General features: G+C 44.7%; 6 protein-coding genes across 19 annotated transcripts in view; 3 read left to right on the plus strand and 3 right to left on the minus strand.

Annotated features, from left to right (window-relative positions):
• Positions 1-2,368: 2,368 nt before the first annotated feature.
• Positions 2,369-47,141, minus strand: UBN1 (ubinuclein 1). 5 transcript variants are annotated; one of them, XM_058156998.1, is made up of 20 exons: positions 46,961-47,140; positions 46,007-46,226; positions 40,187-40,990; positions 38,777-38,863; positions 36,825-36,920; positions 32,774-32,908; positions 32,042-32,145; positions 28,427-28,868; positions 24,059-24,129; positions 23,544-23,673; positions 21,498-21,616; positions 20,482-20,610; positions 17,266-17,409; positions 14,866-14,916; positions 13,583-13,625; positions 11,491-12,750; positions 8,737-8,989; positions 7,044-7,169; positions 6,680-6,751; positions 2,369-3,764 (listed from the first exon to the last, which is right to left on the minus strand). In XM_058156998.1, the coding sequence occupies exons 3-20, from the start codon at positions 40,433-40,435 to the stop codon at positions 3,712-3,714; spliced, it is 3,564 nt and encodes a 1,187-aa protein (XP_058012981.1). In that variant the 5' UTR covers positions 40,436-40,990; positions 46,007-46,226; positions 46,961-47,140; the 3' UTR covers positions 2,369-3,711. The 5 variants fall into 5 exon arrangements, with proteins under 5 accessions (XP_058012981.1, XP_058012982.1, XP_058012983.1 ...); XM_058156999.1 differs by lacking the exon at positions 46,961-47,140 and adding an exon at positions 46,677-46,796; XM_058157000.1 differs by lacking the exon at positions 7,044-7,169 and having other exon boundaries at positions 46,961-47,141.
• Positions 47,142-47,439: 298 nt separating this feature from the next.
• Positions 47,440-89,882, plus strand: GLYR1 (glyoxylate reductase 1 homolog). 7 transcript variants are annotated; one of them, XM_058157006.1, is made up of 16 exons: positions 47,440-47,722; positions 53,640-53,676; positions 56,619-56,698; positions 63,721-63,859; positions 64,397-64,618; positions 67,778-67,855; positions 69,645-69,701; positions 70,707-70,745; positions 70,855-70,928; positions 73,310-73,409; positions 75,393-75,503; positions 79,999-80,100; positions 82,363-82,525; positions 84,442-84,621; positions 85,654-85,778; positions 86,608-89,882. In XM_058157006.1, the coding sequence occupies exons 1-16, from the start codon at positions 47,652-47,654 to the stop codon at positions 86,680-86,682; spliced, it is 1,653 nt and encodes a 550-aa protein (XP_058012989.1). In that variant the 5' UTR covers positions 47,440-47,651; the 3' UTR covers positions 86,683-89,882. The 7 variants fall into 7 exon arrangements, with proteins under 7 accessions (XP_058012989.1, XP_058012988.1, XP_058012987.1 ...); XM_058157005.1 differs by having other exon boundaries at positions 47,441-47,722; positions 67,778-67,864; XM_058157004.1 differs by having other exon boundaries at positions 47,443-47,722; positions 70,707-70,757.
• A 2,223-nt stretch (positions 89,883-92,105) lies between these two features.
• On the plus strand, positions 92,106-131,992 carry ROGDI (rogdi atypical leucine zipper). The gene is made up of 12 exons (XM_058157010.1): positions 92,106-92,223; positions 106,412-106,483; positions 109,462-109,544; positions 113,464-113,518; positions 114,574-114,654; positions 118,350-118,445; positions 120,254-120,352; positions 121,422-121,535; positions 126,828-126,877; positions 126,988-127,114; positions 130,616-131,558; positions 131,631-131,992. Exons 1-11 carry the CDS (start codon positions 92,179-92,181, stop codon positions 130,655-130,657), a joined length of 864 nt encoding a protein of 287 aa, XP_058012993.1. The 5' UTR covers positions 92,106-92,178; the 3' UTR covers positions 130,658-131,558; positions 131,631-131,992.
• A 138-nt stretch (positions 131,993-132,130) lies between these two features.
• Positions 132,131-141,069, minus strand: SMIM22 (small integral membrane protein 22). Its single transcript, XM_058157012.1, has 4 exons — positions 140,930-141,069; positions 137,088-137,269; positions 134,527-134,606; positions 132,131-133,026 (listed from the first exon to the last, which is right to left on the minus strand). Exons 2-4 carry the CDS (start codon positions 137,221-137,223, stop codon positions 132,979-132,981), a joined length of 264 nt encoding a protein of 87 aa, XP_058012995.1. The 5' UTR covers positions 137,224-137,269; positions 140,930-141,069; the 3' UTR covers positions 132,131-132,978.
• An 11,712-nt stretch (positions 141,070-152,781) lies between these two features.
• LOC131185313 (galanin receptor 2b-like) lies at positions 152,782-156,530 on the minus strand. The gene is made up of 2 exons (XM_058157751.1): positions 156,157-156,530; positions 152,782-153,553 (listed from the first exon to the last, which is right to left on the minus strand). The coding sequence occupies exons 1-2, from the start codon at positions 156,528-156,530 to the stop codon at positions 152,782-152,784; spliced, it is 1,146 nt and encodes a 381-aa protein (XP_058013734.1).
• Positions 156,531-185,555: 29,025 nt separating this feature from the next.
• The window catches only part of SEPTIN12 (septin 12), a 113,957-nt gene continuing 12,497 nt past the window's right edge, over positions 185,556-287,015 (plus strand). The window contains exons 1-10 of one of the 4 annotated variants that reach the window (XM_058157573.1): positions 185,556-185,640; positions 185,802-185,942; positions 211,093-212,406; positions 258,293-258,481; positions 274,445-274,573; positions 279,232-279,313; positions 279,947-280,084; positions 282,216-282,333; positions 284,369-284,464; positions 286,509-286,605. In XM_058157573.1, the coding sequence (XP_058013556.1) occupies positions 185,888-185,942; positions 211,093-212,406; positions 258,293-258,481; positions 274,445-274,573; positions 279,232-279,313; positions 279,947-280,084; positions 282,216-282,333; positions 284,369-284,464; positions 286,509-286,605 (2,218 nt within the window). In that variant the 5' untranslated portion in view covers positions 185,556-185,640; positions 185,802-185,887. Of the gene's footprint in view, positions 185,641-185,801; positions 185,943-211,092; positions 212,407-240,782; positions 240,849-241,012; positions 241,093-258,292; positions 258,482-274,444; positions 274,574-279,231; positions 279,314-279,946; positions 280,085-282,215; positions 282,334-284,368; positions 284,465-286,508; positions 286,606-287,015 lie in introns of those variants that run through there. The other 3 variants (XM_058157572.1, XM_058157574.1, XM_058157575.1) reach the window with 3 other exon arrangements.

A 287,015-nucleotide genomic window follows, 5' to 3' on the forward strand; every position in this document is an offset into this window, starting at 1 on the left:
ATTTACAGTATCCTTCCCCTGCCGTGCCCACCAAGCCATCACACCCACTAAACTACACCCACAGAACCGGTAGTAAATTTTTTAAAATCCCACCACTGATCCTCATGCATGAATGCATCCATCCCCCACGTATCCATCCATCCATCCATCCATCCATCCATCCATCCCCTAAACTGGAGAAAGCCAAAGCTATCAGGACTCCTTCCCTGCAGTTGGCAGCTTCTAGGACCTTAGATCTGACATCTCGCCCATATTTCAGTGACGATGATGCCAAGGAGCTTGGCATCTAATTGCGGGTGGCTCTAACCCTTCGGTAGGCCGCCCCTTTCCCCCAACCCTCATTTCGGAGGAAATGAAAAAGCGTTCTTGGAAAAAAAAAAACCAATTTTATTCAGTTGCAGTATACAAGATTAATCATTTTCCGTGTCACCTCCACCCTCCTTATTTCCTAGAAAGGCTGCCTTCCCCCCCACTCCCACCCAGTCAAACCCCCCCACCCACCCCTTTCTCCCAAACACACAAAAATAAATCGCAGACTCTTTCCGCACATAAAAAGAGGCTGCTTTTTAAAATTTTTAAGTGCCATCTGGTGGGGCTTATGCCCACCGTAAACAAAATCTCCCCCCAATAAGTCAAAAGCCAAGGCAGGCAGGCAGGCAGGCACAGCTCCTGGGCGAGCAGCTCCGGTTGCCGCTTGAGGCACTGCCCGCCCCGCCTGCCTCTCTCCCCCCCTCCCACACCGCTCTTTGATCTTTGCCCCGCGCCATGGCTTGCTTTTTAAGTTCTACTTCTTAAAACACAACAGGGGGGGGGAAAGGGGAAGGGAGGAAAGCAGGAGTGGGGGGGAGAGATTGGGCAGAATTTCCACCACATAACATTTCCCTGAGGCAAGAGGCTTTGTGAACATTTCCTTGTTTTTTTTTTAAATAGATAAGGGGGTTCTTCTCCAGCTATGGCAGGCACCAGTAACACGTAGCAACCAAAAGCTTTCGGGAGAAGAGCGAGGAGTGGGGAAGAGGAAGAGGGAGGGATAATGGCTCATGCAAGGCCCAAATGCTGCCAAGTGCCGAAACGCTTGTTCCTATGACTGATAAAAAGCAGCTTTTCGAGAGGTAATTAACACAGAGTGGGGCTGAGCTCTGACGAAACACAACAAACACCCCCCCCAAACAAAATCCACGTACTTAAAAAAGAAAAGAAAAGAAAAACATGTTTCAAAAAGAAAATGGGGACGACTTGAATATGCAGTCTTTGGCTCTTCCGCTGCAACTTTTTGAACAGAAAATAATTTAAGCCAACGAGGCCAAAATTAAACTTTTGGGGAAAAGGCAAAAAAACAAAACAAAAACAAAAACGCAAAAGACTTGAAACAATTTTGCACAGGTTAACCAAGAATCCTACCACACTTCAAAGGAAAGAACTGTTTTTCTAAGATTTGGGGGGGGGGGAGAGGGGGTTGTCTCATATCAAACAGAACTCGTTGTGTTTTTGTTTTGCTTTTTTTAAAAAAGGGGGCTCTAATCGATGAATCAAGTGCTTTTTCTCTGTTTGAGTGGACGAATCAATAAATTGGGGCTAAATACGGACGAAGAGGCTGCGAGAAATAATTTCTCAACTTGGGCCGATTTAAGCTTTCGGATTGAGTTTGGGAGTTTGCGAAAAAAACCCAACAACCTACAACTCTGGCTGAAAAGTAGCAACTAACCGCCCTGCTAGTTTAATGAGCTTTGTACTGTGCGCGCTCGAACATGTTTTTGCTCCAAACAAAAAAAATGGGATCAGTGATGCCTGTACTATTAAGTGACTCCTCTCCTCCTGCAAGGCATATATTTCTCTAGAAGGGGCAGCAGATTGGAGAATCGAACAGCGACAAGCCAAGCCAAAAATTTAGATCACCAGCTTTACTCCAAAGTAACCTCCAGGCCAGATCATCATCATCATCATCATCTTTTTAACAACCCCCATAATGCCTTGCAGGGTGGAGTCCTGGGCAATTGAATGGAGCAAACAGAATATTTTAATGGCCGGATGCCCTTCCTGTTGCCAATGCAGAGTTTTGTTCAGCAGATATATATTCTCAGTGTGTCCAGAGAGAGAAATATCTGCCTCTACCTAGGATCGAACTCACAGCCTCCTGATGCTGAGGCGAGAGCTCCACCTCTAGGCCACCGCACCACTCCTAAACTCCAGATCAGATGCTGTGTCAAAATTTAGGAGAATCTGCCCCAAACCTTTAGCACAGCAGCAAAACATAACCAATGCAGAGCAAATGGTAGCCCTGGTTGGATTTTAAAAGCCAGTTAAAAGAGTTGCAATTAAGCAGCTTAAGAAAGAAAGGCTGAGGGGGGGGATCTACTTAGCAAATGACTTAAGTCCTGAAGTAAAATGGAATCTCGGCATCTCCCTCCCATTCAGAGCATAAGGGGAAGCTCTTCTAGCTGTTCCAGGCACAAAGAGGCAACTCCATGTGAGCAAATGCGCCCCCACATCAGGTCACTGGCTGCATAAAATGTGCCCAATCTCACAGCAAACAGCAGGAAGCTCCTGCCTTGGCTCGGTTTGCAAAATGCTTAAAGAGAACTCTGGGCAGAGAACTGACAGCTTTCCAAGAAATGCCCACCCCACGCTATCAGCGTGGCATCCACCGGTGAGCGCGGTTAAAATGGGGATGACGATGGGCCACCCCCCCCACCCTATATCCCCTCCCCCCCAAAGTTCCCTTAAATAAAATCCCGGTGCGTCTTTAAATAACAGAGTTATTTAAAGTTTAAATAACTTTAAAACAGATGCTTTAAAAAAAGGAGAACGTTAAAAAGCTCTTGGCGAGCTCCCACCCCAAAAAAGAAAAGAGAGAGAGCTTGGGATAGCTTGCATTCTGGCTCCACCATCAAAAGGCACTGAAATGACAGCTTCGTTATACACATTGACCCATGGGAGGGGGGGAGGGAGAGAAAAAGGGGGCTGGGCTTAGCTCCATCCGATGTCTTCAGTGGAGAGTAGGGCGAGAACTGGGCGTATTGAGGAAAAGGGAAGAGGCAGGGAAAAGAGAACGGGCCAAAAAGACCCCAACCGGCGTTTCGAGGTCCACAAGTGCATCTTAAGGCCTCTCAAGTCTTCGCTTTCCTTCTGAGAGGACCAGTGAGCTGCCACGGAGGACGAAAGATCTTCCAGGCAAAGGATCAAGCAAAGTTTTCGGAAAGGTGCCTTCGGGGAGGAGAAACGCCCCCCCCCACTCCCCACGGATTCACTGGGGGAGGGGAGGGGGGGCTGGCGAGCTTCGATGAGCCAGTCCATCCGCAAGCAGAAGCGAGGGCCTTTACAAGACTCCCGCTGCAGAATTAAGAGGCACCTGGCAGGAACACATGGGACCTGACTTCTGGAGATCTGTTAAAAGGATCTCACCTCCTCCCCACCTGATCTGGACCCTGGAGGAACTTGAAGTGAGGAGTTGGGCCTGCCGAAATGCTTCCTTCCTCAGCATACGGCTCAGACAGCCCCCCCCCCACTCCCCGATCCTCCCCCCTTCACCCCCAGGGAAGAATCTAGTCCAAACTGGGATAAGGGGAAGTGGTGGCGGGGGACCTACAGATCGATTCCACCGAAGAAGGAAGAGCAAGGAAGTAATGGGAGAGGCTCCCTTGCTGTATTCTGCAGGCTTTTTTCCCCCCCCAGAGCTGGTTGTGTTCTTTCTTTTTTCTTTTTCCAGAACTGTCACAATTTCCGCGGTTGGACATTGGGCCCTTTGCTGTGTAGCTGAGAACTATCTGAAAGAGACACAAAATGAAGGGTCATGAATATACAGGACAAAGAAGCTGCAAAGTCTTAGTTGTCTAAAAAGCTATTTCAATCACAGTTTTGACTTCTTTCAGGAATATCGATTCACAGGGTAGGAAAGGAATTATGATGTCCAGCCCCCGAAAAATTCTGCATTGGGGGAAAAAATAATAATACCCATGAACAGAATTTATGGTAGGTGAATGGTTTTGTTATAATCTAGACATCCTCTATTATGTTATTCAAATTGAAAAGCACATTTGATTATGTGTTTCCCCGAAAATAAGACCCTGCCTTATATTTTTTTGAACCATGAAATAAGCGCTTGGCCTCATTGCCATGCGCTCAAAAGCCCGATTGGGCTTATTATCTTATTTTGGGGTGAAAAGGGAGAGATTATTTATTTATCTATAAACTCTTATCTCCCACAATATGGAGAATGGATTACACGAGGAAGATCAGGCAGAAGAATTAACTGGCTGATTGATTGATTGATTAGTTGAATAAATACATTTTTAGATTAAAAAAAAGGAGAATATTTGTAGCTCAGGGTTGAACTGCGTGGGGTCCTCAGTGGTCTCTGAGCTTGGTTGTTTTTTTGCAGACCTACCCAACTAGGTAGTTCCATTGGTGCTAGCGACTAGCATTTCATTATCTAAACTAGCTAACATGACTAACACTGATGATGTTACCTAGTTTGCGTAATGATGTCTGCGAGAAAACAACCAAGCTCAGCGAGCACCAAGTCCGCAGAGTTTTATACTGTCCAACTCCACAGCGATTCTGGGTGGCTTCATAAGTTAAACAACTTGATATGAAAATAAGCACAGGACAATACAATCGATCACATCAACATCAAACTCCGAAGAGCCCCAACTAACCCACCCACCATCATCATCATAATAATAATAATGATGATGATGATGATGATGATGATGATAAGGCGACCTGGCCATCGAAACTACACGGCTATGGATGAAACTCGTAACAGTGATACCCAATGTCATCGGGGCACTTGGCATCATGTCCAAAAATTTTATAAGCTATATCAACAAATTGCAGCTTCCTGCAATAACACCAGCAGAACTGCAAAAAAACTGTGCGACTTGGAACATCATACATCTTAAGAAGGTACTTGGTTGATACCTAGGATGCTGGCAGCAACCCGTATCAACCATTAGCACCAGTCAATGCTATTTGTGATGTATTTTTGAATGTTCAGTTGACTGAGTTTCATGTTTAATGAATAAAGTAAATAATAATAATAATAATAATAATAATAATAATAATAATAATAATAATAATAATAATAATAATAATAATAATAGAAGACTTTGCCACAAACAAAAAACTAGCACAATCAGTCCCGAGTGCCACTTCATGTTTTGCAAGGAAAATTTTACATTGCAGAAGTTGCTTTAAGTAAAGAAAAAGCGCATGTCCCAAAAACTTACACAGCTAAAATATCAGAAAATATTATAGATCTGATACTAAGCAGTGATGCAAGTAAATATCCTCCCTACCTTAACCACCACAGCTTCTCATTTCAGTTCAATAACAGCCGGGAAAAATCATAAAAAGGAGGGCAGGACACCGTAGAAGAGGTTTTTAAAGACACTACTGGAATTTGTCAACACAAAAGGATTGTTTTTGGGCTTAGAATATGTGCAAATAAAGGCAGCAGGAATTGTCCTCTTTAGACCCCCATGAAACATGCTGGGTTTCTATTTATGACATGCCTTCCCTGTCTTTCTAAAAGAGACATCTAAAACCACTACAGATCAGTGGCAATGCAATTGTTATAGTGTCCTTTCTGCTAGATTCAATCCCTCTCTGAAATCTTGTGATTCTCGGCCTTTGTAGACAATATTGAGCTAAATAAAACCGATCAAATGACGTGATCGGTCCTTACAGCAGTGGTCAAAATTGTGGAAACCTTTTGGGAAAAGTGTATTTTTGAGGTTTGATGGCTAATAACACCATTTTTGGGGGGGAGTTTCAAGACAATCCTATTCACTGCTGAAATGGCCTGGGAATAGCCCAGACCTTCAGCCAATTGGAAATCGATGGAGCCGACTAAAGAAACTTGTTAGTCAGAAGCGACCCAGAAATAAAACTCACTTAATAGAAGCAATACTTCAATCTTGATTTCACATTATAACAGCTACAGAACTAAAAGACTTGGTTCACTCCATGGGAAGACGTTGTAATGCTAAAGGTTACCCAACTAAGTATTAACTGACATGGGGATCATTTTTGTATATCTTGTTTTTTCTATGGTGATCATTTTTATATATCTCGTTTTTTCTACGTGTTTCACTTTTCTTGTTTATACTGTAACTGCTATTCTAATAGCAAATCCTTCCTAAAAGCTATTGCATGACATTCTTGATTCAATTATCTTTCCATTGATATATAATTTTATGGTACTACTCCCCCCAAAAAAGTGGTGTTATTAGCTAGTTTTAGAAAATGCACTTTTCTCAAAAGGTTTCCACAATTTTGGCCACTACTGTATGTTCTGACCCAAAACATTAAGCGCCACAATAGATTTAATAACAGAAACAAATCTGTGCCACTAATTCAATCTGCAATTGCAGCAAACTTCAGCTAGTCCTTGCCTTATGACAGTTCATTTAGTGAAGGGCAAAAATGCCCCGCATCCCTGCCGTGGAACAGGACGCTGACTAGGCCACGCCTACCATGGCCACACCTACCCAGCAACCAGGCAGAGAACTTTGCTTGCCAAAATTTTTGAATCCCACCCCTGTTGCTAGTCCTTGTACCATATGCTAAATAAGTAATAATTCGGTGTTGGGCAGGCAAAGCTGGCAGCCGCCCCAGGAGGTGCCTGCTGAATGACTCAGAAGCGCACAAAACCAAACAAGAGCGACGGAGGAGTTACCTGGCAAACTGTGGGGTATATGGGCAGGCGGCGCTGCCTGATGGAGGCTGGTAGACAACCCAGCCAGAAGACCTAGAAAGGAGAGGGGAATTGAGGAGGAGGAGGAGGAAGAGGAGGAGGGAGGAAGAGAAACAAATGTACATTGAAGACAAATGAGCCGAAGGTGATCTATGGATGGATTTCAGATGAAAAATGACCCGCCCTCTGCCCTCCAACCTTTGCCAAAAACTCTTCAGCAAACCTCTTTATCTCGTATCTTGATTGGCTGCTCAGCCAGTTCACCAGTAAATGTTTGGCTGACGCACCACGAGTATGGAGGTGACAGCTGAACACATAAACCAGATGCTCTGAAAAAGTGACGTACCTGAAGGGGCGCAGGGCATTGGATGGGGCAAAATCCCAGCAACGATTCCCTTCCCATAGGTCAAGTCATCACTTGAAAGTGCGGTTCTCAAGGAATGAGCTAGCAGGGGCAGCCTGGACTGTCTCCCTGCCGGAGCCAAAACATTAATTCTCTGCTCCCATCTCACAGTTTTACTTCAAATAATTATATATACCACTCTACATATTCCCAGCTACAGCGCCCGGCGACAACAAAGGACAGCAAGTAGAGCTATTGCGATACAGGTAACGACAAAAGCATAGCCGGGAGGAGGGAACAGCGACCAAACAACACCACGGATGACGTTCAAGGCCATGTAATGCCTGGGAAAACCAGGGGTTTCTACTGCGAAGCCCATCATCCAGCACCAACAGCACAGAAAAGGCGGCAGAATTTCAGCAATGGGTCTCCTATTTTGGGAAATATGTCATCTCTCAGGGGTCTGCATCTATTTTAGGGGTACAAATCACCAACAAATACTTCAAGGACACGGTTACATTCGTAAGAGGGTGGTTACCCTTCCAGAAACATAGGGGAGGGGGCTTGCTGGTCAAAGAGACAAAACAGACTTGCCAATAAAGGAGAATATTTGTAGCTCAGGGTTAAAATGAAGGGTCCTTGGTGGTTTTTCAGCTTGGCTGCTTTCTTGCAGATGTTTTCATTAAAATAGGTAACATCATCAACGTTGGTGATGCAAACAGACTTGGCGCTAGCTTGCGTCTGTTAGAAAGCATCTCCACTCCAACTTATCGGAAGTTTTTGTGGTCCATGTGAGAAAAGCCCTTCACAGTCACTTAACCCAAAGCTGAAAAACGGGGGTAGCACTAGCAATAGCACGTAGACTTATATACCGCTTTACAGTGCTTTACAGCCCTAAGTTGTTTACACAGTGGTGGGATTCAGCCAGTTCGCACCACTTCAGGAGAACCAGTTGTTAACTTTCTGAACAGTTTGGCAAACTGGTTGTTGGAAGAGGTCATCAGGGCAGAGAACCCGGTTGTTAAATTATTTGAATCCCACTACTGGGTTTACAGTGTCAGCATCTTCCCTCCCCCCCACAACCATCTGGGTCCTCATTTTACCGACCTCAGAAGGATGGAAGGCCTAGTCAACCTTCAGCCAAGTTCAGGAATCAAATTCCTGGCAGGGAGCAGGGAGGTAGCCTGCTATGCTGCATTCCTAACCACTGCGCCGCCACGGCTCAGTGCTTATTACGGACTTTGTCTTCGGACACGTGCCACACAAGGACTTTTTATCTCGGACCCTACCCATGCTGTGTCAGTGGATGGAAGGAAGGAAGGAAGGAAGGGAAAAGGCGGCTGAGGAGGTCATGTACATGAGAAGGTATTCTGGGATGGACTGTCCCAACCAAAGGGACAGCTTTTAAAAGAGGACAGGGCCCAGGCCCAGAATTGTTGAGATGCAAAAGCAGAGCAAAGACAGTGACAATGACAAGACATAAAACACGAGCGGGAAGGGATCTTCATAACTCATCGGAGGACAAGTTCATGGAGATGAGGTTGTTTTTTTTCTTTAAAAAAAGATCCCTTTTGAGGGCAAGAGCAGGCGTGCATGTAGAAGCATGGGGAGCACATTATCAGCAGCAATGCTCATAGGCTGTAGCCCCCAGCAAGTGAGCCCCCCCCACCTCCCGCCTTTCCCAACCAGCACTTACTATGGCCAACGCTGTGATGGAATGTTCCCGGGGCCGGTCCTGTAACTACCACATCCTTCGACACCCCAGCCTTGGATGAAGAGTCCGAGCTGTAGGAAATCACGTGAAGAGGGAAGGAATGGATCGGCGATATAATCCCCAGAGGAGTAGAGCTCAGTGCAGTGGGCAGCTTTGGGCTGTTGGACTTGTAGGAAGGAGACAGGACGTTCAAGGAAGACGAACTGGTCAGCAGGACTGCTCCACCCGTTCCTTTCTGGGAGACGGAGGGGAGATGGGGGGCGGGGGGGGGGGAGAAGAGGAGGGAAAAGGGTGGGTGAGAAGAACACCGGTCAGAAGCGGAAGAGGAAAAATGTTCCATTTTCTCAACTGTCAGGCCCCCCCAGTGTAGATCAGCGGTCGTATCGTTTTACAAAGGAAAGAGGTCGTTGCTTCGCCCGCTTCCCAAAATTATGACAAGCACGAGTTGAAATAAACATTGGCATTTGCAAAAAAAAGTCTCCTATAGTAACAGAAGTACCGTATTTTTCGGAGTATAAGATGTGCCTTAGTTTTTGGGGAGGAAAATAAGGGAGAGAAAAAAAATCTGCCTCTGCCTACCAGCATCCATCCGTATTCATCTGGCTAGCATCCTGTCAGTGTGTGAGGGTTGAGAACTGTTTGGAAACTGAAACAGTATTTGCTATGTGAGCAGCAAGGAAGGAGACAGCAAGGAGCCTGGGCGTGGCTTAACTCTGCAGCTCTGAGTCTGTTGCTAAAGCTGCAAACTAGGCAGCTGCTCAAAACTGAAACTGAAATTTCTCTCCTCTGCTTGTGTTTTGCTTGGAAAATCTGCTTTTGGTGTGGTATATTTTACTTCATGTGTTATATTATATACAAAAAGAAGTTATTGAATCCTGCTGAATCAGTTACTTGTGTGTGCTTTCTGGATGTGATTGTTGCTGCAAACTCTGACATGTCCTTGGAGCAAATAGTAAACAGCCAGGTCAGCTTCAGCACATTATTGCAGCCTGATTCAGCACGAGCAGCTGATTGGCGGGTGGATGGGCCTCCCGGAATCCCCCAATCAGCTGTTCCAGGCTGCAGGGATTGCCACAGACCATCACTGCCTCCGTGCCTCGCGGTTTTGACAACATTCAGTGTATAGACACAAGAACAGTTTTTCCCCAAACACCATCATTCTGCTAAACAATTAATTCCCTCAACACTGTCAAACTAGTTACTAAATCTGCACTACTGTTAATCTTCTCATCGTTCCCATCACCCATCTCCTTCCACTTATGACTATAACTTTGTTGCTTGTATTCTTACGATTTATACTGATATTGTTTCCTGATTGCTTAATTGTAGCCTATGACTATCATTAAGTGTTGTAAGTGTTGTACCTTAATGAAGGTATCTTTTCTTTTATGTAAACTGAGAGTGTATGCACCAAGACAAATTCCTTATGTGTCCAATCACACTTGGCCAATAAAAAAATTCTATTCTATTCTATTCTATTCTATTCTATTCTATAAGACACACCCAAATTTTCACCCTCTTTTAGGCGGGGAAAAAAGTGCATCTTCTACTCCGAAAAATACGGTTCTTGGCTTAGAACTGCTAATCAGTTGTTTTTCTGTAGGGAAGTATCTTTTGAGGCATTCAACACAATTTCTATCTAGGCTTGTGATAGAAGTTTTGGTTTTTTAAGGATTAAAAAAACAACAACGCCCGTTTGGCAGTCTATTTCAAGGGTGTCATCTGGTCACATACCTGTGTGGACTGTGTTCTGAAATGAAGAAATGAACTGAGGAAGCTTCTTGAATGAGAAGCAAAATGTTTTTAAGGGGGGGGGGGACACCAAGGAAGTCCAGTTGCCTTTTGGGAAAGCACCTTTGGGAGAAGTATGACCTGGATGATTGATAATTCTCATAGACATCCAGAAACGGAGGTTTTTCTTCCATTTTTAATGAATGCAATTAAGGTCAAGGTGAATGTATGGATCTTTCGTTTATAGATGGCACGAACCGGCAGGGAGAGGAGAATTAGCACAAGGATCAACGTGTTTTTGGAGATTCTCCATCATCCAGGTCAAAGTTGTCCCAAAGGTGCTTTTCTAAAAGGCAATTGGACTTTCTTGGGTTTCTTTTACCTTGAAAATGTTTCGCTTCTCATCCAAGAAGCTTCTTCAATTCAGTTCACATCTTCGCTTCAGAACTGGATGAGAAGCAAGACGTTTTCAAGGAAAAAACCAAGAAAGTCCAGTTGCCCTTTGGCAAAACACCTTTGGGACACAAGGGCCACAAGTTGCCCGTAGAGTCCCCAAATTAAAATGAGGTGGGCAGCTGTTTAAAAAAAAAAAAAAACTTGTCAGAAATTTGAAATGTCACCAAGTCTTGCTTCATTTCAAGCATTCAGGCAGGAGGTCTCATAAGCTGGGTTCAAGGACATTTGGGCAGAACTCACCTGTTCTAGTTTGCAAGTTTTAGGTGGCTAAGAAAGGAAGGAAGGAAGGAAGGAAGGAAGGAAGGAAAGAAAGAACGGAAGGAAGGAAGGAAAGAAAGAAAGAAAGAAAAAGAAAGAAAGAAAAAAGAAGAAAGGAAGAAAGAAAGAAAGAAAGAAAGAAAAAAGAAAGGAAGAAAGAAAGAAAGAAAGAGGTAGGAAATCGAAAGTGCACAACGGTATCTGCAATCTGAAACAGCTGCACCTTATCTGGATGGCGCCCATTTGCACTTTGAACTCGGGAAGTCCCTGAGCCAACTCCCGGCTACTCACCGGCCCAGAGGTAGAGGATGCGGAGCTGCTAACCACGGCAGGTTTCAGGGAAGATGTCAGCAACTTGGCCACTCCTTGCGTTCCTCCACTGGAGCTGACGTTGGGACCTCCCGGCGGAGCCACCAAAGTCAGCTTTTGAGGGACGAGGGTCTTCTTCATCATGGAACTGGGCGAGGAGCGACTGGGAGCCTGCCCAGCGGAAGGGACAGAGGCACCTGGCAGGATGCTGCTCGACGGGGAGCTCTGAGTCGAGGAAATGCCGGACGATACATTCCCGGCAGAAGCCACGTGCCTGGACAGGGCCACAAAGGGCGATTTGAAAGGTTGCCCTGAGGAGCTAGGGCTGCTGGGGTGCTTCCCGACGTAACTCAGAGAGACCGAAGAATTGGGGGTCTTGGGAGAGATGGTGGAGGAAGAGGAGGAGGAGGAGGAGGAGGAAGGAGAGGAGGAAGAATGGAAGGTGGGGACCTTGGCGGGGGTCTTGACTTGTTGCTGGAGGAGAGGGCGCTGAGCCAGTGGGGAGACGATCTTGGGGTTCTGGAGCTTGACAAAAGGTGGGGAAGGAGGGAAGCTTTTCTGCTGCTGAGCAACCAGAGGGAACACTTTGACTTGGGGAGCCTGCACCGGGGTTGACGTCTGAGGGCCCTGCTGCAGCGCCCGGGGCAGGCTGTGGTGTTTCGGCTTGGCCTGGTGGGCATCCAGATGCTTGGTAGGAGGACTCTGGCAAGGGAGTTCTTTGTATGTGGGGGCCTCAATTTTTTTCTCTTGAGGAGACTGGCCTAGTGCCAATGCCTGTTCGGCCAAGAAGTTGAGTGGAGACTGCACGGAGCCTCCTGCAGCGGTATGAACAGGGGTGGGAGCCGCTTTGGGGAAGATCCTCTTCTCTTCCAAGCTGGTCTGGGTCGAGGGCTTCTCCACGGGCGTCTTCAGAGCTGGAGAGAGCGTGAAGTCAGGACTGCTGCCTCCCGTCCGGCTGTTGAGCGCAGCCAGTTCCTTGGAGACAGCTTCCAATGATGAAGTCGTGTGATGGATCAAGTCCTCATCGAGGGAATCGTCCAAGCTGAGAGGAGGAGGGGGAGGAAGAGGAGGAGGAGGAGCCATGGTGCTGGTGATCGGATTTGAACTCATAGCCAACAGTTCCCTGGTTTGAGGGCTGAGGCCGACAACAACTCCCTGGGAGTCTGGAGGAAGAACTGCACCGCTGGAGTGGATCAACGGGACCGGAAGGGGAATCTTCTTCTCGGGTTTGCCAGAAGGCTCCTAAAAAAAAAACACAACAACCCCAGAACAGTTCTGTGAGAAACGTCCTTTCCGAGGTCAATCCAATTGTCAAACAAGTTTTCTGTGACTGCTTTTGGAGACATTCTACTACTCTGCTATGTCTCAGAAATACATTATAGCAGGGGTGTCATCAGGGTTGTGTTTGACCTTGGGGTGGGGCGGGGGGCTGGGGCGGGCATGGCCAGGGTCTGCGTGGCCAACTTGATGTCACTCGCCTTTGATGGCCCAAGTGCTGTGCCAGCGAAAAGAGGCTCCTGAACGCTGTTTCCAGCTGCGATGGCCTCCTGCAATCCTCTGCCAGGGAAAACGGAGCTCGGGAGGACCGCACGTGGCCCTCTGAGCTGTTTTCCCTAGCGGAGGCACCACGGGCCGCTCCTTTGCTATTTCCATGGGCCAGATCTAAGTGCCTTGTGGGCCGGATCTAGCCCCCGGGCCTTGAATTTGACACCCCTGCGTTATAACAGGGGTCTCCAACCGTGGCAACTTGAAGACTTGTGGACTCCCAACTCCCAGCTTTGCTGGCTGAGGAATTCTGGAAGTTGAAGTCCGCAAGTCTTCAAGTTGCCAAGGTTGGAGACCCCTGCATTATAGAATTACTCTAGATTTTTCAGTCCCCCCCTTTTTTTTGTGCACGCAGACAAAATGATCGAAGCCAGTCTGGAGATCCCTTTTCATACAAACCCAGTCATACCTTCATCATTATGGCACCCCTCTGCAATCACACACACACACACACACACACACACACACACACACACACACACACACACAGGGCTGAAAACTCTGGGAAAGTCTTAACCAAATCACTCACCTTTCCCTTCACCTTTGGAGGGGCCATTACTTTTTTCTTTGTTCTGAAGGAAACACAATGGACAGAGAGAGAGAGAGGTTTGCTTTATTTCCAGGAGAATGATATGCAGGGTGATAAAAACTTGCCACAGTGACTAACATGAGGACCTTCTGGTGCTTAGGGCAGGCCGTAAGCTGCTCAAACTGGAACACAAATCCAATTTATTCAAGTAACTTTCTTTAAACAGATTTGCACATTTAAAATGGAACATGTCCCAGCTGAAAGTCATTCATTAAAGTTGCTTACACTTCCCAGTTAAAAGCCTATTGAGCGGGGAAACGTGGGGAAAATCTGCATGTATGAGTTCTTAAGAGAATAGGTGTCAGGGTTCTGACAGATGCCCTAATTAACTCGTGACCCTCGAGCCAAGTTTCAAAAGAAATCCAGTTATTTGTTAGGAGCAACATGTCAGCAACTACCCAAATGAAGTCAACTCTGCCCTTACGGCTCAACTCTGACCCTGTTTCCCCCCCACTCCTCTCAGGCTGTGTCATAAATCACATTCTCCAACGAGGCACTTTCACGGGCTGTAGAAAACACACCTCACAGTCCAGCTCTAGTAATCTGAGATCCAACATTGAGGAAAGTATGCGTGGAATGTACTTTTGAATGTGGCTCTCGAACTGCTCCGTCAGTTCTCCCCCCACCCCTTCCTGCCCATGGCAACTCGAAAACAGACCAGAAATGCTTTGCGAGTTAACAATAAGATGAGTTTGACACTATATAACATAGATGTCAACAAGGGTCTGTTGGCCCCATTGTTTGGTACTCAGGTGCCTTTGGCTGCTTAGTAGGGAAAGCATATCCTCTTACTATGGTTGTAGTAAGTTTGTAACATGACCTTAGTTGTAATACAGTTTTAATTCTGAATCATTTTTTTAAAAAAAATCAGCACAAAAGCACAGTCCTCACAACATTTTAAGCAACAGCATGACAGATGGTTGCGTTTTGAATGACAACAACAATTAAACTTGGTAGGCAGTGAGGGAGCCCCAATGTTGGGGAAGGAAGGCAGAATATGGGGGCGGAGTTAAAAAAGGGATCAGCTACAAGCGAACTACAGTTCAGCCTCCTGTAAGTCCCTTTGATGCTTTTCTAACTCCAAGTAAGTGCTAACTGTTAGTTGAGAAGGTCGCTGCGCACAGTCTTTTTATCAAAGATTTTCAGCAGATCATTTTAATTGTATTTTCATGTCTGGACCTGGCCTGTCACTTTTCTGTACTGGCAATGTAAGAAATACTCACGGGATTGAAGTGAGATGACTGTGCACTTTTCTGCTCTCTTTGAACAATGTCCTGAAAAAGAAGAGAAGGGGGAGAAGCTGAGCCAAAACTGGTTGCGCACCCCCCCAAAAAAGGGGGAATGGGAGTTGAAAATAAGAGGAATAAGGAATTCTAGGACAAGAATTGAACCACTATAACAAAATTACAGGAATCACATTCATTGTTAAAAATGGTCAAATTAGGGTAGTAAAACAAGCCACGAGAAGACAGAAAGCATCATTGGTACATTATTGGTTCATCCTGAAGTTTATTCCTCTAATCTTGTTTTATCTGGCTAAATAAAACATCACTGGGGGGTTTTAAGAAAAAAAAATAGACTAGACTAGACTGAATGGAGTGGAGTGGAATGGAGTGGAGTGGAATGGAATAGAATAGAATTCTTTACTGGGCAAGTGTGATTGGACACACAAGAAATTTGTCTCCAGTTCATAAGCTCTGAGTGTACATACAAACAACAAAGCAGTATAATCATAATATTCCAAAAGCAGGAAGTTAATAGGGAAAATGAGAAGGATAACAGTAATACACCCACACATACTACATGGGTAAATATGCTTCGACATAAGACAGTGCTGTGGGATTTACAGGTTCAGCAGAGTGATGGCAGAGTGAGAGAAAAAAACTGTCCCTGTGTCTATTGTTTTGGCATGCCCTATAGTGGCATTTTGAGGTGAGCAATGGAAGCAGATTGTGTCCAGGATTTGAGGGGTCTGTAGATAATTTTCTCAACCTTTTTTCTGACCTGTGCAGTGTACAGATCTCTAATGGAATGCAAGTTGGTTGCAATTGTTTTTTTCTGCAGCCCTAACTATTTAAATTGAACATTCTAACTAACTTGAACATTCTATCTAATTCTATCTAAATGTAAACTAAATTGGACATTCATTTGTCTGGGATGGCATAAGGTCTCTTGTGTTGGGCAGGGGGTTGGACTTGAAGACCTCCAAGGTCCCTTCCACATCTGTGATTCTATTGTTATTCGAGTGACAAAGCAAACAATACCCTATTATACTGCCATTCTGAAGAAACAAGCACCACGAATTCCTGCTACAACTCCTATTAACTCCGGGACAAAGGTTTCCTGGCACTTGTAGGCTCTTATTTCTACACAGTCCCAATTTATACAAACAGTGCAAAGAGCTACTTCTTCAGGAGTTCATAGCTACCATTCCTCTCAGAGCAAACAACACTTTTATGAGCCTTTCATTCACATTATTTGCTCTTGGTTGGTTTAGGCTAAAGCTTCCCCCCCCCCCCGTTCAATAGCCATCTATCGCCTCTTTATAGTGTAAACACAACACTAGAAACTTCACTGCAAGCCAAATTCCAGATCCAACATTCATTAGGAATGCTTACAAAATCATTTGCTTTCGTTCCTCTGACCTCTTTCATTTAACAGACTAACAGAGTTGGAAGGGACCTTATAGGTCATCTAGTCCAATCCCCCCACTCAAACAAGTGACCCTACATAATTTCTGACAAATGGCAATCCAATCTTTTCTTGAAAGTCTTAAGTGATGAAGCTCCCACAACTTCCGAAGACAAGCTATTCCATGGGTTGATTGTTCTCACTGTCAGAAAGTTCCTCTTTATTTCTAGGTTGAGTCTCTCCTTGATCAGTTTCCATCCATTATTCCTTGCTTGGCCTACGGATGCTTTGGAAAATAGGCTGACCCCCTCCTCCCTGTGGCAACCCTTCAAATATTGGAAGATTGCTATCATGTCTCCCCTGGTCCTTCTCTTCACTAGACTAGCCATGCCCAGTTCCTGCAACCGTTCTTCGTATGTTTTAGCCTCCAGTCTCCTAATCATCCTGGTTACTCTTCTCTGCACTTTTTCTAGAATCTCGACATCTATTTTATAGTATGGTGACCAAAACTGGATGCAGTATTCTAGGATGAGTTTATACTCAGTAATAAAATCTAATTTGCTAGTTGATACTAGCAAACAACCCTCACTTCTTCATCAATAGAAGCAAAATTATAGCACTTTCTTATTTAGGCTGCTGAAATGAAAACCCCTTGGAGGATCGCCAGGTCTGGATTTGTTGTAAATAATGTGGTGACCAAAACTGGATGCAGTACTCTAGGTGTGGTCTTACTAGGGCTTTATAGAGTGATATTAGTACCTCACTTGATCTTGATTGCATTTAGTTAGTGTATGGCACAGAGCAAGGGATAAGAGTAGTAAAATTATATAGAAGGAGCACATTAACACTGTGGCACATGCATGAATGTAATATGTATTCTGTAAGTTTTGAGGAATTAAATTAAAAAAAAAAATGCACGACACCTACATCTAAGATACTTATGGACTGATTACATGGGAAAGGAGTAGTCCGTGGCTTCTCATCTCTCTTACCTGGCCTGCATCCATCCCTTTGGCCACAGAGGTTTGATTTCGGCATCTAGGAATGTTTTTACGTAGTCTTCCATGGACTGAGCTTTGTTCTTCTCCGCATCATACCCATCCAGTTTCATCTTCACACCTTGGCAGAGCAAATCCCTACAAGAGGAAAAACATTTTGTCAGCCCTGAAGCTGGCCTGACTGAGGCTATTTTCAGAGTTCAGCGCTGACACACTGGAGAAGAACGGGGTGTGTGTGTGTGTTGAGAGAGTTGGGGTATTGAAGTCAAAACAAAGTACTTTCTCTTGAGAATCAAGGACGTTCCTGCAGATGCTCGGAAGGAGGGGACTGGAGTCACTTTAGCAACGGGGCAGTATCCTGATTGGACCGTGTGACTGATTGTTTTGAGTAAGTGGAAAACTTTTACTTTTAATTAGGTGAAAACTGCGGGAATAGTCAGAGTCGGTTTTCACCAGCCTCTGCCAATATCACATATCCAATAAACTTATTCTTTGAGGAATCTACCTGCCTCAGAGAGTTTGTTTGCTGTGGGTATGTTACTTGGAACCCTGACACATTTATCAGGTTTTTCCAAAGCTTTCTCCCAAACCCTACATGCAGTGTCTTTTAATGGAGATTGAAAGAGTTACTGTATTTTTCGGAATATAAGATGCACCTTTCCCCCCCCCCCTCAAAGGGGATGAGAATTTGAGTGCGTCTTATACACCCAATGTAGCCCTGCCCACCAAGTGCCCACCCCCCCTTTGGCCTCTGCCTCTCAGGAATTTACCTCCTTGCAGCAAGCAGCAAGAAGAAACAGCCCATTTCAGCTTCAGCACAGCCTGATTACCACAAGTCAATTGTCCCTGACTCTCAGCTGTTTCAGGCTGCAGGGATTGCCATGGCCTATTGCTGCAGGGGGCCTCTGCTGCTTGCTGCAAGGAGGTAAATTGCTGGGAGCAGATTTCTTTTTTCTTGTGCTAATCAAGCTATGCCGAAAACAAAAATGAAGGTAAAGCAGGCTATTTGCTGTAATGAGGCAAAATTTCTGGGAGGCAGAGGCAGATTTCTTTTTCTTGTTTTCCTCACCAAAAAATGGTAGGTACGTCTTATAGTCCAAAAAATATGGTATTTTAAATATGATCTCAAGCTGCCAGTCCAGCTTTCACATCTGGGATGTTCTCACCTAGTACCTTAAATTCCACCTCACCCTAAGCAGCAGTGACATCGACTCGATGAAATGTGCTCCCCAGACTTCACTGTTCAGAATCTTGTAATGCCTGGCAGAAATCTGCTTCTGAGTATTTAGCTGAAAATTGGGCCGACTTCTCTGATGGTTGAGATGTATCCCTTCTTCTTTCCCTTTTTCAATCTGTATAGCCAGATTCTGCTTGGTCATTTGTTCATTTCCTATTGAAATATTTCCCCGAAAGGTGGGTTTTCAGGAGGTTGCTTGTATGCTGTATTTCGTTTTCTATGTAAGTCACCCACTACGCTAATGTAGGTCAGACCCGAGGTGGTGCAGTGGTTAGAGTGCAGTATTGCAGGCTAACTCTGCCAGCAGTTTGAAACTCACCAGGCTCAAGGCTGACTCAGCCTTCCATCCTTCCCAGATGGGTAAAATGAGGAGCCAGATTGGTGGAGGGGCAAGAGGCTGACTCTGTAAACTGCTTAGAGAGGGCTGTAAAAGCCCTGTGAAGCTTTTATATAAGTCTAAGTGCTATTGCTACTAGAAGGCCTGTTTTTTGAAGCTTAATAGAAACCAGTTAAAAATGATACTGAAAAGCCTTGAGTGATAAATATCCTAGTAAGTCTCTTGCTTTGAATAGAATAGAATAGAATAGAATTTTTATCAGCCAAGTGTGATTGGACACACAAGGAATTTGTCTTGGTGCATATGCTCTCAGTGTACATAAAAGAAAAGATACGTTCATCAAGGTACAACATTTACAACACAATTGATGGTCAATATAAATCATAAGGATTGCCAGCAACAAAGTTACACTCATAAGTGGAAAGAGATTGGTGATGGGAACTATGAGAAAATTAATAGTAGTGCAGATTCAGTAAATAGTCTGACAGTGTTGAGGGAATTATTTGTTTAGCAGAGTGATGGCCTTCGGGAAAAAACTGTTCTTGTGTCTAGTTGTTCTGGTGTGCAGCGCTCTATAGCGTCGTTTTGAGGGTAGGAGTTGAAACAGTTTATGTCCTAGATGTGAGGGATCTGTAAATATTTTTGGACCACTTAATTGGACCACTTAATAATTGGACCACTTAAAAATCAGGGCGCCAAATGACTTGACCAAGAGACCTGTAAGCCAGGCATGATTTACAGCCACAATTAAGAGCCAGAATCTCTGTCGCTAAGCAAGGTGGTTGTTGAGTCACACCCAATGTTACCATTTTTGCCACAGCTGTTAAGCTACAGTTGTTAAGTGAAACATGCAGTTGTTAAGCGAATCTGGCATCCCCCCCCCTCCCATTGACATTTGCCTGTTGGAAGCCAGCTGGGATGTTTGCAGATGGTGATCACACAATCTCAGGACACGGCAACTATCAATACAATACGGTTGCCAATCATCTGAATTTTGACTCTGGGGAATGCTCCAATAGTCGTTAAGTGTGGGGAGCGGTCATAAGTCCCTTATTTCGGTGCTGTTGTGACTTTGAATGGTCACAAAGCCAACGGCCGTAAGTCAAGGATTACCTGCTGCTGGGGGTTCGCAGGGGTTCATGAGAACCTCTAGCTACGATTCTGTGCAGTTCGGAGAACCCCCAAATCCCACTCCTGGCTGGCCCCGCCCACCCATACCCTCCCCTCCCAGGTGTCCCCACGCAGCCCGTTTTGGATGCAGGTAAGTGCAGGGCGCACGTGGAGGTTCAGGAGGGCAAAAAACGAGCCTACCAGAGGTTCGGGAAGGCCGGAAATGGGCCCGTTTCCACCCTTCAGTCCAGAGGGCCTTTAGAGCCTGGGGAGGCTGTTTTTGCCCTTCTGGAGGCTCAAAGAAAGCCTGTGGTGCAGGAGGACAAGTAGGCCATGCCCACTATGGCCACGCCTACCCAGCAACCAGGAAGAGAACCCCTTGCTAAAATTTTTGAAGCCCACCCCTGACCTGCACCAACCGTGAAAAGGGGAAAGCAAAGGCACACCCGTTCCCAGAGGGAGGGCGACTGTGTTCTCCCCAAAAGCCAGAACAGGGGTTCTCAAATCCAGATGTTTCCCAGCAAACCTGATTTCATCATTCCACTGAAACTTCTTCCGAGGTCCCATGATCCTCTTCCCTCCTTTATCATCCTCATCGTCATCCTCTGAACAAACCCGGTCTCTTTGTTCCTTATCCTTCTCCTCTTCCAGCATCCTGAGAGAAGGAAAAATGATAACTGAGGAACTAACTAGGCCCTTCTCCCGAAAACCTTCTGCCTCCTTAGGATCAGACCATAAAGAAGACGCCCCCGGAGTTCTCAGCTTCTCGACATCAGGGCTTACCAATGTAGGAAGTTAGCACCCACCCCTCTCCTAGAGGAATGAAATATTCTAGGACAGGGGTCTGCAAACTTGGCTCTTTTAAGACTTGTGGACTTCAACTCCCAGAGTTCCTTAGCCAGCAAAGCAGACCCCTGTTCTAGGATATATTAAAAAGGCAGAATATTATATTTCTCTGGATGAGAAATGGAGAAACATGTTTTTAGGCAGGAAGCAGACCCACTCTTGAGAGCACCCACCCTCCTCAATAGCCCCCAGCAGATGTCAGCACTTAAGAGATAAAGAGATAGTTAGGTCTATTCATAAGCAAAAGCCCTCACCCAAGATCCAACAAAAGCAGGATTAGCCCGCTACCCATCTAGCAACAGAACTCACCACATGGCACCTGGGGAGTTTGCATCACCCAGCAAGGCTCAACCAAGCCTTGGGACTCGGGACAGACTACAGAGTTGCCCTTGCATGGCCCCATGGGAGTCTGACGACCAATCAGAGTACAAGCTCAAAGTCAAAGCCCAACAGAGGGCATAAAACCCAGGCACTCTCAGCATCTCGACCCTTTTTTCTGCTCAGGAACTCAAGGCACGTGATCCTGTTCATCAATAAACCTTCTTTCCAAGCAACTTCCATGAATCCAGTGTCATTTTTCCCCACTTGGAACTGAACCCAGAAGGATATTTCTTCCAACACTGAGCCTGGAGTATCTACGGAGAACGTGCAGGGAAGGGTGATCGGAGAGATAACAAAAACAAACGAAACACATACTTGGCAAACTTGGCCTGGGTGTGTGCTTGGCATTCTTCCTGGTACTTGGCCATCTGCTCGGGCATTGCTCTGCCAATGGCCTCTTTCAGCTTCTGAAGGGGCTCCTTCAACCGACCCCCCTAAGGAAACACCGAGAGTTAGGGGCCTGCTTCCTATTTGCCCTGTTCAGGCAATCGTCTAACCACAACCAGGCAATGGTTTTATTTTAAAAATGGGGAAAGCACAACTGAGTGGTGCGGGAGCCTGGAGGTGGAGCTCTCGCTTCACAATCAGGAGGCTGTGAGTTCGATCCTAGGTAGAGGCAGATATTTCTCTCTCTGGGCACAATGAGAATTTATCTGCTGTCGCATTGGCAACAGGAAGGGCGCCCGGCCAGTAAACACTTAGTTCTATTCAGCTGCCCAGACTCCACCCCAATGCAAGGGATTGTGGGGTCATTAAATGATGATGATGATAGGGGAAAGCACAATTGTGGGCTATCAGGCATGTAAAAAAGCCTGCTTGTTAAATATGCTCCAGGCATTGTTCTCAGGAGGCAAGGACATCATGGAAACCTTTTCCTATAGGGCTCAGTTTTCTCAATATGACATCTCCAGCGAGGGAATAAAAGGCCATTGTTCTTCCTGCAGCTCCTGGGATCAACAGATTAACAGAGTTGGAAGGGACCTTGTAGGTCATCTAGTCCAACCCTCCACCCAAGCAGGAGACCCTACCTACACCATTTCTGACAGATGGCAGTCCAGTCTGTTCTTGAAAGACTCCAGTGATGAAGCTCCCACAACTTCTGAAGGCAACTTCTGTTCCATGGGTTGGTTGCTCTCACTGTCAGAAAATTCCTCTTTATTTCTAGATTGAATCTCTCCTTGTTCAGTTTCCATCCATTATTCCTTGTCTGGCCTTCAGGGGCTTTGGAAAATAGCTTGACCCCCTTCCTCTCTGTGGCAGCCCCTCAAATATTGGAAGACTGCCATTGTATCTCCCCTCTCAGCCTAGTTCTGTGATGGCGAACTTATGGCACGCGTGCCCAAAGTGGCACGTGAAGCCATGTCGCCCGGCACGCGCAGCCTTGCCTGTTTGTCTCCTGGGTTTCTGGCAATGCATGCGTGCGGAACGATGAGCTGTCTTTCGGGTGCACGGCAGTGCTGAAAACCAGCCTGCGCATGTGCGCTGGTCAGCTGATCGTCGGGTGTGCTTGGGCGCTAGAACCCAGAAGTTCGGCTTATCCAGAGCACGGCCCCAACGAGCGCGCTCACGCATGCGCAACAATTCCACACAACCTTTTCGGCACTTGGTACCGAAAAGGATCGCCATTACTGGCCTAGTTGAAAAAGGGGGCATCAAAATGCTGCAAATAAACGCAGCTTCCTTTCCTCAGCCGGGATCCTTCCTCAATGTAAAAAAAGAAAAGAAAAGAAAAGAGGAAGTTGGGCTGGTCTGAAGATTCTTTGGGGCTACACCTAAACCAGGAGCCCACTTTTCCATGTGCACTTTGCTCTCCATTTTCTCATCTAGTAGAATAGACTCTAAAGAAAAGGCCAGACTGCTCCTGGCGGAAGCCTGAAGCAACCAATTTATTATTATTATTTATTTTATTTGTTTATATTTCTACACCGCCCTTCTCCCAAAGGACTCAGGGCGGTTTACAGCCATATTAAAACAATTTTTACAAACACTAAAATGATTTAAAAAGAAATATTTAAAATTAGGCTGATTCCTTAAAACTCATTTAAAATTCCCAATTAAAACTATCAGGCCAGTCCTGCACGATGAAACAGCCATGTTTTCAGCTCGCGTCTGAAAGTCCGGAGATCAGGGAGTTGGCGAATACCAGGTGGTAATTCGTTCCAGAGGATTGGGGCCCGCACAGAGAAGGCCCTCCCCCTGGGGGGCGCCAGCCGACATTGTCTAGCCGACGGCACCCCAAGGAGGCCCACTCTGTGGGAGCGCACTGGTCGCCTTTCCAACTCAGTGGAGGGAGGCGAATTACCCACCTCTGTGCCATGGCTCATTGGCCAGTAGCTGTTTCCCCCTCCCACAATCACTCACCTGTTCATACACGTAAAGTCGCCGGGCCCGCTTGACCAGCGTGTCTTTGTTGCAAGGCAAGAAGGAGGCCAGGTGCGCGTAGACCCCCGATCGCATTTGGCTGTTCAGCTCCCGGGTTTGCAGCTCTATACTGAGGGCAGAAGAGGAAGAATTATTGAGCTCTGGCTCAGCCAGCTTCCCGAAGTGTAACGCCTGATGAGTAAACATGCCCCCCCCTGATTAAATCGATGCCGGTGAAATGCTGAAACCCATGGAACAAGGGTCTCCACCTCTCCCAAATAACATTTAGGAACATTTCACTGTTGCCCTCAAAATAAAATACACTGGTACTTCCCCCTGCACGTAAAATAACAATGCCAGGGGAAACTTCCTCTTCCCTGTAATCCACCATCATGCAATGGTTTATGTCTATACTCTCCCTAAGGGAAGCATCTCTGTCCCTGAGGGAGCCTCTTCTGTCTCGCTTTCCTGGAGGCTTGCAAGGCCTGACTTCTACAAGCAGGAAGGGGCCTTACTCCAGTAAGATGTTATTCATGTCTTGGTTGAAGAACTTGTGTTTGCCTTCTCTCTCCGCAGCTCTGGCAGCCTAATTCAGAGACAGACAAGGAAGAACAATTAGAATGGAATGGAATGGAATAAAATAGAATAGAATAGAATAGAATAGAATAAGGAATAGAATGGAATGGAATGGAATGGAATGGAATAGAATAGAATAGAATAGAATAAAAGGGGCCTCTGTGGCTCAGGCTGCTAATTTATTTATTTATTTATTTATTTATTTATTTATTTATTTATCATATTTATATACCGCCCTATCTCCCTAGGGACTCAGGGCGGTTCACAGGCAAATAAAAATACATATAAATACAGAATAAAAATGCAGTCTGTTATTAACAACAGCTGCCTGCAATTACTGCAGGTTCTAGTCCCACCAGGCCCAAGATTGACTCAGCCTTCCATCCTTCATAAGGTAGGTAAAATGAGGACCCAGATTGTTGGGGGCAATAAGTTGACTTTGTATATAAATATACAAATAGAATGAAGACTATTGCTAACATAGTGTAAGCCGCCCTGAGTCTTCGGAGAAGGGCGGGATATAAATGCAAATTTTAAAAAAAAGGAATAGAATAAAATAAGGAATGGAATTAGGAATAGAATGGAATAGAATGAAATAAGGAATAGAATAGAATAAGGAAAGAGCATAGTAGAATAGAATGGAATAGAATAGAATGAAATGAGTGGAGTAGAGTGGAGTGGAGTGGAATTCTTTTATTGGCCAAATGTGATTGGACACACAAGGAATTTGTCTTTGGTGCACATGCTCTCAGTGTACATAAAGAAAAAATAAAATACATTTGTCAAGAATCATAAGATACAACACTTAGTGATAGTCATAGGATACTAATAAGCAATCAAATCGTACTAGGAAACAATAAAAACAATGTAAGTTGTAAAGATACAAGCAACATGGATGTAGCCGTAAGTGGGAAGAGAGAGGTACTAGTAAGGATGAGAAGAAGAATAGTAATACAGCCTTAGTAGTTAATTTGACAGTGTTGTGGGAAATTAGTTGTTTAGCAGAGTGATGGCATTCGGGGAAAAACTGTCCTTGTGTCTTAGGAGGCAATAGTGACACTGGGCCAGAGAGGGGGGAACAGGGGAAGAAGCTGGATTATAAATTAAAAAAAAGGTTAAAAAGTATGGATTCAAAGGTAGAAAGACCATGGCCCCAATAAAACAGAACTGTGCTGATTTCAAACCAAAACTCTCATAAATCCAGCATGGTGTGAATCCTAAATCAGCACAAAGAGAGTCCTCGACGTACAACCATAATTGAGTCCAACATTTTTGCTAAATGAATTCATATTTGTGAACGTTGCCCCCTTTTACGACGTTTCTTGCTCCCACTGCTAAGTGAATCACTGCAGTTGTTAAGTTAGTAACACGGTGGTTAAGTCAACCTTGGCTTCCCCATCGAATTTGGGGGTATTCCGGGAGGCCAATCCACTGCCAATCAGCTTTTTTCTTATTTTCCTCCCCAAAAACTAAGGTGTGTCTTATATTCCGGTGCGTCTTATACTCCGAAAAATACGGTAAGGTGAAGCACAGGAAGTCCTGGACTTATTAAACTGTCCATTTAATGACCGTTCGAAGTTACAACAGCATTGAAAAAAGTGACTTATGACCAGTTTTCACACTTACAACTGTTGCAGCACCCCCAAGGTCATGCGGTCAAAATGTAGATGCTTGGCAGTTGATTCACATTTATGACGGTGGCCGTGTCCTGGGGACATGCGATCCCCCCTTTTTTGTGACCTTTCTGACCAGCAAAGTCAACGGAGAAGCCAAATTCACTGAATGACAGTTTGGCTAATTTAACGACGACCGTGATTCACTTTTAACAACTGTGGCAAGAAAAGTCGTAGACTGGGACAAAACTTGCTGCATAAATGTTTCGCTGAGCCACAGAGAGTTTGGGCTCAATTGTGGTCGTTAAGTTGAGGACTACATGTACATGGTGTGAAAACCTATCTTGAGACCCCGAGTTCCCAGCTCAGCTCAAGAAGCATTTCCCAACCTTGGCAGCTTTACAATGGCCTCTGGTGGCTCAGACTGCTAAGACAGTCTGTTATTAACAGCAGCTGCTTGCAATTACTGCAGGTTCAAGCCCCACCAGGCCCAAGGTTGACTCAGCCTTCCATCCTTTATAAGGTAGGTAAAATGAGGACCCAGATTGTTGGGGGGGCAATAAGTTGACTTTGTATATAATATACAAATGGATGAAGACTATTGCTTAACATAGTGTAAGCCACCCTGAGTCTTCGGAGAAGGGCGGGATATAAATGCAAATAAAAAAAAATGGGGGGACCACCTCCCAAAATTCTGCAGTCACCCAGGAAAGGGTAAAAGCATAGCAGAGGGGGGTGCATAAGAGCACCAGCATGCCTACCATCCCTGTCCTAATGTTCCCTTTAATTGTATTCATTTTATGTATTCAGTTCATGCCTATACTTATATATATTATTTTAATATGTATTCGACAAAATAAATAATAGCAAAGCGTGATCACATGACTGTTGGACGCCGCAGCAGCTGTAAATGTGAGCCACCACTCAAAAGGCAATCAAGTGACCGCCGGGGCTGGTACAGCAATTGTAACTTCAAGATGGGTCATAAATAACTTTTTTTTTCTTTGTACCGCAAACTTTTTTTGTTCAAAAAATTAAAAAAAAATAAAAAATACAAAAGCAAAAAAAATAAAATAAAATAAAAAGACAACACAAAACTATACAAAACATTTTTAAAAGATGCGGATTGAAAGCGCGCAAAACAAAAACACGTACTATTCCCTCCCCTCCGCCACCAGCTGACAAATCTATGGCAACACTAAAAGCTTTCCCCTCTTGCAAAATAGGTCCAAGGTTCACAAAACTTCTACATCTCTTGGCTTTGATCTGTCAAACAAGTTTTTGAACTCTGTTATAACTTCAAAGGGTAATTAAGTGACCGGTCCTAAATTGAGGACTACCTGCATTGCTTGATATCTGTGTAACTAGACATACAAAGCAAAGGGAAGTCACCAAAGCCATTAAAAATCGGAAGTTAGAATATTTTGGACTTGTGATGCGACGCCCGGAAAAATATGGCATCCTTCACTTAATCCTCCAGGGCAGGGGTGAAACGTAAAATTTGCTACTACCAGTTCTGTGGGCATGGCTTGGTGTGTGCGGGGCAGGGGGAAACAGGGGGGTGGGAATGTGACTGGATGGGCGTGGGCAACTTTTTTTTTTTTTACTTTTAAAAGCATTCGGCAGAAGAGGTTAAAGAAAAAAGGCTTTTAAAAGGCTCCTCTGACAATCCCAGATGAGTTGCCTGATTGTCAGAGGTTGTTTTTTTTTTTAACTTTTAAAAGCCTTTTTTTCTACAACCTCTCGGCCGAACAGGTTGTAAAAAAATGCTATTAAAAGGCTCTGACAATCCCAGCTGAGCTGTGCGATCATCAGAGGCTTTTTTTTTACTTTTAAAAGCATTTTTTCAGCCAAAGAAAAAATGCTTTTAAAAGTAAAAAACAACAACTGATGATCGTGCGGCTCAGCTGGGCATGGGGGGGGGGGGACAGGAATTTTTGCTACTGGTTCTCCGAACCACCCGCCATCATCGCTACCAGATCGGGCGATTTGGTCTGAACTGGGAGCATTTCACCCCTGCCCAGGGAAAGATTGAAGGCAAACGAGGTCCAGGCAGAAGAACATCATCATGGCTTCAAAACCTAAGGGACCGGTTTGGACAAAATTCAGCAGCCCTTTTTCATGTGGCTGTTGACAAAAAACAGGATCGCCAACATCCGATGATGGTGTCAGCCTCCACTCCAATGCTCACATATTTTTTGTACAATTTATATTCAGTAGTTAGAATATATTGGGTTCTTTCTGTAATGTAAAATAGTTTAAGGATGTAAGATGTATCACTGCCCTATACAGGGTAAGGGAAGAGGGCCCTTTAAGAGTGTCATCTGACATAACAGAAGGGGAGGAGTGATTAACCACTGAATGTTAGAGTGCCGGGCTTTTTCAACAGAGACTGCATTCCTGAGATGATTAACAGCTAGAGACCAGCGGAAGAAGATTACCACGGGGCCGAGAAGGAGCTGGCATTGGACCAGACCAGCCTGACCTCCTGAGGGGAGGAGGGACAAATGGGGGGATATGGAATGTTAGCCATATTTTGTCTCAGATCCAACTTTATACTGCTGCAGTCAAGATGTATCTAGTAAAAGTACTTTTCTTTATTTGCAAGTGAAGTCAAGGTGTATTCTTTCCTAGATATAATCAGAGGCAGCCTGACAGATGGATAGGGCACAAGGAGGTGAGGACATACAATACCTGAGTAAGTTCTTCAACACGCTTCATCAGTGGTTCTGGAAGCCCCTCAGGAAGGGAGGGAGGGACCTGCTTGAGGTCGGGTTCCAGGCCTGCTCCCAGGGGATCGCTCCCGTTTTCCATCTCCAGGAAAGGGCTTTCCTCCGGAGATTCACTCAGAAGCTGTTCCAGGTCCAGGTCAGTCAGGGAGTCCATGGCGGTGGCTGCCTGAAGCAGTTCGTTGTCACTCGTGTGGCCGAAAAGAGAGAGAAGAGGGTCGGGCATGGACTCCACTTCCCGCTGAGCTGGGGTTTCGGCCAACGAGGGAATGCTAAGCTTGGGTTCATCGTCCTTCAGCTTCTTGGCATCCTTTTCCTTCTGAAATTTCTTCAGCATTTCCTTGACGCTCAAGGCCCCTGAGTATTTCTTCTTCTTCTTCTCTTTGCTGGCGTTCAGAGCTGTGAAACTGTCAAAGAGGCAGGTTAACGTACACAGCACGGAGGAAAGTCTTTGGTTATAATCATCTGCTTAACAACCATTCAGAGTTACATCAGCCCTGGAAAATTGCGATCGTTTTTTCACACTGATGACTGTTTGCGGCATCCCCAGTCTCATGATTAAACTTCGGGTGCTTGGCCAGTGGCATGTAGCAATAGGTAAAGGATCCCCTCGCACATATGTGCTAGTCGTTCCTGACTCTGGGGGCGGTGCTCATCTCCGTTTCAAAGCCAAAGAGGTCTGTAAGGGTATGCATGCGGCCGGCATGACTAAATGCCAAAGGCGCATGGAACACTGTTCCCTTCCCACCAAAGGTGGTCCCTATTTTTCTACTTGCATTTTTTATGTGCTTTCAAACTGCTAGGTTGGCAGAAGCCGGGACAAGTAACGGGAGCTCACCCCGTGACGTGGCACCGGGGATTCGAACTGCTGAACTGCCAACCTTTCGATCGACAAGCTCAGCGTTTTAGCCACTGAGCCACCGCATCCCTTATGTAGCAATACCGATAGCATTTAGACTTATATACCGCTTCACAGTGCTTTTACAGCCTTCTCTAAGCGGTTTACAAAGTCAGCCTATTCCCCCAACAATCTGGGTCCTCATTTTACCAACCTTGAAAGGATGGAAACCTGGGTCAACCCTGAGCCTGGCTGCAGCATCCCGGAGTTCTGGGATTGTTATCTGCAACCTTCTAGGGCAGGGGTCTCCAACCTTGGCAACTTTAAGACTTGTGGATTTCAACTCCCAGAATTTCTCAGTCAGCAAAGCATGAGCAATGAGGAATTCTGGGAGTTGAAGTCCACAAGTCTTAAAGTTGCCAAGCTTGGAAACCCCTGTTCTAGGGGGCTTCTGACTAGCAAAGCCAATGGGCTTCACAACTGCATGATGCACTGAACAACTATAGTGATTTGCTTAACAACTGTGGCAAAGAGGTTGTAAAATGGAACAACAGAAAGTTTGGGTTTAATTGTGGTCGTAAATCAAGGACTACCCACGGAATGTAGGCAAAGGTGGCAATCATTTGATTACTGGAGCAGCCTAATACTGGATGGTTAGGCAAGACTGCGAGTCCCATCATTGCCTAACGAGATAGCCAGAAACAGTAAGGTTGGGGATTGAAGAGCTCTGCTATCCACGCATGACATGAAGAGAATGAAATTTTATATTTGAAAACCTTGTGATGCTAAGTTATTACGCACAAAGTTTCACGTTGTTCACATAGCTTTCCTTCCAGAGATATAAAAAGCCAAACTTTAATCTTTTTTTTGAGCTGCAATATTTTTGGCCAACTTTGCTCCAAATAATCTAGATGGAGATCGCTCGTGAGAATGCTTTTATTTAATAGAGCACAAAAAGTTGCAGAAGATGGCCACGTTTTGTTTCTCTCAACAAAATATTGCCGGAGATATTATGTCTCAAAGTTGCTGGAACCTCAGAGTCATACTGTCAAAGGCTGCGATATGGGCTCACACAAATGACAACATTTAAAAATTAAATTTTTAATTTAATTTAATTTTTAATTTAAAAATTAGACAACTTAGAACTACGCCAGCTTCAGTCTGACCTAAGCATAGTACATAAAATTATCTACCACAATGTCCTACTTGTCAATGACTACTTCAGCTTCAACCACAACAATACACGAGCAAATAATAGATGCAAACTCAAGGTAAACCGCTCCAAACTCGATTGCAGAAAATACGACTTCAGCAACAGAGTGGTCGATGCCTGGAATGCACTCTGTGGTTTCATCCCCAAACCCCCAAAACTTTAACCTTAAACTGTCTACTGTGGACCTCACCCCATACCTAAGAGGTCTGTAAGGGACGTGCATAAGTGCACCTGTGTGCCTACCGTCCCTGTCCTAATATTCCTTTTTTACTTACTCTTTTCATGTATCCAAATTATGTTTATACTTTTACCTGTTATCTTATATATGCTTGACAAATAAATAAAAATAATAAAATAAATAAATGACTATATCTCCACAAGTATTGCATCGGCACACATAACACTTTGCCAATGTTCATTGGGGATATGTGTGTATGTTCACACAAAATTTCATCGGAATCCTTGATAGTCGAGCAGGGCACTTTTCTGAAATCAAGACCACTTGGACATGGAATGACCCATTGCAATAAGGTTGGTGTGGCAAGCGTTGGTACATTCCAACGACTCTCTGGGTCTCTGCCTAACTAATTTTGCCCAGACTGACGAAGTTGCTTGGATGAGCAACAAACCATCTCAGATTAACAGAGATTGGTCCAGTTACCACGTTTTAACCTTTGAACATCTTTGGCCTGGATGATTGAGTCTTCATCAACCTGTTGTACAGTGGACTGAGCCTATTGTCAGAAACAGATGATCAGGAGGACTGGAATTGAGATCCCATAACGCAGCTTGAAAAGCTGATCTCTGTTGTGACCCAGGCCCAAGTAGATAGCAGGAAACTCAAGTCAGCGTAAAAACAAACAAAACAGCTGAGAATTACTTCATTCCCAGCATAGTTCAACTAAATTAAAGCAAATTCCTCTCAACACAAATTCCTCAGTCCTGTCACCAACCTTGGTCCAATTAAGGCAAACTGCAAAAGGCCTTTCTTGGCAAAAGTTCAGAAGACGCTGATACGAAACAAATGCAACAAGACTAAGCTATCAACGTTGTTTTCCGGCAAAGCCCAAACGCCATTGCTGGTCTGTTTTAAGCCTTATGGGAGGGGCCAATCATCTCTTGGCCCTACTCCCGAGTCGTCCTCTTTGCTTGAGCTGCTCTTGCCTTCTGGCAGCTCTTCTCATGCGTGCATTAGGAACAGGCTCCTCCTGTTCCTCTGCCTCACTACTGTCAGCCTCTGGAGGCTCTGGAGTCTGCGCATCGCTCCCAGGTGGCCCTGGCCCCACCTCTGCCTCTGACACAGAGCCCTCATTCGGGCCTTTCCCAGCCTCCAGGACTGACCCATGTTCTTCCTCAGCCTCATCGCTGTCTGACTCTGTTGTCAGCTCAGCAGGCTGCTGGCGGACCACAACAGTCTCTCCCTAAACTTGCACGTCCTTCCAATAAAGTTGAGTCCTCTGCAGGGAGATGATCAAGACAATCCCTTTAACTGCAAAAACCACATCTCTATGTCGAAGAGAGAGACTTACCCAGTTTTAGGAAATTTTGATTTTTTAGATTTCTTCTCTTTCTCATAGTTGTCATCTTTCTTCTTTTTCTTCACCTTCTCACCTCCCTCTTTCAATTTCCGCTTCTGTGAATTAGAACAAAAGCTATTGTAAAAGAGAGCACACGAGGCTGGCTGGGGAAATTCTGGGAGCTGAAGTCCACAGATCTTAAAAGTTGCCAAGGTAGACACCCCTGCCCTAAATTTAGTCATGACAGAAAACAAGAAGACAAGAAAAGAAACAATGCTCTCTTTCTCCAAGCATTCAAAATCTAATGAAAGTATGTGTCAAATGGATTACTGGCCAGAAATAGTCCCAAAGGGACTATTTTTTCAAGAGGCAACTGGACTTTCTTGGTTTTTCTTTGAAGATGTTTCACTTCTCATCAGAGAAGCTTCTTCAGCTCTGCCTGGATGGTGGGGAATGGAAGGATTTATATTAGTTGGACAGCTCCACAATAACACACAGCCCTTTCAGCAGTTCCAAGAAGGCTCCACACCCATTGCACTACTCAGGTGACCCGGAAGACACAGAGAAACCTCCAAGAGGACTCAATGACTCTCGAAAAGAATGCAAATGACTTGCTGCCTGCAAGGAATATAAATCCTTCCATTCCCCACCATCTGGTTAGAGCTGAAGAAGCTTCTCGGATGAGAGGCGAAACGTCTTCAAAATTTCTAAAATGGAAGTTCCCAGAGCATGTGGATCACCGACCTTAGGAGATTTCTTCTTTTTCTCCTTGATATAGTCATCCTCAGATTCGGAAGCCTGTCGGAACTGCAGAGTTCCAGAGTTGATGTAGAAGCCTCCATACTTGGTTGTTAGAGATGCTGGAACAAGCTCATCATACTGGAAAGAGTACAGAGAGACAGATCAGTCCACAGCCTTGGTGTACTGGTGTTTACAATCCCAGCAGGGCTCCAGGGGCCAATTTCCCATGAACAGAATTGACATAGCAGGCATTGAAAAGCATCATATATGCATCAATATCTTCAGCAAAACTGAGGTTTTCCTTCCTCACCTCTACTCTTTTCTCTCTTTCCTAACTAGAAACAGCAATAGCACTTACTTATATACCGCTTCACAGTGCTTTACAGCCCTCTCTGTATTGATATTGTTTCCTGATTGCTTATTTGTACCCTATGACTATCATTAAGTATTGTACATTATGATTCTTGATGAATGTATCTTTTCTTTTCTGTACATTGACAGTATATGCATCAAGACACATTCCTTGTGTGTCCAATCACACCTGGCCAATAAATAATTCTATTCTATTCTATTCTATTCTATTCTATTCTATTCTATTCTATTCTATTCTATTCTATTCTATTCTATTCTATTCTACTCTACTCTACTCTACTCTATTCGCGGTTTACAGAGTCAGCATCTTGCCCCCAACTATCGGAGTCCTCATTTGACCCACCTCGGAAGGATGGAAGGCTGAGTCAACCTTGAGCCTGGTGAGATTTGAACTGCTGAACTGCAGCTAGCAGTCAGCTGAAGTAGCCTGCAGTACTGGACTCTAACCACTGCGCCACCTCGGCTCTACCAGACTCACTTGATTGTGAAAGGTGGCCATATAAATATGATAAACCAGTACTCTTCGATATCTTCATACATGACTTAGATGAGGGAATAGAAGGGGAACTCATCAAATTCGCAGATGACACTAAGCTGGCAGGAATAGCCAACACCCCAGAAGACAAGCTCAAGATCCAAAAAGACCTTGACAAACTTGACCAATGGGCCCTATCCAACAGAATGAATTTCAATGTGGAGAAAAGCAAAGCTTTACATTTAGGCAGGAAAAATCAAAGTACAGTTTAGGCGGGACCTGGCTCAAAAACAGTAACTGTGAGAAGGACTTTGGAGTCCTAGCGGATGATCACTTGAATGTGAGCCAGCAGTGCGCAGCAGCAGCCAAAAATGCTAATGAAATCCTGGGCTGTATAAACAGAGGCATAGGATCAAGATCATGTGATAGTACCGCTTTATAAAGCCCTAGTAAAACCACACCTGGAATACAACAACTAATTTTGGTCACCATACTACAAAAAAAGATGTTGAGACTTTGGAAATAATAAACTGGAGCATCATTGGCATTCTATCTGCAATGTCTTAGAATCTGGATATTTTTCTGATTTACCTGCGTTTGCTTTACTGCTATACCTTTCAGTATCAAACTTTAACAGATTAACAGAGTTGGAAGGGATCTTGTAGGTCATCTAGTTCAACCCGCTGCCCAAGCAGAAGACCTTACACCATTTCTGACAAATGGCAGTCCAATCTCTTCTTGAAAGTCTTAAGTGATGAAGCTCCCACAACTTCCGTTCCATAGGTTGATTGTTTTCAGGAAATTTCTCCTTATTTCCAGGTTGAATCTCTCCTTGATCAGTTTCCATCCATTGTTCCTTGTCTGGCCTATGGGAGCTTTAGAAAATAGCTTGACCCCTTCTTCTCTGTGGCAGCCCTTCAAATATTGGAAGAGTGCTATCCTGTCTCCCCTGGTCCTTCTCTTCACTAGACTAGCCATGCCCAGTTCCTGTAACCGTTCTTCATATGTTTTAGCCTCCAGTCCCCTAATCATCCTGGTTACTCTTCTCTGCACTTTAAAAAAAGTGCGGAGTCTCAACATCTATTTTATAGTTTGGTGACCAAAACTGGATGCAGTATTCTAGGATGCGTTTATATTCAGTAATAAAATCTAATTTGCTAGTTGATACTGGAAAGAAAATCAAGGAAGAATATATATGCAGATTCTCTTAATGTAGATCCTGGGGAGGGTGTCTTCTTTTATCACATCTACTAATGAATCTGAGAGATCTGTGGTAGATTAGGAAAACATTCTAAGCTCACTTGTTCATCAATAGAAGCAAAATTATACCACTTTCTTATTTAGGCTGCTGAAATGAAAACCCCTTGGAGGATTGCCGGGTCTGGATTTGTTGTAAAAAAACCAAAACCCAGCAAATTCTATTCGGCTGCTGCCCCACATTTGAATGAATGCTCAAACAATAAAGGCGTTTTATTCTTTAAGTTCAACTTCTAGTCTGGCTCCAGTTCCCAGATCTTGACATTTTAATAAAGAAACAGATTTCAGAAGCCTTCACTAATCCGTGGCAGGCAACCAATGGTTGCTTGGATCAGTGCAGCTTTTATAACATGGAATTCAGGAAAAGATACAGAGTACAATTAGTCCCCAATTAGTCCATAATTAAGCCCACAATAATGGCTGTAAGTTGTGATGGTCATTAAGGTTGCCATGTGATCACCTGCAGTTTTAACATTACTTTGTGGAGATTATTAAGGGCACACCATGGTCGTTAAATGAACATCACAGTTGATAAGGGAACATATGGTACTCAAGGGGCATTTTTGGCTGGAAATCAGAAGTAAACATTGGTTTCTGGCAAAATAGTAATAATACTAATAATACTAACAACAACAACAGCATGTAACATGTAACAGTGATACCCATTGTCATCGGGGCACTTGGTATCATGTACAAGAATTTTATAAAATACATCAAGAAATTGTAACTTCCTGCAATAACACCAGCGGAACTGCAAAAAACTGTGCTACTTGGAACATTGTACATTTTAAGAAAATACTTGGTTGATACCTAGGATGCTGGCAGCAACCTATATCAACCATTAGCGCCAGACGATGATATTTGTGATAATTTTTAAATGTTCAGTTGATTGAGTTTCATGTTTAATGAATAAAAGAGATAATAAGGATAATAATAAGGATAATAATAATAAATCTCAGTCACATAAGCACAGGATAATGCAAACAGCCATACATGCATACTATGCACGGTCACTCACGCACTCGTGACGTCTCGCCTGGATTACGGCAATGCTCTCTACATGGGGCTCCCCTTGAAGGGCATCCGGAGGCTACAGTTAGTCCAGAATGCGGCTGCGCGGGTGATAGATGGAGCCCCTCGTGGCTCCCGTATGACACCTATCCTGCGCAGACTGCACTGGCTACCTGTGGCCTTCCGGGTGCGCTTCAAGGTTTTGGTGACCACCTTTAAAGCGCTCCATGGCATTGGGCCGGGTTATTTACGGGACCGCCTACTGCTACCGAATACCTCTCACCGACCCGTGCGCTCTCATAGAGAGGGTCTCCTCAGGGTGCCGTCAGCGAAGCAATGTCGTCTGGCGACGCCCAGGGGAAGGGCCTTCTCTGTGGGGGCTCCCACCCTCTGGAACAAACTACCCCCCGGACTTCGTCAGCTTCCGGACCTTCGGACCTTCCGCCGCGGGCTTAAAACATACTTATTTAATTGTGCAGGACTGAGCTAGATTTTAAATTTATGGGTTTTAATTGGGTTTTATTTTTATATTTTAATTAACGGGCTTTTAGAATAAGTTTTTTAATTGCTTTTATATTGTATTTATGTGTTTTTAAGTGCCTGTGAACCGCCCTGAGTCCTTCGGGAGATAGGGCGGTATATAAATATGATTAAATAAATAAATAAATAAATGTGGGCCAGAAAAGTAAAAGTAATGAAGTGGGATGTGATGAGTGATGAACCAGATGCCTTATGTGGGTATTTTGTGCAAACTAGTAGAAAAAACATAGCTGTGAACCTTGAACTGTTAATTCTGGGAACTATTTATTCCCAGAAAATTGCAACTTTTAAAATGCAGGCAGTATCTAGAATACCCAGTATTCCAATGTTAGATGAGGGTTCTGTTAATTCTCCTGTAACTTTAGTTAGGGAAAGAAAAGACTTCGGTTTGCTACTTACGGCTTCAGAATTATCAATGAAAGAATCTGATTCATCATATCCTTGTCCCATGTCAATCAAATCCTGAAAACGGTCTTTCCTGCGCTTCTTTCCACCCTGAAAAAGAGAAAAGATTTGATGTTGATCTGGAATTATTTGCAAGAAAGGCTACAATTCCTGCCCAGACACACAAACCCAGTGTCTCCTGCTAACGCTTACACTTGGTGTGTGCAAGTGGACTCTACAACACAATCATTACAACTCTTGAATGCCGACAAAAATAAATAGTCCACCACAGAAAAATCCATAGAGGTGGTAGAAAATGGGAGTTGTGCTTATTTTCTAAAACATGAGATGGCTAAAGGATAGGTTTTATAATCCTCGAGTTATGACCACAATTGAGCCAAACATTTATGTTGCTAAGTGAAACATTTGTTAAGTGCATTTGGCCCATTTTACGACTTTTCTCGTCACAGTTGTTAAGTGTATCATTGCATTTGTTGAATTTGTAACATGGTTGTTAAATGAACCCAGACTCCCCATTGAGTTTGTCAGAAGGTCGCAAAATGGGATTTGCATGATCCCGGGACACTGCAACCGTCATAAAGATGATTCAAGTGTCTGAATTTTGATCATATGACTATGGGGAATGCCACAATGGTGTGAAAATGGTAGTAAGTCGCTTTTTTCAGTGCCATTTCTAACTTTGAACGTTAATTTGTAATTTGAGGACTACCTGTACATTTTTTTAACTTTTGGAAAAATAAAACAAAACCCCAAACCCATTTACAGGTCTCCTTACATACTACCAACCTAGCAGTTCAAAAGCATGTAAAAAAATGTAAGTAGAAAAATAGGGACCACCTTTGGTGGGAAGGGAACAGAGTTCCATGCACCTTTGGCGTTGAGTCATGCCGGCCACATCATCACGGAGACGTCTTCAGACAGCGCTGGCTCTTTGGCTTTGAAAGGGAGATGAGCACCGCCCCCTAGAGTCGGGAATGACTAGCACGTATGTGCGAGGGGAACCTTTACCTTTATCTTACGTAGAAACAGCATCTTTCCTGGTATGTTCTGGAATTAATATGGACCACATAACACAGCAAGGGCAAAAGTCAGTAAATTTAAAAGAGGATTTTTAAAAAATCTGGATTTAAACCAAAGGACTAGTATCTTGATTCTCTGTTCTACAGTAATTGTCTTCTTCATCTGTGTGTGTATAAGACAGCAGGTAAAGGTAAAGGTTCCCCTCGCACATATGTGCTAGTCGTTCCCGAATCTGGGGGATGGTGCTCATATCTGTTTCGAAGCCATGACTCAACACCAAAGGCGCACGGAACGCTGTTCCCTTCCCACCAAAGGTGGTCCGTATTTTTCTACTTGCATTTTTACATGCTTTTAAATTGCTAGGTTGGCAGAAGCTGGGACAAGTAACAGGAACTCAGTCCATTACAGGGCACTCGGGATTCAAACCGCTGAACTGCTGACCTTTCGATCGACAAGCTCAGCGTCTCAGCCACTGAGCCACCGCTGTCCCTAAGACAGCAAGAGAAATGTATTTCTCATTTATAAAAAAAAGGCATGGTGATTCTGAAGCTTCAGCTAGTTACTGAATGTGAGTGTTAAGATGAACCTGATGGGAAGCCTAACAATCACACCAAGTTTTAGAAAAATTAAAGAAAGCTTGCCAAGGACTCTCTTAATATTTTAGAAAATGAAACTTCAGATAGAGCACTGGCGCAATTTTCTCTATGGATTTTAAATAAACACAGATAGGAAAATATTCCAGACTGGAAACCTGTCCCCCAAAATAAATTGTTAAACAGAGTGGACCTACCATGGTCCACTCAGTTTACACTCCCAATACAGGAAGCCTGGAATGAAACGTAGCTTGTATGTTTTTGACCAGAACTTTTATGGAGAATACTAGAACCAAGATTTAACTGGAACGTAGATGGGACAGGGAAGCGTACATATTTCTCTTCAAACTTCCTGGTAAGGGCTTCCGCTTTGTGCTTCTCCTTTTCTTCATCGTGGAAGGGATCAGCAAAGTCTTTTTTCTGTAGGAAAAGGGGAATGGAGAAAAGGGAGCCTGTCACACGGTTTCACAGAGAGGTCTCGCTGCAACCGTCATTAAATAGGAGTTGGTTGCCAAGTCTCTGAATTTTGATCACCTGACCATGGGGGGATGCTGCAACAGTCATAACTGTGAAAAATGTTTTTTTTCCCAGTGCCGTTGTAACTTCAGTCACTAAACTACAAGACGACAACTGCCTATAAATGATACACTATAAATGTACTGTAAAGATTGGCAGCAGCTTCTTGATTTTTTGTTTTGTTTTCAACTTTCCCCCCTTTTAGCTTTCCCTCTGATGCCTTTTGCTTACTTCATGGTAGTTTGTATTAGTTTTAAATCTTTTTTTTTTCTTCAAATCAAGGTTCTGTCTTTGGAACGAACCTATTCTCCCCCTACCACTCTTACCACAGTCTCAAATGACATTTATTTATTTATTTATTTATTTGATTTCTATACCGCCCTTCTCCCGAAGGACTCAGGGCGGTGTACAGGCAAGAATAAAACAGACGGTACAATATACAAATTTAAAATGCAGTTAAAAAACTTATTTTAAAATTGGCCTGAGAAGTAAAATATATAATAAGCTAAAAAACCCCATTTAAAATTAATTTCTAAGAATTTAAAAATTTGTTAAAATCAATTTAAGCCAGCCCCGCGCGAATAAAAAGATGTGTCTTCAGTTCGCGACGGAAAGTCCGAAGGTCAGGTATTTGGCGTAAACCCGGGGGAAGTTCGTTCCAGAGGGTGGGAGCCCCCACAGAGAAGGCCCTTCCCCTGGGGGCCGCCAGCCGACATTGCTTGGCGGACGGCACCCTGAGAAGTCCCTCTCTGTGAGAGCGTACGGGTTGGTGGGAGGCATGTGGTAACAGCAGGCGGTCCCGTAAGTACCCAGGCCCTAAGCCATGGAGCGCTTTAAAGGTAGTAACCAACACCTTAAAGTGCACTCGAAAGGCCACAGGTAGCCAGTGCAGTCTGCGCAGGAGCGGTGTTATATGGGAGCTACGCGGAGCTCCTTCTATCACCCGCGCAGCTGCATTCTGGACTAACTGAAGCCTCCGAGCGCACATATTGTATATTGGCCGGTTTGTTGAATTTGCTCATGGATTTTCACCCAGGCCTCTGCAGACCACTGACTTCGTGGGGCTGGCCATCTTTTACTGCCATTTCAATGCTGTCAGCCACCCAGAGTTTCTGAGGGTTTGGCAGCATGCACGCTTACGACCCTAGTGACCGTCACTGTCTATTAAGATGCACATTTTACACATTTAAAAATTAAAAAAATTAAAAAAGAGAAAGGCCTGCTTACCTTTTCTCCCGCAGAACTGCTTTTGGCTTTGCCTCGCGTCATCTTCAGCAGTTCCGGGTAGAAGAATTCAGGGCAGCGCTTGTGATCTGGCTCAAAAAGGGAGAGGGCGATGCGTACGGCTGCAGCGGCAGGCTCAGATTCTGGAGGGTGCTCTGGATTGGCGACATCCTCCCACCGAGGTTTTTTCAGCAAGGGGGTACCCAGGGGGCCTGGTAAGGAGGTGAGTTGCACCCGGTGGGGTTCCGTCATGGCTATGCGTTCGTTGCAGCTACTCTCAAGGCATGGTTTCCATCGCTTTAGGCCACAGGTGTAGGTAAGGGAGCGTTCACGGTTAGCACGCGCTCGGAGCTGACCGCTGAAGACCAAAGTCAATGCTGATCTTAGATTACAACTTTGAAAGTAACCTAAAGAGTCTCTGTTTTTATCCTAAACGAAGAATCATCCCATAGCAACACCTTTTTGGGGGTTAACTTCCAGCCCTTGGAATGGTGGTCACTATGCAGTCGAGCTGTGTTTCAAGCAGCGAGCGAAGGCAAACGGACAGAAATGATTTTCTGAATGGAGCAACTTTTATACAATTTCCTATGTGGCTATAAAAGTCAGCCTGGGTTACAGTACTGTGCATTAGCGGGTTTCCCACACAATGGGCTGACATAATCAAAGGACACTGAACTCATGAGCTCCAGTTTTCAGGCAAACCAGAATCCAGGCCCGTCGTTCTTCAGATGCCGATTCATCGAGTCCAATGGCCGGTAGGCAGCGTTCCTGACAGCTTCCTTCCGCACAGGTTTCTTTCTACTTGCTCTAGAGAGGGGGGGGGGATAAAAAAAGTTTCAGCACCTGACCCAGCATGGCGGCTTGCCCAAGGGATGCACAGCAAATACGATCCCTCTGCTTTCGTGTACCAACATGTTTCAGCTCGAATGAGGCTATATGGGAACTGCACGGTAAGAGAGGACCGAGGAAGCTCAGTAAAATAATCCACCACACAATACAAATCGAGCCCTTTGTGAAACTGAGCGCTGTACGGGTAAAACCTCTTTTTGGATAACGACAGATGTGATGGAATGGATGGGTGAGTCAAAGGAACAACAAATGACTTCATTCGTTAGAACATACATACACACATAGTGGGGAGAAATGGCCAACCAGTTTATTTACCTTTAGTTCTTCCCATCTGGAGTGTGTCTATTTACCAGAGGTGTGCTGGTAAATAGCAATCACAATAGCACCTAGACTTATATACCACTGTACAGTGCTCTACAGCCCTCTCTAAGCGGTTTACAAATGTCAGCATATTGTCCTGAACAATCTGAGTCCTCATTTTACCCAACTGGAAAGATGGAAGGCTGAATCAATCTTGAGTTGGTTAGGATCGAACTTCTGGCAGTGAGCAAGCTTGCAATACTGCATTCTAACCACTGGGGACACCTTGGCTCTTATGTTTAGGAACTGGCTCCATTGCTGCCACCCTATCACCAGTCAAGGAATATCATCAGATTGGCATGATAGGCAGCACAGCTCAGCTTTGCTCTCAATTGGCATGCAAAATTCCAGATTTAACAGCCAGTTACCCCCACCACAGCTATTTATTTATCCCATCGATCTGTGCGCTCCCATAGGGAGGGCCTCCTCAGGGTGCCGTCAGCCAAACAATGCCGACTGGCGGCTCCCAGGGGGAGGGCCTTCTCTGTGGGGGCTCCTGCCCTGTGGAATGAGTTACCTCTGGGGCTACGCCAACTCCCTGACCTCCGGACCTTTAAGCGTGAGCTTAAGACTTTCTTGTTCCATCGTGCAGGGCTGGCCTAATTACAATTTTAACATGGGTGGTTTTATTAGGCTTTATTTTATATTTTATTAGTTTTTTAAATTATTGGTCCAATTTTGAATTAGATTTTTAATAATGTTCTTAACGTTCGTTTCTGTGCGATTTTATCTTGGCTGTAAACCGCCCTGAGTCTTCGGAGAAGGGCGGTATAGAAATGTGATAAATAAATAAATAAAGTCACAAATGCAGCTTGTGGTGCTTTGGCTTAGTGCACCAGGATGTCATGATTTAACCAGGGGTCTGCAAATTTGGCTCTTTTAAGACTTGTGGACTTCAACTCCCAGAGTTCCTCAGCCAGCACACCTAGCTGAGGAACTCTGGGAGTTGAAGTCCACAAGTCTTAAAAGAGCCAAGTTTGCAGATTCCTGCCTTAACCTAATGGATAAATCTGGCCTTCGGAGCTTTTTAACAACTTGCATTTTAGACCAGAAGTGGGAAGGTTTCTGAGGAATAAGGGCATACAACTCAGGTGAACAAATGTAGGACTGTAGATGATATCGAAGGAGAGTAGTAAGATCCAGGGGTGGGTTCTACTTTCCTTTACTACCGGTTCGCAACGGGACTGTGCGTGCTGCACATGCGCAGATTGCCTATGACGACATCCGGGTCGGTGAGTGGAGCCTCCCGCCGGTTTTACTACCGATTCTTGTGAACTGGTTCAAACCGGGGGGCAACCCACCATTGGTAAGGTCACAGATGGAAGCAATGCCATCTTTTTTGCCTTTCCGTTTTTCTTTAATAAAAACCAGAAACTTCTGAAAAACCATCGGGATCTGAACAGTGCCTTGGTGCCAGTAAAACTAATGAATGGAACATTTAATTTCTGCTAAAGGGAAAACTGCCAGTGTCAATATACTTCCAAACTTTTGACAACTCAGATTGTTCTGACTCAGCTGCAAAACTGTGTACAAATAAAATATTTGCACATGGAGAGATTTCTTCTGAGCATCGGCACAGTGTTTTCTTTTTTCTTTTTCAAAACCCACCAAAGGAGATGCATAGACGCAAACAAGCCAAGGAAAATACACTGATTCTCAATCATATCCTCGGGGGGCGCTGGCTTCAAAACAAGAACTCTCTAAGGACAAAGTTTAAGCCTTGTTAAAAAGCTAGCGTAATATAACAAAACATTATACAGCTCAGCTATGTTGACTGAATGATTTCGGGCTTGTTCTTTGACTCTTGACAGTAGAGTCTACCTACAGAGTGGTTTTTGAAATGCAGACAGCCACCAAGAGACAGTCAGTGTGATATGTGAGATGGCTCTTGAAAGGATTATTGAACTTTAGTCATAATTGCTAGCAATACCTATTCTATAGTAGATTTCCTTACATTCAACTCGTGATATTATATCTCTGACGCATGCACTTAAAGTACTTGTCATGTCAAATTCTTCTCTATTGTCCATTATCATGGCTGTTTCCTGGGCGTCCTTTATCTTAGCCCTGTGTTGAAACCATTGGTAAATTACCTGACCATAGTCTTCCCTCATTTGGCACCCATCAAGTGTTCTGGATTCAATGCTGGCTGAGGAGTTTTAAATCCTAATGCATCTAAAGGGCAGCATCTTGATGAAGGCCATTTTACAAATTTGCAAGAATGCAGTTCTTGCTTTCTTAGCAAAACAGTTTATAGTTGAAGTCACTTTCCCATTATTGCATTTCCATTATTTCATTTCATATTCCTTATCTTCATTTAATACTTGGGATAGCAAAACGCTTTTGTTTGATAGTGCAACATTGTAACTTTACAGGAAAACAGATAGTGCTTATCCATTCAGAAATTCTGCAAGTCAGACTTATAGCATTCAATAAAAGTTAGCCTTTAATAATGAACATTCTTTACATTTTTTTACTTCTCCTTTAATTTCCTGTTCCACTTGTTTCTTCACTTCTTTCTTTTTTCATTTCCCGATCTTAAGCCCCGGAAAACAAATCCTTTTATTATATATTTAACAATAATTTGTTTTTCCACTCTGCTCATACAGATAGCTCTTCCTCCTCCAATTTATTCCCCACAACAACAAACCATCTGGTTGATTGGACAGAGAACATGGTTACTCTGATACCAGAAAGCTTCCATGTTGATGGGAAGGGAAAGAGAAAATTTTAAATTGTCCAATCTATCTCATGCTTTAACTGCCCACTTATATTGGCTCCCATTCCATTTTATGGAGTTGCATATAATTTATTGATCTATAGCGTTACACCAGAAAACAGAAATGAAAACAAATCTGTGCGATTGCTAGAGAGCAGCATAAACTACGAAACCTACCAGCACTAGCATTTCAAACCAGCTTTGTCTTAATTTCTTCAGCATTAGTTCAGTTTACAGAAAGATAACAGATTATCTTATCAGCGGTTAACAAGAAGTTTATTTTTCTCCACACATTCCTGTTATTTCAAAGTTGTCTTGTGGGCACTATCAGAATACTGAACTCCCTATTTCAAATTCCTTCTCATTAATCAACTCAAACTGGCAAACCACAAATAGCATTATTCCAGCTTTCAAATGTTTAACGTAGCACTGATACACGTGGCTAATCTTTTGTAGTACAGCGCTTTGCTTTTTGCAAAAACAGGTAGCAGCATATTATGAGCCTCTACATACAAAACACACAAATTAGAAATGTCACATCAACAACCACAGCCCTTGCTTCTGTCTCTGAATATTTTTCAAAACCAATGGAACAATCTAACCATATACTAAAACTCTTTTGTGTCTGTAGCCTTTAATTGGGAGAAATGGTACATCATCGGGCAAAATGTTTTCAACCAGGGCACCTCAAAATGGATTTTACAGAATGTATCCAAAATCTAGGACCTAGGGTTCCTTGTGGAACTGAAATTTTGTAAAAACATTTTGTAAATGATGTCATTTTGTAAAACATTTCATGACACAGACATGACCATAAAGCATTTTATGACATAATACAACATGTCATCAAACATTTTCTATGACCAACTGCTATAGTGCTATAGTAACTCTACAGTTCAACATGGGCTATTTTCAAGGCAGAAGATATCTGAATATCTCCCTGAATTTTAAAGAATTGTTCAAGTGAAGCCAAGTACATTAAAAGCTCTGCCGCTGTTGAAGGCATTGAAGAATCTGATAAGGAAATACCTCTGAAATGATGACCCAACAGGTCACGGAATCATCTAGTACAACATACTAGATGACATAGCGATACATCTAGAATGATGTTTCTTAAAAGATCCCTGCGTATCTTTCAAGACCCTCTCCGGGGTCTGTGAAACCCTAATTATTGGCCACCTGGTGTTGAAAAACACAACCATATTAAAATCCCCACCAAACAATTGTGAGAAGCGGTAGCAGCAGCGAGTGCATCCATTTTAATCCTTCATACAGTGAATATCGACAATGATTAACTGATGCAAAGGAAAGTGTCGAAAGACCTTGGTAGCTCAGGGTTGAAATGAGGATTCCTTGGTACTCCCTAAGCTTTGGTCGTTTTCTTGCAGGTAAAACATCATCAGTGGTAGACAATGATGATGTCGCCTAGTTTGGGTCATGAAACATTTGCAAGAAAACCATCCAAGTCAGAGAAAACCAAGCACTCTATCAAAAGGAAAGCTCTTTTGGGGCGCTGCCTTAAAACGTAAGGTAAAGGTTCCCCTCGCACATATGTGCTAGTCGCTCCCGACTCTAGGGGGCGGTGCTCATCTCCATATCTAAGCCGAAGGGTCAGCGCTGTTTAATGACAATTCCGTGTGGTCATTACCTTCCCACTAAAGGTGGTCCCTATTTTCCGACTTGCATTTTTTACCTGCTTTCGAACCGCTGGGTTGGCAGAAGCTGGGACAAGGAACGGGAGCTCACCCCGTGATGCAGCGCTAGGGATTCGAACCGCCGACCTTTCTGATCGACAAGCTCAGCGTCTTAGCCACTGAGCCACCGTGTCCCCTGCCTTAAAAAGCGAGAATGTGGATCTAAAGGGATCAAAGCGCAAGGAGGAAGAGAGCCGTTACCTTCCTGAATTTGAAGGGTGTCCATCCCAAAGGAGGGTTCAAAGTCTTCTGAAAGGAGGCCAAGAGAGAGAGTTCTTCCGCTCCAGCTGCTCTGCAAAGAATGTCGGCTGCACCCCGATTATTTTCTCTCCTCTTTTTTTTTTGGTGGTGGTGATGGTGGGGGAGGGGGGAAGACGTCCTGCCGCTCAGTTCTGGCCCAAAGGCCCCCCCCCACTTCCACCTGCAGCAACAACACAAGAGCTTTGAGTTAAGGCCGCGGCTCCACATTTATTTTATTCAGAATATTTATATAGCCGCCTACTGGCTGACAGCCACTCTTCCCCCCCCCTCAGGGCCAACAGCTGCCAGCCAAGCAGGAGCCTAACCTGGCAAAATACCCCCCCCCACTTTCCCTCCCCTTCCCAGACCAGCTTCTCCTGCTGAGGGATTACTGGATAAGCAATAATTAGCAGAAGCCCCCCCTCCCCTTTTCGATTGGGAATGGGAATTGGGAGTCCTTCCCCTCTGGAAGGCCGAGTTGTGGTGGGGGGGAAGGGTTGGCTCGATGAGGCGAAGCTGAGGCTCCCCGGGGTGGCCCCGTCTTGCGGGACAGGTTAGGCCGGGTCAGGCCTGGCTTCTTGCCTGACTTCTCCCCCCCCCTCCCAACCACCACCCCCGGGCCTTCCCCCACCTCGTTTGGGAAGTCCCGGGCCTTCACACACGGCGAGTGGGCCCGGAGAGCGAGGAGGCGATTTAGGTTGCTGATGGAAACCAACCCCCGACAGGGTGAGGGGCGCCGCTTATTACGAACCCGCCGCCGCCGCCCCCCCCCACTCCGGAACTACAGTTGGCGAGGCGGAGAGCAAGGCCCCGTTGCCCCTAGTTACGAGGGAGGCGCTTTCGCGCGCCGGGAGGTTTGTCCCTTCTCGCGCCCTGTACACCCCCTCCCCTCCCCCAGCCGCCCGCTGCGCTCACCGGCCCGTGCCGCCCGCGCTCCGGCCTCCCTTGGCCTGGTCCTCCTCCTCTTCCTGCGGCCGCCCGCCGTCGCTCTTCCCACCAGCTGCGCCCCCCTCACCCGCCAGCCAACCAACCAACCAGCCTAACCCTGCCCGCCCCGCCAAGATGCCTTCTCTCTTCGGAGCTCCCGCGTCACGTGCCAGGGGTGGGCCGAAGCAGCCCCGCGCGCGCAAGGGAGGACGGGGAGAGGAAAAGGAAAGGGAAGGGAAAAAAAAAAGCGAGCGAGCGCGTCACGTGACGCCAACACCGCCTTCCAGGCGCGCGGGGAGGGAAAGCGGGGGGGGGAAGGACGGCGTTGGGTCACGTGGGAAAGGGGCGCCCCGCGGACGCCGCGCCCCGCATCACGTGCAGGGGCCCGGCCTATCGGGGCTCCCCTCTCTGCCTTTCCCCCCCCCCGCACTTCTCCCTCCCTCCCGGCCCCCCCCTTCGCTGTTCTTCCTAGCCGTCGCTGCCTGAGGGAGAAGAAGAAGGAGGAGGAGGAGGAGCGGGCGGTGCGCGAGCCGGCCGCGGAGGAGGTGGAGGCGGCGTGAGGGAGGCGAAGCCGCGGCCGAGTGACCGAACCGGAGGGGGGGGGTCTCGAGTGGGCCGTTTGGGCTCGAGGAGGGTGTGGCGGCCGAGGCGCAGCGACGGTGCCGGCTGGGTCGGGAAGATGGCGGCGGCGGTGGCGGCAGCGGCGGCGGCGGCGCCGCCTGTGAACCTGCGGCTGGGAGACTTGGTGTGGTGAGTGGCGGCCGAGGGGGCGACGCCGAGCCCGAGGAAGAGAGAAGAAGAAAGAAGGGCCGGGCAGGGCGGGGCCGCTGGGCCTGATGAGGGAGGAGGGCGGGGCGGGCCGAGCCCTTCAAAAAAAGGGTGTTGTGGGGTGGGGGGGAAACAAACCGCCGATAAAGCCGTGGAGACCGGAGCGGCGGCTCGGACCGGCCGGGGTGGAGCTGCGAGGCGGACGGTGAGCTTTGGCGAGAGGGGACTGAGGTGGGCGGGGGGTGGCGGGGGGGGAGTAAAGGAGACCCTTAGTAGCCCTCTCGGCCCCCGACCCCTCCCGGGTTGGAGCGAGGAAGACGCGGGTGCCCAGCTGGCTCTTCTCCGGCCGCTTCGCAGGGAGCCTCGGGCTCCGGGGTGGCAGCCAGCCCCGAAGACTTGAGGTGGGGGGGCGGGGGAGAAGAGAACCAGCCGGGTGGGGTGGAGGGAAGAGCGATGCCTGGGCCGAGGCGAAGCGTTGGAGCCGCGTAGGAAGCACCCGCAGCAGCAGCAACAGCAACGGCTACGTCTCCCTGCGGGGGCCCTTCGTGGGCAGCCAAACGGAGGAGGGGGACGAGAAGCCCCTTCTCGGTTAAAAAAAAAAGTGTGGGAGGGTTTTTTGCGCCTTCGTTACTCGCAATTCGACCTGCCCAACTTGCCCTAAAGTCGCCCCCTCTCCTCCCCCATCCCAACAGCGCTTTGCCGCCTTCAACTCGCTGCGTTTGAAAATGGTAAAGGAAGAAAGAAGCCGGGTTAAATTTATTGGTCAGCAAGTTCAACTTGAGATGCACTTTCTGTTTCTTGGCTGTCGAGGCTGGACCCCTTTTGCAAAGGGAGGATGATAATCGTCGTCATAATACAGATTTGCTCCGTGGAGAGAAAGAATGTGGCCAGGGTACTCCTTGCGATTCCTATAATTATAGAGTAGTTGGTGTTGAAGCAAAAGGAGGAGGAGGAGGAGGAGCGGGCGGTGCGCGAGCCGGCCGCGGAGGAGGTGGAGGCGGCGTGAGGGAGGCGAAGCCGCGGCCGAGTGACCGAACCGGAGGGGAGGGTCTCGAGTGGGCCGTTTGGGCTCGAGGAGGGTGTGGCGGCCGAGGCGCAGCGACGGTGCCGGCTGGGTCGGGAAGGTGGCGGCGGCGGTGGCGGCAGCGGCGGCGGCGGCGCCGCCTGTGAACCTGCGGCTGGGAGACTTGGTGTGGTGAGTGGCGGCCGAGGGGCGACGCCGAGCCCGAGGAAGAGAGAAGAAGAAAGAAGGGCCGGGCAGGGCGGGGCCGCTGGGCCTGATGAGGGAGGAGGGCGGGGCGGGCCGAGCCCTTCAAAAAGGGTGTTGTGGGGTGGGGAAACAAACCGCCGATAAAGCCGTGGAGACCGGAGCGGCGGCTCGGACCGGCCGGGGTGGAGCTGCGAGGCGGACGGTGAGCTTTGGCGAGAGGGACTGAGGTGGGCGGGGGTGGCGGTGGGGAGTAAAGGAGACCCTTAGTAGCCCTCTCGGCCCCCGACCCCTCCCGGGTTGGAGCGAGGAAGACGCGGGTGCCCAGCTGGCTCTTCTTCGGCCGCTTCGCAGGGAGCCTCGGGCTCCGGGGTGGCAGCCAGCCCCGAAGACTTGAGGTGGGGGGGCGGGGGAGAAGAGAACCAGCCGGGTGGGGTGGAGGGAAGAGCGATGCTTGGGCCGAGGCGAAGCGTTGGAGCCGCGTAGGAAGCACCCACAGCAGCAGCAACGGCTACGTCTCCCTGCGGGGGCCCTTCGTGGGCAGCCAAACGGAGGAGGGGGACGAGAAGCCCCTTCTCGGTTAAAAAAAAAAGTGTGGGAGGGTTTTTTGCGCCTTCGTTACTCGCAATTCGACCTGCCCAACTTGCCCTAAAAAGTCGCCCCCCCTCTCCTCCCCCCCCCATCCCAACAGCGCTTTGCCGCCTTCAACTCGCTGCGTTTGAAAATGGTAAAGGAAGAAAGAAGCCGGGTTAAATTTATTGGTCAGCAAGTTCAACTTGAGATGCACTTTCTGTTTCTTGGCTGTCGAGGCTGGACCCCTTTTGCAAAGGGAGGATGATAATCGTCGTCATAATACAGATTTGCTCCGTGGAGAGAAAGAATGTGGCCAGGGTACTCCTTGCGATTCCTATAATTATAGAGTAGTTGGTGTTGAAGCAAAGAGGAGGAGGACGAGGGACAGAGGCTCAGCGCAATAGGCCAGGCCTTGCATGCAAAAGGAATTAGGAGTCTTTAATTTCTGGGCATTTCTTAGTAGGTGAATAGAATAGAATAGAATGAATAGAATTCTCTATTGGCCAAGTGTGATTGAACTTGGTGCAGAAGTTCTCAGAGAATTGGTGCAGAAAATCTCAGTGTACATACAAACAACAACAAAGCCATAGACTCCTGCGGAAACTTTTATGGGGACAGCTTGGCTTCTGTAAGAATGCCCAGCAAAATTGGATAATGTCTGGTAGTCTTTTCCCCACCCAAGGTGTCTGCTGTGTGGATTTCAGTTCCCAGATTCCTGTGCCATGGATAGGAGGAATTCTGGGAGTTGACATCTCTCATTTGAAATGCAACAAGGAGGTCAGGAAGAGCTGGTCTGAAGCTATAAGGTTCCTAAGTGGCTTAATCAAGGGATAATTTATTTTAACTAAATTTATGGATGGAGGCTCTGGGAGCTGTTCTTTGCTATCTTATTACCTTCATCTAAAACAAAATTGTTTTGTGGGTGTTCAGTTTATAAAAAATATTCTGTTTGATTTATAAGGCTTCCAAATAAATCCCATGAGTTGAGTGGACTTGCTTCTGTGTAAAATGACATAGGATTGTTTCCACGGACCAGTAAACCTTGCAGACTCTTGTTCTTCTTTACCAGCAGTTTTATAATGCAACAACTGTACAGGGAGATACACTTTGTTTCTTGGTAAGTGGGCTTGTTAGGAATTACAAGATTAGAGTGAAAGTTGTCCTTGAAATTAAACATTCCTTAATGGGATGCATGGTTTATATTTGTCCTGATTCTCCATGATTGCAAGACATTGCTGGTTAAGGGCTATGTAAGGCATAGGTTTCTACTGTCAAATTCTGCTACTAGCTGACCCATAATTATGTGCCAGTTGAGAATTTTTGGAACTTGTAAAACTTATCTTTAAATGTGTGGCATCAATGAATTGAGCTGTACTATTCTTGGGCAGTTGGAGTGTTTTCATTGTATAATGCCCATAATAATGAGAGGTGTTTACAATTTAATAATAGCTACCTATGATATAAGAGGAAACCACAATTACCAACTGAATGGAGTGGGTTTAGGGAGTATGAAAGTGTAACCTTGAATGTTACTCATTAGATGTTTCAGATGATGAAAGTGTTTATACAGCAGCCTCTGTTGTATTTATGAAGGTTTTTTTTATTTCTGGAGAGATATTGAAAACTCTTGATAAATTTGAATTGTCAAATTTAAGTGTCATTGTCAACGAAGACTACACTTAAAAAGTTGTTTTTTCCTACCTCTTCAGACATGTGACACATGTGGTAGAACTAACAGTTTAACATTACAATTAGAAGATAATCTAAATACATTAAATGAGTGTAAAGCTAAGCATCCTACCCTTTGCATTTTAGGACTGGCATTATTGGATTGAATATTTATTTAATATTGATAATATTGATTTCTTAATGGCTTGGAAAGAGCTTTTGGCACCTTTTACCCAATTTCCCTTGATGTGATAATTCTGAACTCTGTTATCAACATAACTCTCCCTGCCCTGCTAGCATCTATTAATAAACAAGTGAAAATGTTCAGCAAAGATTCAAGGCTAAATTGGTAAAATCATCTATAGCTTTGCAGATCCATGTCTCTAGCATACTATAGGGATATCATTTTGGTAGCTGGTTATAGTTTACAGTCCTCTTAAGTAATGTAGTAGGTATGTTTCTGGGGAAGGGAAAAATGTACAGCAAGATACTGAAAAATCAGAGAAAAATACAAGCATTTGAAACTGCTCTTAGTGCAGGTAGTCCTGAGGTTGTCTGTAATTGGGATCATACATTGTGATGGTTGTAAAGCAAGCCAGCATGTCAGTTGACATGATAATGTGATTTTTTTTTTGCAGTGGTCATAAAGAGAATGCTGAGACTGATGTACAGGTTGTCCTCGACTTACAACAGTTCAACTGCATTGAAAAAAGTGACTTATGACTGTTTTTCACCCTTATGACCGTTGCAGCATCCCCATGGTCACGTGCTTTACATTTGGATGTTTGATGACTGACTTGCATTTATGATAGTTGTAGTGTCCCGGAGTCATGTGATCCCCTTTTACGACCTTCTGACAAGCAAAGTCAATGGGGAATCCAGATTCACTGAATAACCATGTTTCTAATTTAAGAACTGCAGTGATTCACTTGACAAAAGTGGCGAGGAAAGTCGTAAAATGGGACAAAACTCGCTTAACAGATTTCTCACTTAGCAACATAAATTTTGGGCTCAAGTCAAGGACTACCTGTACTATGCTTGATTAAGCTTAGTGATATATCTTAGGGCTGTATATTTCAAAAATTCGATTTAGAAGTACTTTGTCTCTTTCGCCAGCACGGTCCCTTTCTCTCCACATTAAAGTAGCCTACTTTTTCAGGCTCCTGTGCAAATCTGAGAAAAGAGTGCTACTTTTTATCTGTGATAAATATTTCAATGCCTTATAGATCTCGATGGTCGTTTTGAATCCTTGGGGGCATCAAAAAGGTTAAAAATAGTTTCAAGCCATTGAACTTTATAAAGCTATTAGATGGATAAATTCTGCTTTTATGTAGTCTAACAAAGTAGCTTAAGCAAAGGCTCCTAGTGGGTTTTTGGGATGCCTGTGACGTCCTCCTTGTTCCTGTGTGTCTATGGAGATTCTCATTCATCCAGGTCACAGTTGTCTCAAAGGTGCTCCCCCCCCCCCTTTCAAAAGGCAACTGGACTGTTTTTATTTGAGGAAGAAGATGTTTCGCTTCTTATCCAAGAAGCTTCATCAGTTACAATTGGATGGGGAGCGGGGGATGAAAGGATAAGTACTGTCAGTTGAGACTGTATGGTTCTTTGGAAGCAATTTGGTAACAGTGCAAAAGTTACAGCATCATCAATTTTTTGTAATTTCTATGCCCAGTTTGAGTGAAAAGTCATCTAATTCAGTATACTTTAAAAAAAAAAACATACCGTGTCCCCTTTTCCATGACTTTGTGCGTTTGGATATTACCCTTTAATGTGAATTCCAATTATTGGACATTTTGCTCTATTTTCGTAGAGTTGCTTTTAGGAAGGAAAGTGTTAAATCTGAATTAGTACTGGTAGAAGTTAGAGTAGGCCGTTGGTTTTACCAAAAGATACTATTTTAATCTGAAAAGTAGGGCATTGAAAGAGCAGTTGCTCTCAGTTCTGACAGTCCACAAGCCATGCAGTAATAATTTTAACTAAAAGACTCGTGAAAGAAATTAAGAAGGATCATTGAGACTTGCCAAGTTGAGTTTTAATTTTGCAGACTGCTATATTATTTGTTTTACACACATCTGGAACGCCAAACAGTGACACTAGTTTCTAGTTTGCCCCTACTGAGTAAGTTGGAAGCATTACAAAGGTCGATAGTTCTCTGCAGAAGCTGGTCTTTGTTTTTAATAGCAGATAGGCAGTATGAAGAATATAAAACTTTTTTGCCATTTGTGAAAGCATTTTGCACCCAAGAAATTATTAGGTTGGATAAGCCTGGACTTAAGAGTCCATTTTGTGGATTCATTTTGTGTTTTCATAAAAGAATATTGTCCTGTAACCACACTTGGTTTCACTAGATAGCTCTTCAATTTCTTTTATAATAGAACTGTATAGGGGAGGGATATTGATGAACTGCTGCTGGTTTTAATAGTGTTTGACTGACTTCTGGTTTTTCTGTAGGGGGAAGCTGGGGCGGTATCCTCCTTGGCCAGGAAAGGTAAGTTCTTCAACCTAGATTCTAATCTGTTCTTTATCTTCTGGTTCTCTTGTATATTCAAACTGTCTAAAATTTTCTTTTTGTTTCAGCGTAAGCATTTTGGCAGGTTTCGAAACGGATTAGGCTCAGCGACTTAGTTTTTATCTTAGTTTCGACTGAACAAGTTTTCCCCTACTATTTGTTTATAGGGGCTTTGTTTAATAAAGAGCTGACTTCAAGGTAGCAGACAGAAAAATAAATCCCTTGAATGCACAGGAACCTTAATAAATATATAATATATTATAACTCTAGTTCTGTTTTTCAAACATGAAGTTTAGATCTGAGTTACGTCCACGAGACGAGCCATAATTTTACTTTGTGATAAATTTAGAACCGCTGGGAGGTAGAGACAAATCTATTTCCAATGAATACTGTTCATCAGAAGGAGAGGCAGGGGCAGGAGAGAGGAGGGACAGGAGAGGAGGCAGGGACAGGAGAGAGCAGGGACTGTTAAGTTAGCAATCAATTGTCCACCCAAGTTATTTAGCAGAGCGAGCATACGGAACATTATTTCAAGGTGCTCAGCTTTCCTGTTAGGCTTCTTGATCTTGTAATTGCTAGTTCTCCTGCCAGAAAGCATGCTCTGCACACTAACTCATAATTTAGCTTTTAAATCTCCTATAGTGCTGCTCCAAATCCTTATTTCCATCTCTGCCCAGTTCCAGCATGGTGGTATTTTGAAAACTTAAGATAAAAACGATTAGTGTATCCATGGTTATGATTCTATCATACAAGTATTGAGTGGGAACTTGTGCTCTGCACCTTAATCCCTTTGTAGATTTTCCATTGTTCTCTTTATTGCTACAGCATGAGTTCTGAGTAATGCTTTTCCCTCAGAAAAAAATCAAAGTGATAGGCAATAAATATTACCAATGCTTAGATTTACTGCTAGTCTGATGCACCTTTTATATTGGAATAAAAATGCTATCCTTAAAATAATCATAACCTTTCCCAGTGTTGCTTACTCAATACTTAATCAAGCATCATATAGATGGTCCTTACTTATCGACTGCTTGTTCAGTGACTATTCAAAGATACAGCAGCACTGAAATAGGTTTACAACCAGACCTTGAATTTACAGCTGTCACAATGTCCTTGTGGGTCACATGATTGCAATTCAAATATTTGGCAGCTGGCATATATTTATGACAATCGTAGCATCCCACAGTCATGTGATCACCATTGGTGAACTTCACAGCAAACTCAATGAGGAAGCTGGCAGGAAATCACAAGTTACAGGCACGTGATTTCACGCTTAATGACCATGGGTGATTTACTTTATAACCATGTTAGCTGGAGCTAACGTAAGTTGGGCTTGGTCATGTAATACTTCACTTTAAGATTGTGAATGATTGTTAGTCCCAATTGTGGTTGGTAAGTGAGGGCCACCTGTATGGCTTTTGTTTATGTAGCATCCAGACTTTTAAACAATAATTAATATTACATTGCGTTATGAGAAATCTAGTCATTATTGTAGCTGATTTATGAATTCTGACCCAATCGGTATGTTTCCATTTGCTAGGCCCCGTTATGGGAAATGCAACATTTGTCTTCAGCTAAATTAAGTCTTATGTCTTTTGTGAACTGCGCCGTGAAATTGCCATATTTAATCTATACCAGAAACACAAAATTGTTGAACACGACTTCACAATACATACCATATTTTTCGGAGTATAAGACGCTCGGGACTATAAGACACACTTATCTTTTTTGGTGAGGAAAAGCAAGAAAAAGAAATCTGCCTCCCAGAAATTTTGCCTCGTTACAGCAAATAGCCTGCTTTACTTTCATTTTCGTTTTTAGCATAGCTTGATTAGCACAAGAAAAAAAAAATCTGCTCCCAGTAATTTACCTCCTTGGATCCAATGATCAACATGCTAATTAGGCTGTGCTGAAGCTGAAATGGGCTGTTTCTTGATGCTTGCTGCAAGGAGGTAAATTACTGGGAGGCAGAGGCCAAAGGGTGGGAGCCAATCGGTGGGCGGGGCTACATTTGGTGTATAAGACGCACCTAAATTTTCACCCCCTTTTGGGGGGGTGGGGGAAGGTGCGTCTTATATTCTGAAAAATACGGTAAGTCCTGTTACATGCAGAAGTAATGGTCATAAAAGTCTTGTCTGCTGTTGCTTTGGGTAGTGGAGGTTTTTTAAGGTACATGACAACTGGACGCCCAAAAGGTGCATTTTGTGCCTAAAAATGTGTGTTTATACCTTCAGGTCAGCTTTTGATTCCTGGTGACTGCCTGGATTAGTTCCTGCAGTTTTCTTGGCAAAGTTTGCTAGAAGTGGTTTGCCATTGGCTTTTTCAAAGGGTTGAGAGAGAATGCTTAGTCCAAGGTCATCCAGCTGGCTTTGTACCTAGGGTGGCGCATGAAATTGCATTCTCTCTGTTTCTAGCCTGGCCCCTTAAACCTCTACTCTCAAAAACCTTAAAACATGAACCTTAAAACAAAGCCAGCACACGGAATAAACCGGAAGCCAGAATTCAGTTGAGGAGAAGGTTCCCATTAGCAAGTTTTGTTGCCTTCTGGGTTTGTGGAGCACCAGTGGAATCAGGAGCCTTTATCCTCCCTGCCTTTTATCTGTCTTTCTCCAGAGGTTTGCATGGGAGTCTCCTCCACAAAGAAGTAGGTAAGATTGGGAAAGATTGATTAGCCCAAAGTCATGCGGCAAATCTGCCGTCAAACAAGAATTTGAACCCGTACCACATTTCATATTATTGCACTATGTGACACTATGGCAAATATACAATTTTCACAAATGTTTAACCTTATTTCAGAACGGGGTCTTTCAAAGCACAGCAATTCTGCAGGGAATACTAGATGAACCTTGAGAAAAATGCAGTGTTATCTATCTTAACTGTTGCTGCTTTCCCCCATCCCCTCCTTTTTTTTTCTTTTTAAGATTGTTAACCCACCCAAGGACCTGAAGAAACCACGTGGGAAGAAGTGCTTCTTTGTGAAGTTTTTCGGAACTGAAGACCAGTATGTGACTCTCTCTCTCTATCTTTTTTTTTTCTTTTATCTGGAAGGGAAAACAAAGATTTTTTTTTAAAAAAACAAACACTTTGGAGCCTTTGTAGAGCCGCTCTTGCTCACATATTAGAATTTCACATCTTTCTGTTAAATTGTCTTAATCTCTCAGCCAGTAGAAAAAGATGCTTTAGAATCAGTGTTAAAGATGAGTAACTGAATCTGGCCCATGGATGGATTCCCACCCGTTGGCTAGGAGATAGCCATCCCAAAAAGGGCTTTTTTTTTTTTTTTTTTGGATGAAGTTAGAATTGGGGAGTTTTCTTCTGAAGGGAGGAAGACCTTTGACACAAGAAGGACAGATGAGATCATTTCCAGCCTCTTCTTTCTCATGGGATATGACTCCTTGTTTTAGATAATTTAAAAAAACAACAGTTGGGAAGAGTGATCAAGAATAGAGAAAGCAGGCCCCGTAAGCAAGATGGGATCCTCTCTTTTTTGCCTATGTGGAATGGAAAATAAACGTAGCAGAATAATAAGAATTCGATATAAATTGATTTCATTGGCATATTTGGAATAACATGTTTAGTGCAGTTTGTTCCATCATGGTTTGGACATCCCATTCTTGAACAACCAAGGATCTAATAAGTGATCAGGGAACTTTTTTTTTTCCTGGAGAGCTGGGAATTTTATAAGATGGGATTTGGGGCAGTTGATGAATATTTAATTTAGAATGACTATAAATCCGAGAAAACATAGTTTTAAATTCTTCAACATAGGTGTGTGTTCAATAAAATTGTGAAAGTGAAACGAGGGGGGGGACTTTATTACTGTTTGGATTACAGTTTGATCTGTAGGTTCAGCTCTTAGGATACTATAGTGTTAAATATTATTTCTAGTGAGCCAGATTACTCGATAATCTGGTGCTGTAAAGTAGTTTCATTTGTTCACAGCTTGTTAAGCCTTTGAAAGGCTGTTCAGCATGCTATATAACACTTTTTAAATGGAGCGTTCATTCTCTCTCTCACTTCAAAATGGGGGCTGTGTCTGAAATGCTGTTCAGTACCAGCACAGATCAGTGAACAGATTGCAGCCGAAAGGGTCAGTCTCTCCAAGGAAATCGTGCACGGCTCAGAATTCAACTTGGAAAAATCTTATCACTTGCTGTGGAAGATCAGCGAAAATGTGGAGGTCTGGAAAATTAATGAATCAACTCCTGCTTTAAGGAGAGCTTTATACGCCCTGCTGTTTTAGTGGGCGTAAAATATAGCAAATGGGAATTAAAATTCCAAAAACAAAAACGGATTTCTAGCTTCCACAGCAAATATACGTTGATTGAAATTTAGAAGCCAGGAATATCACTACAGGTAGTCCTCTCTGTTTACAACAATTCATTTAGTGACCGTTTAGAGCAGGGGTGTCAAACTTGTGACGTATTGGGACTTTTTTTCCCCTTCACTAAACTGGGCAGGGCCAGGACCAGCCCGCGGGCCGCGAGTTTGAAATCCCTGGTTTAGAGGTACAAAACAACACTGAAAAAAGTGACATCTGACCATTTTTCACACAGCCGTTGCAGCATCCCCATGGTCATGTGACCAAAATTCAGATGCTTGATAATTCGATTGCAATGTCCTGTGGTGGTGGTGGGGGGGGAAGGTCACATGATCTCCTTTTGCGACCTTCTGCTAAGCAAAAGCCAACAGGGAAGCCAGATTCACTTAACAACGGTGTTACTAACTCAACAAGTGCAACGATTCGCTTAACAACCGTGGCAAGAAAAGCTTGTAAAATGGAGCACAAACTCAATTTAACCCCTGTCTCACTTAGCCATGGCAATTTTGGGCGTCGATCGTGGTTGTAAGCCGAGGACTACCTGTATTGAAAAACAAGCACGTAGAAAAACAGATTAAGAAGCCTGGATGATGTCTTGGTTGCTTTGCTAAAACTGCAAAGGCAGGAGGCTTTGGGAGCATCTGTTAACTGAAGGAAGCTGCACAGTAGACCTCTCCCTTCCCCAAGGAAGTTATTTTATTTTATTTATTTTTTTATTTTTCAAATTTATATACCGCCCTATCTCCCTAAGGACTCAGGGCGGTTCACAGGCAGTTAAAATACATATAAATACAGATTAAAAAACAACAATTAAAAAACTTATTCTATTGCCGAATTTAAAAAACAATATAAATAATAAAAAAAACCTTAAAACCAATAACTTTAAAATCTAATCCAGTCCCGCAGATGAATAAGTGTGTTTTAAGCTCATGACGAAAGGTTCGGAGGTCCGGAAGTTGACGAAGTCCTGGAGGAGTTCGTTCCAGAGGGTGGGAGCCCCACAGAAGGCCCTTCCTGGGTGTCGCCAGGCAGCACTGCCTAGCTGACGGCACCCTGAGGAGTCCCTCTCTGTGAGAGCGCACGGGTCGGTGAGAGGTATTTGGTAGCAGTAGGCGGTCCCGTAAATAGCCCGGCCCTATGCCATGGAGCGCTTTAAAGATTGTCACCAACACCTTGAAGCGCACCCGGAAGGCCACAGGTAGCCAGTGCAGTCTGCGCAGGATAGGTGTAACACGGGGGCCCCGAGGGGCTCCCTCTATCACCCGCGCAGCCGCGTTCTGGACCAACTGGAGCCTCCGGATGCTCCTCAAGGGAGCCCCATGTAGAGAGCATTGCAGTAATCCAGGCGAGGCGTCACGAGGCGTGGTGACCGTGCATAAGGCATCCCGGTCTAGAAAGGCGCAACGGGCCCACCAGGCGACCCTGGTGGAAAGCCCTCCTGGAGACGGCCGTCAAATGGTCTCCAAAAGACAGCCGTCCATCCAGGAGAACGCCCAGATTGCGCACCCTCTCCATCGGGGCCAGTGACTCGCCCCCAACAGTCAGCCGAGGACTCAGCTGACTGTACCGGGATGCCGGCATCCACAGCCACTCTGTCTTGGAGGATTGAGCTTGAGCCTGTTTCTCCCCATCCAGACCCGTCGGCTTCCAAACACCGGGACAGCACTTGATAGCTTCATTGGGGTGGCCCGGTGTGGAAAAGTACAGCTGGGTGTCATCAGCGTACAGCTGGTACCTCACACGAAGCCACTGATGATCTCACCCAGCGGCTTCATATAGATGTTGAACAGAAGGGCGAGAATCGACCCCGCGGCACCCCACAAGTGAGGCGCCTCGGGGCCGACCTCTGCCCCCCTGTCAACACCGTCTGCGACCGGTCGGAGAGATAGGAGGAGAACCACCGATAAACGGTGCCTCCACTCCCAATCCTCCAACCGGCGCAGCAGGATACCATGGTCGATGGTATCGAAAGCCGCTGAGAGGTCTAATAGGACCAGGACAGAGGAACAACCCCTATCCCTGGCCCTCCAGGGATCATCCACCAACGCAACCAAAGCCGTCTCCGTGCTGTAGCCGGGCCGGAAACCGGACTGGAACGGGTCTAGATAGACAGTTTCATCCAGGTGCAGAAACTGATATGCCACCATACTCTCTACACCCTTCGCGCGGCGAAGGTTGGAGACCGGACGATAATTACCTAAGACAGCCGGGTCCAGGGAGGGCTTCTTGAGGAGGGGCCTCACCACCGCCTCTTTCAAGGCGGAAGAAAGTTGGCTTTCTTCCATTCCTACTAGTCTCCATTTCGGCACTACAGCTTTGATAATGGAGCCAGCACACGTGCTGCAAGTCTTTATTTGTGTATCTGCTAGATACCTGATTAATACCTGATCAATATTTCTCTCTCTGGTTTGCATGGCACAGAAGCAAGCTCGTATCCTAAAGAAGGGCCAAACGGCTTATTGATATTTTTGGGGGGCTTGGAAATGCAGCAGAAGAAAGGCTGGGCTTAGTTTCAGTTAATCAATGCTATAAATTTCCCCGGGGCTACATTTCATCTTTGCCGCAATTCCAATTTCCTGAAATGCCCTCGACCCAGTTCTGCATGATGATGAGATACCCTTCCACTAGGACTTCTAGGAAACAAAATCATACCTGCTTAGCTACCTAGCGGAGTTTGATCCTTCCCCACACACTCAACTATGTTTTGAGCACATATTGAAGTGGTCCTATTTCTCTTTTTGCTCGTGAATACTGCAGGGATTTGAAAAGAGGTATGTCAGCTCAGGTTAATATATCCTTGCGCTAAATAATCCTATTCTTTGCTCATGGTCCTTCAGTGCCATCAGGAGGTCTCCTTTCCCTGCACATGGCCCCAAGTAAAAGTAAATGAACATTATGGGTTATGTTGTTACAGCAGCAGTCCCCAATTTTTGTGGCTTGGCTGCCTGGCTGTTGTGGGGAGAAGGGAACTGGGCCACGTGAGTGGCATGCCGGTACACATATTCAGCCCTTGCATGGCTGGCCAGTGACTCGCCCCAACAGTCAGCCGAGGACTCAGCTGACTGTACCGGGATGCCGCATCCACAGCCACTCAGTCTTGGAGGATTGAGCTTGAGCCTGTTTCTCCCCATCCAGACCCGTCGGCTTCCAAACACCGGGACAGCACTTGATAGCTTCATTGGGGTGGCCCGTGTGGAAAAGTACAGCTGGGTGTCATCAGCGTACAGCTGGTACCTCACACCGAAGCCACTGATGATCTCACCCAGCGGCTTCATATAGATGTTGAACAGAAGGGGCGAGAGAATCGACCCCCGCGGGACCCCCCAAGTGGGGGGCCGCGGGGGCGGCCTCTGCCCCTGTCAACACCGTCTGCGACCGGTCGGAGAGATAGGAGGAGAACCACCGATAAACGGTGCCTCCCACTCCCAATCCTCCAACCGCGCAGCAGGATACCATGGTCGATGGTATCGAAAGCCGCTGAGAGGTCTAATAGGACCAGGACAGAGGAACAACCCCTATCCCTGGCCCTCCAGAGATCATCCACCAACGCGACCAAAGCCGTCTCCGTGCTGTAGCCGGGCCGGAAACCGGACTGGAACGGGTCTAGATAGACAGTTTCATCCAGGTGCAGGGGAAACTGATATGCCACCATACTCTCTACAACCTTCGCCGCGAAGCGAAGGTTGGAGACCGGACGATAATTACCTAAGACAGCCGGGTCCAGGGAGGGCTTCTTGAGGAGGGGCCTCACCACCGCCTCTTTCAAGGCGGAAGAAAGTTGGCTTTCTTCCATTCCTACTAGTCTCCATTTCGGCACTACAGCTTTGATAATGGAGCCAGCACACGTGCTGCAGGTCTTTATTTGTGTATCTGCTAGATACCTGATTAATACCTGATCAATATTTCTCTCTCTGGTTTGCATGGCACAGAAGCAAGTTCGTATCCTAAAGAAGGGCCAAACGGCTTATTGATATTTTTGGGGGGCTTGGAAATGCAGCAGAAGAAAGGCTGGGCTTAGTTTCAGTTAATCAATGCTATAAATTTCCCCGGGGCTACATTTCATCTTTGCCGCAATTCCAATTTCCTGAAATGCCCTCGACCCAGTTCTGCATGATGATGAGATACCGTTCCACTAGGACTTCTAGGAAACAAAATCATACCTGCTTAGCTACCTAGCGGAGTTTGATCCTTCCCCACACACTCAACTATGTTTTGAGCACATATTGAAGTGGTCCTATTTCTCTTTTTGCTCGTGAATACTGCAGGGATTTGAAAAGAGGTATGTCAGCTCAGGTTAATATATCCTTGCGCTAAATAATCCTATTCTTTGCTCATGGTCCTTCAGTGCCATCAGGAGGTCTCCTTTCCCTGCACATGGCCCCAAGTAAAAGTAAATGAACATTATGGGTTATGTTGTTACAGCAGCAGTCCCCAATTTTTGTGGCTTGGCTGCCTGGCTGTTGTGGGGAGAAGGGAACTGGGCCACGTGAGTGGCATGCCGGTACACATATTCAGCCCTTGCGTGGCTGGCTGGTGCGCATAAGTGCAGCTCGACTTGCATGTACGATGGACCGGCATGCCCACTTGACTCACCCAAGTTGAGCTGCACGCATTCCGGCCAGCCACTTGCATGACCCAATTCCAAGTAAGCCATGGCCCAGAGGTTGGGGACCCCTGTATTAAGGTGATACAGCCGTTGTCGCATATTCTGAATCGGTGTTGAAGCTTCAGAGGGTATAACATGAATTGTTAAGTAGATGTATAAACTAACAGTAAGATGGAAATGTCTTCAGGGACTATTGGTGTGATCATTAAGTCACAGAAGAAAATTTTGTTTATACCTTCTCTGTGAATGAATGTCTGATACTAATTCTGTTTTAGTGAAAAGTTTTCCTTTGATTTCACTGCCAAAATAACAACTCTTGACTATACAAAGGCTCTAGGGAATATAGGTAGACCTTGACAACAGTTACAACAGCACTGAAAAAATTGTCTTGGACCATCTTTCCACATTTATGACTGTTGCAGCATCCCCATGGTCACATGATCTGGCTCATATTTATGACGGTTGCAATATCCCAGGTCATGTGATCCGCTTTTGTGACCTGACAAGCAAAGTCAATGGAGAATCCAAATTCACTTAACCACGTTACTAACTTAATAAATACAATGATTCCCTTAACAACCATGGCAAGAAAGGTCATAAAATGGGGCAAACTCAGCAAATGTTTCACTTAGTAACAGAAAATTTGGGCTCAATTGTGGTCGTAGCTTGAGGACTACATGTATCTGTACCACAAAACAAGCAGGAACAGGAGAGGAAGCGGAGCCTCAACTGAAAAAATGAACAGTGATTATCCCTAAATCTTGTTTTAAAAATGAAGCAGGAAAAAAAAAGGATTTACAATTTAGAAAGTATGAGGGATAATGACATGTCAGTTTTATTTGCCCCAGGCAAATTCCATTCCTGAGGATGAGGCTTATTGCATACAGCATCATACAATCACATTATGATAATGGGGTGCCCGCCATATGTCTGGGTCAGCTTTGGCAGTGACCTTGTGGAGAAAGGAGGGAAGGTTTTGATAGGGGGCAGAAACATAGATTTTTTTTTAAAAAAAGAGAGAGATGCCATTGTAGCTGAAAGTGATCATTTTGTTCTTTTGACTACGAACAATGTGGTTCTGATTTCTTTTCACTAGCGCTTGGATTAAAGTAGAGCAGCTGAAACCTTACCATGCCCACAAAGAAGAAATGATCAAAATTAACAAAGGCAAGAGGTTCCAACAAGCTGTGGATGCTGTGGAAGAATTCCTCAAGAAAGGAAAAGGCAAGGACCAGGTAGGTGGTCCTTCAGGGAGTGGTGGCAACCCGCCCTGTTCTTTGGAGCCACGGATGAGGGTGAGCTGTTCGCACGACCGTTCTGCTTCCTTCTCCGAAAGGGATTGCATGTTTTGCCTCCAGGGTTGTGGCTAGAGGATCACAGTTTAGGATCACAGTTGCCGCCTTTGAAAGGTTGTTCATTTTCACCGCCTTGGATTGGTTTGGCTAAAAAGAGATCAAAGGGTCACTTGATCCTAGAGCACTTGGAGGTGTATATCTGCTGTGCACTCTGGAATTGGGACCTGGTTCTTCTTCAAAAAGAGCTCCCGGTGTTAGAGCGCGAGGCTGTACTTTGAGCTTCTTCTTGTTCTCTTGTTTCAGTAGCTTAAACCTGTTAATTTTGATTTGATTTGATTTGATTTTTTAATTTGGGGCCTTTGGCGCGCTTCAGACACCTGGCCAGACACCTCTCGGGTTTGGTGAGTGTGGGGAAATGAAACCGCTGCCAGCTGATGCCCCGTCTTTTCCTCATCCTTCTGTTCTGTGATCTCTCAGGCGTCTTCTCATAACTCCGCTGAAGAGAAGAACCGGCGTAATTCCAGTGAAGAGAGGGGGAAGCAGTCAGTGGGAGAGGAGAAACACAAAGCGGGGTTGTCAGAAAGGAAGCCGAAAAAACGAGCGTCTTCCGTGTCCTCTGAGCGAGGCTCGAAACCCCCCCTGAAGAGAATGTACAAGCAAAGCCCCCGGAAGCGAGGGCGCCCACCCAAAGACGAGAAGGTTTGTGTTTTGCCGCGCATTCCTTCCCGTGCTCCTGTGAGCTTGTCCAGATGGAGCGTAGTCCTAGCAGCCATCCAGATGACTTCATTGTTGTGACCGTTTGGAAAATTGCATGTCTTTTAACCGTTTGGGAACCTACCGCCTTAATATCTATTCAGAGTCGTAATTAACTTGTATTAGCCGACCCTTGTGCGTTACTATGCCTGAAATGTTCTGGGACTTGTTAAAAGTCCAACGAGTGACATCGGGCCCTCCATCTTGCCCCACACCAGCGGAGGAAATGGCAACGGAAAGTTTTTTACCTTTGGTAGTTCCAGAGCACCTTCTGTTAACATTTCCATCTCATTTGTGTGTCTGATCCATCTCCAACTACATCAGGACAAGTGGCTTAAATTGTAGTGTGATAAGATGAAGAAACACTCCAGAAGTGAATGATTCCACCAGAAGACATCAATTCCTCATATTTTCTTGCCAATATTGGAGCTTTCTCCTCTCCCGTGTTGTGGTGTGACTCATCCTTGGACATTTAGAGTTCACTTGTAGAACCGTTTGCCTCTCGTCTCCTCTCCAAGATTTCGAACCTCTAGCTGGTGACCTTCTCAATGTAGTTGTAAACAACAAGTGAATAATGCTAGAATATACGTTCTTTACCGGGTGAGGAACCTGAAGGTCGTTATGAAACAGAGCAACCAAGATATACTAGAATTTCATACCACATGTCCACAATCAAACTGTGTGCGACTCCTATCTTCCACTGCCTTTTTTTCAATTCACAATTGTGAATCTGCTTCTTCTGATTTTGGATTTAAATGCTGACAACTTTCAGAGGCCATCTAATATCTTGCTGGTGACAGACAAGGTTTCTGTCTTTACAGCAGGGTTTTGAGTTCTGCAGTTTTCTTCATTGGGGCTTGCATTTTGGTGATACATTTTGGGTTTTCTTTTAACCTTAGAATTTGTTTATTTATTATGAGGTTTATCAGTGGTATTCTTTGCTTTGGAATTGTGAATGAAGCTTTTAGAGTTTAATGTGGAAGAACAGAAACCTGCCAAAGATTGAGTAACTAGTGGCTAGGTTTGTTTCGTTTTTAACAATGTTAACAGTAACCCATCTTATCTTCAAGGATGGTGAAGATGGTGATTTTGAGAGCTTTTGCCTGAATTTCTTTTCCAAAATGAAAAGGGTGGTGGAGAAATTGACGTGAAAGTCTTTAGCATTCTGGGAAATGAATAAAATGGCCTCATCTTCCTTTCTCGCTTCAGCGCCAAGATCTCTTTTATAAGGCATTCAGTCATGCATATCCTAGATTCCATTAGTCTCTGTCTTGTGATGCCTTCGTAATCTGCTTTCTTGACGCTTCTCCTCATATTCAGCTGTCACCCCTGCATAACTTCCTGCTTTGAGATGTTGTGGAAGGACATTTTCAAACTCCATTGTATGAAAGAAAACCTTATATGAATCCTGGTTGTAGAGAAGAAAACGCCTGGAATGCATAAAAGATAATTAGAGGTAGAGGTTGATGGTAATGGCAGCAGTGGCTGTTAGCAGTTCTGGTTCCTGAGTTGTCTTGGTAACAAAAATTGCCTAGGTTGTGGTTGTTGGATCTCATAGAGTGGCATAATATTGAAAATGGGTTTCAAAGGCTGGTAGAAAATATGTCATTAAGAGTTCAGGCAAATAGCCTTTTGCTTGTAAAATAATGGACCTAGAGGTATGTAAGAACAGAGGCCAGATGTCTGGATTTGTTATATTGCTGTTATTGCTTATTCCTAACTGATAGGAATGCTCTGTGTATATTCCTCCTAAAATTTGAAATAATGCAGACTAGCCGCCTGCAACTTCGGCTGCCAGATGCACCTGTTTCAACTCCTGGAATTCTCGGCATGGTATTGCTGAAGTGGCTGGAAAATGTAGAGCATTGAAAGCCACAAATCCAGAAAACAGGCAGGTGGGGAAAAATTGCTAGAGAATAAAAAGTTGCTCCCACTAGATTTTGAAAAGGAATTTATTTTATTGCTTTTCAGTCCTTCAAATCATTCTGTCTCCAGTGCATAGCATGTTTTCGAAGTAAGATGATTAGAGCAGGGGTCTCCAAGCTTGGCCACTTTAAAACTTGTGGACTTCAACTCCCAGAACCCCCCAGCCAGCAAAGTCCGCAAATCTTAAAGTGGCCAAGCTTGGAGACCCCTGGATTAGAGCATAACCAAAATAGCAGGCAATTCAATTTAAGGAAAATGCCTGGCAAAATGAAAAAATAAATAAATAGTGGACAAAGTTGTTAAGTAATCTGGATGCCAAAAGCTTTGACCCATTTTTCAGTGTTTCCAACAAGCGGAAGATTTGTGAGGTGAAAACTATATCCCAAACTACAGAGATAATGATTGGGCCCCATTAGGAAGAAGAGTAATTCTGGAGCTAGGGTAGAAGACGTTCAAGCTGGTTCTTTTGTGCTCCCAATATATCTATTATATTTTTCTCCAAGGCAGCTGGGCAGGGGAAATTATATAAAATGCCATCCATCTTAAGGGCTCAAATTAAACCCAACATGAAAATTAAATGAAATTTACCAGCGCCACGTATGTTTTAGCGGTGTTAAAAACTGGATCTATAGCAGCTTACGTTGCACTGTTTTCAGCGAATACAGTTTAAACAGTGCTGGCTTAGGATAGCCATAAAATGAATTTAAGTACTGCGTTTAAGAAAGGGGAAAGAAGGACATTGCATATGAATTCATGGGCAGCCACTTAAGATATATCTCTGTAGCTTCCTGGCACCACATGGGCTTACTCCTTATGCTTGCTTCTGTTTAAATAAGAGGAATGGAAACTGCTGACTTGTATCTCTCTCTCAGCTTTGTTTCCAGCTTATTGCAGTAGGTAATAATTGTAGCCCCCTCCAGTTTTCTTCTGGATGAAAATAAAAGAAGATTGTGGTTCTCATGCATTTGTGTAGATGTCATGAAAGAAAGACGCTGCTCTAGATGATTTTGCTCAGAGAGTAGGCTCTTTAAGGGCTCTTTGGGAAGTATAAAAGGGGGGTGGGAATCTGTTTCGTTAAATAACATTTTCTTCCAATTTAACTGCTTCCCAAGATGGAATGTGTATACAGATTTGGGGATTCTACAGATGGTACTCACCATTGGTCTATATTCTCCACAGGACACGACAATTCCTGAGTCAAGCACAGTGAAGAAAATGATGACCGGCACCATGGCTGGCTTTAAGTGGCCACAGAGTGTAAGCGAGGTGATTTAATTCTTTGCATATTCCTCAGAAGAAGCAACAATTCAGCTCTTGGTGTAATGTGTGTGTGAGAGAGAGAGGGTGGGGTGGGAGGGAGAGAGAAAGAACGAATATATTCAAGCAATACAGGTAGTCCTTCTCTTACAACAGTGGTCACCAGCTGGTGGTCCATAAGAAAATTTTGGTGGTCCACAGAAAAATTATTTGCATTTTTCATATTGCACTAAATTAGAGGTCCTCAGACTACAGCCCCTGTGCCAGAAATTTGGAATGAACATTTGTGTTGCTGCAGAGTCTTCCCCTTTGGGGTCTTTTTGTGTGGGTCAGAGAGGGGCAGAAATTCTGCCTTGGGGTTTGCTTCGGCCTCCTGGTGCAGGGCTTTGAGCAAAGGCTGGAGGGAAGCGCTGCTGGTGGCGAAGAGCCAGAGGGCCTTGTTCCTGTGGGACTGCATCATGGCCTGGAACTGGCTGACCATCTCAGCCTGCTGAGCCTCCAGGTGCCGGTACCTGACCTTGGACTCCTGCAATCTTCCTTCTGCTTGGAAAGCTTATGCTCCTAGTCCTCAGTGAGATGCTTGTGCTGAGCCTCCTTCTCGGCCAGATCCAATTTGAACGGAGCTGTTTTGCCAACTCTTTCTCATGGTGGCTGCTTAGCTCCAACAACTACTTCCTGTTGGGGCCCTAAGGAGCCTGGGTGGGCAGGTGAGGAGTGGCTGGGAGGGGAGGATGAGTAGACGCCAGTGAGGCACCCCTCCACGTGAGTGACATCAAGTTGACCACACCCACCCAGGCACATGACCACCTAGCCACGCCCACCCAGCCGATCATTAGGCAGATCATATTAGTGGTCCATGGGGTTTAAAATTGTTAAGTTAGTGGTCCCTGAGGTCCGAAAAGGTCTTACAACAGTTCATTTAGTGACCATTCAAAGCTACACTGAAAAAAGTGACTTATGACCGTTTCAATCACAACGGTTCACACAATCCCATGATAAAAATTTAGGCACTTGGCAACTGGTTCGTATTTATGACAGTGGCAGTGTCCTGGGGGCACGCAATCCCCTTTTACGACCTTCCAATGAGCAAAGTCAATGGGGAAGCCAGATTCACTTAACAACCATGTTACTAACATAACAACTGCAGTGATTCACTGAACAACTGTGGCAAGTAAGGTCATAAAATAGGACAAAGTTCACTTGTCTTGCTTAGCAACAGAAATTTCGGACTCGGTTGTGGTTATAAGTTGTGGACTACCTGTACTGAAATCTTTACATCTGGTGATTAAAATCCTGCCCTGCAAGGTCTTTGAAGTAGCTATATATACATTAAAGTCATATGTGGTACTTGTACTTTGTCAGTGTCCCTTGCTGCTTTCTAAGAATGCGTGGGATAACAGTTTCTAGAAGCCAATAGTTTAAATGTGGTCCTTTTAAACTAGAAAATTTCCTTAGCCTGTATAAGAAGGCAAAGTTTATATGAAGGATCTATTTTCAGGCATTCTGTATAGCTGCATGGATGCTTTTCAGCCAGCACTTAGTAATTTTTTTAATTAATTACATTCCATAACCTGACTTTTTCATGTATTTATCCCCATCAAATGCACATTTATATTTGTCCTGAGGTAAGCAAAGGAACTCAACCTAACTCTTCTGAATTCCAAAACGGCACCAAAGACTTTTCATCATCAGAATCTGAAACCCATTCGTAGTGTGTATATAGATGCTTTTTCAAGACTTGACAGGTTCATTCTGCTGGTTTCTCAATTTGTTCCTTTGCTGTTAACAGCCTGTGAAAGATGGTGACCCTCATTTCCATCATTTCCTGCTTAGCCAAACTGAAAAGGTGAGCAAATAATAATAATAATAATGGAATTTTGATACATGGTTTGGGAAGGGTGGATAGGCAGAGGAATGGTCGTCCCTGTTTTGAATGAGCCGCGGTGGCACAGTGGTTAGAGTGCAGTACTGCAGGCCACTTCTGCTGATCACCAGCTGCCAGCAGTTTGGCAGATTGAATCTCACCAGGCTCAAGGTTGACTCAGCCTTCCATCCTTCCGAAGTGGGTAAAATGAGGACCCAGATTGTTGGGGGCAATAGGTTGACTCTGAAACTGCTTAGAGAGGGCTGTAAAGCACTATGAAGAGGTATATAAGTCTAAGTGCTATTGCTAGTGAATAAACCATGAATTAGTCATAATAAAAACACCAGCTATGCTGTCCAGGGAATTCTGGGAGTGGAAGTCCATACATCTTCAAGCAATTATAGTTGAGAAACATGGGTGTATAGGATACAGTGAGCTTGGAGCAAAGAGATCCATTTGTTCTTCTTTGGCTATAGAAATCCAGTAAATTATATGGATCCAAGCACACTTCCTTAGCTTATCTACCACAGATTGTTGTGGGGAACATTGTTAAAAGAAGCATTGCCTATGACACCTCGAACTCCTAAATGAGAAGCAAGATATACATCAAATCAAATTAATAATACAAAAAGTATGTTTTTAAAGAGAATCTAAGCACATCTCTATTCTGAAGCTACAGCCTTCGTTCTGTCCTACCTAACTCCTTAAATCAGAATTTGCTATCCTGAGCTCTTGGCCATCACCCTGTTTCAGGAGGTGACTTCTACTTTCAGCTATTATTTCTCATTAAGTGCTTGGTAGGGTGTAGCTTCAGAATAGAGATGTGCTTAGATTCTCTTTAAAAACATACTTTTTGTATTTTTAATTTAATCCTTGCTTGTCCATGATAATTTGATTGTTTGGGTGAATGGGCCCCTTAGCCTGCAGCTGAGTTGAGGTTTGGCTGTTCTTCTACAACGTGTGCTTTTTTTTATCTTTTCCACACAGCCAACAGTTTGCTATCAGGCCATCACAAAGAAGCTGAAGGTGTGTGAAGAGGTATAGAAGAGTTTGCTTTTGATTTCCCTCCATTGATCAGATCCTGCCCGTTTTGTTAGGCGAAGTTGATCACTGACAGGGCTGTCTTCTTCCCTAGGAAACCGGGTCCACGTCTATCCAGGCAGCAGACAGCACAGCTATCAATGGCAGCATCACTCCTACAGACAAGAAGTAAGAGTTCTTTCTTTCTTTCTTTCTTTCTTTCTTTCTTTCTTTCTTTCTTTCTTTCTCTCTCTCTCTCTCTCTCTCTCTCTCTCCCCCATCTCTTTCTTTCTCTCTCTCTTTTTGTCTTTCTTTCATCTTCAAAATGAAAATCTTTCCTTCTGTCTTTTTCTCTTCAGAATGAAAAGCCTGCCTTTCTTTCTTTCTTTCTTTCTTTCTTTCTTTCTTTCTTTCTTTCTTTCTTTCTTTCTTTCTTTCGTCTTCAAAATGAAAATCCTTCCTTCCTTCCTTCCTTCCTTCCTTCCTTCCTTCCTTCCTTCCTTCCTTCCTTCCTTCCTTCCTTCCTTCCATGCCAGCTGGCTGACCTTCAATGTGAAGTTGCGTGCATAAAATGAGAATGAATCCCCCCCCCTCCCAAAAAAAAAACAAAAAACCCAAAACCCTGCCATGACCAATAGATGAAATTGCTGGAGTAGTGAAAAATAAAATTGCCCAGAGGCTCCCTCACAATCCAGTGAATTTCCATTTGGACCTAAGTGTTTTGTAAAAAGCCTCTTTTTCATGGCAGACTTCATTGCAAGATTCTGGTGGGAACGGCCTTGGAGTTGCATGAGAAGTTCCACCCCTCCGAAAGGCTCTTGAGTCGCCCGAAAGGACAGGAAGAGGCGGGACTTTTGAATCCGTGGCATATCTGCCTCCAGGCCCTCCTTGTGCTTCCCCCCTCTCCTCAAGTGACAGGAGCCTCAGTTGCACTTCCTGTCATGCTGTCAGAGGCAATTTCCCTCCAGCTCCCTTCAGAGCAAGCTGTGGCCTGGTGGTCACTGCAGCCATCTCAGGATGCCTTGCTGAAGGGAAACAAACTTTTAACAATGAAGGCATTCAGGTAAACCCTCAAACCCCCAGCAGCTCTTCCGCTGTCCTGATGCACAGTTGCACACGGGCCCTTTTAGCCGTGCCTTGACAGCACTCTTTCGTGTCGTTTTCCTTTAGCTTTGCAGGATGCTCATGGGTGCACAGTGTGGCAAAGCATAACGTGGTTAGGAATTGGCTTTCCTCAAGTCAGCTGTGAGAGGTGACAGCAAGGAGGGGAAGCCGGCCTGCTGGGGGTTTTTTTGTGTTTTTGTTTTTTGCAGGTTCCCTAAAGGAGTTTTAATCGTTCTATTCTGGAGTCTAGCAGTCCTCCTATTTTACTAAAAAAAAAAAATGTGCATAAAACATTCTTAACCACAAGCAGTCTTGGGTAAGAGTTCCGCTTGTTAGCAGTGGCTTTCTTAATCATAACCCCTGAAGTGCTAATAACAAGGATAGTAAGGTTTGAAACAAGTGTCTATATTACTTGAAGATGTGCATAATGGGTTTTGGACCAGACTAATCCTGCACTGGCAGGGACTCAGTGGCTAAGATGCTGAGCTTGTCAATCGAAAGGTCGGCAGTTCAGCAGTTCGAATCCCTAGTGCCGCGTAACCGGGTGAGCTCCCATTACTTGTCCCAGCTTCTGCCAACCTAGCAGTTCGAAAGCATGTTAAAAAATGCAAGTAGAAAAATAGGGACCACCTTTGGTGGGAAGGGAACAGCGTTCCGTGCACCTTTGGCATTGAGTCATGCCGGCCACATGACCACGGAGACATCTTCGGACAGCGCTGGCTCTTCGGCTTTGAAACGGAGATGAGCACCACCCCCTAGAGTCAGGAATGACTAGCACATATGTGCGAGGGGAACCTTTACCTAATCCTGCACTGCATCATGCTACACCACGCCGGGCTTTTAGTGTGTTGCTGACGCAGCTGCTTGGTGTGCACTGTCCTTTATAGCAGGGGTCTCCAACCTTGGCAAAGCTGGGTGGGGAATTCTGGGAGTTGAAGTCCGCCAGGCTTAAAGTTACCAAGGTTGGAGACCCTTCCTCTATAGTGTCGGATCTTTTAGAAAGGAGTTCTGCGAGAGGACTGGCAGGGGTTGAAAACTTCCTGTCTCTTGGGAGCAGTTGTCTTCTGACTTCTGAAACAAGCATTTGAGCGGAATTAGATCCCAAACTTGGTGAGGCCACCCACTATCTTGCTCTGCCCTCCTTTCCCCTATTCTTTTGTTGATAGAAAAATGAGTAGGAAAAGAAAATGCAGTTTGTGCCAAAAGCTTGGTCCGAGGGCCTGCAATACTGGCACAGGGGTTGAGAAACCCCCCCTTGAGGTGGAAATAAATATCTTTTATGGCCATTTGCTTGCTAAGTTCCCTTGGTTTATCCTTGTGCATCATTCTACTTGTTAACTCTGCCTCCGTTTCCCTGCATCTTGATTTTTGTGACGTTTGGAAAAACAACAACAACAACAACAAATGTACCTGCAGATTTTCCCTGCGCAGTGGCCCCCTCTTTCACCCTCTTCTTCCCTACGCAGAATCGGATTCCTTGGTCTCGGCCTGATGGGAAGCGGCATTGTCTCCAACTTAATAAAAATGGGCCACACTGTCACGGTCTGGAATCGGACCGCCGAGAAGGTACGTTCCGTTTCTAGTAAGAAATAAAGGAAGTCGTCTGTCAAAAGAGGGACGAAGCCACCGACCCGATCAAGGAATGCCTTTTGAATGACTGATGGTCACCGAAGCCTGAAACAACGAGAGAGTTTCTCCGTTTACGAGATGCGAGAAACGTACAGCGATATTCTCATCTATACTGTGACGTTGTTTATATACTGGACAATGGACTAGGGGGTTTGACTTTTATCAGGGAAGTAAGAAAGAAGAGATATGCTGCTTCCAGGCTAGTTCCTGGGGAAACTTCTGAGGAGTTCTACTCCCACCCTAGGCAGAAAGCCAGCTGAATGACTTTGAGCTAGTTCCCGCCCTCCCACCCCCAAGGAAAGCAGGCAAGGATAAACCACTTCTGAAAAACCTTGCCAGAAAAATTGCAAGGACTTGTCCAGGCAACCAGTGGCAGGAGTCAAGGCTGACTCAATAGCATACATTCTCTTAAGAAAGAGAAAAGCCATTTAACTAAAATGGATGCTTTCTAGCCCCACCACATTTGAAATGTTTTTAAGATGGGCTTCCGAACTGTAGTAATTGGTCTGACAGCGCCAGCTTGCGTTATCACCAAGATCCTTGTAGCTATGGTAACGTTTCCATTCCGTCCGTTTCATTTCCCCCCCCCCCCTCTCAATTTGTGCTATTTTTGTGGCTGACAGCAGAAGCTCTGACTTAGGATAGCTGCAATGGCTATGCCCACATTAGTTTGGCCCCATATTTTTTTTTTTCAAAAATCATGCCGTTTAACAGTTTTGTGAGCCTGGGGGACTGGATGAGGCAGTTGGCCCCTCTTTGGAAGACCCTCATAATAAAGAGATCTACTAAGGAAATCCCTGCTATGCCGTCAAGATCAGGGGTCTCCAACCTTGGTCCCTTTAAGGCTTGTGGACTTCAACTCCCAGAGTCCCTCAGCCAGCAGAGCTGGCTGAGGGACTCTGGGAGTTGAAGTCCACAAGCCTTAAAGGGACCAAGGTTGGAGACCCCTGGTCTAGATAATGGCACAACAGCTGCTGCTTAAGAAAAGACCAGTGTTGTTTGGGCTAGAGCAGTAATACGGTGGTTCACCTAAGTTAACCTCTCTGGCATTCTTTGGTCCAGTAGATGTCCAAGCCCCCGTTTGTCAATCAAAAGGTTGGTGGGTGGGAGGGATTGGACCCAGGGTTCAGTCCTTTAGTGTCAGATCTCCATGCCATTTCTACTAGGCAACAAAAAAAAACCTGTCTCGGTATCAGCAAGAGTTTGGAGCCCTTTCATAGTTGCTGTTTTACAAAGGTAATCTGAGCTGTTGCAGCAGCTGAGGACATCAGCATAGACTTCCTCGGCCCTGATAAGGTTCTGTGAAGCTTGCTCTGTTTTTGCAAAATACCCGGTAAGCCCATCTCCAAAGATAACTGTGTAACGACCTTTTTAGAAAGCAGAGAAGGGATTACTTCGTTACCTGGCAAGCTTAGCTAGCGTATTTTTCGGAGTATAAGACGCACTCCTCTCCCCCCCCCCAAAAAAGTGGGTGAAAATTTCGGTGCATTTTACAGACCTTCTGCGTTGCATTTTCCCTGGGCCTCAGAAGCACTCTGGGTGCAGTTTGGGCGAAAATGCGCCTGTTTTTGGCCTTCTGGGAGCTGGGGAGGGCAAAAACACGACGTGTGGAGGGCAAAAATTATTATTTTTTCTTTTTTTCCTCCTGTAAATCTAAGTGTGTCTTATAGTCTGAAAAATATGGTAATTCTCTTTGCTTTGGTTCAGGTGAAGTTACCTGATTCGAGAAGACAGCTTTCTGTTGCCTACTGGAAACAGCAGAAGTTTATTCTGACCCAGGGGTTGCATTGGGAGGTCTCCCAACTATGCGGGCTTCCAACTCTCAGAATTCACAGCTGTGGCTGCCAGGGTGGATTTGGGGCCTGTCGGGGGTTCCAAGGCTCATTTTAATTCTTACATTTGGGTCTCTGACTTTTGCAGTGTGATTTGTTCATCCAGGAGGGGGCCCGGTTGGGAAGAACCCCCGCTGAAGTAGTCTCAACCTGCGATATCACTTTTGCCTGCGTATCTGATCCAAAAGCAGCCAAGGATGTAAGGATTACCTCTTTTTACTTGCGTGAGCCCCCCTTGCTCTGTCCCCCATCCCCCCCGCCCCAGGCTTTGTCACAGAGTGACCATGTCTGCTTTGCTAGACCAGAATTTTCTCAATTGATCCAGAAAAACCACTATGATTGTGAACAACTCTCGAAGGCTTGATTTACACTTCTCTTAATTTGTAGGAAATAGCAATGCAGAAAGCCTATTTTGTTTTACAAGCAGAAGTCAAAAGTTTCAATTTCTTCATTGGTGTCCTTGTACGTGCACAAACACTCTTTGCTTCTGCAGATAATTAATTCTCCTTCGAAATAACAAGGACACACTAGCTTTTCTCATAGGGCGGCTAAGAGAGGCTGAAAACACACAGAAGCATCCTAATTGTCCAAGAGGCCTTGATTCATTCATCAAAGGAGGGAGAGGAGATATGAAAGAGGCTTTTGAAAATGGTGCTAATTGAGCATTCTCACAGTCTTAACTTTTAACTTGTAAAAGGAGATAACGTTCCTTATCCTGGGGAGGTTGGGAAAAACGGCTTGCATAGTGATGCCTGCTCCCCGTCTCTTGACTGAAGACGAGCCAGCGCTCTGCACTGTTAAATATTTATGAAATGCTCTTTTGATATTTAGGACAAGGTTACTCTAGCTTTTCAGTTATGCGGTGGTCCCTTCTGCCGCACGTAATTGTGTCAAATATTTAATCACCTCTGAAAAGCTTTACTGTCAAATGAGTGGATTAAGTCACCAGTATGTGGTTAGTTTGGAATATTTTCAAGCCTGTGGAATTACAGTTATTGCTTGTTGCAGAGTCAGTTCACAATTGCTTTTTAGTTTGATTTTACGAGATTATATTGTGTTTCCCCCGCCCCCGTCACAGCAGTCCTAAGATAGCTCACTTATTCCTGGTTGACATTTGGGGCACCCAGACGGGGACAATTAAGTTGCCTGAAACCATCAAAAACTGGAACCAGAACTGTACTATTGCAGGCCTCTTAAAGGATTTCAAACCATAAATGCCTTACTCTGTTTCATATTTCTAAAAATGTAAGCAAAGATAGCCACAGTCCCCTGTTTGCTAAAAAAAAATAAATTGAAATGGATATTATGATAACAGCATTATTGGCCAGCTGCCAAGAAGGAGGCAGGCTTTTGAATTCCCCTGAATTCTTCATTGGCATAAACTTCATTGAGCATTATGACATTTCTGGATTATTGTGGGGTAGAAATACGGGCAACATATATAGGTAGAGCACCCAGAGTCACCTTGTAGAGGAGATGAGCAGCATAAAAATTTAATAAATAAAATAAGAGTCCCGACGTATGACCTCTATTGAAATTCTGAACTGTTTTTAATGACACCCTTAAGGAGAAAATGCCAATAAAGTCGTTAAATAAATGTTAAATGTTATGAGAGCTATGCCGTGCAGTGCCAGGAACTCTGGGATTAAGTGACTGGCAAGCACCGATTGACCAGTTCTGAAAATTCCACTATTTGTTTATACTGGACTCATCTAATGTAGAATGTCTAGATCTAAAGATCTTAACCTTGATGACTTTTAAGATCCGTGGACTGCAATTCCAAGAATTCCTCAGCCAGATATTGTTGAAGTCCGCAGATTTAAGATTAGGTTTGAGAAGCACTTGAGCTAAAGATTTTTGCAGCTTGTGACATTGTGGGAGCAGGCTTGGAAGTCTGTGGCCAAGGGTTCAAAAGCTCCCCAGAATTTGACAACAGCAGCAGGAAAGGAGCCCTTGACACAGCTGAATGTGACCTATTGTGTCAATTAGATGCAATTAGGCTTCATTGTGCTGAATTCCTTGCACAAAACTAGCTCAAGAAAAAGCTAGTGAATTATGCAAAATAAGTCTACACAAAACCAGGTGAGTGGCCGATTCTGTCTTAACTCCAGTGCAGCTATGGAGTCAATTTGAACCACATAATGTAGAAGCTGGTCTGCTTATCTTCCTCTAGGATAGGGCTGGGCAACTATGGCCCCTTTATGACCTATGGACTTCAACTCCCAGAATTCCTGAGCCAGCATGCTGGCTCAGGAATTCTGGGAGTTGAAGTCCATAGGTCATAAAGGGGCCATATAGTTGCCCAGCCCTGCTCTAGGACGTGCAGAAACACTGTTGTCTCGCTGGATCAATCTGTGTGTCATACCACATCTCTGTAGAAGCCTGTCCCCTCCTGTGATCTTTTTAAGATAGCCTGTTTTCATACTTCATATGATTGGTCTGCTGGTGTAACTAACTGGCTCTAAAACCATTGCAATGTTGTAAATGAATTCTCTTATCTTCTTTTTATTTTTATATTTATTATATCTTTTCTCCTGAAACTTTTCTCTAACTTTTGAGTCTATTGCTCACCTAATTCGCCCCCAGCTTTTATCTAATCTTTTCCCATTTCCTTCTCTTCCTTTTGATTGATTCTTTTTTTGGAAAATATTCGCGCCTATCCATTCTTTTTTTGCCACTATAAATCCCAGTGTAATCATCTTAACTTTGAACCATCAATTCCTTTACCTTCAATATTATTTTCTTGATTCTCATTTATATTCTCTTTTTCCTATTTAGTGTGTTCTAACAAAGTTTCTAACTTTTTATTGCCCTTTATTGATTCACACACGTTTTTAAGCATCTCAATTAGTTCCTCACACATCCAAAACTCCATATTGTCAATTTAAAAAATTATGGATATTTTAACTTATATTTAATTAAGATTTAAGTCCATATAGTCTCTTTTTTATTTCCAGATAGTATCCAGTAAAAATGTTTATTCAATCCACTCCAATTAAAAGCTTTATTGTTTTCCACCTCCTTTAGAAGTCCAGACCAAGCAGTTTAAGTAGAAACAAATACTCCTTAAAATTTCTCACAGCTCTTGTAGAGATCAAGGTCACTGTTCTTTCAATTTTCAAGCCGGTTGTTGTAGAGCTTTCTTTCCATCAGAAGATGTCTCTCTCCAATCCATAATTCTCAAAACAACAAAGTATCCAGCTTGCGAAAGTGTTTTAAATCCACATAGAAAATACTTTCTCTCAAAATTCTTTTTCTTTTATTCTTTTTAATTACTCCAAGTTCTGTTTTGAAACCAATTATAACATTTCCTTTTTTGGGCTTTAATATTTTAACCTCCTCTTTGTTCTTCCGTCAAATTTCAAAACTGTCAAAATTATTTCAAATCCCCATTAAAAAGTACTTTCCCTCGGGTTTCTTTTTCTTGTATTAGTTTTAATTTCTCCAAATCCAATTTTAAATCCAAATATAAAGTTTTCTTTTCTGGGCTTTAATACTTCAACTTCATCTTTGTTCTTCTCCCTCCATTAAAATTCCCAAATGCTAATTAGCCGCTTGTTTCCTTACTGGGATACCTTTTAAAAGTTTTTTTTTTTGGAAAAAAAATTTCTTTTTTACCTGTGAGTTGGCCAATCACTCACCTGGTACCAGTACTCCGTTCAAATACCGCTCCTGCACAAAATCTTATTCCGGTTGTCCCAGCTTCAAAGCGGTTGTTTTTAAAGACTGCCATCCCCACCACCAGTTTGAAGAGCTGCCTCTGACCTTTCGAGGAACTTGCCTGTTCCTCTTGGTTGTCTGAGATGCCTACTTTTTCACCGTCCCTACAGGACGGTTCTGGTCTGAAGACCCCCGACAGCGGTTGGTCTGGCTGGATTTTTGCGAGGCTCGTCGGAGCCTGCTGTTTTCCAGCCAATCTCGCTGCGATGCTTCCGGTTTTCAATTCCAGCAGTTTAAATCTAAGGCTCCTTCCAAACTGTGAGTGGTTGGGGGGACTCACAAGCAGTCTGGAAGTTCTTAGAAGTTCTTGATTGGGCCATAGAAAACTTTGCAGAAGCTGTACAGCCCAGTATTATCACCATTTTGTCCCAAAGGTGTTTTTTTCAGGAGGCCACTGAACTTCCTTTTTTTTTCTTTGAAGACATTTGGCTTCTCATCCAAGAAGTTTCTCCAGCTCTGACATTATAGTGGGGGATGGGAGGATTTATATTCCTTGCAGACAGCTGATCATTTGTCTTCAAGGACCCTCTTAAAAGGATGCAAATAGCCAGCTGTCTGCAAGGAATATAAATCCTCCCATTCCCCACTATCCTGTCAGAGCTTCTTGGATGAGATGCGAACTGTCTTCAGAGAAAAAACAAGGAAGTCCAGTTGCCTCCTGAAAAAAGCACCTTTGGGAGAACCATGACCTGGATGGCTGAGAATCTCTTACAGACTGTCCACATTTTGAAAACCAGTGCATTCTGCCCATGCTCCCACCACTCATATCTTAACTTTGAGCAGTGTAGCTTCATTAGGGCTGCCTGCTAACTTCAGGAGGAAGCCACTACTTCTCCAGCCGAAAGTTTGGAAGCCTGGGAGAAACTCGGCTAATGATTATGTGTGCAGCGATCGGTAGGAGCCCCTTTGGCATTGGCTAGGTTGTGTTTACTTTGCAGGCACCCTATTGCTTTGCCCCTCTTCTCTTCCCCCAGCTGGTGCTTGGTCCCAGCGGAGTGCTCCAGGGCATCCGTCCAGGGAAATGCTACGTGGACATGTCAACCGTGGATGCAGACACTGTTACGGAATTGGCTCAGGTAATGGTGCTGGGGTGTGTGTGTGATAGTATGTGAGGAGGGCCTTGGGGGAATGAGGGGAAGAGGTGCGGGCTAAGTGCTCTGACCTAGGCTCCCTTAAAAAGCAGGAAGCGGGAATTGGTCCCGGCAAAACCTCTTTTATTTACACGACTGTGAATTACTTCCATTCACAGTCAGCAAGGTTTGTCCAAACAGTTTTTCAAAGGAATATTTCTCAACACACCTTATCTCGCTTGGCAAGCTGCCACGTAACTTGTTTCCAAACGCAGAGTAAGGCAAAACTTGGCACAGAGTCTCTCAGAGTCACGAACAGAACTTTTCACTCTTGAAACTACCGAAAGAACGAATTGTTTCCTGCAAAAGCCCCCTCCCCATTCACTCTTCTTTTTGTTTCCTATGGGGGGGGGCAATGACCCCCAAGGTGTGGCTTGACTCCCAAGTCGACCCTGCTTTCTGAGTTGTTCTTGTCTTCTGGCAGCTTTGTGCATGCGCACACTAGGAACGGGCCCCAGCTGTTCCTCTGCCTCCCACTCAGAGCCCTTGTCTAAGCTTTCCCCAGCCGCAAGGACCGGCCCATGTTCCTCCCCAAAGTCTTCAGTGCCTGACTCTGCTGCCACCTCCACGGGCCACAACACTAAGGAACAATCGGACATGAGAGATCCTGGGCGCTCTCTGAACTTGGCTGTGTTTCCTTGCAGACGTTTCATTACCCAAACTAGGTAATATCATCAGTGCTGGTCATTATCACTAGCACTGATGATGTTACCTAGTTTGGATAACGAAATGTCAGCAATGGAACAGCCGAGCGCGAAGAACACCAAGCATCTAATTTCAACCCTGAGCTACAAATATTATCCTTTATTGGTAGAAATCAGACAGGAAGGGTAAAATTGTTTTAACAGAGAAAGAAACTTGGAAAGGACCTGTCTTTGGATCAGAAATTAAAAGCGGAGAGAAGCTGTTTGTTCCTTCAGACTTTAAATATTCTGCTAATGTAGCCTTAACGGTAAAGGAACATTAGCTCATCTAGTTGTGTTTCTGGGAGGTCTGACTCTGGGCTCGCTCGAATGGCTTTTGAAATATTTAACGAGTTGACTTGATGTACAAAAGGGCAGGCTAATCTTAACCACAGAGAGACGCACGATTCTTTTTATTTTAAATGATAAATGAAAATTTAAATGATAAATGAAAATGATAAATGAACTTTCTCAGTTCTCCCAAGTTTTTTTTTTTATTACGATTTTCCTTTTTCGTAACATTAGTGCCTTTTCAATAAAACTGTGACATTATTGTATATTTCGGATCTTCCTTCCATATAATTTCAATATACATTATACGCATCTAATCATCAAGTTTGTTTGTTTTTTTAATAGTCCCTTCCTTACAAACAAAATGTGTGCATGAAGACTTGTGCACGTGTGGATATTATTGATTTGATTTTCAACGCTCATAGTTTCCCCCCAATTGCAAAACATTCTAGACAGATTGCAGCAATACACAAAATCAAAGTGCGTTATCGTAAAAATCAAAATGGCATGCAGAAAACGAACATCCCTGTTCAGAATCAAAAGATGGGGCGGGGGTGGGGGGGAGATAGAGTCTTGCTGGGGAAAAAAACATAGATGCCTACCATATATCTCTTTATTGTTTTTAGAACTTGCAAAAATTTCCTTTCACGTGTAGTATTCTATAATTTCTCTCAAGTAGCATTCTTTTTTTTTTTTGCTGTTGGAGTGTTTAGGTTTCATGTCATCCCAGAAGATTAATGTTTGGTTAATACAAGTAGCCCTCGCTTAACAATGCTAATTTGTAAGGGAAACTCTGTTGTTAAGTGACATGGTTGTAAAGCAAAAAAAAAATAAACTAAACATATTACTGGGCTGCTTAAGCGATGGCAGTTCCCACGCTCCCTGTTGCTGTCAGTAAGTAAGACCCATGTGGTTTATTAAGCGAGGACCTCTTACAACCATGACTTCCTACCAGCTTTCCTGATTGACTTTGCTTGTGGGGAATTGGCAGGGAAGGTTGCAATTTGTGTTCATGCGACTGGGGGACACTGCAGTGTTGTAAGTATGAGGTCTACCACTGGCCTAGCACCATCGTAAGTTCTAACAACCCCTCGACTGTTAACCAAGGATCACCTGTAACTGTTACCGTATTGTCTGAGTTGGATGGGGAGATTAGCACGGCTGCCGGGTGTGTCCTTGGCTGATGCAACTTGTCTTCTCTGCTCAGAACGGTCCCCCCTTCTCTTGCTTCCAGGTGATTGTCTCCAGAGGTGGTCGCTTCCTGGAAGCCCCAGTCTCAGGGAACCAACAGCTATCCAATGATGGGATGCTGGTGATATTAGCAGCTGGAGACAGAGGCTTATACGAAGACTGCAGTAGCTGTTTCCAGGCAATGGGAAAGACTTCTTTCTTCCTAGGTAGTTTCATGAAGTGGTGGGGATCGGGGGTGGGCTTCAAAATTTTTAGCAAGGGGTGCTCTGCCCGGTTGCTGGGTGGGTGTGGCCTAGTCGTCCTCCTGCACCACAGTGGGAAGGGGGGCACTTTTGCCCTCCCTGGGCTCCGGAGGCTTTTCTCGAGCCTCTGGGAGGGCGAAAACAGCCTCCCCAAACTCCGGAGGCCCTCTGGAGGCCGGAAATGGACCTGAACTTCCGGTAGGCCTGTTTTTCACCCTCCCCGAGCCTTGGTGCGTGCTCTGCACTTACCTGCATCCAAAATGGGCTGTGTGGGGACTCCTGAGAGGGGTGGGACAGGGTGGGCGGGGCCAGACAGAAGTGGGATTTGGGGGTTCTCCGAACTGCACAGAATCTTAGCTAGAAATTGTGCCGAACCCCTGCGAACCCCTAGAAGCCCACCCTTGGTGGGGATGCCAACCCTTGTGTCTGGAAGGTCAAAATGTGAAAATGTACAGTTAATAATTCATGGGCTCTTAATGAGTTCCTCATACAGGATCTCTTCCTGCATTTTTTTTCCTGTGTTCACTCTTCTCTTAAGATTACTCTGAGGAGCACTTCTAACATCTGTTTTAAAGCAACTTCTTAAGCTGCTAACAAAAGTCTGCAAGATTAGGATAACTTCACCCAACAGTCAAGTGGGTTGAAGTCATAAAGAGGGAGGTGGCACAACAATTATCTGTACGCCACCTGGAACTGTATTTAGAAATAATTTATTTTTCCCTGTTCCACAAAAATAAAATCCAGCTATTCGCAAACCTATTTATACTCCAGTGGTCACTTGGTAGTACAAACCAGGCCTGGTCTTTTTTCTTCTTCTTAATGTATGCTATTCTTGACATAATGTACCAACATAGAATACAGTTGCTATGCACACACACACACACACACACACACACACACGTTTCGTAGCATCCTTTGAAATGGTGTATGATTTATTGGACATGTATATTTTGATTTGTGGGGTCGTTGATTAATTGTATATCCTAGTATTGGGGTTCTTTCTGGACATTGGTAAATGTTTGTTAGTGTAAATACCTATTAACCCCAAATCTCTGAATCTCTACAGGAAAACCATACCACTTGTCTATTAAAAGAAAATAGCAAATCTTCTCTGTACCAACATCATTCAAGACTTTTGCTATCTGGTGGCGTTCTTTTTCAAATGTAGCACACTAGCTGAGGGGCATCCAGTGTAAAGAATTTAGAATGGGAGTATTTTGATTAGCTCTTAAGTAAATTACTATGAAGCTGAATTCTGAAGAATGGCGAAGAAACTACAGAAGTTTGGGGACAAACAATTCCTCTGTTATTAACAGAAATTTATTGTTGATGTATAAAAGTAGAGGAATGCATCAAGAGACAGATTGACAGATGTTATCAAATGTCTTAACAAGATCTAACACAGGGGTGTCAAATTCAAGACCTGCAGGCTGCATCCTGGAAAACAGCGAAGGACTGGCCGGCGGTGCCTCTGCCAGTGAAAACGGAGCTTGGGAAGGCCGCAAACAACCCTCACGAGCTCCATTTTCACTGGCAGAGGGTGGCAGGAGGGCGTCCCAGCTGAAAACTGAGCTCACGAGGGCCTCGCTTGGCCCGCACGAGCTCCGTTTTAGCCGGCAGAGGGTTGCAGAAGGCCGTCCCAGTCGAAAACGGAGCTCAGAGCCGGTTTCACTGGCAGAGCGCTCAGGCTACCACAGGCAACTCTTGACTCGAGTGATGTCAAGCTGGCCAGCCCTCCGCCTCCCCCCAGGTCAAACAACCTGATGAAATTGAGTTTGACACCCCTGGCCTAGCATATTGTTGAGCAGGTATCGGTTGTTGTTGTTTTTTATCCCCATCTTCTTGTAGATTATCTCAAACTCTTTCTCCGTCTCCCACAGGAGAAGTAGGCAATGCTGCCAAGATGATGCTGATCGTGAACATGGTCCAAGGAAGCTTCATGGCCACAATAGCAGAGGGACTGACTTTGGCTCAGGTCACCGGTCAGTCCCAGCAGACCCTTCTGGACATCCTCAATCAGGGACAGCTGGCCAGCATCTTCCTGGATCAGAAGTGCCAAAGTAAAGTTCTTCACTCCCTCCTCCCCGTTTTGATGTAAAAAGGCTCCTTTCTCTCAATCAGGTGTACCCAATCCAGAATCTTCCAGTTGTTCTGACCGGTTCCCATAAACCTTTGATTTGGGTCATCTTGGGAGGGCCTGATGGGAGTTGAGTAGATGCCTAAATAACAGTGTTTCTCAACTTTGGCAGCGTTAAAGAGGTGTGGACTTCTAACTCAGAATTCCCATGCTGGCTGGGGAATTCTGGGAATTGAAGCCCACACTTCTTAAAGCTGCCAAAGTTGAGAAACAAGGATCAAGAGGTCAGCAAATGGCCTGCTTCTACTCTTCAACTAGCTCTTTCCTGTACGGCAGGGGTGTCAAACTGGCGGCCCATGCGCCAGATGCGTCACGCGTAGGCCACGCCCATTCCAGCTCCTCAAAGGGGAAAAACATCGCAAAATATCACGTGATGGCAACACGACGTAGCGAGTTTGACACCCATGTTGTTGGTATAGGGCTGTTTCCTATACCTCCCATAGCCATACTTGCTGGAGGTTTCCAAACAGTTCCTCCTATTACATGCTTTCTAACTGTGATAGCGAAGTAGTTAAAGTAGCGTACAGGCCCAGGGAGGCCCAAGCTCAATTCCCCCTCAGTTACGAAGTTCACCCACCTTGAAGTTTGTGGTTGGGATGTATTAAGGGAGATCTCTCTCCAGGACCCTTGCCTTGAATTGTCAAGGAAAGCAGTTTATCTCCATGTGTATGTACAAACAATGAAAAGGACTGGAATGAAGGCCAGTAGAAAGTAATCACATATTTATATACCAAAATACGATATTGAAAGTGTGTGACAGACTTTCAGGGCCAGCTTAGAGAGTATATTATCTATTAGCATGGATAATTTGGGAAAGGATCACTGTAACGGGACATGGTCTTGCATGTTTAAATAGGTGTACCGGGAGCGGTGAAATCTGAAGGGACAAAGGACAAGGGGGTTGTCAGTAGGGAAAGTGGAATATGAAAACGTAGCTGGGCTTTTCCTTCTCTAGATATCCTGCAAGGAAACTTCAAACCCGATTTCTACCTGAAATACATCCAGAAGGATCTCAGATTAGCCATTGCACTAGGCGATTCTGTTAATCATCCAACTCCCATGGCAGCTGCAGCCAATGAGGTAGGTTTTCCCCCAACCCTGTTTCTGTTCAGTCCTGTTTTAAGGCCACTTGGGGGGAGGGGTTGCAAACCTATAGAAAAGCATCTTAAGATTGGATCAAGATTGTTGTTTTTCAATCCAGATATTTGACCTTAGCTGCCTCCTTAATTAATTTTAACTGCCTCCTGCTGGGATATAATGATATGTTTTCTACATTTTAATTCTACGCCAGCCAGACTCGTTCTGTGAAGGGGTTGGGGGAGTCTCCAAATTTGTTACCTAAAATTCAGAAGGATCGAAAACAAAGGATTTTATTAATGGCCACTTGGAATGTCCTCTGGCATAAAATAACAAAATTCACAGATTCTCGCTCAGACATTATAGGTAGTCCTTCACTTATGACCACAATTGAAAGCCCAACCTTTCTGTTGGCTAAGTGGGGGACAGTTAAGTGAATTTTGCCCCATTTTACGACTTTGCTCGCCACGGCGGTTAAGTGAATCGCTGCATTTGTTAAGTGAGTCACCCGGTTGTTAAGTGAAACTGGCTTCCCCGTGGACTTTGCTTGTCAGAAGGTCACAAAAGTGGGTCACGTGTCCCCAGGAGATGACCGCTATCATATTTATGACGGTTGCATTGATCGTGTGACCATGGAGATTGCTACAAGGGTTGTAGGTGCGGGGGGAAAACGGTCATAAGTCACCCCAGTGCTTCAGTGACTTTGGTCACGAAATGACTACCTTTGAGTCAGTCCCTTAACAGCAGATTCTGGATCCCCTTTAATTTTGCTGGAAGGAAGCCACTGGTCCTCTTTGGTGACTCTTCTCTTCTCCTCCATTTTCTCCCTCAGGTCTACAAACGGGCAAAAGCGTTGGACCAGTCTGACAATGACATGTCTGCTGTGTACAGGGCCTACATCCACTAGGCTACCTTCTTCTAATTGTTAATACTATGATTAATTATAACGATGAATACTGGGTTTTAACTCTGGACCAGTCCATCTTTGTCTCTCTGTGTCCTCTCCCCCTATTCCCACCAACAATTTTCTTTCTTTTCTTTTCTTTTTTTCTTTTTGCTTTCCCTTTTTAATACAGAAAAAAAACACCTCTTTTGAGATCTGCCACAAGGACAGTTGCTACAGTATGCCTTCCTGTGCCAGCTAGCTGCAGCAGCAGCAGTAGAAGAGATTGGACCACAGATCTCTTACCACCCCTTGGGAGTCATAGAATGAAATAGCGCCCCCCCGCCCCAACAATGCTGCTTGGCTTTAATCCCGATTGTCATTGTATTTGTGTCCCTGGGCATTTTAAGTTCTTTCCAGCTGCTGTTTCAATGATTTGCTGTGGAGATATATATATATACACCCAGGTAAAGGAACATCCGTTTCTCAGCTTTCCTGACTGCGCAAGAGAACCCTACATATGTATGTATGTATGTATGCATGTATGTATGTATGTATGTAGGGTTCTCTTGTGCAGTCAGGACAGTTGAGAAACGGATGTTCCTTTACCTGGGTGGTTTTGACAATTGGGGTAGGATTCTAGCACACCACTTTCCTTGGAGAAAAAGATTAGAACAAAAGGTGCTGGGGTGGGGTGGGGTTGTTAAATTAATAGCGCCTGGCCACAGTTCCCTAACCCAAGAAGAGGGATTTGCATCCAAGCCTTCTCCATGGAAACAGCTTTTGTAAATGAGAGAATCTGTCTTTTGCTTAATTCCAATTCAAAATGAGCCTCTGATAATGCGGGATGCCTCTACAGGCTCTTGATTTCCCAAATGGTTTATCCATTCTGAAGGCATCCGTAAAGGCTGTGATTCACAGAATGGGCATTGATTAAAAAAAAAGAGAGAGACAGAGAGAGAGAAGGTGGTAGAACTTCTAGAATCCTCTTCAGGTTCAACTTGGAGAATCAGCACCCTGAATGATTTGGGTCTTTAGTGTTGCCCACTAATCAGAAAAACAGATAATTCGATATAAAGAATTTGACTTCCATGTTTTTCTGAACAACTGATGATGCTCATAACATGAAGTAGAAATCCTGTTTGCAAGTCACATAATGGAAGATTCAGCAAGCTAGGGACCGATACAGCTGAATTCTTTGCTGAAATGACACAAGTAGAATACAGGAACACATCAGCATATTCCAACAAAATTGTGATGGTTTTTTTCCAGCCTTAAAAGTCAGTATTAATCTTGAGAGAAAGCCCTTTGCTCAAACTTGGAATGCATACATCAGAAAGGGTTGGAGACAATTCTGGGTTCATGCAGAGACTTTCACATTTGCCTAAACCACGGGTCTCCAACCTTGGTCCCTTTAAGACTTGTGGACTTCAACTCCCAGGGTCCCTCGGCCAGCTTTGTTGGCTGAGGGACTCTGGGAGTTGAAGTCCACAAGTCTTAAAGGGACCAAGGTTGGAGACCCCTGGCTTAAACAGGGCTCCAAAATTCAGCACCCAGATCCTAGTCCGCTTAATGGTGCATTTCAGATCTTGCCAGTATTTAAACTTTCAAGATGCAAATGTGACATCCATCTCTTTGAACCTTGGGTTGGTCTCCAGGCTATGTGGATCTGCTGGCCCATTCTGAGTGCAGGCATAGAAGACTCAAAGAGGTTTAGTTGATCTATTAAAAAGTTTAGTTGATCTATTAAAAGAGTAGGCCTCTTGCTACAGCACATATTCCTTATATAGGTTTCCTTTCCTTCTGTGGTACAGACAATCCTTAAAAAACGGACATTGGTTTTTGTCCCTATCCAGGGGTTTGATAATAGGTCCCAATAGCTATCTGCCTGCTTTTTCCCACAGCAAAGTGTATCTTGCTAATGGAAATGAACTCCTTGCGAGTAAGTGAAGCTTTTAAGGACAACTAGTATCCGTCAGGAAGAGCAGATGGATCTGGGGGGAAGATGACCTCATTCAAGATGGTTGCTCTTAAGGCAGCAAATTACACCAGGAAGCTACTCTTCCAAAAGACCTTCTAAAGCAGGGATTCCAACCTTGGCTACTTTTTTTAAGACCTATGGACTTCAGCTACCAGAATTCCCCAGCCAGCATTGTTAGGGAATTGAATTCTCGGATTTGAAGTCCATCGGTCTTAAAGTTGTACACCTGTTCTAAAAGATTTGTCAGGAAGAGGACAGGGAGATCCTCCTGAGATTTTGTGAGAACCTTGCAGAACTTGAACAGAAATAGTTCCCATTTTATTTTGCCTCCCTAGCAAAAAATTTTTTTTAAAAAATCCAAATGGAACTAGGAACTCCATTCAATCTCTCTTATCTTGTGGTTTCTCTGTCGGAGAGAGCAAATATCTACTGAAGGGGTGCAGTCCTTTCTGCAGGACTGCAGGGTTGTGATACCCAAAGCTGGGGGGGAGGCAACAGTTCAAAAGGCTAACAAGAGCTTGGAACTACTGGCTCATCTCATGCCTTTTTTTAGAAGGACACCCTTGTTTTCTTTCATTTGCAGCCAAACAGTAGTTTATGTAAACTGGGTTTTTGTGGCATCCAATTTTATGGGTCAAAGTGTATCCATTAGTCTTACCAGTTTTACATTTGCAATATTTTTGCTGGTTTTAAGGTGCCATGGGACCCCTTTTCCTACTCAAGCCTTTCCTCCTCCGAGAGCCAGCTTTGATCAATTCTCATTTGGGGGGCGGGGTGTCCTTAAAATCGGAACTGGGACAGTGGCGCAGGAGGGGGGAAGCGTTTGTTACAAGAGAATATGATGGAACTGGCTTTAGTCATTGTTGTCTTAATATTGTTGACAATACTGTAAAGTTTCTTTTTTTAAAAAAAATGGGATTTCTGTTTTAGCAGTTGCTTTTTTTGTTGTTGTTCCCTCCTTTTTCAAGATAAAAAAGATATTTACACTTGTGGAGAGCTTGTAAGAAAAAAAAAGCTGTTTCTTTTAATTCCTTCTACCTTTGATGAATGATCTATAGGTAATTAAGGTTGTGAATTTTTATTTTTCATTTTTTGCCTTGTTTTTAATTAATGTTTTGTCATTCAGATAGGATGTGTGGTGATGATTAAATGGCAAACACAGACAAAATGATTTTTTTTTCTTGTGCAATTAACAAAGCTACTGGCAAAAGGAAATAAAACTTTTCTTGGTAACACAATGCGATTTGTTGCTCTCTAAAGTATTCTTCTTTCCTAACTGCATAATTTGGGGGAAGAATTAGAATATGGATCTCCCATTCCCAAAGCACAAAAATAGTAATGGTAATAGATGCATTCGTCAAGAGTATAAATTTAAATTGTGGGGCTATCATTTGTGTATAACTTCAAGGGCAAGGGAATGGAGAAAGTTTAGAAAGGATAAATGCCATCAATAAAAGTTGAAAATACACTGCAAAATTTAAAATTTGATGGCGAGACTGGAGGATGGATGAAGATTTATAAAAACAACAACTGTTTAATCATCAGCATTTACAAACCACAACACACCATAGAGTTTCCTTTGCAATGACAAAATTGTAGTTCATTTCAGCAATATTGTTTGAAATATTAGGGGAAAAAACCAGAGGAAAACTATTTTTCCGTTTGAAATGAGTTGGGAAGAATTGAACTGTTCTGTTTATTTTGCAGGGTGGATAGGAAGAGTTACAGAATTGACCTGTTGACCTTGTTCTTTGTCCAAGTGGTTATATTAGAACAAAAAATGAGAAAAAAACCTCCAGTATTTATGTATTTATTTATAAACATTAGAAAATAAAATCATTTGCTTATTAAATAATTAGCTATGTTAAATAATAGTGCTTTTCTCTATTTTGTCATTTTGTTCTCAAGCCAACACATGAATTAAAAGTGGAGGTTTGAACACAGTAATTGGTTTATGATTGGTTCATGATTATTCAAATTTTGCTTTGGGAATCTGCTTTCAAAGGAAGTGATGTTTGAAACAACTTTAAAGGAAAATACTGTCTTCATAATACAAAAGATACTAAGAGAGCGAGCACAGAGAAAAGGTAAAAATAGTTGAAGGTGGTGTTTTTTCTGTTTGCGAATCTCATTTAGAAGATAAAATATTGCCTAACCTTGTTAAAATAGGATCCAAAGGATAATCCTATGTATATATATATAAATGTGCTAATATAAAATAAAAATGCTAAAAGGAAGCTTGAGATTGCAGACATTACAGTTCTTTAAAGAAAATGTATAAAGAAGGAAAAGCAAAACAGTATTGAGGATTTCTGCAAAAAACTTACATCAAGAATTTGCTCATCATTTACTGTTACCATGCTGTGCTTTAAGGATCCTAAAAGGAATTAACATTGGTGCAATACAGATAGTCTTTAATTTGCAACCCAGAATCGAGCCCAACATTTATGTTGCTAAGTGAGAAATTTGTTACATGAGTTTACATGCCCCCTTTTACGACTTTTCTTGCCACATTCGTTAAGTGAATCCCTGCAGTCCTTAAGTTAGCAACATGGTCATTAAGTGAATCTGGCACACACACACACCCCTTGGAGTTTGCTTGCCAGAAGGTGGCAAAAGGGAATGAACAGTTGCTACACTACACCTATATTTGCATACCATGCCAGTCAAAAAACAGAAGTGAAGGCAAGAATGACATCCCTATTTGATCTATGCTGGGGAGGCCTTTCAAAAGCCAGGGTTGAACCCTATTTAAAGCAGCAGAATGAAATCTCACAGCATGGGAGACCCTTCCCCAGCAATTGGGCCAGCTGGTTCTGCAAATATTGCACAGGCGGATGCAATTGGGGAGAACGGCTGGCTGTCGCAGAACATCTAAGGATCGGGGTGAGGGGGTGGGGGGGGATTAACAGTTGGAAGGGACCTTGCAGGTCATCTAGTCCAACCCCCTGCCCAAGCAGGAGACCGTACATCTGCCTCTACTGAGGATCGAACCTTTAGGACCTTCCCCGCCATGGAATGCCATGGGGCGCCGGGGTTTTTCCAAGCCTGAGAAGGACTTGGAAAACCCCCGGTGCCCCCATTGCATTGGGGTGGAGGAGGGTGGTGGTCTTCAAATATGCCTGACTTCTAATATATGCCTGACTAGGTGGCTCAGTGGCTAAGACGCTGAGCCTGTCGATCAGAAAGCTCGACGGTTCGAATCCCTAGTACAGGTCTCCTGTGTCAGCGGGGGGGGGGGCGGGGGTTGGACTAGATGACCTCCCAAGGTCCCTTCCAACGCTTGCTACCAGTTACTAAAGCAGCCACCAACCGGGCTCCCCTCCGCAGCGCTGAAAAGCCGAGCGGCTGGTGGGGGGTGGAGCCTGAGAGGTATCTGGGGCGGGCCGAGGGAGCGAGGCGCGACCAATGAAAGCTCCCGCTTCGGCGGAGCTCGACCAATGAGGAGCGAGCAGGGGGTGGGAAGCCAGCCAACGCCTCGGCCGGCGCTGGGTAGCTCCTCGGCGGCGTCTCTCGCTGGCCCGGCGGCGGCGACGGAGATGAGGATGGCTGCGCAGGCGAGCCCGGCCGAGCGGGCCGTCTTGGTAAGCTTCCGAGCTTGCGGAATCCAATGAGGGAGATGTCTCTGTTTGTGTGTGTGTATAAGGGGGGGGGAGCTTTAAGGAGCGCGTGACGTCATTGAAAGCGCGGGGGCGGGTGACGTCACCGCCCTCCGCGTGACGTCACCGGGCGAAGGGGATAACGGCCGGGCCGAGGTTCCTTTTTGAGCTTCTTTCGCATTTTGGGGCGGGGAGGGTGGTGGAATCGGAGCGGCATCGGCGCTTTCAAAAATGGCCCTTTGCGCGGCCTCCCTTACAACCCTGCGAGGTAGGCCAAAGGTGGAGAAGCCGGGTTGGCTCGGATCTGCGTTAAGTTGCACAAGCCACACTTGCTTTTTTGGGGAGGGGGTTGCTTGCTTGCTTGCTTGCTTTGCAACCGGGGAGGGGCTGAACAATTCAGCCCTGGAATTGGGGTCCAAAGGACCAGTTCCTATTTTAAAGTAATGCGGGAGGAGGGGTGTATCTGGGCTGCTAAAATCCGGACGACCACCAGGGGGCAGCCGACCTGGTGTCTCATGGCTGCCCTGCACCTTTGCAGCCCAAATCCAAGACCGCTGCTCTCTCAATGCAATACGAGGCGTCGTCGTATAGTGAGTCGTAGTCCTCGGCTTGCAACCACAATTTCTGTTGCTAAGTGAAAGAGTTAAGTGAGCTTTGCCCCATTTTACGACCTTTTTTGCCACAGTTGTTAAGTGAGTAACACGGTTGTTAAGTGAATCTGGCTTCCCCATTGATTTGGCCTGTCAGAAGGTCAGAAAAGGGGGATCACTTGACACACATCCTCCGGGGGACGCTGCCACCGTCATAAGTACGAGTTAGTTGCCAAGTGTCCGAATTTTAACCACGGGGATGCTGCAACTGTCGTTAAGTGTGAAAAACAATCGTCTCTCTTTTCAGTGCTGTTCTAACTTCGAATGGTCACTAAATGAACTGCTGTAAACTGAGGACGACCCTATAGTTGGATTTTCTAACTATTGTTGGATTTTTTTTTAATCCAGCTTTTCTCTATGTATAATATGTAACTCAAGGGGGTGAATGTGGCAAATACTCCTGCCTCCGTTTCATTTATTCTTTCTATTTAGAATAGAATAGAATAGAATAGAATAGAATAGAATAGAATAGAATAGAATAGAATAGAATAGAATAGAATAGAATTTTATTGGCCAAGTGTGATTGGACACACAAGGAATTTGTCTTGGTGCAGATGCTCTCAGTGTACATAAAAGAAAAGATACGTTCATCAAGGTACAACATTTACAACACAATTGATGGTCAATATATCAATATAAATCATAAGGATTGCCAGCAACAAGTTATAGTCATACAGTCATAAGTGGAAAGAGATTGGTGATGGGAACTATGAGAAGATTAATAGTAGTGCAGATTCAGTAAATAGTCTGACAGTGTTGAGGGAATTATTTGTTTAGCAGAGTGATGGCCTTCGGGAAAAAACTGTTCTTGTGTCTAGTTGTTCTGGTGTGCAGTGCTCTATAGCGTCGTTTTGAGGGTAGGAGTTGAAACAGTTTATGTCCAGGATGCGAGGGATCTGCAAATATTTTCACGGCCCTCTTCTTGATTCGTGCAGTATACAGGTCCTCAATGGAAGGCAGGTTGGTAGCAATTATTTTTTCTGCAGTTCTAATTATCCTCTGAAGTCTGTGTTTTTCTTGTTGGGTTGCAGAACCGAACCAGACAGTTATAGAGGTGCAAATGACAGACTCAATAATTCCTCTGTAGAATTGGATCAGCAGCTCCTTGGGCAGTTTGAGCTTACTGAGTTGGCGCAGAAAGAACATTCTTTGTTGTCCTTTTTTGATGATGTTTTTGATGTTAGCTGTCAATTTTAGATCTTGCGATATGATAGAACCTAGAAATTTGAAGGTTTTTACTGTTGATACTGTGTTGTCTAGTATTGTGAGAGGTGGAAGTATGGAAGGGTTTCTCCTAAAGTCTACCACCATTTCTACGGTTTTGAGTGTGTTCAGTTCCAGATTGTTTTGGTTGCACCACAAGGCTAGTCGTTCGACCTCTCATCTTTATGCGGATTCGTCATTGTCTCGAATGAGACCAATCACTGTTGTGTCATCTGCGAACTTCAGTAGCTTAACAGATGGATCATTGGAGATGCAGTCATTGGTATACAGAGAGAAGAGAAGTGGGGAGAGCACACAGCCTTGGGGGGGCCCTGTGCTAATTTACCGTGTTTCCCTGAAAATAAGACCCTGTCTTATATTTTTTTGAACCCTGAAATAAGCGCTTGGCTTTATTGCCATGCGCTCAAAAGCCCGATTAGGTTTATTATCAGAGGATGTCTTATTTTGGGGGGGAAAGGGTATGTAGCTACCCACTTCTCAAACCTTATCAGAAGGCATGCACTTAAAAAAAACAACCCTGTAAACAGCTTTAAAACAGTCCTTAATGATTTTTTCTAAAAAAAGCAACATTATTAAGAAAGTAAGCATCTTATGATACTAGAAATGATGCAACGTTTGCAACAGTTCTCCGGTTCCTGGTTAATAACTCCAAGTCTGTTGACACAACCACATTTTTAACAAGGCTTGAGATATTAAGGGTTAAATTGCAACCTATGACCATCGTTTGTGTTGTAAATGTTGTACCTTTGATGAAGGTTTTTTTTTTCCTTTTATGTACACTGAGAGCATATGCACCAAAACAAATTCCTTGTGTGTCCAATCACACTTGGCCAATAAATTCTATTCTATTCTATTCTATAGTGAGGCTTGACAAGAATGGGGCCAGCCTCATTCTCCCCCAACAAAAACCCTGCAAGGTCGGTTGAGCTGGGAGAGACGGGGAACTGAGTCCCAAAATCACCCACCCAGCTTTCATGCCTAAAGCGGGATTAGAACTCACTGCCTCCTGGCCAGCCCCTTAATCCCGGCACCACAGCAGCTCTCCATCCCCCTCCCCAAAAGGGAACTCTGTATCTCACAATGCCAGGCCAAGATTGGGAGACCCCTTAATCCTTCCCATCCTGCGAGGCTTTGGAATAATTCCTCCTAAACTCATTTATAGGGACACGGTGGCTCAGGGGCTAAGACAGCTGAGCTTGTCGATCGAAAGGTCGGCAGTTCAGCGGTTCGAATCCCTAGTGCTGCCGGCACGTATGTGCGAGGGGAACCTTTACCTTTAAGCTCATTTGGTTTTGGGCGGTTGCAAGAATCAGCCAGGAATGGATCATACAGACAGCCCAGTGACGGGATTCAATTTTTTTTACTACCGGATCTGTGGCCGTGGCTTGATGGGTGTGGCAGGGGAAGGATACTGCAAAATCTCCATTCCTACCCCACTCCAGGGGAAGATTACTGCAAAATCCCCATTTCCTCCCCATCAGCTGGGACTTGGGAGGCAAAGAATAGATGGGGGCGGGGCCAGTCAGAATTTTTACTACCGGTTCTCCAGAACTGGTCAGAACCTGATGAAACCCACCTCTGAGCCAGCCGTTCCCTAGGCATTGCAGAAGATAAATATTGCACAATATCTTCCTGAAAACAGTGACTTGACCATTTTTCACAATTACAACCATTATGGCAGGCTCATGGTCATGTGATCAAAATTCAGATGCTTGGCAACCGACTCATATTTATGACGGTTGCAATGCCTTGGGGACATGTGATCGGCTTCCGAAACCTTCTGACAAGCAAAATCAATGGGGAAACCAGATTCACTTAACAACCGTGTTACTAACTTAACTTCAGTGATTCACTTAATGTGGCAAGTAAGGTCATAAAATGAGACAAAGCTCACTTAATGTTTCACTTAGCAACATACGTGGTCGTAAGTCAAGGACTACCTGTATCTCACTATACACAAGTATATGCATCTGATGTCTAAATTCATAAGCTCTAAATTACAGAGCCACTTATTTGATATGCGCATTGCATTTTTATTTGTGTTTCCCTTGCGCCTACATGTGGGCAATGCAAATCTGCTTTTCTCATCAGCTGCAATTCTGTGAAGTGAACTCATACAAAACATTTGCTAGACCTATTCTTGAATACAGCTCACCTGTCTGGAACCCATACCACATCTCTGACATTAATACAATCGAACGCGTCCAGAAATATTTTCCTAGAAGAGTTCTTCGCTCCTCCAAAAACAACAAAATACCTTATGCCACCAGGCTTGAAATCCTGGGATTAGAAAACTTAGAACTCCGCCAACTCCGACATGACCTGTGTTTAACACACAGAATCATCTATTGCAATATCTTTCCTGTAAAAGACTACTTCAGCTTCAATCGCAATAATACAAGAGCAAACAATAGATTCAAACTTAATGTCAACGGCTTCAAACTTGATTGCAGAAAATATGACTTCTGTAACAGAGTTGTTAATGCTTGGAACTCATTACCTGACTCCATAGTCTCTACTCAAAATCCCAAAATCTTCAACCAAAAACTGTCTACCATTGACCTCACCCCATTCCTAAGAGGACTATAAGGGGCGTGCATAAGAGCACAAAAGTGCCTACCGTTCCTGTCCTATTGTTTCCTTTCATTATATCAAATTAACATAGTTGTTGCATACTTTTGCTTATATATATATATTTCTTTTATGATGTGTTGTTGTTTTATGTCGATGTTTGTGTATACTGTTGTGACAAAATGAAATTATAAAAAAAAAAAAAAGAATTGGGCTGAGAGGGTGTGACTGTCCCAAAGTCCCTAAAGAGTCTCCTAGCTGTGGAGACGAAACAGCGTAGTACAGGAGGGAGGTTCAAAAACTATTCACATGGTGCTTAAAAAACAATCTGCACCTGAACATCAGCAAGACCAAGGAGAAGGTGTTGGACTTCTGGAAGAAGAGAGAAGAACCTGCCCCACTTTACATCGAGGGGGGCTGTATAGAGAGAGTTTCCTACTGTTGAGACCCAGGCCCAAGTAGGTAGTAGGAAACTCCGTCAATGTTAAAACAAACAAACTTTATTCAAACAGCTGAGAATTACTTCATTCCCAGAGTAGTTCAACTAAATTAAAGCAAATTCCTCCCAACACAAATTCCTCAGTCCTATCATCAACCTTGGTCCAATTAGGCAAACTGCCAAAGGCCTTTCTTGGCAAACGTTCAGAAGACATGATATGAAACAAATGCAACAAGACAAAGCTATCAACATTGTTTTCCGGCAAAGCCCAAACACCATTGCTGGTCTGTTTTAAACCTTATGGGAGGGACCAATCATCTCTTGGCCCTACTCCCGAGTCGTCCTCTTTGCTTGAGCTGCTCTTGTCTTCTGGCAGCTCTTCTCATGCGTGCATCAGGAACAGTCTCCTCCTGTTCCTCTGCCTCACTACTGTCAGCCTCTGGAGGCTCTGGAGTGCGCACCTCACTCCCAAATGGCCCTGGCCCCACCTCTGCCTCCGATGCAGAGCCCTCATCCAGGCCTTCTCCAGCCTCCAGGACTGGCCCATGCTCTTCCTCAGCCTCATCATTGTCTGACTCCGTTGCCACCTCCACCAGGTGCTGGCAGACCACAACACCACCTTTAAATTCCTGGGAGTCCATCTCAGCGAAGGCCTCACCTGGAAAAACAACACGATCCAGGTGGCCAGGAAGGCCCAACAGAGACTCCATTTCCTTCGGGTCTTGTGTAAAAAACAGGGTGGAACAACCATTGATGATAACAGATTAACCGAGTTGGAAGGGACCTAATAGGTCATCTAGTCCAACCCTCTGCTCAAGCAGGAGACCCTCTACCATTTCATCTCCTTTTACCTGTCCACAATAGAAAGCGTCCTCACTTATTATTTTTATTTTATTTATTTTTATTTTATTAAATTTTTATACCGCCCTTCTCCCGAAGGACTCAGGGCGGTGTACAGCCAAAGTAAAAACAAAGATATATACAGTTTAAAACAACAATTAAAAAGAGCAAATTTTAAAGGCCGATTATTAAAATTTAAATTAAAAAGTTAAAAAATATTAAAAACCCAATTAAAATACATCACTAATTATGCCAGTCCCGCTTTAATGAATAAATATGTTTTGAGCTCACGACGGAAGGTCCGAAGATCGGGCACTTGACGCAGACCGGGGGGAAGTTCATTCCAGAGCGCCACTGCCCCCACAGAGAAGGCCCTACTCCTGGGGGCCGCCAGCCGACACTGTTTGGCGGACGGCACCTGAGGAGACCCTCTCTGTGCGAGCGTACGGGTCGGTGGGAGGCAAAGGTAACAGCAGGCGGTCTCGTAAGTACCCGGGTCCTAAGCCATGGAGCGCTTTAAAGATAGTTACCAAAATCTTGAAGCGCACCCGAAAGACCACAGGAAGCCAGTGCAAGCTACGGAGCAGCGGTGTCACGTGGGAGCCACGAGCGGCTCCCGTTACTACTCGCGCAGCCGCATTCTGGACTAACTGCAGCCTCCGGGTGCACCTCAAGGGCAGCCCCATGTAGAGAGCATTGCAATAATCCAGCCTAGACGTAACCAGAGCGTGAGTGACCGTGCATAAGGCATCCCGATCAAGGAAGGGACGCAACTGGCGAACCAGGCGAACCTGGTAAAAGGCCCTCCTGGCGACGGCCGCCAGGTGTTCATCAAAAGACAGCCGTCCGTCCAGGAGGACACCCAAGTTGCGAACCGCCTCCTTTGGGGCCACTACCTCGCCCCCAACAGTCAGCTGCGGATGCAGCTGACTGTACCGGGATGCCGGCATCCACAGCCACTCCGTCTTGGAGGGATTGAGCTTGAGTCTGTTTCTCCCCATCCAGACCCGTACAGCTTCCAGGCACCGGGACAGCACTTCGACGGGGTGGTCCGGGGTGGAAAAGTACAGCTGAGTATCATCAGCGTACAGATGATAACTCACCCCGAACCCACTGATGACCTCACCCAGCGGTTTCATATAGATGTTGAACAGGGTAGGCGAGAGAATCGACCCCTGAGGCACCCCACAAGTGAGGCGCCTCGAGGACGACCTCTGCCTCCCTGTCAACACCGTCTGCGACCGGTCAGAGAGATAGGAGGAGAACCACCGATAAACGGTGCCCCCCACTCCCAATTCCTCCAACCAGCGCAGCAGGATACCATGGTTGATGGTATCGAAGGCCGCTGAGAGATCTTATAGGACCAAGGCAGAGGAACAACCCCTGTCCCTGGCCCTCCAGAGGTCATCCACCAACGCGACCAAAGCCGTCTCCGTGCTATAACAGGGTCGGAAGCTGGACTGGAACGGGTCTAGATAGACAGCTTCCTCCAGGTGCCGGGGAAGCTGCCATGCAACCACACTCTCTACAACCTTCGCCACAAAGCGAAGGTTGAGACTGGACGATAATTACTCAAAATAGCTGGGTCCAGGAAGGCTTCTTGAGGAGAGGTCTCACCACCGCCTCCTTCAAGGCGGCGGGAAAACCCTTCCATCAAAGAAGCATTTATAATCCCTGAGCCAGCCTCGTGTCACTTCCTGAGCAGCCAGCACTAACCAGGAAGGGCACGGGTCCAGTAAACATGTAGTTGCATGTAACCTCCCCAGCAACCTGTCCATGTCCTCGGGAGCCACAGAATCAAACTCATCCCAAATAACCTCAACAAGACGCGTCTCTGTCGTCCCGGCTGTATCATCGCAATCTTGGTCCAAACTATCCCGAAGCTGAACGATTTTATCGTATAGATAACCGTTAAACTCCTCAGCTCGTCCCTGCAGGTCATCCCGTCCTCTTGATGAAGGAGGGAACGGGTCACCCGAAACAGGGCGGCCGGGCGGTTATCTGCCGATGCAATGAGGGTGGAAACGTAGAGACGCTTCGCCTCCCTCATTGCCACTAGGTAGGTCCTAGTAAAGGACCTCACTAGTGTCCGATCAGCCTCGGAACAGCTAGACCTCCAAACACTCTCTAGGCGTCTTCTCCGGCGTTTCATCTCTCAGCTCCTCGGAAAACCAGGGAGCCAATTGAGATCTACGCCGGGTCAGAGGCCGCAAAGGCGCGACACGGTCCAAAGCCCCAGCCGCAGCCCGTTCCCAGGCCGCAACCAGTTCTTCAGTCGTGCCGTGGGTAAGATCCTCAGGAAGCGCCCAAGCTCCGCCAGAACCTCTCCGGTCCATCAGGCGCCTGGGACGGAACCAACGATTGGCTCCGCCTCCCGCGGTGGTGAGCGGCGGTCTGAAAGTCTAGGCGAAGAAGAAAATGATCTGACCATGACACCGGTTCTTTCACTAAATCTCCTAAATCCAGATCATTTACCCACTGACCAGAGATAAAAATCAAGTCTAGCGCCTCCCCAATGTGTGTAGGGCCATCAGTTACTTGAATCAGGTCCAAGGCCGTCATGGAGGCCTGGAACTCCTGAACCACCGTCGACGACAAGCCGGCAGATGGCAGGTTGAAATCCCCAAGACCACTAGCCTGGGGACCTCCACCGCCACGCCAGCGAGCACCTCTAGCAGTTCAGGTAGGGCTGTAGTCACGCAGCAAGGAGCCAGGTACGTGATCAACAGCCCCATCTGATTCCGTGGCCCCACTTCACAAGGAGGGATTCACAGCCAGCTATCTGAGGAACAGTGGACTCCCTCGGCTCCAGACTTTCTTTAATCACAACCGCCACCCCCACCCCTACCTTGGGTCCTCGGTTGATGGAATGCACGGAAACCCGGAGGGCACAGTTCGACCAGGGGTACACCCCCTTCTGTGCCCAACCAGGTCTCCGTAATGCCCATAAGGTCCGGACTCCTCTGAATAAGATCACAAATCAGGGGAGCCTTGTTAACCACGGACCGGCATTGCAAAGCATCAGCCTAAGACCCAAGCTCTGAGGGTCTTGACCATCCGGGAACGAGTGAGGACTGGGGCCGGAGCACGTGATCGCTTAAACATCGAACACGTGCTCCCAAAGAGCGACACGGCCCCTGCCTCCGCCATATCTGCCCCTCCCACTCACCGCATAGATGGAATAATGTTCTCCGCCTGTACAATCCCTCCCGCCTGTCTTCGGACCAAGTGAAATAGTGTCGTGAGCCTGCTGGGACTGACATACCTCCCGACGGGTCACTCCCCCTACCCGTCAATCCCCTCCCCCCCTTTAAAAGCCCCTTATTAAAAAACCTATTAAAAAACCCCCAGAGATTCTTCTTCGAGGCATGCCACCTCTTATTGCATCACGGTATGGCATGCCGGCTTCACAGCCGCGGATAGAAAAACATTACAGAGGGTGGTGAGCAGAGGACAAAACATCGCGGGCTGTCCCCTGACACCACTAGATGAGATCGCTAGGGCTGGTTGCCTTAGAAGAGTGAGGAAGATCCTCAGGGATGACTCTCACCTTGGTCACCACTTCTTTACCCTCTTACCATCGGCAAGGAGATATAGAAGCATACCCAGCCGCACAAACAGGCTGAAGAACAGTGTTTATCTGTGGGCTGTCAGACTCCTGAATGCAAAATAACATCATAACTACGTAGTATGATGGACTGCAGGGCCGGCACAACGTGTAACATGTTCACACTGATGCAATAGGACTGGATGTTTTGTTAATACGATTTATAGGGTTAGGGATTTTCTGTCTTCACTGTGAGTTGTATTGTGTTGTAGGGGGGTCTACTGAAGGAGCTCCACCAATCTCATTGTACCTACGTTGTGCACTGACAATAAAGATTTGAATTCAATTGATAGCATCCAGCTTGGTGTCTTAACCACTGGACCAAACTGGCTCTATATTTCAATTCTAAAGTTGCTGGACTCCTTAGGTCGATGCTTTCATGCAGGAATAAGTCCATTAAGCTTTTTAAAACTGCTCAGAAACTCCTTTTTTTTTTTTATTTAATTCACAGGATACGGGGCTAAGGCATATGATTATAATTTTTTTATCCAAGCTTGTCTTTGGTCTTAGAGGAGCAGGCTCGTATAATTAAGCCGAAAGCTGTAGAAAATGACTTTTTCTGTTTGCAGGCTACGCCCTATACAGTAAAATGCAATTAGGAGAGGTCTTTCATTATGTTGAATTGGGGTAACCTAACTTAACATTTTTTTTTGCCTAAATCACTCAAGGCATCCTCTGACAGATGTTCTTTTGTGCGTTTGGGGGAATCTTGGCCAGTCCTGTGTACACTTATCTCTTGCTGACCTCGTTCCTGTCTGAAAGTAGACAATGAAAGTACAGTTCACTCTTGTCGTATTTTGTACAGACGGCCCTTGTTCCCTACAGATCAGGAGAGGAGCTGCTAAAATTGGCCAGAAGGTTTGGACCGGCGAAAGCCATCTTGCTAAAATAATTCATACGGGCGAAAGAATAAAGAATAAAGAACGTTGAAGAATTTACAAGGAAATTATTTTTCCTCTACGGCAACACAAAAGGATTTGTTATTTTCATCTTCCTTATTTAAAAAAAAAAAAAATCCTGGAATTTTTTTCCCCCCTTCATTTTCCAGCCTTACCTACAACATGGGATTTCTTTTTTGCAAGTTTTCATCTGAATGTCAATCAGGCCTGAATCTTCCTTGTTTTTTGTTTTTTTTTTAAAGCAAGTTCTGTCCTAGGGAGAGAATTCCAAATGCCACCTCAATGATGGTTTATAGTTACATGTAGTCCCAGACTTACGACCATAATCGAGTCCGGAATTACGGTCATAAATTGTGCCAGTTGTTGTGAGTCACCAAGGAACCACACCCAATTTTATGACTTTTTTTTAACGGGGCCATTAAGTGAATCGCTATGGTCATTAATGTGAATGTGATCGTTAAGGAAATCCACTGTCTGCATCAGGCATTTTTTGCATAAACAGGAAATAAATGTCAAAGGGAGTGTTCCGATTAAAAAAAAAAAGTTGTCACATTGTGGTCACAGGACTACGAGACAGTACGAAAAGCCAGTCGCTGGGCACCCAAGATATGTTTCCATGAATGCTTGGTGTTGGGAGGGAGGAGCCATCATGAATTTGTACACAAACACACACACACACACACATACCAGAGGTGGGTTTCAGCAGGTTCTGACCAGTTCTGGAGAACCGGTAGCAGAAATTTTGAGTAGTTCAATGAACCGGTAAATACCACCTCTGACTGTTCCCGCCACCATCTGTTCTCTGCCTCCCGAGTCCCAGCTGATCGGGAGGAAATGGGGATTTTGCAGTAACCTTCCCCTGCCACGCCCACCAAGCCATGCTACGCCCACCAAGCCACACCCACAGAACCAGTAGTAAATTTTGAATCCCACCACTCTCTCTCTCTCTCTCTCTCTCTCTCTCTCTCTCTCTCTCACACACACACACACACACACACACACACACACACACACACACACATATATATATATATGAATTATAGCTACTTGGTGGCTCAGTGGCTAAGACACTGAGCTTGTCGATCGAAAAGTCAGCACTTCAGCGGTTCAAATCCCTAGTGCCACATAATGGGGGTGAGCTCCCGTTACCTGTCCCAGCTTCTGCTAACCTAGCAGTTCGAAAGCATGTAAAAAATGCAAGTAGAAAAATAGGGACCACCTTTGGTGGGAAGGGAACAGCGTTCTGTGCGCCTTTGGCGTTGAATCATGCCGGCCACATGACCACGGAGACGTCTTTGGACAGCGCTGGCTCTTCGGCTTTGAAACGGAGATGAGCACCGCCCCCTAGAGTCAGGAATGGCTAGAACATATGTGTGAGGGGAACCTGTGTACTGTCTGGATCAATTCATTTACATCTCCGTTTTCTAATTTCTACCTCTGTCGTCCAACCATTGATAAAATAACTCCCAAGTTTCGAAAGTATTTTGTTTCTTCTTTTTTCTTTTATCTTCACTGTTCATCTGTTCGTTTCTGCACAGTCCAAGGTTTTTTTAATTACCTCTTCTTCCGTTGGTGTTTCCTCGCTTTTCCAATGTTGCGCAAATGCAGTTCTTGCCCCTGTTCAAACGTGCAATATCAAATCTATCAATTCTCTTTGTCTTATTTTTCTGGTATTATTATGCCTAACAAAAATAGTTCTGACTTCAAATCTATATGCTGTCTTAACTTTTTTTTTTTAACCACATATGCATTTTCGCTCAAAAAAAGTTTTTTTTCCACCGTGAATTTTTGATTCTGGGGTTGTCAATAGCCTTGGGAAGGTCCATCAGTTGAGGATTAACCTGTAGTTTGTTCCTTTGCTGTCTCAACCAAGACCGCAGCCTCGTGAATATAGACCCAAGTTAATGATTAAAGTGATGTTTAAATTGTCAGGGATCACAGCCTTCTGGAGGAATTTATTTGTCCTTACCAGATGAACAGCGACCAAGGTGCCCTTGGCAGGAAACCTGGCTAAAATAATTCCATTGTCCTTTCAAGAACTTCTCAATGCCCTTAAGCCAGCTGCCATTCCTAGCTAGATGACTTGGTTTTTACTCCCACTGCGAGCTGCTGTCATTGCATTTTCACCAAACTTAACTCCGTGGGTGGGAATTCTCCCACCCTCCCCCAAAAGTGCTATGTTGGCTAAAGAGCAAAACTGGGTAACAGATTAACAGAGTTGGAAGGGACCTTATAGGTCATCCAGTCCAACCCCCCACCCAAGCAGGAGATTCTTCACCATTTCTGACAAATGGCAGTCCAATCTCTTCTTGAAAGCCTCCAGTGATGAAGTTCCCACAACTTCCGAAGGCAACTTCTGTTCCATGGGTTGATTGTTCTCACTGTCAGAAAGTTCCTGCTCATTTCCAGGTTTAATCTCTCCTTGTTCAGTTTCCATCCATTGTTCCTTGTTTGGCCTTCGGGTGCTTTGGAAAATAGCTTGACCTCCTCCTCTCCGTGGCAGCCCCTCAAATATTGGAAGACTCTATCATGTCTCCCCTGGTCCTTCTCTTCACTTGGCTAGCCAGGCCCAGTTCCTGCAACCGTTCATTGTATGTTTTAGCCTCCAGTCCCCTCATCATCTTGGTTGTACTATTTCTAGAGTCTCAACATCTTTTTTATAGTGTGGTGACCAAAACTGGATGCAGTATTCTAGGTGTGGCCTTACTAAGGCTTTATAGAGTGGTATTAGTACCTCACTTGATCTTGATTGTATCCCTCTGTTAATGCAATTTAGGATTGCATTGGCCTTTTTAGCTGCTGCTGTACATTGCTGGCTCATATTTAGCTGGTTGTCCACTAAGACTCCAAGATCCCTCTTACAGTCACTGCTATTAAGCCTGGTTTTACCCAGTCTATAGATGTACTTTGGGTGTTTCTTACCCAAGTGTAAAACTTTACTTTTCTCTACACTGAGTTTCATTTTGTTAGATTGGGCTGAGTGTTCCAAGTCTGAAGATCCATCTGGATCTGGAGCCTATCTTCTAGGGTGTTAGCGATTCCTGCCAGCTTAGTATCATTTGCAAATTTGGTAAGAGCTGGTTCTGTAAAATAGGAGATGTTCCTACAGAAGGAAGTCAGCGGGCGGTGAGTTGGGATTCAAAGCTAGGTCTTTCTGATGTCCTCAACTTAACAATCATAATGTCTGGGTTCCAAGGAACACCCCCAACGAAATAAAGCTCTGAGGCTTGAGGTTCCTCAAAGTTCCAATTTATTAGAGATGTCATGTTGGCACAGCTGGGAAAACCCGAAACTGAAAGCTTCCAGGTTTTCCACACCCAGTTGACAGTTCACAGCCCTGCCCCACACCCACAAGTTCATCACATTGTCCAATCAACTCTTCGCACTCAATTGGATACAATCTTCAGGCAGTCTCCTTCAGACGAGGGATGTCCTTGAATACGGAATGTTGTTATGACTAACTTTCTACCTCTCCAACAACCACCCCCTCCCAACTTCCCCAGCTAAAATATGTGGCAGTTAAGAAGCAAAAAGAAAATTGCCTTCCAAAACTGACACATAATTGAGGCCAAGATTTCTGGGGCTAAGCAAGGCAGTGAATGTTAAGCAAGTTTCACCTCATTTTGTGACCGTTCTTGTCATGTTTCTTAAGCAAATGACTGCAGTTTTAGTTACTAACACGGCTGTCGAGCGAACGAGGCTTCCCCGTTGACTTTGCTTGTGAGACGGTCGTAGAAGGGGATCGCGCGATCTTTGGACACAGCAATGGTCATAAATCTGATTCGGTTGCCAAGCGCCTGAATTTTGATCACGTGACCCTGGGGGTGCTGCAATGGTCGTAAGTGTGAAGAATAATACTAATAGTAAATACTTTGACATTATTAATTCTCTCTCTCCCGCTCTCCCTCCCTCCCTCCCCCTCTCTCTTTCTCTCTCTCTCCAGGAAGAAGAATTTAAATGGCTTTTAGGAGAGGAAGTTCACTCCGTCCTTCGTCAGCTGCAAGAGATCCTGAAGGTGCTTACAAACAAAATTGTTCTGTAGATCAGGGCCTTTTCCTTCCAGCTTTGCTGTTTTAACCCAGGTAGTCCTTGACTTACGACCACAGTTGAGCCCAAAATTCACCTTGCTAAGTGAGAAATTTGTTAAGTGACTTTTGCCCCGTTTTACGACTTTTCTTGCCGCAGCTGTTAAGCGAATCGCTGCTGCTGTTAAGTTAGTCACATGGTCATTAAGTGAATCCAGCTTTCCCCATGGACTTTGCCGGAAGGTCGCAAAAAGGGATCACACGGAGACGGCAACCGTCGTAAATGTGAACCCGTTGTCAAGCATTTGAATGTAAACATGAATGACCGTGGGGGAGGGCTGCAAGCGCCATAAGTGTGAAAAACTGTTGTACGTCACTTTTGTTCAGTGCTGTTGTAACTTTGAATGGTCACTAAATGAGCTGTTGTAAGTCGAGGACTACCTGTAGTCATTTCCACAAGCTCGGATGAGGGCTCTGCATCGGAGGCAGAGAGGGAGCCAAGGCCATCTGATAGTTATGTGCAGCCTCCGGAGTCTTGACATCAGCGAGACAGAAGAACAGCGGGAGCCTGTTACCAGTGTGTGCATGCGCAGAGCTGCCAGGAGACAGGAACAATTAAGGAAACAGGGTCGACTTGGGAGTAAGGCTTGGAGATGACTGGCCCCTCCCATAAGTCATAAAAGAAGAGCAAACGGGACGTGAGCTTTTGCAGGAAGCAATTTAGTTCATCTGGCCGGTTCAAGATTTGAAAATTCTGTTTGTGACTCTGTGCCAAGTTTGGCCTTGCCCTGCATCTCGAAATTAGCTCTCTGGCAGCGTTCCAGGTGAGATAGGTAGGTGTTGATGACCTTCCTCTGAAAGACGGTTTATCAAGCTTTGCGGACTGCAAATGAAAGTAATTTACAGTCGTATAAATAAAAGAGTTTTTTGCGGGACTAAGATTGTGCTTTATACTTTCGAAGGAAGCCTAGGTCTACAGCAGGGGTGTCAAACTCGATTTAATTGAAGGCCGCAACATGGTTGTGTTTGACCTCAGGGGCTGGGGTGGGCATGGCCAGGGTGGGTGTGGCCAGCTCGGTGTCACTCGTGTCAGGGGCACCTGTGGTGGCTGAGTGCTAAGGCAGGACTTCCCCCAGACCCTCACTCATCATAATCTCAGTCCTTCCTTTTCTTTTTTCTCCTTCCCTCTTCATCTTCCTTCCTTCCTTCCTTCCTTCCTTCCTTCTTTCCTTCCCCATCCCTCTTCATTCTCCTTTCTTCTTCCTTCCCCTCTTTCCTTATTTTTCTTTTGTCTTTCCTCTTTCCCTTTCTCCTTTCCTGCCCCTTCTTGCACGCTCAAATGCAAAAGGGGAAACATTTATCCTTTTCTTTTGTTTTGCTTTTAGTTTGTTTTGCTAGCCCTCTGCCAGCGAAAATAGAGCGGGGAGCCCTCCTCTCCCACCCGCCACCGACCGAGCTCCGTTTTTGCTGGCAGAGGCACCGTGGGCTGATCCTTTGCTGTGGCACCACAGGCCAGATCTAAGCACTTCTTGGGCTGGATCCAGCCCCCTGGCCTGTTCTACAGCATCATAGAATAGAATAGAATAGAATAGAATAGAATAGAATAGAATAGAATAGAATAGAATAGAAGCATGGATTGGTAAATAGATAGCAATGTAAATATAAGCATTTAGAGGAATGAGTGAATAAGAACAGAGAATATATATTTATGCCAATACGGCAAGCTGTAAAATATGTAATGTCATGTCTGTTATATGTTTTTAATGTGTTTTTGTTTTTTGTTGTATTTTTCTTTATTTTGTTGTTAAAAGTTTAATAAAAACTATTTTTAAAAAAGAATAGAATAGAATAGAATAGAATAGAATAGAATAGAATAGAATAGAATAGAATTTTTTATTGGCCAAGTGTGATTGGACACACAAGGAATTTGTCTTGGTGCATAAGCTCTCAGTGTACATAAAAGAAGAAATACCTTCATCAAGGTACAACACTTACAACACTCAGGAAACAATATCAGTATAAATCGTAAGGATACAAGCAAGGAAGAGAAGAATAATAGTAATGCAGATTTAGTGAATTGTTTGACAATTCACTAACGAGGGAATTATTTGTTTAGCAGAGTGATGGCATTTGGGAAGAAACTGTTCTTGTGTCTTGTTGTTCTGGTGTGCAGTGCTCTATAGCATCGTTTTGAGGGTAGGAGTTGAAACAGTTTATGTCCAGGATGCGAGGGATCTGTAAATATTTTCACAGCCCTCTTTTTGACTTGTGCAGTATACAGGTCCTCAATGGAAGGCAGGTTGGTAGCCATTGTTTTTTCTGCAGTTCTAATGATCCTCTGAAGTCTGTGTCTGTCTTGTTGGGTTGCAGAACCAAACCAGACAGTTATAGAGGTGCAAATGACAGACTCAATAAGTCCTCTGTAGAACTGGATCTAATAATAGGGAAATAATTAAGGAAAAAGGTGCTTTGGAGCTCACAAATGTCTGTTGCTCTTCATGAATCATTCCTTAGGATGTCATGACCGCCCATTACAGCTGCTGCATCATCCTGGGGAAAAACTAAAGAGACCTAAAGAAGCTGAGTTTTTTGATCTTGCCTGCTTTGAAGATGGCCTCTCTTTTTTTTTTCCCCTCCTTCCTTTGCTTGCTGTGTCGTGTCCATGTGGGGTGTGGATGAAGTTATTTGGCTGGAATTTCTAAGCAGACTTCTAATGATTTATTCAGTGTATTGATCTGGTGGGCCTAGAGAACGCATCTTGAATGTGCGAGTTGAATTCAACTTGCAACGGTGAAAAGCTGCAGATTGCTAATGGAAGCAAGGGCTGGAATGGATGGTTTGCATCCTTGGCTTTGTGGGTTGTTGTTTGTTTGTTTTTGCTTTCACTCTGTTTGATTCATGGAAAAAGAAATATTCAGAGCTACTAATGCCTCTGTCGCTGATCCTCTTCCTTCCCTTTTTCACCCAGGAGGCTTCTCATCGGTTTAATTTGCCAGCCAGCAGTTCAGAAGGGCCTATAAAACAGGAGAACTTTATCCTGGGGAGTTCCAAGTGAGTACTGGATTTTATTGAGCGTCCAATTTTTTTTCACAGCAGGCAAGAAGAAGACATGAAGCCAAGTTCAGCCAGCCACGAAGCAAGGAAACTTGGGGACACTTTCCCAAACTGTACCGTCCCCTCCCTGCTGCACCCTGACATTTTTTTTGCAAAAATTGGGGTGAGCAGCATTCTCTGGATTGGGAGCAACCATTCTTATGAGCCATAGTGGCAGAATGCAGTACTGCAGGCTGCTTCTGCTGACTGCCTGCAGTTTGGCAGTTTGAATCTCACCAGGCTGAAAGTTGACTCAGTCTTCCATCCTTCCGAGGTGGCTAAAATGAGGACCCAGATTGTTGGGGAGAATAGGCTGAGTCTGTAAACCGCTTAGAGAGGGTGATAAAGCACTGGGAAGCAGTATATGTCTAAGTGTTATTGCTATCCTTCTTTCCTTCCTTCCTTCCTTCCTTCCTTCCTTCCTTCCTTCCTTCCTTCCTTCCTTCCTTCCTTTCAATCTCCCTTCCTTCCATCCATCCATCCTATCTTCCATCCATTCATAACATTTTCCTTCCTTCCTTCCTTCCTTCCTTCCTTCCTTCCTTCCTTCCTTCCTTCCTTCCTTTCAATCTCCCTTCCTTCCATCCATCCATCCTATCTTCCATCCATTCATAACATTTTCCTTCCTTCCTTCCTTCCTTCCTTCCTTCCCTCCCTCCCTCCCTCCCTCCCTCCACCCCAGTGGTTAGAATGGAGTATTGCAGGCCGCTTCTGCTGACTGCCAGCTACCTGCAGTTTGACAGTTTGAATCTCATCGGGCTGAAGGTTGACTCAGCCTTCCATCCTTCCGAGTTGGGTAAAATGAGGACCCAGAATGTTGGGGACAGTAGGCTGAGTCTGTAAACCGCTTAGAGAGGGCAGTATGTAAGTCTATGTGCTATTGCTATTGCCCTTCCTTCCTTCCTTCCTTCCCTCTGTCCCTCTGGTTAGAATGCAGTATTGCAGGCTAACTCTGCCAACTACCAGCAGTTTGATCCTGACCGGCTCAAGGTTGACTCAGCCTTCCATCCTTCCGGGGTGGGTAAAATGAGGAGCCAGATTGTTGGGGGCAACTCTTGTCAACCGTTTGTTGTGTCTCGTCCGCTATCACCGCAGCCGGGGCCTTCTTATCTGCTTCCGAACGCTAAGGAATGTCCTAGCATGCCTCCCGGCCCCAGCCCTGGCTCCATGCCCAGACAGGCTGAGGAGGAAGAAGTACCTCCAGCCCCCAGCTCTGGCTCCATGCCCAGGCAAACGGAGCAACTAGACCCCTCCCCCTCCCCCACAGCATGTGAGCCTGAGGAAGGTCAATTACCAACAGCTGCAGACTGGAGTGACCCTCGCTTCAGGAGAATTGATAAGGAGGAGGGAGGGGCAGGCCTGGATAAGTGCTGAGTCATGGAGCCGCACCCCATGGCCTATATAAAGGATCTGCTTTCTGGCAGTCTCTGAGTCAGGCAAAGTCTAAACTTATCTTGCTGAAGTCACTTTCTGGTCTCCTATCTGCCTTGAGAACTTTGCTAGGACTTTGGCAGAGCTGCAGAGGCAAGCCTGATTCGGATTTCCCTGACCCGGCCGTCAGCGGAGGAGTGGGACACGACACCGTTTATAGAGGCCTGTAAAAGCACCGTGAAGCAGTGTATAAGTCTTAAGTGCTATTGCTATTGCTATTCTCTCCCAAGCAGCTGGAGAACGGATGGGGAAGATCAGGGCTGTGTTGATTTAATGCCAGTCTTCTCTAGAAAAGGAAATGAGTTCCCTGTGTGAGAAGCCTTTCATCTCTTTCCTGCAGTCTTGGGGCTTTGCTTAAGCGGAACGTTCAGCCTGGCAGCCCTTTCATTTAAAAAAAAAAAAATGTATTCAAGGCAGCATGCATTTCGTCATCAAATCCCTCACCAGGCCTGTTTGCAATTCGCAGTCCTGTTACAGCAGGGGTGTCAAACTTGATTTCATTCAGGGCTGCATCAGGATTGTGGTCGACCTTGGGGGGGGTGGCCAGGGGGCGTGGCCAGCTCAATGTCCCTCGTGTGATTCTGCTAGTAGTTCGTTTTGCTAGCACTTGGCCAGCGAAAAACGGATCTCGTGAGGGCGTGTGCCCTCACAGCAGTGGTGAAATGTAAAACTTGTTACTACCGGTTCTGTGGCCGTGACTTGGTAGTGGTGGGGGGGTAATGTGACTGGGTGGGCGTGGCCAAGTTTTTGTTTTTTGTTTTTTACTTTTAAAAGCATTTTTTTTACAACCTCTTCAGGCTCCTCTGACAATCCCAGCTGAGTAGCCTGATCGTCAGAGGCTTTTCTTTTCTTTTAAAAGGTTTTTTTTTCCCCTTTAAAAGTAAAAAAAAAAGCCTCTGACAATTAGGCAATTCAGCTGGGATCGCCAGAGGAGCCTTTTAAAAGCATTTTGTTTATAACCTCTTCAGCTTCTTCAGGTTGTAGAAAAAATGCTTTTAAAAGCCTCTGACGATCCCAGCTGAGCCGCACAATCCTCAAGAGGTTTTTTGTTTTGCTTTTTAAAAGCATTGTTTCAGCCGAAGAAAAAATGCTTTTAAAAGTAAAAAAAAAAAAAAACCCTCTGATGATCGCGTAGCTCAGCTGGGCATGGAGAGGGGCAGAGAGTTTTGCTACTGTTTCTCTGAACCACCCGTCACCATTGCTCCTGGATCGGGCGATGGGCCTCATGGGCTCCATTTTCGCAGGCAGAGGGCTGCAGGAGGCCGTCGTTGCCAAAAACGGAGTCTGGGAAGTCCATGCACAGCTCCTATGAACTCCATTTTTGCTGGCAAAGGCACAGTGGGCCGGTTCTTTGCTGTTTCCAGGGCGGTTCCGCAGGCCAGATCTAAGCCCTCTGCGGGCCGGATCTGGTCCCTGGGCCTTGGGTTTGACACCCCTGTGTTATAGAAACAACAAGGAGCTCCTATCTCAAGAGCTCACCGAGCTTGCCCCGTTGCTAAATCAGTTTGACCTTACTTGGATGAGAACCACCCTATCTGTATCTGCTCTACCGTTGGTGCCCCCAAAGCTGGCTCAAACCAGATGCCTACTCCCAATCTCTCCAAATGGCTTTGAAGGGCATTTTGGAACATAAAACATAGAATGTAGAATGGAAGGAGCCTCTGAGGCAGGGGTGAAATCCAACAGGTTCTGACAGTTCTGGAGAAACGTTAGCGGAAATTTTGAGTAGTTCAGAGAACCGGCAAATACCATCTCTGGCTGGCCCCAGGGTGGGTGGGAATGGAGGTTTTGTAATATCCTTCCCCCAGGAGTGGGGAGGGAATGGGGACTTTGCAGTATCCTTCCCCTGCCACGCCCACCAAGCCACACCACGCCCACCAAGCCACGCCCACAGAACCGGTAGTAAAAAATGTGGATTTCACCACTGCTCGGAGGTCTTCCCATCCAACCCTCTGCTCGAGCAGGAGACCCTCTATCGCAGGGATCTCCAAACTTGGCAATTTTAAGATTTATGGACTTCAACTCCCAGATTTTCCGGGCCAGCCATGTTGGCTGGGGAATTCTGGGAGTTGAAGTCCCACAAGTCTTAAAGTCGCCAAGTTTGGAGACTCCTGCTCTATCGTTTCAGACAAATGGTTGTCTGGTCTCTCTTTGAAAGCCTCCAGTGGTGGAGCCACCCACAACTTCCGGAAGCAAGTTCATTCCACTGGTTAATTGCTCTCACCCTTAGGAAATTTCTCCTTAGTTCTTGGTTGCTTCACTCCTTGGTTGATTCCGATCCGTTGCTTCTCGTCTTGCCTTCCAGTGCTTTGGAAAATAGTCTGACCCTCTCATCTTTGTAGAAGCCCCTCAAATATTGGAAGAGTGCTATCATACGATTGCTTGTGTGCACGGCAAGGAACGGTGGCATTAATTTTGCCCTATTAATGTCCTGTCTTTATTTCAGTGTTGACCAGGTGAAAGGAGTCCTAACCCTCCAGGGAGATGCTTTGTGTCAAGCGGTGAGTTCAATTCAGGCTTTCTTGCTGGGAAGAGAGAGAGAGAGAGAGAGAAGGGGGTGAGGGGGAGAGAGAGGAAAAACAGAAAGAAACAGGGAGAGAAGGAAACAGATAGGTAGGTACCCTGTTTCCCCCAAAATAAGATATCCCCTGATAATAAGCCCAATCAGGCTTTTGAGTGCATGGCAATAAGGCCGAGGGCTTTTCAGGGTTCAAAAAAATTTAAGACAGGGTCTTGTTTTCGGGGAAACATGGTAGGTGGATGGATGAGAGAGAGAGAGAGAGAAAGAAAGAAACAGAGAGAGAAGAGGAGGAGGGAGAGGGAAAAACAAACAGAGAAACATAGAGAATGAAATAGGTAGGTAGATACGCACACATATACATAGAGAGAAAGGAATGAAACAGATAGACAGATAGATAGATAGAAATGCACGGAGAGAAAGAGAGAAAAGGGGGAAGGGAGAGGGAAAAACAGAAACACAGAATGAAACAGATAGGTGGGTAGATAGATTAGAGAGAGAGAAGAGGAGGGAGAGGGAGAGGGAAAAACAGAGAAACACAGAGAATGAAATAGGTAGGTAGGTAGGTAGGTAGGTAGGTAGGTAGATACACACAGAGAAAGAAACAGAATGAAACAGACAGATAGGCAGAAATGGAGAGAATAAAGCTATTGAATCTTCCATCTCCCTCCTCATCTCTTGACTGGCCAACAGATCTCTGGGGAACCTGGCTCAGTCAGAAGGATCAGCTAAGCAACTCTCTGGCATCTTTTGTTTACCCCAAGCCTGTTGTTGGTTTTTTTTCCTCCACCCCAAAGGAACAAGAGGCACCGTCTTGCAAAACACAGCTCAGGAAATATTTCCAGCGTCCTTTGCTTGATAATCCATCCCCTTCACCGCCCTTTTATTTTCTTCGTTTCATTTTTGTTTTGTCAGGTTTGGGGATTTAATTTCCCCTGCTAGAAATTTAGACGGGAAGGAAAACGTTGCACTGAATCTGAATCCTGGAAGAAAGCTTGGTATGATCTAACAAGTTTCCCCTCCTCTCCCTTTTAACAGGACATTAACTTGAAAATGCCCAGAAATAACCAGTTGGTTCATTTTGCCTTCCGGGATGACAAACAGTGGAAACTCCAGCAAGTATGTTTCATGTCTTGGTCTTTGGTGGATCTCTCTTCCTGTTTAAAGGAATTACGGGGTGTGTGTGGGGGGTTGTCTTAGTTTTGGGGAATAAAAATGAAGAAAAAAGAGAACACATGAACTTCCCACTTTCCAAACATCTTAAGAATTTTCCAAATTATTCTCTCCCCTCGGGGGTTTTTCAACTCCCTACCGAAAACCTAAATTCTTCGTTATGTTTTTTTTTTAATTAGTTAGTTAGCTTGTTTGTCTAGCCCAGTGATGGCTAACCTTTTTGCCATCGCGTGCCAAAAGCGGTGTGTGTTAAATGTTATTTTCAGGTTCTGGCCGCACATTAAGTTGTTTTGATATGGGAGATCTCAATGGGGGGGGGGGGTGTGTCATTCGTTTGGTATATGGACCGAGGTACCTGTCTCTCTCTCCCCCCCCCCCTTATACAAATGCCAAGTTGCGGGGATGGAAGTCTGCATTTGAAATAATGCATCGATGAAAAAAAAAAAAGATCAAAATTAAGCTAGTTGTGGGAACCGCAGATTTTTGGACTTCTCTCTAGTTAAAGAAACTACAGAGACCTCAGCGTGAAGGGAAATGTTGACACAACACCTCTCGGTTTGTTATCCTGTACATAAGAGAGATGTTGACTTGCTTTCAAATCAGTCAGAGAGCAGCTGTATCCTGCTGCAGTGGCCTCTAACCTCATTCAAACTTGTCTGTATTGGTTGGGAACTCTTAAGCTTTGGAGAAAGTTATCCTGGTCAGAAGGGTGCAGTTTTGGATCTGGAGACTGTAATAGGTAGCCCTCAACTTACAGCCACAACTGGGACTCGAAAATTCATTGTTAAACAATATGTGATCTGACCTAGGTTTCCCTAGAAAGTAAACAGCACAAACTTAGTCCTGGCAAACCTCTTTAATTCAAACGGCTGTGAATTATTGTCATTCTCAGTCTGAAAGGCTTCTCAAACAGTCTTATCAGGGGAGTGTTTACAAACACTCACCTTATCTCCCTTGGAATGCTGTCAGAGAACTAATTTCCAGACACAGGGCAAAGCCAAACTTGGCACAGAATAGAATAGAATAGAATAGAATAGAATAGAATAGAATAGAATAGAATAGAATAGAATAGAATAGAATTTATTGGCCAAGTGTGATTGGACACACAAGGAATTTGTCTTGGTGCATATGCTCTCAGTGTACATAAAAGAAAAGATACGTTCATCAAGGTACAACATTTACAACACAATTGATGGTCAATATATCAATATAAATCATAAGGATTGCCAGCAACAAGTTACAGTCATACGGTCATAAGTGGAAAGAGATTGGTGATGGGAACTATGAAAAAATTAATAGTAGTGCAGATTCAGTAAATAGTTTGACAGTGTTGAGGGAATTATTTGTTTAGCAGAGTGATGGCCTTCGGGAAAAAACTGTTCTTGTGTCTAGTTGTTCTGGTGTGCAGTGCTCTATAGCGTTGTTTTGAGGGTAGGAGTTGAAACATACAGCGTCACATACAGAAGTTTCAAATCTTGAATTGGCCAGATGGACTAACTGCTTCCTGCAAAAGCTCATATCCCATTCGTACCAAGATAAATCCCTTGTGTGTCCAATCACACTTGGCCAATAAAAAATTCTATTCTATTCTATTCTATTCTATTCTATTCTATTCTATTCTATTCTATTCTTCTCTTTTATGTCTTACGGGAGGGGCCAATCATCTCCAAGCCTTACTCCCAGGTCGACCCTGTTTCCTTAATTGTTCCTGTCTCCTGGCAGCTCTGTGCAGGCACACACTGGGAACAGGGTGACGCTGTTCTTCTGCCTCGCTGATGTCAGACTCCGGAGACTCCGGAGGCAGCAAAGAACTACCAGATGGCTTTGACCCCCTCTCTGCCTCCGACTCGTCTGAGCCTTCCCCAGACTCCAGAACTGGCCCACGTTCCTCCCCAACCTCTTCATTGTCCGACTCTGCTCCCAACTCTGCTGGCCGCTGGAGGGTCACAACAATATGGTAGTTCAGAGAGACACCATGTGATTGTCATTTGGAACCTTCCCTGCTAGATTCCGCATCAACTTCACTTGTCGGAATACAGCTGGGAAGGTTGCAAATAGAGAACACACACACACACACACACACACACACACACACACACACACACGGGCACGCTGCAAACATCATAAATGTGATCTGGTTGCCAAATCTCTGTTGTGATCACGGGGTCTGTAAGTGCAAGGACCAAGTCGTAAGTCACTTCTTTTTCCCAGTGTCCTCGTAATAACTTCAGAAGGTTGCTCAATGAACGTTCATAACTCAAGGACTCCCTGTTTAGAACATACTTCAAGAGCTATTAAGTTTAGAATCCAGACGAGAGAGACAAGGGCTTGGAATCCTCCTTTCTCCGTGTTCAGTACATTTGTTAGTCCTGCTTTTTCCCCTTCCCTGAAAGATGACAACAAAAATCCAGATCTTTTAAGGATTAAGATTAACAAAGTTGGAAGGGACCTTGTAGGACATCTAGTCCAACCCCCCTGCCCAAGCAGGAGACTACACCATTTCTGACAGATGGCAGTTCAGTCTCTTCTTAAAAGCTTCCAGGGATGAAGCTCCCACAACTTCCGAAGGCAACTTCTGTTCCATGGGTTGATTGTTCTCACTGTCAGAAAATTCCTCCATATTTCCAGGTTGAATCTCTACTTGTTCAGTTTCCATCCATTAATCCTTGTCTGGCCTTCAGGTGCCCTGGAAAATAGCTTGACCCCTTCCTCTCTGTGGCAGTCCCCCAAATATATATATATTCCATATTTCTCATCTATAATATCAAAGGAAAGAGTAAAAACCTTTTCCTTATTGGCCATGATTTTGATCAAGAAACACCAAATGAGTCTCCTAGACCAGGGGTCTCTGACCTTGGCACCTTAAGACTTGTGGACTTCAACTCCCAGAGTTCCTCATTTGGCTGAGGAATTCTGGGAATTGAAGTCCACAAGTCTTAAAAAGTTGCCAAGGTTGGAGGCCCCTGTCCTAGACTGAATCTGGGCCATCCTGTGCTTTGTAAGAGAGAGTGTTCTGACCTAGGTTTCCCCAAACCATGAAGCAGACTCCTTGTCCCGACAAAACCCCCTTTTATTTAATTTACAGTGAATTCCTCTCCAGCAAAGTCTTTCCTCTCCCACAGTCTTTTAAGATAGTTCAGCCATTACCGACCTTTATCAGGCTTGGAGATTGGCCAGGCCGATATCTTTCAGACGCCGCAATACTTGGCAAGAATGCAGGAATGAACGAATTGTCTCCTGCAAATTCCCCTCCCCTTTCATTCCTCTTTTACTCCATATGGCAAGGGCCATTCATCATCCACCTGTGGCCTTATTCCCAAGTCAACCCTTGTTCTTTAGCTGTTCCTTTCGTCTGGCAACTCTGCGCATGCGCACACTGGGAACAGGCTCCAGCTGTTCATCTGCCTCACTCATGTCTGACTCCGAAGGCAGCTGATAACTGACATACGGCCCTGGCCCTCTCTCTTCCTCCAACGCAGAGCCCTCATCAGAGCCTTCCCCAGACTCCAGGACTGGCCCATGTTCCTCCCCAACCGCCTCACTGTCCGAATCTGCTGCCAGTTCTGCTGGCCGCTGGTGGGCCACAACAGTGAGAGGGGTGGGGGTGTTTGTCTCTTATCCGAGTTTGGTTTCTTTTTCAGATTCAGGATGCCAGGAACCATGTCAACCAAGCGGTCTACCTGCTTACCAACCGGAGTGCCAATTACCAGTTCAAGACAGGTTCCGAAGTTCTCAAGGTGAGCCAAGGATTCTGCTTCCGAGCTTTCAACCAGACCAAACCAGACAGGTTCTCTGTGTGTTAATCATTAAATGTTCCAAAGCAGCTTGGGAACCTGTTTTGCCCCTTGGTACGGCCAGAATTCTGCAATTGTAAGCACAGCGGCCTGGATAAATTCTGCATAAACTGCTGCCTAATCAGAGGCATGTCTAGAGAAATCGGGTAACATTTGGAAGCAGCTCAGGCAGACACCTCCCCTCATTCACGGGGGTATAAGGGTGGGGGAGGCACACAGTGGTGGGATTCAAATAATTTAACAACCGGTTCTCTGCCCTAATGACCGGCTGGGTGGGCGTGGCCATGGTGGGTGTGACAGACAGCATTCAGCCTCCTGCACCTCATGGGAGCGAAAACGGGCTGCGAGGGGGCACCGCACCCCCCCCACGCCCCATTTTGGGCCTAGTAGGCCTCCTTGCACTTACCCCGGAGCCAAAATGGGGTTGTTCTGTCCTCCTCTGCCTCCGAATGATGGCTTAATTAGCCGGCACTATCAGCTCTGGTGGCAAAAGAGCCAGCGTCTGCCAAGAGCCCTCGTTATCTTCCATGACGCTGGTGAGTCACAAACTTCAGCTTTAGTCAATCAGTGGATTTGCCTGTTACAAAGAGACACAGCAGCTCTCGCTGCCTTTTATATCCTGTGGGGTGTGGCTCCATGACTCAGCACTTCCTAGGCCTGCCCCTCCCCTGCTTCTGTTGTTCCCTCCTCTCCTGCCTATGAAACCTGGGATTGAGCCAAGCCTGATTTTTGTCAGCTGGGTCTGCAGGCGTGGGGGAAAGAGTCCTGTGGGGGGAAGAGTCAGGGGATGGAGGCCTCATTATTTCTTCCACCTGGCCTGCTTCTGGCTCCTGGAGCTGAGCCAGTGCTCCTGAGGTAAGTCCTGACGGCCCTTCCCCCTCACTTTCCAAGTCACTTTCTGGCCGCAGGGCTGGCTCGGGGGACACAGAAACAACAGGGGTGCGTGGGGACTCCTGGAACGGGAGGGGCAGGGCCAGCCAGCAATTTAACTACCGGTTCTCCCGAACTGGCTGAATCCCAGCACTGGAGGTACAGCACAATGAGACTTGCAAGATTTTGTTGTTAGGGCCAATCTCAACCTAAGAGTTTTAACTCCACAAAAAAAAATATCATACAGTTATGCAAAGCCTTAGTAAGACCAGACGTAGAATGCTGCATAGAATGTTTGATCACCCTATTATGAAAAAAGAGGTTGAGCCTCTGGAAAGAGTGCAGAGAAGAGCAACAGAGGAGGTTAGAGCTAAAATACATGAAGAACCGTTGTGGGGATTGGGTATGTGAAAAGAAGGACTTAGGAGTGACATGATCGCAGTGTTCCAATATTTGAGGAGCTGCCGCGAAGAAGAGGGGGGTCAACCTATCTTCCAAGGCAGGACAGGAAGCAATGGATGGAAACTAATCAAGGAGAAAAGCAACTTAGAACTAAGGAGAAACTTCCTAACAGTGAGAACAATGAATCAGTGGAACAACTTGCCTCCAGAAGTTGAGAATGCTCTGTCACTGGAGGCTTTTAAGAAGAGACTGGACAGCCACTTACACTGGGATTGGTATTAAATTCTCCTGCTTGAGCAGGGGAGTTGGACTAGAAGACCTCCAAGGCCCCTTCCATCTCTGATATTCTGTCAATTGCCTTGTGGAGTTGATTTCCTTGTCTGGAAATAGGGTAGGGCTAACAGCAACCCCGTTTCCAGATCAATCTAAGCAAGACTCTGTGAGTTGATTTTTTTTTTTCTTCTTCTTCTTCGCTCCAGCTGATGGATGCTGTGATGCTGCAGCTGACACGAGCTCGGAATCGGCTGACCACTCCTGCCACTCTGAGCTTGCCAGAGATCGCCAGCAGTGGACTCACGGTAACATTGGGGGCTGGGGAACCTTTAGAGCAGGGGTCTCAAACTCGATTTCATTAAGGGTTCATCAAGGTTGTGTTTGACCTCAGGGGCCGTGCTGGGCGTGGACGTCACTGGTGTCGGGGGGGGGCACCTGTAGTGGCCAAGTGCTAAGGCAGGACTTCCCCCCAGGCCCTCCCTCCCTCTCATTATCTCCTTGCTTCCTTCCCTCCCTCCCACTCTCCCTCCTTTTCCTCCCCTCTTCATTCTCCTTTCTTCTTCGTTCCCCTTTTTCCTTTTTTTTCCTTCCTTCCTCTCTTCGTATCTTCCCATCTTTTTGTTTGTCTTTCCCTTTCTCCTTTCCTGCCCCTTCTTGCACACTCAAATGCAAAAGGGGAAACATTTATCCTTTTGTTTTCTTTTGATTTTCGTTTGTTTTGCTAGCTCTTTGCCAGCAAAAACAGAGCCCGGGGGACCGCCCACAGCCCCCCACCCCACCCCCTGAGTTCCATTTTTGTTGGCAGAGGCACCGCGGGCCGGTCCTTCGCTGTTTCCAGGGGAGCCCCGCGGGATAGATCTAAGTACCTCATAGGCCGGATTCAGGGCCCCGGGCCTTGAGTTTTACACCCCTGCTTTTAGAGTGTGAGAAAATTGATAATTCAGAATGCTGGCTGAAGGGACGCAGTGGCTCAGTGGCTAAGACGCTGAGCTTGTCGATTGAAAGGTTCAGCAGTTCAAATCCCTAGTGCCGCGTAACAGGGTGAGCTCCCAGTTACTTGTCCCAGCTTCTGCCAACCTAGCAGTTCGAAAGCAGGTAAAAAACGCAAGTAGAAAAATAGGGACCACCTTTGGTGGGAAGGGAACAGCGTTCCATTCACCTTTGGCATTGAGTCACATGACCACGGACACATCTTTGGACAGCGCTGGCTCTTCGGCTTTGAAACAGAGATGAGCACCGCCCCCTAGAGTCGGGAACGACTAGCACATACGTGCGAGGGGGACCTTTCCCTTTAAAGTGTGAGAAAATCGATAATTCAGAATGCTGGCTGAAATATATTAATATGCTGGGTTTGTCCTCTTTCTTTCTCTCCAGAAAATGTTCACTCCTTCTCTGCCTCCAGACATCCTGGTCAATTTCTACATCAACCTAAACAAGGTCTGCTTAACGGTCTACCAGTTGCATCCTTTGCAGCCCAGTTCCACAAAGGTATGGAAGCCGCAGGGGGAAAAAAATCCCAGATTCCCTCCTAGCTATTAAAGGTAGTCCTCCGCTTAACAACCGTTCGTTCAGTGACCATTTGAAGTTTGGAAAAAGGTGGACCTAGGATCATTTTTCCCACACTTACGACCGTGGTCACCTGGTCAAAATTTGGACGCTTGTGGCAACGGGTTCAGATTTATGACAGTTGCAGTGTCCCCCGGGATCGTGCGATTTCCCCTTTCGCCACCTTCTGACGAGCAGAGTGAATGGGGAAAATCAGATTCACTTAACAGCTGCGGGAAGAAATGTCATTGAAACGGGGCAAAACTCCCTTAACCGCCGCCTCACTTAGCAGCAGAAATTTTGGGCTCAATTATGGTTGTAAGTCGAGGGCTGTATTGTGACCCAGGCCCAAGTAGGTAGTAGGAAACTCAGTCAGTGAAAAAACAAACAAACTTTATTTGAACAGCTGAGAATTACTTCATTCCCAGCGTAGGTCAACTAAATTAAAGCAAATTCCTCCCAGCACAAATTCCTCAGTCCTATCACCAAACTTGGTCCAATTAGGCAAATTGCCAAAGGCCTTTCTTGGCAAACGTTCAGAAGTCATAGATACAAAAATAAATGCAAGACATAGACAAAGAAGAAGGCGCAGTTACCAACATTGTTTTCCGGCAAACCACAAATGCCGTTGCTGGTCTTTTAAGCCTTATGGGAGGGGCCAATCATCTCTTGGCCCTACTCCCAAGTTGTCTTCTCTGCTTGAGCTGCTCTTGCCTTCTGGCAGCTCTTCTCATGCATGCATTAGGAACAGGCTCCTCCTGTTCCTCTGCCTCACTACTGTCAGCCTCTGGAGGCTCTGGAGTCCGCACCTCACTCCCTGATGGTCCTGGCCACACCTTGCCTCCGATGCAGAGCCCTCATCCGGGCCTTCCCCAGCCTCCAGGACTGGCCCTTGCTCTTCCTCAGCCTCATTGCTCTCTGACTCGGTTGCCAGCTCTGCAGGCTGCTGGCAGACCACAACAGTTAGCCTGCGACAAAAGCATAAAATAGTTCATTTGCATTTAATGTTAAGGTTCAATGTTAGGCTGAATAGTCAGCCCCCACACATTTTCACCTCACCGATCTGGCCCTCCTTGCAAAAAGTTTGGACACCCCTGCCCTGTACAATTACTGACAGGTGGCTGTCCAAGTCTCTCTTTAAAAGCCTCCAGTGATGGAGCACCCACAACTTCTGGTGGCAAGCTGTTCCACTGGTTGATTGTCCTCACTGTTAGGAAGTTTCTCCTTAATTCCAGGTTGCTTCTCTGCTTGGTTAATTTCCGTCCATTTGTTTCTTGTCTTGCCTTTTGGTGCTTTGGAGAATAAGTTGATCCCCTCAACTTATGGACTTGTGAGTCCTCCATTGCTGGAGGTTATCAGAAATAGACTGGACAACCATTTGACTGGGTTGGTACAAGGTGGGTGGGGGGGCTGGACTAGAAGACCTCTAAGGTCCCTTCCAGCCCTATAAATTCTATATTCTAACATCATATAAGTTAGGACTCCTTTGGTTGTAACAGTTGTGGTAACACAATCTTGCAGATCTGGATGTATGTCCCCTCCCCATCTTTATCTTCATGTGAACTAGTGAGATGTTTATCTGAAATGTTTTCTCAAGGTACTTTCTCGGCCCAAGCCCGTCTTATCTAGCCGTTGCCTTGGTAACGGCTTTTCTTCCTGTCCTTTGAGGCCTCTTCCTTCTGCCCTTTATAAGAAGGGTGGCCCATTTTATGATGTTTCAGCAATGTTAACATTGGTCAAAAATAACCTATGGGTTAAAAGAACCTTTCTAGAAGCGGTCACACCATATTTTGTTATATGTCCCATATCAACCTTGCAGTTGTAGAAGGTTGTGAAATACAGTTAATCAATCTCTGATTAGCTAGTTTGTTGTCTCTGGCTCTTTTAAGAAATAGGAAACGGTAACACAGATAAGGACTGACTTAAAGTGCCAAAAAAACACTAAATGCCCTGTTTGTACAGACTGACATAAAATAGATGTGCAACCAGAAGAAGTTATTAACAAGGTTCAAAGAGTTTTCATTTATTTATTTTTTTAAAGAAAAGCAGCATAAATTTCCATCAATAAGCCATCGCACAAAAGGGAGATTTTATCAATTTTATTTTGCAGTAGATACAACCTGTCCTACTCTCTGAAAAACGGGGACCAAGGGCCTTAACGTTCCTTTTTTTCGATCCGTCGAGTGTCCCAAAAATTGCTTTTCCAAAAAGGCAACTGGACTTTTTCTTGGTTGGTTTTTTTTTTCCCTTGAAAGCATTTTGCTTCTCATCCAAGAGGTTTCCTCGTTTGTTCTACTTCCTGTTGCTAAAATGAGAAGAATGATGGCACGTGGGGGGGAGGGGGGAGAAGAGGGTCAGTGCAGCTGGGAGCGATGTATTTGTATTTATTAGTTTGTCAAACATGTACAAGGTAGCAGGTATAAATATAAACATGGACATGAACGAGGGAAATGAGTGCAAATAAATGGGGACAGTAGGACAGGGACGGTAGCCACGCTGGTGCGCTTATGCACGCCCCCTTTACGGACCTCTTGGGAACGGGGTGAGGTCCACGATAGACAGTTTTGAGGTTGAAGCTGTGAGGCTTTGAGGCTGTAACAACGGAGACGGGTAGAGCATTCCAGGCGTTGACCACTCGGTTGCTGAAGTCGTATTTCCTGCAGTCGAGTTTGGAATGGTTTACCTTGAATTTGTACCGATTGTTTGCCCGTGTATTATTGAGGTTGAAGCTGAAGTAGTCATTGACAGGAAGGACGTTGTAGCAAATAATTTTGTGGACTGTGCTTAGATCAGACCGCAGGCGGTGCAGTTCCAGGTTGTCCAAGCCCAAAATTTTAAGCCTGGTGGCATAAGGGATTCTGTTGAGAGCAGAGGAGTGGAGGACTCTTCTCGTGAAATACCTCTGGACCCGCTCAAATCGTATTGATGTCCGATATACAGTGTGGATTCCAGGCAGATGAGCTGTAGAATTGGTCTGACAAAGGTTTTGTATGCCCTAGTTAGCAGTACAACGTTACCGGAGAAGAAGCTATGCAAAATTAGGTTAACGACTCTTAATGCCTTGTTGGTAATGTTGTTACAGTGGGCTCTGGCACTTAGATCAGGGCTCTCCAACCTTGGCAACTTTAAGACTTGTGGACTTCAACGCCCAGAATTCCTCAGCCAGCAAAGCAGGCTGAGGAATTCTGGGAACTGAAGTCCACAAGTCTTAAAGATGCCAAGGTTGAAGACCCCTAACTTAGAACATTAGAAATGAGTACTCCAAGGTCCTTGACAGAGTGGGGGGGTTTGTCTACAAGGTCATTTCCGTACAACTTGTATTTGGTGTTCTGATTTTTATTGCCAATATGTACGACAGAGCATTTATTAGTCAAGATTTGGAATTGCCAACTGCGCGACCGTTCGGAATTCAGCGAAGGCTTTGATCTGGCACAGAGGAAAAACTTGGTCTAATCCCTGCTCAACCAGAGAAGCTCCCTGGATGAAATGGCAGATGAGAATAACCTCAAGGCAGGGGTGAAATGTAAAATTTGTTACTACCGGTTCTGTGGGCGTGGCTTGGTGGGGGCGTTATGTAACTGGGTGGGCGTGGCCAACTTTTGTTTTTTTTTTAACTTTTAAAAACATTTTTTTCTACAACCTCTTCGGCCGAAAAAGCCCTTAGTCCATTGTAACAGCTAAGGCGAAGCGCCCATCGACGTAATGTTGAGTTGGCCATGCCCACATGGTCACATGACCACCGAACCACGCCTACCCAGCTGGTCATTAGGGCAGAGCATCGATTGTTAAATTATTTGGATCCCACCACTGGCTGGCACCAAAATATCTGTTTGGAGGTGGGGGACAGGGAGCTGAGGCTCTGAGTTTATGTCTTTAGAAGCATGTTTCTCCTTTAATGCAATATTCTGCCTTTTTAATATTTCCTAGAATGTTTCATTTTCCTAGGAGAAGGGTGGATGCTAACTTCCTACAAGACGGTGGGAGATTTGGTGCATTCATAACACTCAAAGTTGCAAGATTTTGTTAACGTAGCCGCACAGTAAAGCTGAATTAGCACATCTGGTCTATGTTTCCTGTTTGGTTTTCTTGGAAAGGCTGACACTGGATGACTCTGAAGGGACAAATCTCTCTCCCCATTGGCTATTCTCTCTGTTTCAGAAGAATTGCTGTTTTTGGGGTGAGTGAGGAGGAACGGAGGAGGGAGAGAACTGGGAAAGCCAGAAGTAGCAAGAAAAGATAGTGTGGAACTACGCCGAGAGTCTGCATTAGGCAACGTAAATGAGCGAGAGTTCCCCAGATCTTTATGGAGATTCTCAGTCATCCAGGTCGTAGGTTGTTGTTTTTTTTAATTTGAATTTATATCCCGCCCTTCTCCGAAGACTCAGAGCGGCTTACACTGTGTTAAGCAATAGTCTTCATCCATTCGTATATTATATACAAAGTCAACTTTATTGCCCCCAACAATCTGGGTCCTCATTTTACCTACCTTATAAAGGATGGAAGGCTGAGTCAACCTTGGGCCTGGTGGGACTTGAACTTGCAGTAATTGCAAGCAGCTGTGTTAAACAGACAGACTTAGTCTGCTGAGCCACCAGAGGCCCTACTTGTCACCAGTTGTCCCAAAGGCACTTTTTTTTTTCAAGAGGCAACCCAGCCAAGGGTGAAATGCTCCCGGTTCAGACTAGCACATACGTGCTAGCCGTTCCTGACTCTAAGGGGCGGTGCTCATCTCCGTTTCAAAGCCGAAGAGCCAGCACTGTCCGAAGACGTCTCCGTGGTCATGTGGCCGGCATGACTCAACACCAAAGGCACACGGAACACTGTTCCCTTCCCACCAAAGGTGGTCCCTATTTTTCTACTTGCATCTTTGACGTGCTTTCGAACTGCTAGGTTGGCAGAAGCTGGGACAAGTCACGGGAGCTCACCCCGTTCGCGACACTGGTGATTCGAACCGCTGAACTGTCGACCTTTCGATCAGCAAGGTCAGCGTCTTAGCCACTGAGCCATCGCGTCCCTTCTAGCTCAGATGGACACCTTCCTAATTCACAGAACTATAAAGGAGGACAAGAAAACGATCAAATTTGCAGGATTCCGTTATGGTAGCCAGTCACCATAAAAGCAGTTTTAATCGTTCCTGCTCTACCTCCTGGGGCTGACAACAGGGTCACGTAGGCAGGACCTCCGTGCAAAACCGAAATCCGTAGAAATCGGATTCTCTGATATATTTTTTTTCAGAACTTCCGGCCAGCTGGAGGGTCCATCCTGCATAACCCCGGGTCCATGTTGTAAGTACCACTGCACCTTCTGGAGGGCTTGCCTTGGGGACAGGCAGCAGAGGTCTTCTCTCCGTGTCGCGTCAACGAAAACAGAAGCCTCTTTCTCTCTCCTTCCGCAGCGAGTACAGTAACCAAAGATACGAAGTCAGTCACGTGCACAAGGTAGAGTGCGTGGTACCCTGGCTGAACGATGCCCTCGTTTTCTTCACCGTCTCCCTGCAGCTTTGCCAGCAGCTCAAGGATAAGGTGAGATGAACGGGGTGACGTTGTTTTTGGGAGAGATTTTGCAGGTCATCTAGTCCAGGGGTCTCCAACCTTGGTCCCTTTAAGGCTTGTGGACTTCAACTCCCAGCGATCGCACAGTAGACCCGATAGGCCCGTTTTTTGCCCTCCCAAAGCTCCAGAGGCTTTCTTGGAACCTGGGGAGGGCAAAAACGGCCTTCTCCACACCCCCACCCCCCACGGAAGCCCTCCAGAGGCCAGAAACAGCCCGCTTCCTGACTTCTGATGCGCCCAGAAGGCCCAAAAAAACCTGTGAAGGAAGACACTAGCCTCTAGGCCATATCAAAACACAAGATGCAAACATATATAATAATAACAACAGAGTTGGCAGGGATCTTGGAGGACTTCTAGTCCAGGGGTCTCCAACCTTGGTCCCTTTAAGGCTTGTGGACTTCAACTCCCAGAGTTCCTCAGCCAGCTTTGCTGGCTGAGGGACTCTGGGAGTTGAAGTCCACAAGCCTTAAAGGGACCAAGGTTGGAGACCCCTGGTATAGGTCCCTTGAGTGAGCAGGGATTTAGACTAGATCAGGGTCTCAACCTTGGTCCCTTTAAGACTTGTGGACAAAACTGGCTGAGGAATTCTGGGAGTTGAAGTCCACAAGTCTTAAAGGGACCAAGGTTGGAGACCCCTGATCTAGTCCAGTCCCCTCCCCCGCCGAAGCAGGAGACCCTACACCAGTTTCGGCGAACCTATGGCACGCGTGTCAGAAGCGGCACGCAAAACCATCCCGCGAAGAATGCGTGGCCTCGCTGGCTCCTATTCCACATTTCTGTGATCACACACGTGCTGGTCAGCTGGCCGTCGCACACGCGGGAGCAATGGAACCTGAAAGGGCGGCGTTCCGTCACACATGCACAGGCCGGCACCCGGCCTTCCAGGTTGACGTTGCGCACCTGCGCGATGGCCAGCTGTTTGTCGGATGTGCTTCCATGCCGGTATCCGGGTGTTTGGGTGCCGGCTCGCGCGATAGAACACCGCTCTTCCGGGTATCGTTGCATGCGAAGCCCAGCGGGACCGCGCAGGATGGTTTCACGTGCTACTTCCAGCACACAGGCCGGCACACGGGCACGTCAAAGGTTCGCCATCATGGCCCTACACCCTTTCCACCATTTCTACACCACGGGTTTGGACTAGAAGATCTGCAAGGTCCCTTCCAGCTCTATTCTGAATTGACTGGATCAGGAGATGCTCCCAAGAGAATTTATTTATTTATTTATTTATTTAGATTTTTATACCGCCCTTCTCCCGAAGTACTCAGGGCGGTGTACAGCCAAATTAAAACAATACAGTGTACAAATTAAAACAACAGTTAAAATACATATGGCGGAAAATTAAAACCGTCGAATTAGACCCATAATAAAATACCCCAGTTAAAATTAAAATTCAAAATTTAAAAATTTAAAAATCAAGCCAGTCCCGCTTGGATAAACAAATACGTTTTCAATTCACGGCGAAAGGTCCGAAGGTCAGGTAATTGACGCAAACCAGGGGGAAGTTCGTTCCAGAGGGTAGGTGCTCTGGTCAGATAAGGGACAGCATAGCCTGCAGTTGGATAACGGGCAAGGCAAGAAGCTTAAGAAAGACTGACTTTCCCTAAGCTGTAAAGGAGACAAGGTGGGGGGAGAATGCAAGATGGATGCTGGCCTTGGGGGTAATCCAGATAAAGAGTTTGAACCAGGTGAGTTAACTGCACTTCAAGCGGCATTAGCAGAACCTTGCAGGTCTGAAAGTACAGCCCTCCCCTCCCCCATCTCCTATACTCAGAAACTAGGGAGGGTCTCTTCTGAACCTATTGCAATGGCCACTATCCACCTACGGGCTACCCTGTCGCATATCTGACCGTTCCCTTGGCAGTGTCTCTTCGATGGCTCTCCCAAGGTCTTTCCCCGTGTACCATGACAAGGTATGGTCAAAAGAAGTCCAGATGGTGGCTGGGTTCGTGTGATGAACATCCAACCTGTATGCGCACGTGTGCACACACACACACACACACACACACACACACACACACACACACCAGGGGTGAAATCCAGCAGGTTCTGACAGGTTCTGGAGAACCAGTAGCGGAAATTTTCAGCAGTTTGGAGAACCAGCAAATACCACCTCTGGCTGGCCCCAGGAGTGGGGAGGGAATGGGGATCTTGCAATTTCCTTCTCCCAGGAGTGGGGAGGGAATGGGGATCTTGCAATTTCCTTCTCCCAGGAGTGGGGAGGGAATGGGGATTTTGCAGTATCCTTTCCCTGGAGTGGGGTGGCAGTGGAGATTTTGCAATATTGTTCCCCTGGTGTGGGTGGGAATGGAGATTTTCCAATATCCTTCCCCCAGGATTGGGGAGGGAATGGGGATTTTGCAGTATCCTTCCCCTGGAGTGGGGTGGGAATGGAGATTTTGCAGTATCCTTCCCCTGCCATGCCCACCAAGACACACCCACAGAACCAGAAGTAATAAAAATTGGATTTCATCACACACACACAAACACACAAACACACACACAGCTTTGGTTGCCCCAGGCAGCCATAATTGTGACTTTGTTGACAACACCCCGCAGACACCCCTACGTAAAGCAATGCCATATAATTATACATTATAATGATGGAAAACAAAATAATTGCAAAGCAAGAGGCCATTTGCTTTGTCTTAACCATCCGAGCTCTCCAGTTATCAGTCCCTTCTATAACGTCGTTGATTAAAATGTGCAGAAATAAATGAAAACTCTGCTGGGAAAAAGAGGGGGATGCTGGAGTTTGGCCAGTTTGGCCTGCATTTGTAACATTTCCTGGTCTAATCCAGTGCCGCAATGCAGAGAAACAAAAGATTCCCCTTTTTGACCCATTCAGAAAAAAACCAAGGTTCTTCACCTAAAACAAGACAGTACTCCCCCCGCCCCCCCTTTTTTTTGGGGGGGGGGGAAATGTCAGTTGAGGATATGTTTCCCGTTACAGATTTGACTCTGCTGAGGAACCGGAGCTAAACTACCTATCGCCCGCTAACTTTTTTTTTTAATTGAAAAAGTTTTTTTAAAAAAACATTTCCCCCCCTTTCCCCCCCCCCTCCCCCCCTCACAACCCCCTTCACCCCTCCCTTCACACACACACCCCTGGCTTCCCGGGTCAATCACAAGGTATTATTATACATAGACCAAACACAGAGTAAGATTTTCCCTTCTAATCCAATTAGCCTCATCCGAGTCTTTTCATTTCCTAACCTCCCCCATTACATTCTAAAATAACACATCCTAATTATTCAAAGGCAATCTGATATCTCTTAATCTGATATCTGTTTTGTAAATAATCAATCCATTTTTTCCATTCAATTAAATATCTTTCCTGCTTATTGTCTTTCAAAAAGGCTTGAGATTTTGGCCATCTCAGCCAAGTTAGTAACTTTCAATATCCATTCTTCTATTGTAGGTAATATCGCCCGCTAACTTTTGATCTCCTATTTGTGTTCTTCTTTTCCCCAGATTGCTGTGTTTTCCGGGTACTGGAACTACCGGCCCTATTGATCTTCCCGCAGAGAGTGGTCCGGTCAGTTTCAGCCACTCCCTTCCCGTGAAGGTCTCATGATATAAACTCTTTTATCTGCGAAGAACATCCAGATTCTGCCACTCCATGGGTAGTAGTAGCCGATGGGCAGGAGGAGGCAATGCCCGCCATCGGCATCTTTGTATTCAGAATGTCATTATTTATTAGCACTTTAGAAGTAACGTTCATTTCTTTCCATGGGCATCAAAGTTAGGCTGAGCCAATAAACAACTGGTCAAACGGCGCCCCATTGGAGGGGGAGGGGAAGTGGTTACAAACAAGGGTGGGATGAAGAGCCACCTTTGCTGACCCTGTTTGGGCTCGTCTCAGAAAGATCAAGTATGGGGTAAATCCAGGGGTGAAATCTACTTACTTTCCTTACCGGTCCAGAAGTGCGTGCGCCGCGCCATCGTCACGTCCGATTATTGACCATCAGTGCATGCGCAAAGTCTTCTGCGTGTGCACAGAGGGTCAAAAAATGGTTACTTCCTGGTTAAATCCAGGAACTAACAAAATCCGGGCAGGTGGGCAGAGCCTCGCGCTGCTGCCGCTACCGGTTCGCCGAACCATGTGCCATCGGCACTACCGGATTTCACGAGCCGGATAGCACCAACAGGATTTCACCACTGGGTGAGCCACATCTTGTTCCTTTCTTGGCGGATCCTTGTCACCTTTTGGGTTTTGTTCTTCCTCCTGCCTTGCCCCTTCTCTAGCCCTTTGCACCATAGAGATGGTCCACTTCCATAACGTCATCATTGTCTTCGAAAGGGACAGCTGGGTTTTGGTGTAGGCCACCTCCTATTTTGTAGAAGCAGATAGACAACTGCTGCTTCATCAGGTCTTCCAGAGCAGGGGTCTCCAACCTTGGCAACTTTCAGACTGGTGGACTTCAACTCCCAGAATTCCTCAGCTAGCAAAGCTGGCTGAGGAATTCTGGGAGTTGAAGTCCACCAGTCTGAAAGTTACCAAGGTTGGAGACCCCTGTTATAGAGAATCTTCACTGGCCACCAAACAGTAGGAAAAAATCAAAGGTGGCCTTGGTAACAAAGTTTAGTTGCTGCTACACATAACGTGAATCCTAGTCCGTGCTCCTAATATTGTGTGTGAAATAAACCTCCCTGATTTATTGTGGTTCATGGCTTGGTGTTTTGGAAGGAGAACCTTTGACACAGGATTTAGGGAATATGGGAGAGGTTGTGGGACGTGCATGAGAGATGGACAAATGGAATGAATTTCTGCTCACTCCAGAATGGCTACATTCGGTCTTCCGGCCAAAGTGACCCAGACATCCTTTTTCTAGAGAAGAAAGATCCAGGTTCTTTATCCACACCGGTTGCTGTTTTTTTAATCTTGTGCAAAAAATAATAATAATAACAGATTCCCCCCACCTCCGTTGGGTCTATTAAATTTTGGGTGGAAAGGGAACATCAAAACAAAACTCCTTTTAGACTTCATTTACTTATACAGCCATCTAAATTTATTCAACAACAATTAGAAAGTGTGTCTACACAACAAGAGATTCACAATAATCACAGATTATAATTTACATTGAAAATTAGGACACCAATCTTGGAAAAGTAACAAATCTGGGATATTAGAACAAGAAGGTATAAATCAGTGGAGTCCAATCTTGGCAACTGTTTAAAACTTGCGGACTTCCAACTCCCAGAATTCTGGGAATTGAAATCCACAATTTTTATAGTTGCCAGACCTGGACACCCCTTGGTGCAAAACATCCTGAACTGATAAATTAAAAAAAACATTTTCAGTATTACAAAGAGGATAATGCTATACGAAGGTGGTACAAGGTCTGGGCTGTTTCTATAGAAACATCCAATTTAGGTCAATAAAAACAGCCCACGCATTAATTTGAATTATTGGTTCTTTTTTTGCTATCAGCAGTTGATGGGAAGAAGATGGCCAAAGTAGGCGCCTTGTGATTGACGCTCCATTTTTAAAGCACATGCTAACAAATCCAACGGGCAGACCAACAAGATAGGAGTTTGCGAAAGAGGACGATCGTTGTTCATGAACTCTACGTATTTAGTTAGCTCTTTTCCTTGTTACTAATGATCAGAAGAACCGATAGTTGGCCAACGGTGAGAATGGTTGAATTTTTCGCCCCAACTTATGGCAGGTCAGACATGGACTAAGAATCATCATCGTATGAGCATCTAAGCCTCTTGAGGGCTCACCTGTCTCGTAGTTCCTCCCAGAAGAAATCTGATTTCTTACAATAAATTCCAGCACAGCAGAGAAAAATCAGAAAAGCCGAACGCTCAGGTGATTGGTCATATGGAATCTAAGGTTCCATGCCCTTATTATCAATACCAACTTTTCTTTTCTTGATCTGTAATGAAAGAGCATAATGTTTTAGAGCAGGGGTGTCAAATATCGCGCCCCAGATATGTCACACGCTGGCCACGGCCACCCCCGTTTTAGCGAAGGGGAGTCGTGATATGTCACATGATGACGTCACAACGCAAGACAGCCTTGGTTCAGAGTATCGGAGGGGGGGGGAAACATGACAAAAGGTAAATCTGTCCAACGGGAATTGTATTTATTCACTCCTAGGCTAAACCACAATTTGATTTCAGAATTGGTATCTAGCTAAATTTTGTTGGAACAGGAAAAGGCAACTTAAGTTTGTCCCCCCACAACAGTTAAGGTTTTGTTTTCCGGGGTCTTCTAACTGTCACTGTTGGGTCGATGTTGAAGCTGTGCTGCACCCTAGTCTTCTTTCTGAATTCTTTACCCCTTTGTATGGAGGAAGAAAAGAGGACCACACATAACATTGTTTTAAACGTGCATGCTACCCATCTCACCATCCAAAGCAACTTACGATGCACTTTAGGGGGATGGAAAGTTATGGCAGAGTTTTTACAACAGTCACAAACTCAAGAAATGATGCCTACTGAAAGTTGGGTTCTCACAGGACCCTGGCATTGGAAAGGATAATTGAGGTCTGTGCATTATCATTGCTGCTCAGTTCAGTGGTGTTAATTTAAGCATCTCTGATGGACCAGTGGTCCAATTTCTGCCTGAACACACACAGTGAAGGAAGACTTCCTGTTTTTCCCCCCCTCTCTCCCTCCCTCCCTCCCTCTGTTGTGACCCAGGCCCCAGTAGGTAGTAAGAAACTCAGTGTAAAAACAAACTTTATTCGAACAGCTGAGAATTACTTCATTCTCAGCGTAGTCCAACTAAATTAAAGCAAATTCCTCCAAACACAAATTCCTCAGTCCTATCACCAATCTCAGTCCAATTAGGCAAACTGCCAAAGGCCTTTCTTGGCAAACGTTCAGAAGAACACAAATGTAACAAGATGATGCTATCAACATTGTTTTCCGGCAAAGAGCCCAAATGCCGTTGCTGGTCTTTTAAGCCTTATGGGTTGGGCAGTCATCTCTTGGCCCTACTCCTGAGTCGTCCTCTTTGCTTGAGCTGTTCTTGCCTTCTGGCAGCTTTTCTCATGCATGCATTAGAAACGGGCTCCTCCTGTTCCTCTGCCTCACTACTATCAGCCTCTGGAGTCCGCACCTCACTCCCAAATGGCCCTGGCCCCAACTCAGCCTCTGATGCAGAGCCCTCATCCGAGCCTTCCCCAGCCTCCAGGACTGGCCCACACTCTTCCTCAGCCTCATCGCTGTCCGACTCCATTGCCAGCTCTGCAGGCTGTTGATGGACCACAACACCCTCCCTCCCTCCCTCCGTCTCTTTCTCACGCACACACACAGACAGACACACACACACACACAGAGAGAGAGCAGCCATCCCTCTAAGCTGGAGGCCTGAATCTGTTCCCATCCTTAAGTGTGCAACTCTAGGCCACGATGTTGAAGCCGCTTACCTTCTTGTACGAACGCGGAGTATCACAATCACAGCAGCAACATCGGATCAACGCAAGGAGGCCCAGCAAGAGAACCATCCCTGGTAGGGGGATATTAAAAAATGGCTCAGTCCCTAAATTTATGACCAATCTGAAACCAGGATGGCTTTTCTCCATCCTGGTTTCTATTACCCAGAAAATAGAATAATAGGGTTCAAACAGACGTTGGATGTCTTCTAATCCAACCCCCTGTCTATTGGAGGTTACCCTATCCCAGGGGTGTGCAAACTTGGCTCTTTTAAGACTTGTGGACTTCAACTCCCAGAGTTCCTCAGCCAGCTTTGGGAGTTGAAGTCCACAAGTCTTAAAAGAGCCAAGTTTGCACACCCCTGTCCTATCCCATTCCAGACAAATGGCTGCCCAGTCTCTTCTTAAAAGCCTCCTGTGATGGAGCACCCACAACCTCTGCAGGCAAGTTGTTCCACCAGTTAATTGTTCTCACTGTCGGGAAATTTCTCCGTTGCTTCTAGATTGAATCTCTTTATAATAACCTTCCACCTATTGCTTCTTGTCCTGCCTTCTGGTGCTTTGCAGAGTAAGTTCCTAATAGAGATACAGATTAATGGAATCGGAAAGGACCTTGTAGGTCATCTAGTCCAACCTCCTGCCTAAGCAAGAGACTCTACATCATTTCTGACAAATGGAAGTCCAATCTCTTCTTGAAAGGCTCCAGTGATGGAGCGCCCACAACTTCTGAAGGCAAACTCTTCCTGATTGTTTATTATTCTCACTCAGAAAATTTCTCCTTATTTCCTGGTTGAATCTCTCCTTGTTCAGTTTCCATCCACAGTTCCTTGTTTGGCCTTCAGGTGCTTTAGAGAATAGCCTGACCCCCCTCCTCTCTGTGGGAGCCCCTCCAATATTGGAAGATAGTTATCATGTCTCCCCTGGTCCTTCTCTTCACTAGACTAGCCATGCCCAGTTCCTGCAACCATCCATTGTATGTTTTAGCCTCCAGTCCCCTAATCCTGTTGGTTGCCTTTCTCTGCACTCTAGTCTCAACATCTTCAGCGTCAAGTTGACCCCCCACCCTCTTCTCTCTGGCAGCCCCTCAGATAATGGAAGACTGCTGTGTCACCTGTAGCCCTTCTCTTCATTAGACCAGACATACCTAGACAAAGAAGCTATAGATATAGGGCCTCTGGTGGCTCAGACTGCTAAGACAGTCTGTTATTAACAGCAGCTGCTTGCAATTACTGCAGGTTCAAGTCCCACCAGGCCCAAGGTTGACTCAGCCTTCCATCCTTTATAAGGTAGGTAAAATGAGGACCCAGATTGTTGGGGGGGCAATAAGTTGACTTTGTATATAAAATACAAATGGATGAAGACTATTGCTTGACATAGTGTAAGCCGCCCTGAGTCTTCGGAGAAGGGCGGGATATAAATGCAAATAATAAAAAAAAAGATATTGAGATACTGCTGAAGGATGCAGGCCAAACAGTATGCTTTATGGGCAGTGTGTAGAATAGTAGAAAACTTCGGGTTTCCATGGAGTCTTTCTCTTCCATTGATCAACCTTGCGCCTGTTTGGCTCCACCAAGCTAATTTGTGGTTGCTCTTGCTTTTTTCCTAAATCTCTGCTTACACTTTTGGAAGGGTGCCATCCAGAGGTGGTATTGAGCAGGTTCTGACCAGTTCTGGAGAACCGGTAGCGGAAATTTTGAGTAGTTCGGAGAACCGGTAAATACCACCTCTGGCTGGCCCTGCCCCCATCTCTGCCTCCCGAGTCCCAGCTGATCGGGAGGAAATGGGGATTTAGCAGTATTCTTCCCCTGCCACGTCCACCAAGCCATGCCACGCCCACCAAACAGGAGTGAAATGCTCCCGGTTCGGACCAGATCACCTGATCCGGTAGCGATGGTGGTGGATGGTTCGGAGAACCGGTAGCAAAAATCCCTGCCCCCCGCCCCCCGCCCATGCCCAACTGAGCTGCGCAATCATCAGAGGTTTTTTGTTTTTTTACTTTTAAAAACATTTTTTCTTCGGCCAAAAAAATGCTTTTAAAAGTTTTTTAAAAGGCTCTGATGAATATGCGGCTCAGCTGGGATCGTCAGAGGCTTTTAAAAGCGTTTTTTTCTATAACCTCTTCGGCTGAAGAGGTTGTAAAAAAAATGCTTTTAAAAGGCTCCGACAATCCCAGCTGAGTTGCCTGATCGTCAGAGGCTTTTTTTTTCTTTTAAAGGCAAAAAAAATGCTTTTAAAAGAAAAGAAAAGCCTCTGACGATCAGGCAACTCAGCTGGGAGTTGTCAGAGCCTTTTAAAAGCATTTTTTTACAACCTCTTCGGCTGAAGAGGTGGTAGGAAAAATGCTTTTAAAAGTAAAAAAAAAAAGTTGGCCATGCCCACAGAACCGGTAGTAAAAAAAAATTGAACCCCACCACTGGTGCAATCTTTCTTCTGAGCACTCAAGCCCCACCCAAACTGTTTGTGCCGTGCAGGCCCACCCGAATTAGCCACCCGAGAAGCAGTGTGGCTGCCCACCTGAACTCTTCCTCCCCTCCCCTCCCCTCCCCTCCGCCTACCAATGAAGGCGAAGAAGATGGCAAAAGCCACGATATCCCAGGTGGTTTGGAAGAGCTGCTTGCTTTGCAGGCGTCCCAGAGCATCGTTGATCTGCTGGCTGATGTCTTGAGCAACATTTCTATCCAGAGTCCCCATCTCGCCCCTCCGCGCACCTGCAGCGATTCCCTCCGAGCTGCCAAGACTGGAAAACAGATTAGCAACATAACCGCCCTTCTGCGAATCACGGGAAAGCATTCAAGTTCAATCGTTCACGCGTGATAAAAGGTGGTTATAGGACTGGAAGTTGGGGGGAAGGAGGATCAGGCTACATCTGAATAGAGAGAGCCAACTTCACGGGAAAAAGGTTATCGCCTTAGAACACAGAATAACAGAGCTGAAAGGGGCCTTGCAGGTTAGAATAGAATGGAGAAAGAGTTAGAATAGAATAGAGCTGGAAGCGACCATGGAGGTCTTTTAATCCAGTTCCCTGCTCAAGCAGGGCAACCTATACCAGTGATGGCGAACATTTTCGGCACCAGGTGCCCAAACCGGAATGTGTGTGCATGTGCGCACACTGGAGCGCTGGAAACCTGAAGACCAGCTGGCTGGCACGCGCATGCCTGTTTTTTGGCTGTTTTTCAGGCCGTTTTCAGCCCAAAAAACAGTCTGTAAACAGCCTGTAAACGGCCTATTTTTTGGCCATTTTCCGGGCCATTTTCCAATGCTCCTGTTGTGCCTCGTCCTCCTCAGCTGGGCCCCTCCCGTCTCCTCCGAGTCTGATAATGAAGATGAATTCATGCCTCCAGCCCCTGGCCCTGGCCCGTGCCCGGAGAGGAGTCAAGGAGTGAAAACAGAAACCCAATACAGCTCACTCATACAGTGTGTGTTCCTTCGACGCAGCCGTCAGAGCAGGAAGTCAGCCAAGTGGTGCAATTACCCGGACCTGCTCCCTCTGACCCCTCCCTTTCCCAGATGCAGACAGTAGAGACAGCTGAAGACAATTCAGAGTGGGAGGATCCTCGATTCCGGAGATCTGAGAGGCGACACCAGCAAAAGGAAGGGTGGGGCAGGCCTGGATAAATGCTGAGTCATGGAGCCACACCCCACAGCCTATATAAAGGACCTGCTTTTGGCATTCCAACCTTGAGTCAAGCAAAGTCTCATCTAGTTTGCTGAAGTCACAACTTGGACTCCTGCCTGCCCTGAGAAACCTGGAAGGAATTTGGCAAAGCTGCAGAGGCTTCGTTGCCACGCTTGATACGGACTTCCTAGACCCAGTCGTCGGAGGGGGAGTGGTACACGACAGCTCCAGTGCCCACGAAGACCAACTAGCTGGCACCGTAAACCAGAAGAGCAGCTGACGATAGCACATGTGCCCGCAGAGAGAGCTCTGCGTGCCACCTCCGGCATGCGTGCCATAAATTCGCCATCACAGACCTATATCATCTTAGACAAGTAACTACCCAGTCTCTTCTTAAAAACCTCCAGCGTCCACAATTTCTGGTGGCAAGCCTGTTCCACTGGTTAATTGTCCTCATCACCAGGAAGTTTCTCCTTAGTTCTAGGTTGCTTCTCTCCTTGATTAATTTACAACCCTTGTTTCTTGTCCTGCCTTCGGGTGTTTTGGAGGTACCACCCCCCATCCTTCTCAAACAGAAGACCCTATACCAGGGGTCTGCAAACTTGGCTCTTTTAAGACTTGTAGACTTCAACTCTGAGGCTGAGGAACTCTGGGAGTTGAAGTCCACAAGTGTTAAAAGAGCCAAGTTTGCAGACCTCTGCCCTATACCACTCCAGAGAAATGGTTGTCCCATCTCCTCTTAAAAACCTCCAGAGATGGAGCATTAACTACTTCTAGAGGTAAGGCATTCCACTGATTTATTATTCTCACTGTCAGGAAATTTCTTCTTGGTTCTAGGTTGGATCTCTCCTTGATCAATTCCCACCGGTTACTTCTTCTCCTGCTCTCAGGTGCTTTGGAGAGCAGGTTGACCCCCTCTTCGCTATGACAGCCCCTCAAGTGAGACCTTGGAGTCCTCATTTCAAACGATCTAAGCACCAGAGCTCACTGTAACAGCGTTGCCAAAAAGGCATTAAGAATTGTCAACTTAATCTTGCATAGTTTCTTCTCCAGTAATATTGAACTGCAAACTAGGGCATACAAAACTTTTGCCAGACCAATTCTTGAATACAGCTCATCTGTCTGGAACCTGCACTGCATATCGGACATTAATACAATCGAACGAGTCCAGAGATATTTCACAAGAAGAGTCCTCCACTGCTCGCAATAAAATATCTTATGCCACCAGAGTCCAAATTTTGGGCTTCGACAACTTAGAACTACGCCGACTTCAATCTGACCTAAGCATAGTACATAAAATTATCTGCCACAATGTCCTACCTGTCAATGACTACTTCAGCTTCAACCACAACAACACACAAGCAAATAATAGATACAAACTCAAGGTAAACCAATCCAAACTAGACTGCAGAAAATACGACTTCAGTAGTAGAGTTGTCAACACCTGGAATGCACTACCTGACTCTGTGGTTTCTGCCCCAAAACTTTAACCTTAGACTGTCTACTGTTGACCTCACCCCATTCCTAAGAGGTCTGTAAGAGGCGTGCATAAGCGTACCAGCGTGCCTACCGTCCCTGTCCTAATGTTTTCTTTTATTCATACCCTTTACATGTGTTTATAATTATGTTTGCACGTGTATCTGTCATAAAATACATGCTTGACAAAAATAAATAAATAAATAAATAAATACATATACATATACATATACATATACATATACATATACATATACATATACATATAGGTCTTTGGTTATTCAGGTTTTCTCCCACATAAAATTGGAAGTGTCTTGGCGACGTTTCGACGAAGTCTCATTCGTCACCTTCAGGCTTCAGCTTCGTGTCCCTAGAAGCACGAAGCTGAAGCCTGAAGATGACGAATGAGACTTCGTCGAAACGTCGCCAAGACACTTCCAATTTTACGTGGGAGAAAACCCGAATAACCAAAGATCTACATACAAACACCAGCCAAAACCTCAGAATATATATATACACACACATACATACATACATATACATATACATATACATATACATATATGTGTAGGTCTTTGATTATTCGGGTTTTCTCCCACGTAAAATTGGAAGTGTCTTGACGATGTTTCGATGAAGTCTTATTTGTCATCTTCAGGCTGGTGTTATCAGCTTCCTGCTTCTAGGAGGTGAGAACAGCTGCGATCACACATTGCTCCTAGAACCACGAAGCTGATAACACCAGCCTGAAGTTGACGAATGAGACTTCGTCGAAACGTCACCAAGACACTTCCAATTTTACACGGGAGAAAACCCGAATAACCAAAGACCTACACACAAACACCCGCAAAAACCTCAGGAAACAAATACACCCACCCACCCACCCACACACACACACACATACACACATATATAAAAGTGCTGGAAGACACTTATCTTGTCCCTCCTAATCCCGCCATCCTTTCCCCAAGTTTTCGTTTCCTCCTGCAGCTCCCCCTACCTGCAGATTCCTCCTTTAAAAACCAAATAAACAAACAAACTTTCAAAACGAACAAGCCACATTAATTCCTCAAGTTCCCTTTACCTTTTTAATCCCAGGGGCTGCAACGGATTCCCCTTTGTCCCCACAGGACTTAAAAACTCCCCAAAACACCTGGCAAAGAAGTAGAGGGGAAAGTTTCCTAGGAGAAGGAGAGTTGGGGCGGGGGGGGGGGAAGCAAAGTTGAAAAAGGCTTGGAGAAGACACCTTGCAAAAGAAAAACGCAGCCAACCTAGGACAGAAAGGAATGAAATAAAACAACTACCCACCACTCTCAACTCCTGGGAAATCTTGGTCGAAAAAAATAATAATCTGCAATTCTTTCTTGAACTATTTTTCCGTGGTGCCTATGGTGATAGGTTCCCTCTCCCTCTCCCTCTCTCTCTCTCTCTCTCTTTTTGGTTTTTACTTCCTTGTTCCTGTTTCTGCTTCAACAGGAGGTTGATTTACAACAGAGCCCAAGGTAGACACACCCTCTTCTCAGCCTAGGAAAAGAGAAAGAGAAAAAAGGCGGCTCTAAAGGTGTCTTCTAATCAGAGTAGCTCTACGCTGAGAGACGCAATAGCCTTCCTTATGTAGAAAGTTAGCACCCACCCCTCTCCTAGAAGAATGAAACATTTTGGGAAATTATTCTAAAAGGCGGAATATTTTATTTCCTTAAAAGAGAAACTAAGGCTGAAAATCAGGCTTGTCAGATGATGCATCTTTTCTATCCTGTTCGACGACGGAGTGGAGACTTGGTCTCTTAAGGAAAGCCCCTTGAAGAGACTAGAAGCATTTGAAATGTGGATTTAGAGGCGGCTGTTGGGTATAAGCTGGGTTGACAAAATCAGAAACGAGGAGGGGATAAGCCGCCTGGGAAAGCCAAGGGCAATCATCAAAGCCATTAAAAAGTGAAAGAATATATTGGACATGGGATGCGACACCTGGAAAAATACAGCATCCTTCCCTTAATCCTCCAAGGAAAGATTGAAGGCAAACGAGGTCCAGGCAGAAGAAGAATATCGTGGCTTTGAAATCTAAGGGACCGGTTTGGACAAAACTCAGCAGCACTTTTTTCGTGTAGCTGTTGATAAAAATAGGATCGCCAACATGATCGCTAATGTCCGATGACGGACAGGGCACAAGAAGAAGACAGGAGAAACATGCTCTTGGAAAGCAGCCCCCACCTTTCTTCATACCCCCAGCAGGACTGGGCCAGCCTATCTACAAGACAAAAGGCCATCATCTCCAGGATGATGGGATTATCCTTCAGGGCAAAGCCCTTCAGCCACAATAAGAACTGCATTGCATCAGCCCAAGTTTCAACCAAGCTCGGCTTAAAAAACCTACAAAGTAATAGCCCCATGGGAGTCTGACAGCAACCAATAGAATACATGTCCTTGTCACAGGAACAGGAAGCTCAAGGGAGAGGCCCAAGGGAGGATATAAATAACCCTCACTCTCCACTCCATGTGGTCAGCTGCCCAGGACCTCAAACCCATTGGGTCCTGTCCATCAATGAACCATCTTTCCAATCAGCCTCCATATATCGTGTCTCTCTCCTCACTTGGAACTGAACCCAGATGGATATTTCTTCCAACAGATCCATCCACTCATTCAACCGCTTGGTCAGCTGTCCCAGAACCACATCCTGTGCTGGTGGTTCTGCTTCATCAATAAACCAACTTTCTTTCCAATCAGCCTCCATTTTGTTTCCAGCACCTTTCCCCCGGCTTGGAACTCAACCCGATGGATTTTACTTCCAACAATGTTTTCCAAAACTTGGCCACTTTAAGATGTCTGGTCTTCAACCCCCAGAATTCCCCAGCCAGCGTTGTTGTCTGGGAAATTCTGGAAATTGAAGTCCACACATCTTTTAAAGTGGCCAAGTTTGGAAAAGGATGTTCCGAGAAACAATTAAACTTCTATTTGCAAGTTATGCATTAGCTCATCCCAGCCTGGAGCTGCCTGGCAAATGCATCTCCTTTGCATTTACGAAGAGCTGCTTCTCATTTTCCTATTAAAACAAAACAAAACGTTGAAATTGCATGTGAAACATTTTCATCCCAGTACAGTAAATGTGAAAATCAGGAAAAAAAATACAGATTTGATTATTGGAATGTCCAGCAGAGGGCGATGTTGCAACATTTATCATGCAGAGAGATTCTTTGCCTCTTTTATGGGTAGTTCAGGTTAACAGAGCTGGAAGGGTTCTTGTAGGTCATCTAGCCCAACCCAACCCCCCCAACCCCACGATAGGTACACAATTGTAGGGAATCAGTACTTACTAGCCTTTCTTTCTAGATCTAGCAGGTGAACAGTTTGTTTAATTTATTTATTTATTTATTTAGTTAGTTATTTAGTTAGTTTGTCAAACATGTACAAGATAACAGGAATAAATATAAACATGGATATGAACACAGGAAATGGATACAAATAAATGGGGACAGTAGGACAGGGATGGTAGGCACGCAGGTGCTCTTATGCACACCCCTTACAGGCCTCTTAGGAACGGGGTGAGGTCAACAATAGACAGTCTAAGGTTAAAGTTATGGGGGTTTGGGGATGAAACCACAGAGTCAGGTAGAGCATTCCAGGCATTGACTACACTGTTGTTAAAGTCATCATCTCTGCAATCGAGTTTGGAGCCGTTTATTTTAAGTTTGTATCTATTGTGTGCTCTTGTATTATTGCGATTGAAGCTGAAGTAGTCACTGACAGGTAGGAGGTTGTAGCAGATAATTTTATGTACTACACTTAGGTCAGACCATAAGCGGCGTAGTTCTAGGCGTTCCAAACCCAAAATTCCAAACCTGGTGGCATAAGGGATTCTGTTGTGAGCAGAGGAGTGGGAGGACTCTTCTCGTGAAATATCTCTGGACTCGCTCAATTGTGTTAATGTCCGATATACAGTGCAGATTCCAGGCAGACGAGATGTCCCTTCCTAAAATTTCGTTTCTGCACCCCATTTTTTCTTCACGAGAAGTGTCATCCACTCCTCTGCTCACAACAGAATATCTTATGCCACCAGGCTTGAAATATTTATTTATTTATTTATTTATTTATTTATTTATTTATTTATTTATTTGTCACAACGGTATATATAAGCATAAGCATGAAATAACTATGCAATATATAAGCATATATATAAACATAAGTATGTAATAACTATACGAAATCAATCAAGGGAACATTAGGACAGGAGCGGTAGGCATGTTGGTGTACTTATGCACACCCCTTACAGACCTCTTAGGAATGGGGTGAGGTCAATAGTAGATTTTGGGCGTACACAAGTTAGAACTACGCCAACCTCAGTCTGACCTAAGCATAGTACATAAAATTATCTGCCACAATGTCCTACCTGTCAATGACTACTTCAGCTTCAACCACAGCAGTACACGAGCACACAACAGATACAAACATAGGGTAAATCACTCCAAACTTGATTGCAGAAAATATGACTTCAGCAACAGAGTGGTCAATGCCTGGAATGCACTACCTGACTCTGTGGTTTCATCCTCAAACCCCCAAAACTTTAAGCTTAAACTGTCTACTGTTGACCTCACCCCGTTCCTAAGAGGTTTGTAAGGGGCGTGCATAAGAGCACCTGCGTGCCTACCGTCCTTGTCCTAATATTCCTTTTTTACTTACTCTTTTCATGTATCCAAATTACATTTATACTTTTTATCTTATAAATGTTTGACAAATAAATAAATATAAAAATAAATCTGCCACTAAAAGAGAGATTCTGATCATCAATAACCATCCCTGCTGGAGATTAAAGCTGATAGCCTCTTCGAGAGATCTTCAAGCTTTAGATCTGCTTGGAAATTAATGGACCTTCAAACAAATGCCGAAGTTGGGCTGATGTCCTGTGGCAGCAGACAAGGCAGCGTGACAGCCTGCAGGGTTTATCATGTCTCGCGTCTCTTCCTCTTTTCATACCTGTCAGATGGCGACCGGAGACAGGTGTCTTGCTGAACTCCAGGGCCCGCCTTGTGTCAAGAAACGAGACGGAACGTGATAGGAATCCAGAGGCGGATTGTTTCGAAGGGAACTGGAAGGCAAGGCTCTTGCGTCGGTGATGCGAGCGCCTCTGCACATCTGGCCTGTTAATATTTGGGTGGACTTTGGGTGGAATTGCTGGTGGTTAAATGACCTTCTTAAAAAAAGGCCCTGGCCAGTCGCTTCCTTATCGTCATGAAACCTGCATGGATATGTCTATTCCGGGTGTCAGCAACCTGCGGCTCCAGAGCCGCATGCGGCTCTTTGAGTCCTCTGCTGTGGGTCCCTGTTGGGTGATCCCACCACTGGCTGGCCCCACCCCTCACTCTCCCCTCCCAGTCACTCCTCGCCTGGCTTGAGAAGGTAAGGGTGATGGCAGGGGATGGAGAAGCGGCCAGGGCAGATACAGAGAGATATAGAGAGAGGGGTGGGGGGGGGAGAGAGAGGGAGAGAGAGATATAGAGAGAGGGAAGAGAGAGAGAGAGAGAGATACAGAGGGAGGGGGGAGACAGAGGGAGAAAGAGATAAAGAGAGAGGGGGGGAGAGAGAGGGGATGGAGAGAGAGACAGAGAGAGATACAGAGAAAGAGGAGGAGAGAGAGGGGAAGGGAGGGAAGGAGAGAGAGAGAGATGTCAAAAGGGTTTATAGTTCTGAGTGTTTTTTAACAACCGGTTCTCTGCCTTAATGACCGGCTGGGTAGATGTGGTTGGGGGGGTGTCATGTGACTGGTGGAAGTGAGTGACGTCAAGTTGACCACGCCCACCCAGGTTTTGTGGCTCCCAGTGTTTTCTTTTCTGTGGGAAACAGGTCCAAATGGCTCTTTGAGTGTGTAAGGTTGCAGATCCCTGGTCTATTCAGTTCTCAGAAGTTGATCTTATTTATTTATTTTATTTATTTATTTATTTGTCAAGCATATATAAGATAACAGGTAAAAGTATAAACATAATTTGAATACATGAAAAGAGTAAGTAAAATGGAATATTAGGACAGGGATGGTAGGCACGCTGGTGCTCTTATGCACGCCCCTTACAGACCTCTTAGGAATGGGGAGAGGTCAACAGTAGACAGTCTAAGGTTAAAGTTTTGGGGGTTTGGGGAAGAAACCACAGAGGTAGTGCATTCCAGGCATTGACCACTCTGTTACTGAAGTCATAATCTCTGCAATCGACTTTGGAGTGATTTACCCTATGTTTGTATCTGTTGTGTGCTCGTGTACTGTTGTGGTTGAAGCTGACGTAGTCATTGACAGGTAGGACATTGTGGTAGATAATTTTATGTACTATGCTTAGGTCAGACTGAAGTCGGCGTAGTTGTAAGTTGTGTAAGCCCAAATTTGGAGTCTGGTGGCATAAGGGATTTTATTGCGAGCAGAAGAGTGGAGGACTCTTCTCGTAATATATCTCTGGACTCTCTCGATTGTATTTATGTCCGATATGCAGTGCGGGTTCCAGACAGATGATCTATATTCAAGAACTGGTCTAGCAAATGTTTTGTATGCTCTAGTTAGCAGTGCAATATTACCGGAGAAGAAGCTACGCAAGATTAGGTTTAACAACTCTTAGTGTCTTTTTGGCAATGTTGTTACAGTGGGCTCCAGCATTTAGATCTTTAGAAATGAGTCTCTAAGGTCCTTGACAGAGTGAGGGTCATCTACAAGGTCATGTCCACCTAATTTGTATTTTATGTTTTTATATATTTTTTTAGCCAGTGCGCAAGACAGAGCCTTTGTTGGTTGAGATTTGAAGTTGCCACTTGTTAGACCAATCTGACACATAGTCAAGGTCTTTTTGAGGGGTCGTTGCATTATCGGTGGTGTTGAATAGTTTAACATCAGCAGCGAAGAGAACACAGTCGCTTTTAATATGATCGCAAATGTCCTTTATGTAAAGTATGAAGAGTGTTGGGCCTAAAACGCTGCCTAAAACACTTGATGACAAAGTGGGCATCCAGCCAGGCCTTGGCTGCCATTGGAAGTTTCTGGAAGAAATATGTTTTGATAAACTAGCTTGGTTTACAGTACAGTAGAGAGGGTGGGTGGGTGTTTATTTGTTTTTAGTGCCTTCAATAGGCTTCCTTTTACTATAAATTCAGTAGGCTAGGCTAGGCTATGTTAAGCTGCGTTATGCTTACAATAGACTTGAATAAGCATCATCTTATTCTTTACATAGAGTAATGTTTCTCAACCTTGGTTGTAGAAGGAAGGAAGGATAAAAGAAAAAAGGAAAGAAGAAAAGAAAAGAGGAAGGAAGAAGAAAAGAAGGAAGGAAAAAGAAAAGGAAAGAAGGAAGGAAGGGAAAAGGGAAGAAAGGGAAAGAAAGACTGGAGGAAGGAAGGAAGGAAGGAAAGAAAAGAAAAAGGAAAGAAGGAAGGAAGGGAAAAGGGAAGAAAGGGAAAGAAAGACTGGAGGAAGGAAGGAAGGAAAGAAGAGAGAGAGAGAGAGAGAGAGAAAGAAAAAAGAAAGAAATGAGAGAGAAAGAAAGAAGGAAGGAAGGAAGGAAGGAAGGAAAAGGGAAGAAAGGGAAAGAAAGACAGGAGGAAGGAAGGAAAAAGAAAGAGAGAAAGAAAAGAAATGAGAGAAAGAAGGAAGGAGGGAAGGAAGAAAAAAGAAAAGAAGAAGGGAAAGAAAATAAAAAGAGAGAAAGAAAAAAGAAAAAGAAATGAGAGAGAAAGAAAGGAAGGAAGGAGGAGAGAGAAAGAAGGAAGGAAGGAAGGAGGAGAGAGAAAGAAAGAGAGAGAGAAAGAAAGAAAGATGGAAGGAAGGAAGGAAGAAAGAAAGGAAGGAAGAGAGAGAGAGAGAGAGAGAAAGAAAGAAAGAAAGAAAGAAAGAAAGAAAGAAAGAAAGAATAATATTGACTTGCTTCCAGGTTTATTAGCTGATGATAGAAGCACCACATAACTGTCTCATTTTCCAAAGAAAGATGTTGCGCTGATCTAACTGCAGATTAAAATCCTGCCTAAGGAGATTTGAAATGAGCCTAGACGCCTGCCAATTGTTCAACAGATAATGTGGCAAATACGTAATTAGGATTGTGTGGTTTGGGGAGCGTCCGTTGTGCCAGTAGAACTGGATCTTCCAAGAATGGAAAAAAATACTTTATCTCAGCCTTTCATCCCCTCTTTCCCCTAGGCCGAAAAAAATCCCAATTCTTTCAAGTTCTCCTCACAGGACTCCATTTTCTACTTTCGAGGCCATCTATGTTATCTTTTGAAATCTGTTCACATTTTTTTGGGCTCTCTTCAGCGGTGGGCTGCTGGGAGTTTACAGGGGTTCGGGAGAACCTCTAGGTAAGATTCTGTGCAGTTCAGAGAACCCCCAAATCCCACTCCTGGCTGGCCCGTTTTGAATGCAGGTAAGTGCAGGACGCTCACGGAGGCTCAGGGAGGGTGAAAAACGGGCCAACCGTAGGTTCGGGAAGGCTGGAAACGGTCCATTTCCAGCCTCCCGAGGGCCTCCAGAGTTTTTGCCCTCCCGGAGGCTCAAGAAAAGCCTCTGGAACCCGGGGAGGGCAAAAACGCTCCCTCCACCGTGGTGCAGGAGACCGATTAGGCCACGCCCACCATGTCCACACCTACCCAGCAACCAGGCAGAAAACCCCTCGCTAAAATTTTTGAAGCCCATCCCTGGGAGGATTGTACGTGGTTGAATTACTTCCCAAGGATTTTTTTTTTTTTTTTTGAGTAGAACACCCCTCCTTCCTACAGCTCCTTCTAACAGCCCCGTGTCCCTTCCAGAAACGAATAAACAAAACTCCCACAGAAATTCAAAACAATTCCGAAACTTCTGGAGAAAATCAGGAAAAAAAATAATCCCCAAAACAAAAGAGAAACTTCTCTTTTTTTTCTTTTTTTTTTCTTTTTTGTTTTGAGCATAAGAGCACAAAAGTGCCTACCGTTCCTGTCCTATTGTTCCCTTTCATTATATCAAATTAATATAGTTATTGCATACTTTTACTGATATATATGTTTTTCTTTTATGATGTGTTGTTGTTTTATGTCGATGTTTACTTATACTGTTGTGACAAAATAAAATAAAATTTTTAAAAAAAGAGTGGGACGAGACTTTGGAGAAATTGCGAGACAGATTTCAACACGGCATAAATCGAAACCAACCGGATTTGGCTCCCAAGCAAACACTTCTTTTCCTTTCCAAGCAATGCTCTTTTCTTTCACTTCCATAATTGACTTTGTACCTTCATTTTATTCCCCCGAGGATATTTCCCTCCCCCCCCTTCATATTTTCAGGTACCCCTCCCCCCTACCCAGACAGATGCATATTTATTGCAGGGAGCCATGATTGATTGATAATTATTCCTGTTGTTGTTTCAAAAAAACAACATTCTCATAAGTCATTTTAGGAACACTTTTACTGAAAGGCGCCATCAACATTGGCAAGCAAATGAAATTTGAATAGGTAGCACCCCCACCCCCAGTCAGAAAATTAACCCCTCCCTAACTTCTGCTCCACCAGGCACATCTCTGCGAAATCCAGAATGCTGGCCTGTTTTCAAAATACTTTAAAGATTGTGCTCTGTTTTGTGTCTTTATAAAGCAATCTCCCGGCCAGAAGCATTTTTACGGTGTGCGTGAAACATGCCAGCTCGTTCCCCGCACACAGCGATGTTCGGGGGGGTGGCTGGCTCTCAAAGCCATAGAAATAAACACCCCAGGTGGTCCTTGACTTACGACCACAAGCGACCCCAACATTTCTGCTGTTAAGTGAAGACATTTGTTGAGTGAGTTTTGCCTCATTTTCCGACTTTTCTTGCCGCAGTTTTTTAAGCGCATCACTGTGGTTGATAAAGTTAGTAACCTGGTCGTTAAACGAATGTCGACTTTGCTGGTCAGAAGGTCACAAAAGGGGATCACGTGACCCTGGGATTCAACAAAGGTCATAAATATGAACCAAATAGGGACCAAATTTTGATCACAAGGTCGGGGAGATGCAGAGATTGCAGAGATCGTAACTATGAAAAATGGTCATTTTTTTTTTAATTTACATTTATATCCCGCCCTTCTCCGAATACTCAGGGCGGCTTACAGTGTGTAAGGCAATAGTCTCATTCTATTTGTATATTTACAAAGTCAACTTATTGCCCCCCCAACAATCTGGGTCCTCATTTTACCTACCTTATAAAGGATGGAAGGCTGAGTCAACCTTGGACCTGGTGGGACTCCAGCCTGCAGTAATTGCAGGCTGCTGTGTTTTAATAACAGGCTATCTTACAGCCTGAGCCACCACGGCCCTATTCAGCTGGTTCGTACCGCTTTCGAGCGAACCGGTAGCGGAGATCGCAGGATCTCGCTGTCCTATTTTAAACATGTTTTTTGAGACTGGGCGCATGTGCGGAAGGCACATGTGTGACCAAAGCATGTGAGCGGAAGATGTGCGCATGCAGCAAACCAGTGGTAGCAAAATGTGAAACCCACCACTGGTCATAAATCACATTTTTCAGTGACATTGTAACTGTGAATGGTCACGAAATGTTGTAAGTCGAGGACTACCTATGTTTACTACTAATCATACTAACTGCAACTAACCCATCGATGCAGAGGGGAAATGTTAAATTTGTTACTACCGGTTCTGTGGGCGTGGCTTGGTGGGGGAGGTTAATGTGACTGGGTGGGCGTGGCTTTTTACTTTTTTAAGGCATTTTTTCTACAACCTCTTCGGCTGTAGAAAAAATGCTTTTTAAAAGGCCTCCTCCTCCCAGCTGAGTTGCCTGATTGTCAGAGGCTTTTTTTTTCTTTTAAAGGCAAAAAAAAATGTTTTTAAAAGAAAATAAAAGGCTTTTTTTTTTTTTTGCCTTTAGAAGGAAAAAAAAAGCCTCTAGCGATCAGGCAACTCAGCTGGGATTGCCAGAGGAACCTTTTAAAAGCATTTTTTCTACAACCTGTTCGGCTGAAGAGGTTGTAGAAAAAAATGCTTTTAAAAGCCTCTGGCAAAGACTGGCCTAATGGTTTTTTTAAATGGGGTTTTTATTGGTTTTATAGCGTCCAGCCAACTTTGAATTTTCTCTTTTTAAACTGGTTTTAATTTTTGTATCAATTGTTTTATTCTGGCTGTGAACCGCCCTGAGTCCTTTGGGAGAAGGGCGGTATAGAAATTTACACAATAAATAAATAAAATAAATAAATGATCCGAGCTGAGTCGCAGGATCATCAGAGGCTTTTTTTTTTTACTTTTAAAAGCATTTTTTCGGCTGAAGAAAAAATGCTTTTAAAAGTAAAAAAAAAAGAGCCTCTGATGATCCCGCGACTCAGCTGGGCATGGGGGGGGGTGAACAGGGATTTTTGCTACCGGTTCTCCAAACCACCCGCCGCTATAGCTACTGGATCGGGCAATCCGGTCCAAACCGGGAGCATTTCATCCCTGATCTACTCCCATTTCAGAACTCAGTGTCGAAACGGTTCGCCAACACTGCTCTGTCCTATTCCAGACAAATGGCTATCCAATCTCTTCAAAAGACGTTTGCATCGAAGCGGTAAGCACACAGGTGGGCAAGGCATGACCTTCTAATTCAGTGGTTCTCAACCTTTATAGTGCTGTGACCCCTTTAATACAATTCCCCACGATGTGGCGACCCCAACCGTAAAATTATTTTCGTTTTGAATTTATCGTGCCTGAAGCCGTATTGGCTAGCGATCTGAACTGCTTGCGATTGCCTTGAGGACGGAGGCATTAAAACGGAGACTCCTCCCCTATTAAGTTTATCGCGCCTGAAGCCAGATTAGGCTAGCGATTGGGAGCGATTGCAGCTGGCTTGAGAGGGAGACATCAGAGCAAAGTTTTCTCTCTTTTTTAATTCATCGCGCCTGAAGCCGAATTCGGCTAGCGATTTGAAGAGCCTGCAAGCTGGCTTGTGGAGTCAACCATTGGAGCGCGATTCTTCAATTGGCAAGTATACTTCCCATATTTCCGATGGTCTTAGGCGACCCCTGGCAAATCGTCATTCGACCCCCAACGGGGTCCCGACCCACAGGTTGAGAACCGCTGTTCTAACTGTTGTTGACCAACCTCCATTAGCCAGGATGATTTAGGGCTGAAGGGAAATGCGCAGTGCATTTGATTCTCAACCCTAGTTGAGCCAACAACAGTCACTTGTCTGAGATCGGTAGCTATAGAAATTGAATGAGTGAATAAATCCACGTGTCTCATCTTGCCACTATCAGTGGAAATCACCCAGTTCCCCCATTGTTTTCCAGCTTGTTGCTGATATACTAAAGCCACCATTGGCTCATGGATAGTCATGGTTTTGCATGGTGAGACATACTTAGTGGTTCCATCATGGGAATGACGTGATTCGCATCATAATTACATCTTGTACAATAATGCAGAGGTCATTATTTTGACATCATTGTGGACGAACACCGGATATATTTTTGGTAAGAAACAGGAGATGAGATCAGGAAGGGCAGGACTACTTTCCGAAGCATTGCGCATCTCTTAGTCCAAGGGTAGTCAACCTTTTTATACTTACCGCCCACTTTTGTATCTCTGTTAGTAGTAACATTTTCTAACCGCCCACCGGTTCCACAGTAACGCGCTGTGTCTGTGCATTCCTCTCGCGCATCATGCATTGGATTTGGGGGGGAGGCGCTGGCTACTCTGCTAGTCTGTTACAGCTGGGTGGTGTGGGGGGGAAATGCATGAGCATTCTGGGATGAGGCTCTTTGTTTGCAGTTGCACTATAGCGCCATTTAGTTTCACTTATGTAACATGAATTAAACTTATGCACATGATACAAATAGTATATTTTCAGAAATTTAAATTGTCACAGGGAATTTTATGAAAACCTAATGAAAATGTTTTTAAATAATGCTATGAATTTTTTTTAAAATGTCAATTAAATTAAAAAAAAGGAAAGTGCTTCAGTATTGGACAAAACCCCTACCGCCCAGCATGAAAACTGGAACGCCCCCTAGTGGGCGGTAGGGACCAGGTTGACTACCATTGTATTAGTCCTTCGTTCAAGGATAGAGATTTTCCCACAATTTATAGAGACTTTTCCCACAATTCCCACAGATACAATAAATTCTGTGTCCTTGGTAGACAAAAAGATACTCTGGTTACGAAGGCCGGGGGTGCCTGCAATGTAGACTGAAAAAAGAAACTAAACCATTAACGATGGCCTTATCAGAAACATTCAGCACCCTTTGCCAAAGTCCCATTCCAGTTTGGCTTATGAAACGATGGGACCACAATGGACCTTGGAGCTGGTTGACACCTATTCAGTGGTCCATTATCCTCCTTCATTCGGGACCCGTCTGTGGAGACCATTTCAATACCAGGCTCAGTAAGAGCGCTATGGACTGCTCGGACTTTGTTCCATGGTTTTCTCCTCAGCAGACACCTAAAGACTTTCTTGAACCCCTTGCGGAAGTGCTTGGAGACCAAGGCATAGACAATGGGGTTGAGGCAAGAGTTGGCGTATGCCATGCAGTGAGAGAGCAGGCGCAAAGCGTAGGTCGTTTGGTTGAATGGGAAGTCCCCGTAGAGATAGTGGAGGACAACCACATGGTAGGGCAACCAACAGAAGCAGAAGAGGATGGTCACAACGATGATCATTTTAGTCACTTTCCACTTAGACTTCTTGGACTCCGACATGTCCGTTAAAGGATCCACTGACGTCCAGAGATGTTTAATTGTCCTGCTGTAGGAGAGACTGACAATAAGAGCCGGGATGATGTAGCCAAAGATGAAGGTGCTAGTCTCCAAGATCTTGCGCTTCCATCCCTCCCAGCCTGGCACGCAGATGTAGCTCTCCTCCCATTGAACCAAGTCGTAGTAGCTCAGGTAGGGCCCTGAGAAGATCATGGAGAGGCCCCAGATTATCATCGTAGTCACCACCGCACTGTAGGCAGTACGTAATTCCCGGGAACGTAACGGGTAGCGGATGGCCAAATACCTATCAAAAAGCCAACTGCATTAGGAATTGCTAAACATATTCATGTTAATTTATATGCACTTTGGAAAAAGTGCAGAGAAGAGCAACTAAGATGATTAAAGGCCTGTAGACTAAAAACAATGAAGAATGGTTGCAGGAACTGGGTATGGTCAGTCTAGAGAGAAGAAGGACTAGGGAGTGACATGATAGCAGTGTTCTAATATCTCAGGGGTTGCCACAAATAAGAGGGAGTCAAACTATTCTCCAAAGCATCTGAGGGGAGGACAAGAAGCAATGGGTGGAAGCTACTCAAGAAGAGAAGCAACCTGGAATTAAGGAGAAACTTCCTAACAGTGAGAACAATCAACCAGTGGAACAGCTTGCCTTCGGAAATCGTGGGCGCTCCATCACTGGAAGTTTTAAAGAAGAGATTGGCCAGCCACTTGACCAAAATGATATAGGTTCTCCTGCTTGAGCAGGGGGCTGGACTTCTAAGGTCCCTTTCAATTCTATTCTAGCAACATAAATTTGGGCTCAATTATAGTCATAACTCAAGGACTACCTGTACAAAGGTGTTTGTTTTTTTTGAATTTATATCCCGTCCTTCTCCGAAGATTCAGGGCGGCTTACACTGTGTTAAGCAATAGTCCTCATCCATTTGTATATTATATACAAAGTCAACTTTTATTGCCCCCAACAATCTGGCTCCTCATTTTACCTACCTTATAAAGGATGGAAGGCTGAGTCAACCTTGGGCCTGGTGGGACTTGAACCTGCAGTAATTGCAAGCAGCTGTGTTAATAGCAGACAGACTTAGTCTGCTGAGCCACCAAAGGCCCTTTTTGTGACACACAATGTCACAAAATAAACAAAACCACAGCATCAAAAATCATTTAAGAAGTTTAAGAAACAATAAAAACTAGTTAAAAATGGGTTCTGCGGGACAGTACACTCATTTTCGCTAGCAATACAACCACTTTATGGTTCCATACACAGGTGAAATTCAGCAGGTTCTGACATGTTCTGGAGAACTGGTAGTGGAAATTTTGAGTAGTTCGGAGAACGGGCAAATACCACCTCTGGCTGGCCCAAAGTGGGGTGGGAATGGAGAATTTGGAATATCCTTCCACCAGGAGTGGGGAGGGAATGGGGATTTTTCAATATCCTTCCCCTGGAATGGGGTGGGAATGGGGATTTTCCAGTATCCTTTCCCCAGATATGGGGTGGGAATGGAATTTTGCAGTATCCTTCCCCCAGGAGTGGGGAGGGAATGGAGATTTTGCAGTGTCCTCCTGGAGTGAGGTGGGAATGGAGATTTTGCAATATCCTTCCCCCAGGAGTGGGGAGGGAATGGGGATTTTGTAGTGTCCTTCCCCGAGGAGTGGGGAGGGAATGGGGATTTTGCAGTGTCCTTCTCCTGGAGTGGGGTGGGAATGGAGATTTTGCAGTATCCTTCACCCAAGGAGTGGGGTGGGAATGGAGATTTTGCAGTATCCTTCACCCAAGGAGTGGGGAGGGAATGGAGATTTTGCAGTATCCTTCCCCCAGGAGTGGGGAGGGAATGGGGATTTTGCAGTATCCTTCCCCCAGGAGTGGGGTGAGAATGGAGATTTTGCAATATCCTTCACCCAAGGAGTGGGGTGGGAATGGAGATTTTGCAGTATCCTTCACCCAAGGAGTGGGGTAGGAATGGAGATTTTGCAGTATCCTTCACCCAAGGAGTGGGGAGGGAATGGGGCTAAGCCCTAAACTATGGCAAGAGTGTCCAGCAGTGGTGAAATGTAAAATTTGTTACTACTGGTTCTGTGGGTGTGGCTTGGGGGGGGTAATATGACTGGGTGGGCGTGGCCAACTTTTTTTTTTTACTTTTAAAAGCAGTTTTTCTACAACCTCTTCGGCTGAAGAGGTTGTAAAAAAATGCTTTTAAAAGGCTCTGACAATCCCAGCTGAGTTGCCTGATCATCAGAAGCTTTTCTTTTCTTTTAAAAGCATTTTTGTTTTTGCCTTTAAAAGGAAAAAAAAGCCTCTGACAACCAGGCAATTCAGCTGGGATCGCCGGAAGAGCCTTTTAAAAGCATTTTTTTCTACAATCTCTTCAGCCGAAGAGGTTGTAGAAAAAATGCTTTTAAAGGGTCCTTACAAGCTTCTGACGATCCCAGCTGAGCCGTGCGATCATCAGAGGCTTTTTATTTTATTTTTAAAACCATTTTTTTTTTTGGCTGAAGAAAAAATGCTTTTAAAAGTAAAAAAAAAACCTCTGATGATCGCGTGGGTCAGATGGGCATGGGGGAGGGGCAGGGATTTTTGCTACTGGTTCTACGAACCACCCGCCACCATCACTACCAAATCGGGCGATCCGGTCCGAACCGGGAGCATTTCACCCCTGGTGTCTAACTTTGGCAACTTAGGACTTGCGGATTTCAACTCCCAGAATTCCCTAGCCAGCTATGAAGTCTGGGTGTTGGAGTCCACACAGTCTTAAAAATTGCGAAGGTTGGACACCTCTGAACTACAGTGTGGAAACCTAAATGGCAGAGCTCACACCGCCTCAAGCCAGCCCCCTGGGTGCTCACGGTAGTGCTGGGACCAAAATCTGGGTCATAGGGAGAAGAAGATCCATTTACCTGTCTACCGAGACAGCCGCCAAGGTGAAACTGCTGGCGTACATAGTGAGGTAGATGAAGAAATGGACCGCTTTGCACATGAAAGCGCCAAAGACCCAGCCTTCTGTGGAATAGATGGTGGCCTGGAAAGGCACGCAGAAGACGATGAAGAAGAAGTCGGCCAAGCTGAGGTTGAAGATGAAGAGGCTGGTCTGGTTGCAGGCCCTCTGGCTGTTCTGCAGGAGCACAGCCAAAACCAGACTGTTGCCCACGGTGCCCAGCAGAAAAATGATGGAGAAGACCACTGGAATGGCGATCTTGGTGGGGCTGAACTGGTTGAGCTCCGAAGAATTCGAAAGTCGGGCCAAATCGGCAAGTTCTTCTTCTTCAGACATTTTTTTTCCTCTCAAACAATCTGCGGGCAAAGAGATGGGGAAGAACAAGAGGGAGGTTGAAGAACCCATAAGCGCTCATGAGATAACCTTGAAGTATTTTTTGTTAGGTATAATACCAGAAAATTATAAGAATAGAACAAAATAGAACAGAACAGAACAGAACAGAACAGAACAGAATAGAATAGAATAGAATAGAATAGAATAGAATAGAATAGAATTTTTTATTGGCCAAGTGTGATTAGACACACAAGGAATTATCAGTGATGAAATCCAATTTTTTTTACTACCGGTTCTATGGGCCTGGCTTGGTGGGCATGGCAGGGGAAGGATACTGCAAAATCCCCATTCCCACCCCACTCTGGGGTGAGCACTCCGAACTGCTCAAAATTTCAGCTACCGGTTTGCCAGAACCTGTCAGAACCTGCTGGATTTCATCCCTGGTGCATATGCTCTCAGTGAAAAGGAAAGGAAAGGAAAGGAAAGGAAAGGAAAGAAGGAGGGGGAGAAGAAAGAAAGAAAAAAGAAAGAAAGAAAAAAGAAAAGAGAAGAGAAGAGAAGAAAAGGAATGCATATCTAATTCTACATGTGCTGACAGCAGCGAAAATTGTATTTGCACAATATTGGGAAAACGAAGATACTCCTACTGATTAAAATATAATTAGAAAAATATTAGACTGTGCGGAGATAGCTAGATTGAGATTAAAAATAGAAGACAAGGAAGAAACAGAATATTTTTATAACATGGGACTTATTTTACCAGTGGTTAGATAAAAGAGGTAGAAATTGGAGGATAAACCATTGTTGTTATGTAAAAGTAAATGATGAAAGATTATTATTATATATAAGCAAGCATTACCATTATGATTATCACTATTATTACTAGCACGATTATTATTATTTTGTATAAGTAAATGGACTCAGACAATACACTGTTGACTAAGCACTTATGTGTATTAAAGAAAAAAATGTATAAATAAAAATAAAAATAAAAAGAATACATAAACACTCATGAGATAACCTAAAACCCCAGATTCTAAGTTTTCTTCTGTTGGAAGAAAATGTCCATCTGGGTTCAGTTCCAAGTGGGGAGAAAGACACTGGAAACACGGTGGCTGTTTTGGGAAGATGGTTTTTTAATGGTGGACAGGATCAGATGTCTTGAAGATGTTGGGTGCATCAAAAAAGGGCACAGATCCTGAGACTGCCTCGGTTTTATGCCCTCTCTGGGCTTTCTGAATTTGAGCTTGTATTCTGATTGGTCGTCAGACTCCCATGGGGCCATGCAGGGGCAACTCTACAGGCTGTCCTGAGTCCCAAGCTTGGTTGAGCCTTGCTGGGTGATGTAATCTTCCCAGGTGCCATGTGGCGAGATGGGTAGAACAGGGGTGCTATTCAGCAGGTTCTGACATGTTCTGGAGAACCGGTAGCGGAAATTTTGAGTAGTTTGGAGAATAAGCAAATACCACCTCTGGCTGGCCCCAGAGTGAGGGGGGAATGGAGATTTTGCAGTATCCTTCCCCTGGAGCGGGGAGGGAATGGAGATTTTGCAGTAGCCTTCCCCTAGAGTGGGGAGGGAATGGAGATTTTGCAGTATCCTTCCCCTGGAGTGGGGAGGGAATGGAGATTTTGCAGTATCCTTCCCCTGCCATGCCCACCAAGCCACACCATGCCCACCAAGCCATGCCCACAGAACCAATAGTTTAAAAAAAAATGAATTCCAACTTTGAGGAAGAGGGCTAATCCTATCATGTCCTTAATCCCATCACCCTGGAGCTGAAGGTCTTTTGTGTTGAAGATAAGATGTCTTTTGTCTTTCTGGGGGCTATTAACAAGGGTGGGGGGCCGCTTTCCAAGAGCATGTTTCTTCTTTTCTCATCCAGGAAAATATAATATTCTGCCTTTTTAATATTTCCTAGAACAGTGGTCTCCAGCCTTGGCAATTTTAAGCCTGGCGGACTTCAATTCCCAGAATTCCCCAGCCAGCAAAGCTGACTTTGCTAACAAACAAACAAGACAAACAAGACAAACAAGACAAACAAAGCGGAGTTGAAGTCCGCCAGGCTTAAAATTGCCAAGGTTGGAGACCTCTGTCCTAGAATATTTCATTTTTCTACAAGAGGGGTGAATGCTAACATCCTACACTTTAAAAACAGAAGAGTCGTGACTTCTTCTTAGATATCAGCCTTCTAAGGCTTATAAAGGCAGCCAGGTCTTCCACTAACTGAACTAACTAGCCTTCCATGGCTGTTGCCTCTAATATGGTTGGTATTCATTGATGATCAGCGAAGCCTGGGTAGAAACTTCTTGTGCAGAATATCACCTGGACCTGCTCACATGTAGTCTTTTTGACTATATACACATACGTACATAATCTTTTGGACCACCAAAATCTTAAAAGTGAACACCCAACCTCAGGTTTTGATAAAAGAATCTAGAGCAGGGATAAGAAGAAGGTGGCAGATGTTGGACCATGCAAAATTAAAATTCCCAGTCTCCTCTCTCTCCTCTTTGGGTTTGCTGGCAATGATGATTAATCAACATCTGTTCATCCACATGTTCCCTGCTCTTGACGTGGAGAGGAGTTTTAGCATTGCTAAGAATTCTAGCAGTGAAAGTGCAAAGAATTATTGAAATGCTACTACTAAAGTACTAATACCACTGTATAACACCTTAGTAAGACCATACCTAGAGTACTGCATTCAGTTTTGGTCACCACACTATAAAAAAGATGTTGAGATTCTAGAAAAAGTGCAGAGAAGAGCAACAGGAGGATGAGGGGACTGGAGGCTAAAATATACAATGAACGGTTGTGGGAACTGGGCTTGGCTAGTCTAGTGAAGAAAAGGACCAGGGGAGACAGGATAGCTACCTTCCAATATTTGAGGGTCTGCCACAGAGAGGAGGGGGTCAAGCTATTTTCCAAAGCACCCAAAGGCTAGACAAGGAATAATGGATGGAAACTGATCAAGGAGAGATTCAACCTAGAAATAAGGAGGAACTTTCTGACAGTGAGAACAGTCAACCAGTGGAACAGAAGTTGCCTTCAGAAGTTATGGGAGCTTCTTCACTGGAGGCTTCCAAGAAGAGACTGGACTGCCATCTGTCAGAAATGATACAGGGACTCCTGCTTGGGCGGGGGTGGCGGGGGGTTGGACTAGATTACCTACAAGGTCCCTTCCAACTCTTGTTAATCTGTATCTGCTACATCGGACCGCAGTAAAAGGCTGCAATCCAACTGCCTGGAGCTGGACAAAATAAGGCATCCAGCACATCCAAACATTCTGTGTTTACAAGATGCCGTGTCTTTTTTGTCAGATGTGGGTTACGTGTCTCTGCGTTTCTGCGTTGGTTGAAGCCGACAGGTAACTGAAAGATGCCAACTTCAAGGGTGGCCCCACATCAATCACAGCGAACCACTCACACTCTTATACACACGTATCGAAACACAAATCTTCCCCTGTGTGAATAGTGAATTATCTTTAAAAATCCTGCTAAGGAACAGGAAGCTTCCTTTGAAAAATTGCAGACGTTCTAGACTTTCTAGAAGCCACTGATCAGAAGGAGTCTTAACAGCAACCATCCAGACCCCACAGTAACAGTTGCCCCCAAAGACATAAGCTCATGAGATTTGGAAAGTTGCTGCCCCAATTCCTGATGTTCCAAGCCCGTGTCCCTGACTTAACCACGATCTGTCTTGGAATTTGCACAGAACAAGCTGCATCCAAGCCCTGTCAAAGGATTCCACCTACCTTGTGTTGCTGGGCTGGCACAGAAGGGATGTTGTTGGCTCTCCTTTGGGGCTCGCTGCTCCTTCTATTCTTCCCCTGGTGCTTCTTCTCTGCAAAGATGAGAGAAAGTCTTGCAGACAGATCAATGCCTTTCCCACTCCCATCTCCCTCCCTCCCTCGCCCTTCTGTCTCTCTTTCTCTTCCTGCCTCTCTGATGCCACCTCAAGGTTTATTTTATTTATTTATTTAGTTTGTCAAACATGTAAAAAGATAAATAGAACTGCAGAAAAAAACAGTGGCTACCCACCTGCCTTCCATTGAGGACCTGTATACTGGACGAGTCAAAAAGAGGGCTCTGAAAATATTTGCAGATCCCTCGCATCCTGGACATAAACTGTTTCAACTCCTACCCTCAAAACGACGCTTATAGGGCACTGCACACCAGAACAACTAGACACAAGAACAGTTTTTTCCCGAACACCATCACTCTGCTAAACAAATAATTCCCTCAACACTGTCAAACTATTCACTAAATCTGCATTACTATTAATCTTCTCATCGTTCCCATCACCCATCTCCTCCCACTTATGACTGTATGACTGTAACTCTGTTGCTGGCAATCCTTACGATTTATATTGACTGTTTCCTAAAATGATTTGATTGCTTATTTGTTCCCTATGACTGTCATTAAATGTTGTACCTTATGATTCTTGTATCGGATGTATCTTTTCTTTTATGTACACCGAGAGCATATGCACCAAGACAAATTCCTTGTGTGTCCAATCACACTTGGCCAATAAAGAATTCTGTTCTATTCTATATTCTATAACAGGTATAAATATCAACATAAATATGAACATAGTAAATGGGTACAAATAAAAGAAAACATTAGGACAGGGACGGTAGGCACGCTGGTGCGCTTATGGACACCTCTTACAGACCTCTTAGGGATGGGGTGAGGTCAACAGTAGACAGTCTAAGGTTAAAGTTTTGGGGCAGAAACCACAGAGTCAGGTAGTGCATTCCAGGTGTTGACAACTCTACTACTGAAGTCGTATTTGCTGCAGTCTAGTTTGGATCGGTTTACCATGAGTTTGTATCTATTATTTGCTTGTGTGTTGTTGTGGTTGAAGCTGAAGCTGAAGTAGTCATTGACAGGTAGGACATTGTGGCAGATAATTTTATGTACTATGCTTAAGTCAGACTGAAGTCGGCATAGTTCTAAGTTGTGTGGCCTCTGGTGGCTCAGCAGACTAAGTCTGTTATTAACACAGCTGCTTGCAATTACTGCAAGTTCAAGTCCCACCAGGCCCAAGGTTGACTCAGCCTTCCATCCTTTATAAGGTAGGTAAAATGAGGAGCCAGATTGTTGGGGGCAATAAAAGTTGACTTTGTATATAATGTACAAATGGATGAAGACTATTGCTTGACACAGTGTAAGCCGCCCTGAGTCTTTGGAGAAGGGCGGGATATAAATGCAAATAAAATAAAAATAAAAATAAAATAAAAAAAGTGTAAGCCCAAATTTGGAGTCTGGTGGCATAAGGTATTTTGTTGCGAGCGGAGGAGTGGAGGACTCTTCTTGTGAAATATCTCTGGACTCGTTCGATTGTATTACTGTCCGATATGCAGTGTGGGTTCCAGACAGATGAGCTGTATTCAAGAATTGGTCTGGCAAAAGTTTTGTATGCCCTAGTTTGCAGTACAATATCACCGGAGAAGAAACTATGCAAGATTAGGTTGACAATTCTTAATGCCTTTTTGGCAACGCTGTTACAGTGAGCTCTGGTGCTTAGATCGTTTGAGATGAGTACTCCAAGGTTCTTTGACAGAGTGAGGGTTGTCTACGAGGTCGTATCCACCCAGCTTGTATTTGGTGTTCTGATTTTTTTTGACAATGTGTAAAGCAGAGCATTTGTTGGTTGAGATGTTGGTTCTCCTGCCTTCTTCTGCATGCGGACAGACAGGGGTTGCCTGGCATTTGCTGAATTTGAATGACATCCCTCTTCATCTTCACTTCATCCTCATCTCTCTTGTGGGCAGGACTCTCCCTTCACTCGCCCTGCGCATGGCTCAAAGGATACCTTTATCTACCTTCCAATATGGAGCTGTTCCCAATCTGATGCTCTTCAGGAGCTGCATTATACCACCCTAGAGCTTCCTCTCTTGGCCTTCCTGCCTCAGGCTCCTGGGAGATGCAGCTCAGCGCCATTTATGTACAGAGAGGTGAAAAAAGAAAGTACTACATTTAGGCAAGAAAAACAAAATGCACAGGTACAGTATGTGTGGTACCTTGCTCAATAGTAGTAACTATGAGAGGGATCTTGGCATCCTAGTGGACAATCATTTAGATGAGAGCCAGCCGTGTGCAGCAGCTGCCAAAAAAGCCAACACTGTTCTAGGCTGCATCAACAGAGGGATAGAATCAAGATCACGTGAAGTGTTAATACCACTTTATAAGGCCTTGGTAAGGCCACACTTGGAATATTGCATTCAGTTTTGGTCGCCACGATGTAAAAAAAGATGTTGAGAGAAAGAGTGCAGAGAAGAGCAACAAAGATGATTAGGAGACTGGAGGCTAAAACGGTATAAAGAACGGTTGCTAGAATTGGGTATGTCTAGTTTCATGAAAAGAAGGACTAGGGGAGACATGATAGCCGTCTTCCAATATCTCAGGGGCTGCCCCAAAGAAGAGGGAGTCAAGCTATTCTCCAAAGCACCTGAGGGCTGGACAAGAAGCAATGGGTGGAAATTAATTAAGGAGAGAAACAACCTAGAAATAAGGAGAAATTTCCTGACAGTGAGAACAATTAATCAGTGGAACAACTTGCCTCTAGAAGTTGTAAATATTCCAACACTGGAAGTTTTAAAGAAGAGGTTGGATAACCATTTGTCTGAAGTGGTGTAGGGTTTCCTGCCTGGGCAGGGGGTTGGACTAGAAGACCTCCAAGGTCCCTTCCAACTCTGCTATTCTATTCTATTTTAGGTAAGGGGAAGGGAGGAGGAGAAGATATTTAATAGGTTTTGGTAAGATATTTAATAATGCTTGACACAATGGTCAGATATGAGGGATTCCATTCTATATGGACGTCTCTGCATTTGACCTGGCTCACAGTCTATTTGATTGCTGCCTGTATAAGAGGGTGAGAGATGCGTACCTCGGTCTATATACCAAACCAAACGGTCTATATACCAAAAGAATGACCCATTGGGATTCCTATATCAAAACAACTTACTTTATGTGCGGCCAGAATCTGAAAATAATGTTTAACACCGCGCAGTACTTGAGCAAAATGGTTCGGTTGAGATCAGCCTATGCAGGACTGATTGGGGTAGATTGTACAGGTGACACGAAATATAATTTTATCATATTTTATTTATCTACATCTTAAACTATTGTATTTTATTCCAATTTCATTTTAAATCGTCTTTTATTCCAATTCCTTTATCAAATTTTAGTAATAATTTGTTTCTGGAATCTGCACTTTGATATTGCCTAGGTGCTAATCAATTAAACAATCAATAATTAAATAATAATAAATATTTGCACAAAGCTGGAAAGCAGAGAAAATTTCTTTGGAAGGGGAAGTAATTAAAAAAAAATTGGACTGCGCAGAAATGAGTAGATTAACCTTGATGATTAAAGAGAGAGAAGATATGGAATATCTCTTAAGATATGGGGGACATTTTATGATTGGTTAGAAAAGAGAAATAGACAAAGATTTTGATATTGCAATAAGAGAACACTATAGTAAATGTATTGTATTTGGGGGGAAGTATTATAATAGAGAAATGGAAACTATAAGGGAAGAAATGAAGATAGGAGGAGTAATTAAAAAGAAGAAGCAGCTACTGAAGAAACACTGAGATGACACACGGAAGGACTGATGTATTATGTATTTGTTTGTGTAAAAAATATTAAAAAACTTTACAAAAAAATAATAATTAAATAATAATGATTCATTGGTTCCAGAAAGAATCTTAGCAGAGGAACAAGCTGGTTTTGGATCAGGTTTTCCTACTGCTGATCAATGCATACCTTTGCACCCACCCCCCCTCTCTGCTTTCGCCTAATGCACCTGGAGTGGTTCTGTAGCTGCTTTCATGGACTTCAAAGGGATGCTTGATTCAATCCCTTGTGGGAGGTTCTGGCTAAAACTAGCAGCTTCCTCCATTGATCTTCTGCAGCTAATTATGATGTTACACCAAGAGACGACTAGGGAGATCCAAGGCTCAAATAGAGGAGAGCTGTCTGATCCTATTCCGGCATCCAAGAACATGGGAGGACACAATGTTTACATCGACGATATCGCTCAGGCCTTTATCAAAGCCGAATTCCACCTCCTGCCTCATTTTCTGCTCGGTAGGACCAGTCTCCGTTTCTGCTGTATGTTGATGGTGCTGCAATTTTGTCTTTTTTTTTTTTTATTTACATTTATATCCCGCCCTTCTCCGAAGACTCAGGGCGGCTTACAGTGTATAAGGCAATAGTCTCATTCTATTTGTATATTTACAAAGTCAACTTATTGCCCCCCCAACAATCTGGGTCCTCATTTTACCTATCTTATAAAGGATGGAAGGCTGAGTCAACCTTGGGCCGGGCTTGAACCTGCAGTAATTGCAGGCTGCTGTGTTCTAATAACAGGCTTCTTACCAGCCTGAGCTATTACGGCCCCTGCTTCACAAGTAGGATTCTGATGCAGCCTTCATGAGCTAACCGCCTACTGCCAATCTGAATGTTAGAAATTCATCAGGCAAAGACCAAACTGGTTCTGTTCACCAAGTGGCCTGCTAACCATCCTGTCTTTGGAAGATTAATAATGAATGGAACGGAACGGAACGGAACGGAACAGAACAGAACAGAACAGAACAGAACAGAACAAACGAATGGAAGGGAAGGGAATGGGACGGGACGGGACAGAATGGAACAGAACAAGTGGAGTGGACTGGAATGGGACGGGACAGGACGGAACAGAACAGAACAGAACAGAACAGACAGAGCAGAAGGGAAGGGAAGGGAATGAGACAGGACAGGACGGGACGGAATGGAACGGAACAGAACAGAACAGAATGGAACAGAGCAGAATAAGTGGAGTGGAGTGGAGTGGAGTGGAGTGGAGTGGAATGGAATGGAATAGAATAGAATAGAATAGAATAGAATAGAATAGAATAGAATAGAATAGAATATTGGCCAAGTGTAATGGGACACACAAGAAATTTGTCTCCGGTCCATAAGCTCTCAATGTACATACAAACAACAAAGTGATCAGTCATAGATCATGATTTGAGATAACGATCATCTTGTCACAACAAGTGACAAATTGTAAGATACCAGTAGGGGAAAGTAGTAGGAAAAATGAGAAGATGACAGAATGAGCAGCTGAAAGCTTTTAAATATCTTGGCATTTCTTTCCAGTCATTACCTTCTCGGAAACCTTCAAAACCTGTTTAGGGAGCCCAAATGGCCTCTAACGTGATCATTAGATATTCAGCTTGTAAGAGTAACAGTGATGTGCTTGATTTTTTTTTTCCTAGATCAAAAGTGTTTTGCTACATAGCACACACAACAAGGCTGTCCATTCCTTGGTGGCTGGGCAGTCTTTATTTTCTGAGAATCTCATTCTGAGCAGCTTCTGGAATTGTGAACGTGCTTCTCAGGCTAAAATTTGACTTCATCTCAATCAAAACTAGATCATGACTCTGCTGGTTGAAGTAGCGGCATAAAGAAATGTGAAGAAATGAATCCCCAGCCCAATGAATTCTGAAAATATAGGTATCACCGATCTTCTTGGAAGAAACAATAACAGATGACCAGGCTCAGGGTGGGCTCGTTTCCTGTAGAGAGTGACCTTGGGACATGGCTGGGCTTCAAAAATTTTAGCAAGGGGTTCTCTGCCTGGTTGCTGGGTGGGCGGGCCATCGTGGGCGTGGCCTAGTCAGCCTCCTGCACCATGGCGGGGGTCATTTTTGCCCTCCCCGGGCTCTGGAGGCATTCCTCGAAAACAGCCTCCCCAGGCTCCAGAAGCCCCCTGGAGGCTGGAAACGAGCCTGTTTCCGGCCTTCCCGAACTTCTGGTAGGCCCGTTTTTGCCTTCCTTGAGCCTCCGTGCATGCCCTGCGCTTACCTGCATCCAGAACGGGCTGCGTGGGGACTCCTAGGAGGGGAGGGTTGGGCGGGGCCAGCCAGGAATGGGCTTTGGGGGTTCTCCAAACTGCACAGAATCTTAGCTAGAGGTTCTCCCGAACCTCTACGAACCCACAGCAGCCTTGGGAGACAGAAGGAAGAGCTGCAAAGGACAACCATGGGGGCAAAAGTTAACTCAGCCCACAGAAACCGAGGCGATATGGGAAGCATTTCAGAACAGATCCTCCTGTTGTGACCTAGGCCCAAGTAGTTATTGCCAGACACAATCAATGCTAAACGAACATATTTTATTAGAAGAGCTGAGTATTACCATTCTCAGTTTCGTCCACATTAATTCCAAAACAAAGTCCTTCAGAAAAAGTCCTTTGACCTTATCACAAACCTTTGTCTTCTTTGGCACCCTGCCAAAGGCTTTTCTTGGCAAAGCCCCAGAAGTTCAGAAACAAGAGATGGTGACTAGAACAAATGTAGCAATGTTGCTTTCCTACAAAGAGCCCAAGAGCTGTTGCTGCTCTTTTAAGCTTTTAAGTTTCGCTTCCCACCCATGAAGCTTCTTTCGTTCTGACTTCAGAACTGACTTCAGAGTCAGAACTGAAGAAGCTTCTTGGATGGGAAGCAAAACGTCTTCAAGCAAAAACAAAGTCCAGTTGCCTTTTGAAAAAACACTTTTGGGTAAAGGTAAAGGTTCCCCTTGCACATATGTGCTAGTCGTTCCCGACTCTAGAGGGCGATGCTCATCTCCATTTCAAAGCCGAAGAGCCAGTGCTGTCTGAAGACGTCTTCGTGGTCATGTGACCGGCATGACTCAACGCCAAAGGCACACGGAATGCTGTTACCTTCCCACCAAAGGTGGTCCCTATTTTTCTACTTGCATTTTTTACGTGCTTTCAAACTGCTAGGTTGGCAGAAGCTGGGACAAGTAACGGGAGCTCACCCCATTACGCGGCACTGGGGATTCGAACTGCTGAACTGCCGACCTTTTGATCGACAAGCTCAGCATCTTAGCCACTGAGCGACCCCATCCCTTTAGAGTCTATATATAGATACCTTTAATCTTCAGAGCATTCCATCACCCTGAATCCCGCCCCACAGACACAAGCATGGGCTGCAGGATTCTTATCCCTATCCCCTAATGGTCATCTAAGCCTCATTTTATCCCATTTCCACTGCAATTGCCTTTGACGCTGCCACTCCGAACGATTTGGCTGATCCGAGAAACTGGCTTCTTTAAAAGATTTTCCGTGCAAAAGGGAATTTGGTGCGAATGACGTTTGATTACTACAGCCGGGCTCATCTGTTAAGCAAGCTTTCAACAGACGTAATGTCTTACTCACTCGCTGGTTCCTGTAGCAATTTTCAGGGTGAAAATTTGTTCTTCCGTTTTCTTCTGATGCAGCCTCAGATGATATAGGGGGCTCCCAAAGTCATGGTTTAAAAAAATAGGCAAAAAGGGAGCTAGTGAAAACCAAGAGGGAAAAAATCACTCTGTCTCTTGAAATAACACCTGGTTAGGTGAGAATTAGACAAAACAGGTGGGCTACAGATGGTTTACAGTCACTTTGAAAAGATAAATGGAAAAGAGATGGGGGAGAACAGATATCTTGGAGACACCACATGTCAGAATAGAATAGAATAACAGAGTTGGAAGGGATCTTGGAGGTCTTCTAGTCTAACTCCCTGCTTAGGCAGGAAACCCTACACCACTTCAGACAGATGGTTATCCAACATCTTCTTAAAAATTTCCAGTGTTGGAGCATTCACAACTTCTGGAGGCAAATTGTTCCACTGATTAATTGTTCTGTCAGGAAATTTCTCCTTAGTTCTAAGTTGCTTCTCTCCTTGATGAGTTTCCACCCATTGCTTCTTGTCCTGCCCTCAGGTGCTTTGGAGAATAGCTTGACCCCCTTCCTCCTCTCTGTGGCAGCCCCTCAAATATTGGAAGACTGCTATCCTGTCTCCCCTGGTCCTTCTCTTCACTAGACTAGCCGTGCCCAGTTCCTGCAACCGTTCTTTATATGTTTTAGCCTCCAGTCCCCTCATCGTCTTTGCTGCTCTTCTCTGCACTCTTTCTAGAGTCTCCACATCTTTTTTACATCATGGTGACCAAAACTGTATGGCAGGATTCCAAGTGTGGCCTTACCAAGGCATGTTGCTAGTCAACAAGTAAATCTGAAGTTCTCTTATGAAGAAAAAGCTCCTTTTTCTTCAAATGAAATATGAAGTATGGGAACATTTTGTTTGTGTGACCCCATTTTTCTAGTGCGTATCTGATTGGAGTTCTTGAGCCCTAAATTACTAAATCATTTTGAGCTTCAAATAGAACAAAATATTATCTTGTCTTGGTAAAGGTGATTCCTGATTGAACTATATTATTTCAGATAGCTCAGTGGAGCGCATGGTGTTAAGGGTAATCTGGGTTCACAACCAAGGTTGTGGACTGTTGAGCAGAGTACCCTACGCATGAAAACAACTGAGACTGGTTGTATACAATAACAGTCACTTGCAGACAAACTGGGGTTTGATATTCCTTTACTTTTAGGGAAAAGGCAAAGTCATAGTCCAAAAACAATTCCAGGTCATACACATATAAAGTCAGTCAGTCGGTCTTCTTACCAACGTAGACTTGCAAAACAAACAAGGTCTTCTTTCAGTTCGGCAAAACACAGTTCAATACACAGCAGTCAGTATCTTGAGGAGTCAGTAACTAGCCATGATCAAGCAACGATCATAAAGCTCAAATATACAGTTGCAGCATGTCTTCAGCTTACAGTACAATGCTGTAGCATTCCTGTAGATTCCCCACAAGCCATAATTTAGTAGTCCTTTTATACATTGGCTACAGAGCTCAACCAATCAGGATGCTTTCATGATGCAGTACAGCCTTAAAGCAATATCATGCCTTTATACAAACATACATAATTAGTTTATATATTGCCTGGCCAACTAGTTAGGCAAATAACAATTTCCTGACACATGGTGTTTAATCTTCTTCCATGTTAAATCAGCAGCCAGCAGGGTGCAGTGGTGAAGTTGTCACACTAAATCTGGGGAGACTCAGCTTCAGCAGTAGATGTTCCTTGAGGATCTTCAGGATCCTTCACTCTCTCAGTCCAACCATCTTAACAGATCCCCTTGGGAAAAAAAGTATATTTATGTGATCACTAAGAGTTGACCCAGATTCAATGGAACGTCAATTAACCATTCGCTCAATAAATGAAAAGGCGTACCTCCCTTTGAGAGATCCATAATGCTGGGAAGGATGGAAGGAAAGAGATAATGAGGACAAGCAGCTACATCATAGGTGGATTTATTTAGGGGAATAGAGGCTAAAACATAATGATGAACGGTTGCAGGAACTGGGCATGGCTAGTTTAGTGAAGAGAAGGACCAGGGGAGACATGATAGCAGTCTTCCAATATTTAAGGGACTGCCACAGAGAGGAGGAGGTCAAGCTATTTTCCAAAGCACCCGAAGGCCAGACAAGGAATAATGGATGGAAACTGATCAAGGAGAGATTCAACCTAGAAATAAGGAGGAATTTTCTGACTGTGAGAACTATCAACCAGTAGAACAGAAGTTGCCTTCTGAAGTTGTGGGAGCTTCATCATTGGAGGCTTTCAAGAAGAGACTGAACTGCCATCTGTCAGAAAAGGTGTAGGGTTTCCTGCTTGGGCGAGGGTTTGGACTAGATGACTTGCAAAGTCCCTTCCAAATCTGTTAATCAATTGAATTGAATTGAATTGAATCCAATCCAATCCAATCCAATCCAATCCAATCCTATCCAATCCAATCCAATCCAATCCAATCCAATCCAATCCAATCCAATCTAATATAATTTTTAGTTGCCTAAATATTATTTATTATTTTATAAATAAATAAATAAATAAAGATTATTATTATTTAGTCATGCCAGTCATGTGGCCGGCATGACTCAACGCCAAAGGCACACGGAACGCTGTTACCTTCCCACCAAAGGTGGTCCCTATTTTTTCTACTTGCGTTTTTTACCTGTTTTCAAACTGCTAGGTTGGCAGAAGCTGGGACAAGTCACGGGAGCTCACCCCGTTACACAGCAGCACCAGGAATTTGAACCGCTGAACTGCCGACCTTTCGGTTGACAAGATCAGCGTCTTAGCCACTGAGCCACCAAATCCCTTAATCTAATCTAATCTGCAACAACTATGACTGCAGCATTGAAGGACCTGAAGGACTAGGTTGGAGGCGATTCTTCCTGGAGAAAACTTTGTCAAGGATGCCCAGTCAGTATGAATTCTGGGAGTTGAAGCCCACAAGTTTTAAAGTTGCCAAGGATGGAACCCCCCCCCCACCTCCAGAGGTGATAAGAGTTGACACCAACTCAATGATACATTATCAATCAATCACTTAAAAGTCTAACACAAGAAATAGAAAGCTAACATACTGGAAAAGGCACTATTCTACAAGTTCCCTTTCTAATGAGTTAGTTGATTAAATCTAAGCAAGTTTTAGTATCTCTGAAAACTGTTCTATTAGCCTGCATGTATGATTCAATTTGACCAAAATCAATAATTCTGTCCCTTCAATTTAAAAAGTTAAGTGAATCATCCTGACATCTTCGATCTGAAACCGTCTCCTTCCTCTTAGTGGGGAAGAGATAACTTGGGCAAATATAGTTAGTTAGAAGCCTTCTAAGAGGTGATTTTCTACGGGCCCTACTGAGTAATTATGGAGAAAGCAAGCCAGTGTACTTCTGGAAAGAAACGACGGAAATGATCTTACCTAAAAGGTGAGTGATGACATTTTGAAGTTTTGAAGCTTGATAAGTAGAAGAAGACACATTAAAGTTAGGACAAGGGGGCATCTTGCTAAAATCATGATTTGCCAATCTACAATTTTGTCAAATATACAACAGTACGCTAGGATCACTCAATGTGCTAAGTCAAAAACCCGATAATAATAGCTCGTTGTGAATTCACAGTTAACTGTATTTTATCTCTGAGGGTGGTGAAGATCTGAGTTAAGATTTTGGCTTATGGAAGGATCTTGGGATAAGGCATTCCCATTGCTTCACAGTCGTCGTTACAACTATCTATAGAGTAGGGAGAAGAGTAGAATACTGATGGGGTAAAAGATACTGTGAAATGGTTCTTTCAGGGTTGCCGCCTTCTCCTTCCATTTTTGCACTTCTAAATACAACAATATGACTCTTGACGTTCTCCTGCCTTTCCTTCTCCATCTCCTCCCCCCTTTCTCTTCTGCTTTTCCTCCTCTTCTCCTTCTCCTGCTCCCGCTTTTCCTTTACTTCCTCTCTCTTCTTTGTCTCCTCTCCTCTTCTCTGTTCTCCTTCTCCTCCTCCCCCTCTTCTTTCTCTTCCTCATCACCTTCTCCTTTTCCTCTTCCTCCTCCATCTCCTCCTTCTCTTCCTTCTCTTTTCTCTTCTCCTTCTCCTCCCTCTTCTTTCTCCTCCTCCTCCTCCTCCTTTCTCTTCTCCTTTTCCTCCTCTTTTCCTCCTCCTCCTCCCTCTTTTCCTTTTCCTCCTCTCTCTTCTCTGTTCTCCTTCTCCTCCTCCTCCCTCTTCTTTCTCTTCCTCCTCCTTTCTCTTCTCCTTTTCCTCCTCTTTTCCTTTTCCTCCTCTCTCTTCTTTGTCTCCTCTCCTTCTCCTCCCCTCCTCCCTCTTCTTTCTCTTCCTCATCCCCTTCTCCTTTTCCTCTTCCTCCTTCCTCTCCTTCTCTTCCTTCTCTTTTCTATTCTCCTCCTTCCCCCTCTTCTTTCTCTTTGTCTTCCTCCTCATCCCCTTCTCCTTTTCCTTCTCCTCCTTCTCTTCCTCCTCTTTTCTGTTCTCTTTCTCCTCCTCCTCCTCCTCCTCCTCACCCTCCCCCCCCATCTTCTGGAGCATTTTCTGCATGCAGCTGTAATTGTAGAGATGAGGGATCTCCTCAGGGTAGCAATCAGTGTGAAACGGAGATATCTTGATTCTCCCCTTGAGGTCCTCTACGCAGCAGCACGATGACCTCAAGCCACTCAGTGAGAGGTCTCAAATGCAACAGGGTTGAATTTCTGCATTTTAAACGGGGTGGGTGGTGGGTGGGGTGCACATTGCCCAAATCGGAGGCCAAAGGGAAAGAGAGGGGAGGGAAAATCCCCTCCTCTGGCATACAGATTGAAAACTGACCTAAGTGCTCGGTTGCCCCCAAGTGGTTATAAGAACCTTCCAGGCATGAAGAAGAAAATGAGAGCCTGCCTGGAAATGAAAGGCTTTTAAGCCCCTCTCCTTGGTGAGGGAACCTGGCAGTAAGGCAAGCGATTGACAGAACCCCTTCAGGGGCTGCTTAAGTCTGCTAACACTGAGATTAAATCCTGATGTTGAGAGGAAACAGAAGTGACTGGAGTGGAAGAAACAGATCGCTGACAAAGCCAGCAGACAGAGCAACGTCACCACCTATGTTCTTCAAGCTTGGAGCTTGAAAATTTGTACCTTTTCTGCAGGTATTAATAGGTAGCAGAACTTCTTAGCCAGCCCTCGTAAGTTCCACCCGCTAATTTCTGCAGGATGAAAATGTTGTGCGGGACCTCCAGGGTCAGGAAGTGAGGTTCTCCCCTGGTCAGATGACCATCTTGTGATCAAGCCAACAATTGGAGGGCCTCACTGCAGATTTACGGACTAACAGAGATGGAAGAGACCTTGGAGGTCATCTAGTCCAACCCCCACCATCCAAGCAGGAGACCCTACACCATTTCTGACAAATGGCAGTCCTCTTCTTGAAAGCTTCCAGTGATGAAGCTCCCACAACTTCTGAAGGCAACTTCTGTTCCATTGGTTGACTGTTCTCACTGTCAGCTCCTTATTTCCAGGTTGAATCTCTCCTTGATCAGTTTCCATCCAATATACAAATAGAATGAGACTATTGCCTTATACACTGTAAGCCGCCCTGAGTCTTCGGAGAAGGGCGGGGTATAAATGTAAACAAAAAATAATAATTATCCCTTGTCTGGCCTTCAGGTGCTTTGGAAAACAGGTTGACCCCTTCCTCTCTGTGGCAGCCCCTCAACTATTGGAAGACTGCTATCATGTCTCCCCTGGTCCTTCTCTTCACTAGACTAGCCAAGCCCAGTTCCTGCAACCGTTCATCGTATGTTTTAGCCTCCAGTCCTCTAATCATCCTGGTTGCTCATCTCTGCACTCTTTCTAGAGTCTCAACATCTTTTTTACAGAGTGGTGACCAAAACTGGATGCAGTATTCTAGGTCTGGTCTTACTAAGGCATTATAGAGTGGTATTAGTACCTCCCTTGATCTTGATTGTATCCCTCTGTTAATGCAGTTTAGCAGCTTTTTTTGGCTATTGCTAAACCCTGCTGACTCATACTTAGCTGGTTGTCCACTGCACTTCATTTGAAGTGTTGCATGGCTTGGTATTTGTTTCTAAAGGAAGACTTTAGTTCCAAGTTGACTTCCAAGCCAACTTCCAAGTTGACTTTGTATATAGTATACAAATGGATGAAGACTATTGCTTGACATAGTGTAAGCTGCCCTGAGTCTTCGGAGAAGGGCAGGATATAAATGCAAAAAAAAAAAAAAAAAAAAAGGGATAATATGTGGCTTTCACCAACAGTTGGCAGGAGACAAAAACCAGCTGAGGTCCCTCAGTGGTGCCTGCCCTGTTTCTCACACCAATAAATACATAAATAAACGCACCTCCAGAGACACACCTTCAGCAGCTGGAAATTCCCATCACCATGTAATGTCAGTTAGCATTACTTCAGTCCTTTATTTACATTAGCCTGGAGTGCCTCTGCAAGTAGATTCACAGCCCACGGTTGTGTGGTTGGTGGTCTGGTTCTGGATGAGTGCCCCGCAACTTCCTCCAGGAGCAACTACTGCGCTGCCTGATCACAAAATATAGAGATATACTTTTGGTAGGTATAATACCAGAAAGCTATGATGAAGGGACTATCTATCTATCTATCTATCTATCTATCTATCTATCTATCTATCTATCTATCTATCTATCTATCTACTTAACGCTTAAATGTATGGACAGTGGCGAGAATTGTATTTGCACAATATTGGAAAAATGAGAATGTTCCCCCCAGATGAAAATATAATTCGGAAAATATTGGACTGTGCAGAGATGGATAGATTGACATTGAAAATAAAAGATAAAGGAGAGTATTGGTCAACGTGGACTAGGCTTTATCAATGGTTAGAGATAAGAGGTAGAAGTTAGATGAAGAGTGTTTATTGTTATGTGTATGGAAAATGTGAATGTTGCCTATAATTATAAGCATGCTAGTACAATTAATATGATCATAAACAAGCGAATATAATTATAAATATTGTTATAATTATTATATGTATTATTATTATCATCGCTATCAGTATAGCTATTATTTCGTTCTTTTGTAAAACAAAGCGCCTGGACAACACACCGTCTTCAAAATATTTATATATAAATAAAAAACTTGACTTGGAAAAAAACCCCCCAAATATAGAGAAGCCATGACACATCTCAGAGGAGACTTAGCCAAGGCCTCAGGTCCTGCCTGAGGAAGTCCTTCCTTGACCCATGTGTTGTGTTTACACAACCCCCTGGGCCACAAATAGCCAGGCACACTTCAGATTGTTGGGGTTCGTGGCCAGGGGTGAAATCCAGCAGGTTCTGACAGGTTCTGGAGAACTGATAGTGGAAATTTTGAGTAGTTTGGAGAACTGGTAGCGGAAATTTTGAGTAGTTCAGAGAAGCGGCAAATACCACCTCTGGCTGGCCCCAGAGTGGGGAGGGAATGGGGATTTTCCAGTATCTTCCCCTAGGAGTGGGGTAGGAATGGAGATTTTGCAGTATCCTTCCCCTGCCACGCCCACCAAACCATGCCCCCCAAAGCCACACCATGCCTACCACGCCACACCCACAGAACCGGTAGTAAAAAAAATTGGATTTCACCACTGTTCATGGCCCTGGCTTGCATGGTTAGTTCATGGTTTGCGATCTTGCTCAACCCAAGACAATTGTGTTGAGTAAACCCTGATTATGTTAGCTTAAGGTTAGGTGCACCGTATAAGTCCAATTTGGATTTCAGTGCATCTGAGGAAGGTTTCTACTCAGTGATGGGAGAGTCAAACAAGACAAGATGGCTACCATAACCCCATAGGCTTTGCTTGCATAGTCACGGCAGCCATCTTGAGTTTTTCCCCCTCTGAAGGACAGCCCTTGAATAAAAGAGGTCAGGGCTTTGATCGTATGGTTGCAGGAACCATCCTGACTTGTTTTGACCACCCTAGAAGAGAAGTTCCATCCCACCAACCTTTCGAGGCTCTCCAGAAAGGAAACCAAAAGCAAGAATTCCGCCATTTTCGTGATCGTTGGATTCCAGTAAGTTTGCAAGACCTGAAGCACCAATAAAGCAGGATATTGGTAGCTCAGGGTTGACATGAGGGGTCCTTGGTGCTCTCTGAGCTTGGTTGTCTTTTTTTCCAGACGTTTCATTGCCCAAACTAGATACCATAATCAGTGCTAGAAGGGGGTGGGCTTTGTGGAATGGAAGAGAAGGGAAGAGGAGAAGAGGACGAAAACAACAACAACAATAACAACAACTGTGGGGTTCTTGGTGCTCTCTGAGCTGGGTTGTTTTCTTCCAGACGTTTCTTCACCCAAACTAGGTAACATCATCAGTGCCAGTGAAGAGTTGTGTTTTCTTTCGATTTACATTCTGGTGTCTTGTCTTGTCAGTGTCGGTGAGGATAGTCTTAGAGATTCTTTGGTTGGGCTCTTTACTGTTAGCTTGTTTGGTAGCTCTTTCATTGCGGTGTTGTTTAGTTCATTATTGGTCTGATGTTAATCTTGGAAATAATCTATCCTCATCTGGATGCTGATTGCTAGTGGAGAAGTGTTTTCGTCTTTTCTTTCTTTCTGGTTCCCTTTTTGTCTTCTTGACTGTCTCTTTTCTGTCTGAAAGCAGGTCTCCCCTCCCTTACTTTTACTTGACTGAGAATTAGGGAGGGTCCATTCGGAGATGCTTCCTGTACCCTTATTCCTTCTGCAGCTGAGATATCTCTTATCAGGCTGTTGTCTAGACCAGGGGTCTCCAACCTTGGCAACTTTAAGCCTGGAGGACTTCAACTCCCAGAATAGGAGAATGGGGAATTCTGGGAGTTGAAGTCCTGCAGGCTTATAGTTGCCAAGGTTGGAGACCCCTGGTCTAGACTGCAGCTCTTCTTCCTGTTTCCCAAGGTTTCTGTCACCGCCCATTACACATCCATTACACACCCACTAGCTCAACAGCAAGAACTCCCCCCTCTCCCCAGTTGCAGAAATGGAATAACAGAGTTGGAAGGGACCTTGGAGATCTTCTAGTCCAACCCGCTGCTCAAGCAGGAGACCCTACACAATTTTAGACAAGTGGCTCTCCACTCTCTTCTGACTGTCCCTCAACACTGTCACACTGTTTACTAAATCTTCACTACTATTAATCGTCTCATCGTTCCCATCACCCACCTCCTTCCACTTATGACTGCACGACTATAACTTTGTTGCTCGTATGCTTACGATTTATATTGATATTGTTTCCTGATTGCTTATTTGTAACCTTTGACTATCATTAAGTGTTATACCTTGTGATTCTTGATGAACATATCTTGTCTTTTATGTACACAGAGAGCATATGCACCAAAGACAAATTCCTTGTGTGTCCAATCACACTTTGCCAATAAAGAATTTTATTTTATTCTATTCTATTCTATTCTATTCTATTCTATTCTATTCTATTCTATTCTATTCTATTCTATTCTATTCCAGTCCAGTCCAGTCCAGTCCAGTCCAGTCCAGTCCAGTCCAGTCCAGTCCAGTCCACTCCACTTATTCTATTCTACTCTATTCTTTCCTTATTCTACTCTACTCTATTCTACTCTATTCTACTCTATTCTTTATTTATTTATTTATTTATTTATTTTGTCACAACATCATACAAAAAGATTATATAGTATATACACATATAAACATATATAGGAAGAAGAAAAGAAAAACAATAGGACAGGAACGGTAGGCACGTTTGTGCGCTTATGCACGCCCCTTATGGTCCTCTTAGGAATGGGGTGAGGTCAATAGTAGAAAGTTTTTGGTTAAAGCTATTAGGATTATGGGAAGAGACCACAGAGTCAGGTAAAGTATTCCAAGCACTGATGATTCTGTTGCAGAAGTCATATTTTCTGCAATCTAGATTAAAGCGGTTTACATTAAGTTTAAATCTATTGGTTGCCCTTGTATTATTGCAATTAAAGCTGAAGTAGTCTTTGACAGGAAGGACATTACAATAGATGATTCTGTGAGTTAAACTTAGGTCTTGTCGAAGGCGACGGAGTTCCAAGTTTTCTAAGCCTAGGATTTCAAGTCTGGTGGGATAAGGTATTTTGTTGTTTTCAGAGGAATGGAGAACTCTTCTTGTAAAATATTTCTGGACACGTTCAATTGTATTGATGTCAGAGATGTGGTGAGGGTTCCAAACAGGTGAGCTGTATTCTAGAATTGGTCTAGCAAATGTTTTATATGCTCTGGTTAGTAGTGTGGTGTTTTGGAAAAGAAGCTACGCAAAATTAGGTTTACAACTCTTAGAGCTTTTTTTGCTATGTAGTTGCAGTGGGCTTTGGCACTTAGATCATTTGACATGAAAACCCCAAGGTCTTTAACGGGATGGGGGTCGTCTGTAAGGTAATGTCCATCTAGTATGTACTTAGTTTTAGAGTTCTTTTTTCCTATATGTAAGACTGAGCATTTGCTGGTTGAAATTTGGAGCTGCCAATTTTTAGACCAAGCGGTTAGATGGTCAAGGTCGTTTTGAATGATAGAAGTGTTGTCTGTGGTGTTAAATAGTTTGACATCGTCAGCAAAGAGAACACAATTACTTGAGATATGGTCACAAAGATCATTAATGTACTCTACTCTACTCTACTCTACTCTACTCTACCCTACCCTATCCTATCCTATCCTATCCTATCCTATCCCATCCCATCCCATCCCATCCCATCCCATCCCATCCCATCCCATCCCATCCCATCCCATCCCATCCCATCCCATCCTATCCTATCCTATCCTATTCTATTCTTCTATTCTGTTCTGTTCTGTTCTGTTCTGTTCTGTTCTGTTCTGTTCTGTTCTGTTCTGTTCTGTTCTTAAAAACCTTCAATGTTAGAGCACCCACAACCTCTGAAGGCAAGCTGTTTCACCGGTTAACTGTTGTCAATGTTAGGAAATTGTGCAATTGTTAGGAATTCGCCCAGGATGCAGGAGACAAAAGAGGCGTTGGCTCTCTCCAGCCACTTCTGCTACGTGGTCCTTAAATCAAAGAAGAAAAGAAAGGAGAAAAAGTCAGATTTGATCTCTGGGCCAAACTACCTTCTGTTTACATTACCAGTCCTTAAAATACAACCAAAGTGTCTCTCCCCAAAACCACTATAAGAGGGAACTTGCAAATGGCCTTGTCAGCCAGAGGTGTAATTAGATAAAATATATACCTCGAGCAAGGGTGGACCACCCTTTAGGAGAAACAGGACTGTGGTGCCACATCAGCCCAGCTGCTCTGCATTGTTCCAGCTGGTCTTCCTTCAGCGTGGTGCCCTCCAGACGTGGTGTGTGTGTGTGTGTGTGTGTGTGTGTGTGTGTGTGTGTGTGACCTCAGCTCTTATCCCTTCCAGCTAGAGCTAAGCCTGAGCCCAGCAACAAGGGGAGGTGTCAGCTCAAGGCAAGCTGGTCTGAGGACCTGTATACTGCACGAGTCAAAAAGCAGGCTGTGAAAAAATCTACAGCCCCCTAATATCCTGGACATAAAGTGTTTCAACTCCTACCCTCAAAACAATGCTATAGAGCACTGCACACCACAACTAGACACAAGGACAGTTTTTCCCCCGAATGCCATCACTCTGCTAAACAAATAATTCCCTCAACCCTGTCAATCTATTCACTAAGTCTGCACTACTATTAATCTTCTCATCATTCCCATCACCCGTCTCCTTCCACTTATGACTGTAACTTTGTTGCTTTGATCCTTATGATTTATATTAACTTTGTTTCCTGCTTGCTTATTTGTACCCTATGACTATCATTAAGTGTTGTACCTTATGATTGTTGATGAATGTATCTTTTCTTTTATGTACACTGAGAGCATATGCACCAAGACAAATTCCTTGTGTGTCCAATCACACTTGGCCAATAAAGAATTCTATTCTATTCTATTCTATTCTATTCTATTCTGTTCTGTTCTGTTCTGTTCTGTTCTGTTCTGTTCTATGGAAGGAAGGAAGGAAGGAAGGAAGGAAGGAAGGAAGGAAGGAAGGAAGGAAGGAAGGAAGGAAGGAAGGAGCTGTGGTGGCGCAGTGGTTAGAATGCAGAACTGCAGGCTACTTCTGCTGCCTGCCAGCTGCCTGCAATTTGGCAGTTCGAATCTCAGCAGGCTCAAGGTTGACTCAGCCTGCCTGCCTGCCTGCCTTCCTTCCTTCCTTCCTTGCCAGTGGTTAGAATGGAGTATAGAAGGCTGACTCTGCCCACTGCCAGTAGTTCAAATCTCACCAGGCTCAAGGTTGACTCAGCCTTCCATCCTTCCGAGGTGGGTAAAATGAGGACCCAGATTGTTGGGGGCAAGAGGCTGACTCTGTAAACTGCTTAGAGAGGGCTGAAAAAGCACTGTGAAGTGGTATATAAGTCTAAGTGCAATTGCTATCACTAAACAAGGGGTTGCAAGTCAAAGGCTATCTGAAATGCATTTGTGGTCTCTCTGTTACTCCACTCTCTTGAAAGACCAACCCAGACGTCTTAGTGGGTTGAAGAAATGAAAGGCAAGCTATTGAACCTCTCCCAGCAGAAGCCTCTAAGTCACGGGTATCCAACCTTGGCAATCTTAAAACTTGTGAATTTCAACTCCCAAGAAGGTGGCTGGGGAATTCTGGGCGTTGACATCCACGGGTCTTAAATTTTCTAACAGTGAGAGCAATCATCTATTACAACGTCCTTCCTGTCAAAGACTACTTCAGCTTCAATTGCCACAATACATGACCATACAATAGATTTAAGCTTAATGTGAACCGCTCCAATCTTGATTGCAGAAAATATGACTTCAGTAACAGAGTTGTTAATGCCTGGAATGCACTACCTGACTCTGTGGTCTCTTCCCCAAATCCCCAAAGCTTCAACCAAAAACTGTCTACTATTGACCTTACCCCATTCCTAAGAGGTCTGTAAGGGGCGTGCATAAGAGCACAAGCGTGCATACCATTCCTGTCCTATTGTTTCCTTTCGTTGTATCCAATTAATACAGTTATTACATACTCATACTTATAAAAATGCTTATATATCGTATAGTTATTTCATGCTTATGCTTATATATATTGTGTGAAAAATAAATAAATAAAAATAAATAAAATAAATAAATAAATCAACCCATGGAACAGAAGTTGCCTTCAGAGGTTGTGGGAGCTTCATCCCTGGAGGCTTTTAAGAAGAGACTGGACTGCCATCTGTCAGAAAAGGTGTAGGGTCTCCTGCTTGGGTGAGGGGTTGGACTAGATCAGGGGTCTCCAACCTTGACAACTTTAAGACTTGTGGACTTCAACTCCCAGAGTTCCTCAGCCAGCAAAGCTGGCTGAGGAATTCTGGGAGCTGAAGTCTACAAGTCTTAAAGTTGCTAAGGTTGGAGACCCCTGGATTAGATGACCTACAAGGTCCCTTCCAACTCTGTTAATCTGTTAATCTCGTACATAAGGATCATCTCATTCAAGTGTCCATACGAACCCAGAAAATTCATTGAGTCAACCCTGGCTTTGTGAACCAGGACTTGCAAATTGTGCATACCCATCCAGATATAATTAATCATCTCATTGCCCCGCTTAGGTTTCAAATCCCAAATAACGTTGGGATGGAGAGAAAAAAATTATTTTCTAAATCCTTCTGCGAGCAAAAGCATTTTTCAAATGGCTCGCCCTTCTCCCTTTGACACTTTCAGCTGGTGGGATCAGTTCCAGGTAGACAGCAAAGTAGGAGGGGGGGGAAAAATCCTTTTGCACATTCCGTGTGTTTGTGTGTGTGTGTGTGTGTGTGTGTGTGTGTGTGTGTGTGTGTGTCTCACAGGGCTGTAGATTCATGCAGCTCTGGATCATAACAGAAAGTGATCCTAATTGATGGAGCATCTCATTTTGATTTTGGGTTATTGCTGCATTCCATACATTTTTGGCATTTTTCTGTTGCAGATTGGTTTTTGGTGTGTTTTTTTGGGGTTTTTTTTAAAGTGTTTGTGTTTGAATATGCAGGACTTGGTCAAAGGCCCAACTTGCTCTGCCCACTTTGGGAAGTCTATCTAAGGCAGGAGGCTGGTTAACAATTAGCAGTTTTTTTGACCCATGCTGAAAAAAAGTCTTTGATCTGCTTCATCTCTATCAAATTTAAGCCATGAGGGGATTAACCGTGGTTTATCAGACAAGCCGCTACCTGGAGCCAGTTCTGAGAGATGGCCCGGTTAAGTATTTCTCAAAAATTTCCACCAATCGCAGAAATGTTATGACAGTAAAGTTATAACTTCCTTGCTTCCTTCAAACTTCCAACATATAGATTTTTTTGGGGGGGAATATATATATATATATAGAAATGTGTATATATCACAAATTCATATATACAGAATGCCTGCTTTTAAAAAATGAAATCCGTCGTTGAATGTCGCATGCATATATATATATGTACTGGATGTTTGCTTGTTTATTGATGAGTCAGAATCGAAATCAGAATCAGAATAGAGCTGGGAGGGACTTTGAAGGTCCTCTAGTCCACCCCCCTGCTCAAGCAGGCGACCTTGGCCTATACCATTTCAGACAAGTGGCTGTCCAGTCAGTGACTCCTTTTGAAAAAAGCAGGAATTACAGTTTTATAAAAATTCGTCCATTAAATAGGCACCGATTGTGTGCCAACAAGTCAATATCTTGAGTGTAGAGATAGAAAGTTTCATGATAGTAAGGTGACCAATCGTCCTACTTTAGAGAGGACAGTCCTTTGTCCTGTCTCTTGAAAAGTGTTCTCCTACATGTGAATGTGAATTATGAATGCTCCAACACTGGAAATTTTTAAGAAAGTGTTGGATAACCATCTGACTGAGATGGTGTAGGGTTTCCTGCCTGGGCAGGGGGTTGGACTAGAAGGCTTCCAATTCTGTTGTTATATTATATTATACATTTATTTTTTTTATTTATTTTTTATTTATTTTGTCACAACAATATATGTAAGTATCGTACAGAAAGGTTATATAGTATATAAAGGTATAAGCATATATATATAGAATAGAATAGAATAGAATTTTATTGGCCAAGTGTGATTGGACACACAAGGAATTTGTCTTGGTGCATATGCTCTCAGTGTACATAAAAGAAAAGATACGTTCATCAAGGTACAACATTTACAACACAATTGATGATCAATATATCAATGTAAATCATAAGGATTGCCAGCAACAAGTTATAGTCATACAGTCGTAAGTGGAAAGAGATTGGTGATGGGAACTATGAAACGATTAATAGTAGTGCAGATTCAGTAAATAGTCTGACAGTGTTGCGGGAATTATTTGTTTAGCAGAGTGATGGCCTTCGGGAAAAAACTGTTCTTGTGTCTAGTTGTTCTGGTGTGCAGTGCTATATATATATATATAGGAAGAAGAAAAGAAAAACAATAGGACAGGAACGGTAGGCACGTTTGTGCGCTTATGCACGCCCCTTATGGTCCTCTTAGGAATGGGGTGAGGTCAATAGTAGAAAGTTTTTGGTTAAAGCTTTTAGGATTATGAGAAGAGACCACAGGGCCAGGTAAAGTATTCCAAGCACTGATGATTCTGTTACAGAAGTCATATTTTCTGCAATCTAGATTAAAGCGGTTGACATTAAATTTAAATCTATTAGTTGCTCTAGTATTATTGCAATTAAAGCTGAAGTAGTCTTTGACAGGAAGGACATTACAATAGATGATTCTATGAGTTAAACTTAGGTCTTGTCGAAGGCGACGGAGTTCCAAGTTTTTCAAGCCCAGGATTTCAAGTCTGGTGGGATAAGGTATTTTGTTGTTTACAGAGGAATGGAGAACTCTTCTTGTAAAATATTTCTGGACACGTTCAATTATATTGATGTCAGAGATATGGTGAGGGTCCTCCTTTTCGATATTTGAAGACTAATCTGTAAATCTCTGTATTCGATCAATGCCGATCCAATCCGTTACGTGTAATGTGACGTATTTTTATTTGACATGATGATTCACCAAGGCTCGGTACAGTCCGGCGAGACACGATTATGAGATGCATGCGCTCTGCACAGGAGAATTGTTTTGAAAGAGTGCGCTGTGAGCAAGTGGCTTTGTTTACTTCTTACCAAAACACAACACGGCACACATGCATGCGTTAGACTCACTTCTTTCTCGGTGAATATTCAATCATAGACAGGTGAACACAATAATTCACGTTTTATTGATTCATTATCTATTTAATAATTTCCAAATATGTATACCTTTATTTACAAGTTTATTCGCTTATGTTATTGTTTCAGTTTTAATAATTAATTTTATTTATTCAATTGCTAATGATTTTTGGAAAAGTGAGAAATCAAGATTGAATGTTAATACTCTGGCTTGCCTAAAATTCAATATGAAGGATATTTCTTGTTCAGATATCTCCATCATATTGTTAAAAGATGATACATTGACAAAAAATATTCATCAGTGGAAAAGTACTCATTTAAATAATAATTAATAGGCAGGTAAGCATAGGGATATGGTGGCTCAGGGGCTAGGACGTTGAGCTTGTCGATCGAAAGGTCGGTAGCTCAGCGGTTCGAATCCCTAGTGCTGCCGTGTAAAAGGGTGAGCTCCCGTTACTTGTCCCAGCTTCTGCCAACCTAGCAGTTTCAAAAGCACGTAAAAATGCAAGTAGAAAAAATAGGGACCACCTTTGGTGGGAAGGGAACAGCGTTCCGTGCGCCTTTGGTGTTGAGTCATGCCGGCCACATGACCACGGAGACATCTTCGGACAGCACTGGCTCTTCGGCTTTGAAACGGAGATGAGCACCGCCCCCTAGAGTCAGGAACGGCTAGCATGTACGTGCGAGGGAAACCTTTACCTTAAGCATAATTACAATATAAAATGTTATTGTTACAAATGCTTTTAATTATGCATTTATCATATTATAGTGTATTCTGTTGTTGCAATCAATAAAATGTTTCTTTTATTTATGATATTTTTTTCCTTCAATTTATTTGTGTCCTCCTTCTCATTGTCAAAAAGTTGGTCACCTTAAGATAGATAGGTAGATAGATGATAGGTAGGTAGGTAGAGCGATGATAGATAGAGAGATACTTTTTCTCCCCAATTTGGGATGCTCTCATTGAAAGGGCCAAGAGCAGGGCTGAACTTTAAAAAGTTGATAAACTCTGGTGGGAAACTGACCCAGGCCTTATCAAAATAGAATCTGAATAGAGCTGGAAGGGACCTTGGGGGTCTTCTAGTCCAGCCCCCTGCTCAAGCAGGAGATCCTACAGCATTTCAGATAATGACTGTCTAGTCTCTTCTTAAAAGCCTCCAGTGTGATAAAGCATCTACAACTCCTGCAGGCAACTTCTGTTCCACGGGTTAATTCTCCTCACTGTCAGGAAATTTCTCCTTCATTCCAGGTTGCTTCTCTCCTTGATTAGGTTTCCATCCATTGTTTCTTGTTCTGCCCTCCGGGGCTTTGGAAAATAGGTTGACCCCCTCTCGTCTTTGTGGCAACCTCTCAAATACCGGAATACTCCTATCATGTCCCCCCTTCCCCCCAATCCTTCTTTTCTGTAGACTAGCCAAACCCAAGTCCTGAAGGATGGGAATATCTGGCAAGGAGGACAGAAGTTGAAGTGGGTAAAAGGGCCGTGTCCCACGCCAGCTGCCACTTCTCCCTGTTTCTTGGACTCAGCAGCTTCTCTTCTTGCTTTCCAGTCTGCCGAAAGCATCTCGGAGCCCCCTGCCCTGATCAAACCCTCCTCTCTCCCTCCCTCCCTCCCTGCCTAGCTGTCTCTCCTCCCCTCATCTCCTCTTTCGCCTGCAAAAGAAGGGCCAGGCAAACCCAACCAGCCAATGTAATCCCCAGAAGAGTTGAGCTGGGGAGGGTTGGTGGGGGGGGCAGCTTTCTGGAAAGTGTGTGTGTGTGTGTGGAGGGGAGACACAGAAGGGAAAGCAACTCTGTGTAGCTTTTGCTCCTGAACTAGGCGGACAACTTCGGAAGGTGAGCGTTCCAGAGGGACAGGGCAAAAAAATAAAAAAATAAATCTAATCCCACCACCATCTCCCATGCAAAAGTCCACTGACTCATCTAGAGTCATCTAGACTCATTGAGACTCTTTAGAGAGTCTTAAATCTCTCTGTTGCTCTCGTTGTTTTCTGCAGGATTTCCTAGGAGTTGGGTTGGGGGGGGAGGAAAGGCAGCTGGACCAGATCCCCCCTCCCCCCGGCAAGCGTGAATTGGAAAGAGGATGTCTCAACTGTCAGTGAAAGAACATCTGGATGGCATTCTTTCAGACTTCGAAGGTAAGTGCCGCAGAAGGAACCAGGCATCTGGGGTTTCATGGACTGCTTTCCCAAAGATATTCGCTCGCCTTTTCTCTGTAGCTTCTGAGTTTCGGAGGCTGCTGAGAGATTTTTGGATTGGGTTTTTTTTTTTTTAAAGTACGTTGTCCAAGGAAGGGTTAAAATGTCGGATCGCTTTGTAAGCCTCCCAGAGTCTTCTTCAGAAAGAAAAAGAAAAGCAACCGGTTTCTTTGGTTTTAAGAAAATTAGTGCAAAGAAGGTCAGGTCCCAATCCGGGGAGGTGAGGTAAGAGGAACCCAAGCACACATTTTCAGAAGGAAAAGCTTCTCCAGATTTTTAAAAAATCTGGAGAACAGCTCATACCCCGTTTGTTCAGGGCCACCCCTGTCTGTCTTCACTTCTCCGTTGTAAAGGCTACAGTGGTAGAAACCTACTTTGCGTTTGACGGGCGTGAAAGAACTGTTGATGTTGCCGCCAAGTTCACCTTCTAAAGGAGACATTAAATATATACATATCAAGTGACTGACTAGGTGGCTCAGTGGCTTAAGATGCCGAGCTTGTCGATCAGAAAGGTCGGCAGTTCAGAGGTTCAAATCCCCAGTACGGGTCTCCTGCGTGAGTGGGGGGGGGTTGGACTAGATGACCTCCAAGGTCCCTTCCAACTCTGTTACTGTTAACAGAGCTCTATAATGCTGCATCTTGGACAACCCACTTATCGCAAGCTGGCATTAACCACCGACCATTATTTACTCTAATAATTCTTAAAGGGTGGTTCCCCCCCCCCCCAGGCAGTCTCAGTGTCTGCAAAATCACAATGATTTACCAGCCTACACTGAAAAAAAACCCAACCATACAGTATTAAGATGCCATTAAATAATTATGAGAAGCAGGAGCAGCAGTGGATGTGTCCGCTTTTATTTTTTAATGTGGTAAATATTGATAAAGCTCTTTTGGAGTCCTCCGTAATTTTTAAAAGTGAGAAAGGGTCTTGAGAGAGAAAAATTTAAGAAGCACCAATTAAACATATTAAGGTATATATCAGTCACACTAGCCTTCTTCCTTCCTTCCTTCCTTCCTTCCTTCCTTCCTTCCTTCCTTCCTTCCTTCCTTGTCTTCCTTCCTTCATCAGCTTTCCTTCCTTCCTTCCTTCCTTCCTTCCTTCCTTCCTTCCTTCCTTCCTTCCTTCTTTCTTTCTTTCTTTCTTTCTTTCTTTCTTTCTTTCTTTCTCTTTCTCTTTCCTTCCATATGAAACATTCTTGCTTCTCCATGCATCACTTTGCGAATTGCATGACCTCCTCACTTCTCTTACTGCGTCTATCCGTTTCCAGTTTTTTCACTCTTCTTCCTCCCTCCTCACCTATCTTCCCATCTTAGAAATGAGTTTTATTTTCTTTTAAAGTGCTTTATACGGTTTTAACCCCTTCTTATTCGGGAGGCAGTTTTTCCTGTTCTAAATCCGACCCGTTGAAGAGAGTAAAGATTGATAACACTGAGTGTCTCAGTTATTGTGCGGAAATGTTTTTTCCTAACAAGATTTCTAGACTGTAAGGTTGCAAAACTGCATCTCAAGGGGGCATGGAGAAACCTCAAGCCAGAGAGTTGGTTAAATAAGATTTCTCGATGTGAGGGAGGGGAGTCACCAATAGAACTTGAAATCTATTTCAAAGATCAAAAATGGATCCTCAAAGTGTACTGGTAGTCCTCAATGTATGACCACAATTGAGGCTCAAAATGCATGTTGCTAAGGGAGACATTTGTTAAGGGAGTTTTTGTCCCATTTTGCGATTTTTCTCACCGCTTTGGTTAAGGGAATCTTAAATTAGTAACACGGTTGTTAAGCGAATCTGGTTTCCCCCTTTGACTTTACTTGTCAGATGGTCGCAAAAGGGAATCACGTGACCTCCGGGACACGGCCACCGTCATAAATGTGAGCCAAGTTTCCAACGAGTATCTGAATTCTGATCATGTGGCCATAGGGATGCTGCAGTGGTCGTAAGGGCAAGAAAAGGGTCCTGAGTCACTTTTTTCCAGTGCTGTTGTAACTTCAGACAGTCGCTAAATGAACATGTTGTAAACCATTTGAATCATTTAACTCAGGGGTCTCCAACCTTGCCAACTTTAAGCCTGGTGGACTTCAATTCTCAGAATTCCCCAGCCAGCTTTACGGTCGCTAAATGAACATGTTGTAAACCATTTGAATCATTTAACTCAGGGGTCTCCAACCTTGCCAACTTTAAGCCTGGTGGACTTCAACTCCCAGAATCCCCCAGCCAAAGCTGGCTGGGGAATTCTGGGAGTTGAAGTCCACCAGGCTTAAAGTTGCCAAGGTTGGAGACCCCTGAGTTAACTGGACTGCAAAGTTTCTTTCTCCCTTACAGAATCTGACTTGCTCGGGTTGCAGAATTTTAAATATCTAAAGATGTAGAATGCACGGGGGGGGGGGGGGCTGTGAAATGAACGTGGCACGGATCTAATTCAAAACCGTCCATGCTGAACACGGTTTGGGAAAGGAGTTTTCCTCCAAGGCTTTCCAGAGATCTACCTGAGCTCACCTCTAAAGTAACCCTGAGCCCTTGGCTCCGATCCGGACCATGTTTTGAAAATAATTTGGCCCCCGGAGATACGCTGAGAACCCAACACAATAGGAAAGATAATGAGAAGAATAGGAAGTTATCCCAGTTGCAAATGTATTCTGCTCATTTACATTTCTGGATTGAATCCCAGATGAAGGCTGCAGAGAAAGCTGGATGGTTAAGGAGGGAATGTATGGGTTCTATCATGCACAGCCAGGGTGGGGATGAGTCACAGTTTGCTGGTGCTAAGTTAGAAGGGGCCAGCTGTGCCCCTTAGGGCTGTCTGTGACCCCAAGCTAATTTTTTGCAGCCTGCAATCGTAGGCCAATTGCCCAGAGTTTTGAGGTAAGACCAGAGTGGGCTGCTGGGGGTTCGCTGGGGATTCGGGAGAACCTCTAGAATAGAATAGAATTTAGAATTGTTTATTTATTTATTTAGAATTTTTTTATTTTTTATTATCCTTCCTTCCATAGAATAGAATAGAATAGAATAGAATAGAATAGAATAGAATAGAATAGAATAGAATAGAATTCTTTATTGGCCACACAGGGAATTTGTCTTGGTGCATATGCTCTCAGTGTACATAAAAGAAAAGAAAAGATACATTCATCAAGAATCATAAGGTACAACACTTAATGAATAGAACAGAACAGAACAGAAGGAGGAGGAGGAGGGAAAGAAGTGGTAGTAGGAGAAGAATGAGAAAAGTAGGAGCAAAAGGAATAGAATAGAATAGAATTTTTTATTGGCCAAGTGTGATTGGACACACAAGGAATTTGTTTTGGTGCATACGCTCTCAGTGTACATAAAAGAAAAGATACATTCATCAAGGTATAACACTTACAACACTTAAATGATAGTCATATAGCTAGATATAGAGCTTTCTATAGCTAGATAGTCTAGCTAAGATTCTGTGCCGTTCAGAGAACTCCCAAATCCCATTCCTGGCTGGCCCCGCTCATCCCTCCCCTCCCCAGAGTTCCAGCACAACCCTTTTTGGATGCAGGTAAGTGCAGGGCATGTATGGAGGCTTGGGGAGAGCGATAAACGGGCCTACCGGAAGATCAGGAAGGCCAGAAACGGGCCTGTTTCCGGTCTTCAGAGAGCCTCCAGAGCCTGGGGAGGCCGTTTTTGCCATCCTGGAGGCTCAAGGAAAGCCTCTGGAGCCTGGGGAGGGCAGAAACACCCCCCCCACAGCATCGTGCAGGCCACGCCTACCATGGCTACACCCACCCAGCAACCAGGCAGAGAACCCCTTGCTAAAGTTTTTGAAGCCCACCCCTGAGTAGGACATTTGAGAAGACGGTAGCAGCAGTTCATTTGAGAAGCTTCTTGATTGAAAAAACAAACAAACAGTCCTCCCCTCTGCAAACCAAATGAAAGACGACCCTTTTGTCCTTCACCCTCCCCTCCTCCCCTTTCTCAGCTCAGCATGCTAACAATACTTATTTTGGAGCTGGTTAGCCTCAGTCAATCTAAGAAAGAAAGAAAACGAAAATGACATGTTCAGTCAAGGAACTGCCAAGCAGTAAACAGCTTAACCTAAGCATTTTCCAAGATCATGTCCACCCACACTGACAGGGCAAGCTACTTAGAATATAAACTGAGAGGTAGACCCTATTCCTTGAATAGCACTGATGATGTTACCTAGTTTGGTGACGAAACGTCTGCAAGGAAACAGCCGAGCTCAGAGAGCACAAAGGACCCCTTAAAAAAATGACCCGAACAATGAAATGATCCAGCTCTATGTTCACCCATAAACTGTGGTATATACACCACATTGGCCGGCTTCACACAACCCAGTAAGCTATCAATTATGGTTTGTAAAGCAAACAATGCACTAAGCTAAATCGATCGGATGATGGTTTAAAGGCGTGCATGTATGAACTCATTTAGAACTGGGAGAAAAAATGTAACCCTGTCCCTGACCAGAAACAACTTGGTTTTATTATATTTATATGTTCTGTAATTTGGGGCCAAGAAAGATGGCAGTGGGATGATTTGTGGTTAACTCCAGAATTTGAAGTTTGTCAACAATACTTTAGCATGTTAGATGAATCTACCCGTTATCAGACTATCAACAAAATGCTTTGAGCTGAGAAATTTCCTGACAGTGAAAACAATCAGTGGAACAGCTTGCCTCTAGAAGTTGTGGGTGGTCCATCATTGGAGGTTTTGAAGAAAAGATTGGATAAACATTTGTCTAGAATGCTGTAAGACTCCTGCTTCAGCAGGGGGTTGGACTAGAAGACCTCCAAGGTCCCTTCCAACTCTGCCAATGCAGGAGCCTATAATGTAAACCCGAGAAAACAAATAAACAATGTTTTAGCGTGATTTGTGAACTTGTATTCAAATACAAGTTCGAAATACACATTTGAAAACACCCACTGGGAAGTTTAGGCTCTGATCACATTCAGAAATATAAACAGAATATGCAGCAGACATAAACTGAAATGAACTCACATTTTTATCAACATTTTTCCTCCTTCATCTACTTACTGACTCTGGACAGTCTTGTTTGTATTTTATTTGGAAAATAAGTGCCCCAAGGAAAGAGTTGGTCTTTTGTGTATGTGGACCGATTTAAAACAAAAAAAGGAATCTCAAGGAAGTTTCATACCTTTCACAAGCCGAATTTCTCAATCTTGACAACTTTAAGCTATATGGATTTCAACTCCCAGCATTCCCCAGCCAGCATGCTAACTGGGGAATGTTGGGAATTGAAGTCCACACATCTAAAAGTTGATAAGTTTAGAAACACCATTCTATAGATGTCCTTACCTCACCAGTAGAAACTGATGAACCAACCAGGAATGTTAAGCTAAAAATTCAGAATACATGGCAGTATATTTGCATGGGTGAATGTATATAAGGTGAAAAAAATTACTAAGATATACCTTCCTTCTATGTACTTTAACATGTTTATATAAGGGGTATGGGGTATGCTAAGGACCCTTTGAAGTGGTACTTTTAAAGTTGGAATTCAAGCTAACATAAATGGCGTGAAACTGCCATAAAATTATTTTACATACACATATAAGCCCTCTCTGGCTTTCCATTTTCCCCAAACACACCCACATTTCAAAGCATTAAATTTTTATCTACAACTTTACTTTGTTTAACCAGGCAGAGCAAAAACTGGATTTCTGCAACAGAGTCCCTATGAAAAGTCTTCATCATTTCTAGACAATCTACCAGGGATTGACTTAGATTTATATATGCTGCTAAGCAGTGGCTTGCTTTAACCAAAGTTTGGGGAACAAGCCACGATCCTGTCCAAAAGGTGCTTTTTCAGGAGGCAACTGGACTTTCTTGGTTTTTTTTCTTTTCTTTTGAAGACGTTTCACTTCTCATCCAAGAAGCTTCTTCGGCTCTTGACTGGATAGTGGGGAATGGAAGGATTGATACTCCTTGCAGGCAGCTGCTCATTTGCATCCTTTTAGAGGGACGTTGAAGCACTTGGAGGTTTATCTATGTCCTCGGGGTCACCTGAGTTGGTGCTCCTGGTTCCTGTAGTCTGCAATTTTTCCCCTCTGGAAATTCATTCCTCCTCCCACACCCTTCAAAGGGTGTTCAAAGGGTGTTCATCCCAAATTGTATAGCTCAAAGTCTGTAGAGATTCTCCATCATCCAGGTCAAGATTGTTTCAAAGGTGCTTTTTCAGGAGGCAATTGGACTTTCTTGTTTTTTCTTTGAAGACGTTTCACTTCTCCTCCAAGAAGCTTCTTCAGCTCTGACAGGATGGTGGGGAATGGAAGGATTTATACTCCTTGAAGACAGCTGGTCATTTGCATCTTTTTAGAGAGTCCTTGAGGCCACTTGGAGGTTTGTCCAGTCAGAGCTGAACAAACTTCTTGGAGGAGAAGCAAAATACCTTCAAAAGAAAAACAAAACAAAACAAAACGAGAAAGTCCAGTTGCCTCCTGAAAAAGCACCTTTGGAACAACCCTGATCGGATGACTGAGAATCTCTACAGACTTTAAGCCATTGTCCTGATTTACACAACACAGTAAGCCATAAAACATGGCTTCTGTTCCATAGTGGCCTGGTTAATGCTAGTATTAAGCCAAAACCAAACTGAGCATAAATGGTTGATGGACCCAGCTACAGGACATTGCCCTGCTTTGCTTGAGACCATGATCTCATAGGGCTATGTTCACACAACCTTCAATCAAGGAACCATGTTTATGGCCCCAAACAATGTGTGTAAACAGACACTGTGCTACAATGACTGCTGAATAAGGCATTGGACTGTTCATCCAACTTATTGAGTATCATTCCAACTTGGTGGCCCTCCAAATAGGTTAGACTATGGTTTCCATCATTCACCAGCCAGGAATGTTGGCTTGTTGCTCAACCTGCATCCCAGCTCCTCCCAGAGCAGAGACAGGTATAGAATCTCTAGGCTTCCCTACAAAATAATAATAATAATATCATGTCCATATGCAGGTTCAGGAATCCCAGATTTGGCTGCTCCATCAGTGGTGAAGAATCTGATTTTTCAGGGGGGAAATAGCCACAGGGGTTGTAACACGTGTGCATCGAGAGAGTGAGCCAGCTATTTTCTTCCCCTTTGTTTGAGAAATTCAAACAAGATTCCCTTGAAGATCCCTTGAAAGGCTAGAGATCTCTCTTCTTACCCACCCACCCCGCAGTTAAGAAATTGGTCTCTGAAAAATAAATACCTAGAGCAGTGGGATCTCCAACCTTGGCAATTTTAAGACTTGTGGACTTCAACTCCCAGAATACCCTATCCAGGATGGGAACCCTGGAAGGAAAGGAGGGGAGGAAGGAAGGAAGGAAGATGAATGAAAGCTGATAAAGGAAGGAAGACTAGGAAGAAAGGGAGGGAGGGAACAAGGGAGGGAATGAGGAGTTGACATCCGCAAGTCTTAAAGGGACCAAGGTTGGAGACCCCGCTCTAGAGAAAAGAAAGACTAGGGGTGACATAGCAGTATTCCAGTATTTGAGGGGCTGCCCCAAAGAGGAGGGGGTCAACTTATTTTCCAAAGCAACAGAGGGCAGGACCAGAAACGATGGTTGTAAGCAGGAATGAAATCCAGCAGGTTCTGATAGGTTCTGGAGAACCCGTAGAGGAAATTTTGAGTAGTTCGGAGAACCGGCAAATACCACCTCTGGCTGGCCCCATTATTAGTAAAAAAACCAAAATCTGAATTCCACCACTGGATGGAAGCTAATCAAGGAGAGAAATGACTTGGAACTACGGAGAAACTTCCTAACAGTGAGAAGAATCAACCAGTGGAACAGCTTTGCCTCCAGAAGTTTTGGATGCTCCATCACATGGAGGTTTTTCAGAAAAAATTGGGCAACCCCTTGTCTGAAATGGTCTCCTGCTTGAGCAGGGGGCTGGACTAGAAGACCTCCAAGGTCCCTTCCGGTTCTATTCTATTCTACCCTGTATGTTGGGAAGCTCTGAGATTTTTTTGCAAGAAGCAGCTAGAGCAAACAAACAAAAAAACAAAAACAAACGAACGCCCAGCGTTCTTTGGCAATTGGCCTCCCTTCGGAGCAGCTGTTTTGTTCCCACATAAAGCTGAAATTGAGATAATTCAGGCCACCCCACCATGACAGAAGGATAGAGTTTTATTCTAAAAGCTCCTTCAGGAAACCTCTGTGGAGAGACAGCCAGCTCAGAGTTGGAACACGGACAGACTGCAATCACTAGCGTGTGTCTCCCGCAGAGAGAGAGAGAGAGAGAGAGAGAGGGAAGTTTTGTTGGGTTGTTTTTTGTGTGTTTTTTTTTTTGCTTAAGGGTTCCAGTTACCAGCTGTTGCTGTAGCCCTGTCACTCTTCCCACATTTCACAGTTTGTAATTAAGGAAAGTTTGGAGAGAAGAGAAGAGGCGGGGTGGAGGGAGGAAGGAAGGAAGGAACTCCACAATGCATAGAAACCAGGGATGGGCTTCAAAAAGTTTAGCAAGTCTGTTGCTGGCTGGCCGTGGCTATGGTGGGCGTGGCCTAGTCAGTCTCCTGCACCATGGTTGGGGGGTGGAGGGCATTTTTGCCCTTCCCAGATTCCGGAAGCTTTCCTTGAGCCTCCGTGAGGGCGAAAACAGCCTCCCCAGGTTCTGGAGGCCCTCCCAAATTTCCAGTAGACCCGTTTTTCCACCCTCCCTGAGCCTCCGCGCATGCCCGGCACTTACTTGCATCCGAAATGGGCCTCATGGGGACTTCTAGGAGGGGCAGGGTGGGGTGGGTGGGGTGGGGCCAGCCAGAAGTGGGATTTGGGGGTTCTCCGAACTGCACAGAATCTTAGCTAGAGGTTCTCCCGAACCCCTGCGAACCCCCAGCAGCCCAACCCTACTTAGAAACCCTTGGGACTCAACGGTGATCAAAGGCTCCTACATCCGGGACAGATATTGTTGACCACCGGTGTTGATGAGAAGGCCTTCTCCAAACATCTGCAGGACTTGAAGGATCAGGAACATTTTTGACCTCATTATTCAGGTTAAATTGCCATGTTGGCACTTTGCTACAAATAAGTGGGTTTTGGGTTGCAGTTTGGGCACTCGGTCTCTAAAACAGGGGTCTCCAACCTTGGCAACTTTAAGCCTGGCGGACTTCAACTCCCAGAATTCCCCAGCCAGCTTTACGGTCATTAAATGAACATGTTGTAAACCATTTGAATAATTTAACTCAGGGGTCTCCAACCTTGGCAACTTTAAACCTGGTGGACAGCTGGCTGGGGAATTCTGGGAGTTGAAGTCCACCAGGCTTAAAGTTGCCAAGGTTGGAGACCCCTGCTCTAAAAGGTTCACCATCACTGGTATAGAATCTCCTGCCTGAGCACGGGGGCTGGACTAGACAACCTCCAAAGTCCCTTCCAACCCTATTGTTCTATGTTCTCAAATCCGGGTTGGTTGGTGGTGATGGGCTGTATGCTAAAATAAAGCCAGGCCATGACACACCCTTGAAAGTAAATCAGGAAGCCTGTAATTGCGGAGTGTGTCCGGCAAGAACAAAGAATGTTTATCTACAGGAAATATGCATGTGTAAATCTTGTAAAAATTCTGGGTAGTTAGAAAGCTGATAAAAGTAACAAGAGTTAGACAACTTGCAGGCCTCAGCTAAAAATTAGGAATACGGATGGCCTGCAGCCAATTAAATGTGTATTCGATAACTCCTGGGGCATTCATTAGCCAAGGCTTAGGAATAGGGACAGCTAGAGACCAACAGAACGAATTGTAGAATTATTAGGTAAAGATAAAGGTTCTCCTCGCACATATGTGTAAGTCGTTCCCGACTCTAGGGGGCGTTGCTCATCTCAAAGCCGAAGAGCCAGCGCTGTTCGAAGACGTCTCCGTGGTCATGTGGCCGGCATGACTCAACGCCAAAGGCGCACGGAACGCTGTTCCCTTCCCACCAAAGGTGGTCCTTATTTTTTCTACTTGCATTTTTATGTGCTTTCGAAACTGCTAGGTTGGCAGAAGCTGGGACAAGTAACGGGAGCTCACCCCGTTACACGGCAGCACTAGGGATTCGAACCGCCGAGCTGCCGACCTTTCGATCGACAGGCTCAACATCCTAGCCCCTGAGCCACCGCGTTCCTGTTGTCCCACCTTCTCTTTTAGTGAAAACGTATAAAGCTTTCTTAATCCTTGGTTCTTGTTTTCTTGGCATTTTGGCCAGGAGCCCTTTCCCTTGGAGGACTCCAATAAAAAGCAATCAGAAAACCTGCCCCTCGTGTCTGGCATCCATCATTGGCTTCGGCACCAGGCTCAGACCCACATTGGGGACAACAGTGGTACTTTTTGCATTGGGACCCTGCACTTCCTCCAATGAGGAATGCTTCTGGATGTTTCTATGAAAGTGGCAATGGGGAGCAGAGAAACTCTGGTGTGGGCTTTCCTCCTCCTTTCCCTCCCCCACAGATGTGGGGCTGGACGGGCTGGGCTTATAGCTGCCAGCTGTTCCCCGAGCCTAGAAATTATGAATAGACACTTATTAAGTGGATGGTGGGGTGGGCCTGAAGCCTGCTAGACTGGAGATTGAAAACAAGATTTCCTCCAATCCACTCGCTCTTAGGTGCTGCTGGAATAATTCCCTCCCATGTGATTCACAATCAGGATTGTAATGAATGATAAAAGATCAAGGTAAAGGTTCCCCTCGCAGATACGTGCTAGTCGTTCCTGACTCTAGGGGGCAGTGCTCATCTCCGTTTCAAAGCCGAAGAGCCAGCGCTGTCCAAAGACATCTCCATGGTTATCATGACGTGGCCAGCATGACTAAAAGCCAAAGGCGCATGGAACGCTGTGACCTTCCCACCAAAGGTGGCCCCTATTTTTCTATTTGCATTTTTTACGTGCTTTCGAAACTGCTAGGTTGGCAGAAGCTGGGACAAGTAACGGGAGCTCACCCCGTTATGCGGCACTAGGGGCTCGAACCGCTGAACTGCCAACCTTTCGATCGGCAAGCTCAGCATCTTAGCCTCTGAGCCTTTTGAACGATATGAATGAAGAATAGACCAACATAATTTTTTACCGATGGAAATCGGAGTGTGTTCTGGCAACCCACATTCCATTCTTCAACCATTCTGTCTTTTTCTTTTTCTTTTTTTATTAAAAAAGTTTTACAACAACAATTACATTTTTCCCCTCCCCTCTCCCTCCCTCCCTCCCTCCTCCAAAACCCTCCCCCGACTTCCCGGAGCAAACACAAGGTATAGTTCAATAAACAAACAGTCATATATTAAAATTTTAAAATCTAACACAATTATAATCCTTTTTTTTTTTTTTCTCATAAAAAGTTTTATTTTTACAATCATATCAAATAATTCATCCAATGTACAGTTGTATACAATTAGTCGGGCTTGCCCAGTCACTACCCCCCTTTTTAACACTCTTCCCTCTTCTACCTTCTTTTACTTTCCAAACCTTCCTCTCCTTCTCTTATCTACATCCGCTCCTCCCTCCACCCTATACCTTCCTTCTCCCTCTACTATCCCTCTTCCTTCCTCTTCTCCTCTTTCCTACCTCCTACTCTCTTTTCTCCTCCTCACCGTTCTAAAATGGTAACTATGCAGACCCGATCCTACATTAATTATATTTCTTCAATAATCCCTGTACATTAACCATCACTCCATCTCTACCAAAAACCCCCCAGTTCCCCTCCCCCTTACCCCCCACCCCCCATCCCAACTTCCCAGAACAAAATGCAGGGTATCAAAACTAACAATCATAATCCAAAATAATTCCTAAATTATAATCTCTAGTCACACCACACTTAGTCACACTCTCAATTCCCCTCTCCTTCAAAAATATATCTAATACAAAATATTTCCTAAATTTACTCATATGCTATTCAATATTTTTTTATCTGATACTTATTTTAAATATAATCAATCCACATTTTCCATTCTAGAATATATTTTTCTAGTGTATAGTCTTTCAAGTAAGCGGAGATTTTGTCATCTCTGCCAGATTTGATACTTTGAGTGTCCATTCTTCGATTGTAGGTAATTCTTCTTTCTTCCAATACTGAGCAATCAAAAGTCTTGCGACTGTTATTAAGTTCAAAATCAATTTAGTCTCTATAGCTGTGTAGTCCATAATTATTCCTAGTAGATAGAACTGGAGTAAACTTAATCTTCTTTTCAAAATATTCTGCATGATCCACCATACTTTAATCCAAAATGCTTTAACTTTTTTACAAGTCCACCATATATGGTAATAAGTAGCATCTTCACAATCGCATCTCCAACATTTAGCAAGATCTAATATGTGTTTCTTGTAAACAGGTAATGTCAATTTTAAATTGTTTCAAATAATGAAATACTTTCCTTCTCTTCTACGGTGAGTTCAGGCCATTAACATTCCAAGATAGGAAACTTTTGGAACACCAGCCGCAGATCACATTTTACTTTAGGCCTTGCTCCTCCCACTGTTTCCGTTGTAGTAGTTGCCAGTTGTTGTTGTGCCTTCATCTCTTGTTCCTTGCGTTTAGCAGCAGCTCTTGTCAACCTTTGTTCTTTTGAATCTAAACCCGTCAGGTATTTCCAACACTTGTAATAAATCTTCTTCCATCACAATCTGTTCTTGTACCTGCTTCACTTCTCTTCCTTCACTTCAGCCTCCTTCCTCTAGCTTCCAATGGGGAAGACTTCCAACTTAATACCTCAACATAAAATTCTCTTGCTTTTCCAACCGTATTGAAACGATATACTTTCCTGCATAATATACTATTATACCAGTTGGAATATCCCATCTATATTCAATCTGATGTTTTTAAGTTCATTCACCAGGAAGGCAAATTCCTTCCTAGCCCTTAACATTTTTGGTGGAATTTCCTTTAATATCAAAATATCTTGACCAGCAATCTGAATCTTCTCCCTTATATGAAGCTTGCAAAATCTGATTTCTCACTGTTCTGTTTGTAAAATAAATAACAACATCCCTTGGCAACTTTTTTTGCCTTGCTATCCAAGAATTCACACGATATATTTTATCAATTTGATAAGCCACATCTGCTGGACGAGCTGCTAATATCTCAGCAAATACTTCAGAAAAAATTTCCCTTAAATTCTCTTCCTTATTTTCTTTCAAACCTCGAATTCTAAGAGCAAATTCCATATTTCTATATTGTATCAAAACTATTTCATCCTCTGTTTTTTTCCATTTTACTTTGAAATTCATCCATTTTATTTTCTAATTTTAAATTATGTTGCTTAATTTCTTCAACCTCCTCCTCCAATAAAATCACATTCGTTGCCAAACTTCGTACTGCCATTACAAATCCTTCTTTAACTTCTTTATTTCCCACTTGAATTTCTGATATCTGCTCTTTCATTTCAGACATCTCATCAGTTATTACTTTAAATTTTTCTTCTATAAAGCCTTTTAAGTTCTCTTGTAACGCCTCTAAATTCAATGTTCTAGTCTCTGCTGTATGAGCTGGAGAGGCACCAGCTGATAAAGTTCCAGAGCTCTTTGTTACAGTAGACTTTAATTGTTTGGCTGCCATCTTCTATAAAATTATATATTTATTTATTTCCAACTTAATATTCACTTTAAATCTTCTTAACCTCTAAAAAACACAGTCTTTTAAAGCAGTATTTAAAAATCTCCCCTAGATTCTATCAGCAGGCAGCAAAGAGTTAAAGAGTAAAAGCAGCAAGTAACATGCAAATTACCAACTGCAGACCCAACGCTGAAAGTATCGCTTTCGCTTTCCACTCGTTAACTTGTTAACAATTCGCCTCCATTTTTTTACTGTTTTCAAGCTTGTTACAAAGTATCGGGGAATCGGCTTGGCTACTTGCATAAAGTTCTCCCACTTTCGTTCTGTCCGGTATAATCCTTTATTGTCCAAAATAAATCTCGGCGTTTGGTCGTGGTGATTGGTTCCGCCAAAGCAGAAGAATCCTCGGATCTGGAGCACTTCGGGTTACTGGAGGGAACTTAACCCTTCAAACCCCTTTTTTCTCAGGGGCTTTAGGGAAATTCAACCTCTGCCCTCAGCTCACCACCTTCTCCTTCTCCCGAAGAAGGGGTTTTCCGAACCGCTGGACAGCAGATTTAAGCTGTCCTAGCGATTCCACATAATCCAGAGGTTGGTGATCGTAAAGATCACCGCCATCACCTACGGTGCCAAACCGGAAGTCTCAATTATAATCCTTCTCTCTGACATAACCTGACTTCTTCCATTAAAATTAAAAACAACATCCTTCATTCAAAGGCAATCTGAAATTTCTTAATCTGATATCTATTTTGAATATAATCAGTCCAATTCTTCCATTCGTTTAGATATTTTTCTTGTGTACTGTCTTTCAAGAAGGCTGAGATTTTAGCCATCTCAGCCAAATTGGAAACTTTCAATATCCATTCTTCTATTGTGGGTAATTCTTTTTTCTTCCAATATTGTCCAATCAACAGTCTTGCTGCTGTTATTAAGTTCAAAATCAATTTAGTCTCAATCACTGTACAGTCTGTTGTTATTCCCAAAAGGAAAAATTGCAGTAGGAACTTTATCTTCTTCTTCAGAACATTCTGCATAATCCACCAAATTCTTAGAAAAAATGCTTTTAAAAGTAAAAAAACCCACCCTCTGATGATCGCAAGGTTCAGCTAGGCATTGGGGGGGGGGGCAGGGATTTTTGCTACCGGTTCTCCAAACCACCCCCTGCCATCACTAGAATAGAATAGAATAGAATAGAATTTTATTGGCCAAGTGTGATTGGACACACAAGGAATTTGTCTTGGTGCATATGCTCTCAGTGTACATAAAAGAAAAGATACGTTCATCAAGGTACAACATTTACAACACAATTGATGATCAATATATCAATATAAATCATAAGGATTGCCAGCAACAAGTTATAGTCATACAGTCATAAGTGGAAGGAGATTGGTGATGGGAACTATGAGACGATTAATAGTAGTGCAGATTCAGTAAATAGTCTGACAGTGTTGATGGAATTATTTGTTTAGCAGAGTGCTGGCCTTCGGGAAAAAACTGTTCTTGTGTCTAGTTGTTCTGGTGTGCAGTGCTCTATAGCATCGTTTTGAGGGTAGGAATTGAAACAGTTTATGTCCTGGATGCGAGGGGTCTGTAAATATTTTCATGGCCCTCTTCTTGATTCGTGCAGTATACAGGTCCTCAATGGAAGGCAGGTTGGTAGCCATTATTTTTTCTGCAGTTCTAATTATCCTCTGAAGTCTGTGTTTTTCTTGTTGGGTTGCAGAACCGAACTACCGGATCAGATGATCCGGTCTGAACCGGGAGCATTTTACCCCTGCATTGAACCCTTCCTTCCCTTCTTACCTAGTTTCTTCTGCTAAAACTTCTCCGGTGCAGGTCAAAACCCCCAATGTTTGGGGGTTGGAAGATAGCATCAAATCCCTATCTTTGGCTCTCAACCAATTGTTGCTCGTCTGCCTTCATTCTCTCCCTGGGTCAGTTTTTTTGCACCGGGGCCCTTCCAGCTGCACGGATGTTTGGAGTCCCTCCAGCCAGCCTTTTGATTCCCCAGTGACAGTGACGGAGTGTTTGCTGTCATGTTCTCCATTTGGTTCAGAGGGGGGTCAGCTGCTGGAGGTGTTGGAGGAGAGAGGATGAAGGGCAGTGGGAGGCAAAGGGCAGGAGCAAAGGGCTCCTTCACACCCCCAGGGAGGTGGGAAAAGGTTCTCCTTTGTGATGGACACTCAGAGCAGGTGCTGGAGAAAACAGCTGGAGGGCAGAGGGCAGGCAAATAAATGAACTGAAGCTGGCTTTTTGTCGGTTTGCTTCGAGCTGCTGCCATGCTTAGGACTCAGAGAGAAGAGAAGAGAAGAGAAGAGAAGAGAAGAGAAGAGAAGAGAAGAGAAGAGAAGAGAAGAGAAGAGAAGAGAAGAGAAGAGAAGAGAAGAAAGAGTAATATAGGATCGAACAGGGGTCTCCAACCTTGGTCCCTTTAAGACTTGTAGACTTCAACTGACTTTGACTTTGTGTCAGAATGGTCAAAAACTTGGCAACTCCAAATCTCAGCCAGCAAATGCTCTGTCTTACACATTGGAAAAAAGAATCTAAACACTAAATACAAACTCGACGGACATTACCTTACAGATGACCCCACCCTGTTAAAGACCTTCGAGTTTTCATATCCAATGATCTAAGTGCCAAAGCCCACTGTAACTACATCGCAAAAAAGGCTTTAAGAGTTGTAAACCTAATCTTACGTAGCTTCTTCTCCAGAAACACTACACTGCTAACCAGAGCTTATAAAACATTTGCTAGACCAATTCTTGAATACAGCTCGCCTGTCTGGAACCATACCACATTTCAGACATCAATACAATTGAACGTGTCCAGAAATATTTTACAAGAAGAGTTCTCCACTCCTCTGAATACAACAAAATACCTTATGCCACCAGACTTGAAATCCTGGGTTTAGAAAATTTAGAACTCCACCGCCTTCAACAGGACCTGTGTTTAACTCAAAGAATCATCTATTGCAATGTCCTTCCTGTTGAAGACTACTTCAGCTTCAATCACAACAATACAAGAGCAAACAATAGATTTAAACTCAATGTTAACTGTTTCAATCTTGATTGCAGAAAATACGACTTCTGTAACAGAGTTATTAATACTTGGAACACACTACCTGACTCTGTGGTCTCTTCTCAAAATCCCCAAAGCTTCAACCAAAAACTCTCTACTATTGACCCCATTCCTAAGAGGTCTATAAGGGGCATGCATAAGAGCACAAACGTGCCTACCGTTCCTGTCCTATTGTTTCCTTTCATTATATCCAATTAATATAGTTATTACATACTTATGCTCATATATATGCTTATATATTATACAGTTATTTTCATGCTTATGCTTATATACACTGTTGTGACAAAACAAAAAAACAAACAAACTTCCAGAGTTTGTTGACTCTGGGAGTTGAAGTCCACAAGTCTTAAAGGGACCAAGGTTGGAGACCCCTGGGATAGAGTAGAGTAGAACAGAACAGAACAGAACAGAACAGAACAGAACAGAACAGAACAGAACAGAACAGAATAGAATAACAGAGTTGGAAGGGACCTTGGAGGTCTTCTTGTCCAATCCTCTGCTTAGGCAGGAAACCCCACACCACTTCAGACAAATGGTTATCCAACATCACTCTGCTAAACAAATAATTCCCTCAACACTGTCAAACTATTTACTAAATCTGCACTACTATTAATCTTCTCATCGTTCCCATCACCCATCTCCTCCCACTTATGACTGTATGACTGTTACTTTGTTGCTTGTATCCTTACGATTTATATTGATATTGATTGGTTCCTGATTGCTTATTTGTACCCTATGACTATCATTAAGTGTTGTACTTTAAAATTCTTGATGATTTTTTCTTTAATGTACACTGAGAGCATATGCATCAAGACAAATTCCTTGTGTGCCCAATCACATTTGGGCAATAAAAAATCCTATTCTATTCTATTCTTAAAAACTTTCAGTATTGGAGCATTCACAACTTCTGGAGGCAAGTTGTTCCACGGATTAATTGTTCTAAACTCTAAATTTTCTCCTTAGTTCAAGGTTGCTTCTCTCCTTGATTACTTTCCACCCATTGCTTCTTGTCCTGCCCTCTGGTGCTTTGGAGAATAGCTTGACTCCCTCTTCTTTGTGCCTTAAAATAGACCACAGAGGATTTACCTGGTCCTAATGATGGGACTCCCAAATTGACTTTGTCATCATTGTCTACCATTCAGTCGTGTCCAACCCTTGGCCACTCTATGTTTCAGCATTCTCCATGCCCCTCTGTCTCGCACTGCCTCCTTCAGAGCTTCCCATGGTCATCCCAGTGTCATCTTTTATAGCAGTGGTCACCAACCAGTGGTCTGTGGACCACTGGTGGTCCGCGAGAAAATTTTGGTGGTCCGCAGAAAAATTATTTGCATTTTTTATACTGCACTAAATACTATTTATCTTTTTAAAAAATTAGTGGTCCTCGGATTTAAAATATGAATTTTTAAATTTGATTTATATCCGCCTTCTCTGAAAACTCAGGGCGGCTTACATTGTGTTAAGCAATAGTCTTCATCCATTTGTATATTATATACAAAGTCAACTTTTATTGCCCCCAACAATCTGGGTCCTCATTTTACCTACCTTATAAAGGATGGAAGGCTGAGTCAACCTTGGGCCTGGTGGGACTTGAACTTGCAGTAATTGCAAGCAGCTGTGTTAATTGAATAGAATAGAATAGAATAGAATAGAATAGAATAGAATAGAATTTATTTATTTATATTTATTTATTTTTCATATTTGTATACCTCCCTATCTCCCTAGGGACTCACGGCGCTTCACAGGCAATTAAAAATACATATAAAAAGTTAAAATAACAGTTAAAACAGTTAAAAGAATAGAATAGAATAGAATAGAATTTTATTGGCCAAGTGTGATTGGACACACAAGGAATTTGTCTTTGTGCATACGCTCTTAGTGTACATAAAAGAATAGATACGTTCATCAAGGTACAACATTTACAACACAATTGATGGTCAATATATCAATATAAATCATAAGGATTGCCAGCAACAAGTTGCAGTCATACAGTCATAAGTGGAAGGAGATTGGTGATGGGAACTATGAGACGATTAATAGTAGTGCAGATTCAGTAAATAGTTTGACAGTGTTGAGGGAATTATTTGTTTAGCAGAGTGATGGCCTTCAGGAAAAAACTGTTCTTGTGTCTAGTTGTTCTGGTGTGCAGTGCTCTATAGCGTCGTTTTGAGGGTAGGAGTTGAAACAGTTTATGCCCTGGATGCGAGGGGTCTGTAAATATTTTCACGGCCCTCTTCTTGATTCAGAAGGTTAACAACCGGTTCTCCCGAAGTGGTGCGAACTGGCTGAATCCCACCACTGGTCGGCTCCATAGATTTTCAATTGGGTGAAGCTCTGGGCTATTCCCAGGCCATTCCAGCAGTGGAATAGGATTATCTTGAAACTCCCCCCCCAAAAAAAGTGGTGTTATTAGCCATCAAACCTCAAAAATATACTTTTCCCAAAAGTTTTCCACAATTTTGGCCACTACTGTAGATATGACCTGTATTATTTTGGAAATAAATGATATATATGTCCATGCAAAGCCATTTAAGTTTTGGAAACACACTAAGCCAAAAAAACCCCATGATCCTTAAATTCACATTCTTTGTGAAGACAATGCTGGACTAGGATCCTGATGGGTGAACACTTTAAGTGTGTGTGTGTGTGTGTGCCCAGATAACTTTTTTCATTTGTGAGTCGTATTTTTACCAGGGCTTCTGATTTCTTAATGGTCACAGAACATTCATGAAAGATGAAAAAAAGATCCTGGAGTCACAAATTGCATTAAAGTCTCTTTTCTTAAGCCACAGACCAACAGATAACATTGAGTGCAAACATGTAAATCTTTAAGGAACTGATTGTATTAAGTCTCATCCCCTTTGGGGGAAGCAGTTGATTTAGTTAAAAAAAAATATCAGAGGGACCGAGTAGTTAACATCTTAGCCTTTGCTTCTCCTTGATTACTTTCCACCCATTGCTTCTTGTCCTGCCCTCTGGTGCTTTGGAGAATAACTTGACTCCCTCTTCTTTGTGCCTTAAAATAGACCACAGAGGATTTACCTGGTCCTAATGATGGGACTCCCAAATTGACTTTGTCATCATTGTCTACCATTCAGTCATGTCCAACCCTTGGCCACTCTATGTTTCAGCATTCTCCATGCCCCGCTGTCTCGCACTGCCTCCTTCAGAGCTTCCCATGGTCATCCCAGTGTCATCTTTTATAGCAGTGGTCACCAACCAGTGGTCTGTGGACCACTGGTGGTCCGCGAGAAAATTTTGGTGGTCCGCAGAAAAATTATTTGCATTTTTTATACTGCACTAAATACTATTTATCTTTTTAAAAAAATCATATTAGTGGTTCTCGGGATTTAAAATTATGAATTTTTTTTAATTTGAATTTATATCCCGCCCTTCTCTGAAAACTCAGGGCGGCTTACATTGTGTTAAGCAATAGTCTTCATCCATTTGTATATTATATACAAAGTCAACTTTTATTGCCCCCAACAATCTGGGTCCTCATTTTACCTACCTTATAAAGGATGGAAGGCTGAGTCAACCTTGGGCCTGGTGGGACTAGAACCTGCAGTAATTGCAAGCAGCTGTGTTAATAACAGACTGCATTAGAATAGAATAGAATAGAATAGAATAGAATAGAATAGAATAGAATAGAATTTATTTATTTATATTTATTTATTTTTCATATTTGTATACCTCCCTATCTCCCTAGGGACTCAGGGCGGTTCACAGGCAATTAAAAATACATATAAAAAGTTAAAATAACAGTTAAAACAGTTAAAAGAATAGAATAGAATAGAATAGAATTTTATTGGCCAAGTGTGATTGGACACACAAGGAATTTGTCTTGGTGCATACGCTCTCAGTGTACATAAAAGAAAAGATACCTTCATCAAGGTACAACATTTACAACACAATTGATGGTCAATATATCAATATAAATCATAAGGATTGCCAGCAACAAGTTGCAGTCATACAGTCATAAGTGGAAGGAGATTGGTGATGGGAACTATGAGACGATTAATAGTAGTGCAGATTCAGTAAATAGTTTGACAGTGTTGAGGGAATTATTTGTTTAGCAGAGTGATGGCCTTCGGGAAAAAACTGTTCTTGTGTCTAGTTGTTCTGGTGTGCAGTGCTCTATAGCGTCGTTTTGAGGGTAGGAGTTGAAACAGTTTATGCCCTGGATGCGAGGGGTCTGTAAATATTTTCACGGCCCTCTTCTTGATTCAGAAGGTTAACAACCGGTTCTCCCGAAGTGGTGCTAACTGGCTGAATCCCACCACTGGTCGGCTCCATAGATTTTCAATTGGGTGAAGCTCTGGGCTATTCCCAGGCCATTCCAGCAGTGGAATAGGATTATCTTGAAACTCCCCCCCCCCAAAAAAAAGTGGTGTTATTAGCCATCAAACCTCAAAAATACACTTTTCCCAAAAGATTTCCACAGTTTTGGCCACTACTGTAGATATGACCTGTATTATTTTGGAAATAAATGATATATATGTCCATGCAAAGCCATTTAAGTTTTGGAAAGACACTAAGCCAAAAAAACCCCATGATCCTTAAATTCACATTCTTTGTGAAGACAATGCTGGACTAGGATCCTGATGGGTGAACACTCTTAAGTGTATGTGTGTGTGTGTGTGTGTGTGCCCAGATAACTTTTTTCATTTGTGAGTCGTATTTTTACCAGGGCTTCTGATTTCTTAATGGACACAGAACATTCATGAAAGATGAAAAAAAGATCCTGGAGCCACAAATTGCATTAAAGTCTCTTTTCTTAAGCCACAGACCAACAGATAATATTAAGTGCAAACATTTAAATCAGGTCTCTTTAAGGAACTGATTGTATTAAGTCTCTTCCCCTTTGGGGGAAGCAGTTGATTTAGTTAAAAAAAAAATATCAGAGGGACCGAGAAGTTAACATCTTAGCCTTTGCTTCTCCTGTTTGATTAAATGGAAGGGCAGGTCAAGTAATTGAATTCAGAGAAAAGAGTAAGGCTGGAGAAATAGATTCTCACTGTTCAGACATTTGTCCTTAATTCTAGCTTGGATTTCTCTTGAATAAACTTCCGTCCGTTACTTCTTGTCTTGCCCTCGAGTGCTTTGGAGAATAGGTCAACTGGACCAGAGCTGGGTTTCAGCAGGTCCTCATCAGTTCTGGAGAACCGGTAGGAGAAATTTTGAGTAGTTCAGAGAATCGGTAGTAAAAATTCTGACTGGTCCGGCTCCCATCTATTCTCTGCCTCCCAAGTCCCAGCTGATCGGGAAGAAATGGGGATTTTGCAGTATCCTTTCCTTGGATTGGGGAGGGAATGGAGATTTACAGTATCCTTCCCCTGGAGTGGGGCAGGAATGGAGATTTTACAGTATTCTTCCCCTGCCACGCCCACCAAGCCATGCCACGCCTACCAAGCCACACCCACAGAACCGGTCGTAAAAAATTTTTTGAAACCCACCATTGAACTGGACTAAGTTGTCCATGTGTTGAGATTGGCCGGTGCTTACAGACCTGCAAAAGAGGGAAGTCATCTTTGATCGCTCCACTAAAGAACTGTTTTTTTTAAGGCCACAACCTTAAACAATGTCGGCTGGCGGCCCCCAGGGGAAGATCCTTCTCTGTGGGGGCTCCTACTCTCTGGAACGAACTTCCCTCTGGTTTACGCCAAATACCTGACCTTCGGACCTTCCGCCGCGAATTGAAAACACATTTGTTCATTCGCGCGGGGCTGGCTTAAGTTTTTTCTTAAACTGTCTAGATTTTTAAATTTCATATTCTATTTATGTTTTAAATTTGGGGTTTTTAGATTTTAAATATTTTAACTTTTTGGCCAATTGTATAAGTTTCTTAATTCAGTTTTTAATTGTATATGGTTTATGTTTTATCTTGGCTGTACACCGCCCTGAGTCCTTCGGGAGAAGGGCAGTCTAGAAATCCAATAAATAATAATAATAATAACAACAACAACAACAACAACAACAACAACAACAACCATTCTGGTTAACCAAGGAACAAAACACTCTTGGAGGAGGTTGCCCAGGTCCTTGGGGTACAATATCACATTCTTCTTTGTCACCTAACTGACTTGTTTTGAATGCTTTTGGGGCGTTGTGCCATTTGCTGCAAGCAATTCCTTTGCTGCTGCCCTCCTCCTCCTCCTCCTCCTCCTCCTGCTTGTAGAGATAATTGCTCTGTTTGAAATGTAAGCAAGCTTTCATAAATACCTCCAGGTTATCCACTCACTTCTGCGGTAGTAGAGCTATCCCTGATTAAATTAATTCAGAACAGTATTCACTTTTATCTCGCATGTGTCAGCTCTATGGCCTGCCATTAAAAAAAAAAAAATACCTACAAAGACCAAAAGGGGGAAAAAAAAAAAAGAGGTGCCCAAAACTTCTGGAGAACATCAGGTTTCATGGTCCTGATTTGCAGTGTTTCGTGTCCTTATATGGAAAACCCTGCAAAATCTAGAGCAGAGTTCCCAGCCAAAGCAGGGTATAGGAGTCAGATGTTTTGTAAACTAGAAATAAGAATATGAATATATTTGAAATATTAGCATTTTTCTCTGGGCTCCTTCCACCCCAGCTGGAGAAGACAGAAAGGCAGCAACTGCTGAAATTTAGCTCTCCGGTCTCCAATTGTCTGTTTTTAGGAGATGCAATTTTATCTTCCTCATCTCCAGCAGTCAGCGGGATTCGCACCTCCAGCCCACATCAAAGGCTCCCCAAACCACCTTATTATTGGGTTTCACAGGTTGTGGTGGTGATGGGGTTTGTAGAGCCCGTGGTTTTGAAGAAGCATCTGTATGCCCCATATTTGGCAAAAACTTTGGCTGAAATAGGGCAACCTATAGATTAAGGCTCCTTCCCTTGGTGCCCAGGGAACTCTCTGCTTCATTTGCCTGAGGGCAGGACAAAAATGGAGGGAAGCCAATCAAGGAGAGAAGCAACCTAGAACTCAGGAGAAATTTCCTGACTGTAAGAACAATGGAATGACTTGCCTGCAGAAGTTGTGAATGCTCCAACACTGGAAGATTTTTAGAAGAAGTTGGATAACCGTTTGCCTGAAGAGGTGTAGAGTTTCCTGCCTAAGCAGGGGGTTGGACTAGAAGACCTCCAAGGTCCCTTCCAACTCTGTTATTCTATTCCATTCTATTCCATTCTATTCCATTCCATTCCATTCCATTCTATTCTATTCTACTCTACTCTACTCTTCTCTTCATTCTTATTTCTATTCTATTCTACTTCTTATTTCTATTCTACTTCTTATTTTTATTCCATTCCATTCCATTCCATTCCATTTAGAAAGAATTCTTTTAATAATAGTTTTCAAAAAGATAGGGAAGTTGGTCATAAAATTGGATCCAGTCGTGTGATTGGACCTTTATGACTGCCATGTCCTAAAGGTTATTTATGACTGTCGTGATTTATAACCGTCCTTGCGGGGTGGTGGGGGGCTCAATGGGCTCAATTATGGTCGTAACTTGAGGTGTATCTGTACACATTTTCGCAATCAGATGCTGAGATAGCCTCCCACCTTCTCCCTAAAAATATATCTCTTAAAGAAAACCGGCTCGGCAGCCTATCATCAGATGTGTATTTTTTTGTAAGATGAGCTTGGTGTTGTTGTTTTTAAATTATTGTTTGTTTGTTAAATTTCTTGACCACAAGGCAGAGGTGGGCTTAAAATTTTTTAGCAAGGGGTTCTCTGCCTGGTTGCTGGGTGGGAGTGGCCATGGTGGGCGTGTCCTAGTCGGCCTCCTGCACCATGGGGGGTGGGGGATGTTTTTGCTCTCTCTGGGCTCCGGAGGCTTTCCTCAAGTCTCCGGGAGAGTGAAAACAGCCTCCCCAGGCTCCGGAGGCCAGAAACGGGCCTGTTTCTAGCCTTCCCGAACTTCCCGTAGGCCCGTTTTTCGCCCTCCCTGAGCCTCCACGTGCTTCATAAACTTACCTGCATCCAAAACGGGCCGCATGGGGACCCTTGGGAGGGGAGGGGAGGGGGTGGGCGGGGCCAGCCAGGAGCGGGATTTGGGGGGGTTCTCCAAACCACACAGAATCTTAGCTAGAGGTTCTCCCGAACCTCCAGCAGCCCTCCCCTGCCACGAGGTAACTCCGAGAGGTTTCCAATATTAAAAAGATAAAACCTATACACTATAAGAACTAAATAATAATAATAATAATAAAAGATAAACACACAGCCCTAGCTAAAAGTTGGGAAGGGAGGGAGACCCTCGAAAAAATTAGTTATAAACACATAAACATCTGTCTCCACGGAAATCCGTAGTAAAAGTTGGAAGGTTTGTATGAGCTGAAGAGAAACCAGAGAATGTAATGCTGAAACAGTAAAGGCCATTCAAATATATAAGAACAGAAATAGCCTTTGATTTGATAAAAGCTGGGACCCAGCTGGAGAACTGACATATTCAACAGCCCCACAGTTTCAAAGGAATCTGTACAACAAAGGCAACACATTTGAGCGCTGTTGGTCTAACGGATGGTTTTTGTGTCCTTTCTTGCTTTCTTCTGTAGCCTTAAAGAGATCCTTTGAGATGGAAGAGGTGGAAGAAGCTCCTTCATGCTCAACCAGACCTTCTGCAAATCCCTGCCCCTCTGAAAATGGAGAGGGGAAAAGAACCAGAGGACCCATGCAGAGCACCTACCCGTCTCCCATCGGCCTTAGCAACATCTCCAGTCCTTCACTCAGTCCGATCCCCAAAACCAGGGTCACGAACAGCCTGTCCTTCAACCGAGGTACCATTCATTTGCCTCGAGCTAATGGGACCAACCTGATCAGGGTGTCCTCCTTCCAAACTCGGCTGAATCCCAATGGATTCTCTTCACCTTTAGGGCCAGGAAGCAACGAGAGCCTTCACAGTTCTTCTTCCAGTTTGGAGTGCCCAACACCCACAAGATGCCCTCCGAATCCCGCTCGGCCATCCGAGTCCTCTGGAATGGAGATCGCTCAGCTATCTAGCCCTTTGATGAAGAAGTTCTCATCCCACGGGAACGTCTTCCGTGCCGAGGGGGACCGTCCCATCCGGCAGGTCTCCAAGGCTACCGTGAATCACAGCTCCTTGCCGTCCCTTGACTTGCATATCGCAGAAGACCAGGGGCCCAGTCCCATCCTTTGCTCCACCTCGAACATGGACCCCACCAACAGGTGGAGCTCCCAAGACCAAAATTTCATCTCGCCTCTTCTCAACAACAGAACGTTACTGCAAAAGGATTCCCCTTTCTCTGCTATGGGGGTAGGCCAGTTAGCGAACGTGACTTCTATGGCTTCTTTGGCCACCAAGCAAACCGCAAAGCTTCCAACATTTCCCACCAGCCTGGACAAGTTCATTGGAAACTCCCCAGTTGGTTGCGTTCTCCCTTCGGTGGGTGATCCTGGGCTCAAATCTTTGCCTAAGGCTCAGCTTCAGATCAACTTTGGCCACAGCCTGTCTCCAGAACTGACCAACAAAGATCAAGTGATCATAACCCATGACACTTCCCTAACAACGTGTTATGGAAACCCACCAGAGATATCAGAAACAGAGAGAACAGGTCCTCATCCTCAGTCTGACTCTTTCCAGCTTGTCTCTCCATCTCCAGCTGATCACTCTACTTCCCAGTCCTCTTTTCTTGGGTCGCCAATGACAGTGCCAACTCCCCAAGGGAGCCCAGCTTCGCCCAACCCAAGAGAAAATTGCCCTGCTCTCATTGGTTCCATCTCCTGTCAAGATGCTACCAAGGCTTCGAATCCAGAACTGCCTTTTGGCCCAGGAGAAGAGTCTGGAGACCAGCCTCTGGAGATCTTTGAGAAGAAGGAAGAGTCTGCAGAGGAGAACTCACTAAAAGAAGGTGAGTCAAGTTGTGCCCTAGATGCCCTCAAGCCACCTTTTACAAACCTAGAATGGGAGGCTATACAATTTATTAAGCTAATCTCAGAGTGTTGTTGTATCATCTTTTCCAGCCATGTATGTAATTTTGCCCAATGTTTTTTGCTTCTTCACATGTCCACCACATACAATAATAAGACCCATCTGGTGGCATTTCCAACATTTAGCTGACTTATTTTTAAACATCTTTGCCAATCTTGCTGGTGCAAAGTCCCATCTATAAAACATAACATAACATAACATAACATCAGAGTTGGACCTTGGAGGCCTTCTAGTCCAACCCCCTGCCCAGGCAGGAAACCCTACACCATATCAGTCAGATGGTTATCCAACATTTTCTTAAAAATTTCCAGTGTTGGAGCATTCATAACTTCTGAAGGCAAGTCGTTCCACTTATTAATTGTTCTAACTGTCAGGAAATTTCTCCTTAGTTCTAAGTTGCTTCTTTCTTTGATTAGCTTCCACCCATTGCTTCTTGTTCTACCCTCAGGTGCTTTGGAGAATAGTTTGACTCCCTCTTCTTTGGGGCAGACCCTGAGATATTGGAACACAGCTATCATGTCTCCTCTAGTCCTTCTTTTTGTTAAACTAGACATCTTATACAAATTTTCTTTATATGCAGTCGACATCGTTAATTTGTAATTCCTGGCCCACAGTTTCTGCCATTTGTCTAATTCTATTGTATGACCAAAGTTTTTTGCCCATGCTATCATTGTCTCCTTCACTTCTTCATTTTCCGGTTTTATGCCCAATAAGTAGCTGTACAATTTCTTTATCAATCTTTCTTCTGTTTCAGTTAATATCTTATCTAATACTGTTAATTCTTTTTAAAAGCCATATAATTTAGCATCTTTCTCATATCTAGAATGTATTTGCACCTGTGAATACCATGCCATATCGATCCCTTGATCATTCAGTTCTTGTTGAGTTTTGAGTTCTCCCTTTTCATTCCAAATATCTTTATATCTAACAATATTTCTCATGTTAATAACATTTGGGTGAATCAGTGCTTCCATTGTTGAAAGCCAAACTGGTATTCTCAGATAATGTTGCTCTTTAATTTTCTCCCATACTAACATTAATGCATTTCTTATATAACAACGATGGCTAACCTTTTCCGGAACAAGTGCCCAAAGCGCCTGTGCCCGTACACGAATGCACTGGTGCGCAAATGCATGTGTGCCCAAACCAGGGGTGAAATGCTCCCGGTTTGGACCGGATCACCCAATCCGGTAGCGATGGCGGTGGGTGGTTCGGAGAGCTGGTAGCAAAAATCCCTGCCCACCCCCCTGCCCAGCTGAGCCATGGGATCATTAGAGAAGGTTTTTTTTACTTTTAAAAGCATTTTTTCTTCGGCGAAAAATACTTTTAAAGGTTTTTTTAAAAAAGCTTCTGATGATCGCGCGGCTCAGCTGGGATCGTCAGAGCCTTTTAAAAGCAATTTTTCTACAACCTCTTTGTCCGAAGAGGTTGTAAAAAATGCTTTTAAAAGGGTCTGGCGATCCCAGTTGAGTTGCCTGATTGTCAGAGGCTTTTTTTTCTTTTAAAAGCGTGAAAAAATGCTTTTAAAAGAAAAGAAAAGCCTCTGACAATCAGGCAACAGCTGGGATTGTCAGAGCCTTTTAAAAGCATTTTTTTACAACCTCTTCGGCCAAAGAGGTTGTAGAAAAAATGCTTTTAAAAGTAAAAAAAAAAAAAAGTTGGCCATGCCCACCCAGTCACATTACCCCACCCATCCATCAAGCCACAGAACTGGTAGCAACAAATTTTAAATTTCATCACTGGCCCAAAACCCCAAAATGCAATGGGCATGCACTCCTGCACCTGCGTCTCGCCCCACGCATGCCCCCTGTGCTTGCATGCACAGCCCCAATGCATGCCCTGCCCCCCATGCATGCAAGTGTGGGCCCCCCGTACATGCCCTGCTCCCCACGCATGCGCAGCAGACTCAGAGACCAGCTGTTGGGCAGGAGTGTGCATACATGCACGGCAGAGCTGAACTGGGGCGACGGCTTGCCTGCCCACAGAGAGGGCTTTGCATGCCACCTCTGGCATGTGTGCCATAGGTTTGCCATCACGGTTATATAATGTCTTTGAAAGTAACCATGTATCTTATTCTTCCCAAACCACAAGAAAGCATGCCAACCCAATTGCAAGCCATGTCCTTCCAACATCAATAATCATTAAGCTAATCTGGATCAAACTCCAGGATGGCTATGTGCCACGTGTGAATCCAATCCTTGCGTGACATACAACTCACAAAACATAATGAAGGCGAATGTACGTGTCCCAGGATAATATTGTAGGATCCTATCTGGGTCGGTCACCGAGAGCATCGTTTTGTCTTCTCAGTCTTCGGACCTGTGCTGGAGCCCATCTTCAGGGAACGTCTCCCTAGCAGTGTGTGTACCGGTCTCTGTGTGGTATTTGTATGGTGCCTGGTATACGTGGCTTTTTAGATGTTGATTGTGTTGATGGTTGGCTATTAAGTCATCGGCTGCCGTTTGGGCAGCACAAAGAGCAAAACCTCTGGTCCTGGTGATCGACCCAGATTGGATCTCCCAAAACATAGCTTAACAGAATGGCGGCATTCATCTAACCTGCTCATCTAACCAAAGAAATGTACATCAGATGGATTCCCACAACCACACTTTGCCCTAAATTAGCATGTTTTACGAATCTAATCAGGGTACAGAAGATCAGGCATCCTCTAAGTTGCTTCTCCTCTTGTGTTTCCTTGTGTATCTAATCACAGTTGGCCAAATAAAGTATGTTATTTTCTCTCTTCTCTTCTCTTCTCTTCTCTTCTCTTCTCTTCTCTTCTCTTCTCTTCTTCTCTCCTCTCCTCTCCTCTTCTCTACCCACCCTACCCTACTCTACCCTACTCTACTACATTCCATTCTATTCCATTTCATATTTTCTATTCTATTCCATTCCATTCCATTCCATTCCATTCCATTCCTTCCTTCATTCCAATATTCTATTCTATTCTATTCTATTCTATTCTATTCTATTCTATTCTATTCTATTCTATTCTATTCTATTCTATTCTATTCTTATTCTACTCTACTCTACTCTCTACTCTACTCTACTCTACTCTACTCTACTCTACTCTACTCTACTCTACTCTACTCTACTCCATTCCATTCCATTCCATTCCTTTCTTCATTCCAATATTCTCTTCTCTTCTCTTCTCTTCTCTTCTCTTCTCTTCTCTTCTCTTCTCTTCTATTCTATTCTATTCTATTCTATTCTATTCTATTCCATTCCTTTCTTCATTCCAATATTCTATTCTATTCTATTCTATTCTATTCTATTCTATTCTATTCTATTCTATTCTATTCTATTCTATTCTATTCTATTCCTTTCTTCATTCCAATATTCTATTCTATTCTATTCTATTCTATTCTATTCTATTCTATTCTATTCTATTCTATTCTATTCTATTCTATTCTCCCTCTGTAGAGGACATATGATCTATGAACCATATCTCAGCCAGGTCGCCATCTTAATACACACTTTGAAACGCCGTTCTTTTTTGGAGGGTTTGGTCACAGCCCCTTCGATGCGACAGTTCTTCTTGCTAGTGTCTGGAAACCAGAGGAAGTTTACTCCCCAGAGCTTCCTCATTTTTGTAGCACCAGGAAGACAAAGCTCTTCTCTGTTTCGGTTTTCTCTGCCATCCACTTGGTCAAGCCGCTTGTCCCCTCTGGCTCCGGAATGCGCTGGGCCCCTTTCCGATGAAGCGCTCAAAAGCATCCGAGAAACACCCAAAGAGTTTTTATGAGAATCATCAGAAAGCAGGGTCTAATGATGATGTTTGTCCCCCCCTCCATTTCCCCCTGCACTTCCCTCAGCAAGCTAGAATACCCTGATACACTGCCTTTAAACATGGAGGCTCTGTTGCACAATCGTGCAACTTTTTCAAGGCCAGGACTGTTGCATCTCCCAGAGGTGGGTTTCAGCAGGTTCTGACCAGTTCTGGAGAACCGGTAGCAGAAATTTTGAGTAGTTCGGAGAACTGGTAATAAAAATTCTGACTGGCCCCGAGACGACTTCCGGTGTCCAGCGGCAACGGTCGTCTGGAAGGCTTCTCCTGCCTCCAGCGCCCGAATCCGGCCGCCGCCGAGGCCCTCAGGGGCCAGGTGTTCCGAAAAGGACACCTGCCGCACGGACGGCTCGCCAGGGGTCTCCCAGCCGACATACAGGACTGTGGGGACCGATGCTGGCGCGTCCTAGGCTCGGCGGGGTTTGGAGGCCACAGGCCACGGCCATTACTTTGGTCGTCGCCTGGGCCGCTGTGCCCGTGACACCGGGCATTGGATTTATAACTGCAGCAGCCTGGTGGTGAACAGGAACGGAGAAGAATTGAGGAATGGAGAAGGAAGGGATATCGGTAACGCGAGTGGAGTGCTCCGAGTGCGGGGGTTTTCTCCCCTGCGGTTGGAAGGAGCACGAGTCATTCTGGAGAGAGGAGAACTTAAAATAAGAAGATTACGGTTTTGTGGAGCTCTGGAGAGAAGAGGTGATGGAGAAATTTAGGAGGGAGGTTTGAGGCCCCCTCCTCTGGGGAACAGTGGTGAGTCCAGCTTCCGCCTTCACTATGAGAATTTTGATGACATCACTTCCCTTCGGCTTCCTGGTTGACTAACTGTACTCTGGACTCGTTGCTCCTGTGAGTGCCCCCTGGTGGATCCGGAGGAAATTACAAGGATACTGTGCCTGCCTGAGGATTTTGTATTTTTTTTTTCAATGGCAAGAGGTCAGAGACCAACTGCTGGAGAGATGGAGAGAATTTTGGAAAAGTTATCTAATATGGACAAGAAATTGGATGATTTGCAAAGAGGCCAAACGGAAATAAGAGTAGAAATTGTGACTATCCAAAAGGATTTAAAGGATACTCAACAAGTCTCAGCAGAAAACAAGCAGAAAGTGGAAGGTTTGGAGGGTGAGATGCGGGCAGTGCAGAAAAGAGAGGAGACGACAGGCAATGCTGTGCTTGGACTACAGATGGATAAAATGTCTTATTTCCTTAGGTTTCAAAATTTGGAAGAAGTGGACCAAGAAGATTTGAGAGATGTTGTGACTAAATTGTTGGGAGAATTTCTTGGGAGAGGTGTTGATTTCATGAATTGGGATGTGGATCGAGTTTATAGAGTTAATTCACAATATGCACGCACGCATGCAGTTCCCAGAGAGGTTCATGTCAAATTTGTGAGAAGAGAGACGAGAGATGAAATTCTTAGAAAACATAGGAGTGGGGCACTGATTTACAGGGGCAGGAGATAGCCATTCTGAGGCAGATTCCCAGACAGGTACGTGAAATGAGAAAGAAATATTACTTTTGTCAAGCAAATTGTACCAGAAGGAGTGGGCTTCAGATGGCTGATGCCAGAGGGATTGATGATTTTCCGGGAGGGCATTACGAAAAAAATTAGTACAATTGCGGAGGCTACGGCCTACGTGGAGGAACACAAAGCCCTCCTGGAATCAGATGACCCAGGAATTGAAGAAGGGGAGGTTATAGACCATGGGGCGGAGGCGGCTGCCGCTGTTGCGGCCCTGGAGTTGGGTCAGGCTGAACCCAGAGTTCTGGGATCCAAAACTAGGAAGTGATAAAGATATTTGGGATTGTGTTGGTTTTCCTTATTCTCTTTTGTACGATATTCTGTTTATTCTTGACCCTTCTTTATTACGTATTTAAGATTTGTAAACTTAGCTACTTCGTGTCACCTGCTTGCCATATGGCTGTTGTATGTGTTAAAAAATTTGAGTAAAATTCTTATTTTGGATAAGAAAAATGAAAATTTACCATACCTGATATGTATTTGTATAAACCTTTTTTGACCAATAAAAACTTTTTGAATAAAAAAAAAAAAATTCTGACTGGCCCCGTCCCCATCTATTCTCTGCCTTCCAAGTCCCAGCTGATTGGGAGGAAATGGGGATTTTGCAGTAATCTTCCCCTGGAGTGGGGGTGGGGAGAATGGAGATTTTACAGTATCTTTCCCCTGGAGTGCAGAGGGAATGGAGATTTTACAGTATCCTTCTCCTGGAGTGGGGTGGAATTGAGATTTTACAGTATCCTTCCTCTGCCACGCCCACCAAACCACACCCACCAAACCACACCCACAGAACTGGTAGCAAACAATTTTGAAACCCACCACTGATCTCTACCATCTTTGAGACTCCGTGCCGATCATTTTCTAAACTCCTCTCCTTCATTGCTGAAAGCCAGTTTGGTGTTGGGGTTAAAAGAGGGGTGGGCAATTAATTTTCCCAAGGGGGCCACGTGAGAAACTGGGATTGTTGTGGGAGGGCTGAACCAATAGGGCTGTGAATGTGTGTAGACAGACATGCACATATGTACATCGAAGAAAAGAATAGCAGTTGCCTTCAAAATAATAGCAATGCAGTTGTATTGTGTATACTTATTTAAATCTGATTTCTGATTTCCCATTGACCTCATGCGGGCCACAGAGACATCCAAAGAGCCAGATATGGCTGAGGGGTTGTAAAATGCCCAGGTGTGGATTAAAACCTCATACTAGAAACTGAGAGACCATGCCCAGACAGTTGTATTGACCTCAAAGGGGGTCAACCTGTTTTCCAAAGCACCCGAAGGCCAGACAAGGATCAATGCATGGAAACTGACCAAGGAGAGATTCAACCTGGAAATAAGGAGAAATTTTCTAACAGTGAGAACAATCAACCCATGGAACAGAAGTTGCCTTCAGAAATTGTGGGAGCTTCATTGCTGGAGGCTTTCAAGAAGAGACTGGGCTGCTATCCGTCAAAAATGGTGTAGGGTCTCCTGCTTGGACGAGGGTGGGTGAGGGTTGGACTAGATGACTTCCAAGGTCCCTTCCAACTCTGTTAATCTGTATTTAAAGCTCTAGCACAGGTGTTCCCAACCTCCGGGCCATGGTCCACTACTGAGCTGTGACCCGTTCAAAAGTAGACCACATAAAATGGGAAGCAAGCATGTGCGCAAAGTTCCATTTGTATGAGCGGCGTGCATGTTTGCATGGCGCTTACGCAAATGGAGTTCATGACACCATCCCCTCTCTCCAGTCAGTCTGCCAAGCTGAAAAGTTGAGGATCGCTGCTCTAGCACTCAGCTCTGAGATTGCATTGATAACTGCTTCCATGCACACCGATCAAAACTAAAGCAGGGCCTAGAGAAGTCGAGTCACTCCACCATAGGACCAGGGGTGGGATTGAAAATTTTTAGCAACTGGTTCTCTGCCCGGTTGCTGGGTGGGCATGGCCATGAGGGCGTGGCCTGCTTGGTCTCCTGCACCACAGTGGTGGGGGGAGGAGTGTTCGCCCTCCCCAGGCTCTGGAGGCTTTCCTTGAGCCTCCAGAGGGCAAAAATGGCCTCCCTTGGGCTCCGGAGGCCCTCCAGAGGCTGGAAATAGGCCCTTTTCTGGATTTCCGGTACTTCCGGTAGGCTCATTTTTTGCCCTCCCAGAGCCTCCGCGTGTGTCCTACACACCTAGCATCCAAAACAGGCCGTGTGGAGACTCCTGGGAGGGGCAGGGCAGGGTGGGAGGGGTCATCCAGTCCTTGCAACTACTGGTTCGCCGAACCAGATTAAAATTAATATCTGGTTCGCCCAAACTGGTCTGAACTGGCTGAATCCCACCCCTGTATAGGACCCTAAGGAGACTTCGGCTCCTTTTCCGAATGTTTCTGTCAGCATTCCAGAAAACCCCTCCTCCAGAAAAGACTCCGAAGCCAACATCTTTCAAAGTTCTTTTACTAGCATGGGTAAACTGGCACAGTTGGATGAAAACCGAAACTGGGGGTTCCGGTTCCTCCCTCAATAATACAAACCCCAAAATCTCCACCCTCATGACCCCTCTGCCGGTCACACGCTCCAATCCTCAACCGTCCCATGTCGAAGCATCACTCCAGCCACTCCTTCTCCAGATGCGAACCCAGCCTGACCTTGACCGGCAGGAAGAATGTTGTTTTGTCTAATCATCCCTTGCACTACCACCCTCCTCTCCTCCTTTCCTATAGAGGAGAAAGTAGCAGCGTGTGTGGAAGCCTTCGGCCTAGTATGGCCTTCCAAGGCTGATAGTTTCATCCTGCTACCCGGCAAAACAAAATTCCACCAGAAGGCTAAAACTACTTTGACTGAGATAATAGAATCTCTCACAAGTCCGTTTGTGCTCTACCTCCTCCTCTTTCTCCTTATACCCCAGTGAATTAGGAAAGCAATGTCATGGGAAGAAGGAATAACCTTGAGGAACAGAAGGAAGAGCCACAGCCAAAACAGCGGTCAGATAAGAGAAATTTGAGTCCGGGCCAGAAGTGTAATTTGAGAAAGCCATCTCAGGCAGGGACCCTCCCTAGTCTTTTTGTGACAATAAAGGAGAGACGGAGAAGCATTCTGCCTAGCAAGGTCCTGTTTCTGTAATCTTCTCTTAAAAATAGGATGCGTGACTTTGGTTTCCTGGTCTGTTCTACCTTCGAGAGCTGACAGGTATCAAGCTATTTCTGAATTTTATGTCCTTTCTCTAGACTTAAAAAAAATGCTTGGGCCCTAGATAACATTTCTTGCATATCTTTATCAAGGTCACCTTCTTCCATGTGTGATCCAGCAAATTCCTCTTTCAGGGAGATGAGCAGTTTCTAAATTGGGGGAGGGGGAGAAGGATGAATGGATGGATAGACGGGTGGATGGATAGAAGGATGGATATGGATGAAGATGGATGGATGGATGGAGAGAAAGCAAGAAAGAGATAGAGGACAGATGAATGGGGATGGATGAATAGGGATGGCTGTATAGATATGGGTGGATGGATGGAGAAAGAGAGGAAGAAAGAGAGAGAGTACTCAAATGGATAGATGGATATGGATGAATATGGATGGATGCATAGATAGATATGGAGGGAGGGAGGGAGAAAAAGCAAGAAAGAGATAGAGGACAGATGAATAGTTATGGATGAATATGGATGGCTGCATAGATATGGATGGATGGATGGATGGATGAATGGAGAAAGAGAGGAAGAAAGTGAGCGAGTACTGAGATGGATAGATGGATATGCATGCATAGATAGATATGGATGGATGGATGGAGAAAGAGAGGAAGAAAGAGAGCAAGTACTGAGATGGATAGATGGATATGGATGCATAGATAGATATGGATGGATGGATGGATGGATGGATGGATGGATGGAGAAAGAGAGTGAGTACTGAGATGGATGGATAGATGGATATGCATGCATAGATAGATATGAATGGATGGATAGAGAAAGAGAGGAAGAAAGAGAGCAAGTACTGAGATGGATAGATGGATATGGATGCAGATAGATGTGGATGGATGGATAGATGGATGGATGGATGGAGAAAGAGAGGAAGAAAGAGAGCAAGTACTGAGATGGATAGATGGATATGGATGCATAGATAGATATGGATGGATGGATGGATGGATGGATGGATGGATGGATGGAGAGAGAGAGGAAGAAAGAGAGTGAGTACAGAGATGGATAGATGGATATGGATGAATATGGATGATGCATAGATAGATATGGATGGATGGATGGATGGATGGATGGATGGATGGATGGATGGATGGAGAAAGAGAGGAAGAAAGAAATAAGAGGACAGATGAATAGATATGGATGAATATGGATGGCTGCATAGATAGATATGAATGGATGGATAAGGAAGGAAAGAGAGAGACAGAGACAGGGACGGAGAGAAAAGAAGAAAGATTGTGAGAAAGCAACCCATCATCTTAGTGTGCTGTGTGAACCCGGCACCAGCTTAAGCCATCGCCTTATAAAGTTTCTAAAGTAGAGAATGTTCCATAGCTGCCTAGAAATGCCCTTTGTACAATGTGCAAACCCAGCTAACACCCCTCTCTCTCTTCCCTTGGGGGTGTGTGGAAAATCCCGTTTTTCCTGGGCAGCTACTTGAAGGCGGAGGGACTTTCAACTCGCTGGTCGCTCCCTGAAAATAAATATAATGTGGAGGGTGGCCTCCCTCCATCCTGAATGGAACTCTTCCCCTTAATTGCTTTGACCAAGCCAGGCAAGTTAGAACAAAACCAGAGGTGCCGTTTGTGAGCCCGTGTGTGTGTGTGTGTGTGTGTGTGTGTGTGTGTGTGTGTGTGTGTGTGTGTGTGTGTATTTCTGCAGAAGGGGATGGTAGGGGAAAACCAGTGATTGGTGGGTTCAGGTTGAATCAATTAGTCTCAAAATCAGACATTATTTTGTGTTTCTCTTTCTCCTCCGTTCTTCCCGATCCTCCTGTTTTATTTTATTAATTTTTGATTTTTTCCCCCTTCTTTCTTTTTTTTTTTGACTTTGGCACCACTTCTGGATTCTTGAGGCTGCCTCTGCGCCTTTCTCTGCCCCGCCCTGCAGCCAGGAGGTGGCCAAGGGCCCAAATCTGTTAATTTTACAATGTTTGAGACTAACCGAAGTGGACGGAGGGAGCGGGCAGCTGTACAACCATTTGGAGGGAGGGGGGGAGTGTTTGAATGGGTGTCTTGCAAGGGGGAGGCTTTTAGACATGGAAGCCAGGAAGGTCTCTTGCAAGAAAAGCAGCTATTAAAACTTCCATCTTTTGTGCACGGCCACCATTTCTTCTTCTTCTTCTTCTTCTTCTCCTCCTTCTCCTTCTCCTTCTCCTTCTCCTCCTCCTCCTCCTCCTCCTCCTCCTCCTCCTCCTCCTCTTCTGTCTCTACTTCCTCCTCCTCCCCCTCTTCCTTTTCTTCCTCCTCCTTTTATTCTTCTTCGTTTCTTCTTCTTTCTTCTCCTTCCCCTTCTTCTTCCTCCTCCTCTTCTTCTTCTTCTTCTTCTTCTCCTCCTCCTCCTCCTTCTCCTTCCCCTTCTCCTCTTCTTCTGTTTCTTCTTCCTCCTCCTCCTTTTATTCTTCATCTTCTTCTGTTTCTTTTCTGTTTCTTCTTCTTTCTCCTCCTCCTTTTCTTCTTCTGTTTCTTCTTCTTGTTTCTTCTTCTCCTCCTCCATTTATTTTTCTTCTTCTTCTTCTTCTTCTTCTTCTTCTTCTTCTTCTTCTTCTTCTTCTTCTTCTTCTTCTTCTTCTTCTTCTTCTCCTCCTCCTTCTCCTCCTCCTCCTCCTCCTCCTCCTCGTTTCCTCTCCTTCTCCTTCTCCTTCTCTTTTCCTCCTCCTCCTCTTTTAATTATGCCCTGGACTACTCAGATTGCCTCTTCACCTCCACCTCCATTATTGGCAGAGATTGGGCATATTCACATGACACGGATAAGATATCCTCAAAAGTTCAAAAAGTTAAGATAGCAACCAAAGTTAGAGCTCTGACACGTGTGTGTGTGTGTGTGTTTGTGTGTGTGTGTGTGTGTTACATATGCACCACACACACAATGCATTGCATTGCGTAACCGCTTTCTTGACATTTTTGACCGCACCCTGTGGATACTCCAGAATCTGGTTAATGAATTAATCCACTTTCTGCTTCTGTATCCTTCATTGGGCTATAAATCATTTAATTAGGCTCACCCAGTGCATTAAGTTGCAAAAGGCTAAAAAAAAAACCTAACCCATTTGGGTATGTACCCTCTTGGGTAAATAGGGAAGGCAGTTCGTCTCTGAGCTGCTGAAGTGCTCTGCGAAGCCTGTCCCATCCCTTACAGGTAGTTCTCAACTTACAACCATTCATTTATTGACCGTTCAAACGTATAATGGCATTGGGTGTGTGTGGAAATGACTTAGAATGGGATCCTCGCCCTTATGACTATTGCAAGATCATGCAATTATGACCATGGGATCAAAATTTGCACACTTGGCAACTGACTCTCTGTACAATGGGTGCAGTCTCCTGATGTCGCTAGACATTAAAATTGCTAGAATTAAAACTACTAGAATTAGAATTATTAGAATTGAGCTGGAAGGGACCTTGGAGGTCTTCTAGTCCAGCCCCCTGCTCAAGCAGGAGAACCTATGCCATTTCAGACAAGTGACTGTTTAATCTCTTCTTAAAAAAAACCTCCAGTGATGGAGCGCCGACGATTTATAGTGGCAAACTGTTCCGCTGGTTAATTGTCCACACTGCTAGGAAGTTTCTCCTTAATTCCAGGTTGCTTCTCTCTTTGATTAGTTTCCATCCATTGTTTCTTGTCCTGCCCTCTGGTGCTTTGGAGAATAATTTGACCCCCTCCTCTTTGTGGCAGCCCCTCAAATACTGGAATACTCCTATCATGTCCCCCCTAATTCTTCTTTTCTCTGGACTAGCCAAGCTCAAATCCTGCAGTCGTTCTTCATCTGGTTTAGTCTCCAGGCCTTTGATCTATTTTGGATTGTGTGAGTTTGGGGATGCTACAATAGTTATTAAAAAAAGTCCATTTTTTTTCAGTGGCATTGTTAACTTCAAACTATCACCAAAGGAATGGTTTTAAGCTGAGAACTGCCTGTTGGCTTTCTCGTTTTACCTTGATTTACATCTATAAAAGCACTGTGGGACAATTCTCCGTTCCAGATGAATGAGGTGCTTGCAAAAAAAAAAAAAGCACATTCACAACATACAAGTTGAAAAGAAGGAATCGCTGGATTATACACTGGGCTAATACTGTGCCTTGTGCTCAGGGGTGGGCTGCAAAAATTTTAGCAAGGGGTTCTCTGCCATGGTGGGCGTGGTGGGCGTGGCCTAGTCAGTGAAAACTAGAAGGACCAGGGGAGGCATGATAGCCGTCTTCCAATACTTGATGGGCTGCCACAGAGAGGAGGGGATCAAGCTGTTCTCCAAAGCACCCAAAGGCCAGATAAGGAACAATGGATGGAAACTGAACAAGGAGAGATTCAACTTGGAAATAAGCAGAAATTTTCTGACAGTGAGAACAATCAACCAGTGGAACAGAAGTTGCCTTTGGAAGTTGTGGGAGCTTCATCCCTGGAGGCTTTCAAGAAGAGACTTGACTGCCCTCTGTCAGAAATAGTGTAGGGTCTCCTGCTTGGGCGGGGGGTTGGACTAGATGACCTACAAGGTCCCTTCCAACTCTGTTAATCTGTTAAGTACTTGGAATAGTGAAGAGAAGGACCAGGGGAGACAGGATAGCAGTCTTCCAGCATTTGAGGGGCTGCCACAGAGAGGAGGGGGTCAAGCTATTCTCCAAAGCACATGAAGGCCGGATAAGGAATAATGGATGGAAACTGAACAAGGAGAAATTCAACCTGGAAATAAGGAGAAATTTTCTGACAGTGAGAACAATCAACCTATGGAACAGAAGTTGCCTTCAGAAGCTGTGGGAGCTTCATCCCTGGAGGCTTTCAAGAAGAGACTGGACTGCCATCTGTCAGAAATGGGGTAGGGTCTCCTGCTTGGGCAGGGGGTTGGACTAGATGACCTACAAGGTCCCTTCCAACTCTGTTAATTTGTATCTGTCTAACTGGGCGAGACCCGTGGGCTTCGAGGGTTCTACGACCCCTCTTTCAGTTCCATGCAAGACGTGCTGGTTGGATTAGGAACTTGTTCTGCCAATTCATTTTCCACATAGACTGTGGTTGTTGTTTTTTTTAATCTGCTATTCATTAATCACATCCTAGGAGAACAAGAGACTGTAAAGACCTCTCTGTGATCCTGGAGAATGATAAAGGAAGGGCCGATGACTCATCAGTTCAAATGTGTGTTTATGCTCTTGACAGGCAGAGTGTGGTTGTTGGGGTTTTTGCTTTTTTTTTTTTTTTACCCTGGGCTTAAAAAAAAGTTTTAGAGATTTGTTTTTTCAACATCACAATGATTTATGGGTTGCTTGGAGAGCAGGGAGGGATGCAGAAAGCCGGAAGCGTATTCTTCACCTGTGGAAGGACGGGAGGGGAGGAAGGAAGTTGGCCTTCCTATGCTTTACACATGCCCTGTGGCTAGTGGCTTTCAGAAGAATAGAATAAAATAATAGAATAATGGGATGGGATGGGATGGAATAATAGAATAGAGTAGAATGGAATGGAATGGAATAGAATAATGAAATAATGGAATGGAATAGAATAATGGAATGGATTGGAATGGAATGGAATGGAATAGAATGGAATAATGGAATAGAATAGAATAATAGAATAGAATAGAATGGAATAATGGAATAATGGAATAATGGAATAATGGAATAATGGAATAATGGGATGGGATGGGATGGGATGGGATGGAATAATAGAGTAGAGTAGAGTAGTAGAGTAGAAGAGGAGAGGAGAGGAGAGGAGAGGAGAGGAGAGAAGAGAAGAGAAGAGAAGAGAAGAGAAGAGAAGAGAAGAGAAGAGAAGAGAAGAGAAGAGAAGAGAAGAGAATAATAGAATAATGAGATGGAATAGAATAGAACAATAGAATAATGGGATGGGATGGGATGAAATAAGAATAGAGTAGAGTAGAATGGAATAGAATAATGGAATAATGAAATGGAATAGAATAATGGAATGGAATGGAATGGAATAGAATGGAATGGAATGGAATAGAATAGAATAGAATAGAATAGAATAGAATAGAATAGAATAGAATAGAATAGAACGGAACAGAACAGAACGGAACAGAACGGAATAGAATGGAATAATGGAATAATGGAATAATGGAACAATAGAATAATGGAATAGAATAGAATAATAGAATAGAATGAAATGAAATGGAATGGAATAATGGAATAATGGATTAATGGAATAATGGAATAATAGAATAGGAATGGGATGGGATGGAATAATAGAGTAGAGTAGAGTAGAGTAGAGTAGAATAGAATAGAATAGAATAGAATAATGGGATGGGATGGGATGGAATGGAATGGAATGGGATGGGATGGGATGGGATGGGATGGGATGGGATGGGATGGGATGGGATGGGATAATAGAGTGGAGTGGAGTAGAGTAGAGAGTAAAGTAGAATAGAGAGTGGAGTGGATTGGAATTGAATAGAATGGAATAGAATAGAATAGAATAGGAATAGAATAGAATAGAATAGAATAGAATAGAATAGAATAGAATAGAATAGAATAGAATAGAATAGAATAGAATAGAATAGAATAGAACCATAAATTATGGTTTTCTCCAGATACTTGGGTTTTCTCATAATATGTCTGAAGTAGGTAGTCAGAGGCTGGTCATTTATGTCTCAAATGAGAACTCTAGATTTTAACAGATGTTTTAACAGATTAACAGAGTTGGAAGGGACCTTGGAGGTCTTCTAGTCCAACCCCATTCTCAGGCAGGAAATCCTATACCATTTCAGACCAAGGGCTGTCTTAATCTCTTCTTAAAATCTTCTGGTGATGGGCCACCCACAACTTCTAAAGGCAAACTGATCCACTGGTTGATTGTTCTAACTGTCAGGAAATTTCTCCCTAGTTCCCTGGAGTGGGGAGGGAATGGAGATTTTACAGTATCTTTCTCCTGGAGTGGGGGGTGGGATGGAGATTTTGCAGTATCCTTCCCTTGCAGTGGGGAGGGAATGGAGATTTTGCAGTACCCGTGGGGTGGGAAGGGAGATTTTGCAGTATCCTTCCCCCAGGAGTAGGGTGGGAATGGAGATTTTGTAATATCCTTCCCCTGGAGTGGGAAAGAGAATGCAGATTTTACAGTATCCTTCCCCTGCCATGCCCACCAAGCCACGCCGCGGCCACTAAGCCACGTCCACAGAACTGGTAGTAGGAAATTGTTGAATCCCACCACTGCCATGTACACGCACTGCCATGTACACGCAGTGTACACACGCATGCATTAAGAGAGACACGCTCAGTCATGCTCCTGGCTGTACAGAAAGCATCAGGAGAAACCAGAAACCATAAATCCATCCTCTTGTGCTTGATTGGTATCTTGAGGACTCAGGACCGGGTTGGTCTCCCTTTAAGAGGCCTTCAAGGATCTCAGCAACTGTAGAGGCTTCAAAGTTCTCAACAGCTGTTGAATCATCTTACCAGCCCTTTTCCTCCAGCCTTTAATAACTGGCTGGGAAAGGCCATCTCCTGGAGCTTCTGTGGTTGGAGTCCTCTTTGGGCCTGCTAAAATAAGGAAGGTAGGAAATGTTGAAGGCTTGGGAAGAGGAGAGGCAAAATCTGCTAACGTGTCAGGGTAACTATGACTAGGCATTTTATCCTAGCCAGACACTTATTGTCAAGTCTTGGAAGCTCTTTCTTAAGTTGCTCTTTCTGACCATCACAGGTTCTTGACTTGCTCTCTGTGACCAGAAAGCAAGGAGAAACGACAAAGAAGGACCTTTCTTCAGTTGCCTGAGGCTTCTTTATTGGACTAAGCCAGTGGTTCTCAACCTTTATAGTGCTGCGACCCCTTTAATACAATTCCCCACGATGTATTTTCGTTTTGAATTTATCGCGCCTGAAGCCATATTGGCTAGAGATCTGAACTGCTTGCGATTGCCTTGAGGACGGAGGCATTAAAGCGGAGACTCCTCCCCTATTAGGTTTATCGGGCCTGAAGCCAGATTAGGCTAGCGATTGGGAGCGATTGCAGCTGGCTTGAGAGGGAGACATCAGAGCAAAGATTTCTCTCTTTTTTAATTCATCGCGCCTGAAGCTGAATTTGGCTAGCGATTTGAAGAGCCTGCAGCTGGCTTGTGGAGTCAACCATTGGAGCGCGATTCTTCGATTCGCAAGTATACTTCCCATATTTCCGATGGTCTTAGGCAACCCCTAAGGCAAATCATCATTCGACCCCCAACGGGGTCCCGACCCACAGGTTGAGAACCGCTGGACTAAGCCAAGATGGTTAGGGGGACTGGAGGCTAAAACATAGGAACAATACGGTTGCAGGAACTGGGTAGGTCTAGTTTACTGAAAAGAAGGACTAAGGGAGACGTGATAGCAGTCTTCCGATATATCAGGGGCTGCCCCAAAGAAGAGGGGGTCAATCTATTCTGCACCTGAGGGCAGGACAAGAAGCAATGGGTGGAAAGTAATCAAGGAGAGAAGCAACCTAGAACTAAGGAGGAATTTCCTGACACTGAGAACAATTAATCTGTGGAACAACTTGCCTCCAGACGTTATGGATGATCCAACACTGGAAGTTTTTAAGAAGAGGTTGAACAACCATTTGTCTGAAATGGTGTAGGGTTTCCTGCCTAAGCAGGGGGTTGGACTAGAAGACCTCCAAAATCCCTTACAACTCTCTTCTCTTCTCTTCCCTTCCCACTCTGTTATTCTATTCTCAGAAGGAAAGGGCAGGGGTGACCAAAACAGTATGATCTTTATACCCCCAAAATCCTAGGTTTAAGCAGGCAGGATCTCCACGAGGAGCTAAAAATGTCAAGATGGCTACCACAACCCTCAGGATTGAAGTTCCATCCTCTTTTCTTGGATCCATCTTGACTTTGTAAATTCCTTGTGGATGACTCTTGGATATTATAAAGACATGGATTTTAATGTTTTGGTCCTGCAGAAAACATAAAACATTTGTGTTATAAAAACATAAGGTAGAGGTGAAAAAGAAAGAAAAGGCTTTTCCCCCCTCTCTTCCTCTTTTTTTTTTTCCAAGCAAGGCCAAAGAATTTGAAAGAATACAATACATTCTGTAAATAAAAATGGTGACAGCTGACAAAGATTACTAAGCGCAAATGGCAATACACATTATTTCCATAGCACGGAGGACAAAGTAGGAATGGTTAACTTGCTTACTTAAAGAGGAAAATATGTTTCTATTTGGATATCGCTTCTGGAATTTGTGCTTGGGAAGGGAGCGGCAGGGGGAATGAAACTTTGATTTTGGTTTTGTTGATTAGAAAGATTTGGTATTCTAGAAATGGCTAGTTGTGTATTAATGCAGGGGTGTCCAACACTTCAGACAAACACCAAGCTCCAGCCATCATGAGCTATAAATATGAGCAAGTTGTTGGCTGGGGAATTCTGGGAGTTGAAGTCCACCACTCTTCAAGGAGCCAAGTTTGGCCAGCCCTGCATTAATGTGTAAAAGCAAAAAGTGTAGGTTGGAGCGTGTTTATCTTGTACTGTGCTAGGAAGAGTTGGAAGTCAATGCCCCCTCTGTTCTTTCTTTTTCTCTTCCCCCTTGAATTTCTCACCCCCCTTCCCCCTTCCCTTTCCCTCCCTTAATTTCCTATTTTCTTTTCTTCTTCATATTTTATATAATAAAATAAAAATGAGAACAATCAAAAATATCTCTACTTGAAGGGGAGGCATTTATGGAATATAAGGGGGCTGGCCCATCAGTTATGATAAACTGCTCATATGCATTAAAAGACATACAACTAAGCGTTGTTTTCACCTCAGGAGACTGTGTGACACCCTGCCTCGGATTTCCCAACCACTCGGATTTCCAAGTTGTGATTTGTAGTTTAGAATTGAATAGAATAGAATAACAGAGTTGAAAGGGACCTTGGAGGTCTTCTAGTCCAACCCCCTGCTTGGGCAGGAAACCCTACACCACTTCAGACAAATGGTTATCCAACATCTTAAAAACTTCCAGTGTTGGAGCATTCACAACTTCTGCAGGCAAGTTGTTCCACTTATTAATTGTTCTCACTGTTAGGAAATTTCTCCTTAGTTCTAAGTTGCTTCTCTCCTTGATTAGTTTCCATCCGTTGCTCCTTGTCCTGCCTTCTGGTGCTTTGGAAAATAGCTTGACTCCCTCTTCTTTGTAGCAGCCCCTGAGATATTGGAACACTGCTATCATGTCTCCCCTAGTCCTTCTTTTCATTAAACTAAACATATCCAGTTCCTGCAACCGTATTCTTCATATGTTTTAGCCTCCCTTCCCCTAATTATATTTGTTGCTCTTCTCTGCACTCTTTTTAGAGTCTCAACATCTTTTTTACATCATGGTGACCAAAACTGGTGTTATGCCAACCTAGTCAGTTGTAGTTTATTCATCAAGCCACAAATAAACCATAGTTTAATGTGAACAGAGTTGGTTCATCTTAATCCAATTCATCGTAATCTCTATCACAATTATTAAATTTAAGCAATCCTTATATTGTTTAAACATACATAAACAAAAAATGCCTAACTCCTCATCTTTATCTTCATCTCTCTCTTTCTTGTTCAATCTAAACATTTCTCTATTGTGTCTAGGCAAAGTTGGTTCTGCGTATCATTCAAATTAATCCAATTCTTGCTAAAAATGTTAGTAATCTGTCACATTTATCAAATTTAAGTAATCCTCATTATATTATTGAAACATACATGGGGGGGAACCGTAACATCTGTAAACTTCTAATCTTTCTGTCTATTATTTTTACACATTCTATAAAAATTTATATTCTAATATTTCCCCTATCTAATTTTCTTTCTGCCTCTTTCAGCTTACAACCCAGGCCTTCTTTAACATTTACCGGGCACTTCTTTCTATCCATCATCTCTTCTCCACTGTAGTGCTTCAGTTCTTATCCATTTTTTAATTCACGTCCCACACTCCTCATCTTTATTTATCTATTTATTTATTTATTTACCTGCCTCTATAACTTTCTTGTTCAATCTAAACCAGGGGTAGTCAACCTTTTTATACCTACCACCCACTTTTGTATCTCTGTTAGTAGTAAAATTTTCTAACCGCCCACCAGTTGCACAGTAATCGTCGTCTGTGTATCGTCATCTGCACATGCCTCTCGCGCATCGTGGATTGGGTTTGGGGGGGGTGGCTACCAGCTCTGCTTGTCTGTTACAGCTGGGTGGTGTGGGGGGGAGATACACGAGCTATTCTGGGAGGAGGCTCTTTTGTTTGCGGTTGCACTATAGCGCCATTTAGTTTCACTTATGTAACGCGAACTAAACTTATGCGCGGGCGATAATAGTATATTTCCAGAAATTTAAATTGTCACAGGGAATTTTATGAAAACCTAATGAAAATGTTTTTAAATATTGCTGTGAATTTTTTTTAAAAAAGTCAATTAAATTAAAAAAAAGGAAAGTGCTTCAGTATCAGACAAAGCTTCTACCGCCCACCATGAAAGCTGGAACACCCACTAGTGGGCGGTAGGGACCAGGTTGACTACCACTGATCTAAACATTTCTCTCAGTACAATCTTGTACTGCCAATTCTCCCAGATGTCTGCCCATGTCTAGGGGTGGGCTTCAAAAATTTTAGCAAAGGGTTCTCTGCCCAGTTGCTGGGTGGGTGTGGCTATGGTGGGTGTGGCCTAGTCAGCCTCCTGCACCACAGCTGGATGTTTTTGCCCTCCCCAGGCTCTGGAGGCTTTTCTCAAGCCTTTGGGAGGGCAAAAACGGCCTCCCAGGCTCCGGAGGCCCTCCGGAGGCCAGAAACGGCCCTGTTTCCGGCCTTCCCGAATTTCCGGTAGGCCCGTTTTTCACCCTCTCTGAGCCTCTGCACACACCCTGCACTTACCTGCATCCAAAATGGGCCGTGTGGGGCAAGGTGGAATGGGCGGGGCCAGCCAGGAATGGGATTTGAGGGTTCTTCGAACCGCAAAGTAAGGAAAAGCTCATAATCCTGGAGTTGCAGGCTGGGCCCAAGACACCCTCCTTCGTCCATAGTACTGTCCTCCAGATTGACAGTACTCTCAACAGCTTGGGGTATTTCTTCCTTCCACACCCATTCCTGTAGCTGTCATGCTTCATCATGTTCCCTCTCCAACTCAGCACTCTCAAGAGGAAGAAGAAACCACAAGCAGAACCTATGAAATCTAACTAATCTATCTAACAAAATGAAATTCAACAGTGAAAAAAGTAAGGTTCTACATTTAGGCAAAAAAAACCAAAATGCACAGGTACCGTATATGTGGTACCTTGCTCAATAGTAGTACCTGTGAGAGGGATCTTGGAGTCCTAGTGGATAACCATTTAGATATGAGCCAGCAGTGTGCAGCAGCTGCTAAAAAAGCCAACACAGTTCTGGGCTGCATAAACAGAGGGATAGAATCAAGATCACGTGAAGTGTTAGTGCCACTTTATAATGCCTTGGTAAGGCCACACTTGGAATATTGCATCCAGTTTTGGTCGCCACGATGTAAAAAAGATGTTGAGACTTTAGAAAGAGTGCAGAGAAGAGCAACAAAGATGATTAGGGGACTGGAGGCTAAAACATATGAAGAACAGTTGCAGGAACTGGGTATGTCTAGTTTAATAAAAAGAAGGACCAGAGGAGACATGATAGCAGTCTTCCAATATCTCAGGGGTTGCCACAAAGAAGAGGGAGTCGGGCTGTTCTCCAAAGCACCTGAGGGTAGAACAAGAAGCAATGAGTGGAAACTGATCAAGGAAAGAAGCAACCTAGAACTAAGGAGAAATTTCCTGACACTTAGAACAATTAATAAGTGGAACGACTTGCCTTCAGAAGTTGTGAATGCTCCAACACTGGAAATTTTAAAGAAAATGTTGGATAACCATCTGACTGAGATGGTGTAGGGTTTCCTGCCTGGGCAGGGGGTTGGACTAGAAGGCCTCCAAGGTCCCTTCCAACTCTGTTGTTATGTTATGTTATGAAACTGAAACTTCACACCGATAAAGAATCCCATGGAGTGGGGACAATTCTGAGCTTATTGCGAGACAGCCAAACTTCAGATAACTTTGGGCCAGAAGTGATAATTGCTGGAATCACATTGTCCTCCATATTTCTTGAGAGAATGGGGGGTGGGATGGGCAGAAAGGTGTCTGTTTTCTATCTTCATCGAATGAATTCAAGAAAAGATTCCAGAGGAATCTCAAACAGGAAAGCTTAGGAACAGAAAATTATCTGCAGTCCACTTTGCTCTCCAGTTAACTAATCATGTTCAAAAGAGGCAGCCATCAGAGCGGGTTTCTTAATTTAAGGAAGCTGGGTGAAAGTCTGTTTGGAAATATATCTCTCCTACTTTTTTTTTTTTTAAGTATATTTCTTCAACATTTACTTCTTTAAAAACAAACGTTGTTACATTTTTACAACTTTCCAATACCGGCATCTTTAGTAATATCCATTTTATCTTTCAACCCATTTATATACATATACATTTTTTTAAAAAAAATATTATTTTTATTATGACACAATATGACAAACACTTAACATACAACATATTAATATATCCTCTTTTCAACCAATGTTTTTTAGTGGTCTTCTTTCTGTTTTATATCTTTCCCTCCATATCTTTTTTACTGTTTTATTTTCTTCATATATATATATACATAATTTTATTTGTTATATTCATTCTTATAATCACTACATTATATACATATCTAAGTAAAGGTAAAGGTTCCCCTCGCACATATGTGCTAGTCGTTCCCGACTCTAGGGGGCGGTGCTCATCTCCTTTTCAAAGCCGAAGAGCCAGTGCTGTCCGAAGACATCTTCGTGGTCATGTGGCCGGCATGACTCAATGCCAAAGGCGCATGGAACGCTGTTACCTTCCCACCAAAGGTGGTCCCTATTTTTTCTACTTGCATTTTTTACGTGCTTTCAAACTGCTAGGTTGGCAGAAGCTGGGACAAGTAATGGGAGCTCACCCCGTTACACGGCAACACTAGGGATTCGAATCGCTGAGCTGTCGACCTTTCGATCGACAAGCTCAGCGTCCTAGCCCCTTGAGCTACCGCGTCCCCTTATATACATATCTACTATACTTTAAATATTTCTTTTCACTATAATATCTTCTCTTATAATACACATTATACATTAATTTTAGATTTCCAGTGAATTATACCATCTATTATTCCATCACTCTGCTAAACAAATAATTCCCTCAACACTGTCAGACTATTTACTGAATCTGCACTACTATTAATCGTTTCATAGTTCCCATCACCAATCTCTTTCCACTTATGACTGTATGACTGTAACTTTGTTGCTGGCAATCCTTATGATTTATATTGATATATTGACCATCAATTGTGTTGTAAATGTTGTACCTTGATGAACGTATCTTTTCTTTTATGTACACTGAGAGCATATGCACCAAGACAAATTCCTTGTCAATCACACTTGGCCAATAAAAATTCTATTCTATTCTATTCTATGTTTCATAATAAACCATTTCCTCTCTATCTATAAGTTCCATCGTTAACTTATCTGATTCTGCACACTCTAGCACCTTTTTTATAATCATCGTGTTTGATGGAGCATGTTTTTGTTTCCAATTTTGGGTAAATGAAATTCTGCTGGCCGTAATTACGTGCATTGTGAGGTATTGAATTCCCTTACTCATTTTTCCTTTTATAATTCCCAAAAGAAATAGTTCAGGTTTCATATCATTTTTTCCCCCCTGTCATTTCCTCTGACCATTTTTTAATTTTTAACCAACAATCTCTTGCTTTGGGACATGTCCACCGCATGTGGTAGTAGGTTCCTTGTTGGTGGTTACGTTTCCAGCAATTTGGTGGGTTGATTGGAAACATCTTGGCCAATCTCGCCGGAGGTATCTCTCCTACTTTAGCGTGCTTAATGTTTCTAGAACCTGCTCGCACGTGGAAAAGTCATGTTAGACCAGATAGTAATTTGATGATGGGATCCAGTTCATGCTATTTTCATTTTTCTCTTGCAATGTCTCAGGCATAGTACAGATAGTCCTTGACTTATGACAGTTCATTTAGTGACCATTCGAAGTTACAACAAATACCGAAAGGAAATAACAGTTTTTCACACTTATAGCCATTGCAGCATCTCCATGAAGGTTTGAACAAAATTCAGACGCTTGGCAATTGATTCATATTAATGACGGTGGCAGTCTCCCGGGGTCATGTGAGCACTTTTTGTGACCTTATGACCAGCAAAGTCAACGGGGAAGCCAGATCCCCTGAACAACTGTGTTACTAACTTAACAACTGCAGTATTTCACTTAACAACTGCGGCAAGAAAAATCACAAAATGGGGGAAAATTCACTTAACAACTGTCTCGTTTAACAACAGAAATGTTGGGCACAATTGTGGCCATAAGCCAAAGTTTACCTGTATGACAAATGGGTTTTCCTACATCCTGGGTGGGTGTGTCAGAATAGGTGTAAGACTGGTGTGTGCCAGTGGTGGGTTGTTCCTGGTTCGACCCGGATCGGGCAAACCGGTAGCGGTGGTGGGAGGCTCCGCCCACCTGCCCACATGTCATCAAAAATGATCTGCATATGCGCAGAAGCTTCTGCACATGCGCAGAAGCACCCTGCGCTCACAAAGTGAGCCCGTGTCCCCGCGAGCTACCGATAGCGAACTGGTAGCGCCGGGTTTTGAAACCCACTACTGGTGTGTGCACTTGTGATATGTCCAGAACAGTCTTAACCGTTGTTGAAGGCCTTTCAGCTATCTAAAGATGCTTTGTGCTAGATCAGGGATGGGGAACTATGGGCCTTTTCGGACTTGTGGACTTGAACTCCCAGAATTCTTGAGCCAGCCGTAGTCCCGCCCCCCTTTGTGCTAGATCAGGGGTCTGCAAACTTGGCTCTTTTAAGACTTGTGGACTTCAACTCCCAGAATTCCTGAGCCAGCCGTAGTCCCGCCCCCCTTTGTGCTAGATCAGGGGTCTGCAAACTTGGCTCTTTTAAGACTTGTGGACTTCAACTCCCAGAGTTCCTTAGCCAGCCGTAGTTTCCCCCCCCCCCTTTGTGCTAGATCAGGGGTCTGCAAACTTGGCTCTTTTAAGACTTGAGGACTTCAACTCCCAGAATTCTTGAGCCAGCCGTAGTCCTGCCCCCCTTTGTGCTAGATCAGGGGTCTGCAAACTTGGCTCTTTTAAGACTTGTGGACTTCACCTCCCAGATTTCCTGAACCAGCCGTAGTCCCCCCCCCCCCTTTGTGCTAGATCAGGGGTCTGCAAACTTGGCTTTAAGACTTGTGGACTTCAACTCCCAGAGTTCCTCAGCCAGCAAAGCAAAGCAAAGCTGGCTGAGGAACTCTGGGAGTTGAAGTCCACAAGTCTTAAAAGAGCCAAGTTTGCAGACCCCTGTGCTAGATGGAATGAATGGGCAGATAGATTTCTTCTTTAACTGGGATGCCATTGACCTGGATATCTTCTCCTTCAATTTCATTTTCCAAATATTCCCGCTTTAACAAATAATTTTTTCAGTCAATTTGCAATAGCAAATGAGTGTTTGGGAGCAGGTCCTCTGGATATGACATTTCAACTACCTGGAAGCCTAAGAAGCAGAAACCTATTAAAGACAGCTGAGATTTTTTTTATCATTTGTGGCAATGAATACTCCAAATATGGAATTTCCTGGCCGTTTTGTATGTGAATCCAGATGCTATTTGTAATTCTGGAATATCGCTGTTTCTAAATTGGCATTTCATGTATTCAGTGCTGGTTTGAAACTTGCCATGTCATTGAGAATTTTTGTTGAATGTCTCTTAAAGATATTTTTGAGCTGGCAACTCAGGGGAGCTCGTGGTGCTGGTGTAGTTTTTTGTGATATGTCTTTCTTTAAGGTTTTTTTTTTAATTGACTCGGGTTGACTCAGCCTTCCATCCTTTATAAGGTAGGTAAAATGAGGACCCAGATTGTTGGGGGCAATAAGTTGACTTTGTATATAAATATACAAATAGGATGAAGACTATTGCTAACATAGTGTAAGCCGCCCTGAGTCTTCGGAGAAGGGCGGGATATAAATGCAAATAAAATTAAAATTTAAAAATTAAATTTAAAATTAATTTCTTTTTCCAAATATATCTAATCAATGCATGAACAGTGTGGCGCCTGGGTGTCTTACATTCTATTACAAGCAAAACTAATAAAATAAATCATAATTATTACATCCGATCAACTTATATTTTTCTAATAATAATGCACGTTTATATTATGTTGCAACCTATCTTTATTCAATTGTTCCATCTTTCCCCTTGTTGTTACTTTTATTTTATTATATAAAAATGTATACACTAGTATTCCACCTTCTCTTATTTCTATCACTTATTCTAGCTTTTAACTTGTCACCTTTTATTAAAAAAACTTTTCCTTTCTATCCTATCTAATTTCTAAGCCTGTCACCCACCTAAAAAAGAAAAAAAAAGAGAGAAAACGAGAAAGGGGGAAAAACAAATAGGATGAAGACTATTGCTAACAAAGTGTAAGCCGCCCTAAATGCGAATTAAAATGCGAATTAAAAAAAAAAAGTCAGAACAAAAAGGAGAAATCATCTATCCATCATCTCTTGCCCGCTTCAGTACTTTAATTGTTATGCTTTAAAAGACAGAGAGAGAGAAAGAAAGGGAAAGCAAATCAGAACAACGACAAAAAAAGACTCGTCTATCCATCATCCATGATATGTCTTTCTACTCCTCTGAAGCTTCCCTGGCTGATCTCACATCCTCCAGGCCAAAGAGATATTTCCTCTTGCTGTTTTCTCTTATTGCTTCTGAAGAGACCAAGCCAATTTAGTCAATCCAGGAAAAACCTATCTATGAATCATCCTTATGCATGTCCAATTATCTCGGGTGGGTTGGATGATCTGAACATAGCATATTGAGTGACCCTGACTATCGTACACTGTAAACTATAATTTATAGCTTACTGTGAACCATGACTGACCCCTAACCAAGTCACGTTTGTTTAGTTAAGTCATGGGTTAAGCAAATCATAGCTCACTGTGATGTGGCCAACCCAATTATTATTCAGTGATGTAACAGAGAAGATGCTGAGTTTTCGGTCATGGTCCTTCTATGCTCAAGTAGGCTCCTTTCCATGAATGGCTAAGATCTATTTTCCATAGATTAAGCCAAAGTTGGAAGGTTGGGTCTAAAGGATATTTCTGGGTGCCAAAAGGAGGGATAGACTAGACTAGACTAGACTAGACTAAGCTGGAAGGGACTTTGGAGGTCTTCTAGTCCAACCCCCTGCTCAAGCAGGAGAACCTCTATTATTTCAGATGTGACTGTCCAGTCTCCTCTCCAAAGCCTCCAGTGATGGAGCATCCACAATTCCTGAAGGCGAGCTGTTCCACTGGTTAATTGTCCTCACTGTTAGGAAGTTTCTCCTTAATTCCAGGTTGCTTCTCTCCTTGATTAGTTCCCACCCATTGCTTCTTGTCCTGCCATCCGGTGCTTTGGAGAATAATTTGACCCTCTCTTCTTTGTGGCAGCCCCTGAGATATTGGAACACTGCTATCATGTCACCCCTAATTCTTCTTTTCTTTAGCCTAGCCAAACTGAAATTCTGCAGCCACTCTTCATATTGGATGAAGGATATGAAGGCATTCTTCATATTCTTCATAGGATGTTGAAATAGTTGTGGCTTGCAGAAACAAAGCACACGTGATGTCCTGCATATTAGCCAACAACTCTCACATCCCCTTTGCTCCGTGATGCCATGGTGGCACAGTGGTTAGAAAGCGGTATTGCAGGCTAACTCTGCCGACCGCCAGCAGTTCAATTCTCACCAGGCTCAAGGTTGACTCAGCCTTTCATCCTTCCGAGGTGGGTAAAATGAGGACCCAGATTGTTGGGGGGCAAGAGGCTGACTCTGTAAAGCCACTCAGAGAGGGCTGTAAAAGCACTATGAAGCGGTATATAAGTCTAAGGGCTATTGCTATTTCTCACCCCAGCAGCCTCCAGATGGGTCAGGGCTGCAATTCCCATCATCCACAGGTGGCATCATTGTGGAAAATGGAGACGGTAGTCCAGTGCATCTAGAGGGCATCCGCTTGAACTAGGGCATAGGTAGTCCTCAACTTACCACCCTTCATTTAGTGACTGTTCTGAGTTACAATGGAACATAGAACACGGCTCACACAACCACTGTCTTGCCTAGCGACAGAAACGGTGGCCTCCATTGTGGTCGCAAGTCGAGGACTACCCGTACACAAACATTTTATCCGCATGTAAGTAGAACATGTCAAGTGCGGAAAACTGGGCGGCCAAGGGATGAGTGTGTAATGCAAGTGTTGGGGCTGGGGAGGGAGGCGCAGACGAGTTTTCTACTTTTATATTGTGTGGGGGTTTCCCCCCCCCATTTTTTCCAATTTTACTTTTATTTGGGGAGAGGGTAGCATTGGAAAAAAAACTTTCTCCACCCAGGAGGCTCAGAAACATAGTCTCCCATGTGCCCTTCTCCAAAACTGGGGGCGGGGCGGGGGGGGGGAATGCAATGTTTGGCCAATAGGCCCCTAACTTCTTCCTCCCCCTCCTTCCTCCTCCTCCTCCCTCCTGCCCAGAAGAACTGAATTTTCCTTTCCTTTTTTTCTCTTTGTCACCCTTCCCCCTTTCTTTCTTTAAAATGCAAAAGGGTTTACTTGCTGGGGAAGGAGGAAGGAAACCTGGCCAAGCTATTGGGCAAAGCTGCTGAATGGCCTTGTCTTTCTCTCTCTCTCTCCCCCCTCCCCATCACCTTTTGAAGGGGAGAGGGGGTCCCAGGAAAGAGAAGGAGAGGGGAGGGGAGGGGAGGGGAGGGACTGATTGCCATTCTGGTCATGTGCTTGGAAGCAGCAGCCTGGTGCGTTCACTGGCGCTCTGGGTGTGAAACCCAAAAGGGGAACTGGGAGAAGGGAGGAGCTGCCAGGTTTGGGGTTGTTTTTTTTTTTTTTTTTCCCAAGCCCCTGGAAGAGACAGAAGCATGATGGGCAGCTGAAAGCAAAGGTAAGGATAACACACATATCACTGCTCACCTGAATTTGGGGAGCGGGTGGGTGGGTCTCTTGGTGTCCGCCATAGCTTTTGTCTTGGGCTGAAAGCGAGAAGTGCAACCTGGACAATAGCTGTCTTTTTTTTTTGGAGGGGGCATCTCCCCCAGTGAAGGAAGGGCAAGGCTTGCAGAGCGAATTCAAGGAAATCAGGATTCAAGGGTTGAATCTCGTCTGCATCTTCTTTGTCTCCAGGACTGGTGGGTTTTTGTTGGGTTTTTTTTTGTTTTGTTTTCTGTTTGTTTTCCCCTCCCTGTCAGCAGCTTTGTTCTCTAGGGCCATGTAGTCTTCTCCTGCCCACCTTCAGGGTTGGATGGCGTGGCCACCACGAGGTGCTGCTGGTGGGTCATCTTGGAGAAGACCTCAAGAACATGAGTGGTGGGCTGTGGGGGGTGGGGGGCGAGAAGAGGCTATAGGGAGGCTAAGGCCTGGCGGGAGGGAGACTGGTTGGATTGGGTCACGATGGCAGAGTTGATGGGAACCCCGGACAGACGGGTGCTCTGGTTCACGTCTGACCCCCTCTGGCTTTCTTCTTTTCTGTGGTTGAACAAGCCATCTTCTTGAGTTGAGTCCTATGTGCAATGCCTGGGTGGGTGTGGAGATTCTCCCAGTTACTGCTTTTTTCTTTTTTTTCCTTCCCCCCCCCCCCCGGTTCGGTTCCTTGCGATTTTTTTCCCCTGCACCTCTGCAGACTTTTCTGGTTGCTGGTTGTCCTCAGGGAGAGGTAGATATTTAGCGGACATCAAAAAACCCATCCCAAAATTAAAAAGATACATGTATATGATGAGCGGAGAAAGGGAGAAAATGTGCATTATTGGCAAGGGTTTCGCTGCTGTGGTTTTGATTTTTCATCCTTTTCCATTGTGCGATGAAGGCAAGGCGGCAGGCTGTTTTTTCTCCCAACACATCGGGGACAAAGGCTAGGAAATTGTCACCTGCCCAAAGCTAGAAATTGAATTTGTGGTGGAGCAAAAGGTGCCAGAATTCCTGGTCTCTGGGATCCAAGTCTAGAAATGACATCAAGCCCCTGTGTAGCAAACAGGAGTAAAATATCCATCGATCTAGATCCTAGTGTGCAGACAGAAGCAAAATGTTTCTTTTGTTTTGAGTTGGTGTTTAGATGTTCCATGGCTTACCATGATGGGTGGACCTGATCTGGGATTTTAACGGAGCCATTCTTGCAAATATTGACTTGTTCGTTTGTACAGACGCGGACGGATCTTCGGAGTGAGGGATTAACAGAATACACGTAATCCTCGACTTACGACCACAATTGGAGCTCCAAATTTTTCTTACCAAGCATGTCATTCATTGAGTTTTGCCCCGTCTCACCACCTTTCTTGCCACGGCTGTTAAGTGAAACCCCCCGCAGTTGATAAGTGAGCAACCCGGTCGTTAAGCGAATCATGGCTTTCCCCATGGACTTTGCTTGTGACAAGGTCGCAGAAGGGGATCACGTGATCTTCGGACACAGGAACGGTCATAAATCTGAAGCCGTTGCCAAGGCGTCTGAATTTTGAGCACATGATCATGGGGAGAACTGTGGACAGCGGTCGTAAAAGTCACATTTTTCAGGACCGCCGTAACTTTGAACGGTCACTAAATGAACTGTTGTAAGGTCGGGGACTACCTGTAACAGAGTTGGAAGGGACCTTGGAGGTCTTCTAGGCCAACCCCCTGCTCAAGCAGGAGACCATTTCAGACAAGTGGTTGCTCGATCTCTTCTTAAAAACCTCCAGTGATGAAGGATCCACAGCTTCTAAAAGCCACCCCTTCCGCTGGTTGATTGATTGATTAATTGATCTAAGCAAGATTAAAACATTGAATGGGGGATGTTGTATGAATGCAGCTGTTGGTTTTTTTTTAACTGAATTGGTTAAGCCTAATATATCCAGGGACTAATATATAGGGACACGGTGGCTCAGAGGCTAAGACGCTGAGTTTGTCGATCGAAAGGTCAGCAGTTCAGTGGTTCGAATCCCTAGTGCCACATAACGGAGTGAGCTCCCATAACTTGTCCCAGCTTCTGCCAACCTAGCAGTTTGAAAGCAGGTAAAAAATGCAAGTAGAAAAATACAGACCACCTTTGGTGGGAAAGTAACAGCATTCCATGCACCTTTGAGATTTAGTCATGCCGGCCACATGACCACGGAGACATCTTCGGACAGTGCTGGCTCTTCGGCCTAGAAACAGAGATGAGCACCGCCCCCTAGAGTCGGGAACAACTAGCACATATGTGCGAGGGAAACCTTTACCTTTGCCTTTAATATATCCAGGAGGCAATGCTGTCTCTAGTCTGTGTAGACTTTCTACCCAGTGGTGAAATGCACTAACCTTCGCTACCGGTTCGGCATGCGCAGAGGATCAAAAATTGGATGTAATGACGTTCCAGTGGGTGGGCGGAGCCTCCCACCACCGCTGCTGCTGGTTCGTGTGAACCAAATAGATCTGGCTGGATTTCACCACTGTTTCTACCTGATATTCTAGATCAGGGGTGTCAAACTCAAGGTCTGTGGGCCAGACCCGGCCTGCATGGTGTTTAAATCTGGCCTGTGGAGCCAGCCTGGAAATAGTAAAGGACCAATCCGCTGTGCCTCTGGCAGCCAAAATGGGGTGGGGGGGCGCATGCGGCCTCCCGCACCCCGTTTTGGCTTTCAAAGTGCTGCAGGAGACCATCCAGGCTGATAGATGGACTGTAACTTTGTTGCTGGCAATCCTTATGATTTATATTGATATATTGACCATCATTTATGTTGTAAATGTTGTACCTTGATGAACGTATCTTTTCTTTTATGTACACTGAGAGCGTATGCACCAAGACAAATTCCTTGTGTGTCCAATCACACTTGGCCAATAAAAAATTCTATTCTATTCTATTCTATTCTATTCTATTCTGTTCTGTTCTGTTCTGTTCTGTTCTGTTCTGTTCTGTTCTATTCTTAATTCCATTCTATTCTCTTATTTCTCTTATATTATATTCTAATCTTATTTCTTTTCTTTTCTTTTCTATTTCTATTCAATTCTTAATTCTATTCTATTCTATTCTATTCTATTCTATTCTATTCTATTCTATTCTATTCTGTTCTGTTCTGTTCTGTTCTATTCTTAATTCCATTCTATTCTCTTATTTCTCTTATATTATATTCTAATCTTATTTCTTTTCTTTTCTATTTCTATTCAATTCTTAATTCTATTCTATTCTATTCTATTCTATTCTAAAATGGGGCACGTTCCCCCCCCCTCCGTTTAGGCCAGCAGAGTGCTGCAGGAGGAGTCCATCCTGTCTCCTCACCTTCCCCCCCCCGGTTGGCCCGTGGAAGAAAATTACACTATTGATCCAGTCCTCGAAGAAATCTAGTTTGACACCTCTGTTCTAGATCATTTCTGTGGTTACTTGAGTGTCAAACTTTAACAGATTAACAGAGTTGGAAGCAACCTTGTAAGTCATCTAGTCCAACCCCCACCCCCCGGCCAAGAGGCGACCCTACACCCAGGAGTGAAATGCTTCCAGTTTGGACCGGATCGCCTGATCTGGTAGTGATGGCTGCAGGTGGTTCGGCGAACCAGTAGCAAAAATCCCTGCCTCCCACCCATCCCCACTCAAATTTTTTTACTTTTAAAAGCATTTTTTCTTCGGCCGAAAAAACGCTTTTAAAAATAAAAAAAAGCCTCTGATGATTGCGCTGCTCAGCTAGGATTGTCAGAACCCTTTAAAAGCATTTTTTCTACAAGCTCTTCAAGGGAAGAGGTGGTAGAAAAAAATGTTTTTAAAAGGTTCTGGCAATCAGGCAACTCAGTGGGATCGTCAGAACCCTTTAAAAGCTTTTTTTCCTCTGGCAATCCCAACTGAGTTGCCTGATCATCACAGGCTTTTAAAAGCATTTTTTTTGGTAGAAAAAATGTTTTTAAAAGAAAAAAAAAGTTGGCCACACCCACCCAGTCACATTACCTGCCCACCAAGCCACACCCACAGAACCGGTAGTAACAAATTTTACATTTCACCCCTGCCTATACCATTTCTGACAGATTACAGCCCAGTCTCTTCTTGAAACTCTGCTAAACAAATAATTTAGCAGAGACTCTGCTAAACAAATAATTCCCTCAACACTGTCAGACTATTTACTGAATCCGCACTACTATTAATCGTTTCATAGTTCCCATCACCAATCTCTTTCCACTTATGACTGTATGACTATAACCTGTTGCTGGCAATCCTTATGATTTATATTGATATATTGATCATCAATTGTGTTGTAAATGTTGTACCTTGATGAACGTATCATTTCTTTTATGTACACTGAGAGCATATGCACCAAGACAAATTCCTTGTGTGTCCAATCACACTTGGCCAATAAAAATTCTATTCTATTCTATTCTAAAAAAGCCTCCAGGGATGAAGCTTCCACAACTTCCGAAGGCAACTTCTGTTCCATGGGTTGATTGCTCACACTTACTTCTTTTCTGAACTAGCTGTAGTACTAAAGATTTCTCTGTGTAATTTCAGAACTAGAGTCTTCTGGAAGTAAAAGTTAGTGTCCTAACCACTGTGGAACTGTTCTCCCAGTACACTTATTATCTAACTCTAAGTAGTGCTATCTGAAGTGACATGTCCAGAAACAAGTTTGCCTTTGTACTTGTGCCATGAAAGAGGGAAAGATTGATCTGCGTGACATTTGCTGGTGCAAACATGTAAGTGTGAATGTAGGTGATGTTTTCATTTGAATCGGGACTGCCTAAGCTGCAACCTTTCCTCTCCATCTCTAGCATCTGATGTGCAAGTCTGAATCACTGCAGATTCAGTGTTACTAACGAATTCTCACTTGGGGTGAGGATTAAACGCACGGAGTATATCTTTGGGAGATTGACCATCAGTTCCCAGATCAATGCAGCCTTCCTAAAACATATAACGAACGGTTGCTGGAACTGGGTATGTCTAGTCTGATGAAAAAAAGGTCTAGAGGTGACATGATAGCAGTTTTCCGATATCTCAGGGGCTGCCACAAAGAAGAGGGAGTCAAGCTATTCTCCAAAGCACCTGAGGGCAGAACAAGAAGCAATGGGTGGGAACTAATCAAGGAGAGAAGCAACTTAGAACTAAGGAGAAATTTCCTGACAGTGCGAACAATTAACCAGTGGAACAACTTGCCACCAGAAGTTGTGAATGCTCCAACACTGGGAGTTTTTTAGACGAGATTGGACAACCGTTTGTCTGAAATGGTATAGGGTTTCCTGCCTAAGCAGGGGGTTGGACTAGAAGACCGCCAAGGTCCCTTCCAACTCTTGTTATTTTATTCCGACCTCAGAAGTTTCAAATTCCTGTCCCTCCATTTCTTCTAGGGTAGACCATCATGGCTCTGGGGGTAGGAATGGGCAGCAGAGGGGCCAGTCCAGGATGAAGAGACATACAAGTGGTCATTATTGAACAATCACTCGTCCAGGGGCTGTTTGAAATTACAAAGGTGCTGGATGTAAAGCAGGGATGTCCAAACTTGGCCCCTTGAAGAGTAGTGGACTTCAACTCCCAGAATTCCCCAGCCAGCAACTTGTTCATATTTATAGCTCATGCTGGCTGGGGAATTCTGGGAGTTGAAGTCCACCACTCTTCAAGGGGCTAAGTTTGGGCACCCCTGATGTAAAGGATCATCATTACAACAGATCATTAGTCACTTTTTTGTAGCAATAGCAATAGCGCTTAGATTTATATACCACTTCACAGTGCTTTACAGCCCTCTCTAAGCAGTTTACAGAGTCAGCCTCTTGCCCCCAACAATCCCCATTTTACTGACCTCGGAAGGATGGAAGGCTGAGTCAACCTTGAGCCTGGTGAGATTTGAACTGCCAAATTGCAGGCAGCCTGCAGGACTGCACTCTAACCACTGCACCGCCGTGGCTCTTACAACCTTGAATAGTCACTAAACAAACTGTTGTAAGTTGAGGACTCCCTGTAGCTTCAGTGGGCAGTGCAGGTAGTCCTCGACTTATAACAGTTCATTTAATGACCGTTCAAAGTTACAACGGCAGTGGTCAAAAAAGTGACTTACGACCGCTTTTCCACACTGTTGCAGCATCCCATTGGTCACATGATCAAAATTCAGAGGCTTGGCAACTGGTTCATCTTTACGGCCGTTGTAGCGTTTTAGGGGGAGGGTCGTGTGATCCCCTTTTGTGACCTTCTGACAAGCAAAGTCAATGGGGAAGCCCCATTCACTTAACTAACGCGTTACTAACTTAATGAGCGCATTGATTGTCTTCGCAACAACCACGTTTTTGACTTAATTACTGGAAATGTTTCACTTAGCAGCCGTGAACTGTGGCAAGAAAGCTTGTAAAATGGGGCAAAACTCACTTAACGAAGGCCTCATGTGGCAATGGAGACGTGGTCTTTAGTTGAGGGCTACCTGTAGAGCAGGGGTCTCCAACCTTGGTCCCTTTAAGACTTGTGGACTTCAACTCCCAGAGTCCCTCAGCCAGCAAAGCTGGCTGAGGAACTCTGGGAGTTGAAGTCCACAAGTCTTAAAGTTGCCAAGATTGGAGACCACTGCTGTAGAGGGTCACGGCTGGTCCAATCCAACTCAAAGATCTTTTGAACGTTCTTCTTTGGCAGATACTAGTTGTTGGAAGCTTTCTTCATGACTGTCAATGGACTGTCAATTAGGCTAGCATAGAACAGAAGAAAAAGTCCTCCCTTAATGTGATTTTCTGGATATGCAAGCAATTAGGATGTTTTCTGTATGCAGCTATTTCCGTTCTTTAAAAAGTGGTACCTATGGAAAATGTAAGGCCTTTTCCAGCAAAGTCACGTCGTAAATCAGCGACAAATCTGTCCCGGATCTGTTCCCTCTGTTCAAGAAATAATAATAATAAAAAAACCCATCAGTTTAGGAAAAAAGAAAGATTTTTTTCAATAGCTTGGTGCCACAATCACAAAATAATTGACACCAAGCCAACTTTCTATATCACTGTAGAGCAGGGGTCTCCAACCTTGGTCCCTTTCAGACTTGTGGACTTCAATTCCCAGAGTTCCTCAGCTTTGCTGGCTGAGGAACTCTGGGAGTTGAAGTCCACAAGTCTTAAAGTTGCCAAGATTGGAGACCACTGCTGTAGAGGGTCACGGCTGGTCCAATCCAACTCAAAGATCTTTTGAACGTTCTTCTTTGGCAGATACTAGTTGTTGGAAGCTTTCTTCGTGACGGAGAGAGGTGTATTCAGCCGATTCTGACCAGTTTGGGCAAACCAGTAGTGGCAACCTGCGGGTGGCGCCTCCACCCACCCCGGCGCTATGCTGTTCTATTTAGCCCCGTTTTCTAAGCTGTGTTCATGCATGCAAGCTACGCGTGCTCACATTTTCGGTGTGCAGCAAACCGGTGATAAAATTATGTGAAAGCTACCTCTGGAGTCAACCGAGGCAACTTTCAGATGCTCATCTTTGTATCTGAACTTTGTGGAAGGTTGTATTAACTAAAAGGCTGTAAGGTAAAAATGGAATAAGTTGAAAGACAATAATTAAACCATATGAGCGGAATTCTGAGAAATATACTCAATAAATGGGATAATCGGGGTTGTCTGGATACCATAGTGAAAAATATTGAAATGAAAATGAATACAGCAATAGAGAGAGACGAGGAGGAGAGAGATGGAAGAAAGGGAGAAGGAGAGAGAGGGAAAGAAGAAAGGGATGAGAAGAGGAAGAAAGGGAGGGGAAATAAGAGTAGGAGAGAAGGTTAGATAGGGAGGAAGAATGGAGGAATGGCAGAAAGGAAGGGGAAGTAGAGAAAGGAGTAGGAGAGGAGAGAAGAAAGCAGGAAGGATAAAAGAAGGGAGGGAGAGGAATGAGAAAGAGAAGAAATATTGCTGTAAAATGGAAGAGATGAAATGGAAGAAAGACAACCCCGAACATGTTTGAATGTATCAGGATAAAAATTGAATTAGTTCAAAAACAATAAAAGATAATATATATTAGTAAGAATGGAGAAGTTAGAACTTGAGGGCGAAAGAAGATGTGGTTTATATAAATGAGCGTAGAAATATTAAGACATGGTTAAAAATATGGAAAAAGAATATTTTGGCAGAAATTGTAACTAAGCAAAATGTATTTGGATATGTGAAGTTGTTTAAGATATGATATGGCCAATATTCTGTTCAAAAAATATGTGTGTGTCGGGGGTGGGGGGGATCAGTAAAAAATTGTTTCAGATGCTCATCTTTGCTTGCGTGGCTCTCGCCCAGCTGGGAATATTGAGTGGGGAGGAGGAAGAAGAAGAGGAGGAGGAGAAGAAGAGATGGATGTCCTTGATCCTGGCCCATGTCTTTCCTTTTGAAGGATATAGCCGGAGCCTTATGCTCTGGAGAACAACAGGAAGTTGCTCCCACGCCGTTCCAAGAGCAGATGGATTGATCCTTACACCCTCTGGGAAATGGGGGTGGATAGGAAAAAAGATAAAGGCAGGATTTCTGTCATCTTCTTCTTCTTCTTCTTGAATAACTGTAAGCAGCTGCCCCGCCCAAGGCTAGGATGAAAGGCTAAAGTCTCCTTGGCCAGAGAAACCAAAGGAAAATGTGAGACTCAAGGCTTCTGGCTTCTTTTGAGGGTCACCAAACTCTGGCTGACTCTCTTTCTCCTTCTTAAATATCAGTTGCCTTAGATTTGGAGCGGGAGGGGAATCCGGAAGGCCTTATCCTTCTACACCAGGGTTCCTCAGCGTAGGCAACTTGAAGATGCTGGCTGGGGGAATTCTGAGAGTTGAAGTCCACCCATCTTCACGTTGCCTACGTTGAACACTGCATCTCTATAATAAATAGGGGTGGGCTGCTGGGGGTTCGCAGGGGCTCAGAAGATCCTCTAGATAAGATTCTGTGCAGTTTGGAGAACTCCCAAATCCCCCTCCTGGCTAGCCCCTCCCACCCCACTCCGCCTCTCCCAGGAGTCCCTACGTAGCCCGTTTTGGATGCAGGTAAGTGCAGGGTGCGCATGGAGGCTCAGGAAGGCCAAAAAAACAGGCTTACCGGAAGTTTGCAAAGGCCAGAAACGGGCCCTCCAGAGAGCCTACAGAGCCTGGGGAGGCCATTTTTGCCCTCCCAGAGGCTCGAGAAAAGGCTCCAGAGCCCGGGGAGGGCAAAAATGCCCCTCCCCCTATGGTGCAGGAGGCCGACTAGGCTACACCCACCATGGCCACGCCCACCCAGCAACCGGGCAGAGAACCCCTTGCTAAAATTTTTGAAGCCCACCCCTGATCATAAATATTGAAGGGTTAGCTCAGAGGGTTTGGGTTTCAGGCTTACCTCACTCCAGTACTGTTATGTATCTTTAAATGTTTGGGCGGGAAACAAGCACGTTGCTGATTGGTTGAAGCCGCCGGTTGAACAGTATATAAGGAGAGGTTTTTCCCCAGCCACGTTGCTGGGTTCACCCTATATTAAAGAGCTGTTGTCACTACCTTGGTCTCCAGCCTCGTTACTTCCCGAACTTAACACTGGCGACGAGGATGGGATCTCGAGGCTAAGGAGCACCAGAACCGAGCTGAAGCATGGAAGAACCGAACCCAGCAAACCCAGGGCAGAAACGCGGAGATGGCCAGTTACACTCCGCCCGCGCCGTTTGACCCAGCCAGAGAGAAATGGGGAACGTATATGACCCGTTTCGAAAGCTTCCTAGAAGCCAACGAACTGCAAGGAGTTCCAGACAACCGCAAAAGGGCATATTTCTTGAGCCACTGCGGTCCCGAGGTCATCGACATCGCGGAAGCCCTAGCAGAGCCAACGCCGGTACAATCGGTATCGTGGCAAACTCTGCAAACCCTGCTTAAAAACCATTTCGCGCCAACGCCGTCCAAATACGTGCGGCGTTTTGAATTTGGAGAGCGCCGGCAGCTGGAGGGCGAATCCATCAGCGACTACATGGCCGCCCTGCAGAAAGCTTCCAAAGACTGTGGGTACCGAGACCTGGACGAGGCGCTGCTAGAGCAACTCATCCGTGGGGTCAGAGACATGCGTTTGCGGAGGCGGCTGCTATCAAAAGCAATCTAACGCTGGCAAACGCCTGGACGAAGCCAGAGCTCATGAGATGTCCACCCAAGCGGCGGAGACCCTGCAAAGCCGCTCACGCGCGAGCACAAAACCAACCCGGTACACCACGAAGAGATCCAGACCGAATCAGGCGGTGAGGATGAGGAAGGGTTTGTCGAACCGAGAAAGCGGCAAAGAAGACCGGGCGAATCACGGAAGTTGCGGAGGTCAACACCAGCGCCAACAATGCAAGTTCAAGGGCGCTACATGTCGGCGGTGCGAGAAGAAGGGCACCTGGCTCAAGTCTGTCGAGCTCCCCAACCTTCCCGCCGAAAATTCAAATCAGCCAATCAGGCGCGGGATCGGCAAGGCGACCGTGATTGGCTCAAACAAAAAGCGCGAACTCGAATCAAATGACTGTGATAATAGGCGCGCCTCAACCCGGTGGAGAAGAAAATCTTCACCAAGCCCAAAATAGAAGGAGTGCCGTGCCGTTTGAAGTGGACACGGGTCAGCGATCACAATCATGTCCTGGGACACTTTGCGAAAGCTTTGCCATCAGTCATGAGCGCCACCTGCAAACACAACGGCTACGAGTCCACGACTACCAAGGGAATCGCATCCCTGTTCGAGGACCACCTCTGTCCGAGTCAGTCACGGACCACACAAGAAGACCCTGCCCATCACGATCGTCGAAGGACCCTGCCAAGTTTGTTGGGACTAGACTGGTTCCGTGCATTGGGCATGGGAGTGACTGGCATCTACAGAAGTGACGTTAACCTTAAAGATGCACTCATGAGTGAATTCGAAGATGTCTTCAAGGACTGCCTGGGCAAGTACAAGGGGACCCCTATTTCCTTCAACTTAGACCCCAGGTAGCCCCTATCAGGATAAAAGCAAGGAGGTACCTTTTGCCCTTAAGCCCAAGATTGATAGGAGATAGACAAGCTCATAAATCAGGGATACTGGTACCAGTCGACCACGCCAAATGGGAGCGCCAATCGTCACCCAGTAAAACCAGATGGGTCAGTTAGAATCTGCGCTGATTACAAGGCGGCGTTAAACAAAGCCTTACAAAAGCGCTTACCCAGTTCCGTGGTGCAACACTTGCTGCACTCGTTGGGACAAGGGCAAGTCTTTGCTAAAGTTAGATTTGGCACAAGCCTATCAACAACTGCCGTGAAGCCACAGCTGAAGCCCAAGCGATTGTAACTCACAGGGGGCTTTCAAGTGCACCCGATTACAATTTGGGGTGAGTGTGGCACCAGGGCTGTTCAAAACTTAATGGGCGACTTCTGCAAGGGCTCCCAGGGTAGTTCCCTATTTTGATGATGTGTTGGTGTCGGCAGAAAATTTAGAGGAACTGGGGAGCGTCTGAGAAAAGTTCTGGGCATTTTCCGGTCAGCGGTCTAAAGGTTAAAGTGAACAAATGCCAGATAGGGGTAGAATCCGTAGAATTCTTGGGCTACAGAATTGACAAGAGAATTCACCCACTGAGAGCAAGGTCAAGGCAATAAGAAAGGCTCCAGCGCCCAAAAACAAAACAGAGCTACAGGCATTCCTGGGTTTAGTGAATTTTACGCGGTCTTTTTAAAAAACAAGGCAACGATTGCTGAGCCGCTGCATAAATTGTTAGGAAAGAATGCTGCATGGTCTTGGGGAAAGGCGGAAGCAGGGCTTTGAAGCAGTAAAAACCTACTCTCGAGCAATAGCTTGCTAATCCAGTATCACAGCTCATTGCCATTGGTTCTGGTTTGCGATGCCTCCCCTTACGGAGTGGGGCTGTGCTCAGCCACAGACTTCCAAATGGCACAGAAGCCCCAATAGCATTCTATTCAAGAACGATGTCCTCAACAGAGAGGAACTATAGCCAGTTGGATAAGAGCGCTAGCTATAGTGTCAGGGGTAAAAATTTCACGAATATGTTTTGGCAGAAACTTTGAAATTGTCACTGACCATAGACCCTGTTAGGATACTGGCTGGCGACCGCCCAACGCCTGTGGCACTTTCACCCGATTGACCCGATGGACTATCTTCTTGGCTGCTTACTCCTACAAGCTGCAGCATCGACCAGGAAAAGAAGTGGGGCATGCGGACGCATTAAGCAGATGCCCACTACCAGGGGCAATCGAGGACCCCACTCGGGGCGCCCATACTGCTGATTGACTCTCTGGACTCTGGCCCAGTCACATCTAAGGAGGTGGCTCGGGCATCATACCGGGACATTACCTTGAGAACTGTACTGGGTTGGGTACAAGAGGGTGGCCGCTGCGCTGGGCGGCGTTTAAGGAATTTGTGAAGAAGCGGGGGAACTCTCGGCTCAAGGGGTGCCTGCTGTGGGGGATCAGTGGTGATCCCGGAGAAATTGAGGGCAAAGGTATTGGACCTCCTCCACGAGGTCACCCAGGGATCGTAAGGATGAAGGGGTTAGCAAGAAGCTATGTGTGGTGGCCCCTCATGGACTTAGAAATTGCTGAGAGGGTAGGGAAATGCCTGGCCTGTCAGGAATCCAGACCACTACCCCCAACGGCCCCAGTCAGGGAATGGGAAAAACCCCAAGGGCCCTGGTCGAGAATCCACATTGATTTTGCTGGCCCATTCCACGGCCAAACCTTCCTAGTGGTAGTCGACGCATTTTCTAAATGGCTGGAAATCATTCTCATGAAATCCATGACAGCCGAGGCTGTAATCGCAGCCCTAAGGCACCTGTTTGCAACCCACGGGCTGCCCGACACGCTGGTATCCGATAACGGCCCGCAATTCACGGCAACACAGTTTGAGGAGTACCTGGCAGATGCGGGCATCCGGCATGCCCTCTCTGCGCCCTTCCACCCTGCGTCGAATGGCCTTGCAGAGCGTTCCGTCCGGAGCGCAAAGAGGCATTGTCAAGACTCAAGCCAGGCGACTGGCAAACAAAGATAGATTTCTTTCTGGCGTTCAGCACAGAACCCCAGCACTGCAACAGGCAGAAGCCCAGCCGAATTATTGATGGGACGGAAGCTCCGGTGCCCACTAGACCGTTTAAATCCCATTACACACCAGAGGGTTACAAGGGGAACTGGAAAAACTAGAGAAATGGACATAGGCGATCAAGTGTGGGCCCGCAACTATGGGGATGGCCCAAGTTGGCTGGCAGGGCAAATCATAAAAGCAACCGGTCCAAAATCATACTTAGTTGAGTTAAAAGACAACCGAGTATGGAGACGCCACATAGATCAGATAAGAAAACGAATAGCCGAGCAATCCGAGCTAAATGAAGCAGACCATGACCAAACATTATTTGAACCCACAGCTGACTTTAACCCGGGAGAGGCGCAAGACTTAGCTGAGTCCCCGGAGGTCCAGCGACACCATCAGGTTCCCTTTGGAAACAGCAGGGACAGCTCTGCAAGTAATCCAAGGCCGGATGGCCTAGAAAAAGAATCTGCAAGTAATCCAGGGCCGGATGGCCTAGAGAAAGAGCTGGGAGGAGCAAACAGCCCCTCCGACCAGCTCAACCCACTCCCAAGGACTGAACCGCGCAGGTCAGAAAGAATCAGGAGACGCCCAGGTTATTTGCGTGACTACGTCGAAAAATAACATGTAAATAATATGTAAATATAGGTAAAGTGTTTTCTGGGAGGGGAGGAGTGTTATGTATCTTTAAATGTTTGGGCGGGAAACAAGCACGTTGCTGATTGGTTGAAGCCGCCGGTTGAACAGTATATAAGGAGAGGTTTTTCCCCAGCCACGTTGCTGGGTTCACCCTATATTAAAGAGCTGTTGTCACTACCTTGGTCTCCAGCCTCGTTACTTCCCGAACTTAACAAGTACCATGGCTCAGATTTCAATTCCTCTTCCTTTCTTCTTAATAAAAATGACTGAAGTCCCAAAATCTCATTGTACAAGTGCATGTAGACCACAAATGCACAGTTTTCAGCGCCAAGATTATTTTAACAATATTTTAACTATGACTATCACTGAGTGTTGTATCTTATGATTCTTGATGAATGTATTTTATTTATTCTTTATGTACACTGAGAGCATATGTACCAAAGACAAATTCTTTGTGTGTCCAATCACACTTGGCCAATAAAAGAATTCTATTCTATTCTATTCTATTCTATTCTATTCTATTCTATTCTATTCTATTCTATTCTATTCTATTCTATTCTACTCTACTCTACTCTACTCTACTCTACTCTACTCTACTCTACTCTACTCTACTCTACTCTACTCCACTCCACTCCACTCCACTCCACTCCACTCCACTCCACTCCTCCTCCTGTTCTGTTCTGTTCTGTTCTGCTTTGCTCTACTCTACTCTATTCTACTCCACTCCACTCCACTCTACTCCACTCCTCCTGTTCTGTTCTGTTCTGCTCTGCTCTGCTCTGCTCTACTTCACTCCACTCCTTTGTTCTATTCTATTCTATTCTACTCTACTCTACTCTACTCTACTCTACTCCACTCCACTCCACTCCACTCCACTCCACTCCACTCCACTCCACTCCACTCCACTATTCTATTCTATTCTATTCTATTCTATTCTATTCTATTCTACTCCACTCCACTCCACTCCACTCCACTCCATTCCACTCCACTCCACTCCACTCTATTCTATATTCTATTCTATTCTATTCTATTCTATTCAACATAACGTACATATTTTTTTTAGAACTGGGTTTGTTCATCTAGGATCTTCTGCTGAAGATAATGGCATGAAGCTCTTGTAATCTTGGGGAACTATTGCAATTTGAAGAGTGATAGCCCACACAAGTCAAGACCATCATATTTAACTCCTTTGTTGGCCTGTGAATTGGTATTTGCAGTAGCATCTAGCCAGCCTGGACTAAGAAAACCAGATCTGGTCAATATTGGGAATGGAAGGTCAGCCAGAAAAATGCATGACCTTCTCTTTAGCCTGGGAATTTGAAAAAAAAACCCCACCAAGAATACCAAAGAGATCTGTTGAACCTCATTGATTTAAAACGTTCTTAGCTTTGAAATTAAGCACAGGATCCCTTCTAAATTACCGGATCTTCTAATGCAGCCATGTCCAATTTCCAGGGGTGGGCTGCTGGGGTTCGCAGGGGTTCAGGAGAACATCTAGCTAAGATTTTGTGCAGTTTGGAGAACTTCCAAATTCCACTCCTTGCTGACCCCACCCACCCACCCTGCCCCTCCCCTCTCAGGAGTCCCCATGCGGTCTGTTTTGGATACAGGTAAGTGCAGGGCGTGCGCAGAGGCTCAGGGAGGGCAAAAAACCGGCCCCATCGGAAGTTCGGGAAGGCCACAAACGGGCCCATTTCTGGCCTCCAGAGCCTGGGGAGGCTGTTTTTGCCCTCCCGGAGGCTCGAGAAAAGCCTCTGGAGCCCGGGGAGGGCAAAAATGTCCCCCCCACTGCCATGGTACAGGAGGCCGACTAGGCCACGCCCACCATGGCCACGCCAACCCAGCAACCGGGCAGAGAACCCCTTGCTAAAATTTTTGAAGCCCACCCCTGCCAACTTCCCAGACTTTTGAACAAGCCCCCCTCATTACCAACCCAGTTAAGAAGAGACTCCCCCCCTCTTTATTTGGGGAGGTGGGGGAAGAAACTAACCCCTTTCCCTCCCACTGTGCCTCTGCAAAGCTTTCCAATTTCTGGGCTGGGTGCCAACCCTCTTCCACCCCCATCCCTACCCTTCCCTAATGGAGGCACCCCTCCAGCCTCCTTGGTTGGGCTTCTCCTTCAGGTCTGACCTTTGCCAGAGACGTCAAGTCGCTGTGCATTTGAATTCACTTCCACTTTTCTCTTTCTCTTCTTCCCCCCCACCCAGCCTAACGGCCGTCGAAAACAAACATAACATGAGCTGGATGCCATGCAGCACGGGAAACCCAGCACAATGGGCACTCTGCTCATGTCGAGGAAGATTCTTCAGATAGTTAGACTCTGGAACGAGTGTCGGAAAAAAGCAACAAAGATGATTAGGGGACCAGAAGCTAAAAAACTACAAAGAACGGTTGCAGGAATTGGATTTGTGTAGCGAACGGACGTGGTGGATCAGTGGCTAAGGTGCTGAGCTTGTCAATCGAGAGGTCGGCAGTTCAGCAGTTCGAATCCCTAGTGCCGCATGATGGGGGGAGCTCCCATTATTTGCCCCAGCTTCTGCCAACATAGCAGATCGAAAGCACGTAAAAAATGCAAGTAGAAAAACAGGGACCACCTTTGGTGAGAAGGGAACAGCGTTCCGTGCGCCTTTGGCGTTGAGTCATGCCGGCCACATGACTACAGAGAAGGTTTGAACCCCTAGTGCCGCATGATGGGGTGAGTTCCTGTGATTTGTCCCAGCTTCTGCCAAACCTAGCAGTTCAAAAGCAGGTAAAAAATGCAAGTAGAAAAACAGGGACCATCTTTGGTGGGAAGGGAACAGCGTTCTGTGCGCCTTTGGCGTTGAGTCATGCCGGCCACACGACCACGGAGACATCTTCGGACAACGCTGGCTCTTCAGCTTTGAAGGAGATGAGCACCACCCCCTAGAGTCGGGAACAACTAGCACATATGTGCGAGGGGAACCTTTACCTTTAGTCAATTCCTGCAACCGTTTTTCATCATCCTTCTGCTTGGATGACCAAGTTATGCACTTCCTAAAATCCTCGGAGATGATATTTTTTGAATGGCAAACCAGAAGTGATGTCTCTCTGTTTGGAGAGGGTAGAGAGCACTGAATAGCAGAAAAAGCAGGGAAATGTTTGCATTCTTTTAAAAAATGATGGTTTTAGGAACTTGCTGAGATGGTTAAATGGACTCCCTTGATTACAAAAGTGACATGAAAGCAGTGTTCCAATATTTGAGATGCTGGCACAAAGAAGAGGCTGGGTCAACCAATTCTTCAAAGCACCAGAGAAGAAACAAGGGAAATTAATCCAGGAGAGAAGCAATCTAGAACTAAGGAGAAATTCCCTAACAGTGGGGACAATTAATCAGTGCCTTCAGAAGTTGTAAATGCTCCAACACTGGAGGTTTTTAAAGAAGAGACTGGACAGCTACTTGTCTGGAATGCTATAGGGTGTTCCGCTTGAGCAGGGGGTTGGATTAGAAGACCTCCAAGGTCCCTTCCAACTCGGTCATTCTGTTGCCTCATTGAGCCGAGTTGCTGTTTATGAGATAAGCTGCCAGCAGGGTGTTTCCCCTTCTGTTTCTTGACTGTCTCCTCTCTCTTCCATCCCTGTCCCAGCCTCTCCACCGTCTCTTGCAGCACCCAACTTTAGACAGATGTTGTGTCTCCGTCAAGGCTGCATTTTTGCTTCCAGGCAAAAGATGCGTTTTGTCTTTCGTTTTCGTTCTTGCTCCAGACTTAATATACAGAAGTACAAAGAGAAAAGGAGGAGGTTGCCTTGGCTTATATAATTTATATTTTCTCTTCCTCTATGCAGAGATTCATCCCAAGCTTCAGCAGTTGAGCATGGAGGACAATCTAGCAGGAGAACCAATTCCCCAGGATGGTCCAGACCTCAAGACCACGGGCGGCGGGCTATTCGGCTACGTGGGGATTGAAGCCGTCCTGGACCAGATGCGTATCAAGACCATGAAAACCGGGTTTGAATTCAACATCATGGTTGTAGGTGAGTGTGAATATCTCTCCCTCTCCCTCTCCCTCTCCCTCTCTCTCTCTGTCTCTGTCTCTCTCTGTCTCTCTCTGTCGCTCTCTCTCTCACTCTCTGTCTCTCTGTCTGTCTCTGTCTGTCTGTCTCTCTCTCACACACACTCTTTCTCTGTCTGTCTGTCTCTCTTTCTCTCTCTGTCTTTGTCTGTGTCTCTGTCTGTCTCTCTCTGTCTTTCCTCTCCGTCTCTCTCTCTCTCTCTCAGGAGCTTTCAGATCTACAGAGATTCCATCTGGGCAGGTTATTGTAAATCAGTAAAACCATTTTCCTAAATGTTCCACGAAACACTGAGCATCCAATTCCAGGCATCAAAATTCAGATCAATAGTTGGGTCAGGTTTTTCTTTCTTTCCCAAAAAGTGCTTGTTTAAAGGCAGCTGGATCAGTGGTGAAATGTAAAATTTGTTCCTCCTGTTCTGTGGGCGTGGCTTGGTGGGGTGGTAATGTGACTGGGTGGGCATGGCCAACTTTTTTTTTTTTAACTTTTAAAAGCATTTTTTTCTACAACCTCTTCGGTGGAAGAAACGTGCCTAAATAGGATGGCATAGTCCACCCACAAAGTCCATTACCGGTTTGGGCAAACCGGTCCGAACTGGCAGAATATTTATTTATTTATTTACTTACTTACTTACTTACTTATTTATTTATCAACAAGTACAAGGAAACAAGTAACAGTATAAACATGGACATGGACACATGAAAAGAAAAATTGTACAAAAAAAGGAGATAAATAGGCAAAACATAGCCATGAACACATAAAATGATTACATATAAATGGGTACAGTAGGACAGGGATGGTAGGCACACTGGTGTGCTTATGCACGCCCCCTTAGGGACCTCTTAAGAAACATGAAAGGTCCATGGTAGACAGTTTTTTGTTTTCTTTTTACATTTATATCCCGCCCTTCTCCGAAGACTCAGGGCGGCTTACACTATGTTAGCAATAGTCTTCATTCTATTTGTATATTTATATACAAAGTCAACTTATTGCCCCCCAACAATCTGGGTCCTCATTTTACCTACCTTATAAAGGATGGAAGGCTGAGTCAACCTTGGGCCTGGTGGGACTAGAACCTGCAGTAATTGCAGGCTGCTGCTGTTAATAACAGACTGCATTAGCAGCCTGAGCCACAGAGGCCCTTTAGTTTAAAGTGAAAGGTGCGGGGATTAGAGAAACTTACAACAGGATCAGGTAGATTGTTACAGACATTTACTACTCTATTGCAGAAGTCATATTTCCTAGAATTAAGATTAGAGCGAATTACATTGAGTTTAAATCTATTGATGGCCCTTGTATTATTACGGCTGAAATTAAAGTACTCATTTACAAGTAGGACGTTCTGGTAAATAGTCTTATGAACTAAGCATAGGTCGGAACCTGGATGACGTAGTTGGAGGCTGTCTAGACCTAAAATTTCAAGCCTGGTGGTATAGTGAATTTTATAGCAGAAGATTTAAGAACTCTTCTAGTAAAATATGTCTGGACCCACCCTATGTATTGATGTCTGAAATACAGACACTGCCTCTACCTCTAGTGTCATTGTAACTTCAAACAGTCACTGGACAAACTGTTGTAAGTCAATGACTACTTGTACATCTTGAGAAATACATCCACCAAGGCAAATTGCAACCGTGCATGCCATTTGTTGTAATTCATGGGCGAGAATATCTGGCAATAAATTGCAGGTACCTCCTAACGGATGGAACGCAGGTCATTGGGTGGCCTTGCAAGGTGATATCATTAGCCGAAAACGTTGCCTGGGCATAAGTACACAAATGTTGTGTTGGGCGTTCTCTAAACTCTTTTCTGACTGACTTAAAACGCGTTATCTGAAACCCTAAATTGAGCAAAGCTCAGATAAGCATCAGAATTCAACATCTCCTGACAAGCCACGGGGTAAAGAAAAGGATGGCTTGGCACGTAGAAGCGATAAATGGTAAAGAGCTTAAATTGAGGGGGGTGGGGAAGTAATCTAGATCGGTGTGAGGTACCAGCTGTACGCTGATGACACCCAGCTGTACTTTTCCACACCGGACCACCCCAGCGAAGCTATCGAGGTGCTGTCCCAGTGTCTGGAAGCCGTACGGGTCTGGATGGGGAGAAACAGGCTCAAGCTCAATCCCTCCAAGACGGAGTGGCTGTGGATGCCGGCATCCCGGTACAGTCAGCTGCAGCCTCGGCTGACTGTTGGGGGCAAGTCATTGGCCCCAATGGAGAGGGTACGCAACTTGGGTGTTCTCCTGGATGGACGGCTGTCTTTCGAAGACCATCTGACGGCCGTCTCCAGGAGAGCTTTTTACCAGGTCCGCCTGGTCCGCCAGTTGCGCCCCTTTCTAGACCGGGATGCCTTATGCACGGTCACTCATGCTCTCGTGACATCTCGTCTGGACTACTGCAATGCTCTCTACATGGGGCTCCCCTTGAGGAGCACCCGGAGACTCCAGGTAGTTCAGAATGCGGCTGCGCGGGTGATAGAGGGAGCCCCTCGTGGCTCCCATGTGACACCTCTCCTGCGCAGACTGCACTGGCTGCCTGTGGTTTTCCGGGTGCGCTTCAAGGTTTTGGTAATGATCTTTAAAGCGCTCCATGGCATAGGGCCAGGTTACTTACGGGACCGTCTACTGCCATCGAATGCCTCCCACTGACCCGTGCGCTCCCACAGGGAGGGACTCCTCAGGGTGCCGTCAGCTAGGCAGTGCCGACTGGCGACGCCCAGCGGAAGGGCCTTTTCTGTGGGGGCTCCCACCCTCTGGAACGAGCTTCCCCCAGGACTTCGTCAACTTCCTGACCTTCGGACCTTCCGCCGCGAGCTTAAGACACATCTATTTATCTGCGCAGGACTGGACTAGATTTTTAAATTTTAATTGTTTAAATTTTAGATTTGGTTTTAACTTGGGGTTTTATTATTTATGTCTATTTTAAATATTCGGCCTATTTAATAAGTTTTTTAGATTAATGTTTTACTGTGTATATTTATGTTGTTTTTAGATGGCTGTACACCGCCCTGAGTCCCTAGGGAGATAGGGCGGTATAAAAATATGAATAAATAAATAAATAAATAAATAATAGAAAAAGCTGAGATGTTGCACGCCGGAGACAAAATAACAAGGAAGGACACAGCGGATCTGAAAGTCGCGTCTTTTTGAATGGGGCTCTGGGAAGTGAAAGTCTAGAACAGAGGTGTCAAACTTGATTTCATTGAGGTCCCCATCAGGGCTGTGTTTGACCGTGAGGGTGGGTGGGTGGGGGTGTAGCCAGGGTGGGCGTGGCCAGCTCGACCTCACTCATGGCGCTCTGCCAGTGAAAATGGGTTCCCGAGCTCTATTTTTGGCTGCGACAGCATCCTGCAACCCTCTGCCAGTGAAAATGGAGCTTGGGAGGGTCACCTGCGACACTCCTGAGCTCTGTTTTTGCTGGCAGGGGCACCGCGGGCCAGTTCTTTGCTGCTTCCAGGGTGGCACCGTGGGCAAGATCTAAGCACCCTGCGGGCCAATTTCAGGTCCCAAGGCCAATGGTGAAATCCAAGTTTTTTTACTACCACTTTTGTGGCCATGTCTTGGTGGGCGTGTTTTGGTGGGTGTGGCAGAGGGAAGGATACTGCAAAATCTCCATTCCCTCCCCACTCCTGGGGGAAGGATACTGCAAAATCTCCATTCCCTCCCCACTCCAGGGGGAAGGATACTGCAAAATCTCCATTCCCTCCCCACTCCAGGAGAAGGATACTGTAAAATCTCCATTCCCTTTCCACTCCAGGAGAAGGATACTGTAAAATCTCCATTCCCTTTCCACTCCAGGGGAAGGATACTGCAAAATCTCCATTCCCTTTCCACTCCAGGGGAAGGATACTGCAAAATCTCCATTCCCTTTCCACTCCAGGGGAAGGATATTGCAAAACCTCCATTCCCTCCCACTCCAGGGGAAAGATACTGCAAAATCCCCATTCCCTTCCCACTCCTGGGGGAAGGATACTGCAAAATCCCCATTCCCTTCCCACTCCTGGGGGAAGGATACTGCAAAATCCCATTCCTCCCACTCCAGGGGAAAGATACTGCAAAATCCCCATTCCCTTCCCACTCCTGGGGGAAGGATACTGCAAAATCCCATTCCTCCCACTCCAGGGGAAAGATATTGCAAAATCTCCATTCCCTCCCCACTCTGTGGCCAGCCAGAGGTGGTATTTGCCGGTTCTCCGAACTACTCAAAATTTCCACTACCGGTTCTCCAGAACCTGTCAGAACCTGCTGGATTTCACCCCTGCCCCAGGCCTTGAGGTTGACACCCCTGGTTCTAGAGCCAGGTAGTCTTTGACTTACGACCACAATTGAGCCCAAAGTTTATGTTGCTAAGTGAAACAATTGTTAGGTGAGTTTTGCCCCATTTTTCCTAACGCATTTGTTAAGTGAATCCCTGCGATTGTTAAAGGAGTAATACAGTTGGAAAGTGAATCTAGTTTCCCCACTGAATTTGCCTGTCAGAAGGTCGCAAAAGGGGACCATGTGACCCTGGGACAGCGCAACCGTCTTAAATATGAGTCAGTTGCACTACTGCAGCAGCCACTGTGGGAACAGAAAGCCAAAGGAGATAGTCCTTTCATCTGGCCCAGCAGAATATCTTTCCCATTGGGAAAAATGTGGCCCTTCGTAGCCTTCCCTCTATGGAAAATGCCGTAAGATCGAAGCTCTGTTCAGTTCTGGCCGAAGCCAGTCTGCGATTAATTCAGCCACAAGACAGTGATCTCATCGAGCACGGACGGCCCTGGACAAGCCAAGCATCGTCCCCCTCTTTACGTTTGAGGGGGTTTCTGGCCTTTTGTTTAAAGAACTGATAGGCCTTATAAATATTTATAGGAGGGTTCGGTCGGAATAAGGGGATTTCAACACACACACACACACAAACGCGAGATGCTCATCAAGAACGAGATCAAAAGCCAACTGATAAAAAGCAGAAAGGAAAACATGGGAAAGGAACATAAGACTGTATGACCTTCAGTTTGGGCATCTGGTTCCCACACCCTGACTTTACAGTCTTCCACATTTTGCATAGCCAGAACTTGGCCCTTTTTCAGCAGAGAGATTCCTTCTCTTCACACATATGTTTGTTTTAGGAAAACATGAGCATTTCTACAGTGCCTTCATCCCAGGGGTGAAATGCTCCCAGTTCGGACCGGATCATCCGATCCGGTAGCGATGGTGGCGGGTGGTTCGGAGAACCGTTAGCAAAAATCCCTGCCCACCTCCCCATGTCCAGCTGAGCCGCGTGATCATCAGAGGTTTTTATTTTTTTACTTTTAAAAAATGCTTTTAAAAGTGAAAAAAAAAGCCTCTGATGATCGCGTGGCTCAGCTGGGATCGTCAGAACCCTTTAAAAGCATTTTTTCTACAACCTCTTTGGCCGAAGGGGTTGTAAAAAAAAAAGGTTTTAAAGGCTCCTCTGGCGATCCCAGCTGAGTTGCCTGATCGCCAGAACCTTCTAAAAGCATTTTTTTACAACTTCTTCGGCTGAAGAAGTTGTAGATAAAATGCTTTTAAAAGTAAAAAAAAAAAATTGGCCATGTCCACCTAGTCACATTACCCACCACCACCACCAAGCCACGCCCACAGAAACGGCAGTAACAAATTTTGCATTTCATCCCTGCTTCACCCCCAAATAACCCAAAGAGATTCCCCCCTCTCCCCCAAAAGCTGGAAAGATTGGTCTTCTCTCCTCCCCTCCTGTCACCCTTGGTCAGGTATCTGTGAGAACCTTAAGTAGCAGGGGCGGGCTGCTGGGAGTTCGCAGCAGGGGTAAAATGCTACCAGATCGGACTAGTTTGGCCGAACCCGTAGCAATGGCAGCGGGTGGTTCAGAGAATCGGTAGTGACAGCTGCGTGAGGCTCCACCCACCTGCCCGGCACACACACACACATACCTGTGTTTCTGCAAAAATAAGACCCTGTCGTATATTTTTTTGAACCCTGAAATAAGCGTTTGGCCTTATTTTCGGGGAGGTCTTATTATTTTGGGGCGTATGGAGCAAGATGGGGCTCCTCTTGCCATCTTACCTGATTTCCAGCTCTGCATTTAAATATTTTCAGGGAGGGTTTATTTTCGGGGGGGACGCTTATTTTAACGCATGCGCTCAAAAGTCTTATTGGGCTTATTATCAGGGGATGTCTTATTTTTGGGGAAACAGGGTATATAACAGGGAGGAAATGCTACCGGTTCAGACCGGTTTGGCCGAACCAGTAGCGATGGTGGCGGGTGGTTCGGAGAACCGATAGCAACGGCAGCACGAGGCTCTTCCCACCTGCCCGGTCGTCATTACTTCCTGGTTTTAACCAGGAAGTAACCTGTTTTTTACCCTCTGCGCATGTGCAGAAGAGTTCGCGCATGCACAGAGGGTCCACTTGTGCGAGCGGAGCGACCGCGCCTGCATTACACGTGCACTTCCAAACTGATAGATTTGACCTCAGGTTCACAACGGTTTGGGAGAAACTCTAGCTAAGATTCTGTGCAATTTGGAGAACTCCCAAATCCCTTGGCTGGCCCTGCCCCGCTTGCCCCACCCCTCCCAGGAGTCCCCATGTGGCCCGTTTTGGATGCAGATTAGTGCAGGGCACGCGCAGAGGCTCGAGGAGGGCGTAAAATGGGCTTACCGGAAGATCGGGAAGAGGGCCTTTGGAGCCTTGGGAGGCTGTTTTCATCCTCCCGGAGGCTTAAGTAAAATCTCTGGACCCCGAAGTGTGCCAAATGCCCCCTCTCCCACCGTGGTGCAGGAGGCCGACTTGGCCATGCCCACTATGGCCATACCCACTCAGCAACCAGGCAGAAAACCCCTTGCTAAAATTTTTGAAGCCCACCCCTGCTACGTAGCCTAAAAAAAAGAAATAATTCGGAAAAGTATAGCTCCAAGAACTGGAAGGTTGCTCAGTTAGGGTGAATCAAATGGCTTTCTCTCCCCCCAACTCCCACCCCCAGCTAATTCTCCCAGACTGGGTCCTTGACTTTCCCCATCTGTCTGGAGAACAGAAAGTATGACTTGAGGTTTTCAGCCAAGCAACGGCCCCTCCTCCTCAGAGAAGAAGTTAATTGTGAGCTATCGTTTCCCCATGCAAGGGAGAACATCTGCCTTGAATTAGAGTTCCTAGTTTCCTGTTTGCTTTGGGGGTAGATTAGACTTGATGGCTTCCACTCAAGGTCCTTCCATCTGGGGTGGCCTGGTTGTCCCACTTTTCAAAGCACAGTTCACTTGGGACCATCACTTCCAGAGTTAGCTGAAGAGTTCATTGCCAAGGAGGGCCAACTCAAGAGGAAAAAATTGCCAAGAGATCTTGAGCTTAGCAAGAGGGCTATTGACAGCCTGAAATGGGTTTATTTATTTTATTGACCTTGAGAAGATGGGGTGAGAAAATGTTGCCTAGGGCAGTGGTCACCAACTGGTGGTCCATGGACCACTGGTGGTCCGCAAGAAAATTTTGGTGGTCCACAGAAAAATTATTTGCATTTTTTATATTGCACTAAATCAGGGGTCCTCAAACTATGGCCCCTGGTATGGATACGTGCAGAGAGCATTTGTGTTGCTGCAGAGAGTCTCCCCCTTTGGGGTCTTTTTGTGAGGGTTGGAGGGGGGCAGAAATTCCAACTTGGGGTCTGCTTCGACCTCCTGGTGCAGGGCTTTGGGTGAAGGCTGGAGGGAGTGCCGCTGGTGGCGAAGCGCCAGAGGGCCTTGTTCCAGTGGGACTGCATCATGGCCTGGAACTGGCTGACCATCTCAGCCCACTGAGCCTCCAGGCGCCGGTACCTGTCCTCGCACTCCCACAGGTCTTCCCTCTGCTTGGAAAGCCTATGCTCATAGTCCTCAGTGAGGTGCTTCTGCTGAGCCTCCTTCTCAGTCTGATTCAATTTGAACTGAGCTGTTTTGCCAACTCTTTCTCATGGTGGCTGCTTAGCTCCAACAACTGCTTCCTATTGGGGCCCTAAGGAGCCCGGGCAGGCAGGCAAGGAGTAGCTGGGAGTGGAGGGGCAAGTAGAGGCCGACGAGGCGCCCCTCGACACAAGTGACATCGAGTTGGCCACGCTCACCCAGTCACTGGACCACCTAGCCACGCCCACCCAGCCAGTCATTAAGCAGATCATATTAGTGGTCTGCAGGATTTTAAATTATGAATTTAGTGGTCCCTGAGGTCCGAAAGGTTGGTGAACCCTGGACTAAAAGACCTCCAAAATCCATTCCAGCTCTATTCGGATTGAAAGAACTCCAGAAGGAGCCCTCCCTAGTTCCTTAGCCTGTTAAAAGAATAACTTTGTTGTTACTTTGAACATACACTGATCAGCATACATTAACATGAAATTTCATTTCATACAGACACTGGAGGATTTATACAGTACTTTCAAGGTTTCAGTAAAGGTGAAGATAAAGGCTTCCCTGTCCAGTCCTGTCCTACTTTAGGGCACAGTGCTTATCTCCATTTCAGCCAGCATTGTCCAAAGACATTTTCTGTGGTCATGAGGGCCAGCGTGGCTATACGCCAAAGGTGCACAGAAAGCCGTTATCTTCCCACCAAAGTGGTACCTATTTATCTACTCACAGTTGCATGCTTTCGAACTACTTGATGCAAGGGTGGGCTGTTGGGTGTTCGCAGGGGTTCGGGGGAACCTCTAGCTAAAATTCTGTGCAGTTCGGAGAACCCCCACATCCCACTCCCACCTGGCCCCGCCCACCCTGCCCCACCCCTTCCAGGACACCCCACGGGGCCTGTTTTGGATGCAGGTAGGGTGTGTGCAGAGGTTCGGGGAGGGCAAAAAACAGGCGTACTGGAAGTTCGGGCACGTTCTGGCCTCCAGAGGGCCTCTGGAGCCTGGGGAGGCTGTTTTCACCCTCCCAGAGGGTCAAGGAAAGCCTCCAGAGCCCAGGGTGGGCAAAAACACGCCCCCGTCTCCCCCACCGGGGTGCAGGAGGCCAACTAAGCCACGCCCACCCAGCAACCAGACAGAGAATCTCTTGCTAAAAATTTTAAAGCCCACTCCTGACTAGATGGGCAGGAGCTAGAGCAAGTAACAGGAACTCACCCTATTGTGAAGCACTCGGGTCTCGAACCCAGGCTGTCAGCTTTCCAACTGACAAGTCCAACATCTTCAACTGCTGAGCCATTGCACACACACACACACACACACACACACACACACACACACACACACACCCTCTGCCCCGGCTGCCTTCAAAGTTGCAAGGTTCTGTTAATGTATCCATAACACTAAATAGTGTTAGCCCATCTGATTGTGCTCTGATTTACCTTTGGGTGATGTATTCTTGCTTGGGGGCTGCTGTGCCTTTCTGCCAAGCACCATTCCCAGTTCCTGAGGATGAGCTGCCTACCTGTTTATCGGTTGGCCTTTTGTAACAGCGTGTGAAAAAGCCCTTGAGGGATGGGCTGAGGAACCCTCCCTAGCTTCTCAGGTGGTTAAGGACGGCCCTATATCATTTCAGACAAGTGGTAGTCCAATCTCTCCTTAAAACTATCCAATGATGGAATGCCCACAACTTCTGGAGGCAAGTTGTTCCATTGATTAAATGTTCTCACTGCCAGGAAATCCCTCCTTAGTTCTAGGTTGCTTCTCTCCTTGGTTAGTTTCCACCCATTGTTTCTTGTCCTGTCTTCAGGGGCTTTGGAGAAGAGCTTGAAATCTTCCAGTTCTCAATAAGGCATTAACAATCGTGCCAAATCTGGCAGTTTACTAAGGCTGCACAATGCCTTCCAGAAAAGGGGCTTAGCAGGACATATTAGCACAACTAAATTGCTCTCCTTCAAACCATATTTCTTGGAAGCCTGACAGTTGTTTTGAAGGCTGTGCTTTGGTGCCAGATACAGCAATCAGTCTCACCTCTCCAGAAAGTTAACCCTGGATTCAGGACTTTTGCTTCCAGCAGAAGCTCAAGACCAAAGCATGGCCCGTCAGAAACCAAAACTTTTGGGATTTCATGAGGCCACCTCAGCTTCTGCTTCTCTTCATATCCGCTTTGACCATTGGCAATTGAGAACAGCATTTCTCAACCTCGGCAACTTTCAAAGGTGTGGCCTTCAGCTCCAGAATTTCCCAGTCAACCTGGTGGCTTCAGTTGAATTCTTGAGTTGAAGTCCACATATCTTAAAGAGTTGCCAAGAAACAAGGGATGGAAACAATGGAGCGAACTAAAGAGACATTCCCTAGCAGTCCGGACAATTAACCAGTGGAACAGCCTGCCTCCAGAAGTTGTAGGTGCTCCATCAGTGGAGGCTTTTAAGAAGAGACTGGAAAAGTCACTTGTCTGGAATGGTATAGGGCTGTGATGGCAAACCTGTGGCACATGCGCCACAGGTGGCACGCAGTGCCCTCTCTGTGGGCACACAAGCCATCGGCCCAGTTCAGCCTCGCCGCACATGCGCGCACGCCTCCTGATGGCCAGCTAGTCTTTGGGTCTCTGCCACACATGCGTGGGAGCGGGGCACATGGGAGGGGCCACACATGCATGGGTGGGGTGGGGTAGGGTGCATGCACAGGCCCATGTGCGCATGGATTTTTTGGGCACGCGCGTGCTTTGGGCACCACTTAGCCATCACTGGTACAGGTTTTTCTGCTTAAGCAGGGGTGTTGGGCCAGAAAACCTCCGATGTCCATTCCAGTAGTGAAATCCAAATTATTTTACTACCGGTTCTGTGGGCGTGGCTTGGTGGGCGTGGCAGGGGAAGGATACTGCAAAATCCCCATTCCCACCCCACTCCAGGGGAAGGATATTGCAAAATCTCCATTCCCACTGCACTCTGGGGCCAGTCAGAGGTGGTAATTGCCGGTTCTCTGAACTACTCAAAATTTTCACTACCGGTTCTTCAGAACCCGTAAGAACCTGCTGGATTTCACCCCTGGTCCATTCCAACTCTTGTTATTCAATTATTCTGGAGAATTCTAGAAGAAAGGAGTAGGGAGGAAGGAGGAGAGGATGTAGATAAGAGAAGGGGAGGATGGTCGTGGAAAGTAGAAGAAGGTAGAGAAGGGAAGAGAGTTAAAGGAAGAGGGTGGTGACCGGGCAGGTCCGATTAATTGTATATGATGGTACACTAAATATGTTATTGGATATGAATGTTAAAATAAAATTTTTTTAATAAAAAAATTATTCTGGAGAATTCTGAGTTGAAGGGCACATATCTAACGACTTGCCAAGAAGTTGAGAAACACTGCTCCAGATGTTCCATCTTTGCTGGTTGCCTGAAGATTCTCCAGAAAAATGTAAAACCCTAGGCGCTGGAAAAGAAGCTGACCCTGAATTTGAGATGACTTTCCTTCTCCCCCCTAAGAAAACACACCACCCTCCCTTTTCCATTACTGTATACTCCTAAAAAGTTAGCCACCGCTTTCTAATTATCCCAGTTATCCAAGGAGAAAATCTAATCCTCCTCCGTTCAGCTAAAGGTTGGAATTGTACCTTCTTCCAACCCACGAGGACTGTTTTCCAGACCCTGCGTGTCCTTTCCCCTCTATTTTCCTGCTTTCCTGCCCTGGTTTTGCTACGGAAGTGTGTGTGTGTGGGGGGGTGGCCATTCTAGTGGCTTGCCCCAAGCCCCCTTCCTGGGGTGCTGCATTGACCAATAGCAGACAAGGAGTGGAAAGGCAGGAAGATATCCCAGCTGTGGTTCCTTTGACCCTTGAACATCTGGTTGCGCACATCTGGTTTTGATCGTGCCTGGGAATCTCTTCTCTCCCTCCCATGTGGAGAGGGTTTGACTTTGTCGAACTTGAAAGGGGTGTTCGTGTGTGTTTGTGTGTGTGTGTGTGTGTGTTTGGGGAGAGAGGGAGGGAGAAGATCAGAAATGCTTTGGGCAGGGAGGAAAAAAAGCCCCCGCAAACCAGATAAGATCTCTCTAACCAGATGTGAGATAAACAAGCAAGAAACAAAAGGAAACTCTGAAGGATTTGGGGTTAAGAGTTGGATTAAGAAGACTGTTCCATCTCATGGGTCTTAGATAATGACAGCTTTGGGCAGCAGCTGTATTTCCCATCTTCGTGTGTCCCCCACCCTCCCAAATACAGGCAGCACATTTATCCAGATAAAATGAATTATTTGGGATGAGTGAGAGGTCTGCCGTCTCCGGAGAACCTCTGTGTCCCATCTCAGGTTGACTAATGGAGATTACGTTTGACCGTGTGCTTATTCCAGTGCCTGGAGAGATTAGGAGGAAATAATACGTTAATAATAAAGGTGTAATAATGTGTTGGGTACTTGACACATGTAACACGACTGCTTTGTGAGCTGTATTGGTTGCCAGTATGTTTCCAGGTGCAATTCAAGATGCTGGTTGATGAGTTGAGTAGAGTTGAGTAGAGTAGAGTAGAGTATATTGGTAGATGATGGATGGATGGATAGATAGATAGATGTATGACTGTAACTTTGTTTCTTGTATCCTTACAATTTATATTGATATTGATTGTTTCCTGATTGCTTATTTGTACCCTATGACTATCATTAAGTATTGTACCTTATGATTCTTGATGAACGTATCTTTTCTTTTATGTACACAGAGAGCATATGCACCAAAGACAAATTCCCTGTGTGTCCAATCACACCTGGCCAATAAAAAACTCTATTCTATTCTATTCTATTCTGTTCTGTTCTGTTCTATTCTATTCTGTTCTGTTCTGTTCTGTTCTATGATAGATAGATGATATAGATGATGGATGGATAGATAGATAGATAGATAGATAGATAGATAGATAGATAGATAGATAGATAGATAGATAGATAGATACTGTGGATGGATGGATGGATGGATGGATGGATGGATGGATGGATGGATGGATGGATGGATGGAAGGATGGAAGGAAAGAGAGAGAGAGACAGAGAGAGAGAGAGGGAGATATGGGAAATACAGTACAAGAAACTCAGATAGCCCATTCCTTTAATGAATCAAGAACTATAATGTGCACCGATCCATATACATAAGCAAATGTCAACATGAAGAGTGTTTGAGATTTTCTTTTGTTTGTTTGTTTGTCATTTCCTCTCCTCGCCCATCCCAATATGCTCTAGCTCTTGTGCTTCTGTGCAGCCCAAACATTCTTTTTATTTTAATTTATCAGAACTTTTCCTTCACCCCTTTGCTTCTGCAAGAGAATGTAGAATCTCCCTTCTATCCAAACCTAGTTGGGAGGCCTCCAGCGACTACATCTTGACCAGCTGAGGCCAAAGGTGAGAAGGTCCTATGCCCTGGAGGAGAAAGATCTAAGAGATGCAAGAAAGGAGCCAGTGTTTTATTAGAAACCATCTTCTTTTTTTTTAGCCTGCCACGGCCAACGGTTTGCTGTCAGTCAGAAGGAGAAGTGGCTTTGATGAGGACCTTCTCTGCCTGACAGCTCTGTGTCTAGAAGACCCCAGTGGGCCATCGGGGTTCATGGATGGAAAAATTGCAAGGAGCTCCAGGCTTTCTTTCATTAAAAGAGCAGTCGTTCTCATTTTGACTTGACTTATCCTACAGTTCTACCCCTTGAAGATATTCTAGGTCAGGGGTCTCCCTTGGCAATTTTAAGACTTAAGACTTGTGGACTTCAACTCCCAGAATTCCTCAGCCAGCTTTGCTGTTCTAGGTGGTCTCCCAAGTCCAATCAAGCGATCTCCTATAAAGCAATTGAATAAAACCATTTTATGCAGGGGTGAAATGCTCCTGGTTCAGACCGGATTGGGCGAGCCGGTAGCGATTGTGGCAGGTGGTTTGGAGAACCAGTAGCGATGGCGGCGTGAGGCTCCGCCCACCTGCCCGGGTGTCGTTACTTCCTGTTTTTAAAAGGTTTAAAAAAGGCTTTGACGATCATGTGCCACAGCTGTGATCGTCAGAGTCTTTTTTTTTTAACCTTTTAAAAGCATTTTTTTACAACCTATTGCCCGAACCACCTGCCACAATCGCTACTGGATCACCCGATCCGGTCTGAACCGGGAGCATTTCACCCCTGCATAAAATGGTTTTACTGGGGTGGGGAGAGTCAGTTTTTGCTCCCAGCAGGCTTCCCTGGCTTCCCTGAAGCCTGCTAGGCAAAAAACGGGGGGGTTCATTTTTGAGAGAGAGAGAGAGAGGGAGGGAGGGAGGGAGGGAGGGAAGGAGGAAGGAAAGAAAGAAAAAAAGGAGAGGAAGGAAGGGCTACAAACCTGGCACTAGACCCAGCTTCAGAGGATAATCCAGGGCTGGAAGGGACCTGGGGGTCATCTAGTCCAACCCTGCTCCAGCAGGACATCGTTAGTGAGTTTCTGTCTTTTGATTCCCCAGTCACATGGTTACATAGCCACGCCCACCCAGTCACATGACCCCGCCCCCAAGCCACACCCACATAACTGGTAGGAAAGAAATTTAGATTTCACCACTGATTTTATGTATTAATGAAGCCATTAATTGCAAATTATAGCTGTGTGTGTGTGTGTGCGCGCGTGTGTATTTGTCTGAAATTGTATAGGTTTTTCTGCCTAATCAAGGGGTTGGATTAGAAAACCTCCAAGGTCCCTTCCAACTTTGTTATTCTTTTCTATATACATATATACATACATGGGAGGGCTTCAAAAATTTTAGCAAGGGGTTTCTCTGCCAGGTTGCTGTGTGGGCGTGGCCATGGTGGGTGTGTGGCCTAGTTGGTCTCCTGCACCACGGCGGGGTGTGGGGCATTTTTGCCCTCCCCGGGCTCCAGAGGCTTTCCTTGAGCCTCCAGGAGGGTTAAAACGGCCTCCCCAGGCTCTGAAGAACTTCCGGTAAGCCCATTTTTCGCCCTCCCCGAGCCTCTGCGGGCGCCATGCACTTACCTGCATCCAAAACAGGCTTTGTGGGGACTCCTGAGAGGGGAGGGGCAGGGTGGGCGGGACCAGCCAGGAGTGGGATTTGGGGATTCTCTGACCTGCACAGAATCTTAGAATTTCCCGAACCCCTGTAAATTTAGGAAATATTTTGTATTAGATATATTTTTGAAGGAGAGGGGAATTGAGAGTGTGATTATGTGTGGAGTGACTAGAGATTATAATTTAGGATTTATTTTGGATTATGATTGTTAGTTTTGATACCCTGCATTTTGTTCTGGGAAGTCGGGGTGGGGGTGGGGGGTAAGGGGGAGGGGAATTGGGGGGTTGAGGGTAGAGGATGGAGTGATGGTTAATGTACAGGGATTATTGAAGATGTATAAATATAATTAATGTAGGGTTGGGTCTGCCCAGTTACCATTTTAGAACGGTGGGGAGGGAGAAAAGAGGAGAGAGTAGGAGGTAGGAAAGAGGAGAAGAGGAAGGAAGAGGGGGAGAAGAGGGCGAAGGAATGTATAGGGTGGAGGGAGGAGAGGATGTAGATAAGAGAAGGGGAGGAAGGTTTGGAAAGTAGAAGAAGGTAAAAGAGGGAAGAGAGTTAAAAGGAGGGGGTGGTGACTGGGCAAGCCCGACTAATTGTATATGACTACATTGGATGAGTTGTTGGATATGAATGTAAAAATAAAACTTTTTTATATATATATAAAAAAGAATTTCCCGAACCCCTGCGAACCCACAGCAGCCCACCCCTGCATATATTCATACATACATACATACATACATACATACATACATACATACATACAGATACACTCACATGCCTAGGATAATCTAGCGTTCTGACAGAAGCCAACATTTTGTGTCTGAACTTTCTTTGACCTTTTCCTTGAAGACATTTTGGTTCTCATCCAAGAAGCTTCATCTAATCAGGCATCATAATTTTTTGAATCCCGAAAGCTCGGAAGAGTAAATTTTTGGTCTTGGTGACCAACCCAGATTCAATCTTGCAAAGAAAATCGGATTTTTTTTGGGGGGGGGGATGGGGGGGAATTACCTTTGAGAAAATCATGACTTGGATGACTGAGATTACTTATCAAGCATTTGGAATGTTTTACCACCAACTCCTTCTTTCTCCTTTGCAGGACAGAGTGGTCTTGGCAAGTCCACCATGGTCAACACCCTCTTTAAATCCAAGATCAGCCGGAAGTCTGCCTGTTCCGGGTACGAGGAGCGTATTCCCAAAACTGTGCAGCTGCTCTCTGTCACCCATAGTAAGTAATATGAAAAGGCTAGCTCCTTGCTTCTGTTTTGGAGAGAAAGTACTGTATTTTTTTTTGGATTATAAAATGCACCGGAATATAACACTGTACCAAGATTTCAAAGAGGAAAACAAGAAAAGAAAATAGTTTTTGCCCTCCCAGGTCCCCAGGAGCACTCCGCTGGCCTCCCAAACCCTCTGCGCATACCGTTTTTGCAAAAAAAAAAAACAGGCCCGTTTTTGGCATAAACGGGACACACGGGCAGTGGTGAGATTCAGCCAGTTCGCACCACTTTGGGAGAACCGGTTGTTAATTTTCTGAGCAGTTTGGCAAACTGGTTGTTGAAAGAAATCATTAGGGCAGAGAACCGGTTGTTGAATTGCTTGAATCCCACCACTGCACGCGGGTCAGGGTTTCAGGAGGCCAAAAATGGCTGTATTCAGTGCATAAGACGTACCAACATTTCCTGTTTTAGGGCGGGGGAAGTGGGTCTTATACTCTGAAAAGTAAAGTATTACTTCACCTCCCTTTTTGCCATCTTCATCCCAGTAGATCCATCACAGGTCTAGAAAAACCCACTAGGTATTTTCTACTCTTCTTCATCCATCTGGCTCCAAGATCACAAATGAGTATTATTGTGTTCTTCCTTTTGTGTTCTGGCTATTTAGAAGCAGACATTTTATTCTAGTCTCAACTAGCATTACAAATTATATGATAAAGTTTCAAGATGGAAAGGAATTGGGTTTGTATGGAAGTTGCTCGCTGGAGAACTCTTTGGCTGGATTCTCAAACTATAGTAAAAAAGGGAAAGGTTCCCCTCGCACATATGTGCTAGTAGTTCCCGACTGTAGGGGGCGGTGCTCATCTTCGTTTCAGAAGAGCCAGCGCTGTCCAAAGACGTCTCCGTGGTCATGTGGCCGGCATGACTCAACGCCAAAGGCGCACGGAACGATGTTCCCTTCCCACCAAAGCTGGTCCCTATTTTTTCTACTTGCATTTTTTACCTGCTTTCGAACTGCTAGGTTGGCAGAAGCTGGGACAAGTCATGGGAGCTCACCCTGTTACGCAGCGCTAGGGATTCGAACCGCTGAACTGCCGACCTTTTGATCGACAAATTCATTGTCTTAGCCAATGAGCCACTGCATCCCCAAGCAGAGGATAGTAAAACCAAACTTGGCTAGGCTTTTGAAAGATTCGTCTGCATTCACATAACCAGAAATGAGTATGTTTTGCAAAACTAATTTGTAGGGTACACGAGTCTGTGCATTTGGCTAACTTTGAAAAGCAAGTCAACTGAAAGAATCATGGCTAATTTAGAAAAGACAGTATCATGCAAACACAATTTCTCAGCCATAGATGGTGGGGCGTTTCCCCCCCCCTGTTTAGCTAGTAAAACTAGCTAACTAACTAGAAAGTGTACTGCAAAATCTCCATTTCCACCCCACTCCAGGGGGAAGGATATAGCAAAATCCCCATTCCCTCTCCACTCCTGGGGGAAGGGTACTGCAAAATCTCCATTCCCACTCTGCTCTGGGGCCAGTCAGAGGTGGTATTTGCCAGTTCTCCAAACTACTCAAAATTTCCACTACCGGTTCTCCAGAACCGGTCAGAACCTGCTGAATAGCAACCCTGTTCTCCTGCCATGGGCAGAAGGTTGGTCTAAAACCAGGGGTCTCCAACCTTGGCAACTTTAAGCCTGGTGGACTTCAATTCCCAGAACCCCCCAGCCAGCTTTGGGAATTCTGGGAGTTGAAGTCCTTCAGGCTTAAAGTTGCCAAGGTTGGAGACTTCTGGTCAAGAAGACCTCGAAAATCCCTTCCAACCCTACGATTCTATGTTCTAAAAGCAGTAGTAGAAATGTGGTGGTGGCGGTTTTCTAACTGGGGAACTTTTCTGTAGGACTGGAGGAAATCACCCACAACATTTTTTACAAGCATGGAGGGATAACACTATCCTTTTGAAAAATAGCTGGACCGCTGACTGACTGCACAGGAAAAGGATTGTGTGATGGGGAAGCCATCTCAGGACCAACCAGAAGGGGTCGAAGGCTTACTTGGGCCGATGAAAAAGGAGGAGGCCCCTTTATTGTGCTAGATCTCAACTAGACTATTCTTCTTCCACATCCTTCGACTCCCCCCCCTTCCTCCTCCTCCTCCTCTTCCCATTCCTCAGTTACCCAGCAGGGCTTGTGAAAGGAGCTGGCCCTGTCCATTTCAGCTCTCTGGGAAACAAAAGGGGTCTTGTGCAGGACTCCCACTGACCCATTAAAGCGGTCGCCATAGCTACCCTCCCAGGAAGTTCATGCTGGTTTTCAAAGGGGGATGCAGGGAGGGGGGGAATGCTGTCATTCTTCCAAAAGGGAGAGAGAGAGAGAGAGAGAGACCACCACTGGCCTCATAGTTTAGAGATCAGAGAAACCCCCTACCCACTCACTCTCCAGAAAAGCGGCTCAGTTTCCGAGGGGAGGAGACGGAAGAGGGAAGAGGTTTTCGAAGACAGCGCTCATGGGGTGGTAGTGGGGGCGGGAATGGTATCCTACCCAAAGTTGAAGGGCTCTTTTTCAGGATCCAAGGGAAGATGCTAAGGGACAGTAAGGTCTGTCCAGTTGCACATGGAGTAGGCGGCAAAGGTGAAATGCACCGGGTTCTGATCGGTTTTGGTGAACCGGTGGTGGACATTTTGAGTAGTTCGGAGAACCAGAAAATACCACTTTCTGGCAGGCCCCAGAGTGGGGTAGGAATGGGGATTTTGCAACATCCTTTCCCCCAGGAGCGGGGAGGGAATGGGGATTTTGCAGTATCCTTCCTCCAGGAGTGGGGAGGGAATGGGGAGTTTGCAATATCCTTCCTCCAAGAGTGGGGAGGGAATGGGGAGTTTGCAGTATCCTTCCTCCAGGAGTGGGAAGGGAATGGGGAGTTTGCAATATCCTTCCTCCAGGAGTGAGGAAGGAATGGGGAGTTTGCAATATCCTTCCTCCAGGAGCGGGGAGGGAATGGGGATTTTGCGGTATCCTTCCTCCAGGAGAAGGAGGGAATGGAGATTTTGCAGTATCCTTCCTCCAGGAGTGAGGAGGGAATGGGGAGTTTGCAATATCCTTCCTCCAGGAGTGGGGAAGGAATGGGGAGTTTGCAATATCCTTCTTCCAGAAGAGGGAGGGAATGGAGATTTTGCAGTATCCTTCCCCTGCCATGCCCACCAAGCCACACCAAGCCCACCAAGCCACACCAAGCCCACCAAGCCACGCCCGTAGAACCGGTAGTAAAAAAATTTGGATTTCCCCACTGATAGGGGTGGGGGAATGGCTCCTTCATTCCCTACCTCAGGGAACCACGTACCTTTGATGGACTGTGTGGGTGTCCCATTTCCGAAGACTTTCTGCAGCCTTCCAGCCTTGGCCACGGGAATTAGAGTGTCTTTGCTCTCCCAATTCTGAAGCCCATCAGGAGTCTGCCTGCATCTGGCATTGATTTGAAAGGTTCAAGGAGAGATGCTAATCCACTCCTCATCCTGACAATCAGAATTATCTACGTTTCGGCCTGTCTGTCAGTTGATCTATCAATCAATTTCTAGATCTACCCATCATATCTAAAGGTCTGTCTGTCTGTTTGCCTACCTACTTACCTACCTACCCATCTACCTATCATCTAATCTATCTGTCTGTGTCTGTCTATATAGCTAATGTATTTGTCTGTCTAGCTATCATCTTTCTCCCTCTCCCTCTGTCTCCCCCTCCCTCTCTCCCTCCCTCCCTCCCTCCCTCTCTCCCTTTCTTTCTCTCTCTCTGTGTTCCAATATCTCAGGGGCTGCTCCAAAGAAGAGGGAGTCAAGCCACTCTCCAAAGCATCTGAGGGCAGGACAAGAAGCAATGGGTGGAAACTAATCAAGGAAAGAACCAACTTAGAACTAAGGGGAAATTTCCTGACAGTCAGAACAATTCATCAGTGGAACAACTTGCCTCCAGAAGTTGTGAATGCTCCAACACTGGAAGTTTTTAAGAAGATATTGGATAACAATTCATCTGAAGTGGTATAGGGTTTCCTGCCTGAGCAGGGGGTTGGACTAGAATACCTCCAAGGTGCCTTCCAACTCTAATTCTATTCTAGTCTAGTCTAGTCTAGTCTAGCCTGGTCTGGTCTAGTCTAGTCTAGTCTAGTCTAGTCTAGTCTATCCTACCATACCATACCCTACCGTACCCTATCCTATCCTACTCTACCCTAATCTCTCTCTCTCCATGCATCCATGCATCTACCTACTTACCTATCGATCAATCTGTCTAACAAATTTATCTAACCACCCATCTCATGAGAAGGGACTCTGGGTGGCCTACAACACTCAAATAAAAACAACACTCATACAAATGCAATCATTCTATCAATCTAAAAGAATCAGATTATGAAGTAAACTATACAAACCACAGGTGTGGAGAGAAGGAATAATATATCAATAGAGGAGCCCCCTTGAGACGTCATTGGTTCCCCTGGGGCCCCAAGTCTGGTAACATAAGCAGGTTCTGGAGGGAGATGGAGAGAGATGGAGTTTACTTGACTTTTAGGGTGGTGGGAGAATGTTCCCCCTCTCCTCCCCCTCAGTTGAAAAGCAAGAAGGAAGCAGGTGAGTCTGAATCTGAATTCAGAAATGTGACCTGACCCAATGTCCTCTTCTTCTGACAGTCGTTGAAGAAAAAGGAGTGAAGATGAAGCTGACAGTCACAGACACCCCTGGATTTGGGGACCAGATTAACAATCAAAACTGGTAAGAAGGGAGATGGATCACTAGCACCTTGCCTGGAAGATCTGGCATTGATTTCCTCTATTCAATATTGATTGATTGATTGATTGATTGATTCATTCATTCATTCATTCATTGGTTGATTCATTCATTGATTGATTCATTCATTGGTTGATTCGTTCATTGATTGATTGATTGATTGATTGATTCATTCATTGATTGATTGATTAATTCATTCATTCAATGTAGATGTCCCTTTTTAAAGACCACCCTCCTGGAAGAGTGGCTTATCAGACTTTCTTGCAGAAATTAAATTCAGAAAGCACACACAGGTAGACCGATTCAGCAGGATTGATTTAAATATTGAATTGGGAGAAAATGTAAATATTAGGAGCTCACCACTATGAAACAATTGTAAAAAGGGAATGTATGTTATGTGTTTTGTGTTTGTTATGTTGTGCTATGTTATAAATAAAAAACTTTTTTAAAAAAAGTGGTTTCACTGAAATAAGAACATCTTGATGTTCATACAGCGAAGGTATTTTCTCAAAGAACTTCATCCTTTATTTGTTTGCTAGTTTGCTTTAAGCAAAAAACAGCAGGTTTTGTTCACCGTGGTCCAGGAAACCGAATCTCTTATTTCTTCCTTTCTCATAGCTGGGAGCCAATCATTCAATATATCAATGACCAGTATGAGCGTTATTTGAAAGAGGAAATCCTGATTAAGCGCAAGCAGAAAATCCCAGATACCCGTGTACATGCCTGTGTGTATTTTGTCCCACCAACAGGTCACTGGTAAGTTCTCCTTTGTTATGAGAGTCCATCCCCCCCTCTCATTATAACCAAAAAGGGGATCATAGAAAGCTAGGCCAGCTCAATTCAGAACAAATGGTCTATGGAGAAGACTATTCATCTTAGAAGAGATTAGATTAGAATTCTTTATTGGCCAAGTGTGATTGGACACACAAGGAATTTGTCTTTGGTGCATATGCTCTCAGTGTACATAAAAAGACAAGATACCTTTATCAAGAAACATAAGGTACAACTCTTAATGATAGTCATAGGGTACAAATAAGCAATCAAATCATACTAGGAAACAATCAATGTAAACAATCAATACAAACAGGACTGTAAACAAGTTGCAGTTATGCAGTCATAAGTGCGAGGAGATGGGTGATAGGAACGATAAGATTAATAGCTGTGCAGACTTAGTGAATAGTTTGACAGTGTTGTGGGAATTAGTTGTTTAGCAGAGTGATGGCATTTGGAAAAAAACTGTTCTTTTGTCTAGTTGTTCTGTTGTGCAGTGCTCTATAGCATCATTTTGAGGGTAGGAGTTGAAACAGTTTATGTCTAGGATGCGAGGGGTCTGTAGATATTTTCACAGCCCTCTTTTTGATTCATGCAGTATACAGATCCTCAATGGAAGGCAGGTTGGTAGCCATTGTATTTCTGCAGTTCTAATGATCCTCTGAAGTCTGTGTCTGTCTTATTGGGTTGCAGAACCAAACCAGACAGTTCTAGTGGTGCAGATGACAGACTCAATAATTCCTGTGTAGAACTGGATCAGCAGCTCCTTGGGCAGTTTGAGCTTCCTGGGTTGGCGCAGAAAGAACATTCTTGGTTGTGCTTTTTTGGTGACATTTTTGATGTTAGATGTCCATTTTAGGACTTGAGATATGATAGAGCCTAGAACCGTTAGACAGCAGGCCAAGACAAATAGACATAGCATCCTATCTAGATGGTCTTTAGATTACACCTCTCATTAAAGGCCGGGGAAAAGGCTTTCCTTAATCCAAAACCAATCCTGTGATCTTTGAAACCCACCACCAAATGTGTTTGATGTCAAGGTTCTGCCTGATAAACCCACCCAATTCAGCACTCCGAGACGGACAGCTTTCTCACTCTCTCTCTCTCTCTCTCTCTCTCTCTCTCTTTTTTTTTTTGATTTTTTATTTTATTTTATACACAAACAAACACATAATATATCAGTCATTCCTTCCATGTGACATCTTGGTGTTTTCTCTATATCTTCATCTTTTTGTTGTTTCTTCTATCTTCATTCACACTTAATCTATTACAACATTTCTCCAAAAATACACTATTCTGATTATACCATTCTCTTACATAACTATTAATTTGTTTATCTAATCTCTTTTCCAGCCAATGGTAAAAGTGATACCATATCTTAAAATATTCTGAATCCTCTCTTTCTTTAATTATCAAAGTTAATCTATTCATTTCTGCACATTCTAAGATTTTTTTAAATTACTTCTTCTTCTAAAGGTATTTTCTCTGCTTTCCAATTTTGCTCAAAAACAATTTTTGCAGCTGTTATAACATGTATAGTCAAACAAATATTTTCTTTACTGATTTTTTCTGGGAGGATACCCAATAGGAACAGCTCCGGTTTTAAATCAATATGTTGTTTTATTGCTGTCCCAGATGGACAGCTTTCTTAAAGGACTATTTTATTGAGCACATCATTTCAGCATGCATGAAAGCAAAACCAACTGTTAACTAAATTTCCCATGGTTTTTTTATAATTCAAGAATAGATATTCCCCTCTCCCCCCCACCTCCCCCATTGTCACAAGTCACATTGTACAATTGGGTGTTCTCTGGTAACTCCTTCCAGTCTCTGGACAGCACCTGTTGAGATGACCTGGCTCTCACGGGATGATCTGTTGTTGTTGTTGTTATTGTCTGGTCTGATATTCCAGCCTCTTCCCCACCCTTCCCATACTGGGTGGCAATCTGAGAAATGAAATGATGGCTGCTGCAGCCCAGATCCGTTTCGAAGTTGACATTTGAGCAGTTGGGTAGACAACTTCTCCAGGGAAGTTGAAATCCTCCCAAACTACAGTAGGCTTTGTTGGGATAGCAGCTCTGTTCATATCACATGCAGAGGACTTCTTTCCCCTCAGGCTGCGCCCCTTGGACCTGGAATTCATGAGACGTCTCAGTAAGATCACCAATGTGGTTCCGGTCATCGCCAAAGCGGACACCTTGACCCTGGAGGAAAGGGCAGAGTTCAAACAGAGGGTAAGAGAACAACCAGCATGAGCAGAAACGCAGAAATGTTCCTGATGTCAGAATGGTGGACTGACCTAGCGAAAGGGGAGAATAACAGAATAGCAGAGTTGGAAGGGATCTTGGAGGTCTTCTAGTCCAACCCCCTGCTCAAGCAGGAGACCCTGTACCATTCCAGACAAATCTCTTCTTAAAAGCTTCCAGTGTTGGGAGCTCCCACAGCTTCTGGAAGTAAGCCTTTCCACTGATTAATTGTTTTTGCTGTCAGGGAATTTCTCCTTAGTTCTAGGTTGATTCTCTCCTTGATTAGTTTCTATCCTCTGCCGTTACAGAAAAGTGAATTTTGGAAAATTAGAAAGTATGATAAACTCAAAAGTAAGTCCCTTGGATTGTGTTAGGAATAAAATAAGAGTACAGAGGGCTTTTGATAGGCGTATAGATTCTGAATCCATAATTCAGAATCAGGATTCTAACCAAGGGTTTCTTAGCAACTTAACAAGTTTTAGAAGTGTGGACTTCAGCTCCCAGAATTTTCCATTCTTAATTGGAATGCTAAACTTAATACTACCATGGTCTCAAAGAATAAAACTGAACCGGCCACCTGACACAACAGATGCTTTCTTTAAAGGGAAGAAAAATCCCAAAAGTTTTTCTCGGAGGGGAAAAAGTTTGGACTTGAATATGACTTTCTGATCTTTTGCCTGTAAACAGAGAAGCATCCAATTACATAATTCTTCTAGGTTTCATGGTTGATTGGACTCCATAAAAGAGTTTTACAGCACTTCTGTAAACCCAGGGACAAAAAAAGAGAAGAAATCTGTGCTTTGGGGCCTGAGCAAGAATATTGAGGAGATTAATCTTCCTTCTATATGACATCTAAACATATTAGAATTCTTGATTGGCCAAGTGTGATTAGACACACAAGGAATTGGTCTCTGATGCATAAGCTCTCGGCGTACATACCCTGTTTCCCTGACCCAACCGGAACATAAGTGCTAGCATGATTTTTCAGGATGCTCATAATATAAGCCCTACCACCAAAATAAGTCCTGGAGGAGAGTGCAAAAGTTGGCTTGAAACTCAACATTAAGAAAACTAAAATCATGGCATCTGGCCCTCTCAGTTTCTGGCAGATAGATGGGGAAGAAATGGAGGTAGTGACAGATTTTATTTTCCTGGGCTCCAAGATCACCACAGATGGGGACTGCAGCCAAGAAATTAAAAGACGCCTGCTCCTGGGGAGGAAAGCTATGGCAAATCTAGACAACGTACTAAAAAGCAGAGACATCACCCTGCCAACAAAAGTGCATATAGTCAAGGCTATGGTTTTTCCAGTTGCAATGTATGGCTGTGAAGGTTGGACCATAAGAAAGGCTGAGTGCCAAAGAATTGAGGCCTTTGAACTCTGGTGCTGGAGAAGACTCCTGCGAGTCCCTTGGACTGCAAGGAGAACAAACAAGTCAGTCCTAGAGGAGATCAACCCTGACTGCTCTTTAGAAGGCCATATCCTGAAGGTGAAACTGAAATACTTTGGCCACCTAATGAGAAGAAAGGACTCACTGGAGAAGAGCCCAATGCTGGGAACAATGGAGGGCAAAAGAAGAAGAGGACGGCAGAGAATGAGGTGTCTGGATGGAGTCACTGAAGCAGTAGACATGAGTTTAAATGGATTCCAGAGGATGGTAGAGGACAGGAAGGCCTGGAGGAGCGTTGTCCATGGGGTCGCGATGGGTCGGACATGACTTCACAACTAACAACCACAAGATTATCAGCCAGATTTAGTACCGTATTTCCCCCAAAATAAGACCTAACCAGATAATAAGCCCTAATGTGTCTTTTGGAGCAAAAAAATTAATATAAGACCCGTTCTTATTTTCGCGGAAACACAGGTACAACAATAGTGAATATCATGTAGAAGCGAAACTGATCTTTTCTATAGCATGTTATGATATTCTTGATCAACCCCAAAGTGCAGATTGTTCTTCACTTGTTGTCCTTCAATTTAAGAAAGGAAGTCATGATTGTAACTACCATTTTATCTTGGCAGGTCCAGAAAGACCTAAAGACCCACGGCATCCATGTCTACCCCCAAGTAGACTTTGACGATGATCCAGACGATCGGCTTTTGAATGATAAAATCCGGGTAAGTCAGTGGAGATGGAGAGGACATTATGGAGGATACCTGGTGTTGTGACCTAGGCCCAAGTAGTTATTAACAGACACAATCAGTCCTAAACAAACATATTTTATTAGAACAGCTGAGAATTACTTCATTCTCAGCTTAGTCCAAATTAATTCCAAAACAAAGTCCTTCAGAAAAAGTCCTTCTACCTTATCACAAACCTTTGTCTTCTTTGGTACTCTGCCAAAGGCTTTTCTCGGCAAAGCCCCACGAAGTTCAGAAACAGGAGACAAGAAACAATTGTAGCAACGTTGCTTTCCAAAAAAAAAAAACCCCAAGAGTCATTGCTGCTCTTTTAAGCCTTATGGGAGGGGCCAATCATCTCCTGGCCTTACTCCTGAGTTGTCCTTTTTGCTTTAGCTGCTCTTGCCTTCTGGCAGCTCTTTGCATGTGTGCATTAGGAACAGGCTCCTCCTCTTCCTCTGCCTCACTATTATCAGTCTCTAGAGGTTCCAGAGTCCGCACATTGTTCCCAGATGGCCCTGGCCCCATCTCTGCCTCCGACCCAGAGTCCTTGTCCGGGCCTTCCCCTGACTCCAGGACTGACCCATTGTCCTCCCCAGCCTCCTCACTCTCTGACTCCGCTGCCAGCTCCACAGACTGCTGGCGGACCACAACATCTGGCTGAGTTTGGGGTTCAGCCAAAAGCTATATTGCTACAGTTCAAGAACAGTTTTTACAGTATTTCCTTCCTTCACCCCTACCTCAACAAACATTCTTGCCCTTTAAGGTTTTAAGTATTGATCTTGGCTTGTATTAATCTGTATTCCCAATGTTCTCAAATCAGTGACCAAATCTGGTAATCTGGATTAAAGTTGCCTTTTTGTTGTTGTTGTTAAGTGTTCTGGGTTAGTTTGGAATTGCCCGTGTTGTAATCTGGAATTATAGTTTGGCTGGAGAACTGTGGTTTGAACTGAGATGGAAACGAGGAACTTTAGGAATATCCAACAGGTTTTAGCTTGGTTTGCAATATTATTTATTTATTATTTATTTATTTATTTGTTCGTACTTTTATACCGCCCTATCTCCCTAGGGACTCAGGGCGGTTTACAGCCAAATAAAACATATATATATATACAGAATAAAACATTAATTTAAAAAACTTATTAAATAGGCCGAATATTTGAAATAGAAATATAAATAATAAAACCCCATTAAAACCAGATTTAAAATTTAAAAATTCTAGTCCAGTCCTGCGCAAATAAATAGATGTGTCTTAAACTCGCGGCGGAAGGTTTGAAGGTCAGGAAGTTGGCGAAGTCCTGGGGGAAGCTCGTTCCAGAGGGTGGGAGCCCCCACAGAAAAGGCCCTTCCCCTGGGTGTCGCCAGTCGGCACTGCCTGGCCGACGGCACCCTGAGGAGTCCCTCCCTGTGAGAGCGCACGGGTCAGTGGGAGGCAATCGGTGGCAGCAGACGGTCCCGTAAGTATTATACAGGTAAATCCTCGATTTACAACAGTTCATTTAGTGACTGTTCAAAGCGGCACTGAAAAAAGTAACCTGAGAACGTTTTTCACACGGATGACTGTTGCAGCATCCCCAAGATCATGTGATGAAAAGTTGAAGCCTTGGCAACTGGCATGTACTTATGACGGTTGCAGTGTCCCGGGATCACTTGAAAACCCCTTTTGCAACCTTCTGACAAGCAAGGTCAATGGGGAAGCCAGATTCACTTAACTGTGTTTCTAACAACAGCAGTGATTCACTTAACAACCGAGGCAAGAAAGCTCATGGAGCAAATAAGCTCAATAACTGTCTTGCTTAGCAACAGAAATTTTGGGCTCAGTTGTGGCTGTAAGTTGAGGACTACCTATAATTAAACGGTGAGTCTCAACAGGATTGCAATGTGTTCTGCCTCTGAAGTTGTGTTTTGGTTTAGTAGGAGTTCTGCATGCTCTGAGTCTCTCAGCCATGATACATATTTAAATTCTGCTGACTTTTTTTTCCTCACCAAGGTGCTGCTAGAACTGAATTTCTCATCTTGCTTCTGCTTCTCTTAAATCTAGGAGAAAATCCCCTTTGCAGTCGTAGGCGCGGACAAGGAACACCAGGTGAATGGGAAGAAAGTCCTGGGTCGCAAGACCAAGTGGGGGATCATTGAAGGTAAGGCTTCTTGGATGAAGAGCAATCATCTTTCAGCAACAAAGATGATTAGGGGACTGGAGGCTAAAACATATGAAGAATGGTTGCAGGAACTCAATATGTCTAGTTTAATGAAAAGAAGGACCAGGGGAGACATGATAGCAGTGTTCCAATATCTCAGGGGCTGCCACAAAGAAGAGGGAGTCAGGCTGTTCTCCAAAGCACCTGAGGGTAGAACAAGAAGCAATGGGTGGAAAGTAATCAAGGAGAGAAGCAACTTAGAACTTAGAACTGGATTACTGCAATGCTCTCTACATGGGGCTCCCCTTGAAGGGCATCCGGAGGCTTCAGTTAGTTCAGAATGCGGCTGCGCCTAGGCAGTGCCGTCTGGCGACACCCAGGGGAAGGGCCTTCTCTGTCGGGGCTCCCAC

This window comes from Ahaetulla prasina, chromosome 14 (assembly GCF_028640845.1).
Source record: "Ahaetulla prasina isolate Xishuangbanna chromosome 14, ASM2864084v1, whole genome shotgun sequence".
NCBI classification, from domain to species: Eukaryota; Metazoa; Chordata; class Lepidosauria; order Squamata; family Colubridae; genus Ahaetulla; species Ahaetulla prasina.

What these genes read in the sequence shown, in the direction of transcription:
- GLYR1 (XM_058157003.1), top strand. Translation starts at nt 47,652, where the DNA reads ATGGCGGCGGCGGTGGCGGCAGCGGCGGCGGCGGCGCCGCCTGTGAAC. An exon ending in AAGGAAAAGGCAAGGACCAG is followed by an intron (nt 63,860 to 64,396) that starts GTAGGTGGTCCT and finishes GTGATCTCTCAG; the next exon opens with GCGTCTTCTCATAACTCCGC. An exon ending in GGAATCGGACCGCCGAGAAG is followed by an intron (nt 73,410 to 75,392) that starts GTACGTTCCGTT and finishes TGACTTTTGCAG; the next exon opens with TGTGATTTGTTCATCCAGGA.
- ROGDI (XM_058157010.1), top strand. Translation starts at nt 92,179, where the DNA reads ATGAGGATGGCTGCGCAGGCGAGCCCGGCCGAGCGGGCCGTCTTG. An exon ending in GAGATGCTTTGTGTCAAGCG is followed by an intron (nt 113,519 to 114,573) that starts GTGAGTTCAATT and finishes CCCTTTTAACAG; the next exon opens with GACATTAACTTGAAAATGCC. An exon ending in TGCAGCCCAGTTCCACAAAG is followed by an intron (nt 121,536 to 126,827) that starts GTATGGAAGCCG and finishes ATTTTTTTTCAG; the next exon opens with AACTTCCGGCCAGCTGGAGG.
- UBN1 (XM_058156998.1), bottom strand. Translation starts at nt 40,435, where the DNA reads ATGACGGAACCCCACCGGGTGCAACTCACCTCCTTACCAGGCCCCCTG. An exon ending in GCAGTTCTGCGGGAGAAAAG is followed by an intron (nt 38,864 to 40,186) that starts GTAAGCAGGCCT and finishes CTTTTCCTACAG; the next exon opens with AAAAAAGACTTTGCTGATCC. An exon ending in GTGTTGAAGAACTTACTCAG is followed by an intron (nt 24,130 to 28,426) that starts GTATTGTATGTC and finishes TCTCTGAATTAG; the next exon opens with GCTGCCAGAGCTGCGGAGAG.
- SMIM22 (XM_058157012.1), bottom strand. Translation starts at nt 137,223, where the DNA reads ATGGGGACTCTGGATAGAAATGTTGCTCAAGACATCAGCCAGCAGATC. An exon ending in CATCTTCTTCGCCTTCATTG is followed by an intron (nt 134,607 to 137,087) that starts GTAGGCGGAGGG and finishes TCCCCCTACCAG; the next exon opens with GGATGGTTCTCTTGCTGGGC. An exon ending in CTCCGCGTTCGTACAAGAAG is followed by an intron (nt 133,027 to 134,526) that starts GTAAGCGGCTTC and finishes CTTTCATTACAG; the next exon opens with ATCAAGAAAAGAAAAGTTGG.
- LOC131185313 (XM_058157751.1), bottom strand. Translation starts at nt 156,530, where the DNA reads ATGTCTGAAGAAGAAGAACTTGCCGATTTGGCCCGACTTTCGAATTCT. An exon ending in GCGGCTGTCTCGGTAGACAG is followed by an intron (nt 153,554 to 156,156) that starts GTAAATGGATCT and finishes GCTTTTTGATAG; the next exon opens with GTATTTGGCCATCCGCTACC.